Source organism: Marmota monax, unplaced genomic scaffold, assembly GCF_021218885.2.
Source record: "Marmota monax isolate L192 unplaced genomic scaffold, Marmota_monax_Labrador192_F-V1.1 WCK01_AAM20220418_F8-fsc00028, whole genome shotgun sequence".
Classification (NCBI taxonomy): Eukaryota; Metazoa; Chordata; class Mammalia; order Rodentia; family Sciuridae; genus Marmota; species Marmota monax.
Genome location: NW_026694779.1, coordinates 17,786,413 through 18,054,126, shown reverse-complemented (window position 1 = coordinate 18,054,126; position 267,714 = coordinate 17,786,413). Strand labels below are relative to the sequence as shown.

Here is a 267,714-nt window from a genome sequence, read left to right as displayed (position 1 = left end):
CTTTTAGAACTACTGAACTAAAGAAACAGCAGTGCACCAACAGCTGCAGGATGTGAGATACCAGCAGTCTCAGGCATTACTAGGAGAACATGTGGCATGGCCATTTTGGAAGATGATGTGCCAGTTCTTCCCAAAGCAAAAAAGTCCAATCTATAACCCAGTAGTGTCCCTATAAATCATCTTCTTTTAGAGAAATTCTTTGAAAAACTATGTCAAAACAAAACTAGCATGTAATTATGAATAGCAGCTCTATGATGCTGATCAGATCATAAATAAGAATGTCCTCCCAGGGCTGGGGATGTGGCTCAAGTGGTAGCGTGCTCGCTTGGCATACATGCAGCCCAGGTTCGATCCTCAGCACCACATACAAACAAAGATGTTGTGTCCGCCGAAAACTAAAAAATGAATATTAAAATTCAAAAAAAAATGTCCTCCCATACCTGAATGCATAACCAACACAGAATATAAAGGAATGAACTACCACCCTACACAGAGAAATAGATAAATTCTACCTGGTACACTAAGTGAAATAAGCCAGGCTGAAGAGGCTACATGCTGTATGGTTTACCTTTTATGACATTCTAGAAAAGACAAAATTACAGAGGAAGACTTGTGCAGGATGAGGCCCAGGTGCCTCCCAGCACAGGAGTCTCCATCTACATGGAGTTGCGGTGCACCACCCTTCCTGTGGTTTTTCTCATGACCATCCTCCATCCTGAAGCTTCCCTAGAGCCCACCAAAAGTCCTTATTAAAGCACAAGCCCCTCCTAGGCCCCCAGGAGATTCTGCAGGATTTAGGAGCTCTGTGCAAATAACCAAGGTAAAAGAATCAATATTAGGACAAAAAAATGCTCCAAACACCTCTGTCACTCAGCAAATATGAAGATTTTAGGAGTGCTGCACCAGGAACTGGGTGCAGAGGCTGAATGTGTATTTCTTATTATGTCACAGCCCATAATCTGGAGCAATAATGAATTCATTGCTCATAATGGAACAATGAATTAATTATATGGCAGAAACTGGGAGCTAGATTTCCCACTGATGGGGTGAGAAGTTATGATAAACAAGGGGTGAAGGCAGAGGGATCTATGTCATAATGGGTCAGAATCCACTGATTGCAGATCAGTATAAACTCACATTTTGCTTAATACATTCACAGATGGTTCCACATAAACATAGTTATAACTAGGGGGTATGAAAAGATTAGAATACACATAAACTTCTTTGCATTGTCAGTTGTGTGGATCAAGATGCAAGATGAAATATTTTTTATACACTGTTTAAAGACCTTTATTTTATTTGTTTATTTTTATGTGGTGCTGAGGATCGAACCCAGTGCCTCACACATGCCAGATGAGTACACTGCCACTGAGTCACAACCCCAGCCCCTGCCAGATGAAAGATTTTAATATCACTCTCCAATCAAAGGAGCCATGACTCTTTGAAGAAATGGCTGATACTAAAAGTAAGACAGTAAATATATAAGTCAGGGTAATTTAAATATCAGAAAGAAAAAACTTTGGGACAAAACCAGAAAATATGTTAAAGGACAACAGGAGAGAATGGAAAGAATTCCCAATGGTTAAAGTAGGGATAAATTGAGCAGGAAAGTATTTTTTAAAAAGGGGGGGGGGGACAAAAATCAGCTTAAGCAAATTATCCAGATGACTGATATATATAAATGACTGAATACACAAACAAATGAGGTTGAGTAGAAACCTCTTGTGCAGAAGAATTCTATAGAATTGAGAGAGACACAGTCATCAAGGAGGTAGAGCTAACTCTCTGATCCCTAAGCGTGGGCTCTGCATTACGACTTCCTCCCGAAGAACAGACAATGTGGACATGCAAAAAAAGAGTAACTTCACAGTAAGAAACCTGAAAGGCCCTTCCTCAAGCAGGTGAGCACAATCAATACTACCATTTCACCTTGAGGGCATGAGATGATAGAGCTGCTTTTCATCTCAGTGACCAGCTTCCCCCAGTCCAATAGCCCCAGGCTAAATATGAGAAACACAAGGAAACCTGAAAGACACTGCCTCAGCCAGGTGAGCACAGTCAATACTAATAGGACAATAAGGACAAGAGATGACAGAGCAGCTCTTCACCTCTGTGACCTGCCTCCCCCAGACCCACAAACCCCAGTTTAAATATGAAAAAAAGGAAGATTCAAAAAAAAATTATAAAAATACCTGACAAGTCGTCCTCAATGCTCTCAAGGTCATCAGAACAAGGAAGTTCATAGAAACTGTCACCCCAAGAGAAGTCTATGGAGACATGATGACTGGATGTCATGTTGGCTCCTAGATGGGATCCTAGAACAGGAAGACACAGAACTGAGAATCCAAAGGATATGTGACTTCAGTTAATGTTAACATACCATTATTTTTTCTTCATGACAAATGGTCTAAGATGTTAACACTTTAGAGACAGCTCACCTAAGTCATAACAAGGGAAGAAACCAGGTTGAGGCTACCTGGGAAATCTCTGCACTTTCTTTTCAATTTCTGTATAAAAATAAAACTAAGCCTGGCATGGTGGCACATGCCTGTAATCTCAGCATCTTGGGAGGCTGAGGCAGGAGGATTTCGAGTTCAAAGCCAGCCTCAGCAACTTAGTGAGGCCTTAAGTAACTCTGTGAGACCCTGCCTCTAAATAAAATATAAAAAAGGGCTGGGGATGTGGCTCAATGATTAAGCGCCCCTGGATTCAATCCCCAGTACTTCCACACCAAAAAAAAAAACATTAAACTACTCTAAAGTAAAACCTTAGGACATGGTTATATTTTCTCAAACACTTACTTGTTTAATTATTCATACAGTTAATTACTGGTAACTGACACTCTTAGCTAGTTCTGTATTTTATTATGAACATTCATAACACAAAAATCAAATAGTTCAAACTAATATAAAATTCAAAGTATGTGCTTCTTTTACATATTTCATGTTGAAGTAATAACATAAGTAAACTCCTTATATTTTTATGCTTTCACTAGGTTCTAGGTTTGCCTTCTTAAAACTTTATCACTAGAGGAGAAAAAATGACATTTTAGAGATTCTATTTCAACTCCTGGTTTAACTTTCCTGAAAGAGTGACTTTATATAAAAAAAAGTCCTAATGGAAATTGACTCACTGTGACTGAATCATTTATCCCAAAGAATCCTTGTCTCTATTTTATTTCTATGCATACCTTTTTAGCAGCAATATAATCAAATATTTGTGACTGGGACAAATAGTCAAAGAAATAGTCATCTCCTCCAAGAACTCTGCAGGAAGTGGTGAGCCAAGAGAAGCAGAGGTGTCAGCTTGGTCCAGAAATTATATTACATGCTGCTGTGTTGTGAGAAAACACTCTACCTTTTAGAAATCACAAGGAGCTATGGATGTCCACACTCTTGTATGAGTCTAAATCTAGTTGAACTTCTAAGTAATTTTATTGTCACTAGCTCATCATGAAGCTAATGACAACTAAAGAATCTATGGAGCTGGGGATGTAGAAAGATTTCCTAGCATGCAGGAGTCCCTAGGACCAACACCTGGAACCACAAAAAAAAAAAAAAAAAAGAATTTGTGTCTTATTTTTTGTAATCAAATAGAAAATGAATAATCACTCCTCTAAAGGAAACATGTTGGACCTAAAACACTTGAGACTCTCAGAATCAAAATACTCTCCTTACAATGTATTTCATAGCTAGATCACCATAAACAGTGGTGTCACGTCATAAACCATGTTCACATTAAGCATACCATCAAAAAACAACAAAAAGGCTTTATTGACTGTTGATAAGAAAAATGAACATAATCTAGCTTAGAAATTATTAACACATTGGAAACATATGATACTGACATCAAAATCCTCCAGGACAAGCCAGACACTTTGACTCATGCCTGTCATCTCAGCTATTTGGGAGGATAAAGCAGAAGGATCACAAATTTGAGGCTGACATTAGCAATTCAGCTAGACCCTGTCTCAAAATGAAATTGTAACAAAGACTGGGGACATAGGTAGTTCAGGGCTTGCATAGCACAAGCAAGGCCCTGGGTTTAATCCCCAGTGCCAAAAAAAAATTCTCCAGGTGAGACATCTGACAACTATGGCAGGTACAGAACAAGGCAGAAGCCATTATGTCAACCTCCTCAAAATGATTAAAGTAAACCTGCACTTTGTTCAGCTCACAACACTAACATGTCTGATTTCTGCTTCTAATAATTCAAATGAAACCATTTAAATATGATCAAAAGTGCATGTACTTTTCTAATGAATCCAACAAATATGAGAGAGATACTCAACTGCATTCTGAAAGCCACCTTATAAGCACACAGGGGCACCAACATTAGGATACAATGTAATCATGGCATTTCCTACATGAAATACCCCTAAATACTAATAAATACATAATTTCAAAAAAAAGACAAATTTCTGAAATCAAAAGCAAATTGATACATTTTTAAATAATATTTTGAACAGAGGCAAAACACTTAAAGAGTTCTCCCACAAGAATTTCTGACAACATAAAGTATCATGCTCATTAGAAGGCCCATCCCTTTGTATGCAAGGAATAAGAGAACTTTCTGATGAATATAGAACTTTAATAGGACATATGGAAATGCTTTCTAAATTTGAAAAGAAGAAAATATCTGTTTTTTAAAAAGCTTATTTTTAGTAAATGTATCTGAATTACAAAAAAGCAGCTACTGACTTGTCTCTTACATTTTGTAATGATTTGCATCTCAGGAGATTTCATCTATAGTGGTTTTAAATATCATGAAATATCAATAGTTAACATTAAAAATATCATCATCCCTCTTCTCTTTTAAAACTGATTTGAAATTTTCTTAGAATAATTGGAAGAGGCACTTTGGTATATGTGTATATGTGTAAATACATGATCTTTTTTAAAAATTTTTATTTATTTTTAGTTGTAGTTCAACACAATACCTTTGTTTTATTTACTTATTTTTATGTGTTGCCGAGGATCAAACCCATGGCCTCGCACGTGCTAGTCGAGTGCTCTACTGCTGAGTCACAATCCCAGCCCCAATACATGATCTTTTGAAACTATACCCCTCATGCTTGAGTCCTGTCAAAGACATCTTCTGTGTGTGTGTTGCTGGGATGGACTCCATGGCCTCTCACATGCCAGGCAAGTGCTCTGCCACTGAGCTGCACACCCAGTCTCAAACATGTCTTAATAAATGGAAATTAATTAAAATCATTTGATTATGAGCCTTTCCAAACAAGACAATTCTCTCAAACAAAACAATTCTCTCAATCAAAAACAAAGTAAGCTAAAAGAAATTATTAAAATATTCCTTATTGGTGTAATCAAATAGAAAATGAATAAAAAATAGAAGTTCACAGAATTAAAAATCCTATACAGGGCTAGAGTTGTGGCGCAAAGGCAGAGCATTTGCCTGGCATGTGTTAGGCCCTGGGTTCAATCCTCAGTACCACATATAAATAAACAAAATAAATAAATAAAATAAAAAGATCCACTGACAACTAAAAAAATACTTTAAAAATTCTGTAGAAAATTGAAAGAATATTAATTAAAAATTGAATAGCAAAAACCTATTACACAGAACCAAAGGCCATGGGGAATTACATAGCAAAATAACTCTAAAATAAGAAAAATAAATCAATTAGCATACAAAAGCTTGGACTGATATGTAGAGTTCTCCCACTGGATGGGATCCTGGGATCATCAGGGCTCAAGGCTGGCTGTCATCTGCCCTTTAACAAATTCTGATTTTATTTCAAATGTTCATGATCTATAGAGAATAAAAGAGACAGAAAGGTGACTTTTCTAAATTTATTTTATGGTATGTCAAATTTTGATACTAGTCAAGATAATTCATCCAATGCAGGATGTCAGTGTTTATACAACAGATGTTATTTGTGCACCATTACAAATATAATGCCAATTAGCACAGCAGCCAGGGAGCTGCTCATCCTAGACTAGCAGGGGCAGAGTCTAGAGGAGGGGGACGGAAGGTCAGGAGGAGGGGGGGCCTGGAAAATGAGTGGGGTCTGGAGAAGAGTCAGGGTCTTAAAGAGGAGGAGGGCTGGGCTGGGGTTATGGCTCAGTGGTAGAGCACTTGCCTAGCATGTGTGAGGCACTGGGTTCAAACCTAAGCACCACATAAAAATAAATAAACAAAATAAAGGCATTGTGTCCATGTGCAACAACAAAAAAATTTTTAAAGAGGAGGGGTTAGGTCTGCAGGAGGGGCAGGACAGGAAGAAGGGAAAGATCTGGAGAAGAGACAGGGTCTGAAGGAGGGGGAGAACGAGTCACATGGGGGCAGGGCTTCACAGAGGGGTGGGACCTGAGGAAGGGACAGGCCCTGGAACATGAGTAGGACCTAGAGGAGAGGCAGGGTAGGAAAGAGGGGGAAGGGTGGTTCAGGAGGACAAGCAGGGCCATAGAATATAGGTGGGGTATAGAGGAGAGGCAGGGTCTGGAGGGGAAGGCCTTAGCAAGAGGGTCCTGGAGGGGTGGCTTCTTGCTAATTAAACTCTCCACCAAAAGAAAAACGTGTGGCTGTGGTAGCTCAGTGGTAGAGCACTTGCCTAGCATGTGTGAGGCACTGGTTTTGATCCTCACCACCACATAAAAATAAATAAATAAAATAAATGTATTGTGCCCTTCTACAACTAAAAAAAAAAAATTGAAAAAAAAAAACTAAGCAGAGATTAAAGAAAAAGAAAAATGTGGTTCATGAGTTCGGTTCCACAAAAAACAGGAGATGTATTTTTAATAAATTCTGGCTTTGTTAGAAGTAATATGTTTAAACTCAAGAGGCTCAAAAGGCTGAGGCAGAAGGATCTCAACTTCAAAACCAGCCTCAGCAAAAGCAAGGCATGAAGCACCTCAGTAAAACCCTGTCTCTATAATACAAAATAGGGCTGGAGATATGGCTCAGTGATCACATGCAACAACAACAACAAAAAAAAAAAAGATAAGTACTGAGTTCAATCCCCAGTACCCAAAAATAAAAATTTAAAAAGTTTTTTAAAATGACATAGTGGGCTGTTAACATATGTACTTTTCAATTTTTTTCTACTATTTTAACACTGCAAGAAAAAGCAAACCATTTAAAACACTAAGGAAAACAAGGAAGTGGACTGGGGTCCCCTTCCCTTAGGCTGTACATTCCTCCCTCCCTACACATTCCTCCTTCCTCTCCAGCCAGGTTCCCTAGAAACCACCCTGGGTCACTATATTAAGATGATGAGGGTCATAGCCTAAGGAAGGGTCACTGCTGCACAGGGAGCCAGGATGAAATTGTGAAGGACAGAGAGGGGCTGACAGCCAAGGATGCCCTCAGCTCTCAGGTCCAGGACAGGGTTTGCTCCTCATGCTTCCCACCATCCCCTCACCAGCTGCCAGAGCTGCCAGAAGCTTCTGAGCCATCTCTCTGAGGCTGCTCTGAGGAAAAGGGAATCACAGGTGTCCCTAGAGACATGACCCATGAGGGTCCCCATGCTACCCATCTCCTCAGGCTGCTCTGAGCAGAAAACCCCAGACTTCTCTAAAAATATAACCCATGAGGGTCCCCAAGCCAGGCATCTTCCCCAGGCTATTCAGAGGAGAAGGGAACCCCAGGCATCCAAAGAGACATAAACCACGAGGGTCCACACACCAGGCATCTCCCTCAGGCCACTCTGAGGAGAAGAAAAGCCAGGGCCTACATAGAGTTGTTACCCACAAGGCTCCCCACATCTGGCGTCTCCCTCAGGCCAATGTTAGGAGAAGGGAACCCCAGGCATCCCTAAGACATGACTCACAAAAGTCCCTAAGCCAAGAGTCCGCGCTGAGGCTGCTCTGAGAAGTGAGCTCCCTGAGCCCCTGGAGGCATGACCCACCAGAGTCCCCAACCTGGGTCTCTCTCAATCTGCTCTGAGAAGGGAGCTCTGCCCCTCCAAGTGGAGTGACCCAACACTCCCAGGAATGGGGCTCTCCCGGGTTGGTCCTGAGGGGGAAGCAGGCTCCTCACTTTCAAAAAGGCAGCATTAAAGATGGCGGCGAGGCCCCACCCCTTATTGACCACGCCCCCTTTGGCCAAACACAGCAACCCTGGCAACCCCCCCAGGCAGCTCTGAGGAGAAGGGAACCCGGGGCTACTTAGAGACGTGACCCAGGAGGCTCCCCAGGCCTGGCATATCCCTCAGGCTGCAGTAAGGATGAGGCTGCCCTGCAGTGTCCCTAGAATGTGACCCAAGAGGGTCCCCAAACCAGGCGTCTCCCTCAGGCTGCTCTGAGGAGAATGGAACCCCAGGCATCCCTAGAGACACGACTCACAAAAGTTCCTAAGCCAAGAGTCCACTGAGACTGCTCTGAGGAGAAGAGAGTTCTGTGAGTCCCTGGAGGCATGACCCATGAGAGTCCGCAACCTGGGTGTCTCTCTCAATCTGCTCTGAGAAGGGAGCTCTGCCCCTCCCTGTGGAGTGACCCAATACTCCGAGGACTGGGGCTCTCCTGGATTAGTCCTGAGGGAGGAGCCAGCTCCTCACTCTCAAGGAGGCGGCCTTAAAGATGGCGCTGAGGCCCCGCCCCTGGTTGGCCATGCCCCCTTCGGCCACGCACAGCAACCCTGGCGCACAACAACCCTAGCGTCTGCCCCAGGCCGCTCAGAGGAGAAGGGAACCCCCAGCCTAATTACAGACATGACCCCCGAGGCTCCTCAGGCCTGGCATCTCCCTCAGGCTGCTGTAAGGCTGAGGGAGCCCCCCAGTGTCCCTAGAATGTGACCCAAAATGGTCCCCACACCAGGCATCTACCTCAGGCTACTCTGAGGAGAACAGAACCCTGGGCGTCCCTAGAGACATGACCCAAGAGGGTGCCCGCACCAGGCGTCTCCCTCAGGCCACTCTGAGTTGAAGGGAGCCCCAGGCACCCCTAGAGATGTGGCCCACAAGGGTCCCCACACCAAGTGTCTCTCTCAGGCTGCTGAGGAGAAGGGAACCCCGGGCATCCCTAGAGACAAGACTCACGAAAGTCCCTAAGCCAAGAATCCACACGCTGAGGCTGCTCTGAGAAGGGAGCTCCGTGAGCCCCTGGAGGCATGACCCATGAGAGTCCACAACCTGGGTGTCTCTCTCAATCTGCTCTGAGAAGGGGGCTCTGCCACTCCCTGTGGAGTGACCCAACACTCCCAGGACTGGGGCTCTCCCGGGTTGGTCCTGAGAGGGAAGTCAGCTCCTCATTCTCAAGGAGGCAGCATTAAAGATGGCGGCAAGGCCCTGCCCCTTATTGACCACGCCCCTTTGGCCATGCGCTGTGCAGGAGCTCCTCCCAGCTCAGAGGCAGGGCCTGTCCTGGCTCCCTGGTGAATGTCAGCACCTTCTTCCACCCTCAGCAGTTAATGAATAAAATATGTTCCCACTGCTCTAACTAGGTCTGGCTGGGGCACCTGAGGAGTGAAATCTCAGAAGAGGAGAAATGGAGTCCAGGAGACCCCCTCCCTGCACTCTACCAGGCCAAGTGCTGCAGCAGCCTGAGACAGGCAGGCAGAGGCACAGAGGGAGGCAGCTACAGGGAGTCTAGACCCTAAGCCCAAGGGCAGAGGCCAGAAACAGACCACCTCAGAGGCTTCTGGGATGTGTAGTCTTTGAGACAGAGTGACTTAGCCAGGGACTGCTCCAATTCAGAATCAGGGGTTTTAAGAAAATCTGTTAATTCCCAGCCCAGGGTGACCACTGTAGGAGGGTAGAAGAACCTGAGCTCAGACCAAATTACCAGTAGCCTATGACAGCATTCTAGATCATTCAGTCTGTCCTGCCTGTCCAGCTCTCACCATGGATGCCTCTGGGAGCTTCAGGCTACACAGATTCAGGGTTCTCAGGGTTTCTGGACAGTGTAGTCTGGTGCTCTGCTCACACAGTCTTTGCCTTCAGGACAATGGAAGCTGTGTGCCATGTGCTGGCCCAGACACCCTGGAGAACCCTGGCAGTGGACTCTGGTGTTCTACCCATGCAGCCCTCACCCCAGAAGCCTAGGGGTTGCAAGTAGCACATTCACCCTCATACCACTAGGATTCTGGGTAGTGCAGTCTTGTATTCCACATTGCAGGCCAGCTGCAGAGGTCGCTGTGAGCTGCAGGCTACTCAGGCACCCCTAGCGATTCTGAACAGTGTAGACTGGCATTGTGCCCACTCAGCCCTCACTTCAGAGGTCTATGGGGGTTTCAAGTAGCACATTCACCCTCATACCCCCACCCAGGATTCTGGGTAGTGTAATCCAGTCTTCTACAATGCAGCCCCCACTGCAGAGGCCTCTAGAAATTGCAGGCTACACACTCACTCAGGCATCCCTAGGGATTCTAGACAGTGTATTCTGGTGTTCTGTCCATGCAGCATCACTACAGTGGATTCTGGGAGCTGCAAGCCCCCAAGGATCATGGGTATTATAGCCTGGGGCTATGTTCAACTGTACAGTGACTACCTAGAGCTCGGAGCCTCCAGGAATTCTGAGTATTGTAATCAGTTCTACTCAGTCAGCTCTGACCGCAGAGGTCACTGAGAGCTGTGGGCCATGATTATTCTGGGTAGTGCAATCCATCCTACCTACGTGGACTTCACCCCCATCATGGCTCTGGGATCTTTGTAGCACAAGCCTACCTAGACACCCCTGAGGAGTCTGTGTAGTGCAATACAAAGTTTGCCCCGGCGGTACTCAAAAGGAAGGTGTCTGGGAGTTACAGGCCCCCCGGGATTCTGGGTAGTATAGTATTGCCCTCTACCTCCATAGCCCTCAGTGTGGAAGCCTCTGAGAGTTCCAGGCCACATGGACACGGGGCACCTCCAAGAATTCTAGGTAGTATAGTTCAGCTCCCTACCCTGAAGCCCTCACTATTGCAGATCCTGGGAACTGCAATTCCCCCTGAGGACTCTGGATAAGGTAGTCCAGTGTTTTGCCTACATGCCCCTACTGCAAGGGCCATGAGAACTGAAGGCCACATGCTTGTCTTGGGACTGAAGACCTCACTGTGGAAGCCTCCTGGAATTGCAGGCAGCACATTCACCAGTGTGTCCCCAGGAATTGTAGGTAGTGTAGTCTGACCTGCATAATGCAGAGCTCTCACTTGGGAGGCCTCAGGGAGTTGCAGGCTGCATACTAACAGGCAACACACCCCACCAAGGATTCTGGATACTGTAGTTAAGCTCTCAGTCCAACAGTCCTCACAATGGAGGATCCTGAGAGCTACTGGCACCGAGATTTGTGGGTAATTTAGTCCTGTGTTTTTCCTACTCACTGCAGAAAATTCTGAAACTAAAGTTCCCCCTTAGGATTGTGGGTAATGCAGTTCAGTGGTTTGCCCCTCACCACAGAGGATTCTGGAAGCTGCAGTCCCTGAGGGTTCTAATAATGCAGTCTAGTGTTTGGCCTGCACAGTCCTGCTGAGGATCACAGGGGCTGAAGACCCCATGCTTTCCCTGGGACCCTGGAGATTCTAGGATGTGAGCTCTACCAACAAAACCATCACCACCAAATCCTCTGGGACTTACAGGGTTACAGGGTATGTAGGCATCCCCAGATATTCTGAGCATTGAAGTCTGGTATTCTGCCCTTACAATTCTCACCCCCAGAGGCTCCTGGGCAGAGCAGGCACCCAAAAGTAATTGGCAGCATAGTTTGATTTTTTGTCAGTACAGCCCTCTCTGCAGAGGTCTCTGCAAGCTGCAGGTCCCCAAGAATTATGGGTAGCACAGTCTGTCATTTGACCCATGCTGCCCTCCCTGCAGAAGGCTCTGGTAACTGCAATGAGGATTCTACAGTTACCCAGGATTCTGGGTAGTGCAATCCATCATAATCTTTGCATCTCTCACCCTAGAGGCTCCTGAGAGCTTCTTCCTGCATTTTCATGAGCCCTTACCCTCAGGCCCCAGTGAGATTCCAGGCGCTGGGCCCTCCCTGCACCATCTTGAGGGGGCATTTGCGTCCTCAGACACTCAAGCCATACAAAATACATTGACATACCATGATAATGAGCAGCCAAAGCCTCAGTAAGAAATACTGTTGTAAAATAAGTTCTCCTAAAATATTACCTGAGAAAGTAAAGAACAAGGCAGAACTTACTTCTCAGCCCATCAGGCAGTGCACAGGAAGCTTCTTCCTCATGTTTTCCTCACATGGACCTCAGGCATCCTGAATCCACAGTAGAGCTTCCATGGGTAGGTGCCAAGGAGAAGGAAGCTCTGGTCCTCACCACAGACATATCCACCAGGCATCCCTAGTCCATGGTATCTTTCCAGTATCTCCCCAGGATTAAAAAAAAGAAAAGAAAAAAAACCTCTGGTCTACACCTTAGATAGAGCCTCTAGGAGTCCCTAGATGTGGCATCTCTCCGGTGGGTCCCCAGGAGAAGGAAGTTTGATTAGGGCACAGAACACAGCCCCCAAAAGCAGTTGATCACAGAAAGCTGTTCTGAGTGCCCCCTGCTGGCCACTGGGGGCAGTGCAGGATGCTGGGTGTTCACTGTTCAGAGCTGCACCCCCTTGTGCTAGGCACAATGAAGCTCTTCAATTCATAGTTCTGACTATTGCAGGTCATGATTTTGGAAATTGAAAAGAAATAGAGCCTACCTCCTATGTCTTGATCACAATGGATGGAGATAGCAAGCAGCAAAGTACATGGCCCATAGACAAAATTTCATTGATTTCCTATATTTCAGCCATCATGTAGGAGAAATAGTGAAATATATAAACTGGAATAAGAAAAAATTTAAAGCATTAATATTTAAAATAGAGACCCCAAATTTGAAGTATTTACATGTAAGTATTAAAGTACAATCATACTTCAGAAATTCTTGAAATGTTTATATAGAAATCAAATGAAATATAAATAAATACAGAGATAGTCTTTGTTCAGGTCTCAATATAATTAAGGTGAAACTACCTCAAACCTGATCTGAAGATTCAGTGCATTCCAGAAATTCCCAACACGCTCTTTTTAAACCTAGACTAGACATCACTGACTTCAAAAGGACACACACTTCAAGAAGCCACACATATGGATGCCAGAACCTATCAAACTACTCTCTAGATTTTCATTTAAAATGGAAAACTGTAAAACTCTAGAAGATGTGCATGACCACATGTTTCATGATGAGGTTCTAAATACAACCCACCCCCAAATTCCATGAAAGCTATGGATGTGGCTCAGTGGTTAAGCACCCTGGGTTCAATCCCTGCTATCAAACAAACAAACAATAACAACAAGAAATCCATGAAAGAAAAACCTGATAATGTGGACTGTATTAAATTCCTCTGTAAAAAAAAAAATCATATTAAGGAAATGAAAAGACAAGTCAAACACTGGGGGAATCTTTGGAAAGTATATGTCTAAAACAAACTTGTGTAAAAAATATAGTAAGACACTCAACAATAAGACAACATAATGGGTAAAGATACGAACAGACAACTCACAAGAAAGATACAAGATGGTAAAGAAGCATAGAAATGATTCTTAGTATCACCTGTCATGAGGAAAGCACAAACTAAGACCCCAAGTGCACTGCACACCTACCGAGCTGCTAAGGTCTTTAGTAAGTGTAGTATCAACCATGAGGATGATGAACAGCCACAGGCACTCTTGTGCATTGCTGGAAGAGCACACAACAGTTCAACACTATCAAAAAACTGGGCATTTTCCCCAAAGTTAGACATGGTTTCACCACATGGTCCTAAAAATATAGACAACTGCCTCAAAAATGTATATCGAGAATACAGCACACCATTACATATAGTAGTTCTATTCACAATGCCCCAATACCTTAAGCAATCAGGATGTGCTTCAATGGGTAATAAAATAGCATAACTGCTATGAATGCATGCCATGGAGGCCCTGGTGTCTCTGAGCTCCCCCAGGTCTCTACTCTGGACTGCCTTTACCTTTTCACACCTCACAGAGGGAAAAGTGAATTCTGAATAGAAACACCTGTAAATGCAGCTGATAAACTCAGGCTCAGTATGCAGTTACTGCCTATGGAAAGAGATTAAAAAGTTCTGGATGTGGGCGGTAAACTCAGAAAAATGCAAGCACAACAACCCAGGCCTGCATCTTTGTTCATAGGAGCTTCCTGGGGAACAACAGACAAACATGGAGGCAACTTCAGGATCCCCACAGAACCACATCTAGGGGAGAACCTGGAGGTGGTTGTCATTAGGGCCCCTATGTCTCACCTCTGATTAGCTTAGAGGACATTATGCTACAGCTTCATACCTCCGTCCCAACTTTTAATTTCATCTCTTTCCCAGGTTGCAAATGCATCCTGAGCTTGGATTCTGTTGATTGATTAGCTTGTTTAATGTTGCGAAGAGAGCTATTCCACTACCTGGTCCTGATGCACAACCTCTGAAATTCACTGTTCTGGTTATTCAACATACATTTGCATATTTTAGCTAAAATACAGCCCATCATCCCATGTTTTGATCTAAAAGGATGGTTTAGCAGTTGTTGGGGTTTGCACACTCTGCCATCTGAGCAACTTTCTCTGTGTCCAGAGGCTGCAGAGGTGTTATCTGTTGTTCCAATTAACTTTTCCCTTCATTTTCATTGAGCCATAGTGGCCCTGAGGTTAGCAACTGTAGCTCCAACCCACCGAAATCCTGCAGGTCTCCTCTGGGTGAGCAGAGTGTCCCTGCCTCCCGGGGACTGGTGGCATCTCTGTGGGAGTGGAGCAGAACAGGTGAGCGCCTCCTCAGGCTGGGGAGCCTGGAGGAGAAAGGGCAGAGCCGCGGTGCGCAGATGCCAGGCCCACAGTTTCCACTGCAGGATAAACCAAGCACCTTTCAGAAACCTACAACCTGGCTTCTGTCCGCAGGTACCTCCTATGGGTGACACAAACAGAGGACCTTTTTGGCAGCAGAGCATGGAGACCCGGAACCCCTGAAGCCACACCTGGGAAGGGCTAGTGCCCTCCAGGCTCCATAAAGTCAATTCAGGGCGCTGGAATGGGAGAAAGGGCTGCATTCCAGGTCGTGATTTCTGAGTTCTAATTCCGCTGCACCCTGGCCCAAGCCTGCATGGTTTGGCTATGTGATTTAACAACTCTGAGCTGTAGTTTCCACCCTCCGCCAGGCGGTGGCAGTGCTGTCCTGGTTCCCACCAGATGGGCAGCGAGGAGCTGGTGCTTTCAGGGTTGGAAAGCACTCTGGGGCTCTAGTACTGCCACCCTCTGTGCATGGATCCTGCTCCCCTCTCCATAGCTCTGTATTCAGCTTGTACTCACGCTTCAAGTCACTGCAGCCATAACGTAATTCCACATAGGTACTTGCCCATACTTCAATGTACCCCACATTGTTTGGAGAACCATGCAGTAAATGCCCTCATTTGCAAGGCTGGGGTTTGGCTCAGTGACTGAACGCTTGCCTCATATATGTGAGGCCCTGGGTTCAATCCTCAGCACCACATAAAAAGAAAATAAAAATTAAAAATAAAAACTAAATGCCCTCATTTGCTATTCCCCCTTTCAAGACTTAAACCTTTCTTTCAAGTTTTGGATCTGAGATTTCTCAGTGTCCGATGCAAGTAGGTTTGGTTTTTCCTTCATCTAAGACTGGGCCCTGCAATATGGTGGAGCCAGAAGCTGATAGGCATGATGTGGTGTTTACACATGATATTGAGGCTGGGACAAAGTTATGTCTAGGAATAGTGACTGAGCCTATGTAAGGAGTTTTGAGAACTGTTGAGTAAACACCCAGGCCCTGCCTCTCTGATCTTGAGTCTGAAGTACCCAATTAACAGGTGGAATGGGAGCTACTTCTACATAGCATACATGAAAGCAATTCACAGGAGAAAGGCAGAAAGGAAGACTGCAGAAGGGATCTTACACTTGGCTGGGCTCTGGGCACTGCTCTGACCTGTGGCACTTCCACATGGGGTAAGAAGCCCCGCCTCCTTACTGCCAGGAGGTTCCCTGTCCTACAGACACCAGGTTGTCCTCATCTTGGACACAAGAGTTTTCCACCAAGGCCTTCTGTATTTCAGCAGAAGTACAGTGTCTAAGCCCAATGGATGCTACTGCAAAGAGCAGGCAGCTGCAAAAGGGGGATGTGAAAGGCTGGCCAAGGGGAAGTAAATGCAGGTTTGCCCTTGCACAGAAATGGGCTTTCAGTGAAATGGGCTTTCAGTGGACACACTTTGTGCAATAAAGGGGCTAACTCTGAGATAAACAAAATTGATAAGTATTTAGCCAAACTAACCAAAATGAAAAAAGAGAAGACTTACATAAATAAAATTTGAGATGAAAAAGGGGAAATCACAGACATTACAGAAATTCAGCAGAACATTAGGGACTATATTGAAAACTTATATTCCAATAAATTGGAAAACCTAGAAGAAATAGACACATACAACCTGCTAAAACTGAATCAAGAGGACATAGAAAACCTAAACAGACCAATAACTAGGAATGAAATCATAGATCATGGTTCACCTCCCTGGCTGCAAATAGACACACTGCTTCATAGATTGAAGGATCAGGAGGTTAGTGCCAGGAAACTGGGTCAAAGACTTTTTTTTTTTTTTTTTTTTGGTACGAGAGATTGAACCCAGGGACACTTAACTACTGAGCTCCATCCCCGTACCTTTATTTATTTATTTATTCAACTATTTTTTTTTTATTTTTTTTCCAACTATTTTATTTTTAGATAAGGTCTTCCTAAGTTGCTTTAGGGTATCAATAAGTTGTTCAGGATGGCTTTGAATTTGTATTCCCCCTGCCTCACCCTCCCCAACACTGTGCCTTGTCCAGATTTCTTATTATGACTCACCAACACACATAAAGAAATAAAAGGCATATATATATATATATATATATATATATATATATATATATATATGCTTTTCAACTTGAAAAAAGAACTTAAATACACACTGCACTAGCAAATATGAAAAGATGCTTAAGGTCTCACTAATTATGGTCATGTAAGTTAAAGTCACAGTGAAATTTCCTCACTCCTGTTAATATAATCATTTTCAAAATAATTTAAAATAGCAAGCATTGGTAAGAATGAAGACAAATGTGTAACCTGTGTGTGAAATAATTGCAGTTTCATCAAAAAGTTAAAATTAGAATTATTAGAATTATCATAGTACTCAAGTCTATTCCTAGGTTTTTACACCAAAGAACTGGAAGAAGATATTCAAAGCAAAATGTGTATGTGTTCTTTCCATCTGCTTAAGTCATGAAAATGAGGGACAGGCTCATAAAGAGTTCCAGGAAGAAAAATGTGGATCTGAGTAAAAAATTATAATAGTTATGGTGTTTCATCCCCCATTAAAAAAAGAAACTGTCAGCTCTTTTCAGGGAGCACAGCAGCCCTGTGATTCTTGCTCTCATAGAACACCACTTAGGTGGGTCTCCATATACAGCACAGCAATCCTGTATGTTCCTGTCTCTCCATGTGGACATGTGCAACTCTGCAATTGTTCACATTTTAGATATCAAGTTTCTTGGATCTGCCAGTAGACATGATCAATCTTAAGAATCCTTCCATCAGAAACCTCCAGTTTTCTGGATATAGAATTCAACAGTATTGCACATCTATCCATCAATAGAACCCCAGTCATCTGTCTGTACAATTGGTGCCCAGAAGCCCTGCATTTCCTGCTATCATTATCCCAGTTGCCTGGCTTTGAATATGGACAAAAGTAGCCCTGGCATGGTGGATCTCCAAATAGATTCCAGCAGCCATGGTAATTCTGAGACCATGAGCATTATAGACCACTAGCAATGGAAATTCTGGACAGTATGATTTCCTGACCACACAGAATCCCATTCTCCTGTTCCTGATGTACAGCCCGTCAGTACTGTGTGTCCACCCATCATGGAAACCAAGTTGCCTGGCTTTTCTACAGCAGTCCATCAGTCCTTCACATCCTGCCATCATAAGAACCCATTTCCCTAGCTGTCCACAAAGAGCAGAGCAAATTTGTGAGTCCTGACATCACAGAACCCCAATTTTCTGTGACTTCCATGTAAATTCAAGAACCCCTGCAATTTCTGCCATCATAGAAACCCAATTATCTCCCCTTGAACATACACACCAGCAGCCCCAGGAATCCTGTCATTAGAGAAACCCATTTTCTCTGCTCTCCACATTAAAACCAGCAGCCTGGCAATTCCTGCCATCATACAACCAAGTTAACTTGCTCTCCAAGCAGATCCCAGCAGTACTGTGAGGCATACCATAAATTCCCCTTGCTTACACATGGAGTTCAGCAGCTCTGTCAATCCTGCCATCATACAGCCCAGTAACCCAGTGAATTCTGCCATCTTACAACACCAGTTACCTGCCTCTCCATGTGGACACCAGCAGCCCTTGGATTTCTGATATCATGGAAACACAAGTTTCTGTGTCTCCATGATGATTGCAGCAGCCCTGTGTGTACTGCTGTCATAAACAACAGTTCCATGTCTTTCTATCTAGAAGACAGTAGTCCTAATTGTCCAGTCATCAATAGAATCCCAGTTCCCTTATTACCAGAGTCCAGTAGTACTATGAGTCCTACCATCACAGAACCACACTTCCCTGATGTTTCTCATAAATCTTGGAGCACTTCAAGTCTTATCAACAGAACATCAGCTTCCTTGTTCGCCATATAAAAAAGGAGCAGCTCTGGGAGTCCAGACATCATTGACTCCCTATTCCATTGCTTACCACTCAAAACCATCAGTTCTGAACATCCTGCCATCACAGGCTGCAGATCCCTTTGCTACACAATCAGTCCCTCCAGCTAATTACAGCCCTGACCTCTACGACGCAGGCTCCAGTGCAGCGCAGACCCCTCTGCATTAAGGATGCGACCACCGCCTGCCCGGTCAGAGGGAGCTGTCGCTCTCCACCTGACCTTCACCTTAGGACCTTGGCGCCCAGTCAGAGTTCCGAAGGCGGCCATGGACGGCGCGTTCCAGGGCGCCCCTCTCCTCCGGGCCGCCATATCCGCAGCGCCGTATAGCAGCGGCAGGAGCCTCTGCGCCCCGCCGCCCCGCGGTCCCCCGCACGCTCCCATCCCGCCTGCCGCGCCCGCCCTCTCGCTCTCCGACGCCACCGCAAGACGGGAGCCTGCGCTCACCTGGGCGGAGGCAATCACCACTGACAGCAGACCCACAGTAGCGTCCAGGTGAGCTAATGGTGTGCACGGGAGGACCAGCGGAAGAGAGAAGGAAGCGCGCCCGCACTGGGCTGCCTGCCATTGCTCTTGGGCTCCGTCTAGCCCCCTGAGCCTCAAGGGCGGGGTCTCTTTCCAGGTCGCGATCTGCGCAGTCGCGCAGCTCGAGCTGGGATTCCAGGGTGAGCGGCCCCAGGCCTCTGTTGCTCACCCAAGTGGAGTCCCAGGAAAGCTAAAGCCAAGGCTGCCCGGAGTCCTTGCAGCGGGAGGTTCCATAGAAAGGAATGGACTTGAGTGAGTTGGTAGACCATGGAGTCTGCTCCTTTAGGTGGTGCTGCTTGCTGCAAACGGTGCCCTCCTGTGAGCCCAAGCAGAGACACACTAGAAACCACTCACGGAGCTTAAGCAAAGCCCAACCCATTGACTGTTGAGCATGAGTTAAGGCTCCAATGTAACACTATCGCATCTCAGTGTCATAGGAACTTAATAACCTGTGTTTGCCAAGTACAAGTCCTTCCTAGTAACTTATTACCATGTGGTATTTTATAGAAGTTGACTGTGCTACTATTCTCATTGTTAAAACAGAGAAATGAGTTTTAAAATTATTTAGAAATGAGATAGTTATGGAGGTCTGTGTTCTGTGTTAGTAATGATATGATACTTGCTTTCACATATCATCACCTAAAGGCCTCCAGAGCAGCCTCCTGTATTGTTTGGCAATTTTAGCAGGCCCCCTGTCTTGCAGAGTGATGCCAGTGTGGTGAGCTTTCTAACACTCATCCTTGAACCTCTCCATGCCAAAGAGCACTTATCTGGTCCTATAGCCCTGTGCAGCCACAGCCACACCTTCCACCTGAACATCTTTAGCAACCTCTTCAGCTTCAAGAGCTCAACCCTGAACTATTACTTTCTTAATTCCTCATTATGACAATTTTTTTACTCTCACCCTCCATGTGAAAATTATGTGGTTTTTCTTTTTTGCCACAAAATGTTACCAGGATTCTACTAAAGTAACTTGAAAATTTAAATCATATCTTTCTCCATTTAAAAACATGTGGTGAAGGGCTGGGGTTGTGGCTCAGTGGTAGAGTGCTTGCCTAGCACGCATGAGGCACTGGGTTTGATCCTCAGCACCACCTAAAAATAAAATAAAGATGTGTGTCCACCTAAAACTGAAAAAAATAATAATAAAATATTAAAAATAAATAAATAAATAAAAACATGTGGTGAGCCAGTGCTGTAGGGCATACATATAATCCCAGCTACTTGGGAAGCTGAGGCGGGAGGAGTCCTGGAAAGTTCAAGGCCAACCTGGGCAACCTAGCCATCCCTTGTGTCTCAAAATAACAATAAAATAAAGGGCAAGGAGAGACAGCACCACCTAAAAATAAAATAAAGAAATGTTAGTGAAACAGCTCCCACTGAAAATGGAGATGCTAATCCAAAAGTCCTTCCTGCCCAGATTACTTCTTTGGCCCACATGCGCCCCACCCTATATTCCATCACTGAAAGATAACAGAACAAAGGACAGGAATGGGGAAAGCTGGATGAAGACCTTAGCTATAAAAAGGGGAACACATTCACCCTTCCATGGATTCCACCTCTTGGGTCCCCTTCTTCCTCCAGGGAGGGGAGAAGTCTTTTCTGCTGTCCTTTAATAAAGCCTCTATTTTCCACTCTGAACTTGCCTCAGCATGCTTCAACACTGGGGAAGCAAGGACTCTTCACCGGTAAAACAGTGGTAACACATCTACAACTAAAAAATAAAAATAAAAAAACAAAATAGTGACATCTTTTCCAATTCATAAAGCCTCTATTGATGTCAGTATAACTTACAGACATTTGAGAACTCAGTGGCCACCATAGGTGGGAGATCAATATGACAACAATAGTTCCAAGGTCATCATCCACACATACACCTTGTATCTCAGACAAACTCAAAACAACCATCAAAAGTGTAATCCAGAAGCCCCTATGGAACAAGAAGCTCTTTCAGAGGGTCCATAAAATGAAAACTTTTCATGGTATAATACATTATTTGCCTTTTTATTATCATCATTTCATATTTGTATAGCAGAATTTGACCAGAGACTACCAGACTTACATTAACCCAAGAAACTGAAAGCAAAAGCAAATTTCAAGAATCTGGTATTTTATCATGCTAGAATTTAAAATATTTGCAAAAGAGTAAAACAATGCTGCTCTTCTCACTTTTTTGATTATTATTTATAACGATTTTATGTTAACTTGTAATGCATTTATAAGTGTGTGTGTGTGTGTGTGTGTTGTCGTACTGAGATGTGAGCCCAGGGATGTGGGCCACTGAGCTACATCCCCAGCCCTCTGTTTTATTTTGAAACCCAGGGTCTGGCTAAGTGTCCCAGGCTCTCCTCAAACTTTTGATCCACTTGCCTCAACTTCCCACGTCCCTAGGATTTATGAATGTGTGCCAATGTGCAATTAGTAAATTACTAATTGTGATAAGCAGAATAATGGTGAAAGAATTCCCCACGCAAAGACACTTCGCCGGGAGAATTCCAATTTTATTGCAAAAAGCAGTGTGCTTATATAGAACTAAGGGGGAGATGGTAGGGTTTAGATAAATGGCAGGCAACCCGTTTATTGGCAAGTTCTTTCAGATATCAGCTCCGGAGCCCAGGAATTAGTTCTCATTGGGGCTAAGGTTCCCCGCCAGCGAGGTTTGAAATTGGCGCCGGCGGGAGAGTTCACACGGGTGGGAACTTTTCGCGCCACTGCAGAAAAGAAGAAGGTAGGAAGAAGAGGTGCTTAGGTGCCATATTGAGGTTTTTTTCTCTGGGGTATGGCTGCCATTTATACTTTTCCCAACAAATGGTCTTTCAAAGATATATACATGTTTCATCTGTGGAAACTTTCAATATGTTATCTTAAGTGACAAAAGGGATTTTGTAGATATGATTAAGAATCTTTTGCTGGGCTTGGTGGTGCACATCTGTAATCCCATGGAGCTGAGGTTTATCTTGGGAGCTAGACATCAAGAGATTGCTGCCTGGCATACCTTCATTTTAGCCCTGTGAAACTCAGCTTAGACTTCTTACGATAGGAGCTAGATAATAATTTTTTGTCACTGAAGTCACTATCTGTGGCAATGTCCTTGAGCAGCCATAGGGAATTGACACAGTAACTCAAACTTTACTAAATTTTAATTCCCAAAACAATAAAAACTAATTAATATCATCTTATGATAAAGGCTCTTTGTGATGAATAATGTTTAATAATGAATAAAGATTGGATTGTGCTCTGTTGCCCAGAATTTGTCTCAAATTCAAGACCTCTCAAGTGATCCTCCTGCCTCAGCCTCTGAGACAAAAAATTTAAGAACCACTCCTCTAAATAAATCCTGTGTCATTATGACTTGCCACCTCTCTTTTCACCTTGGTTCTTGCTGCTCTGAGTGCCTAGAATGTCCTTGCCTTAATTAAAACTCTCACCATGTTTAAGGTCCATCTTACTGTGTACCTCATCATCACTCCAGCCAGAAGGCTCCCTCAGTCCTGTTTTCTGACATTCCATGAGGAGGTAACCATCTCTGCAAATCCTGCTCTCCACAAGTCAAGGTCCCTGGCTCTCTACATAGACCCTAGCTATACTGCCATGATAAAATCCCAGGTTCTGGATGCTCCAAAAAAAAACAGCCAAGATTCCCAGTGAGTACTGCTGTCATAGACTCTAATTTACTAGCTTATCATGTAAAGCCAAGCATCACTGTGAGTCCTACTATGAAGAGAACCCCAGTTCCATTTTTCTAAACATAGAGTTCAGAGGAACTGACTGCCCTGCTGATACCGCTGAAGCCAGATTTAAAGATAGGTAGTTACTGTAGTTACATAAATTGGGTCTAATATGGAGTAAGATAAAGAAAATTGAGGCCATTATCAAAAACTGGAGTCCAAGAAACCAGAGCAGCATTTGGGGAAATTGAAATGTTAATGTCCCCATGGCCCTCCGGGAACTCATTCTAAGGAACTGTTAATGAAACAGATCCCAGTAAACAGGTAAGTGCTAATCAAACCACCCCAGGCCCTTCCTGCCCAGATAACTCCTCCAGTCATCTATCTCCCACATTTTGGCCTTCCCACCTACATTCTATCACTGCAGGATAAAGGGAAACAAAGGACAAAAATGTGGGAAGACTAAAAGAAGACCTTAGCTATAAAAAAGGGAAGACCTCCCCCATCATGGATTCCCTTTTTCCTCCTGGAGGAAGTCTTTTCTGAAATCCTTTAATAAAGCCTTCCACTTTCCACTCTACACTTGCCTCGGCATACTTCTCTGGTGTTATACTTCAACGTTCTGGGAAGCAAGGACTTGTCACCAGTAAACAGCTGTAACACTGCCAGTTATCAGTGACAAGTCCTGCTTCCCCACATGTTGAAGTTTTAACATTAGAGAAGCACACCAAAGCAAGCATATGACCAGGGTTTATTTTAAAGGGGGTAACAGCGAGGGAGAAGGGGGCCATAGCTGGTATCCTGGTATCCCAAGAGATGAGGTGTTCTGCCCTTTTTATATGTTCTAGAATTCCTTTGTTCTTCTGCCTTTTCCCCCTGATCTTTCTCCTTCCGGCCTAGTGACTAGACCCAGGAATGCCCAGTGGGATGGCCAAAAGTTGGAAAACTGCTGGGCTGAAGGGGGAAGTGCAGGGCAGAGTAGCCAAGGACACCTGAACAACCTTATAGCTCCCTATAGCGAGGGGAAATTCTTGGGACAGGTTACCTTGGCAACGGGTTGGAGCAGGGGCAGGTTCTTGATAAGATCCCTCAGGGGACAATATCCAACTGCCCATACTCACTCAAATTGGCCTCCTAGATCTGATCTGACTCCATTTACCTATCTACACTGACTGCCTGTCTAATTCTGGCTTCACTGCTACCAGAGAAACCCACTTACCTGTCTCTCTTGTCGACCCCAGGAGACCAGGAATTCTTCCATAAATAGAACTTCAGCTTCAATGCTTTTCACATAAATATTAGCAGGACAGATAGTCCAACCATCCTAGAATTGCAGTCCCCTGTGGGTTTTTTGTTGTTGCTGTTGTTGTTTTGGTGATGCGGGTTGAACTCAAGGGCACTCGACCACTGAGCCACACCCCCAGCCCTTTTTTTGTATTTTAAATATCTTTAGTATGTATACATACATATAAACTAATACAATGATTCCCCTATGAACTTTAATACTAATATGATAGTCAAAAGTACTGAGAGTCCTGTCATCATATGACCCCAGTTTCTTGTGATTTCCGTGTAAATTCCACCAGACTAGATTTTTCTGTAAACATTTAAAAAATAGTTCACTTGCTATATCCATGGAGAACAGCAGTCCTGAGAGTCATGTCATCATAGAAACCAAGTTCCCTTGCTCTCCATATACAGACCTGCAGAACTGTGAGTTCTGACATGATAGAACCCCATTTCCATGTCTCCAAGTAAAGCCAAGAAAACATGGGAGGCCAATTTATCAAACCTGTGCTCCCTGGCTTTCCACATATCTCATAGCAGCTCTGGTGTTTATGCTATCATAGAAAACAGTTTCTTTTCTCTACATAAATATCAGTTGTCCTGCTGTGGTAGAACACCAGTTTTCCATCTCTCATTGTAGAGTCCAGGAGCCCTGTGCATCGTGCCATAAACAGAAAACCTGTTTTGTTGTTGTTTTGGTTTTTCATGTACAGCTCAGACACGATGGGAATTCTACTATCAATTTAATTTCATCCCTTTGTTCTCTGCATGGACCACAGTAGCACTTTTAGTACTGTCAACATAAAATCAAGATCTCTCAATTTTCACCAAGAGGCAAAAAAAAAATGTGAATCCTGTCATAATATAACCCCATTTACCTAGGATACATAAATCTCAACAACTTTGTGAGTTTCACCATTATAGTGTCAAATCTCGAGTTATGTCATGATAGAACGTCAAATCCCTAGAACTCCACAAAGAGTCCTGCAGCATGGAGATTCCTGTCACCGGTACTCCAGTTCCTTGATTCTCCAAATATGATCATGAAGGCTTGGAATCCCTGCTATTTTATTTCTCCTATTCTCTGGCTAACCATGAAAAACCTAACATTTCTATAAGTTTTGTCATTATAGAATTTGTCATTTTTTACTCTCCACAGAGATTCAAGTAGCTTTGGGTGTCCTGTCATCAAAGAAACCCAGTTCTATGACTCCACATTTTTTGAGGCAGCTTTGGGTATTAGGAAATCATAGATTGCAATTGACCAGGCCTCCATGGAGAGCCATGCAGTCCTTGGAGTCAGCCTTAATTTAAACCCTGTTGCCTGGATTTCAAAATAAAGTCCAGGGCTGGGGATGTGGCTCAAGTGGTAGCGCGCTCGCCTGGCATGCGTGCGGCCCGGGTTCGATCCTCAGCACCACATACAAACAAAGATGTTGTGTCCGCCGATAACTAAAAAATAAATATTAAAAAAAAAAAAGTCCAGCAGCCTATTCTGTGGTTATGTACATATAGCCAGTATCTCTGAGAGTGGTACCATCAATAGAGCCTTAATTCCCCAGGTTACCATGTAGAGTACAGTACTGCTGTGAGTCTTGGTATCATAGAAATCAGTTCACTGACTCTAACTCTAATCCTAACCCCTGATCCTAACCCTAACCATAACCCTAACAATCTTACCTTAAACCTAACCCTGCAGTTAGCATTAAAATTGTTGAGCTATATTACCTATAATTCTTAGGGTGGTACTTCCTTGGATTCTATGTAGCTAGGTGGCAGTTTTGAATATTGCATTGTCCCCAGTCTTAGGGTCCTTGAACCTTTCAGGTGTTCCTGAAATGAGTGGTGAAATTGCTAGACTACATTACCCACCATCCCACATGGACATGTTTCCCGGAATCTCTGCAGTGTTCAAAGTGTGAGACTACCTTACCCATAATCTTTAGGTAGGAATTTCCCCAGATCCTCTACATTGAGAAGGTAAATCCAAGACATACATTGCCCACAATTGTAAGGGTTAAGACCCTTCAAGTGTCCATCAGTGAGCAGTCAAATTGGACTAATTTGACTGCTCACTGATGGCCAGTTTTTTAATGTACAAGTTTCCTGGTAATCCATACAGTCATCTGGCAAATTACAAGACAACATTCACCACAATACTTAGTGAAGTAGTTCCCAGAATCCTCCACAGTAAGAGGTCAATTCCAAGGACTACAAAACCCACAATGCTATGACACTGTATGCTCCTAAGTTTTCCTGCTATGTGATAAATTGCAAATATTCATTACCCACAATCCTACATGGAGAAATTTCCCAGAATTCTCTGAGGTAAGTAGGCAAATTTGGGGATTATATTACTCACAGTTCTTAGGGAGGAAGTTTCCATAATCCTCTACAGCAAGAGGGAAATTCCAATGACTAACTTGCCAACAATTGTAAGGGGCAGAAACTGCCATGGTTGCCCATCAGTGACCAGTCAGATTGAATTACTGTGCCCATGATCCTTTGTGAATAAGTTTTTAAGGAATCACTGCAGTTTGCAGTCAAAACTTGGGACTACATTAGCCACAGTCCTGGGAAGTTCCCAGGATCCTCAACAGTGAGGGGCATTCCACGGACTACATTTTCCACAATCACAAGGAGTAGTAAGCACCAAGATTATCTAATGGGCAGTCACATAGGACTACAGTGCCCACAATAATTTTTAACAAGTTTCCCAGGAATCCCTGAAGCAAGCAAATAAATTTGGAAATGTATTACCTCCAATTCTAAAGAGGTAGGAAGGTCCCAGAATACCCCATGTTGAGTGGTTAAACCCAGGACTAAATTAACCATAATTTAGTTATCCATAATTATCTATAATTTTCTAAAAAGAAAGACTCCAAAATTCCTCATGGTGAGGCCACTTTACCCACAATCCTACTATGGGCAGAAATTCTTAAGATTCCCTAAGTGATCAGGTAAAACGTGGGACTACATTACCTACAATCCTAATGGGAGAAAGTTTCCAAGATCCTCTGACATAAGTAGTAAACTCAGGAATGTATCATGTACAGACTAAGGTTTAGGAACTCCTAATTCCCTACTGTGGGCCAGCTAAACCAGGGATTACACTATCCACAATCCCAAGAAAAAAAGGGAAGCTCCCAGTATTGCCAATGCTTATCAAGGAAAAATGGGGGCATGTTATTCATAAATCTTGGAACTGTATTACCTAAGGCAAAAATGTTCCAGGAAACCCTTGGCCTGTGGTAAACCTGACACTGTATTTAAATCTTTATGGGGGGAGGAATCTCCCAGAATCCCCCAGTAAGTGATAAACCCAAGACTGCATTACCCACAATCCTCACTGGGAGAGTAACAAGTCCACAGGAAAGAAAGCTTCCACAAGTCCCCTAGTGTGTAATATGTGGGACTACATGACCCACAATTCTATAGCACAGGAAGTTCCCAGAATTCTTTGAATGGAGAGGGCAAATCATGGGACTACATTATCCAAAATCCTCAGGGAGGAGGCTCCCAGAATATCCAGCAGTGGGCAGGAAATTTGGACTACATTACCCATAATCCTCACTTGAGACCCTACTGCTATCAGGGAAAAATCTGGGACATTATCAATAATACTAAAATGGAGGAAGTGGGATACTGGGAACTTCCTCCATTTTAGGATTATGGGTAATGGTGTCCCCCTCCCCCTCCAAAGTGGTTATGTCTAGAACTATAATACCCATAATTATATGGGCTCAAAGCACCCAGGATTCCCCAGTGAGCAGTAAATCTGAAATTACATTACTAATAATTCTTAGGGGAAGCGTCTCCCAGGACAGCCATCAGTGAGTAAGCAAATAATGGAACTTTAATTTCCAGAATTCTATGAAGACGCATTTTCCAGGATCTCTTACAGTGAGCAGGCAAAACTTGGGATTACATACCCCATAAAACTACGGGGTAAGATGGCTTCCAGAATACCCAGCAGTGAGCAAAAAAATGTTGGAACTACACTACCCATAATCCTCAGCAGAGGAAGTTCTCAGGATTTCTGCATGAAGAAGACAAAGTATGAGACTACATTACCCACAATTCAAATAGGGAGAAAGCTCCCACAATTCCCCACTAATAGTACAAATTATGTGACTACATTACCCACAATTCTGAGGGGGAGGAAGTTCCCAGAATTCCCCAAAGTGAGTGGTATGCTCCTGACTACTTCACCCATCATTCTCAGGGAAGGAGGCACCCAAAATACCAAGTGGTGAGTGGAGAAATACTGGGACTATGTTACCCATAATACTAAAGGGGAGGAAGTTTCCAAGATCCTTTGCACAAAGAGGACAAATCATGGGACTACATTACCCACAATTCTATTGGGTGGAATTCCCAGAGCTGCCCAAAGTAAGTGGTATGTTCTTTACTACTTCACCAACGGTCCTTATGGGAAAAGGCTCACAGAATACCCAGTGGTGAACAGCAAATGTTGATACTATGTCATTCATGATTCTAAGGAGGGGAAGTTCCCAGAATTCTTTGCTCAGAGAGGCTAAATCATGGGACTACAATACCCACAAGTCCACAGGAAAGGAAGCTTCCACAAGTCACCCACTGTGTAATACGTGGGACTACATGACCCACAATTCTATGTCTTAGGAAATTCCCAGAATTCTTTACGTGGAGAGGGCAAATCATGGGACTACATTACCCAAAATCCTCAGGGAGGAGGTTCCCAGAATACCCAGCAATGGGCAGGCAATTTGTACTATATTACCCATAATCCTAGGAGGGAGGAATTTCCCAAGATCCTCTGCACAGAGCCAATAAATCATGAAACTACATTACCCACAACTCTAACAGGGGAGGAATCTCCCACCAGTCTCCACAGTTTGAATAAAACATGGGATTATATTACCCGCAATTCCATGTGAATTGGTAGGAGGAATTACCCAGAATTCCTCAACCTGAGCCATACACCTGTTAATACTTCACCCACAATATTTGGGGAGAGCCTCCCACAATACCAAGCTAAGAGCAGGAAATATTGGGACTACATTATCCATAATCCTAAGGGGAAGAAGTTCCCAGGATCACCAGTGTCAGTGGTTAAACGTCGACCTATACTACCCATGGTCTTTAGTGGCAGAAATTCAAGAGTACCTCTTGGTTTTGTAAATCTCACTAACCTTTGCTCTGTGGCTAATTTTTGCCTAGCCCTATCCCTACCCCTAAAATTACTCAGAATCCTCAGGGTATAAGGGCAAGCATGTGCATTCAGCTTTCATGGGTCTCCTGGCAGAGGTGTGTGGGTAAGATCAAGGACTACATCACCCATAATTCTTAGGGTGAGGAAGCGCCCAGAATCTCCCAAGGAGAGTCAGAAAAACTCAAACCCTAACTATTCTTGTTGTAATGTAGTTCAGCATTTTGCTAGCTCTTCATGGGGGATCCTGGGGCTTCATCTTCCTTAGCATTGTAGGTCATTTACTCCAGACTTTTTCCCACTCACGGGAAGAGGTGGAAATAATTCTCCTAAAAGTTTCTGCCCCTGAGGACTGTGGGTAATGTAGTCCAGCATTTTGTCAGTTTGCTTCTGTGAGGTGACCCCCCCCCAATAGATTGTGGGTAATGTAGTCCAGTATTGGTTCTCTCTGCAGAACCAATACTGAACTACATTACCCACAATCGGCCCCATTAGGATTGTAATGAAGTCCCTGTATTTTCTGGCTCAGAGGGGTTGATTCTGTGCACTTCTACCTCCCCCTCCGTGGATTATAAATAATGTAGTTCAGCATTTTGCCTGCCTGGGGGTGGAGAAAGGGGGCTCTTGAGAACTTCTGCAACAGAGGGCTGAAGGCACTGTAGTGCAACATTGTGCTAGCTCCTGTGGGGGAATCTGGGAGCCTCTGCCACCTCAGGATTATGAATAATTTAGTCACATGTTTTACCAGCTCACGTGAGGCACGGGAATCCTGTGATTTCTGTCCCCCAGGATTGTGGGTAATGTAGTCCCACATTACAGCTCATGGTGAAGGAATTCCTATGAACCTCCCATTCCCACCTTCACCCCAAGCATTGTGGGTAATGTAGTCTAGTGTTTTGCTGGTTCTCTGTGGGGGGGGATCCCGAGAGCTTCTTCCCCCTTAGGACTGTGGGTAATGTAGTCCCACACTTTGCTAGCTCACAGTGGGGAGCACTCCTGTAAGCTGCTACTGCCCCCTGAGAATTGTGGGTAATGTAGTCCAGTGTTTTTCCCACATACACCTCTGTCAGGTGTCTATGGAAGCACAGTTATCACCACAGTGGCTTCTGGGAATTATCAAATCACTCAACTGTGTGCAGACTTACCCAGAATAAATATAAACAATGAAGCAGCATTAGCCTTTGCCCTCAGGCACTAGTGAGTCTCCCTGTGCTGGGAATCCCAGGCCTCCCCTGCACTACCTTGAGTTTGTGCCTCAATTTCTCCTTTTAGTGTGCTGGGTTTTCTCCCCATAAAATATACCTTCTCCCCATAAAATATACTATGACCGTGAGCATTCAAAGCCTCACAAGGAATAATTTCATAAAATTAAGTCCCACCAAAATATTACCTACAAAAGTAAAAACACAGCAGAGCTTCTTTCTCAGCACTGGGATAGTGGACAAGAGGCTTTTCCTCATTCTTCCCCCACCTGTTCCTCAGATAGACTTCAGTTATCCCAAAATCACTGTGCCGTCCACATGTAGATTCCTAGGAGAAGAAATCTCATGGTACACATGGTCCCTAGGTGTCCCCAGCCAAGGCATCTCCCTGTGAGGGTATCAAGGAAGCTCTGTCACAACAGTCCTTGCTCCAAGGTGCCTTTAGCCTGCACCCATGGTCCCTTCCTGGGTGGGTTCCCAGTTTGGGGTTAGAGTTACCTCACTGTGGACATGGGCACCAGGTGTCCTCAGCTACAGCATTTCCCTGTGTGGGTCCCAAGGAGAAGGAAGCTTTTGTCACCACACTCATAGCCCCAAGGTGTCCACAGCAATGGTCTCCCCTGGTGGACCACAAGGGTGAGGGTTACAGCAGGTCTTGAAGGTTTGGGTTACCTCACTGTGGACATAGACCCCAGGTACCCCCAGACATGGAATTTCCCCAGGTGAGTCCTGAGAAGAAAGTTTGCTGTGGGAATAGGACATCCATCCTGGGCAGTCATATGATTCAAGGGGATTAGAAAAAGTCACTCTGAAAAGCCTATTCTGGCCCTTGTGGGCAGTTGAGGATAATCAGTGCTCACTGTTCAGCATTGGCCCTGCACCCCCTTGTGGCAGTCCTGGTGAAGCTCTGAAATTCATGGTTTTGATTTTATGAGGCCATAATTTTGGAAATTAAACAGCAATAGAATCCACCATACCATGTACATAGAGGATAAAGATAGAAAAAAAGCAAAATACATAGTCAATAAGAAAAAATCAATTGATTTCTTATATATCAGCAAAACTATATAGGAAAAATTGGAATTTAAAAACTAGAATAAGAAAAAATTGAACTATTCCATTCACAATAGCACCCCCAAAATTGAAAAGTTATATGTTTTAAATTACAACTATACTTTTAGAAAATCTTGAAACAATTGAAAGAAATCAAACAAAATATAAATAGAGATATTCGTTGTTCAGGTCTCTACATAGTAAAGATGAAATTCTCTCACAGTTGATTTGCAGATTCAGCACAATCACACTCAAATTTCCAGAAAAATTTTTTTCTGAACCTAGAATAGATGTCACAGACTACAGAAGGACAAAGAACTCGCACATCTGTGTCACAACACCTGAAGTAGTGAGGAAATGTGATGCTGTGAAGGGATACACAGGTAGATATAAATAGAGATGAGTGGAGAGCCAAAAACTCACACATGCCTACAGGCAGCTGATTTTGTCAAAGGAAAAAGACCTTCACGAAGAAAACAGCATCTACTGCACAGATGGTGTTGGAGCGTTTGGAAACCCTATGGGAGAAATGGACAGGGAAAACCTTTATAAGGTTCACAAAACTCACTCTAAATAGTCCATGGCTTACATCAAAAATGTGAAATTATAATAATTATAGTAGAAACTACTATGACCATGTTTCATATTGAGTTTTTATTTAAAAAAAATACAGCTGCAAAAACAAATCCATGAAACAAAAAATTGATAATGTGGACTTAATTTAAATTTAAATTGTCGCTCTGCATGGTGGTGCATGCCTGTAGTCCCAGCTATTAGGTAGCCTGAGGTGACTTAGCAAGACCCTGTCTCAAAGTAAAACAGTTAAGAAGAGCTGGGAATATAGCTCAGTGGTAGAACATCCCTGTGTTTTATTCTCAGCACCAATTTTTTTTTAAAAAATATTTTTATTAGTTATTGATGGACCTTTATTTATTTAATTGATTATATGTGGTACTGAGACTCGAACCCAGTGCCTCATGCATGCTAGGCAAGTGCTCTACCACTGAGCCACAGCTCCAGCTCCCCCCCCCCAATTTTTTAAAATAAAAACATCTACTCTGAAAAATTCATATTAAAGGAACAAAAAAATTAAGCCAGAGACTGGTGAAAATATTTGGAAAATACATGAAGTCCATCTAAAGTGGACTTGTATCCTAAATATGGTAAGAAACAATTGAATTAAAATGGGTTAATATCTGAACTGACAACTCAACAAAGAAGATATGAAAATGGCAAAGAAGTAAGAAATGCTACTCAGCTACACCTGACATGAGGAGAAATGACCCACAATGCTGTATGGAACTTCAACTGCATTCAATGGCTCCAAACTTTTTCAATTGGAAGATGTAGAACCAGAACTCTCATTCATTGCTGGTGGAATGCATAATAGTTCATCATTTTTAAAAGTTTTGAGTTTTTTTCCAGAGCAATACATAAGCATACCATATGATCCAATAAAAACTTAAGAATTTAGACAATTGCTTAGAAAGTATGTCTTGAAAATAAGTATATACAACATGCATTTATACACCGAAATTCTATTCAGAATGGCCAAAGAGATTCAGTGTTCTCTTTATTCTACAACATAAGTTTGCACATTGAAGCTGAATTGAACCCATTATCCCATGCCTGAATCTAAAAACAGGGCACTATGGCTTGAATGTTTGCATTTCACATGTGTTTAAAATTTCATGTGTTAGAAACTCAATCTCCAAAATCCCAGAATCCAGAAAGCCCACCAATCTCTAATGCCCTCCTAGCCATCCACAGTTTGGAACAGCCGAGGTGTCCCTTTTAATCTCAGCAGGAAGGGTGTCTCAGGAAGGCACAGAAGAGGATGCTCCACCTGCTCATGGTATCTCAACGGTGTCCACTGGGCCCAGCCAGCCTTTTAAGGTAGTGAGGGTAGAATAAGCTGGGGGCTACAACCCTCTTCTCAAACCTAATGAATTACAATTTAATCAAAATCCACCCTTGTCAACCCTCCCTGGGCCTTCTTCAGTCAGGTTTACTTCTCAGTACTCAAAGGAGATGCCCCATGGACACAATCATTTCAGAATTCAGCCCACACCCCATTCAGAAGGCTAATGGGGTGCAGGAATGTGATCTTGTGCACAGGTGGTGGGAAGGAGGAACACTCCCCTCCCTAGGGAAGACTTCACTGCACAGAGGACACAGGGAGCTCAATTCTGACCTGTGGCTGCTGCTCAATTTCTGAACATTTCTCAAATGCTCCCTCTAACACAAGGAGCTGCCAAACACACTACTGAAGGGTGGCAGTTTTTGTCTCCACAGAAACCTTAAGAAATTTCTGGGGACCTCTGTTTTTTACTCAAAATGAAGCTCTATAACTGTTTTTGAAAAACTGAGAATCTTTACCTGCTCCTCATGGGGGGCTGACCTGGCTCCCCATACATATTTCTGCCCAGATGCCACTGAAAGTTCAAGTAGCCTCTTGCCTTCCGACAAGGCATCACAGGAGGCCCAGATTTAGGCCAATGTGCCCAGAAAGCCAACAAAGCATTATATGCAGAGGCACCTCTCCCAAGGTCTGTCTTCCCCATGGCACCTCCTGGCCCTGTGCAGGCCATACTCTGGACTCTGGAGGGCACAATGCCCTACAACAACCCCACTCCAGCTCTCAGTCCACTAACATCCAGCTGTGAGTTGTCTCTGATCTTTGTGAGGGATGTGCCATCCTCTGGAGACTGGATCCAGGAAGTTAGATAGGCTACAGGATGCCTTTCTTACATCTCATTTTTACATTTATGGTTAAATACTATATATTCTGAAAATGGACCAACAGAATTTCTATTTCACACACCCTGAAGCAGCCATAAAAGAACCCTTCCTCTAAGGCAGGCCATAAGACTATCATTCCTACAGTCCTCTCTGTACCTGGAGGAAGGCCCTAAGACAGAAGGCCCAGAGGAGCCTGTGCAAACAGGACTTGCAGAGTCCCCAGTTTCCTCCCATCAGTCCGACCCCCTTGCCCAGTTGTGCTTCTCCACGAGGGTTCATTTCAGCAAACTGAGCACAAGCATGTGGCTTCCCTGAGTCCCAGGCTCCCCTTCTGAAGTCCCCTGTGTCGGATTTACATTAAGAGACGGGAGATACAGCTCAAATGGAGGAACACTTGCATAGCATGAGTGAGGCTCTGGGTTCAATCCCCAGCACCCAAAAATAATAAAGCAGAACAAAAAACTAAAACATTCATATTAAATTCATTTACATGCTTTTCTCTTGAGGGTGTGATGTTGCTTTGTGCTGGGGTCTCAGCCAAAGTCCTGGTAGTAGGCATGGATAAGATTGGTTCTTCTCCCCTATGCTACAAACACGAAGGAGAAAAGCAGCCTGCCTCCTGGTGGAATGCCTTGGCTGGCAAGAGGTGACAAAATAGCCCAACACGTTTATTTAACACATAATTCCAGTGCCATGCAAGGCATGCAAAAGCCAGAGTGCAGGCCTAGGGTTGCAGGAATGCATAAGGAGGAAAAAACTTCTGAAAAGACCTTACACACCTTCCTCCCCACACGGGTTGGAGCTGGAAATAAATCAGCGTAGCAACCCACAAACACAAAGTCTAGGCACTCTGTAAGTTCATCTTAGGTTCTAGTAAGGCTGTTTCTTTATAATGACAGCCCTAACCATTTAGTTTTCATGGTTATTTGGGATTCCACTTTATTGAGTCATGATATGAGTCTCTCTCATGAACAGGGCTCTCCCCCTTACTCATTTTCGTGGTATCCCCACAGCGTCTAACACAGGGTTGGCACTCAACAATATTTTTTGAGCTATATAATGGGCAGATGAAGTGGGAGAAAGCAGGTTGTTCATTGCTGGGTAAACAAAAACAAGGGAAGTCAGCTACACCTCTTAAAACATCCCCTCCAGCGCTGCAAAGTGACGAAGCTCTGAGTATGCAAAAGCTGAGCTTCCACCACCTCTCACAGACTGTTCTTTGCAGGAAGTCCACATCACCTAATCAAACAGAGAATTCTGTTCAATAGCAGAAGAACTTAGTAATTGTTCAAGATATTTTCTTTTTTGGAGGGAGCGGGTATTGAGGATTGAACTCAAAGGCACTCACCCACTGAGCCACATCCCCAATTCTATTTTGCATTTTATTTAGAGACAGGGTCTCACTGAGTTGCTTAGTGCCTTGCCATTGCTGAGGCTGGCTTTCAACTTGCGATCTTCCTGCTTCAGTTGGGATTACGGCATGTGCCACTACACCTGGCAAGACATTTTCTTCTTTATACAGAGAGGGTCTGCATTGCCAAGCATGGGTTCATCTAGAATGGTCTGGTCTCAGGTGTGGACAAAGCCTTTAAAGTCTGCATGATATATATTTTTTTAATTTTAATTAATATTCACTTTTTTTTTTTTTTTTAGTTTTCAGCAGACACAACATCTTTGTTTGTATGTGGTGCTGAGGATCGAACCCGGGCTGCATGCATGCCAGGTGAGAGTGCTACCGCTTGAGCCACATCCCCAGCCCCTCTGCATGATATTTTAATAATGAATTGCTTCTTCTTCTGGGATATTTGCATTTGAAGTTCTCTTTAATGAAGGTCAAATGCCCTATTTAAAGCACCAGCAAGCAGTAGGGAATTTATTTGGGGTGGGGGTAGTGGTTGTCTTTTCCCAAATGACATATCACAGATCAATGCCAAGTAGGTCACATTGGGACTGGGCTCTCCCAGTGGCTGATTCTGCTTTTCCAAACAGCACCTGTGAGACAAGTACCTGCCAAACAAGAGCTCCCTACATGCCCACATGTGCCCAGGGCTTCCTTCTGCTCAAGGTTCTGTCCCTGAGAGTCACAGCCTCTGTACTCCATAGAGTACTTGCCTGGTGCCTTCTGTCACATGACCCAGGACAGGCTGTGGAGGGAACAGCCTCCTCTTGCAGTATGTCCCCTCCAGCCTGGTGTGCTCTACCATGGGAGAAGAGGCTGCATGTGCCACGATCCATTCCTTGGTGGTTCCCATCAGTAGCTAACGCAGTGAAAATCCTTACCCACCTGGAGTGGGCTCCACTCTGAGGGATCTCTCATGAGGATATGACTAGCAGGCACTGAGAGATTCTTCTGTCCTGAATTCTGAAGCATTCAGTGACCTGTTCACATTATCTAAGCAGAGTAACAAAAAATAAATAAATAAAAAAGTCAAGTCTCTGATTTAAAAAATAATAAATGTACATTCTACTGCTAGAGACAAATTATGCACACAAAAATTCGACCAGTTTTGCTGTACATCTAAAAATCAGCAGTGACAGAGCAGAACTGTGGCGTAGGAGGTAGGGGTTTGTCTCTTTTGTCATTGCTGTACTCTCACCTGCTAGAACAGCAGCCAGTCCGTAGTGAGTGCTCTGGAAGAATATTTTTTTCTGAATGAATGGGTAGTGCAGACCACAGGACATGGAGTCCAGAGGGAGAAGACTAAGTGGGTGTGATGGTCCTCAGAGGCACCACAGAGGACGCAGGATTGCAGCCGAGCATGAAATATGCAGATTTGACTCAGTGGGTTCAGGGCCATTTTTGTTCAATGTCTACCATATACCAGGTACTAGGCAGGAGAGGGCCAAGAGCCTTAACTCAGTCACCGATCTAAGAAGACTAGGGGAATTCAACACAACTTAATTGACCTCAAAGCCATCCTGGATACCCAAGATTTTCTATAATTCAAAACATGTAAGGAAAAGTAAAACTAGAGTGAAATAATTAAGAAACAATCACTGGTCTGAAAACAGATGTTACAATGGAAATAAAGGAGAACATACACATTCCCTCTGCTGGCCTGCTGAGATCCCCTTTCATTTCATTTCAAAAGTTTAAAAGTCCTGGGAAGAAGTGCAGATGTGGAAGGCAGAAATGCTGCCTCCGGTCACTGCATGCAGAAGGGTCCCTTGCCTTCTGTGCTCCAGGTTGAGGCTGAGAGCACCTCACACATGGCAGACTAGCCTCTCGTGTCTGTCTAAGGTCAGCCTTGCTGCTCCCCTGGCTGCCAAACATGATACCAGTCCACTTCCCAGTGGCAAGCAGCATCCATGCAGGCACACATGGGCCAGGCACCTGGGCCCGTGCACTATCAGCTTGTGTTTGCTCTTGATAGTATCTCTGGCCAATCTAAAAATGATGAAGTGGCTGTGGGTTTCAGTGACTTAGGAGGTAACCAGGAGACCAGTAGAACATAGACACTGCCAGCCCCCTAAGGAGGAAAACCAGGTACACAGCTCCAGATGTCGAGGGAGAAGGTCTCCTCACTATTCCAGGCAGAGAATGTGCTATCTGCCCTCCTGGCTGTGGCAATCGAGTGCAGGTTATTTGTTCATGTTGCTAGACTTGTGCTGGAAAACAAAATGTATATGTACAGGTATGTGCACACATGTCTGTTTACATAGATACATACCTGTGCTTACATGCCTCTGTCGCTTGACATCCTGGGAAACACGACTCTGAAGCGTGTACACTGCACTGTTAAGGTGCTGAGCTTCAGAGTAACAGACTTTAGAGACTTTGGTAGTCCAACTTTCTCTGTGGACCATAAGTGCTCCTACCATCAGTGTTTCCATCTTGTGTCAGAATATGCCACGTGGCTTCCTTGTGACGATTAGAAGGATCATCCCATCACTGGGCTTAGTTCCTGAGGCAGAGCGGATGTTAACAAAAGGTAGCTGTCATTATCCTCCTTTGCTTCTCAGTCTGGGTCCTGACCTCAGATGGATGACCATAATGTGGCCTTCTGCTGTTGATGCTCTGAATTGTGCAGGTGGAATGATTTACTATTTCTCCTCGATACCCTGACACCCAGGCAGGGCTCTTCCCTGCTGCGGGCAAGGTCCTGAGCCTGGTAGTGCCTTCAGCAGCACCTTGGCCTCTGCCCACTACCTGGCAGCAACAAACTGTCCCTGTCCCCAGGTGTGACAGACATCCCCGAGGGCAGCTCTGCCTTGGGGCGGTTCTCTTTCATGCTCACCTCCCCATTGGCACACCCTGTCCCTTGCCGGGAGAGGATGCCCTTCCTGCTCACTGTGCTGCTACCACTGAGCCCAGGCCAGCAACCCCTCTCCTGGGCATGGCTGTCAGTCTCTGGCAGTCCTGCTGACAGCCCTGGCCTCCAGCCCTGGGTCCCAGACTGAGTGGCCTTCTGGCTGCTCCTGAGATACAGCCCCAGGCCCCACCTAACCCTGCTGTTCCCCTGTGTGGCCGCTTACCCCTTACCTTTAGGCCTCTGCTCAACACCACCCTGGAAGTGGGTCCTCCCAGACCTCCCCGGACTCCAGCACCTCTGAGAGCTCTTATCGTGCTTTATTTTTCTTCCAATTTCACTTCCCCAGTTAATATAGTGTATTTGCTCATTTGAGTGTCAGCTCCGTGAAGGTTTGTCCTGTGTCCCTCGAAGCTGGAAGAGCAGCGGACCCTTTGTGGACACTCCAGTGTTTGTTGAACAAATTAGCAAATGTATTTTCATCTTTGAAAATATTCCTTAAGTTGTGGTAAGATATACACAACACAACATTCACCATCTTAACAACTTGGGGAAAAGAGTTCACCAGTGTTAGGTATATTCACTGTTGTGTACCAATCTCCTAAACTCTTTTGACCTTGAGGAACTGAAACTCTAGACTCATTAAATAACAACTCATTGCCCCAAGCCCCCAGTCCTGAGCACCCACCATTCTACTTGCCGTTTCTACAATGTGGACAACTGTAGGCACATCTTATAAGGAGAATCAGAGCAGTATTTCTCCTTTGTGATCGGCTGGTCTCTCTTTACATTATCTCCTGGAGTTTCAGCTATGGGGAGTATTTCTTTTTTTAAGACTGAATAACACCTTTTTGCATGTAGTTCCCACATTAGTAGCCATCGTGTCTGTGGACAGGAGTGGAACTGCGAATCATGGTAAAAGTCTTTGATATTTGCCACAAATCTTCCTCCCCAGGTGCCCCACTGGACTCCAGAGTCTCCGAACACCTGCAAAGCTAGCTGTGTTCTGTCTTCCCTGTGAGCCACTCTGAGGTATGAGGCTGCAGCTTACTGTGGGGTGGACTGGCTCCTCACAGATGGTGAGTGCTGCTGAGCCTGTCCCTGGACATTGCCATCGCCACCACTGTTAACCCGCAGGCTCCTCTTCTGAAGGCTCCGTGGCTTCTCCATGCAGGGTGTAGGAATCTCCACCTTTCAAATCCCTCTCTGCTCCACTCTCGGTACCTCTTGGGACTTTGCATCTCTGGATCATTTCTCAGTGGACTTTTGTTCTGTAGTGGGCAAGAAAACCACCCTAAAAGCACTTTGTCCTTTTCTTCTTGACACCAAGCTTTATGCTTTTGCAGGTAGGTATCTCAACCATTTGGGTATATTCACTGTTGTGCAGCAACCTCCTAAACTCTTTTGACCTTTAGGAACTGAAACTCTAGACTCATTAAATAACAGCTCATTGCCCTAAGCCCCCATGGGCTTAGATGTCAGGACAGCGAGGGCATTGGGAAGAGGCCCCGAGGCTCTCTGAGCAGGCACCCTCCTCAGTGGACAGCTTAAATAACTCACGGGAGTTCCATACACCCTCGTTAATCTTCCCCACGTAGCCTTGATGACAGGTCTCGGAGACCTGAGAGTGGCTCCTTCAGTAAACACCTGTCTCTGCTCCCTCCAGCCAACACTGGCCCCTTCCTCACTGAGGCTTTGGTGTGTGCTACAACCCTGGCACTGGTGACATCACGCTGTCACGAACTACAGAAATTCGTCAGGTCCTGCGCCCCGGGGCCACCAGGTGACGACTGCCAGAAGGAGACAACCGTCCTCTTTCCAGGCCACTGCGTGCCTTCTCTCCCTTGGGCTGCTCTTCCACCTCGAGGAGAGCTCCCTCCCTGCCTCTCACGTCCCTTCTCCTGCTTCCCATCAAGCCTGGGCCCTCCTCAGTTCTCTTTGCTCAGTCTCTTGCTCACTCCCGTTCTGCTCTTGTCAGCCGCGTTCATCTCAAACTCCTGTTCCCATCCCTCTGCATGAAAACAGCTGCACAGCAGTGACTGTGGCCTCCCTGAGCTCCGGGCAGACACCTCCTCCTGGTTTGCTGCTCATCTCGGATAGCTTTTCTCTTTTTCATGCTGGTGTTAACACGAAGCAGATGGTACTTAGAGGGAGAACACATTGAAAGATACAAACATTTAAAGGGGAAGAGTCTGGGCCTGGGGATTCAGGGACTTTCCAAGGAAGAAGCGGCATGGGGCTGGGTTCTACAGAGGTGCAGACGATTAAGGTAGGTCGAGATGAGGAGTGGAAGGGTTTTCAGGTTGAGGACAAGATTTCCTGAGGAGAACTCTCTACAGTGGCTAGAGGATGAAGAAGAGGAGTTTAAGGTAGGAACTGGGAGACTGGTGACTTTATGGTAAGGAGTCTCATTTGAAGTGAAAAGACCTGAGAATCTAGCCAGGACTTCCCAGCAGGATGTCCTGATCTGCTCTGCTCTAACAGGACACCCTAGACAGGTTGGCTTACCAACAGAAATGTCTTTCTGATACTTTGGAGCCTGCAAAGTCCAAGGTCAGGTTGTGGGCAAATGTGGTGTCTAGAGACGGCTGCTCCTGGTTCGTAGTCAGCGTCTTCTAGCACCCTCCTCACATGGGGGAGTTAGAGCAGGAGCCGCGGAGACCTCTTCTCTGCGGTACGAAAGCCACTCAGTAGGGCTTGGCTTTCCTGCCCTGATCACCTTCCGAGGCCTGGGGGACTGGGGCTCAACAGGGAATTTGAGAGGACACAAGCATGTAGTCTACAGCAAAGGGGACATAATCTGAACCCATACCTGCTCTGTTGCACCCATATCCTACCCTCCCTGGGGAATAGTGAACATCCAGTCCTGTCTTTCTCTCTCTCCCTCCAGTTCTCCTCAGTAGCCCCCAGCATGTTACAGAATTCAATAAGTAGATAAATAAGATAGTGATTGTGTCACCAGTCGTGTGTGACATAAATGAGGAATAAGGCCTCAAGAAGTCAACAGAGCAGATCAGAGTGACACATAAACAGACTCAGAAACAGCCTGCCAAGAGCGCTTCAAGAGAATCAGCCCTGAACCTGTATGAAAACACACTGAGAAGAACAGCCAGCCACTGGCAGTGACATCTGAGCCACGCAGACCATTCACCAGAAGTATTTCCTAGGTGCCAGGAGCTGGACATAGACTGTGGGTACATGCTGGGTGTCCTGACCCTACCCTGACAGCAGAACACTGTCGTCAACTGAGTCACGCCCTACCTCACGGACCCTCGGCTAGCCTTTGTGCAGACACAGAATCAGATTCAGAGACAAGCCATCAGGCCCATGGGAGCTGGGGTTTCTTCCAAAGTATTTGAGAGATACAGTTTCTCTCAAATAGAAAATAGAAGGAGCTACAAGGTGCTAGGGTACTTGGGAGAGGAATTAACTCAGGGAGAGTCAGGGAAGGCTTCATGGAAGAGATGGGTTTTAGAACAGAAAAGCACTAATGCAAAATATCTGACCTCTAAAGATGGTGTTAGGACACTTTTCACCAACCATGCTGTGTACTTGAAGGAACGGAGAAGTGCAGATACAGTGTTGTGTTTCAACTGGACGCCCGAGGTCGTGATTCAAGGGGACTTGGCGGTGATATTTGCAGAACACTTATCTGCCCCAGCCAAGCCTACTACCTGAGTACCAAACGTGGCAGGGCCCAAGGTTCACTACATTTTGTTACAGAAAACAGAGGGCACTTGGGAAGAGAGGCTCATCTTTTTTCCTTATTCAAGTGTTACTCAACCGACTTAAATCAATGTATTTGCACTTGGATTCAGATCAGACTTTTGAGACTTTCTGTACCGAGGGACGTCACCACTTCTCCAGCCTGAATAATTCATGTTGTTCATGGTGGCTTCTTAAAAGCTCTTCTGTGGAACTTGAAGATTAGTTTTCCCCTCCCAATCAAATGTTATTTTGAGTCAACTGTGGACAGGTCCTCCAGCTATAGCACTTAACTGTTTGATTTAGAATTGCCAGGATTTGAGAGAGGTGCCGATGGTTCCTAGACTTGTGATGTTATTTCAATGTCTCGGAAATGAATGAGTAGGTGAAACCTCTCTGGCTATTTTCTAATTTCTCAAGGGTCTCTTTAGACCTAATTTTCTTCTCATCAAATGTTATTTACTGAGTAACTGCAATCAACTGCCTTGATATTGTACCTTGCTGTGATTCCAGCAGATAATAAATGTCGATGTGAGGAGAGCAAAAAAACCAAACCTCAAATTTAATAATATAGTGTGTTTGAAATTGACTTCACTTTCATCATACTGAGTCTTACAGGATTGGACCTTCACCTAGCTACCTTGATAAAATCTCTGGGTTCCCTGTTGGTCTCCCTGGGATTTTTCTGTGTGTGCAAGGGATGAAAAGACTTTGAAGATCTAAGAAACAAAGTGATCTATTATCTGTCTTGAAAACCATATTATATTTTGTTTTACAGGCACAGTAAGCATGTTAAATGGCAGCCAATCAAAGACTTAGGAAGAAAGGTGTTTTATGTGCCATGTGCCGTGTACAGCTAGCAGGAGAGAAATCACTCCTCCCTGGAAGGGGGAATGTGTACAAGGCCCCTCGACCACCACAACAGCCTGACCACACCAAGCCAAGTGTGCTTCCAAGGCTAGCTCAGATATGGCACAGAGTCTTGGACACAATCCACCAGAAACCCTGCTGATCTCAAGCTGCCTGGGGAAGTAAAGTCCAGCCATGCCCCATGCCATGGGCAAGTTACATCAACTGCAGGACTGCTTGAATGCCCATCCAAGAGGACTCTGTGGAGACAGGTTCCATTAGGCACCATAGTAAAATAGCCTGATGACATGGAGGTTTCCATGCCATGTAGGCACTGGAGGTCTGTCATGGTCCCTCCTGAGGTGGGCTCCTCAGGGCAGCTCAGGGTGGGTGGGCACTGGAGGTCTGTCATGGTCCCTCCTGAGGTGGGCTCAGGGCAGCTCAGGGTGGGTGGGTCCTGAGGCAAATGTGTCATAGAATAATAAATACAGAACTTTCCCTACTATTTTGAGCTGTGAATGTGGAGCTCTTCCTATACACGTCATTAAATGAGAGTTAAATAACATCATGCTGAACTCTGTTTGTTTCTCCTCTGCCAACTTGTATCCTCTTGAGGTCTTTAGCTCTTTAAGAATTATAATATGAACTAGAAAAATCTTTCCATTTTCTTCTGGACTTGTGGTTTTCAAACTTTATGATTAGGCAATTGAGAAAAGACCACAACTTAGTTCAAAGAGAGGCTAGAAAATATTTCTGACATGTCAAATATGAACTGATGGTTTCCCTCCCATAGGAGAATGACTGTGATGCAGATGTGGCCTAACAGAGACCCCACCCCTGAGCTACCAGCCTTCTTCAGTCTTTGTGTTCCTAAGAGGCCATGTGAGGAATCTCCGTTCAGAATCCCCTGTCCTGCATGGCTCTGGATTGGGGTTGGAAGACAGGAAGCACATGTGTCAGATCTGGAAAGTGAACAGGAAGAAGAGGCCTTTATTCCCTCAAGATGACGGTAGCCAAACACATGGGCAGGGCTTTTTGCAGCAGCTCCTGGTGTGCATGTGTGAAAACACGTGCTTCGTGACTACAAGAGGAAATTGGTGGGAATGATTCAGACCCTTGAGAATTGAAGGCCCTGGATAAGCTTGCAGAACCACCTGCTTCAAAGCTTTGGGCTCTGATTCCTGTGGGCCGTCCTCATCCTCCACTCTCCCAAGCTTCTAACATTCATATAAACCCCTGATTCCTACCTTACATCTGCCCTACCTGGGTGCCTTTTGCTATCTGAACCTTGCTAATATCATAAGAAGATGAACAAAGAGTGAATGCCCATTCTGCATGTGACATCCGTGTGAAAGGCTGAGATGCAGGTTCACACTGCTGACCACACATCTATGAGTTTTGTTCTCCACTATCCTTTGAAGTTGGCTAGGGCCTTTCAAGTCACTTTGGCTATGGGCCCTATTGTAAACAGAACGTAATTCACATGGTGAAAATATAAATTCGAAACAATGGAAGCTATTATGCTATTATGATTTAGTTATGAGGTGTCCCCCAAAAGCTCATGTGTGAGACAATACAAGAAAGTTCAGAAGTGAAATGAGTAATTATGAGAGCTGCAATCTAATCAGTGGCTCCGTCCACTGACATGGATTGACAGGTAGTAACTTGAGGCCACGGGGGTGACTATAAGAAGTAGGTCAGTGGGGATGTGCTTTGGGGGTTGATATTCTGTCCCTGTAAGGGACTCCTTCTTTGCTTCCTGAACTCCTTTATGTCCTGACATTTTGCCTTACCTCAGGCCCAGAGCTAAGGAGTTGGCCAACCTTGGGCTGAATCTCTGAAACCACATGCCAAATAAGTTTTTCCTCCTCTATTTTGCTCTTGTCAGGGATTTTGGTCACAACAAAGAAAAGCTGACTGAAACAGGGAAATTTTCTCCTTTATTTGACCAATATGAAAAGTGTGATAAACTATCACTTTCAGCTTCTCAAATTATCAGCTACATCATTCATTTTTAAAGGACACTACCTCATATTGGCTGGGTTTTAGGGAAACTTGTCCCCCCCCCCCACATTTTGAGAGTGGCAGTGTAAATGCAGGTTTTAGAAAGGAAGTACGGCAAAAAAGTATAACATAAAAATGGACGTAGTATTTGCTCTAATAATTCTACTCTGAAAAATAATGGAAAAGTGGAGCAAAGCTGTACGGGAGAGCAAATTATCAACACTATAAGGGCTCACATAAAACGGGAAGAGCAGGCACTTAGATAGTGTGGTGTAACATGGCATGATGGCTCACAGCTATTAAAAAGTCAGACAAAGCAGGTCTTCAGCTGGAGCGTGCGTCTGAGTCACCATGAGGCTGTGAAGACACAGGATGCCAAGCCCAGCGGGTCCTGCTTCAGGAGGACGGGGTTGGGGGCTGAGAAGTCCGCAGCTCTGACAAGTTTCCAGGTGCTGCTGCTTGAGAACCACACCAAGGATGCTCAGCACAAGGCTCCAAACATGAGTCGATCCTTAATGCACGGTGTTAAGGGGTGGGGAGACACTGAATCACACACCAGGAGGAGCCCACCTGGAAAGGGGCATATATCCCCCAAAGATAAACTTAAAATAACCCTTTTTAAAAAATATTTTCTCTAGTGGTAGGTGGACACAATACCTTTACTTTATTTATATGTGGTGCTGAGGATAGAACCCAGTGCCTCACGTACACTGGATGAGCGCTCCACTGCTGAGCCACAACCCCAGCCCCTAGACCAACCTTTTGAGTCCTCATCATAAGCTTAAGAAATGGGTTTTATTTAATTCTCTTTGTTGGATGAAGAAAGGTAAAAATTGCAAAATTTACTTATATTGCCCAAGAGCATTTAATGGGAAGGAACACCGGTTGCTTGATGAGCTAAGCCAAACCTATCATCAAGACACACCAACCAGGGCTTCTTTGCAGAGCAGGAGTCGGTCACCAAGCTGTCTGTACTCATGTGATCACATGCAATCAGCTAATAAGAAACCTCATGGAAACTCAGAGCAGGTTTGAAGGGAAGTCAAGAACTGCTGTCGGCCATTTGTCCCGAGAGCAAATCAGAAGCAGAGATGGGACTCGCATGGGTTGCTTGAATCCTGAGCTTTCTTTCTTTCTTTTTCTTTTGAATCCTGAGCTTTATTTTTTCTTTCTTTGTCACCGTTTTCTTCCTTTTTTTTTGGAAGCAGGAACAAACTTTATTTCTGAACTCCACCAGCACATTCCACACACGCTCTCGGGAACTCTCCTGAACGCCACCCACGTGGCTCCTCCAGGAACCACCAACCGGAAATCCCTCCTCGGCACTTCCCCAACCAATGCGAACTCTTCAGGAATCCCCACGAGAGCTCAACCAGAACTCAACGGGAACTCCATGAGAACTCAAAAGTCATCTTCTTAATGGCTCGCTGGGGTCACCTCTCAACCACTACTTCTGGCAAAAATGCCATGCGTCATCCTGATTTGGCTGTGGCCTCAACACCCACCTAATACTGCTGAGACATTTGGGGGAAGTGTGGACGAGAGTGTGGGATGAGGATCTAGGGAGCCTTCCTGGAGTTCTAGCTATAGGTATTACAGGCCCATGGTACTATAGACTCTGGAAATGCTTAAGGTCTAAAAGAGGAGAAAGGACTACCAAAATGTACAGAGAAACCCAAAAGGTAGAAATCAGCAAATATGAAATGAAGTATGTGAAAATACAGCATCAGGCTTATTAGTCTATTGAAAGACAGCTCTTAATTATACATACACTTACAGAACAATGTGTGCAGTTAAACGCATTTGCTGTGATGTGGGCTGGGGCCTCTGGAAGCCAGGAACGTGGCTCACAGGAGTCCACAATGCATACACACTGACCTCAACTATGTGGAACCTTAACCAGTGGCCTTCCTCCCACAGCCATTCACTAGCAGGCCTCCTCACCCCATCTCACACTCAGTGATGTTGCTGACTCTCTGTTCCATGTACGATCCTTGCCCCACAAAAGCCACAGCAGATTAAATAAGATAGATCACCCATTAACACTCTCAAGGGCCTCCTTCAGAAATTTGAAGAAAAAAATGAAGTCTCTAAGTACAATGACCACATGCGCTGGCTTGCCTGAAGGAAATGAGGCTCAGTTTTACCTGTTGTCCTCTAGGTTAGCTGTCAGCAACCTCCTTCACTCAAAAGTGTTTCAGTTTGGGTAAGAATAAGGATGCAGTGCCAGATGAAATGCAAAATGCCAAATATGGCATGAGACTTACTAAAATCGTTGCATATCTGACATTTCACCTTAACAGCGTCTTCTGTATTTGCATTTGAGGAACCTGATGACCTCATGGAGCCTTCAGACAGCCCTGCCCAACACTCTGGTTGTCGCTCCTGCAGCATTCTCCACATGCCCTGGGCATCCAAACTGGCTCCCTCCTCTGAACCCTGGCACCTGCTCCTGGACCCCTTTGAATTCCTCCATCCACACCCACCTGACTCCTTCTACTTGACCAGATCTCAGCAGATGTAGCTTGGAAAGGCATTTGTGAAGCACCAACAAAAGAAGCCCCAGCCCTCCCCCATCACCATTGTCCAAAGTAACAGCATTGCTTTTGTGGCTGTCTCCCTCTACCCATGAGACGGTCCTCCCCCTCCCCATTGAGACGGTCCTCCCCCTCCCCATTGAGACGGTCCTCACCTCCCCATTGAGACGGTCCTCCCCTTCCCCATTGAGATGGTCCTCCCCCTCCCCATTGAGATGGCCCTCCACCTCCCCATTGAGATGGTCCTCTCCCTCCCCATTGAGACGGTCCTCCCCTTCCCCATTGAGATGGTCCTCCCTCTCCCCATTGAGATGGTCCTCCACCTCCCCATTGAGACGGTCCTCCCCCTCCCCATTGAGACGGTCTTCCCTCTCCCCATTGAGACCGTCCTCCCCTCCCCACTGAGACGGTTCTCTTCTCCCCATTGAGATGGTCCTCCCCTTCCCCATTGAGACGGTTCTCCCTCTTCCCATTTAGATGGTTCTTCTCTTCCCATTCAGATGATCCTCCCCCTCCCCATTGAGACAGTCCTCCCTCTCCCCATTGAGATGGTTCTCCCCTCCCCATTGAGACGGTTCTCCCTCTTCCCATTCAGATGGTTCTTCTCTTCCCATTCAGATGGTTCTCCCTCTCCCCAGTGAGATGGCCCCCCTCCCTGTTCACATGGTTCTCCCTCTCCCCATTCAGATGGTTCTTTTCTTCCCATTGAAGATGGTTCTTCCCCTCCCCACTCAGATGGTTCTCCTTGGATATCAGGGCCCTTGTCTCTCCTGCTCACTGCTGGGTGGTGTATTCATGCCTAAAGCATCACTGGAACACAGCAGATAACAACTAATTGCTGAATGCCAAATGGATGAAATCAAGAGTTTCTTTTTTTTTTTTAACAATTTCAATTTTTAATAATGGAAACATTTTGCCATTCGAGAAAAAATTTCAGGGGAGAAAAATCTTTCCTACAAAAATAAACTCATCAAAATTATAAATATTACAACTTTTTTACTTCTGCAATTTAAAATGCTCCCCTGCAATACCACCCCTTCATATAACACCTTTCCTGTACCATCACATTTTGAAGAGAAAACAATATTACAGCAAAGCTCAGTTTTAATTTAACATAACATTTGTAAAATGACTTTTTAAAATCTTTGGCCTTCGGAGCCTTTATTCTTATTTTACAACATTAAAAATTCTGCTGCAGTAACCAGTGTTTGGGAGAGAACATCACTCTTCTAGAACCATGAACAGACAGAATTTTAATACAGTAACTTCCAAATTGTAACTTGTAGTGCACATGACAGGGAGGTTGGGATAAACACAGAGGAGAATATGCCTATTTCAGACAATCTACTTCAAGTAAAAAAAAAAAAAAAGAATTCACAGATACCCATCAGCTACTACTTCAGGTTCTAACAGTGTCATGAATCTGAGAAACAAATGCTTCACAAACTATAAGTTTATTGGAATGAGTAATTAAAAGACCAGGTGGTTGATAACAGTATATTCAAACCCAATCCACAGTCTGAATAGGAAAACCAGTATTAAAATCATGAAGGCATGCCCTGAACAACAAAGGCCAAGTGTTGGATGACAATGTCACTAAAACCTCATTGATGTACTAAAAAGAAGTTACATGCAAAATTAAACAAGGTGTGTCATGCATAATTTATAGCTAGTTCTACTTTTTCCCCCCACAACTTTCCTTAAAAGCTTAGGAAGATCTGATTGTCTCAGTAACTTTATGTGGCACAGTGTAACCAACATGTAAATCTGCCTCCAACAAGATGGGTATTCTCTGAAAAGTCAGAAGAGCCACCAAGAGGGAACAGATAATGCAGTAAAAGGCACAGTTCACTAAGAACTGAAGCACCTTGGAATTTCAAAAAGAATCCATTAGGTGTCACCAACGTGTTAACAATTCCTTGGGAATTTATAAACAAACAAATCTAGATTATAAATAGTGACTGTAAGGTAGACGGAACTGTGACCACCCACAGAACAGGCCCAGCGGCCTGCTGAGGGGCAGAGCCGCCCCCCACCCCCCGCGCCTGCCAGGTAGGCGGAACTGTGACCACCAACAGAAAAGGCCCAGTGGCCCGCGGAGGGGCAGAGCTTCCAATCACTCCTGCAAGGTAGGCAGGCCTGCGACCCACTGGCAGAAGAGGAGCAGCAGCCTGCCGAGAGGCAGAGCCGCCCCCTCCCCCCGCACCTGCAAGGTAGACGGAACTGTGACCACCATCAGAACAGGCCAGACCTGCAACCAACAGACAGAACAGGCCCAGTGGCCTGAGGAAGGGTAGAGCCGCCCCCCCCGCGCCTGCAAGGTAGGTGGCCCTGCGACCCACTGGCAGAACAGCCCCAGAGGCCTGCAGAGGGGCAGTGCCACTGCCTGCGCCTGCAAAGTAGGCAGAACTGCGACCACCGACAGAACAAGCCTAGCGGCCCGCAGAGGGACAGAGCTGCCACCTGCGCCTGCAAGGTAAGCGGACCTGCTACCGACCGGCAGAGCAGGCCCAGCGGCCTGCCGGTGTGGTAGGCACATTGCCCCAATTGGAGGAGGGGCAGAGCCGCCGCCCGCACATGCGAGGGAGACTTTGCAACTATACAAGACCAATATAAATATATAGGGGGAAAATTCAATAGCACAACAGTTTCACCAAGTAGAAAGGAACATGAACAGTATGAAGAGACAAGGAAAGAAAGGACCACAAGCAATGCAGGTCAACTCAACGTTAGAAGAGGTAATAGCTGCAGCAGATGGAATGTCAGATAAAGAATTCAGGATATACATGCTTCAGATGATCTGGAGTCTCAAGGAAGACATCAGACAGCAAAATCAGACAATGAAAGATCACTTCAACAATGAATTACATAAACAAATCCAAGAAGCAAAAGATCAGCTATACAGGGAGATAGAGGTTATAAAAAACAAACAAACAGAAATCCTAGAAATGCAGGAAGCAATAAACCAACTTAAAAACTCAATTGAGAATACTACCAGCAGAGTAGAACACTTAGAAGATAGAACATCAGACAATGAAGATAAAGTATTTCAACTTGAAAAGAACATAGACAGCTCAGCAAGACTGTTAAGAAACCATGAGCAGAACATCCAAGAAATATGGGATAACATCAAGAGACCAAATTTAAGAGTCATTGGGATACAGGAAGGGACAGAGTTTCAAACCAAAGGAATGAGCAATCTATTCAATGAAATAATACGAGAAAACTTCCCAGACTTGAAGAATGAGACAGAATCCCAAATCCTAGAAGCCTACAGGATGCCGAATTTGCAAAATCATAAGAGACCCACACCTAGACACATTATAATGAAGATGCCTAACATACAGAATAAGGAGAGAATTTTAAAAGCTACAAGAGAAAGGAAGCAGATCACTTTTAGGGGTAAACCAATCAGGATAACAGCTGATCTTTCAACACAGACTCTGAAAGCTAGAAGATCCTGGAATAACATATTTCAAACACTGAAAGAAAATGGGTTCGAACCAAGAATTGTGTTTCCAGCGAAATTAAGCTTCAGGATGGAAGATGAAATTAAAACCTTCCACGATAAACAAAAGTTAAAAGAATTTGCAGCTAGAAAACCATCTCTTCAAAACATCCTTGGCAAAACATTACAGGAAGAGGAAATGGAAAATAACAATGAAAACCAACAGTGGGAGGTAGGACACTAAAGGGGGGAAAATAATCAAAGAGGAAAACAAACCATGTTTAGTAACATAAATAAACAAATATGGCTGGAAGAACAACCCATATCTCAATAATAACCCTAAATGTTAATGGCTTAAACTCACCAATCAAGAGACACAGGCTAGTAGAATGGATCACAAAACAAGACCCAACAATATGCTGCCTACAGGAGACGCATTTGATAGGAAAAGACATACATAGGCTGAAGGTGAAAGGTTGGGAAAAATCATATCACTCATATGGACTTCGGAAACAAGCTGGAGTGTCCATACTCATATCAAATAAAATAGATTTCAAGCCAAAGTTAATCAAAAGGGATAAAGAGGGACACTACATACTGCTTAAGGGAACCATACACCAACAAGACATAACAATCATAAATATATATGCCCCAAACAATGGTGCAGCTATGTTCATCAAACAAACTCTTCTGAAGTTCAAGAGTCTAATAGACCACCATACAATAATCATGGGAGACTTCAACACACCTCTCTCGCCACTGGACAGATCTTCCAAACAAAAGTTGAATAAGGAAACTATAGAACTCAATAACACAATTAATAACCTAGACTTAATTGACATATATAGAATATACCACCCAACATCAAGCAGTTACACTTTTTTCTCAGCAGCACATGGATCCTTCTCAAAAATAGATCATATATTATGTCATAGGGAAACTCTTAGACAATATAAAGGAGTAGAGATAATACCATGCATCCTATCTGATCATAATGGAATGGAACTGAAAATCAACGATAAAAGAAGGAAGGAAAAAGAATACATCACTTGGAGAATGAACAATAGGTTACTGAATGATCAATGGGTTATAGAAGACATCAAGGAGGAAATTAAAAAATTCTTAGAGATTAATGAAAACACAGACACAACATATCGGAATCTATGGGACACATTGAAAGCAGTTCTAAGAGGAAAATTCATTGCTTGGAGTTCATTCCTTAAAAAAAGAAAAAACCAACAAATAAATGATCTCATACTTCATCTCAAAATCCTAGAAAAAGAAGAGCAAAACAACAGCAAAAGAAGTAGAAGGCAAGAAATAATTAAAATCAGAGCTGAAATTAATGAAATCGAAACAAAAGAAACAATTGAAAAAATTGACAAAGCTAAAAGTTGGTTCTTTGAAAAAATAAACAAAATCGACAGACCCTTAGCCATGCTAGCGAAGAGAAGAAGAGAGAGAACTCAAATTACTAGCATATGGGATGAAAAAGGCAATATCACAACAGACACTTCAGATATACAGAAGATAATCAAAAATTATTTTGAATCCTTATACTCCAATAAATTAGAAGATAGGGAAGGCATCCATAAATTTCTTAAGTCATATGATCTGCCCAGATTGAGTCAGGAGGATATAGACAACCTAAACAGACCAATATCAATTGAGGAAATAGAAGAAACTATCAAAAGACTACCAACTAAGAAAAGCCCAGGACCGGATGAGTATACAGCAGAGTTTTACAAAACCTTTAAAGAGGAACTAATACCAATACTTTTCAAGCTACTTCAGGAAATAGAAAAAGAGGGAGAACTTCCAAATTCATTCTACGAGGCCAACATCACCCTGATACCTAAACCAGACAAAGACACTTCAAAGAAAGAAAACTACAGACCAATATCTCTAATGAACCTAGATGCAAAAATCCTCAATAAAATTCTGGCGAATCGGATACAAAAACATATCAAAAAAATTGTGCACCATGATCAAGTAGGATTCATCCCTGGGATGCAAGGCTGGTTCAATATACGGAAATCAATAAATGTTATTCACCACATCAATAGACTTAAAAATAAGAACCATATCATCATCTCGATAGATGCGGAAAAAGCATTCGACAAAGCACAGCATCCCTTTATGTTCAAAACTCTAGAAAAACTAGGGATAACAGGAACATACCTCAATATTGTAAAAGCAATCTATGCTAAGCCTCAGGCTAGCATCATTCTGAATGGAGAAAAATTGAAGGCATTCCCTCTAAAATCTGGAACAAGACAGGGATGCCCTCTCTCACCACTTCTGTTCAACATAGTTCTCGAAACACTGGCCAGAGCAACTAGACAGACGAAAGAAATTAAAGGCATCAAAATAGGAAAAGAAGAACTTAAATTATCACTATTTGCAGATGACATGATTCTATACCTAGCAGACCCAAAATGGTCTACAAAGAAACTATTAGAGCTAATAAATGAATTCAGCAAAGTGGCAGGATATAAAATCAACACGCATAAATCAAAGGCATTCCTGTATATCAGCGACAAATCCTCTGAAATGGAAATGAGGACAACCACTCCATTCACAATATCTTCAAAAAAAATAAAATACTTGGGAATCAACCTAACAAAAGAGGTGAAAGACTTATACAATGAAACCTACAGAACCCTAAAGAGAGAAGTAGAAGAAGATCTTAGAAGATGGAAAAATATACCCTGTTCATGGATAGGCAGAACTAACATCATCAAAATGGCGATGTTACCAAAAGTTCTCTATAGGTTTAATGCAATGCCAATCAAAATCCCAACGGCATTTCTTGTAGAAATAGAGAAAGCAATCATGAAATTCATATGGAAAAATAAATGACCCAGAATAGCAAAAACAATGCTAAGCAGGAAGTGTGAATCAGGCGGTATAGCGATACCAGACTTCAAACTATACTACAGAGCAATAGTAACAAAAACAGCATGGTACTGGTACCAAAACAGGCGGGTGGACCAATGGTACAGAATAGAGGACACAGAAACCAATCCACAAAACTACAACTACCTTATATTTGATAAAGGGGCTAAAAGCATGCAATGGAGGAAGGATAGCATCTTCAACAAATGGTGCTGGGAAAACTGGAAATCCATATGCAACAAAATGAAACTGAATCCCTTTCTCTCGCCATGCACAAAAGTTAATTCAAAATGGATCAAGGAGCTTGATATCAAATCAGAGACACGCCGTCTGATAGAAGAAAAAGTTGGCTACGATCTACATACTGTGGGGTCGGGCTCCAAATTCCTCAATAGGACACCCATAGCACAAAAGTTAATAACTAGAATCAACAAATGGGACTTACTCAAACTACAAAGTTTTTTCTCAGCAAAAGAAACAATAAGAGAGGTAAATAGGGAGCCTACATCCTGGGAACAAATCTTTACTCCTCACACTTCAGATAGAGCCCTAATATCCAGAGTATACAAAGAACTCAAAAAATTAGACAATAAGAGAACAAACAACCCAATCAACAAATGGGCCAAGGACCTGAACAGACACTTCACAGAGGAGGACATACAATCAATCAACAAGTACATGAAAAAATGCTCACCATCTCTAGCAGTCAGAGAAATGCAAATCAAAACCACCCTAAGATACCATCTCACTCCAGTAAGATTGGCAGCCATTATGAAGTCAAACAACAACAAGTGCTGGCGAGGATGTGGGGAAAAGGGGACACTTGTACATTGCTGGTGGGACTGCAAATTGGTGCAGCCAATTTGGAAAGCAGTATGGAGATTTCTTGGAAAGCTGGGAATGGAGCCACCATTTGACCCAGCTATTCCCCTTCTCGGTCTATTCCCTAAAGACCTAAAAAGAGCATGCTACAGGGACACTGCTACATCGATGTTCATAGCAGCACAATTCACCATAGCAAGACTGTGGAACCAAACTAGATGCCCTTCAATAGATGAATGGATAAAAAAATGTGGCATTTATACACAATGGAGTATTACTCTGCATTAAAAAATGACAAAATCATAGAATTTACAGGGAAATGGATGGCATTAGAGCAGATTATGCTAAGTGAAGCTAGCCAATCCCTAAAAAACAAATGCCAAATGTCTTCTTTGATATAAGGAGAGTAACTAAGAACAGAGTAGGGTCGAAGAGCATGAGAAGAAGATTAACATTAAACAGGGATGAGAGGTGGGAGGGAAAGGGAGAGAGAAGGGAAATTGCATGGAAATGGAAGGAGACCCTCAGAGTTATACAAAAGTACATACAAGAGGAAGTGAGGGGAAAGGGAAAAATAATACAAGGGGGACAAATGAATGTCAGTAGAGGGGGCAGAGAGAGAAGAGGGGAGGGGAGGGGAGGGGAGGGGAGGGGGGATAGTAGAGGATAGGAAAGGCAGCAGAATACAACAGACACTAGTATGGCAATATGTAAATCAATGGATGTGTAACTGATGTGATTCTGCAATCTGTATATGGGGTAAAAATGGGAGCTCTTAACCCACTTGAATCAAAGTGTGAAATATGATATATCAAGAACTATGTAATGTTTTGAACAGCCAACAATAAAAATTAAAAAAAAAATGTAAAAAAAAAATAGTGACTGTAAGGCCCCACTGGAACCACAGCACACCTTCCCCGCTGTTCTCAGATCTGTAAGTCACTGCAGAAGATGAGGTTATTTTGCCTGTATTAAGGAAGGCTTCTATTGCACATGCATTTCTTTGGTTGAACATGCACTTTTGTTCAATAGTTTCACTATGAACACCCGGTGTGTGGTCAGCTGAGTGTGGACTTCCCTCGATCCTGAGGGCCCTCCTCCTTGCAGTCAAGTCCTTCAGAACTGAGGATGATGTGGTAGTGCTGGGTCTTTACTCAACATCCCTGTTCTATAGCATGTGAGACCAGAAGACAGGGAGAGGGAAAAGGAGGGAGGAGAGGGGGGAGAGGGAGAGGGAAGAAGTAATGAAGAGGAAAATGAAGGAAGGGTGGAATAAAAGAGAAGGGAATGGTTGTCACAAGTTGGATATGAGCCCTGTACTTGATAAACCTCCTGGCTGATCATCGAGGAGAAAACATCTGCCCTTACCCAAACTCCTTTTCAACTTTGGAAACAACAGCGGGGTTGGGGGTAGACACAACTATATGATATAAATTTAACTGACCACCCCCCACCTACACAGACCAGGCACACCAGTGGGACCTTTCACTTGAAGAGGGGAGAATCTGGGTGTCCAGGCACGGAGGGGTCAGATCCAGCTGCATGAGACCCACCTTGGGCTCACCTCCGTCCACCTGCCTCACTCTCCAGAGTTGCTGGGTCCTTCCTTGGGGTTAGCTCCTACCTCTTTGGCTCTGCCCCACATTTTTCTCATTGGGAAATCAAGTAATCCTAAAACACATTTAACATCTCAACACTGAATGCTTCTCATCTAACTCATTTACAAGCAAATAACAAGGCCTTTCTTTTCTACCACCAACTTACCCCTGCCACCTTCCTCAGCCCTCGGAGCCCTCACCTCTACACAATCCTTTTTCCAAACTTGCTTTTACTTTCTTTGTCAAACTCCTACAAAATCCTTCCCAAATTCCCCAGAGTTCCTAGATTCCTGTGCCTTCCGTTCACATGGATAGATTCCTTTACTGTTAAAAAAACAAAAATACAGACAGGTAGTTTCAACATAGGACAAGTATTCAGAGACTCCTTGTTAAGCTTTTAAAAACTCATTTGCACATCCGAAAGCTTAACATCATCACATAATTAAAACAACTAGAAGAGAGTAAGAAAAGAAAAAAAAAACAACCCAGAGTTCATGCTTTCGAGCACTCTAGAACGCGCCTGATGCCTACAGGTTCGCAGCTTGCAAGAGGTAACACCGCCATGCCCTAACAGAAGGAGCTCGCGGAGTCCCTTAGGCAGGATGCATGAGGTGCGGCAGGCTGCGTGACCAGGCTTTGGGAACTAAGAGATAAAAGGAGAAGACCCTAGCATCATGGGGCAAGACAACAGCTCTCTGAAGAGAGGCACTGGCTGCTCTTTGAACATGGGTCCCAACTGGGGCCTTCCTGGCAGATGCCCCCGGCGTTAGCCAGGCTTCCACACCTCGCCAAGGGCTTCTTCCAGCCTGAGTCTGTAGGCCGCGTAGCGCCTCTTAGGTTCTGCAGCTGCTCATCTTCCTCCTGGTCCAAGATGCGCAAGAAATTCTGCAGTTCTGGAAGGCGGAAAGCTTCCCACTCTCCAATTTCATGTTCCCGAAGAACGAAACTGAGTGTGTGGGTTCTGGGCCCTGCTACCAAACGCAGGTGGAGTGGATGTTCCCGGTCAGAGGGCTTGCAGGCATAGACTTGGTCTTCCCTATGACAACGCTTATAAAGTGTCACAAGACACTGTGAGCAGGGCCTCGATGACTTGGCCCACAGTGTTGGTGCTGCCGAGGTGAAGTGTGTTCCCGCAGCCAACGCTGCTGGGGTGACTGTCCCGGCGCTGGGAGGAGTGTGTGCAGGGCTGCAGAGTTCCATCTGCACTTTAATGAAACCAGTGTAAATCCCATTTAAGTTCAAGGTCATCTTCAACTTGTCTGTGACAGCTACATTATATTCATGAACTTTCTCTTTGATACCTCTTTGCTGAGGTAATGGTGAATTTCCTTCTCTTTCTCCACATCTTGCTGCCCGGCACGGGGCTTGCCCTGGGGGCTCTCCTGAAGAAGGAGGTCCTGGCGGTGAAGAAGAAGTCCTCGGCGTCCTCCTCCAGGCTGCTGTAGCCGCTGCTCATGCTGCTGGTCCCGTCGAGCACGGGCGGCCTCCCCGGGGCGCAGGCGGCCAGGCAGGGGGTGGCCCCGAGCCGCCGGCGGGCCCTAGTGCTGCACGCCTGGGCCCCTCCCGCCTGCCAGGAGTTTCTTGGGTCACCTGACTCAGGAGTTATCACACACACTCTCTAGCAGGAGGGCCAGGCTTCCGTAGAAAGACTTGAACCTGAGCTACTTCCCAATGAGCAAGAGAGTAATGCATCTGGTAATGGCTTCATAAAGTATGTTAATTAAGGAACCACAGAAACCATCTAAGCTAGAAGGTTTCCTTACCAACATCAAGTGCTGATTCTATTCACATAGGAACTGACTCAGGATCATGCAGCTAGTAAGCACTGCTGAAGGAAATGCTGAAGGCACACCTGCCAGAGAGAATCTCCAACCCTGACCCACACCAGAAATAATGTCTGTCACAAAAACGTGACATTCCTGTGCCATCCATGCCCTTTCCCTCTAGCAGAAGCAAAAACAATGAAATAATGTTACCACAATTTAAAATTCTTAAATTATACAATTGTGTGATGATAGATGTGATTGTTAAAACCTAAAACGACTTTTTAAAACTCTAAAATTCTGTTGAGGTGTTAAGAATAAAGTGTTCCCAGGTTGGTTTCCAAGAATCATTCTTTCATTAGTGGGTATGTATGAAACCACACCATTACTGTATGTGTATACACAAGGAAAAGACACATATTTGTAATTTTGCATTCTGCCTCACAAACTTAAGCAAAAGGCAAAATGTGTATTTACACAAGCAAGCACCATGTTTTTTGTCTGATTTATATTATTCCATGAATTTTATTTTAAAATAAGCCCCCTCTTCACTGATGCTGCAGATAAGTACTGAGGAACAACATCTGCAAGTGACTGTGGGCTCCTTAGTGACTCCTAATGACAGAGGCACCACGGCTGCCACTCACCCTACCTGGCAGCTGGAGGGGCTCCCTGCTCCTCCCACATTCAGAACACATCCCCTGGGGTTGAAGAGCTGCCTGGCCTGGGCACGTGGGGTCAGTCTTGCTGCACTGATCTCACAGAGAGCCGATGCTCCAGTCCTCTCTTGTTCTAGAGAGCATTGTGTTGAGGAGCTGATTTCCGTGATGCAAAGTGTGAGTATCATCTAATAAGATTTTGAGACTTAGCAAGATCAGCTTAGTGATTATTTTCCATTTTCTAATTTACCTCTCAATTTCACTCAGATACATTTGAAAGTAATAGTTAAAATAAATATAGCAAGCAATGTGTTTTCGCTTTGCTCACTTGAGCTGCCAGAGTGCTTCACTGGACTGTGGCTTTTTTCTTCCTCTGTAGTTTATGATTATTTTGGGAGGTTATTTTTTGTTCTAATTAGTTACACATGACAATAGAATGCACTTTGACACACCCTACATAAATAGAGTATAACGTCTCATTCTTCTGGTTGTACGTGATGTAGAATCACAATGGTCGTATAATCATATATGCACATAGGGTAATGGTGTCTGATTCATTCTGCTGTCCACCCCTTTCCCCTCTGTCTAATCCAAAGTACCTCCATTCTTCGCTAGCCCCCCACTTATTGTGAATTAGCAGACACATACCAGAGAAAACATTCAGCCTTTGGGTCCACTGTAACTATCCAACTCCTCATCAAAATATCAAACCATTCATTCATTTACTTATATCAGTATGGGCTTGAGGTTCCTGTTTTATTCAGGAGGCTATAATCTGTCTCTCTGTGTTTGGTGCTGGATATTGTCATTATATACTTTGATATTTAATTGTCCCCGGTTTGACCAGTGGGAGCCCCTTTGAATTAATATGTCCCTATCATTCTTTGGGCACTTTCTTTCTGACACAACAAAAGAGTCTCAGCTCTTCTACTTTTCTTACCCCATTTCCAGAACCAGCTCTTCTTCTAAGAAGCCCTGATTCTTGTTAGTGGAGAATGATATGTAGAAGCCAAGATTTGGAGCTAGGTGAGCTCATTGATGTGGGTGTTGGTTTTTCACAAACCTTCTCAGCGAAAAGAGCTCAGGAACTCTATTGCACACGTACATACTCATGTATGTATGTGTATTAATATGTCTGCATATGCATATAACACCTTTCAGTGAACAGAGCTGGGGGACTCGCAGGCAACTATATACACGTGCGTGTGCTTCAATATGTCTGTATGTGCATAAAATACCTCAGCAGCAGACAGAGCTAAGGAACTCTATGTATACATATATATACATGTATGCATATGTGCTTTAATATGTCATATAATCTATCCACACAGATATCTAAACAACTACATCTAGATACAGAGGTACAGTATTTGCAATATAAATTAATTTCTATATCTCTCTGTGTACTGAAATCCATGAATCATACTATTGCATCCAGCATCTGTCCAACACTGAGGACTCACTCTTCACATTCCCTGTCTATATTTGTGCTGCCCTTTCAGACACTGAGAAGCTAGGTTCCCACAAAACTTAACACACATAATCATTGGCCTATCCCCTTGGTGTAGTTGATTTCTCGTACCCATCCTGTTGCTCCCATGTGTCAGGGGCTCCCCAGCCCACCAGCACTAGCACTATCCTTGCTGGGCCACGGGTTCCTGGACACTTCCTCACCCACCACGGCTCTCACTCCCTGGGGTCGACCCCTCTTCTGTAGGGGCTGTGAAGTGGGCTGACTCCCACCAGGTTGCCCTCCTCACACCTCCCGGGCTTCAAGCCCTCCTGCCTTTGCACACCCATGCACAGTCCTGCTCTGTCCCCCTGGGCTCCACACCAGGCCCCACCTCCATGCAGTAGCTACCTTGCTGAGCCCCACCTGATTGCTTATTCAAGTTGTTGAATGGAAGGGAAAGGAAAAGGATCAGAAGGAAAAAGGAAGAACTATCAGACTCTTTCTGAAGACTTAAAATAGTAATCAGAATACAGCAAGGAAATCTCCATTGTACTTTTGTTAACAGCCACATGATGCTTGCCCCCAGTGAGAACTCACATACCTAGAAAGCGCTCGGAACCCCAGCCCACCCCTGAGCTACCTGCCTCAGACACAGAAGCGAGACCCTGTACACATGCCCTTGTTTCCCTGTGAGCATAGCCATAGCAGGATTGCACTAACGGCTCTGCCACGTCTTTCTGTGTCCATTGAATACATGTCAGAGGTCTTCAGATGGCAGCACGGCACTTTGATTTTAGTACTTGCAGGGCATTCTTGTTGGAATTATGGATGGACATTTAAGTGACTCCCAACCTTTCCTTCCTACAAAGAATGTTGCAGTGCACATCCTTATAGGAATCTCTTTGGGTATGTCTCTTCACATTGTCAATTACAAGAAATTATTTAGTTCCTAAATCAAGTAATTAAGTAGATTGAAAAAATAAAATATAGTCTATTTTTTAAAGATTTTTTTTGGTTGTTGATAGACCTTTATTTTATTTATTTATATGTGGTGCTGAGAATCAAATCCAGTGCCTCACACAGGCAAGTGTGCTACCACTGAGCCACAACCTCAGCCCCAGTATAGTCTATTTTAAAAAGCATTATATCTTGGGCTGGGGTTGCAGCTCAGTAGTAGAGCACTTGTCTAGTATGTGTGAGGCACTGGGTTCAATCCTGAGCACCACATAAAAAATAAATAAATAAATTTAAAGAAAGGTATTGTGTTCATCTTCAACTTAAAAAAATTAAAAAGCATTATATCTTAACTGCAAGTTTGTTTTGTCATTAAAATTGTAAGGTTAGGGCTGTGGTTGTGGCCTAGTGGTAGAGCACTTGCCTAGTATGTGGAGGCACTGGTTCAATCCTCAGCAGCACGTGAAAATGAATAAATTAAAATGAAGGTATTGTGTCCAGCTACAACTAAAAACAAAAAAAATTAAGGTTAAAAGAACATAATCAGATCATAAACTCCTCTCTACAGCAGATAAGGGAACGCAGGGGAAAGACCAGTTCATCAACAAAGCTGCCACTTGCACCCACGGGTCCAGCTGGGGACAGGATGGGGTGGGGGCCACAGTGCAAGCCCAGCCTGCAGGAGGCCATCTGCCTCTTACCCGCATTCACAGCTCACCTGGGATCTACTTGCATTTGCAGAGGCTCTTAAATCCCACCCTCAGCTGTTCACTCCTAGACATCCAGGGTCTGGGTTGAAATCCAGTCAGACCTCCTGCTCTTGTTCTCCTTGTCTTCCAGTGAGAAATCAATGACTTGGTTTTCAACACTCAATTATCTTTATCATCCACAAATATATCACATTTAATGAAAGACCAGATCAATAAGGAAGAGAAAGATCAATAAAGACAAAACTAAAAATAAGACCTTAAAAATGAAGTCACCAGGGGAAGAGAAAGAAAATAAAACAAAGTAAAAGTGGTTGTAAAGGGCACATTACCTTCTAAGAATTGAGAGAAAAGGTCATAGAGTCCCAGAGCAACAGATGAATTGGGACTTCAGGCACCAAACAAATTCCCGAGATGAGGTTTAGAATTTAAAAATTGTGGATATAACAAGAGAAAAGGGAAAAATAAAATCACTGGCATCAACTTATTTCCCACTCAATCTTCTTAAATCTTAGACAAAATAGTTATTTTGGGATTGCATTGACCATGATTTTAAATTATTATTCATCATATGCTTGTCTCAACTAAAAAGAGTGAAATATAATGTAGGAATACAACACTAGGCATATCTTGGCAGGAAAAACCCATGACCACAGAAATATTTAGCAAGTAAACTAAACTAGCATGGTATTCAACTTATGAAAAAAGAGATGTTTCTGAAAATCTAGTAAACATAAGAAGAGGACCCTGCTTGTATCACACCATGTCAATCTGGAGAAATATGCCAGGAAGTCTCTCAACTGCAGTGTACCGAGTTGCTGATGCAACATAGGGTGGCAATGGTTTCCTCCACCCTCAGTCCCTGCTAAGCCATCCTTGAACTAACCCAGGTTCGGGGTACAGCTGTCCCTACAGGGCTCAGTCACAGAGAGAGTACAGCAATGTGCTTCCAGGCAGATGGCTGTGAAGGGAAACAGCAGAAGGTAGAGTAGAGGAAGGGAGAGGGTGAAGCTGTCCCTTTTTCGATCTGTTCTAACATGTGTGCATTGTATCATGCTGCTTAAAAGTGCAGAAAACAGAGCCACTTTAAAATATTATCACAGTGACGACTGCTTCTAGCTTCACTTGTTGAGTTTACTCGCTGGCGCTACTATGGTCTTGCATGAGGCAGGAGGATAGGGCCATCTGTAGCTGGGCCTCACTAAGCCGCCATCCCCAAAGCATTGTAGACCCTTTGAAAATAGACATCCTGGGTCTTAGCCAAGCCCAGGGAGCTTGGCGGAGACCCCAGGGTCTGAGAGAGCATCCAGGCTACCAACACCTCCTGAGATACATTGTGCCTCCAGCCAGTACCTCTGCAGATCACCAACCTTCCTCCTATGCCCAGGAGCTGGAGTCTGTGTCTCACCATCTCAAGTCCAGACAACCAGACTGGATTTTCACCACATTCCAGGTGGACTGAAAGACCATACAGAATTTTCTCACAGACCATCTTACAGAATGCCTCAAGAAGTCCATCACATCACCTCTTCTGCCACTTTACTTCCTTTCTGCTGACCTTTAGGTGAAACACAGGCGAAATACAAGGGAAGATAGAAGCCTGGCTCCTTGCATTACCCCTGGTGGCTTGCTGTCCTTCTCACCAGCAATCTATCTATAATTTAACTTCCCTGGGCACCCACAATGTGTGTCTTACTATGCCTGAGCCTGGAATCTGTCTCCCCCAAAGAGACTGAGGCCCCAGAATGCTAAGTGGCCTACCCAGGGTGACCCATTAACAGTGCTGGAAATGGAGACCGCTGGACCCAATCTTCCTGGCATGGCTGGACTTCTGTGGCCCAGAGCTACCCCGATGAAGATGTCTGAACATTCAGATGTTCACTCTCAGTTTCCCCAAATGCCAGAGCAAAGCCTGGGTCCTCACCTCTCTGAGGTCCTCTAGCTGCACCGAGCTGACTGGTCACTACTGGACACCTCCCATTATAGTTCTTATTACCTGCACTGTGTCTGCTTGTGGTTGCCAACTTCAGTATTCTTCGAGAACCTGGACCAAAGGGATATTTTTCAACGTCTTTGATTCTTTGATCTTGCACAGAGCCTGGTATAAAAGGCTCCACCAATAACTGATGAGTGAAGAAAGAAAAGGAGGACGTTAGAACTGGAAAGTCCCACACCATCTTCAGATATGCATGGAAGAGAAAATAATATGCTTTGCTCGCCGGAAAGTTTCCAACCATACCCTACCTAAACATGATCCTAATAGAATGTGTCACATGTACATGATCCTGGGAATGAAATTGGGCAAAATGTTGGAGAAAAGTAATGTTTAAGGGCATCACAACTTTTTAAAAGTGTGTCATGCCCTCCATGAGAAGCAAACCGATTCCCCAACTTACTAGGGAGATAGACTCCCCTTCATTAGGATCAAAAGCACTTAACAGCATTGATGAATTATTTTTATACTTATATAGGAAAAGGATCAGGTAAACATGACAAACTTGTGAAAACAAAAGCCAAACAGAAAGATCAACCGTTTGAGATCAAAGGCAACTTCTCTAAGTTTCCAAACCTCTAACAGAAATTCTTAAAAGTGGATGGTAGTGGTTACACAATTTAGCAGAAATGAACATAATTAGGCTGTAAAATGATTAATTTCAGTATTTCGAACAAGATTCAAAAAGATTACATAAATACATATATCCAGTTTTCACAGAATTCCTCAGTTTTCTCTGTATGTTTGTATGAAATAGTACAACCTTTATAAGCTAAGTCAAATGAACACACTAAAAGGTAAGCATTGCAAGGATGTGATATTTAAAATTCAGTATTCTTTGCTTTTCTACTGATTAAGCATGAAATAGAAACTAACATTCTCAGAAAAGACAGAACTGTCAATTTCAGAAGTTTTAGACAGTGGTCCAGGAGCTAAAAAACAATAAGGAATTTAAAAGTAAGCACTTATAAGCTTATTTTGCACCTAATAAACCAGTAACAGGTCCAGAAGGACTATTTTAGTCTTGCGTATAGTTAATCAGGTTATTTGGACTTTTCCCCTTAGAAGTACCAACTGCAAAATAGACATACTCTTCACTGAGACACCAATTCCCCAGCCAGTTACACAAACTGGATGAGTCTAGAACATGTGAAAGATGGGAAGTGCTTGATCAAAAGAGAGCTCCATAACCTTTGTATCAGAAGTACCCTTCAGACTATAAGGCATTGGTGACGTGCAACCACGTTACAGCACACACCGCGGGATTGTGAGTGGCCTTCTGCAGGTGCTGGTTGTGTTCACTAAGATAGACTTGGTTCTTAGGGTAATGTAAACCTAATTAGGACCCTGTCAGTTATTGCTCTATTTGGGGCAGACACTCCATTGCAAATGATTGTATTAGGAGCCCACTTAATGAGATTCCAAACATCTTCCTTGTCAACCTTTGAACTAGAGATGTTGTAATAAGCTTTGCTATTCTAACTCTTGAAGGATCTACAAGGAAGATAGTGATTTTCATTGGTAGTCGCATATTCCATTCAATGGATTCAGTAAAATCAGTCTTGAACTTAACACCACATTTCTACAACCATCCTTTTTCATGGCCTAAAAATAAATTTTTCAAAATATTATAAGTGAAGTGAGGTTTAATGATAATTTCTAGTTCATTCTTGCATGGGGTTCTTTGTTCAATGCCTGCTTCTGAGCACTCACGCGAGACTCAGGCCTTGTGTGGAACACAGTGGAGCAGGTATCAAGGCACATCCTACCTCTGCTCTTAGGGAAATGCAGACAAACAATATTTACGCACATGTGCATTTCGTGATGCAGGTGGTGAAGCGCAGGTGCCGAGTTTCGCAGCCGGTGGGCCTGAGTTGAAGCCACCTGCAGGTCAGCAGGTGCTGGCTCTGGCCTCCTCCTTCAGCAAAAGGGAACTGTGACATCCTCCACCAGGATGCTGAGGGTTAACGGGGGTCCCGTCTGGGAAAGGTGTGATGAAAAGTGTTCAGACCAGTTCCGTTTCATCCTGCACCTGCACCCCTTCTCTCTTATTTTCTGTCCCTATAACACTGAGGGACCAAAAAATTGGCAGTGAAACTCTTTTTCCCTCTGTTAAATTTAAGAAGTTATTTGTTCCAAAATTACTTGAAAGCAAAAGCTAAGATAATTTTCTTAGTTAATGAAAAAGTCATCTATATTGAAAGTAAGTGTATATTGAATTTTGTTATAAAATTTCTAGTCTAGTCTCAGTGTTCATGCAATTTCCTTATAAGAAGAAGGATTTTTAAAAATAAGAATACTGTTTTCATTGCCTTAGGGACAACCAGATTTTTAAATTCAAAATAACAACACACGAAGGAAAAAAAATAAATGAAGTATACACACTTAGAAAACCAAGGTTATGGAATTAAAATTATTTAGGTCTATGAAATCAATATAAATTTGAACAAAGCTAATGTAGTTAAGTCCATCATCTACAGTTTATAAGACTAACAAAATTTTTTACTTACTAGGATTGTGGGGTGAAACAAAATATTAATCTGCATTAGGCAGCTTCATAGGTATGAAAACTTCGGTTCAGTTTCAACTCCATTTTTAAGATGTTAAACAGGGAATCGACTTTGTAGATGATGTTTTACCAATTACAACCGCGCTCCCCACCTCTCTTCCGCTGCTGACTGCTTATACAAACCCAGTAAACCTAATTCTCAACTCATCACAGTTCATTTTAATATGATCTGCCTTAGAAGAAAGTGCAGATTTATGATCCAAAATTCTGATGAGGAAGAGTCTCCTGCTTCCTTTTCCTGCTAGGTAAAGAAGGAAGTAGGTCACACCTTCTGAGTTTATACCTGGAAGCAGCAAGGGAACTGAAAGAAATCCTTGGGACCAGTTCCCTTAGGATCATGATGGGACGCTCAGGAGGTCTGAGGACCTGTTTCAAGGCAGCAGCAAGTCGGGTCCCGCATGGGGCGGCCCTGAGGAGAGGTGTCCAGCATACGGGAGGGCGGGGGCCCTGCAGGTCTCCACAATCCTGTGCTTCCCCAGCCCCAGTTCACCTGGTCTTTAGTGCAGAGGAAACAAGAGAAGCCAGCCTTGCTGAGCAGTGGGAGAGAGAATTCTACCACTTAATCTCCTGGTGATTTAGGGTTCACATGTGTCCCAGCATTTCATGAAAACCTTTTGTTTGCTTATTCTATATCTTTAAACTATTTTAATACGATAATTTAAAGAATAAATCACACAAACAACTAAATGGTCTATATAACAAATTCTAACACAATTTAACAAATGTTTTGAAGATCGGCAAAACCTGAATCTGTTGTTCAGTTCACTTGCTTTGCTGCAGGCCTCAGAACAGAGCAGGGGTCTCAGAGTAGGACCACAGAGACCCAGAAGTATCATGGGGACTGAAGGCCATTGGATCTAGGAAGCAGGTTTTTGCCTGAGGATATGGGGCCCAACATTGCAGATCTTTGTTCTTTCAGATGGAGTTCTATGCTGTATCATTATGCAGTTATGAAAAATAACCACTAAGGATCCAACCTGTGACCAGCTTCATTACCACCTGCTCACTGAACTGTGAATACTAATCACAAAGAAAAAAGAAAATCAAATGAAAGTGGAGTTACACAGTTTTCAAAGATTGGCACTTAGTGAAGTGAATAAAAAACCAGAACTTTGCATTCAAAGGAAGAATATCAGCTTGACCACCTCTAGGAAAAAACTCTCTTTTGTTTAATTAAAAAATATTATGGCCAACATGGTGTATTCATCTGTAATCCCAGTGACTCTGGAGGCTGGTGTACAAGGATCTCAATCAAGTTCAAAGCCAGCCTGGGCACCTTAGTAACACCCTGTCTCAAAGTAAATAATAATAATAATAATAATTTAAATGGCCTAGGGTTGTAGGTTGCCGGCAAAGTGCTTGACTAGCATGTGAAACAGCCTGGGTTCAATCCCCAGTATCACAAAAAAGATTTTTTTCTGGGACTCCAAGGAGTTTGTTGAAACACACAAACAACAAATTGAGGCTGGAATCTCCTGCAGCCCCTTTTCTCTTTTTTATTTATTTAATTTTTTATTGTGGGTTGTTCAAAACATTACAAATTTCTTGACATATCATATTCCACACTTTGATTCAAGTGGGTTATGAACTCCCACCTTCACCCCATACACAGATTGCAGAATCACATCAGTTACACATCCATTGATTTACATATTGCCATACTAGTGTCTGTTGTGCTCCGCTGCCTTTCCCATCCTCCACCCTCCCCCCTCCCCACCTCTGCCCTCCCCTCCCCTCCTCTCTCTCTACCCCCTCCACTGTATAACCCTGAGGGTCTCCTTCCATTTCCAAGCAATTTCCCTTCTCTCTCCCTTTCCCTCCCACCTCTCATCCCTGTTAAATGTTAATCTTCTTCTTCTGCTCTTCATCCCTACTCTGATCTTAGTTACTCTCCTTATATCAAAGAAGACATTTGGCATTTGTTTTTTAGGGATTGGCTAGCTTCACTTAGCATAATCTGCTCTAATGCCATCCATTTCCCTGCAAATTCTATGATTTTGTCATTTTTTAATGCAGAGTAATACTCCATTGTGTATAAATGCCACATTTTTTTTTCATCCATTCGTCTATTGAAGGGCATCTAGGTTGGCTCCACAGTCTTGCTATTGTGAACTGTGCTGCTATGAACATCGATGTAGCAGTGTCCCTGTAGCATGCTCTTTTTAGGTCTTTAGGGAATAGACCGAGAAGGGGAATAGCTGGGTCAAATGGTGGCTCCATTCCCAGCTTTCCAAGAAATCTCCATACTGCTTTCCAAATTGGCTGCACGAATCTGCAGTCCCACCAGCAATGTACAAGTGTCCCCTTTTCCCCACATCCTCGCCAGCACTTGTTGTTGTTTGACTTCATAATGGCTGCCAATCTTACTGGAGTGAGATGGTATCTTAGGGTGGTTTTGATTTGCATTTCTCTGACAGCTAGAGATGGTGAGCATTTTTTCATGTACTTGTTGATTGACTGTATGTCCTCCTCTGAGAAGTGTCTGTTCAGGTCCTTGGCCCATTTGTTGATTGGGTTGTTTAGAGTTTGTGTTCCTCAGGACTGATTTTTTTTTTTTTTTGGTACCGAGGATTGAACCCAGGGGTGCTCTACCACTGAGTCACATCCCCAGTCCTTTTTACTTTTATTTAGAGACAGAATCTCATTAATTGCTTGGGACCTCACTAAATTGCTGAGGCTGGCTTTGAACTCCCAATCTTCCTGCCTCAGCCTCCCAAGCCACTGGGATTATAGGCATGCACCACCACACCTGGCAGGGACTGATTTTCTGAAGTGTGAATGCTACATGTCATTTGGATTCTGCTGTCATGCCTTTGCCTCTTTATGAGATTTACCAGCTCCGTCACTGTTATTTGTCCTCCCTGAAACTGACACACTTGAAGACGACTCTAGCCACTTGTTTTGCAGCCTCTTGTTGGATTGAGCTTTGTCTGGCTGTTTCCTCCTGATTTCTGCAGGTTAACACTGCTGGTGACACTGTCTTCTCAGACAATGCCATCAGGACCATGGTGTCCACCTGTCCCACTACTGATGAAGGGTCTTTATTATGGATTAAGCAGCATCATTACAATGGATCATTCCTCCATCATAATCTACATTTTCATTATAATCTGTCGTCAGTAGTTGACTACATCATTTGCCGATTGTTCTCCCTCATTAGTGAGTTAGTGTACATTACCAATGTGCTCATGAAACAAAACAAAGACCACTGAGGACCCAGCCAGTGACTGGCTCCGTCATCAGCTGCTTGGGTTAATGGCAAGAAGAAAAGTCACAGAAAGATGCACAGCACAGCTTCAGAGCCAGGGAGCCCTTGGTCTGAATGCACCTCCATGGCTTCGGGGCTCTGTGACCATCCGTGTGACTGCATACCAAGACTCAATCTGCATCAGGAGATGGGAGCAATAGCAGCACCAGGGATGCGGTGCACTCAGAGAAGACTGGCAGACTCGCAAAGGCTGCCACGTGGCCAGTGCATCTCCATCACCATCATCACCGGGCATTTGGGGCCGTTCTCAGGGCCACTACAGATAAAGCCAATGCACTAAAATCCCATACACAAATGAATACATTTTATGTGAAAAGAAATTCCAAATAAATTCATGTGTATTTCTGTCTTTCAAGTGTATTGAATCAGTTTTTAAAAATTTAAATCTTTAACTGTACTTAGAATCTAAGAACTATTGTTTTTATAACAATGTTCTCATGGTATGTAATAAGAATATATTTGTAGGAAGAGAAATTATAGGATAAGATTTCTCCTGACATAAAAAATTGAATATTGTTTCTGTTGTGAGTCATTCATATAGTAATTAGCAAAATCTGCTGAATTCTTGACACTGATTGGAGCTGGCCCTGTTATAATCTGCAAAGTCTATTATTCTTTTTGTTATATTTATTTTTTAGTTCTCAGCAGACACAACATCTTTTTTTAAATTTTTTTATTGGTTGTTCAAAACATGACAAAGCTCATGATATATCATCTTTCATACATTTGCCTCAATTGGGTTATGAACTCCCATTTTTACCCCAAATACAAATTGCAGAATCACATTGGTTACACACTCACATTTTTACATAATGGCATATTAGTGACTGTTGTATTCTGCTACCTTTCCTATCCCCTACTATCCCCCCTCCCCTCCCCTCCCATCTTCCATCTCTACCTCATCTGCTGTTGTTCAATTCTCTCCCTTGTTTCCCTCCCCTTTCCCCTCACAACCTCTTATATGTAATTTTGTGTAACATTGAGGGTCTCCTTCCATTTCCATATGCTTTCCCTTCTCTCTCCCTTTCTCTCCCCCCACTCGTCTTTGTTTAATGTTAATCTTTTCCTCCTGCTCTTCCTCCCTGTTCTGTTCTTAGTTGCTCTCTTTATATCAAAGAAGACATTTGGCATTTGTTTTTTAAGGATTGGCTAGCTTCGCTTAGCATAATCTGCTCTAATGCCATCCATTTCCCTGCAAATTCTATGATTTTGTCATTTTTTATTGCTGCGTAGTACTCCATTGTGTATAGATGCCACATTTTTTTTATCCATTCATCTATTGAAGGGCATCTAGGTTGGTTCCACAGTCTAGCTATTGTGAATTGTGCCGCTATGATCATTGATGTGGCAGTATCCCTATAGTACGCTCTTTTAAGATCCTCAGGGAATAGTCTGAGGAGGGCGATAGCTGGGTCAAATGGTGGATCCATTCCCAGCTTTCCCAGGTATCTCCATACTGCTTTCCAAATTGGCCTTACCAATTTGCAGTCCCACCAGCAGTGTAAAAGTGTACCCTTTTCCCCACATCCTCGCCAACACTTATTGTTGTTTGACTTCATAATGGCTGGCAATCTTACTGGAGTGAGATGGTATCTTAGGTTGGTTTTGATTTGCATTTCTCTGACTGCTAGAGATGGTGAGCATTTTTGCATGTACTTGTTGATTGATTGTATGTCCTCCTCTGTGAAGTGTCTGTTCAGGTCCTTGGCCCATTTGTTGATTGGGTTATTTGTTATCTTATTGTTTAATTTTTTGAGTTCTTTGTATATTCTGGATATTAGGGCTCTATCTGAAGTGTGAGGGGTAAAAATTTGTTCCCAGGATGTAGGCTCTCTATTTACCTCTCTTATTGTTTCTCTTGCTGAGAAAAAACTTTTTAGTTTAAGTAAGTCCCATTTGTTGATTCTTGTTATTAACTCTTGGGCTACGGGCGTCCTATTAAGGAATTTGGAGCCCGACCCCACAGTATGTAGATCGTAGCCAACTTTTTCTTCTATCAGACGCAGTGTCTCTGATTTGATATCTAGCTCCTTGATCCATTTTGAGTTAACTTTTGTGCATTGCCGCAGTCTGGCTGGGCACAATCAGGAGCCACTTGTCAAAAGAAACTAACTTTATTTTTAGAACCACACACGCCAAACAAAACAGCCTCTCAGGAAAAACCCTCAGAGCCTCAACTGCCACCACCGGCTTTCCACAAGCCTCTCTCTCCCTCACAAGCTTCTCTCCACCTCCCAAAATCCTCCTGCTCTTGAGGCCGCTTGGCTGGGTCACGTGGGCGGAGCCAAAAAAGTCCCCCAATGAGCAGCTCCGTGGTCTGAAAGGGCAGGGAAACAGTCCAATGAGCATCACCGCAGAGGAGCCAATCAGCTAGATGTTGCTGGGGCCGAGGAGCCAATCAGCTAGATGTTGCTGGGGCTGCTGTGAGCCAATCATTAGCCAGCAGCTGGAAGTTTGCTGGCAGCTGGAAGTTTGCTGGGGCCCCTTCGGCTGTGGCTCTCAACAGTGCATGGCTAGAGAAAGGGATTCAGTTTCATTTTGTTGCATATGGATTTCCAATTTTCCCAGCACCATTTGTTGAAGATGCTATCCTTCCTCCATTGCATGCTTTTAGCCCCTTTATCAAATATAAGATAGTTGTAGTTTTGTGGATTGGTTTCTGTGTCCTCTATTCTGTACCATTGGTCCACCCGCCTGTTTTGGTACCAGTACCATGCTGTTTTTGTTACTATTGCTTTGTAGTACAGTTTGAACTCTGGTATCGCTCTACCTCCAGATTCACACTTCCTGCTTAGAATTGCTTTTGCTATTCTGGGTCTTTTGTTTTTCCATATGAATTTCATGATTGCTTTATCTATTTCTACAAGAAATGCCATTGGGATTTGATTGGCATTGCATTAAACCTATAGAGAACTTTGGGTAATATCGCCATTTTGATGATGTTAGTTCTGCCTATCCATGAACAGGGTACATTTTTCCATCTTCTAAGATCTTCTTCTATCTCTCTCTTTAGGATTCTGTAGTTTTCATTGTATAAATCTTTCACCTCTTTTGTTAGGTTGATTCCCAAGTATTTTATTTTCTTTGAGGATATTGTGAATGGAGTGGTTTTCCTCATTTCCATTTCAGAAGTTTTGTTGCTGATATACAGGAATGCCTTTGATTTATGCGTGTTGATTTTATATCCTGCCACTTTGCTGAATTCATTTATTAACTCTAGCAGTTTCTTTGTAGACTCTTTTGGGTCTGTTAAATATATTATCATGTCATCCGCAAACAGCGATAATTTAAGTTCTTCTTTTCCTATTTTTATGCCTTTAATTTCTTTTGTCTGTCTAATTGCTCTGGCTAGTATTTCAAGAACTAAATTGAATAGAAGTGGTGATAGAGGGCATCCCTGTCTTGTTCCAGATTTTAGAGGGAATGCCTTCAGTTTTTCTCCATTTAGGATGATGCTAGCCTGAGGTTTAGCATATATAGCTTTTACAATGTTGAGGTAAGTTCCTGTTATCCCTAGTTTTTCTAGTGTTTTGAACATAAAGGGATGCTGTACTTTGTCAAATGCTTTTTCTGCATCTATCGAGATGATCATATGGTTCTTGTCTTTAAGTCTATTGATGTGGTGAATAGTATTTATTGATTTCCGTATATTGAACCAGCCTTGCATCCCAGGGATGAATCCTACTTGATCATGGTGCACAATTTTTTTGATATGCTTTTGTATTCAATTCGCCAGGATTTTATTGAGAATTTTTGCATCCAAGTTCATTAGAGATATTGGTCTGTAGTTTTCTTTCTTTGAAGTGTCTTTTTTTTTAATATATATATTTTTTTTAGTTTTCTTCGGACACAACATCTTTGTTTGTATGTGGTATTGAGGATCGAACCCGGGCCACACGCATGCCAGGCGAGCGCGTTACCGCTTGAGCCACATCCCCAGCCCAAAGTCTATTATTTTTTTTTCTAAGTAGACTTTTAAAAAGCATCCCATCTTTATTTATTTTTTCCCCTATACATACAACATATGTTGAACAGGACTTTCCAGGTACGTACATTGGGGTGCTTTACAAAATTAGCTTCCTTCTAATTTCTCATCCTTAAAAGGTAGGCTATTACAGCCCCAAAGCAATTTTCATGATCAATTTGTCTTTGTAAAGTTACAATTACATGTCAAGCAAAACAATCTACAATTACAAAAAAAGAATAAGAGATCTATGTTCTTGTGGGATGATCAAGAATGATTAAGGAAACATTTGGATAGGTCAAGTCACTCTGGTTGGGAGTTTTTGAAGCAGGAAAGTTTTGAACTTTAATTGTAAATTTGCCCAAATGATCCAAGGACAACCCAAAGTCCAATCTTCCCCACAGCCACAGTTTTTCCCCAAAATGATATCCCCAAATGCTTAGTATCTAGACCCAGCTCTTATACAAAAACAAATCTCTGGGCTCTGCTTAAGCTAGGCCAGAAGAATATGGTAACTTAGAAAACTCCATTTATTGACCTCCAAACCCAACAAATTTATGAGCTCCACACAGTGTTTTAGGGGACCTTGACTTTGTAACCACTGTTATATTCATTGAAGGCAACTCGCTTCTGTTTCTATAGCCTCTGTATCTGTTTTCTGTGAAGCTAAGAGAAGTTCATGTGCCCATTTTCTTCGCAGTCTCTCAGCATTTGTGATCACCATGGGATGCAGAGGGAGAAAGCCAGAAAGACCCAGAAGCTTCTCCATAGGCTTAGAGAGGTGGGCTCCACAGCCAATCCAATGCCGGATCCTTTCCAGGTTGAGGGCAACGAGTTTTTCTCCATGACAGTTGGGCAGTGGATCATAAGAGCCCACCTGCTCCACCAAACGGCCATCCCTGGGACATTTGTTGTGAGCAGCCACAACACAGTAAAAGGGCCGATTGGTGCAGCCACTCAGAGCAAGGCGGATGGTTAAATGGCCCCCATGATAGGCCTTGCAGAGGAGGGTAGTGAGGTGGGCCATGGTGCGGTCCACGTGCGGCTCCTTGGATAGTCCCGCTGCTGATACAGACCCGCAGGTGAAGTCGCAGGGCGACTGGGAGAGTCGGCGCCCAGCTGCTGGGACCCAAAGTCTATTATTTTAAGATTAACTTTTCTGAAGGCATTTACATGTAATTTAAAATTTTCTTTAACATCAAGATTTAATAATATCAGAAACTTTCTTTCCCTCTTTCAAGTAACACTTTGGCCATTTGTTTCAATAAAGTTCAATGAGAGCTAGGCGCTGTGGTGCAGGCCTGTAATCCCAGCAGCGCAGGAGGCTGAGGCAGGAAGATTGTGAGTTCAAAGCTAGCCTCAGCAACTTGGTGAGGTGCTAAGCAATTCAGTGAAACTCTATCTCTAAATAAAATACAAAATAAGGGGCTGGGGTTATGGCTCAGTGGTAGAGTGCTCGTCTAGCATGTGTAAGGCCTGGGTTTGATTCTCAGGCCACATAAAAATAAATAAATAAAATAAAGGTATTGTGTCCAACTAGAACTAAAAAATAGATATTTAAAAAAATAAAATAAAATATAAAATACGGCTGGGGATGTGGCTCAGTAGTTAAGTGCCCCTGAGTTCAATTCCCCGTACCCACCCCCAGAACAACAAGTTCACTGAGGTTTTGTTACCATCAGAAGATCAAACCCATCAGGGACTCTTGTTCCCCAGGTTGCAAAGCCACACCCAAAGCTCCACACTATAGAGAATAATAAGAAACAGCACAGCCACATCTCCCTGAGCTTAGTCAACATGGGAAAATGAGTTTAAATGTCCCAACATCACTTCTTTGAAAGCTTCCATAAATTTAAGCTTACCCAGAAAATAGATAATTATACTAGTAATACAATTGTACCATTTTAAAGGGCTTTTTGGGAAGAAAAATGAATTCAAAACAGGGATTTCTATAGTGTTTTCTTGTTTTTATTAGGTTACAACATATTTGTAACATGTTCAAGGCGTGCTTTGAAAATCAGTATGAATATGTGACACCAACCCTGATGGTAATGACATGGAGATAAACCCTTTCCTTGGAGGCTCAGAAGTCAAAGACAGACACCTCCAGAGACTCAAGGACATTGCAGCCAGACAGAAGTGGAGACACCAGGGGCTTTTCCCTGCCTGTGAACAGAGCAGCCTCCCGGGTATCTCAAACTGAAGCCGCAGTTCAAAAATGCCTTGGAACCTTCAGACTTCCTTATTTCCAACCTAATTATTACTAGATAAAAGAACCATTTTCTGAGACTCCACATGACAGGAACCACGGGCGAGACTGTCCAAAGCCAGCCCCATTGAACTGTCTGAAATGGATTCCAAGAGGCGCGTGTGCGTCTGCATTCTGAGATCCGCCTTCACTTCGTCCATTTGCCAAAAGATCAAGGCGTGGCCACATTTCAAAAGGGGCGGCCAACCTTTCCTACACCCAGGGGAGACCTGGCCCAGGAGAGCCACGGTCCGGCGCGACGGGAGGTGGCGGCACAGAGCCGCCGGGGGCCAGCTCTGGGACAGCAGGGCCCTGGGCGCATCACGGCTCCCGCCGTCAGGTTTCCACTGTGGCCTCCTCATTGCGGGACACGGCTGTGAGCTCCCTACACCTCTCCAACCCTGTCCCCGCCGCCTGTTTGACCTGAGAGACCGGCTGCAAGACAGGGGAGGGTCCCGGGCGCGCCGTAATGAAGAATCTGAGCGCGGCTCGGCCTGGCGTCCCCGCACGCGGGAGGCGGGTGCCACGCGACCAGCGGAGGTCCGCTTGCAGGCGTGGCTGGGTCTCCTGCGGAGGGGACCGCGACGCACCAGAGGTTTCTTGGGAGTCAAGCTCCGTAAGCCCTCCGCTGGAGCTTGGAGACCCAGGCCGCCCAGCGCCTGGGGGAAGGCGGCTGTGAGCCGGGAGCCTCAGCAGAAAACCGCCCTGAGCAGCGCTAGGTTATCCCCGCCTCCCCCGGACCAAGAGAGCGTGGTCACCCCCTGCGCCTCTCCTCGTGCGGGCCCCAGTGAGGAAGGCAGGTGACCTGGAGCCCCCCCACACACACTCACACTCACACAATCGCCTCCTGTCTTCAGTATCCACAGCACAGTGTGCTATAGGACCCGACAAAGGTGCCTTTGAACCGGCTTCATTCTGAGCTTGGGTTCCCCACCTGAAAGAGAAAGATAACTTCCTCATCTAAAACGTGCTTTCTTCAAGACTCGGCTTAAAAATTTCCCTTTGTCCATTCTCTCGTGCAACACGTATTCCCACGTCTCATGTATGTTCTGGTGTCTTAAAGACACAGCTCCTGTAACCAAGGACCTCCCACCCCCATCTGGAGTGGATGCAAGCCAGGTGTACTAAATTCTCCATGCCATGTGGAGTGCTAAATGGCCAAAGCACTGGGTTCAAAGATGGTATGTGTGTGACCTAGTACAGGGGGCAGTGTGCACCACACACTATTATGGTCAGAAGCGTGCCTTTCATGTTACAGAATCTGGCATCAATCCCAGCTACCAGCATGGCCACTTGTTTCCCAGAAAACTTCAGAAAACTCACATACTCTCCCCAAGCCTCAACTTCTATACCGTGGACTCTACTTAACAAGAGTGAAGATTATGCATAGAAACCCAGCTGAAGCCCACAGATGTTCCCATCACGGCTAACACAATCATCAAGCCTTGGTGGTGGTGGCACAGTACCGAATGTGCTTCTCAAAGTTTTTGTAGAAGTTGGATGCAAGGCTGGGGATGAGCTGAGCTGAGAAGAACAATAAAAAAATAAGACAGAAGGAATGTTGGCAGTGCCCAGAGGTGGCTTGGTTTGGCTTCATCAAACTAAAATGTGCACTTAGATCATCACCTGTCTCAGCCTAGAACTGAAGGATTTTCCAGGAAAGCTGCACTTTTAGTGGGAGAGCTGAGGAAGTCTTATGACCAGGATCAATTGATTACCTGTGTTTAAAGGAACCTGAGAGGCTTAGAAATACATTCTGTTCATTTGGGGAATGAAAATATAAACAATGGTGACAAGAAAAGGATACAGATCAAGATAAAATAAAGGATCCAAATTTGAAATACTGGGTATTTCTCCTCCGAAAACGTCCTCATACCTACCATTTTTTAAATATTCATCATCTTATTTAAATGCATGCAACATGAGTTCTCATAGGTAGACACTAAACTTCTCTGATTTTTAGTTTAATGAGCATAGTACAGCACTGATGAACAGGGTGGTGATGCTCCTTTTGGATGTCTCAGAAGAATGCAGATACAGAGATAATGTCATGTGCCCACTTGTAAAAGTAGATTCAAAACAAAGCCTTCCTACCTTACCCTGATCCTAGACCCCATCACTAAAAAGCATTCAAAGCTTGTTTTCAAATCAGGAACTATGTCCTGTTTTGACTTCATTTTGCTTTGTTTTTATTCCACAAGTAAAAATGCCTGAAATGTAATGGGTTCACAATAAAAATTTGTTAAATGAACAAACTGGTCAATTTCAGAACTAAAAAGGACAATTAGAGGTGAAGTGGTCCTCATGTTAGGACCCTGTTCAGAGAGACGAAGTCTTAAGCCATGAGTACACAGCTGTGAGTCACACTGAGGATGTCTCAGGGTTCCCTGCCCGGTGCCTTTCCACCCCAGCAGACCAAGGACCAGATGGATCTGCCTGTAGCACAGCTGCCAGCCACTGCTGTCCAGGCTGCTCTTGTTCTTAGATACATGTGTTTTTCCAAAGCTAGAAGTAAAACAGAACATTCAGAAACCACAAAATAATGCAAGCGTGACCTACGCACCTCCGCAATTCTTTTCTTTTTGTATCTTTTAGAACTTTTACATGTAGGTGTTAAAAAGCTTCATCCCGGGGTTTCATAAACTGACTTCCAGACCACTCACGTATCATCGAATCAAGCCTTTATTGAAGCATACTAGTGGCGACTGACCAGAACATAAAGCTGTTCCCCTGATCAGCCCCAAACAATTGCAAGGGCTCTCCTTATAAGCCTGAAAACCACAAAAGGGATGTTCAGGGGTCTAGCCAATGCAAGCCAGCCAGGTTACAGAAGCGGGACAGTGCAGTCAAGCAGCGGGAAGCCTAACCAATCACAGTTAGCCCAATCACCCCAGTTACAGAAACAGAGCTCCGTTACCCTAGTTACAGAAACAATGCCCCATTAGGTAGTTCTGTGTTCTTAAAGGTTTCTATAGCAAAAGGAAAAGAACATCTTGCCCCAGTCATGACCCTTCTACTTGGCATGGTTATTTTACAGAATGGAGTCACAAAACAAAATGGAGTCACATTTGCTTTTACTATCACATTGGTTGTAAAAGATCCTTCTTCAATCACCCCTTATGGTTTTAAGTATTGATTTCACAAATTCTGAGTAGGTCTAGATCATGCATTAGACAGAAAAAAATGGGAACAAGGGGAAGAATGAGAAATGTAGATCTTCTAAAAACTTTTTCTGGTAAAAGTATTATTCATCAATTGAAGGAGAAAAAGTTTCTTGGAAACCATCTATGTCTTCATGTCCCCAACATGATAGGAGCATGATCACAGCACTCTTCCTTGTCCCCTCAGACATGTTCCCCACAGATGCAGCCAGCATGCACTGACATCTGCGTATTTTCCACCACATCATAAGCATGGCCAAGGTTCAATGTCGCCTCTCACAGTTTCGCTCAGGGCTGCCCCACATCCCACAGATGCACACACCTGACAGTCTTTTTTCATAATCCCAATCAAGCAAGTGCGAACATTTGGGGTGACAAGTTTCTTTCCATATTTTGGATTGTTTCCTTAGAATAAATTCTCCAAGTAAAATCCCTGAGCCAAAGAGAATGGATATGTTTCTGACTCTTCCAGCTCACATTGCCAAATTCATGCCTGGGGGATAGAATTCAGTTTGATTAAATTCAGTGGGAAAGTAGCAGGGGGTGTCCTGCAAGCCCTTTAGTCCAGTGGTGTGCACAGGATGAGCTGCTGAGTCAGGCTCACCTTCTCTACCCAGCCCACAAGGGAGACCAGTAGAATCCTGATGGCTCAGACCCCTTCTTGGAAGTCTTCAGCAGCAATGCTAGCTAAACTGGGGCTGGTTTTTCTCAGTTCTGTCTTCGCTTTGTGAGAGTTATAAGGAAGCAGAAGACAGACAATCTGAGGGACAGGGATATAGCCCAGTACTTGCCCAAACACCACGAAAACAAAACACACAAATCCTTTAAAGAGACCAACTAGTTGACTTTGAGCCTGTCTCATTAAATCATATTGTGAGAAGAAAACATGATCTCTGATCCCTCCCGCTCCCTCCTCTCTCCCTTCCCCCTTCCTCTCTTCTTTTCTCTCCCCTCCTTCCTCTCCTTCCTCTCTTCCCTCCCTTCTCCTCCCTCTCCTCCCCCTCTTCTTTGCTCGCTCCCTCCTTCTCTTCTCCTTCTCTTCTCCTCCTCCCTCCTCCCTCTCTCTGAGGGGCTGGGCTTCAGCTCTGCACACAGAAGTGGGACGAGGACAGTTAGGCAAACACATCTGGGGTCACCATCAGCAGAAACAGCTGTTCTTTACCACACCTTTAATTGTTGGGCATATTCTTTCCTCAAACAAAGCCAACTCGATGAGGTGCCAGAGAGTGGCAGCAAATGGATAAAACATTAAGAGTACCTCCCCCTTTTACATATGCTTCCAGTTTCCAGGTGTTTGCATATGTGTTAACTTCAGAATCACCTTGAGAGTTAAGCACTATTTTTACCCCAGGTAAGTCAATGAAAAGCTCAAAAGCATCAATTGATTTCCCTTCCACCATGGAGCCAGGAAGAGGCAGCGTCAGGACTAAAATTCTCTTCTGTTTATTACTACCATGACCACAAAGCACAGATCTCAAGAAACACACAAGGCAACCCTTAGAGACAAAGACACATCCATGTCAAGGAATCTGTGTGAGTCTTGGAGGTACCAAGAAATGACCAGCACATGGCTCAGACCATTACTGCCTAGGGGTGCTGAGCTCCTGGTCTCGGCTCAGCAAAGAATGCAAGAACAGGACACAGAGACAGCAAGCAAGCAGCAGATTGATCCAAAAGGGACAACACCAGACTTCTCAGAAGAGGGGGGCCCAGAGCCAGAAGTCCCGTGAGGAGTTTTGGCCTGTTCTTTTTATGGTCTGGAATTTCCTTCTTTTCTATCTCCTCCCTGTCCACACCCTCCTCACGATGATTAATTGGTGCCCCTGTGTCCATGTTTTAGTTTTTCTATTGGGTCCCCCTGCTTAGGAGCATAATTGGGTCCTCACCCCCCCTCTTGCCCTGGCTGCCTCTGCCCCTCTACATCCCCCTCACCATCACGGAGCCCCAGGCAGCAGAGGACCCGGGGACAGAACACCAAGCTCCCCATCCCTGTGTAGCTGCCACCAAAGCCAGAAAGGCCATGGAAAAGCCATGTCACCCTGAAAACCCAGGCCCTTCCACTCTGCTGGCCTCAACAGCCTGCTCCTGGACCAGTGCTGATCATCCAAAAGACAACCAGCATTTCAGAAGTGCAGACCTCCCTCCCGCCCTGAAGCCATCCCTTTGCCTCTTGCATATTCCTGAGGCATTAAGAGACCTCCATCACTACAGCCAGTCTTCCGCCTTCTCACAGATCTGAGTTATCATCCAATGGGAACCAGAAGACTGATGCTCAAGGTCCACGGTCAGGAAAGGTGGAAAAGAAGGAAGAGGGGAGGCCTCCTACGGGACAGCTACTCACCCTACTGTGTGGTAGGAAGAACCAACATTTTCTTCTTTCCATTGACCTTCGCACCAATAAAACAAATTCTATCTACTGGGGAGGTTGAGGTGGCCGTGTCTGAAGCACTGCTCTCGGGAGGAGGAAAGCGTAATCCAGCTGAGCAGACCAGACTCTGCGCACAGCACCTGAGCCTCTCAGAGGAGGGCAGGATGACTGACTGGCTCTGTTCTCTCCATGTCTCCTCCTCCTGCGGGTCTTAGGTGAGGGGGTGGCATCTGGTGAGGTTGATAAGCTCTCATTTCTGTTGTTTCTGATACGATTTGAGAGTTATTATTATGAATAACAATAAATTCACAGGCTACACCACTTCCATGGTGGCCGTTCTCTGAATACTCCTGGGCATCTGATAGTCATAGGCCGGGAAAACACAAGTTCTTTTATTCCAGTCTTCATTCTAACAGCCTGTAGCTGTTCTGTACACCATGGAGTTACTCAGGGCAGGGACAGCCTGAGAGCTGCTGTTCTACACCCTGTGGAGTCACTGAGGAAGTCACAGCCTGAGAGCTGCTTCCTGCACTGTGGAGTCACTCAACAGCCACAACCTCACACTTAGGCACTTGCAAGTCAACTAAACCCTCTAATCCAGGTTTTCTCAGCCACAACAGTAATGGCATCTTGGACTGGACGCTCCTTGTTGTGGATCTGTCTTATGTGATGTTGGGTTTTAGCAGCACCTCTGGTCTCTACTCAGGAGATACCAGCAGCAGCCCCAGCCATGACAACCAAACCTATTTCTAGGCCGGGGCTAATTTCCTCTAAAGGGTCAAATGGGCCCTGGAGGAGAACTGCTGATCTAATCCAGGAGGAGAGAGTACCTGATACACAGGCCTGCCAAGCCTCTCAGGGAGGGTCCTCAAAGGAGCCACACCCTCCTAATCCCAGTAGTAAAGCTATGGACTTCTCAGGCCATAATTGTATATCTCAGAGCTCTATATGCCAGTTTCACTTATTGCAATTTACATAAATATTATATAATCCAATGAAATTTGAAAGCAAGATACGAGTTTCTATTTCTACTCTAAGTTGAATGACTCAACAAGATTCCATATGGCTGAGACCAAGGTCCTCTTCCTTTCCATCAAAGGCTAAACGAGGAGTCCCAGCTTCCTGCAGTCAGGGGAAATCCATGTTACCAAGTTCCAGGTGGGGGTATGTGGGCACAGTGATGAGCACTGTTTACAGGTGTGGCATTTAAAACTCCTTCTCTCTCTCTGGTTGCCACTGTAAAGACTTCAGAAGATGTCTCTGAAAGCCTGAAACAGGGTAGCAGACTGTCTACAAAAGATCAAGTACTGAACATTTTGAGTTTTGCAGATTATTTTTTTAAATAATCCCTTAAAAAGGCAAAAACATTTTGGTAGTCAGCTTTTTGTCACTGAAAGAAAGGGAATTTAGAGGAGGCTCACGGTTGCCAAGGTGTGGCTCTACGGCGGTGGGTGAAGCAGGACTTCATGGCAGAGAGCACACCGCAGGGCAGAGCTCTCAGCTCATGGCTTCCAGGAAGCAGACAGAGGCCGGGAAAGGGTCCAGGACAAGACAGAGTCCCCAAGAGCATGCCCCTAAGAACCACTCCGTTCAATCAGGCCCCAGCTCCTGCAGTTTCCACCAACTCCCCACAGTCCATTCCACCAAGACTTCGTTAGGGGATGGATACACCGATGAGGTCAGAGCACTCACGATCCCCAAAGCCCATCTCTGACCACTGCTGCACTCAGAGCCAGCCTTTGACACAGGGCCTTTAGGGGACATTCCAGTTCCCAGCCATACACATTCTTAGCTCATGGGCTGCACAAAACACACCCTAGACTGCTTGGCCCGTGAGCAGCAGTTTGCCCAACCTGCCAGTGTGATGCACACAATGATGCAAACGTCTTTCATCAGGATACCTAAGAAAATCCCTGTTGAACAGGCAAAATAGTATGGGAAACTATAAAAGTCTAGAGTGATCTGCATGCAGACAGCTTCAAAGGTCATTAAATTCTCATTCTACATTATGGATAGTGAAAGAGGAAACCCTAGAGTCTGCAACTCCAAAGACGTTAAAGGAAAGAAAACGAGCAGGATTCCAGAGAACAGACTCCGTCCAGATTAGGTCCCAACAGCAGTGAAAGGGACATTATCCTGGAGCTCAAATCAGTGCTCCTTATATCTCTCTTCTGAGTCTCCATTTTATCTGATTTTTATTCAAGAAAGAAGGCTTCTATTTTAACTTTTTTGTGTGTGAAAACAGACTGAAATGAGATGGCAGAAGAACCCTAAGAGAAATGGCACAATTCCATCATGCAGATTCCTATACTGGGTCTTGACGCAGACATTATCTCTCCCAGAAATGTATGACACTGTAGAGTGGAAATGCTAGAATCCTTAAATGCTTGCCAGATGAAGATGTGCGAAAAGAGCAGCTAGTACAGTTAAAAAAAAAAAAAAACACACAAAAGGACATGAGCCAGGCGTAGCAATAAACTATTGAAAGCTAAAAGCAAACATCAGACCTGGGTACTGTGGTACTCACCTATAACTATAATCCCAGCTACTCTGCGGCTGAGGTAGGGGCATTGCAAGTTGGAGGCCAGCCTGGGCAATTTTGTGAGATCCTATTTCAAAACAAAATAAAAAAATAAAGGCCTGGTAATGTACCTCAGTAGTAGAGTGCATCTATAAGGACCTGGGTTCCATTCCCAGTACTGCAAAACAAACTAAAATGCATGAAAGTCAGTCATTATTCCAAGTGAATGTGTCTCTCTGTTCTTATATGTGCTTAGCTATTCAGCATTAGAAGCCCTACACAAGTTAGCTTCAGTGTTTTTAAGTATGACCTATATAACTTACACCATGCTCTTTCCTCTTGCAATTGCTAATAGCTTTCCAAGAAAATGTTTCACAATTGTCTCAGTCAGCCTGGCTTCTGTAACAAAATATGGCTCTGCAGGCAGTGAGGGAAGGTGCCAGGGTTAGCCACACATGTCAACTGGGTCCTCTTCTTGCCAAGGTGCCAGTGGGGCCAGCATGTCGTGCGCACAGAGGAGAGGGACCAAAAGAGAAGGGAGGGAGAAGAGGGGGCACGAGAAGGAAGAGAAGGAAAGTGTGGGGCTGGGAAAGGGAAGGGGAGACTGGGGCTGTCTGTTGTTCCTTCTTGTAAGAACACTGATCCCATTGTGAAGGTCACATGTCCATGGCCTCATACAAACCCGACTCTCTCCCAAAGACCACATCTCCAAATACTATCAGGTTTGTAGGAGGTGGGCTTCAGCAGGTGCATTTGGGGGTGCAGTTCAGTCAGCCGAGGCTCCAGGTGCAAGCTGCTGTGCTGGCTGTGAGCGAGAAGTGCTGGCCGCGCCATTCTCGGCCTCCCACGGCCAGTTGCCAAGCGCTCAGCTCAGGCCTAGTGCTGGAGAGTCAGCCAGCTGGGGCTCAAGCACCACAAAAGCACACCTGTGTCTTCCCCTTCCCCCACATGCCCTTTGCATTATTTCATTTTGGTAAGAAGAGGAACTGGTTGAGGTTGACAGGTGTGGCTCACCCTGGCACCTTTCATCATCACCGTCAGAGAAAGGCTTGGGAGAGCAGCAGCTTAGATCTGCCCAGCAGATCTAACAGTGCCTCCATCCTGTCCAATGCTCCCTCCTAACACCTGTCACATCTCTGTGTGTGTGTGTGTGTCACTGGGGATTGAACCCAGGGCCTTGTGCATGCAAGGCAAGCACTTTACCAACTGAGCTATGTCCCCAGCACTTTAAAAAAAAAAAAACAAATTAGTTGTAGATGGACACAACACCTTTATTTTATATTATTTATTTACTTTAATGTGGTGCTGAGGATCGAACCCAGTACCTCACTCTGGGTGCTCTGCCACTGAGCCACCACCCCAGCCCCTGCCACATCTTCTTTAAGCAAATCCTAAGGCAATCTTTCCTTCCTCCCTCTCTCCCTCCCTGCCTCCATCCTTCCCTCCCTTCTTTTCCTTTGTCCCTCCCTCTCTCCCTCCCTCCCCTTCCCTCCCTCCCTCCCTCCCTCCCTTCCCTCTTCTCTCCCTCCCTTCCTTTCTTCCTACTGCTGGAGATTAGACCAGGACCTGGCACATGCCAGGCAAGGGACCTGTTGCTGCCTCCCCAGCACTTGAAGCCACCTCTACCGTCACCTCCCTGCAGCCATTCAAGTTCCAATAGGAGAAACTGCTTCTTTCCACTATATCATCTATCTGGAGGTTTTGTGTTTCTCTGCTCTTACTTGAAAATGCTTAACCCTATACAGCGAGTTCACACACACTCTTCAGTTTACCAAAAGGTTATCTTGGTGCCACTTTTACTTTATGCCTCTGTGCTTATGTGCTTTTGTACTTATTATTTGTGCCAAACTGCTTATCATCAAATTGCAGACACCATGGCCCTTTGCTGCTAAACACTTAAGCTGGCATTCTCATTTACTTAATAAACACAGCCAAGGAGTGAAAGGATTTGCTGGCATTCACCAAGACAGATGTGAAAGGGGCCAAGTTGTTGTTGTTGTTGTTGTTAAATAAAGAATGAGTACATTGATTAAATTTCCCGTGTTACTGCAGGAATCTCATAAATAAAAGAATTCCAAATTGGGTTCAGGTCTGCTTCTTTGACCTTTCTTAGCCTGAGTAATTAATAGTGTTAGAATTGTATTTGCCCTATAAGCTTCAACTCCCGAGAAGTCCATGGGTCAACATGGGAAAATTGGCAATTTATAGGTTCTGTACATGCCAAGCATGTCTGAAAGCTTTCTGAAGCTTTATTGGAGATTCTGAGCTGGGAGCACTCTTGAGCGTGCCCACACTGGCTCTCTTGGCTCTCAGGACTAGCTTTTGGAGCCACCAGTTGACACCTGCCTGCATACCTACATGTGCCAGGTGAGCAGCTTCCATCCTGGAGCCAGAGGTTCCACAACCCTCAGCTCGGAAGCCCAGGGCACGAAACAGGATCTGACACCTGGGAAATGACTTTAAACCTAAGTCCTAACACAAGCGAATGCCAGAAGGTCACAGTTTCAGAGTTGTTTACTTATAACTTCCTATTAAGTATGGAGAAGTCCCTCTGCCTGCCTTCCCCTCTGCAAGCAGGTGTGCTTCACGTAGCTTGCTGACAAATGCTGTTAGAGATTGGGCTCTAGCATGCCCTCACTCCTTGGCCACTTGTAGCTGACCGTATCCTGACTGCTCCATCATGGTGGACCATGCTGAGGAAGACATGCCCCTGTGCAGGCCCCACAATGGTCTTACCCAAGGCCAGGGTCTTGTTACATCATATACCTTTTTTTTTGTCCCCATCTGGACTAGCCCTTGCTTCATCAAGGTGTTAGGAATATTTGTGGTTCATTCTTTTTAAAGAGCAGTGTTTTAAATTTGAATTTCAAAGATTTTTGTGAAGAAACGTGTGGTCTAGTCTCTAGTCTGAATAGGAGCATCCAGTACCTAAGGGTGAAAGTGCCAGGGGCTCCTTACACGAGGCGCCACCTCGTCATGCCAACAGTAGCTTTCTATCTCAGTGGAGTGCGGGGTGCGGAGGTGCTCCTTTCCACACCCTAGCGCCTGTGCTCTGTGCCCCTCAGTTCCTGGTCCACTTGCTGAAGGCTGCTGTCCACTTTTTCACCCTCAGTACCACTCACATCCGGGGCCATGGTTCTGTTACAGGAGCTTGTCTGGGAATGACAGGGCACTGGGCCAGCTCTCTGGCCTCTGCCCACTCAGTGCGAGCAGCAATGCCCACACCCCCAAATATGACACTCAAACTTGTCTCTAGACATTCCAAAATGTCCCTGCACACCACTGTGCCCGGGAGGAGACCCTGTAGGAGACAGCTGGGGCCTGTTTCTTGTGTACAGTTGGAGTAGACGCTTTTCAAGGCAGCTTGGCCTTGGTGGGCATGTGCAGCTCCATTGCCACCACCTGCAGCCTGGTCCTCTTCACCTGGGCACCCTGCACACATCCCAGTCCTGGTGGGGGTACCTGCCTCTGGTGCTGCCAGCCAGACACCCCTGACTTTTCTCCTCCAGAGAATGGCAAGCATGTACTTCCCATCCTGCTTCTGCTAGGGCCATCCCTGGACAGGTTCTGAGTGGCCATGGGGCACACCCTCCAAGTGGGAGCTTAGAGCCAGCACACCATCCACCACACATCTGTGATGCTACCGCCTCAGCAGGGGTGGTGAGCAGGGCCCTGCTGACCATGGACACAGGTGAAACCAGAGGGCTGAAGGTCCCGAGGCAGGTGTTTGTCACTGTGGCATGTCTTCACCTCTCCCTACACACGCAGGCTTACCTCAGTGCCACAGATGTGTGGAATGGAGCACTTGTATGCTTGATTCTTGTTCCCTCAGCCTTGCAGGGCCAGAGGTCGGTCACTCCTGGTGGCGCACCCATGTGAGATACGTATCTGGGAAGACACTGCACCTCAGCGCATTGCTCCGGCTTAGCTGTGATGAGTCTACAAAGTGGTTAATTTGTCATGAAGAACAACACTTTAACTGTAGAGTTACCTAGAAATTTAATGGAATTCCTGCTTTACTCAGAGTCCAACTTATTAGTACCAACCAACATTCACTACCCACCCTCTCTGTGCCTGTCATTAGGCTAAAGATGCAGCATAAAGCGTCTTCTCTAGTCCTTACAACAGATCTCTCATTAGCCCAAATATAAAGTTACACTCACCGACTCTGGAGTTGAGGACCTACACATTTTTGGACAGTCATTATTCTGGCTAGCATATCCATGTGGCATTTAATATATTCACTTATACAATTAATTTCCTGCCTTCTTTCTTGGGCAGTAGTGCAGGGCCTTGACCCCAGGACCTCTTGCCTGCTGGGTAAACACTCTTCCACTGAGCCACACCTCCAGCCCCATTATGGGAACTCTACTGAGTCTTACCTATGCCAGGCAGTGAGTGGCTGGTGGGAATACAAAGAGGAAAAGCAACTGTACACAAAGCAATATGCATAAAAAAGAACCTCAAAAACACAGTACCAGGTGAGGTAAGAAACGCAAAGAGATCACGGTGCAACACCATCACAACAGCACATAAAATACCACGACACGTTTTATGAGACTAGATGGACAGGGGCCAAATCTATAATGGTATTATTTAAAGTTGGAAAAGGATGAGAGAAGAGACTGGTGATTTCAGGAAAGAGGTCTTATACCATGTGAGAGATGGGACTTAGGAACCAAAGAGACATGGTGGTATGAACAGAGGAGTGGGATTAATTGAACTCTATGAAATGCATGTTTAAAAAGGATAAGAACAAAATGGTTTTAAACAGTCACAGCACTGAACCGATGTCAACTGAGACAGAACTGCTGGTGCAGTGGGAGAACCCACAGCACGGAGGGCGCAGAGCACATGGGCCTGTCTTGTGAACGGTGGTTCCTAACAGGGCGACTTCCCCAGGGGGACGTTTTCAGTTTCATGTCTGCAGGAGGGAACTGTGGCATCTCATGGGTGGGGCCGGGATGCTATCACGCATCTGATGACACACGGCAGCCTGCTGCAGCTGAAAACATCACAGTGCGGAGACGAAGAAAGCCTGTGCAGCACAACCAGAGGTGGATGGTACATACTGCAGAGGGGCCCAGGCAAGCAGCGGATCTGTCCTGCCAATCTCATGACCCGCGTGGCGGTGTGTCTGTCCTGTGCCATCTGATGGCCTGCAGGACCAGCCACAGGTCACTTGTGCTGCACACTCTCTCCATGGTCAAGGTGCTCCTTGTCACGACCCTGGTGCCTGTGCTCTGTGTTCCTGGGTTCTTGGTCTACTTGCTGAAGACTACTGTCCACCACTGTCCTTCCAGTCAGGCTTCCCAGTGATTCCATGAGCTTAACAAAATCAGATCACGACTAGAGTCAGAGGGGACCACAGTCCTTCTCCACTCTGATATTCCGTTGGTTCACACAGAGAAGAGTGTTTATGTCTCCTGGGTCGACAATGGTTTGGTTCTCAAAATCATTCTAAGTTTAAAAACCACTGAATAAATTAGGTGTATATACATGGTATAGATATTATGTACTGGAAAAACAAAAACCTTTAATTACTATACCTCTAAAATTATCAGTTTTTTTGACAAAGTTCAAATAGTTCAGCAGGGCTATGAGGTTGTAGCCCAGGAGCAGGGCACTTGCCTAGCACGTCAAAGGCCCTGGGTTCAGTTCCCAGCACCACGCAAGCATCACACACACACACACACACACACAAACACACACACATGCACACACACACACACACGCACGCACACATATAGTTTACCAGTGTGACTTCAGCTGTTACCCTCTAGCCTTTCCATTCCTTCAATTTCTTGGAGCATTCAAATATCAAGCCTCTACCAATAGTTTTGTCCACTCATGACCAACACTCGTTTCCCTTGTGTTTGACATAAAACTAGATGTGCTTACTGTGGAGAAAATTCTACTACACATCATTTCCAGTACTGTATCATTTCCAGGGACCTGTGTATGTAACGAAAAGTGGGTTGCCTTGGAGCCAAAGACCCTCTATAACTATGGGCAAGTTATTGAAAATCCACAGACCTTACTCTCCTCATTTATAACACAGTTATTAACAAGTTAAAACAAGAATTTAAATGAGATAAAATAGGTACCACATAATTCTTTTCCCTTTTTCAATTCCTGAACTAAGTCCCATCAATATTAAAGTATGAACAGGGAATTCTTCATCTTCTAGGCCAAGTCAAGATAAAGTGAATAAGAAAGTGCCCGGCTGTTTCCGCAGTCTTCCTGTGGTGCTGACCAGTCTAAATCCCATACCAGCCAAACAGGATCTCTCCTCAACATTCATTGTGTGAAATATGTACTTTGTGCTGACTAGAGGTTTCCAAGGGCTCTAATCTGGTTGATTTTTATTTGAACATATTTTATCTCTATAGATCAACTACAAATTCCTTGAAGTTAGGAACTTACTTCCCCTACTTTCTGCCTCTTTCTTTTCTTCCTTCCATCCTGAACCTTGCTTCATATAGTGTCTATTGTGAATGCTGGTGGTGGTCGTGGGGGCAATAAATATTTTTGAGGAGTTGAATATTTGTGCTACTAGTTTCAGTCTCCATTTTTATGTATATGCTAAATTCCAAATACTTAAAATATAAATGAATGTGTTTTAATATTCCCAGTATGACCAGATTTAGTGATTCACAAACTTCAACTTTCTAATTATTACCACATTGAATTCTTTCATGACCTCAGAAGGCATTAAAAAAACACAACAAAGTTTGGAAATGCCGGGCTGGGGATGTGGCTCAAGTGGTAGCACGCTCGCCTGGCCTGCGTACGGCCTGGGTTCGATCCTCAGCACCACATACAAATAAAGATGTTGTGTCCACCAAAAAATAAAAAAATAAATATTAAAATTCTCTCTCTCTCAAAAAAAAAAAAAAAGTTTGGAAATGCCCATCAGTGAACTTCCTGTCAATACCTATCTATACAGCTTTGTATTTAAAAAAAAACAAATCACATGCAATATGTAAAGCTCTAAAAAATTGTTGAAAAAACAATTCAGTATCTGCTACTATATTAAATTTATATTGAAATAGTTGCTTTTGTTGCTTCTTTCCAAGCACTAATCCAGTCATAACAAAAGTCTTTAGCAAGGAAAAATGTCACACTGAGCAAACCAAGAAGGCTGTGGCTGAAGGCTGAGAAGTATAAATACATAAGGATGTCATTCGGTGGAAGGTAGGATTCTCCAGCATTCCCCTTACTTTCGTTTTATATAGCTCTGGTCAATTTCACAGCCTCAGCTGATATGGAACAGGGAAATTGAAAACCGCAGAATTGATTTGCAGAAGTGAGGTTCTATTTTCTTAGACACTGCCTTCATCAGAGCCACCATCGTTCTTGTGTGGTGTGATAGTATTATCAACAGTAGCCCAGGCACAGTTATAATTGCTAAAAAGTTGTTATCTTCAGGTGGAAACAGAAAAAGAAACAGGACAACTGTGCCATTTTCTCATGTTTTAAATCTGCTCTTTTCATGGTCCTTCATCTTTGCTGCGATTTAAATGTAAAGACTTCTTAAAACTAAATATATATATATATATGACTTCTTTTCTGGCAACCAACCATGATTATAGCAATTCTCTTTGCACTTAGCTCCTTGGTAAGAAACATTACAATAATAAAATTCTAAATGTCTAATTTGAAATAAATATACGTCCTTCAGATATTCTGGTTTGATTTTTCAATTTTTACCCTTAGTAGAATTTACTTTAAACTCTAACTACATGAGAAAATTCCTTCAGAGAAAAATCTAGTACTTACTACTCATTTCTGTTGCTGCTGCTGTTCCAGATTGACAGTCGGTTTATAGGTTCTTATTAAAATTGAAATTAGAGCTGCCTTATTATAAAACAAAGCTGTAGCCTCTGGCTATTTAGTATCAACCCTGAAACAGAATCTCATTTATATTCTTGAAGATCACTGAGAATGAAGAGGACTGTCGCCTCAATTTTGATATTTTCTTATTCTGTTTTTAAAGTGCATCTTAATGATAATGAAATCTTTGCTATGCAATGCCATCTGCCCAGTAAAATAAAATATAATTGTAACTTTCTAGTTATAAATTGCTATTTTTGGTTTACATTTAGAAATCTTTATGGGTCAAACAATCAGAAATCTTTCTTTTAATAAACTATTGCCAAACCTATGGGTTAATTAGTTGAGAATTCTCTCAGGATTCAGTAGAAATTCCCCTCTTCTTAAAGGTCTGAAAAGACCAATAAGTTTAACTTCAAATTAACAACAAATAATATTTCAATTAGCTATGTCTCTAATAATGAATGTCCTGCACATTTATTTGATAAATCTGAGAGGCCTGATAATTTATGCCATTTTTCTTAATACCATCAATATTGTGAGCAAAACCACTATTTTAATAAATTGAACTCATAGAAAATGGGCATTTAAAGTTACCAGAATCAAAAACCAAATGAAATTCATCCACGCAGAACTGTGCACTAAGGATTTTCATACAATCTTAAGTGCCTAGGGGAAACACCACTTCCTTCCTGTTCATTTGCATGGGAACTTGCAACTTTCCATTTCTAGTGGACAGAAATCAATTGTTTTTCGTCTTTCTCTATTTCTCAATCACAATCTAAATCCCAATATCCTTTATTAAGTAGATTTCCCTCTCTAATAAAATTCTTTCCCATTCACTGATAACTCACCCTTACATTCAAAAGTCTAGCATTACCCATGCTAGTTCATTTGTGCTTTACTTTTTTTCTTTTTAATAGTATCAATAAGGTGGCAGACACCTGTTAGATGCCAGAAACACAGGATGAGTAAATAGAAACACATAAACAATAAAATTTATCCTTTCTTGTACACACACCCATCTCTCCACCTGCTCCCGAGCTGGCCAATAAGAACCCCGGCGTTCCTTCGCACAGCCTCCGTACAGCCTCTGCGCTCCACCTCCGCGCGAGCCAGCCAATAGGAACCCGGTCCTGGCCCCGCCGAATCTCAGAGCTCCACCCTCAATCAAACTGGCCAATAGAAATCCCGGCGTGGGCTCGCTCAGCCCTTCGCTCCACCTGCGCCCCAGCCGGCCAATAGGAACCCCGGCCTGGTCCCCGCCTGACCGACCACGCGGGAGCGAGACCATGAAACTACATTTCCCGGCGCGCACGTTCACACATTGTGGCCAATCAGTGCCAGTAGTTCGTGAGGTGGGGGCGGAGCCAGGCTAATAGGCAACCCCATTGGCCCGGAGAGCTTAGAAGAGCCGGAACCCGGGAGCGAGAGAAGCGAAATGACATTTCCTCTTTAAAGAGCTGGAGCCGGGCCCAGCGCGCAATGGCCGCGTGCGCAGGTGGGCACCGCGGGGGCGCAGGATGGAGGGCGTGCGTAGGTGGTCGCGGCTGGTGACTGGGCGGGCCTGAGGCGGGGGAGGGCGTCGGGGACCCACCAGCGGGGGAGCCTCTCTTGTGGCGCTGCAGCGCGGAGCCGGCTCTGCGGTCGCAGACCTCGCCGGTGCCGCCGCGCGTCCCGTGGCGGGCGCGGGCGCGGTTTGGCGGAGGCCGCCGCCGTCTGGCCGCAGGCCGGCCTCGCGGCCCTGCGGACCGGCGTGCGTCGGGCAGGGCTAGGTGCCGAGCCGGGAGAACTTGCGTGGTTATACGGCCAGTTTTCCTCCCCTAGATTTAAGTAAGTCCCCGACGCCGAATGGGACTCCGTCTGCGGACGCAGCCAGCGACGCCGTGGACCCCTCCCACGCGTGCAGTGTCCTCAAGCAGCTCAGAGCCATGTACGAGGAGGCACAGCTGACGGACATCGTAGTGGAAGTGGACCATGGGAAGACCTTCTCCTGCCACAGGAACGTCCTCGCTGCCATCAGCCCCTACTTCAGGTATGAGGGCGCCGGACTCCTGCTGGTGGCCGCACCGACCCCTCCGTGAGATGATGATGACGATTATCACGAGAGGGGACACGCGGGTCTCGTCCCTACAGGGCCCTGCGGCTCGCTTCAGGGATTCCTCCAGCGCTCAGGTGGCTGTTTTAAAGTTGGTGGTTTGACATTAACGACCAGGAAATCTAGATTTGTGCTACTCAATATGGCAGCCACTAGCGACATGTCGCCGTTTGAACAAATCATTTAAAATTAAACCAGCTCCTCAAGTACACTAAACACAATTTAAGTGCTTAGTAGCCACTTGTAGTGCTACTTAGTAGCTGCCGTATTGGGCAGCACAGATAAACAGCATTTGCATCGTTAAAAGTTTTCAGGGTGACTGGGGCAGTAGCTCAGTGGCAGACCTCTTGCCTAGCACGTGGGAGGCACTGGGTTGGAGCCTCAGCACTACATAAACATACGTACATAAATTAATTAATAGATAAATAACGCATGCTGTCCATCTACAACTACAAAAAAATTTTTTTATTAAGCAGTGCTGCTTTAGAATCTGTTCCAAAAAATTAATCATGATGCATTTTTTTTTTTTTAGTATGTGTATCTCTTTTGGAGTTTAAAATCATAGAAACTTGTCCTTCACAAACAAATGACAAATGACCATTCAGTACATTGTCTTAAAACCATGGGGGTAAAAGCAGTAGAATAAAAATGAATATAGTTTGTGTGTGTTATAGACACCAAACTAGTGATTATTTCCAAGAGTTTAGAAGCATTTTTATCACTTTAATTTAGGTTGGTTTATCATAAAATGTTGAAAAGTAAACATTTAAAACTTGGGTTTGAAAAATTGCTTCCTACTCTTAAAAGGAGATTCATGGAAAAGGTAGTTTCCTCCCTGTGGGTAACTTCTTTTGTTTCAGGTGCCCACATGCCCTTCAGTATTCAAAAGTGGTGCATGAATGACAGTAAAATCATCATGTCAAGCACACATTTTTAGTGTTCTTTTTCTGCTTACCTTTATAGGGCACACAGTATTGTAATGTTCCAGATTACTTTCTGGTTCCTCTTTCTCAGAATGCTTGGTTAAAAATAGTTGCCTGGGTCTGATGCTTGTGATATAATCATTTAGACTTGCCTTGGGTAGGTGATTGGACTACCGAGTATTAATTATCACAAGACAGTTGGAAGGGAAAAAGATGAAACTCACATAAGTGAAGTTTGGCTTGGCAATGGAAATTCCTGGTGAGATTGACTTGTCCACACTATTGAATAGATATGTGTTTAAATACGTGGCACTATTGCTCCTTATCAAGCTCCAAACTAAGCATACTTTACATGTGTTACTTTAGATCATCTTTATAATCCTCATTTCAGTGCAGTTGTTATTCCCATTTTACATGTGAAGAAACTGAGGATCATAGAGTGATGCCTACATCATCTGACTACTAAATAGCAGAGACTAGAATTGACTCCAGAGTCAGGCTGTTTACTTATTTCATGACTCTTAAGGAAGGAAAGTGGATAAAGTCCTCTTCAAAATATTCTTTCAAAAATTTTAATTACATTTTAAATTTGAATGGTAAAGTAAATAAATGAAACTCCAAAGGGAAAATGTCTATTTTATGAAATTTTATGCTCTAGATTATATTTTTAAGTGTCAGATTTAATGAAAATTAGATTTGAGGGCCTAGAAAAATTACTTTAAAAGAAGTATGCTTGCAATAGATTTTCTTAAATTTCATAGTATGCCTAGAAAACTTTCTGAGCATAAGATATGTGCACTTAAATAAAGATGTGTGACTGGATAACTGAAGGGTTAGTTTCTTATCTCTTGCTAGAATTTTGGTACAGGAGTTTTTGGCACCCATGCAACTCTTGATGTGGAATTTGGAAAGTCATACTTTCCAGTGTAACTGAGATGCTTTTTAAAGAGGTTTGGATTTGATTTTTGTATTTCATTTATGAATAACCTTGAATGAAGCCTTAAAGGAAGTCTGGCTTCACAGTGAAAGAACTAGAATAGCTGGAAACCTGGCATGGCTGTTTGATAGTCCCCGTCGTCTGGTTGTTAGAAGTGCTTTGCTGCTCACAGTCGTGTGTGCAGGAGTGCTCCTACTTCATGTTTACATGAAGAACCTGTTAGAACAGAGAACTAGTCAGGTGTCACAGCCCCTGTGTGGGAGACCAGCCTGCTCAGGTCAGGACCCGTTCCCCTGTGGTGATCCTCACTTCCTTGGGGAGCCAGTCTCCACCTAACGACGGGCTCTAGTTTTCTTTTTAATTGGTGGCTGTATAGGTGAGTCTTTCAGCACCAGAATTGAAAACCAGCTCACGCATGGGAACATCTAGTTTTTAGTCATTGTGGAAAATCTTTTGATATTACACTTAAAATTTACATTATGGAAGTAAAAATAGAACTCAAAGATGATTAAGCAAGCTGGGCTCTGTGCTTCTTATCCTGCCTTTCAAAATTAATTCCATGTCTTCAGTGCCGGCTTCAAAGGTGACTGGAAATCTTCCCATTTAAGGATGTTTTTCATATTCTTGAAATAAAAATGAAAGGATTATCACCAATGTTAGATTAATTTCTTCAGCAAACCTTAAGCATACTAGAACTTTAAATCGATGGTAAATAGTATACAGATCTTTTTTCAAATGGCTTTTTAAAGAGGTTTGGATTTGATTTTTGTATTTCATTTATGAATAACTTTGAATGAAGCCTTAAAGGAAAGAAAGGTAATGAAGTTTGAAAATGATTTCTACTTCACAAGCCAGTTTTTTAACTACTTAATGTTTTGACCAAGAAAGTCCATGAATGCACCAATATTTTAATTTTGAGGAAAAAAAATTGTCAAAAGTTTGGGATTAAAAAACAAATTATCTCCAAAGAATTATTGTTGTGTCAAATGTTAAACTCTCTTTAGAAAAGGGCATTATATTAACCTTAATGTAATTTTTATTTATGTGTGGATATAAGTAGGTAAGACATGGTAATTCTAACTGAGATGAAGTATATCTTTTAAGGAAAGATTTTCACAATGTCAAAGGGTAAGTGAAGTCGTCTTTAAAAATCTTGTAAACATTAAGGGAACATTCATCTGCTAACATTAGTTTAAGAAAGTGTGGGGAGAGAATATGTGCTTTTGAACCTCTTTGTTTTTTGTTTTTTAAGATGAAATTTTTAGAGAGATATTTTGGGTACTAGTTGTAATGTCCAGTGGGACAGAAGCTTTATTAGACTGTCTCCCTGAGTTACTGTCTCATACTGATGCTCTTAAACCTTTTGGGGCAGGGCAATCCAAGATGTCAGGTTCATAAGGCAACTCAACTAGAAACCAAGGAGAGGCAGAACCTGAAATGGGCCAGCTCACATCTTGGTTTGCTTGACTCAAAATATTCTCCATTTTTCATCATTGACTCTGTGAGGGAGAGACAGATGCCCTCTATCACCACCACCACCACCACCATCATCATTATTATTATTATTATTATTATTATTATTATTATTGTGCTGGGGATTGAACCTAGGGCCTTGTGTACTCTACCAACTGAGCTGTATCCCCTGTCCCGCCTCCACCACCTTTAATTCTTTTGTGGGCTCTTCAGCTGGGTCTGGAGTTAACACAACAACTAATTAACGAGGGGAAAGCATGGAAGTTTTCCTAATTTTCCCTGAACATGGGAATCTTCACATAAAGGTGAAGTCAAAGAAATGGCCAAAGCATGATGCTTTTTTTCCTTAAAGGAACAATAAGTTTGTGAGAGAATACAAGGTGGATGGCTGCCTGGATCAGGTTAACGAGTCCTAGGGCGTTACTGAGCACTGTACAGGGTGGGAGGAGGCGGAAGCTCCTCGAAGACAAGGGACACTTCAGAGCTTGTTTGTTCAGCTTGCTGCAGCCACAGTTGCCCGATTCCTCGGTGATCACGGCTGTTTTCCAGCCTTGGTATGTGAAGGAAATTCCTTCCCCAAGCATCTCCATGGCTGCCACATGTAGGGGAAAGGTAGGCAGTGACCATTCCTACAGTTAACAGCTCCTCAAGTGATTTCAGCCTGAACACTCTGCAGTGTGGCATATTTTGAGATGGCACCAAGTGGACTATCCAAACAGTAGGTTTGGGGGATCAGCCAGACTAACTCCTAGTAGATGGTCAGTTTTTATCCCCATTTGGAATATAAGGGAATATATTCATTTAGTTTCAAAAGGTTATCTTTGTGATAATTCTATACTTTAAAAAATTTGTCACTGTAATTTTTATTTGCATAAAATACTAACCATTCTCTCCTTCTTAGATCCATGTTCACTAGCGGCCTTACAGAAAGTACCCAGAAAGAAATTCGAATAGTTGGTGTTGAAGCTGAATCAATGGATTTAGTACTGAACTATGCCTACACCTCCAGAGTTGTTCTGACAGAGGCCAATGTTCAAGCCTTGTTCACTGCCGCTAGCATCTTCCAGATCCCATCTATCCAGGACCAGTGTGCTCAGTACATGGTCAGTCATCTGGACCCACAGAATTCCATTGGGGTCTTTATCTTTGCTGATCATTATGGTCATCAGGAACTTGGAGACAGATCGAAAGAATATATTCGTAAAAAGTTTCTGTGTGTCACCAAAGAACAGGAGTTTCTGCAGCTGACAAAAGACCAGCTGATAAGCATTCTAGACAGTGACGACCTAAATGTGGACCGAGAAGAACATGTGTATGAAAGCATTGTGCGGTGGTTTGAACACGAACAGAATGAACGAGAATTGCACCTTCCAGAAATTTTTGCCAAATGCATACGTTTTCCTCTGATGGAAGATGCCTTTATAGAGAAAATTCCACCTCCGTTTGCACAGGCCATAGCCACAGGCTGTGTGGAAAGGGCACCGTCCAACACCAATGGCTGCACTCAAAGGCTGGGGATGACTGCTTCTGAAATGATCATATGTTTCGATGCTGCCCACAAACACTCAATAAAGAAGCAAACAGTGCCTTGTCTGGATATCGCCACAGGAAGGGTGTTTAAGCTATGCAAGCCACCGAATGACCTGAGAGAAGTTGGGATTCTGGTATCGCCGGATAATGACATTTACATCGCAGGAGGGTACAGGCCAAGCAGCAGCGAGGTCTGCATTGACCACAAGGCAGAAAGCGATGTCTGGATGTATGACCATTCCACTAATAGATGGCTGTCCAAACCGTCCTTGCTTCGAGCCAGAATAGGCTGCAGACTGGTGTACTGCTGTGGTAAAGTGTATGCAATTGGAGGTCGCGTTTACGAGGGCGACGGGCGCAACTCCCTGAAGTCCGTGGAATGCTATGACAGCAGAGAGAACTGTTGGAGGACTGTGTGTGCAATGCCTGTCGCCATGGAGTTCCACAGTGCCGTGGAGTATAGAGAGAAGATCTATGTCTTACAGGGTAGGTGACCACGGGCCTTCATGCCCCATGGCAGGGTAGCACGTGCGTGCCCTCCTTGTGCCTGACGGTTCCTGGTGGTCGAGGCTTCTCTGCCTTCCTCATCATAAACCGTTAGAACAGGCTGTTCTGTGGAGCACCTTTAAGGAAAGTAAACTTTTGAACCAAAAAGTTTAAAATGCTTAAAAGTATTTTTCCATTACTACATTGATCCTCCAAGTTTTTTGCCCATGTTATCATATAGAATAAGTACTCTCGAAGTCTTCGGTAATAAACAGTGCAGAGTTTTGGAAGGACTATTTCAGAGTAGTTTTGAGATTTTGAACAATAATGTCAATATGTGGCAATTTTTATTCTTTAATGATATGAATGACCAAGAGATGTAACAACTGCTGTTTTATGGAACTTACTGGATTGGTTTACAAGAAAAAAGGACAAAGCTTTAACTATAGTTATGTTCTCAGTTACCAGAGGGTTTTGCATACGCCTTATCATTGCCAGAGTTATGAAAATTGATTACAAAGAGGTTGAAATTATAGCTTTCAGGTTTTAATTTCACTGTGTTGCCTTTCATGACAGGTTGTTTTCAGTTTCCTTGCTCTGAAAAACTTTCAGATGTCACCTTTTTCTTACTGTTGCTACGATTGGAGTGACTTGTGTTTAGTTTTGAGGACCCGTGCTAAGTAGAGCAACAGGAAGAGGGAACGGGGTTCTGACTGTGAGAACAAGACTCTCAATTCTTTTTTTTCTTTTAAAGAGAAAGGATTTTTAAATATTTATTTTTTAGTTTTTGTGGACACAACATCTTTATTTTTATGTGGTGCTGAGGATCGAACCCAGCGCCCAGCGCATGCGAGCGCGCTACCGCTTGAGCCACATCCCCAGCCCAAGACTCTCAATTTTTTTTTTCTTACACCTTTCAGTTGCTTGAATGCTGAGTGCAACATAGATACGACCAAAACCTTTCTTCTTCTTCTGTGTTTCTTAATGGGTTATATGTAAATGTTTTCCTCCACTACTGCTTTAATAAAACAGAAAGAGAGGCCACTATCATGAAGATAGACCTGATTTTTAAGCCCTTATCTACCTATTTTTTAAAATCATGGTCTTTGCTCCAACCCTTTACCTAAAACCTCCTGAAAATGCCTGAATACCTCAGCTTCAGGTTAATTTTCCAGAAGGAATAGTGCCTTCTTTTAGTTACACAGAAGCACAGCATGATTTGGGTTGGTTGGTCTTGCCAAAAAAATGGAACCTAAGAATGTAGAATGTATGTGGCCTGGTATGAAGTGTGCCTGTGGCTCACTGGTTCATGGACAGAGGTAGGGTTTACCATAGGACAGCCAGAGGAATGTAAAGGTCATCTGTAAATGCAACTACTGCAGCAAAACAGCAGTGAATTAATGAGACTTCAGAGTGAGCGTCATTTAATCCAAGGCTGTATTTTATATAAGAAGAATCTGAGGCCATGGGGTTTTTCTTAATTGCTTATTGATTTCACTTTATTAAAGAGGACTTTAGATTTTAAAAAATCAACTTTTTATGTGTGTCATCTTTTCCTTCCTGTAAAAAAAAACTGTAGAGAATTTGCACACATTAAAGTTTTGATTCCTCTGATTGATAGTCGTGAATTAGGCAAGCAATTAAAGCTGGGACCTACGGAAAACGAAGTTCAGATATCATTGCTGAACATCAGATGAGAGTGACTCCAGTTTAAAATAGATTTCAAGGGGAAGCTTAATTTCAAAGCAGGTATTTATAATTTAAACAAAGCTTATTTACATTAAAAAAATGAAATGAATTGTACAGTCATAAGGTACAAACAAGTTGAGCATCCAGATATCAACTTGTGTATATGCAGACACCCCCAGATCTGAAACATCTACAAGATTTTGTACAAATGTTAGTAAAATTCTTGTAAGTCTTCACTAATTCTAATAGACGTTTTCGTATTTTCAGTCTCATTTGGCATACTGTTTATTGCCAAATTCACTCAGTCAACTCCATAAACGGTGCATGTGTATCTGTCTTATGAAAGCAAGGTTTTCTCTTGTTGAAATTTATCTCTGCATTATAGGAGCACTCAGGTAAGTACATCAGTGACCCATAAGCACCAGTCTGAACTGGTCTTTTAATTAATTAGAAATAGGTAGCAGTGTGTATGAGTAAGCTGTATGTATATGTTTGGCCTTACTGACTGAGCATTCCTAATAATGCTGTTTCAGAGCTGGCCTAAAATAAACTTTCACACATTGGTTGGAACAAATGGAACCAAGCTCTTCACTGTTGTTTGGCCATCAAGCCAGAGAAACGCATTACACCTCCCCAGAAGAAACACCCCAACATAACAGGATCTGTTACATTGTTTATTTTAGAAAATGAAATATCTGGAAAATCATGCTCCTTTATCTCCAGTGGTTGGAACAACAGCCTATGACCAAAAATAAACATAAAAATGTACACATTCTTGTTTTCTCTTTCTAGGAGAATTTTTCCTCTTCTATGAGCCTCAGAAAGACTACTGGGGGTTTCTAACCCCCATGACGGTGCCTCGAATCCAGGGCTTGGCTGCGGTGTACGAGGACTCCATCTACTATGTGGCGGGAACCAGTGGGAATCACCAGCGCATGTTCACCGTGGAGGCCTACAACATTGAGCTGAACAAGTGGACCCGCAAGAAGGACTTCCCGTGCGATCAGTCCATCAACCCGTACCTCAAGCTGGTCCTCTTCCAGAATAAACTTCACCTGTTTGTCCGAGCTACTCAAGTGACTGTGGAGGAGCACGTCTTCAGAACCAGCAGGAAGAACTCCCTGTACCAGTATGATGAGGCGGCCGACCAGTGGGTGAAGGTGTACGAGACTCCGGATCGGCTCTGGGACCTGGGCCGGCACTTTGAGTGTGCTGTTGCCAAACTCTACCCTCAGTGTCTTCAGAAAGTGCTCTAGAGCAGCGGGCCTCACAGCGTCTCTGGCCTCTGTCCCAAGAAGCGCTGTCTGTCTTTAAGAAAGCCGAGTTCTGTGCACAGAAATAGGTGCTCCTAAGCTCACAACATAGAGGGACTCGCTTTCGCTTTTCTGACGCGTTCACTTCAGTAAGGTAAAGGTGACAAAGTGCAATTATCAGCGTTTTTCCCCCCTGGCATTTAAGTAACCTGTCATCCTAGAGTTTTGAGATAGCCACTAAGGTACTAGAGGAGTCGAGGCAACTATGCACTCCATAAGCGCAGTTAGGGTGTCCCTGGGTGGAGATGCACAGACCAGGTGGACCTGACTCTTTATTTTAAATACGGGTAACAATCTGAGGCAATATCACTAGGAGTTGTTTAGCTGTGACCTCTAACACAGAAGCACTAACTTAGATCCTCATTCTTAATATTTATATGTATTTACATGTGTATTTTTGTGTACTGTTTTCAAGTGGACTGAGATTTAAATGCGTTGTCACTAGAGCTGACTGAAGGAGAAACTTAGTCTCAGAGAGAACTTATTGGTTCCACAGTTTCATATTTCCCACATACCTTTAAGTTAAGCTAAAGTTTTAAGTGGCAGTTTTCTGTCAGAAACTTCTTCAAGTGCTAACACTGTCTCATTTTTTTAAATCCTGGAAAGGGCTCAAATTGGCAGGTGGCTGGTGCTAGCATAAATTAATCTGGGTGTGTAGCTAGCTACACAGTGTTTAAATGGTCTGAGCCTGCGCTCTCCTTTGACATGAATACGTGAGTTTCTTGGCCGTAGTACTCTGTCGACCTCTTGTGATTTCACAGGGTTTGCTAACTGTGATAAGGTATGGCCAGGTACTGTCTAACTGGATTCAGTGGGAGAACAGTCAGACTGTTGTACCAAGTTTGCACTAACAGGGGCCATTTTATTGCCCTACCTCCTTTTCCAGCCTCTGCCTGTCCAGATTGTCAGTCCAATGAAAGTTAACTCATAATGTGAAGATTTACATCTACTTCTAAAATTTTGTTTTTTCAGAAACATAAAATTCCTCCAGTGGTATAATAGTTTAATGACTTTTAAAATTTCATATTACAATTACAACCTCATCTTTTTCCTTTTGCACTTAACAGTAATGAATACTTTACATTGAAATACTCGTTCTAGCTGAAGGTGATCAAGGAAGAGTGAGAGAACAGAACCATGGCTATTGGTACGAGGTCATTTTTCACATTAACTGATGAATTTCTAACAGTGAGTTAGGAAATACTGACATGAAGGACAGACTTGTTTGTGTATCTAAGACAAGTATATTTGGATTGGAACATATTCTTGACTCTGCCTAGAATGTCTGATAAAGGATTTAAGTATAGCCCAGTCTGTCCTCAGTCAGAACAGTTTGATTTTCTTGAAGAAAGCAAACTTGCGTGGTTTGTATTAAACACTCTTGCACAAATTGTAATATGATACTGTGAAAACAATTTAAAACATTGCCTCTTTGCATCACATACCTCGTTTTTCAGAAACTTTCCAAACTGCTTTACAAAGACCTCTATAAGTAGGGACAGTTTTCTGAAATGGAAATTCAAGTGGATGGCCTTTGTAGACTTAACATCTTAAAATCTAGTCCTAGAAAGCTAGATATGTGGCTTTTATTTATTGGCTTCGACAGTGCATCTGTGATCTCTTTACAAGCGTTGTCGGCCAATATCTTACCCCACCCCCAGGTTTCTTTGTCTTTTATTTTATCTTTTGGTTATTTCCAGTTTTGTTTTTTACAGTTTTACATTGCTGAGGACAGGGGGAAATACAACCAGTTCTGCAAGAGATAACCATGTAATTATTTTGCAAGCTTTGTTGAGTATCTAAGATTTTCTTCCGCTTTTTGACAATCTTCTGTATTTAGAAAAATATGTTACTTGAAAACGAGACAGAACGTTGAGTGTTTGTGTGCCGTAGGATCCAGAAGAGAACAAAGCTGTGGTTCATTCTACAGCAGATTTATTTTGTTGATCTCTACAATGGTTGATCCTTTTGCTATAACAGTTTATATCAAGGGTATGATCTAAGTGTAGTGTGTCAGGGCCAAGGCTTGGAATTTGCTGGAGCAGCAGAATACCTATTGGATTTTATATGAAGAACTGTTTATGTTATGTAGCTCAGATGTTTTGCCACTGTTTAAAATGGCTTCAGAAGAGGTCCTAGAAAACCTAGTGCTCTGTGTGGGTCAATGTGTAGACACTTGATGGCACATTTTCATAGTATGATGAGAATATAAGTGAAAGACACAGTGGCTGCCACAGATTAGGGGTAAGTCTGACGTGTCCCACTTAGCTGTGTTTCTGCATTTGAAGAATGTATGTAGCACTTTCCTATGTATTTTTTACACATAGAAAACTGGACTTGGTGTAACTGTGTCATAGGAAAGTAGAAATTGTATTCTTTATTTTCCATCTTTGTTTTCTGTTATCTTACAAGTTGATGCTTAAGCGTCAGGCAGATTTCACTGGTGCATGAGAAAAGGTGGATGTGATCTGTAAGGAATCAGATTCCCTGTGTGAAGCAGTGTAATATGGCATTTGATGTTCAGTGCTCAGGTATGTAGTAAGTACTGTAGTCCTATGGGGGCAAATGTGTAGATATTTTTAAACATTTTGCCGTAATTGCACAATTTTTTGCATTTTTACCTGATGTCATTGTTTCTTATAATAAAACCTTTTCTGATTAAAACTTCCAGTGTTGTAATCTGACCTCCAATGAGTGAGTTTTGCAGAGTTAAAATTGTTGGAAGTCACGAAATACCTCATGTCATGATAGATTTTAATCTGTTAAAAACCTGGCCTTTGGTAGAGAATGAAATAATCACTATCATTGTGTGTAATGTTCTTTAAGTTCTAAAGAAGCTTGTTTATCTCAGTAACTCCTGTGTTCTGACCTGAACTGTTCCTGTGTTTGACTCATTCTCTTACACACGTCACATGCAATGTGTCAGAAGGTCCTGTGCTGTCCCCTCTGTCCATGTCCCCTACCTGCCACTCTCATCCAGTCTAAGCCAGCCTGTCTTGTCTACATAATGCAGTTGCCCCTGAACCTGTCTTCCTCCTGCCATCCCTGACCTCTTATGGAATTTCTCCACACATAGTCTCGTGACCCTGTTAAAACAGGTCAGATCATGTCCTTCTTCTGCTCAGACTTCTCTAGTGGCTTCCCATCCCCTTATCTATGAGAGCCAACTCCTTATCTATATGGTCTGCGCCTCAACCCTGTCACCATCCCCAGCTTAACTTGATTCCAGCCACACTGAGGTGCGGCCTTCTTCTTGCTGCATCTCCCTGACAACTCACCTTACTGACTTGTGTGCTGAAATGTCACCTCAGCAGAAGGCCTTCCCTAAACACCTTACTTTCCACCTCCTCCTACCCATCCCACCTTCCTTCCCTGCTCTGTTTTTCATGTCTTCCCCCATTAAAATGTCAGCTCCACAAAGGGGAAGAGCATGTTTCATTCTCCATTGCACTTGAGATCATTGCCTGGTGCAGAGTTAGGTGCTCAGTACGTGTTTAAGGGAAAAATGGATTTTCCAAAAGATCTCAGAGCACCCTGAGAGGTGGTAGGACCTGAACTGTCTGTGCTTCTTACCCAGGGAGTGGATGAGGTGGAACCTAGCTTTTCTCTGTTTCCCCCTCTGCACCTCCTTCCTGTCACTGTGTTACTACACTATGCACAGAGGCTAAAGGTCACCTGATGAGGGGTTGCCTGGGCCTGGAGCCAAGTTTTCCATTTCTCCTCTGTTATGCACATTCTGTTCCAAAAGAAATGCACAGAAGAGACAGTTGTTCCACCCTTTGTTGAATGGTTGCCTCTTTAGAGTTCCATTCTCTCTCAACATTGTTATTTAAAATACCTACTGTGATTCTTATCCTGGGAGTGGATGAGGTGGGAAGTAGCTTCTCTCTGTTACCCCTCTGCACCTCCTTCCTGTCACTGTGTTACTATACTAATAAGCCACTGTTTCTCATTCTGGAAGAGACTATGGAAAAGTGGTGTAATTTTAACCTGAAGTATATGGCAGGATATATGTATAGTGAAGCCATTTGGACTTGATGCTTCATTTTGGAGGGTATTAATTCAATCCTCAGATAATATAGGGATATCTGGGTTGTATGTGTCTCCTGTGAGTTTCACTTCTGCCTTTCAAGAGAACATGAACAGATGTGTGGGCCTAGAGTTGTTCATTACATCCTTATGTCCATGGAATTGGCAGTGATTACCCCTCTTTCATTTCTGATATGGGTAATTTGTTTATTTTTTTTGTTCGTGTTTCACTTGCTAGAGGCTTGTCAATTGCACTGGTCTTCTTGAAGCACCAAACTCTAGTTTTAATGATTTCTCACTATTGTTTTGTGTTTGAATCGCATTGATTTCTGCTCTTTTAGACCTTTCTTCTTTTTCTAGTAGTATATTTAATGCTGTAAACTTTTCTCTAAGTACTGTTTTTATAGCATCCCACAAATTTTGATATGTTGCATTTTCATTTTTAGTACACAATATTTTTATCATACCCACTTGGAGAATATGCCCTTACATAATTACATAATACCTCTTTTTGATCCTTCATAATCTTTCTGGTTCTGAGGTCTTGCTGTATAAAATTAGTGCAGCTTCTTGGCTTTCTTTTACTTTACACTAGCTTGACTTTTCTTTTGACTGCATCTTTATGTGCAAACTGGGTCTCCTGTAGACAGCTCCTGGCTGGGACTTACCCTGTGGACATGGACAGTCTGTTTCTGTGCAGCTTGTTTATAGAGCAGTGGCATTTAAGTTGCTTACTGACATCTTCCATATTCGTGGCTGTTTTCTGTTGGCTGTTCTTAATCTGTTTTTGCCTATTTTCTTGCTTTTTCTTGTGTTGACCTTTTTTTATTACTCTATTGTATCTGCTCTTAACACAGGGATCATACTTTGAGTTCTTTCCTGAGGTTCTTGTTCACCTGACCCAAGGCAGCTGAGTGGGCACTCTGTGGCCTGTGCCTTGCAGGCTGTTCAGTTCACTCTGCAGGACATGCTGTAGCTGTTCAGCACATCTGTATTAGCTTTACTTGCAGCCGTTCTCCTTTCAGATCGATTCATATCAGAGATGTTTTACCTTTGTGTATTCCTTCCCTGACAGTGTTCATTCCTTTGTGTAGGTCTGTTTCTGGTGTAAATCAATTTCTTTCTGCCCAAACAACTTTCATTTGACACTGTTTGCAAGGCAGGTCTGCAAAGAAGATCTAATTCAGAGTTTGATTGCTTTATTTCTCTTCACTTCTGAAAGATGATTTTGCGGGCTGCAATGAGTAGTGTCCCTGTCTCAGTCCTCAGTAGCCTGTGCCTGAGGCTGCAGCCTTCACAGAAGCTTCTCTGCTGACTCCCCTGCAGGGTCCTCCCTTCCTGGGTGCAGCACCCCTGCTGTAACCCTTGACCCCTGTTGACTGTTTAATGCTCCTCCCTGCAGGAGGGAAGAGAAGGCTGCAGGGAGAGGGTTGGGAATGTCCAGCTCTGGCCATGCTCTTTCCCTGGAGAGTGAGTGGGCCTTTATTTCTGGGTACTTCGTCATCCTGATCCCTCCTCTGCCAGACGCTGGGGGGTCTTCCTCAGATTTTCCACAAGAAGCGCCTATACCCGAGTGCAGCCTCCCTTCTCTGAGGGTCTTTCAGCTGGAGCAGAGCTTTCTTCCCATAAGGTTCTGGGGTGACCCCCAGTGTCTTCACACCCTCTTGCTGAGGTGAGACTCTTGCTGAGTCCTCACAGCAAGCTCCTGCTGTGCACGTGTGGGTTGGACAGGTGAAGTATTTGGTTTGTACATAAATGTTTATCACTTCTTTATACATTTAATATGTTTCACACAGAAAATGTTGAAAAGACTGACTTTGTAAGAAGTTCATATGCTACGCATTTGGGCGTACCTTTTACTCGTCGTTACATGTTCATGGACTTACTTGGCATATAGTTCAGAGAATGTTGACTCTCGAGTACCTTATAACCCAGCACTCCAGGACCAAATTAAAGTGATTTGATATAATTTAAGTCATCAATCATTTTTAGATATTTTTACCAAACTGTTAAAATTAAATTGAAAACTTCAGTGTAATCATTTTAAATTATGCTTATCATGTTCATATGAAACATTTTCTATTGCCTAGTTTGTTAAAGAAAAAAAGATTTGATCCTTTCTGCCTTTCCTCCTCCATAAACATGTGTATAACTGATTTGGTGAACAAAACACTGTAATAAATAATAACAAACAAATTGTGTAATATGTTTTTCAGTGTTTTATATAGGACTTATGAGCAAGAAGTTTTGGTGAGTATGGGGAGATTATCGACCTTTGTGAGCTTTAGTTTTCTCATGCATGAAATGGGTAATCCATCTTAGAATTTTTATGAGGATCCAATAGGCATTTAAACACTTATCACAGTGTCTGATAATGAACTCCGTACGTGTTTGCAGTTGTTAGTGTAACTGTACTGTAGCTGTCTTTTAGGCAGACTTAATGCATGACCTTGTCGAATAGCACTCGGTCACAGCTGACACCAGGCACGTACTGGAGGAAGGAACAGCATGGACTCTGGGCTATAAGCCACACGTGAAAGCGATTTCACAGTCTCGTACTCACAGGGTTCACACAGTTCTCACTTTCATTTCTGTCCTGTGCATTTAAAGCATTGAAATTAAATGGTATTTGAAATACCTTATACAAGGTTTGTGACCTAGTTGTAAACTAAGATCTGTCTGTCCGTAAACAGTGACAATGGCCTGTCCTCAGAGTTGGCTGTCCTTTGTTCTTGTCTAGAGATAAGGATTGTCCATCTTTGGGTCACTAACAGATTGCCTTAGACGGGGTGGTGTACACCACAAACATGAATTCCTCATGGTCCTAGAGGCTGTGGCAGGTCTTGTGGTGAGAGGGCCCTCTTCCTGGTTGGGTCCTTTAGGGAGCAGAGACAGAGGGCAAGACTCTACCTGTGGGGTTTTTGTTTTATTGTTTTCATTTGTTCATTTTGTGGTGCTGGTGATCAAACTCAGGGCCTCACACAGCTAGGCAAGTGTTTTACCCCTGGTCCTGGGGATTGAACCCAGGGGTGCATTACCACTGAGCAACATCTCTAGTCTTTTTTTTTAAGACGGTGTCACTAAATGGCCCAGGCAATCCTGCCTCAGCCTCTATTGTCGCGGGGATTATAGGTGTGCACCAGTGTTTTTGGCTATAGTGTTTGTGTGTGTGGTAGTGGAGGTGTTGAATCTAGGGCCTTGAGTATACTAAGCAAGAGCTCTGCCTCTGCCTCTGAGCTACATCCCTAGCCCATCTGGTAACTTTTTATGAGGGTGTTAATTCCATTCTTGAGGCTCTGTCCTCCTGAAGACCCGCCTTCTAAAACCATCATGGGGGTAGGATTCCAACATGTGCATTTGGATGGGTGAGGGGGAAACATTTAGTCCACAGCAGTATCTAATAGGGTTCAGGTCTCATCGTTTATAGTTCCTTTGCAAAGGTCCTTTAAGGATAAAACAAGTCAGAATGCTCTGCGTATGGTAGGTAGCTAGAGCGAAGTCTACAGGCACACGTGCCAAGAGCGGCTGCAACCTGAGACCCTATGGCGGTTGGAACCCTCGTGCCAGAAGGTCTAAATCTAACAGGTAGGTCATGGTCAGTCATGGATTCTGGGAGTCTAGCACCCAGAAAGCAGTTTTAGCTACTTTGAGTAAATGAATTAGCTCACAGGTCAAGTGTACCTAAGAGCAAGATCTAAGAAATTCAGGTGAAGGGTCAGTAAAGAGGCAACGGGGAAGTTACCAGAGAAGAAAGGGACCGCAAGCGGTCATATCAAGGCAGCGAGTTTCAAAATGAGACCCAAGAAGAATCACTGCAGAACGTAAGTCTTCTGGAACTGGCTGTTTAAAGACCAGAAACGAGGAAGTGGTTTGACAAAGTGCAGGTGCAAGGAACAGAAAACAAGAGCTGGGGCTGTGGGGAGGCCAGAGGGCAGGGGCTCTGCACAAGCCTCAGGGGAGACTGGGCTAGAAAACCAGAGCAGGATGGAGAATGAGTCACCTGTCTCCTCTGAACTGCTCCCTGGTTAGGGTTCTCCATGCCCCTGCTCCACGGAGTGCAACCACAGAGGGGCTCACACCGAAGCCTTCAAGCCAGGCAGGACTGATGAGGGCAGCTCTGGCCTGGGGAGGAGGCGCCTCTGGGGCCTCACGTTTCTGTAAGACAATGCTAACGGTGACGGTTTTGCAGTTTTTGTGCTAACTTGCCCCAGAGCCAAATCTGTTTCCCTCTCCTGATCCCAAACATCTGCTTGTGATAAGTCCTGCCACACATGTGTTTAATACGGCATGCAGTGGGTGTGGTGATGACACGGCACTGGCCCAAGAAGGGGTGAGCTAATCAGAGCATGTGGTCACGGAGGTGAGAGGACAGGAGGTTCTCATGTTGTGTTTGTGCAGCCCGAGAGGCCAGGGAGATGGGTACCTGTCACCCAGGGGCCGAGCCCCAGGAGTGGGAGTCTCGTGAATCTCAACCCCACGTTGCACAGCATGTGTGCCAGAATAACGGTGGCCAACAGTTTATGAAATGACTTTATAGAAGCTTATTTTTGTTTCACAGGGAACAAAAATGGGCTTTTTATATTTGTGGGTAAATATGGCACATAGCAAAATCTGTGCTTGGGTTTGAGGATGGCATCCCTGAAGGCTTCTAAGAGACGGTCACAACTCTTTCTTAAAATTCATTTCACAATTTCAGAAACTAGCAATGGCCCACACTTCACTGGGGGCCACGCTGCACATTTGACCTGCTATTTGGCGTGACAGCCTGGATTTGCCCCTTGCGCCCGACAACAACCTCACAAGTGGAGAGCACAGTGCTTTACGAGCCACTGGCTAATCCCCCTCACTCTGACGTGTCCCTTCTGGGTTTGAAATGCCTTTGTGTGTATTACCTACCTAGCTCTAGGCCTGCGCCTCCCTGAAACTACCAAGAAACCCGGACTCTGGAGGGGAATGGTGGAACTCAGGGGAACAGACAGAGTCCAAGAGCAGACAGGTTAGCCCCCCACCCCCACCCCTCTCTCTCTTTCTCTCTCCTCTCTCTCACACACACACACACACACACACACACACACTACCCCCAGTAGGGGGCCAGAAGGCGGAGGTGCAGCCAGTGTGGAGTGTGGAGTGAGTGAGCTCACTTCTGCAAGAGCCAGGCTCCAAGGGACAGGATAACTGTGCAGATTGCTGTGCTGCAGCCAACACGGGAAGCTGAGCGAAGGCACAGGTCAGGAGACGATGCGAACCTGGCCATCACCCAGTCCAGTCCTGGTTCCAGGCACTTGCCCGGGGAGCAAGGGGAGACGGGCCTGTGCAGGCCAAGCCCTGGAGGCCCATGTGGCAGCTTTCAGAGGAGCCAAGAACAGAGGGCTGCAGGCACCAGGAGCATAACACAGAAGGAGAAGCCGCCACCTATCCAGAGAAAACCAGGCATTCAGGTGACAGCAACTTGGGAAAACTCGGCTGAACCTTCTGTCCATGAAGTCCCCATTGTCACGTGAGGGCATAAAATCCCAACTGAAATATGCTTGCTCCTGCAAAGCTCATGAGCTGGGACGCACACACCGACTAACCGGGACTCAGAGGTCTTCCTGTGCTGTAACTCCTTGTCCTCACATACTGCACAGGACAGGGTCCTCCTCTGCTGGTCTGGGTTCTGCCCGAGGGCAGGGACCCTCAACCCCACATGTCCACTGGGTATCGACCATGGTGCCTGGCCCACAGGAGTCCCTGGGGTTTTGAGGAACATGGCATGCCGTCCTGCTCTAGTTACCACAGGTTTATTTTTCCCTTGGGGGCCTCTAACTTCTGTTCCCTGTTGTTAGGAGAGATGCATTTTCAGGCTTAGTGGTGATTGGCAAGCATTTTTATGTGGGGCTTGGCATTTAACATCTGGCCAAGTTGTGAAATCAATTTGCTACAGATAAGGAAGGACAGATGGAAATATTTTGAGTTCCCTGCACTTGGTTCAGAGAGAGCGCTGGGCTTGGACTGCTGGACAGATGGGGACCGCTCCTCAGTGCTCAGGCTCCACACACTTCCAGGAGGCTCCATGAACCCTTGCAGAATTCAGACTTCAGCTCCATTCCACCCTCTACCCTGATTGCGCCTCTTCCATCGTGGTCTGCCTATGTGAGAGGCTGTGGTGTGGCTTAGAGGTGGGGTGCTCTCAGAGGTAGGGTGCTCATCTAGCCTGTGTGAGGCCCTGGGTTCAACCTCCAGCGCTGCAAAGAAAGAAGTCGCAAAAAGAATCCTAGACGTGGGGCTGGGGTTGTGGCTCAGTGGCAGGGTGCTCGCTCGCCTAGCACATGCAAGGCCCTGGGTTTGATCCTCAGCCTTACATAAAAATAAATAAATACATAAAGGCATTGTGTCCAACTTCAACTAAATAAATATTTTTAAAAAAGAATCCTATGTGTGGTAGAAGAAGGTAAAGAAAAATAAAATTGACAGAGATGGGGGCCAGGGAAGGGAGCTGGGCTTCTGGGAAGGAATTGCTAAACTCACTGGGCCAAACGTAGGTTTTAATGGAAGAGAATTTGTTATCATACCTCTCCCTTCCCAGTGGGTGGACCCAGAGTGGCCTGGTGGGTTATATTCAAAATTACGACACAATTGCTCTGTACATTCGAAAGCCCGTGTCATGCTGCACTGTGTCACTGAGACTCCCAGTGGGCTCCCACATGGGGCCATCCGCACCCGGTTGCTGTTATAGCCCTTGGCCTATTACGGCCTTGCAGCCTCCAGGGCTGGCCGTCACAGCTGAAGGTCATGCTGGTGGCTGACCTGGGCAGAGGACAGCTCTTCTTCTGGAAGCCTGAAGAATCTTTTATATTCTTTCTTATTTTGAAAGTTCACAGCACACACCCACGTGTATGTGCAGCGCCCTGGCTCCCGGGCCACGGACTTGGTAGTTTGTTCCACGGTGGTGGTGGTTTCCCTGCTGAGACTCCTACTAGTCAGACCTTGGACGACGACTTCTTCTTCTTCTTTTTTTTTACTTATTTAGTTGTAGACGGGCAAAATATCTTTATTTATTCATTTTTATGTGGTGCTGAGGACCAAACCCCGGGCCCCACATGTGCAAGGCAGGCGCCCCACCACTGAGCTACAGCCCTAGCCCTTCCTTCCTTCCTTCCTTCCTTCCATCATTGTTTCCTTCTGCGGATGTGGATTGAATCCAGGGCATTGCATGTGCTAGACAGATGTTTACAAAAGAGTCACAACCCAAGCCCCAGAATTATCTTATGTAAAAATGTTTATTCTATTTCTCCAAGAATCTCATTTTCTTAATACTTCATCATGAAAATTTTTGAACATACAAAATATTAATGAATCATAAAATAGGTCCCTATCTATAGACCCATGAATATGCAATTGTTATAATTTTATTATATACCTATTCAAGCAATAACTTTAAAATGACATTTCTTCCCTGTGCTTTGAGAAAGGTCAGTTTTCTGAGTTTTTTCCCCCCAAGATCCAGGTTGCCCTTATTAGTCATGACTTCCTGAGGGCCAGTCACGTGAGTGGTAAGCCCCAGGACCCACGTCCACCCAGCTTTCACACAGGGGGTGGACAGGTGGCTGCTCCCGAGGGAAGGGGTGGCTAACAGCTGTGTGTGGACTTGGAGTCCTGGTCCTGCTCTGTCCCCTCTCCCCGCGAGTGCTCACTTGCAGACGGCCAGGTCTCCCCATGCAAGCTGCCACCTCTCCATGCCTGCAACTGTGGCCAGCAGTGTCCCCCACAGCTCCCAGATTTGTTAGAGTTCATCTGCTCTCTTCTGGTCCACCTTGCCCTCGTGCTGCCCACTGGTGGCCACCTCCATCCTGCTGTCTCCACTCTTCAGCGTGTTTTCTGTCTTGGAAAATCTGTGTGACATCTTCTTTTCAACATGTCCCTTGCCACAGTCCCTCTGTCCCTGCATATTCCGGCAGGCCTATGTATGCACACAAATGCACGTATGGTTCACTGTTCATTCCCTTCACATACACACTTCTAAGATACCGGAACGTTTTACAGGCAAAGTTAATTATGTCTGTATCATAGATGTGAGTTTGTAACATCACTGAGTGGAGTCTCAGGATCACAGGGAAGTGCGATGGGCTTATATTTCTATCAGAAAACTCTCCAATGTGGCCCTGCGTTCTTTCCCCAGTACTAGGGGGAAAAGCCCTCTCTCCTTTTCTACTTCTTTGTTTCATGACCACATTTTCAGGTAGTTTTCTATCAAGTCTTCATGGCTAGTTCACCCTCTGAATCCTTATGAAAGCAGTTTTGCTTGGTTTTGGTTTTTGTTGCTAGATAGGAGCCCAGGCCTCATGTCTGGGTGTGTGGTCTTTATCTGAGCTGCACCCAGCCCTGCTTTTGTGTTTCCAATTGTCAGAATTCATAACCCTTTACTCTTGGAAATTCGTAGTATTTTTACATTACCATCTTGCTTTTAATGTCGTGAGAGGCAGCTGGATGCCAATCTAGTTTTCATTTCTTTTAAAATAAGACATTATTTTTTTTTCTAAATTATGTGGGGCTTTGACTTTATTTTGGAAATTAAAAAACAGTGAGGCTGGTGGCTGTGGGGGAGGTAGCAGGCTCCACTGGCCACAGCATGAACCAGCATCGCGCTGGATATGGGAAGATGTGCTATTGTCATTGTCCTGTGTCTTCTAGAAGTGTCTGTGTCTCACCTTCTCAGAAGCAGTGAGACCTGAGGTCACTGGGGCCTGTCAGTGTTCTCTTTGCAGGTCACAGCTGAGCAGAGAATCATGAAGAGAGGAGTCGCTGATCCAACTCACACAGACCTGCCAACTGCCATCCTGATCCAACTTCTTTCCACAGTGGTCTGCTGACCTTCCAGGTCAACGGGGGTATAATGGTCATAAACAGCTCCATGCCGGAGGCACTGACCCCCAGCACAGGGACTGGCACTTGCAGAGCTGGGGTACAGAACAGGGAGGGTGCCTGGCTGTGCTTAGCCCAGGGCACTTCTCATCTGCCCAGAGGCAGGATGGCTGTTGTGGCTTGGAAAGGCAGTGTCCCCCAAAGGTGAGGGTCACAGTTAGGGATGGCTGCTGTGGCTTGGAAAGGCAGTGTCCCCCAAAGGTTAGGGTCACAGTTAGGGATGGTTGCTGTGGCTTGGAAAGGCAGTGTCCCCCAAAGGTTAGGGTCACAGTTAGGGATGGCTGCTGTGGCTTGGAAAGGCAGTGTCCCCCTAAGGTTAGGGTCACAGTTAGGGATGGCTGCTGTGGCTTGGAAAGGCAGTGTCCCCCAAAGGTTAGGGTCACAGTTAGGGATGGCTGCTGTGGCTTGGAAAGGCAGTGTCCCCCTAAGGTTAGGGTCACAGTTAGGGATGGCTACTGTGGCTTGGAAAGGCAGTGTCCCCCTAAGGTGAGGGTCAGGGTTAGGGATGGCTGCTGTGGCTTGGACATGGTATCATGCACAAACGTCCATTTGCTAGGGGCTTGTTCCTCGGGGTGGCACTACTGGGAGGTGGTAGAGCCTTGGGACTTGGGGCTTGGTGGGAGGTCACTGGGGCACTTCCCTGAAGGGGGCACGAGAGCCCAGCCAGGCCTCTTCCCTGTGCTCCCCAGCTCTTGACACAGCCTCACCACGGGCCTTAGTGATGGACAGATGGACCTGGCACTGGCACCTCCAAGACTGTGAGCTGACATAAGCCTTTCTCTTTGTAAGTGGATTATTCCTGGTGTTTCACTGCAGCGAGCAAGACTGGCTGACAATGGCTGGACAGACCATGGACCACCGAAACCCAGCCTTCACTCTGCTTTGAAGGCAAAGCATCAAATGGCTCCCAGGGAAACATGGAATCACAGAATTCACCCTAGGACTACATGGATATATCTGTATTTTCTTCAGAAGTAAGTGCATGTACCTTGACGGTAGCCAGAAAGGTCTTTCAAAGGAACAATATGGTGTGGGAAACGGGGCAGACCACAGGAGGAAACACCCCAGGACCCTGCTGGGGGGGGGGAGTGGGGTCAGGGATGGCCGGGAGCCACTGCACTGCCTACCCAGTTCCCAGCCTTTCCGGGGGAAGAATGCTTGAGGGCATCATGGAGTGGGTGGGGAAGGACAGGCGCAATGACAGCTTGGTGTGTTCAGAGCAAGTCAGTGGAAGGTTTGTGACCAGGGTGCTGTTCTGGCCCCCAGCTCACCCCACAGTGAGGAAGGCTCAGAGCCAAGGACCTGGGTTTTGCCCAGGACGGGAGACACAGGTGATGTGATGAGAAACAATTTGAAACAAGTCATCCGCACCTTATGGCAGATCACAGCTCTCCCAGCCCCTCCGCCCCTTTTCTCAGTCACACAGGAAACTCAATCCACCTTCAAGAGACAGACAGGGAGAGGGGAGAGAAGCCACCACAGCCAGGGATGAGGAAATGTGGCAGGACCCCTGGGAAACAAAAGAAATGCAGACACATAATCTCAATTCCTATGCTAGTTAAAGCACCATGAGAAAAAAAAAAAGAGGCCCAGGAAAGGAAAGGAGGCCAAGAACACAAAAGATGAGCCTAGAGAACTTTCTAAAGAAATGGGAACCAATCAAGTCTCCACAGCCGGCAGCATTAGGCAATACATACAGCAGAGATAAGGCCAGGAACAGAGCAGGCAAGTGGGAAAAGAAAGATCACACCAGGAGAAAAGCTGTGTTTGCATTCTAAGAGGCATGAACTTCAACAACCAAAGTGAATAAGAATACCCAGGAAACTAGGAAGAGAAACACGTTTTCTTTGGTTCCTAAGAGAATAAAGTAAAGTCAGAGAAACAGATGCTTTTACTCATCTTTGCTCTGTTAGCGCTCATCATTGCAACATTAGACAAGAAAGCAAAATAAGAATTGATTTTGTGGGGCAAAAAAAATCAGGGGCTGGGGATATAGCTCAGTTGGTAGAGTGCTTGTCTCACATGCACCAGGCCCTGGGTTCAATCCCCAGCACCACACACACACACACAAAAATCAAAAACATTACTTGTGAATGCTTAGTTTACCTACATAGGAATCTAAAAGAACCTAGTTAAGAAGGGTAGAACTTAATTATATTGCTCAGTGAATTGGGCAGATTATAGGAGATGGTTATTAACACAGAATCAAAACACTGAAGCGTGGAAACAGAAGAATTTTCCAAAACAGTGATTTTTAAACTTCATCTTAAAGTTGTAATAAATAAATAAGTTCATCCTTTTGAGGGACAATTTATCATTTTTCCTACAGAAATCAGCACATGTGGAAGTTCTATGTTCCGGAGTTACGATGGGGCTGTGTGTCGCTGTGGCACAGGAAGGGTGTGTGAGCTTCCTGTGACTGCCTGGAGGCTGTGAGCCACCTCGGCCCCAGCCCCGTTGAATGTTGTGAGCCTGGGAAAAGCTCGAAACTCCAAGCACAGGTCCTATTGAGAGTGTTCCACTCTCCCACCACCATGGAGCCCCCAAATCACGGGTCAATCCATCCTCAAGCTGGGACCATCTGTGTAAGATTAGTAATTGTGCTATGTACACTCGTACATGGAAAGATGTGTTCAAAGACAAGAGAAACATATTTTGGAGATGAACACTACACATTGTATAATGTCCAGAAGCTGTGTTCACACTGTGTGTCTTCATGTGTGTATCCATGTGCTAAATTCCACCATCATATGACAGAATAGAGATGTGTTGTTCTTTCAATCAATGCACTTCGGCGTAGTTTTTGCTTCTTTGTGAGTTTTTGTGTGTGTGTGGTGCTGAGGATTGAACCCGTGGCCTTGTGCATGCCAGGCAAGCACTCTATCAGCTGAGCTGTATCCCCAGCCCCGTGTATCTCTTTTAAAGGAGCAGAACTCATACCAAGTGAGCCAGGCTGACTCTAAGATACCCAAGCCTGGGCCCAGCTCTGCTCCTCACAGCTGGTGTGAACTCTGGCAGGATGCTGGAGTTCCCGTGTCTTGTTTCGTTTCTAGCGGGGACAATGACAGTGTCGGCCTCTCAGTCAGAGGGTAGGAGAGCAAGCTGCGTGGCATGGTCAAGGTCCTGGCCCCATGAGCACTTGGCAGACATCAGCTCCATTGAGAAGCATGTGTTCACTGGAGAATTTGCCCTAATTTACTTTTTTATGAGTGGTTAACTTGGTCGATGACATAGTACATAAAACTTTGGTATGTTTTACAAGTGTTCACCGACTTCCATGTTTCATAAAGTTATACTTCTCTTCTTTGATACAAGGAGGCTGATTTGTAGTGGGAGCAGGAGCGTGGGAGGAGTAGACGAACTCTAGATAGGGCCGAGGGTTTGGAGGGGAAGGGAGGGGGCAGGGGGTTGGTAATGATGGTGGAATGCGATGATCATTGTGGGGGGTGTGGGAGACTCCCCACTGAAGTTAAATTTTCCTCTTGGGAGAACATAACGGAGTCCCCCTGCTCTCTGATGGGCGCCAAGCCGAGCAGCACCAAATTCAAAGGTTTTCTTGACCAATCTCCGCAGGACACAGTGTCCGCTCGCTGTTCCTGAGTCACTCTGCCAATCAGCACCCGCCACGTCACCACGTCACCACGTCACCACCACGTCACCACGTCACCACGTCACGTCATCACGTCACCCATGCAACCCTTCTTAAGCCAAAGCTGCAAGCTCACTCTCTCTGCCCTCCTCCTCTTCTTTCTCTCCTCTCTCTCCTCTCTTCCTCTTTCTCTCTGCCCTCCTCCTCTCCTCTCTCTCCTCTCTTTCTCTTTCTCTCTGCCCTCCTCCTCTCCTCTCTCTCCTCTCTTCCTCTCCTTTTCTTCCCCTTTGGGCAGCCCCCCAATAAAATCTCTTGGTTGAATCTCCATCTCAGGTGAGTTACTGCCTTTCAATCACTATTATCCAAAGTACAGGTGTGAAGACACGAATCGGTGTGAATAAACTAGGTAGACAACCAGAGGTATGAAAAATCGTGATCTATATGCATAATAAGAATTGTAATGAATTCTGCTGTCATATATAAATTTTAAAAATTATACTTCTCTATGACTTAAGCTAATAAATTGACTTTTACATAAATTTTCTCATTTTTTCTTCAACTTTAATGAAGACAATAACATACTACTTAAGATGTAAGACTCTCTTGAAATACAAGTTTGTTTTTAAAAAATGAATATATACAATTTACCTTATTTTTAGCCATTTGTGCATCTCATTCTCCTCCCACCCCACATTTCCTTGCTTTTTAATGTCATGAAAGTTCTCTTGCCACAGAGGCTGCAAATCTCCAATGCATCCTCTGGGCAGCCCACTTTCAGAGAAGAATACTGTAATCTTGTTAATCTTGGACCATCTCACACACATTTATGGCACATTTACACACACATGCTGTGGTTTGGGTGTGGCTCGTCCTCCAAGGGTTCCTCGGTTGGAAGCTTGAGACTTTAGGAGGTGGGCAATGGAGGTCAAGCCTCAGGGGCTCTTGGAAGAAACAAGGGTTGCTCTGAGAGACTGAGTCAGCTGAGCTGGCTTAAGAGTGAGTCTGACTCCCAGCTGGGCCCGGTGGTGCAGGCCTATAATCCCAGTCGCTCAGGAGGCTGAGGCAGGAGGATGGAGATTTCAAAGCCAGCCTCAGTAATTTAGTGAGACCCTAAGCAAGTTAGCAAGACTCTGTCTCTAAACAAAATATTTAAAAAGAACTGGGGATATGACTTAGTGGTTAAGCAATCCTGGGTTCAATCCCTGGTACCAAAAAAAAAAAAAAAAAAAAAAGTGAGCCTGACTCTGAATCCCTCTCCTCTAGCCCCCGACCGCCCCTGCCAATCTCCTCTTGCTCCCTGCCTTCCCACCCTGATGGCACTATGAGCCTGCACCAGTGGCTGCCCAAGGGACAGTGGCTGTCCACCAGGGGACACTCAGCCCCCGACCCTGTGAGCTACATAAGCTTCTTTTTTAAAATTGTTAACTAGCTTCAGGTATTTTGCTCTGGTAATGGAAAATGTAGCATCTATCTAACCAAAAAAAGGTAATGAACATTTTTGTGTCATGTTTTATCACCAATCTGTAGCTTTAAAAGCCATCTCCTCTCAGGGATGCTGTTAGCCTAATATTGTGCAGTTAAACTCAGTTTCTTCCACTGTGCTGCACACCATCCAGCTGACACAGAAAGTGCTGTGTGGAGCCGAGTCCTGAGAAGGGGGCAGAGAAGGGGGGAGCCAGCCAGCGACAGGGCCACCTTCCTTCCTCTCTTTGCAGGACCACAGAGTGGGTCTTAGGAGGGTTTGCTTCATTAAGAAAGAGCGTTGAGGTGCTCTGTGGTACTGATGCTCTCTTGGTCACCTCATAGCACCTGAGATCTCTTGCCACTCTCAGGGCTCATGAATTGAAGCCAGAATTTAAAATAGGCAGTCAGCATAGATAAATGAGCCCAGATTGAAGAAGACAGACCAAATCGGTTTGGGTCGATGGAGCTGTGGGAGATTGAAATGTCATTGTCCCCCGAGCCAGGGTTGACTGCCCTTCCTAAAGAATCTTTAATGAAACATCTCCTGAGCAGACAGGGAACTGCTAATGAATCTGCCCTGGCCCCTCCACCCCACCTGTGTCCCACATTGTGGCCTTCCCACTGGCATCTCCGGATCACACACACAGTATGAGGGAAAATGAACAAGATAAAGGGAAGAATGTGAAAGAACGAAGAAAACTTTAGATGTATAAAAGAAATGGGACTTCCTCATCCAAGGGATTCTGCCTTTTGGGTCTCCTTCTTCCTCTGGGCAGAAGTCTGTTCTGCTATCCTTTAAATAAAGCTTCTAACATTTTACTCTACACTTCCTCAGCGTGTTTCTCTTGTGTCATACTTCAACACTCAGGGACCAGGACTCCTCAAGATGACCCGTAACTGGCGGTATCAACATCGACTCTCAGGGACGGTTGGGTGCTGAGAGAAATTCAGAACCAGCTCGACAGCAGGCAGGATGGAAAGTGGATGTCTTGGGTTTCCCAGCTGTCTTGCATGTGGACTTAATGGTTTTTTAAAGAAATCTTTTATTCTTTCACAACTTTAGAGAAAACATATAATCTAGTTTCTTTCAGTGTCAGGAGGTCAGGCTGAACTTCAAGCTGGAAGAATGTCACAGTAGATATTCTACTAAATGTTTCCGTTTTACCTGTTTCCTCCAGAACCCAGCCTCCTTTAGCTGGAGTTAAAGTTTACATTTAGAAGATGGGAAAATGGATAGAAGTGTGTAATAGCATCTCACTCTTCCCCAAGAACTCTGTTTCCGGGATGCATTTCACATCTTTCTGTTGTAGTTACAAGTGGTAAAACTGGGTGGCCACGTTTCCACCCCTCCTTTTGTTCTCTATCAGTTCCACGTTGAAGCTTGCCACCTGGGCTCCCAGTCACCTCCTCAGCCGGGGCCTTCTTTCTTCATGACTTCTCAGCATGACATGGGGAACTGCCCAGCTGGCCACTGTGACCCTCAGGTGGGTCCCACCCCCACAGTCAGATGGACTGCAGTTGGTGTTCAACCAGTACACACAGAGGGTTACTGAGTGGAGAAGCCAGTTTTCTTGTCCCTAGGAAGACTGTTAGGGACATAAAGCCACAGCAGTAGAAACCACCTTGTGGGCCGGCTGAGAGCTTTCCTTCAGAGGCCCTTGGGCCGATGTCACCAAGATATTCTAAACACAGTTCCAACACTCAATCGTGTGAAGTAAGCAAGGCATTCGATCTGTAGTTCTGGGTGATTCTTCGCTTTTGTGAACTTTCCTGAATTAATTTCAGGCATAATCTTCAATTTTGGAGAAAAACATTTAAAATCAACCCCAAGGTATAAGTTGTAGAACAGCCCAATGAAGTCACTTTTTTAAAAAAAATATTTTTTCAGTTACAGGTAGACACAATATTTTTTTATTTTATGTGGTTCTGAGGATCAAACCCAGTGCCTCACACATGCTAGGCAAGTGGTCTACCTCTGAGCCACAACCCCAGCCCCAGGAAGTCACTCTTCATGCTTCGCATGGGCAGAGGACCATGTTTCCTCTGCAACCAGGCTCCGTCTAATGATGTGACCTTTACCACATTAACAGAGAGCAAATAAAAACTTGCCAACTGTGATACAATGGGGGCTCGAAATATCAGATGAATGGAGCTGAGAAGATTCTAAAGGTCAAAAGCTCGGCAAGAAAGAAGTCAACACAGTGATTTGTGTTTGACATGGGTTGTACCAGGCTCTTTACAAGATTATTTTTTGAATTCTTAATGCTTAAAAACTATAGTAGTAAATGTAATTTAAAAGTCTATCACTACAATGATGTCAACTAAGGTTTACTTAGACTCGCATGTTACAGCCTAGAGCTCTGTATTGTACACCGACATGTGCCAGAATGTGGGGATACTCAGTAAACACTCTGGGCCCACCTGACTTGGAGTTTCATAGGGGACACAGATAAACTCCCAATCACCCCATCCAGCAGGGCCAGCAGCAAAAGGAGAGATGAGGAAGTGGTGTCCTCCAGCCCAGGGTGGTAAAAAGGCGCGTGGATCTGGCCAGGCGTAAAGGAGCCCACACTGCACTCTGAGGCTGAGATACAGCTGGCCAGGGGTGGAAGAGTGGGAAGCGCATTGCATACACAAGGTGCTCTGCAGCTATGCTGGCACAGGGGAGAAAGACGGGTACATCCTGATATGTTCACTATGGTGGGAGGATCAAGTTTGAGTAAAGAGCTATAGACTGGTGATTCTCAATGAAGACTGGAGATTGTCACCCCTGGGGACATTTATCAGTGCTTGAGGATATATCTCCATGGCAGAGAGGGTGCTACTGATCTCTGGTGGGTAGACTGCTGAGATTCCCCTGTACCTCCTGCAATGCACAGGACTTCCACACAACTAAGAGTCATCCAGGCCTCATCAGCCCTGCCTGGGCTAAGAAGCCCTGCTGTAGGAAGCCTGCAGCTTCAAAGGTGAGGTGAGACCACAGAGCTACCTGAAGGACCAGGGAGTTCTAAGAGGCCCTGCTGTAGGAAGCCTGCAGATCCAAGGTGGGTGAGACCACAGAGCTACCTCAATGACCAGAAAGCTCTGGGTAAGCACACATTGCTTGTCACTGTGAGCACCACACTTACGGTGGAAGCTAGTACTTTTAAATCTGTTGTGAGTTTTCCTGGTATGATCTGACAATTGTACCATTACATCTCCCTGTCTTACAAGGTGGGAAGACCATCATTGTAGAAAAATAGGTGATAGTTTAAAAATAAAAAGAAATAGTGACTTATTCTTTGGACCCTTCCAGTCATAGTATATTTTTAAAAAAAAACACATATGCAATACTTATTTTTGAATGTCTTTGCCACCCAGGTCAGCATGCAGGTCTGGTCTCATGAATCTACAGCACTCCAGCAGAGGAAGGAAAGCACACTAGGCCAAACCGTACTCCATCTGGAAGTAAAATACGGTTTATATAGGGCAAAGGGCTTCTTCTTTTTTTTTTTTAAAGGGCTTCTTAATACTGAAAAATTTTTAGAATCAGACACTTTTGAACACCTGGTGACAATTAAGGCCTCTCTTCAGAATATGCACCTTTATCCCAAATGTTTGCTATCAGGAGTTCACAGGCCCTTCCAAGACAGTGATTTCTCATGTGATGCAGATGTTCCAAACATATCTAATGACCAGATTCATAGCAACAAACATTTGCCAAAGGAAATTTGGCATAATTTAGAATCATCCAGAATAAATTAGCATTTTTTAATCACAGAGGAACTCCTTCAAAAATGTTCTCCATGATGCCCTGTGTGGTTGCAAGTATGCATGGATGTCCATAGACACGAGCGTTCTCGGGATCCGTGGTGAAGATGGCATTGCTCCGTTTACAACGACCATTCGTGAGCGGTTCTGTAACCCATGCTTTTCTCCTGATCTCTTTCCATTTCTCCACTGCTTTCTCTAAAAATAGTGATTACTGTGAGGCAGGCTCACTGCCTCATGGATGGGAAGGAAGGAAGGTGGGTTGGTCAGTGCTATATTCATCAGTTTTCCTTCCTACTTTCAAGTGCCGAACTTCCAACTCCCTTGACTCTTTATCAGCAGACGTCCTGTCTTGTCATGACAGATGGCTGCCACCACCTTCCACACATGCCCTGGAGTTCCCAGAGGAGACCAGGCACGCTAACTCCAGCACGGCCACCACCCATTCTTTGGAGCATTCCTACTTCCTGATTTGCCAGCGTGCCTTCATTTTTCTCGCTGGCTTCCTCTGTGCAGTCTGAGTGTCAACCTTCTTTTCAGGTCCAGCCGTGATTTCTAGTCATTTGAACCTCTTAAGCCACGTTCCTTCACGTCGGTGTGACCTATTGATGCTGGGCAGAGGTTTCCACCTAGTGGAACTGCAGGTGTCAGCTGGGCCACTGTTGTCACCTGGGACTCACGTGTCTCAGCTCATGGCTGTTCCCAGAGCCCATGTCCCATGCCTCCTTTCCTGTGGCTGCTCCCATCTCCAAGGCAGCTGTGCTGGCAGGATCCCCTCCTGCTTCCCGTCTCTCTGTTCACATCTGCCACGTCTCTGACTCCCATGGGAGACCATGCTTTGCTTTGAAAGGACTATGTGATTATATTGGGCTCAGCTGGCAAACACGGATCCTCTATTATAGGGTCTGTGACTTTTCTAGCCCATGCAAAGTCCCCAGGCCATGTAACCAGGTACTCACCCATTCCAGGGATTAGGGTATGCACACCTGGAGGGTGGGCATTCTGTGTACCATAGTGACCTCCAGGTAGAGTGTCACAAGGGACCAGGTTTGATTAGAACCACATGGAAGAACATTCAATTAGAACTGTTAGAGGAAGGACCATGGATGTAAAGAAAAATAATAATAAGGAGACAGAGACAAGGTGCAGAGGCAAGGAAGGTGGCAGAGTGGCCTTTGTCCAAGGGGCCACGTTTATTTATAACAATAGGTCCCATTAGGTCATCAGTACCATAACCACATTATTGTTTAGAGTATCAGTAAGGTTGCTTATTTTGCAGTTACATTTCATAGTTACAATATGCAATGTTAGGAGCTTTGTTTAGTTCTCAAGAAGGCCCATTGTCTGAAGTTACTGTTAGGCGGGCAGCTCCAGGAGCACCGGAGCTTGGTGAAACATTGTAGTTATCTAGCAAGCAAGTTCCTGTGTTCCCAGGACTTATGTGCCTAAGATCAAGGTCGAAGCTGATGAGACTATCATGGAGGGCATTGCCATAGCAACTGGGCATCCTAGGCCTTTGCACAGAAACTTTCTTAGGCACTGAGCATGCCACAGCCCTGAAGTCATCAGGGACCCCAATCCCAAACGAAGAAACCCTACACCTGTTAGCTGGCCTGGAAGTATGGGTGAAAGTCTGTTTGCTGAAAATGAAGGCAGGAGTTAGTAGTCAGGTTTTCCTCACTGGGAACACAATACCCAACCAGAGCAGCGCAGAGGAGGAAGAGTTCTAGGGCTCATGGTTTCAGAGCATCAGGCCATGGGCAGCCACCTGCAGCCCACTGGGCCCGAGGAGAGGCAGCACATCCTGGCAGAGGATGTGGCGGGGGCAGCTGCTCAGTGCATGGCCTCCATGAGCCCGGCCCACAGGGACAGTGGAATCCCCAGGTGCTCCCCCAGCACCCCTCCCCAGCCATGCCCCCACCCACATCAGCACAGTCAGCACTTCCAGTCCATCAGTGCACCAAGAGGGTACAGGCACTGACTGGTCCAGCCTTGTCACCTCTGGACATAGTCGCCGCTGGGCACGCCTCACACTTGATCCCAACAGCAGCTCTTTCAGAAGAAGGCAAAGGTGGGAAATGTGGGAGTCTGGAGGAAGAAGCCCCCGCCAACCTGGGGGCCAGGGAAGGAGCAGTGAGGGTGCAGGGGGAGGGGACATTCTGTGACAGGGCAACAGCAATGCTTCCTCCACATAGAACACGCACATTAAATAAAGACACCAAAATTAAAAGCTAAGTACAAACACTGCTACGGGCAGCTATGGGCAGATCCTGAGAGTTCAGTGTGGCGATGGCTGGATGGTATGTCAGCAGGACATGCAAAAATGCCACTTGAGAGCTGTGGATTTTGAGAAAGGTCTGAGAACTGACAGAGGCAAACACAGAAACAGCGCCTCTTCATCACCCCTGAAGAGGGCATCACACCCAGGCTATGACACCTCCACCATGCTGGTCACTGTGCATGCTTCCATGACTCACAAACGCAAGGGACTTGAAGGTGATCCCTCTCCCCTCCACTCAAGAAAAGGGTCAAGCATACTGTGTCTTGAACTCTAAGAGATGAAACACTACAAAAGACGTAATAGAAAAACACCCCGTTCCCAGTTCAACTTGTTAACTTACCAAGAAATTAGAGCTACCCGAAAAGACTATAAGTCACCATCAAAGGACAGAAAAACTACTCAAAGAATGGGAAGAAGACTCAGCATCACAGCAATCAATCCATGTTAACTGGAAACTCAATGTTTTGATACCAATAAATAATAGCTTCTTTTTTTTTTTCTACTGGGCAAACTCAATATAAATTTCAAATGGAAAAATGAATAAGAATATCTAGGGGCTGGGGATGTAGCTCAATTGGAAGAGTGCTTGCCTCACATGCACAAGGCCCTGGGTTCGATCCCCAGCACCACCACTTTAAAAAAAAAAAAAAAATTCCAAAATGTAAAAACTCTAAAGTAGAAAAGGAAGGAAGACGAACTCTGCTGGGTAGTAAGTTACACCCCAATATTTAGTAGTTTCAACATTGAGGTGGGAATCCAAGACTCCATATAACAGCACAGGAGTAGGCCAGAGGGTAGAACTGGGCCTCCACCCACGCCTCTGTGGCTGGGAAGCCCATCAGTCAGCGAGCGGTGCAGAGTGAGGGGGAGCCCAGGAGAGCCGCTGACCTACAGCCCAAGCACCCAATGTGGGGAAACAGAAGGGTAAAGGCAAAAACACTTCAAGAACCACTGAGAGGGGCTGGGGATGTGGCTCAACCGGCAGCGCGCTCGCCTGGCATGCGTGCGGCCCGGGTTCGATCCTCAGCACCACATACAAACCAAGATGTTGTGTCCGCCGAAAACTTAAAAATAAATATTAAAATTCATTCTCTCTCTCTCTCTCTCTCTAAAAAAAAAAAAAAAGAACCACTGAGGAAATCCCTTTAGGATCTTGGAAAAGCGGAAGGTCTAAGAGAAAAGCAACATTTGATAACAGTAGAATTTTCTTCTGAGGAAAAAGCCAGTCAAAATATGTCATAATGCCATAAATACATTCATGGCAAAGTGTGAAACAGCAAAAATGGGAGTGATTTGTCATTCTTAGAGACCAATTAGTGTATCATTTGGCTGTATAGGAATAGTATTTTGCTGTAGAAAAAAATAAGGAAGTTATTTATGTACTGGTTCATAAAAAAATTCAAGATATACTGTGAAGCGAAAAGAACAAAGTGAAAAACACTGTTTTAATATGCTGATCTGTATATAAAAAGAAGGAAATTGAGAGTATTTGGACAACAAGCCCTGCCCTGCCCTAGTGACAATGAAGCCAGATTTAAAGTTAGGTAGTCAGTGTAGTTAGGTAAATCGGGTCTAATACCGAGTGAAATCTAAAATGGAGGCCATGCTGGCAATGATTCCGGGAAACGCAGGACAACTCAAGGAATGTTAATGAAGTCCGAAAAGGCCCTAGGCCAAAGTCCACCTCAAAGAAATGTTAATGAACAGCCCCCAGCAAAAAGGTGCTGACTCAGAAGTCCTTCCTGACCAGATTACTTCTTTGGCCCACCTGTGTCCCACCCCTCGGGCCTTCCCACCTACATTCCATCACTGAAAGAACTATAAAAAGGGGAGACAACATCCCTTCCACGGATTCCACCTCTTGGGTCCCCTTCTTCCTCCGGGAGAAGTCTTTTCTGCTGTCCTTTAATAAACTTCTAATTTCTACTCTGACCTTGCCTCGGCGTGCTTCTTTGGTGTTATTCTTCAACATTGGGGAAGCAAGAACTCGTCACCAGTCAACAGCGGTAACAACTCCATGGTGTGTAGAGCAGCAGTCCTCAGGCTGTGCCTGCCCTAGTGACTCCATGGTGTGTAGAGCAGCAGTCCTCGGGCTGTTAGAATGAAGAGTGGAATATAAAAGAACTTGTGTTTGCCTGGCCTATGACTATCAGATGCCCAGGAATATTCAGAGAACGGCCACCATGGAAGTGGTGTAGCCTGTGGATTTATTGTTTTTAAATAAATCCTGGCCTTGTGGGAAGACACAACACCTTGGCTGCATGGTGACAACAAAGCTGTGTGCAGTGTGTTTGCACCTTGCCTGGATCAGGAGATTGTGGAGGTACTTAAGAAAGAAGAGCACAGCCCATCCAGAGGTCGGGACAGTGAGCAGAAGTATCACAGGTGGGATTTTCTCTGAATCCTTTTTATATTGTTTCATTTTGCATTAGTGACTCAAAAGCATAAATTCAATCAGGTCTAGTAATATCTCACCTCTTCTCGGAAACCCGACTTGTCCTGTTAGTTGTTGTTTTGTTATTTGCCATAGGTAATGTGCACATGAGATTTTTACAACAGCTATTATTTAAAAGGAATTCACCCAAACTGTGCCCCACATGGTGCCAACATAAGAAATACTTAAGCTATACTGTGGCAAGGCATTTGGTTATATTTCTGCTTTATTGTTTGACAGAGAATTTGGTTTTAAGAAAATCTCACTACATACAGGGCTGATTTAGTCTTGTCTGCAAGAAAGCTGTCATCCAGAGCTCAGAGCTGTGACTTTCACATAGAGGCCCCCAGGGTTCTGGAGGGAGCAGGGCACCTGTGGAGCTGGCCTGGTGAGTGGCACACCTTCCCCTCACCCTGGTGTGGATGACAGGCACTGGAATAGGCTCCTTGGGCAGGTGCAGATTTCAAAATGAGATTAGATCTCAGGTCTTCAGAGACTAAAAAACAAGAAAAGCAAACAAACTTGGAGATGGTTCTGGAAGTGCATTTAATGCTGATTCAAGCAACTTAAAAGCCGGTCATTTTTATCTTTGTCAGGGGCTACAAGGAAATTCTCCTTCAAAGAATAGCCTGACATTTACAAGAAACAGCCCCCTGGGAGACATCCTGCCTGGGAGACATCCTGCAGCTACCTATCTCCCTGGAATATCCTGCGGTAATCAGGATCATCAGACATCTTGTAGCTGGCAGTTTTACCACCCACATCCAGCAATTGCTGATTAGAGAGCTTCCCCATCCCCAGCATATAAATACCCCTGTGTGAACAATAAAAGTTTGCAGCTTGATCAGAACTCCTGTCTTGCTGTCATCCCTCGTGTCTGTGTCTCTTGTCCCTTCATTCCTCCCCACCTAGGTTCGCGGCCCTCATTGGGTCAGGACATTTGGCGTCCAAGTGTACTCGAGCCTTTGACTGAGAAGGACAATCTTCACTATTAACATTATAATTTTCGAAAATCCCATTAGTGAAACTCATTTTTCAAACCTTGAACTCTACAGAATCTAGATACGGATGGCAAAGTTACAATTTTATTTGTGTTAACCTGTTTTATAAGTTCATACCTATGACAGTTTGTACGTATTCTTAAAATCAGAGGGAATGGACTGTCTTGACACTTTGGTGGACTGTGAACCAGAGTAGTTATCCTCTCAGAGGTCATGAAGTCGTGGTCTTTGTCAGCCGCACACTCTGGTAATCTGTATTCTGTGCTGTTGCACAACAGGGATAAGATCTTCATTCACTAAATAGAGTAAAGAGCAGCTTTCTAAGCCTCCCATGTTCATCCTCTGAGTGCTGGACAGTTAGACTTCCCCTGAACACCAAGGAGAAGTACATTGCTTTCCCATAATTTTCATTGATTTTTCTAACTATTGGTCACACTATTTCAAAGAAGTCAATAAAGATATCAATTGGAGTATGGGTAAAATACTTAAAATTTTTATCTTATGACATAACGTGATGCTTAATTTCATTAAAAAATTGTACATGTTAGCCAGTCATGATGGTGCATGCCTATAATCCCAGCACTTGGGAGGCTGAGGAAGGAGAATTGCAAGTTCAAAGTCAGCCTCAGCAACTTAGTGAGAAACTGGTCTCAAAATAAAAATACAAAAATAAAAGGACTAAGGATATGGCTCAATGGTTAAGTGCCCCTAGGTTCAATCTCTGCTACAAAAAAAAAAAAAAAAAAAACTTCAATGCTTCTCTCTATCAAATAGAGGGTTATTTACAGTTTCAAAACAGCAAAATGAATTTTGTTTGGTCTGTTAAGTCCAAAAATTGGTTTCATTATGAAAGATAGTTCTATTGCAAAATAAATAGCCTGGTAAACCTTATTTATTAGTAAGAATTATTGTAACATACCACAATTGATCTAAAATGTACAGTGTATGACAGCCACAGTCCTGAGTAACTGATAAAAATCATGTATGCAAAGCTACATTCACTGTTAGAGAATAACTTCACATGTATAAGAGGCTCCACCATATACAAAGAGACGCCAAAGAAAACATTATTTTGAAATTTGTACCTAAGTGATACCATCTGACAGCATAAGAAGAGGTGTCAGTGCTCACATGTATAATGTGACATTCACCACTTTTGAACAGTGGGTTTGTATGTGTTGCAGTGTAGTCGCATCTGAAAACATGTGAAGTAGTAATTGCATTGAATGATTGCAGGGATGCCAAGGCAGTGTTGTGAAGCACCTCCTAAATGTCTCAACAGTGGAGTCAGAGTTCAGGGACTGAGGGCTGGAACGCGTCGGCAGGAGCCCAACACTCCAAGCTTTCGCGTTGCTGTGTGAACCCCTAAGCCTGTGGATCACCCCTAGTCCAAGACTTCATCTGATTTTATCAAAGCAGTCCTTGGAGCTGATAAAGGCAGGTTTCATACACTCTTGGCCCATCAGTATGCGCCCCAGGCTTGCCTATGTCCTCCTGGAGTTCACACCTTCAGAAAGCTCTGCTGGGACTGTCCACACTGCACTGTCACCAAGGCCGATGGCTCTCCTCCAGTGGGCAGTTGACCTTGCGCACGGGAGCCATAGGGAAGACTTGACAGGACCATCAGTAAGTGTCTCTGGCTTGGCTTTCAGTCGATTCTAGTTTCTGTCTGTATTAAAGGCATTTTATTTCAAGTGTCATGAACTGTGATCAACTCTTACCAGTGTGCCTGTAGGCAACAGTCACCCATACATCCTTTTCCTCACTAATGTGACTCAAAGAGGCAAGACCCAGGTCCGTCATGGCTGATTGTGAACTCCACCGTGTCGATTTCATGAAATAAAGCTCATTTAAAGACAGGTCATCCTCAGATCTGCTCGTTCTCCTCTCAGTTACTTGGCTTTAGAAAGAAATAAACTCTAGTTAGCAGCTCTTTGTAGAGGCGCTTGTGCTTACTGGTGGCTGAGGCCAATCTCCGTCGGGACCTTGGCTCACGTTGTCTCACCGTGTCACTCTGCAGCCATCTGTGAAAGTTGGTGCCACAGATCCAGCCTCCCCACGCCCTGAGAGCCCCATCTGCCGTCCCTTTCTCCTGCTCTGTTGCCATCTTGCTCTAGGAAGCATCAGGGACATAAACTTTCTAAATTTTCACTTTATTGTGGTAACAACATTTAGCGGGACTTGGATCCACGATGACCCAGGATCAAGGCTGCCTACTCTTTGCTTCTGAGTTCTGATGGGGGGTGAGCTCCACAGGGATGGGCACCACCGGTTACTTTGGGAAGAAAACAGAAGCTCAGCAGGGAGGTCCCTAGGCCAGCAGGTGTGAACGACGGACAGCCCAGGCCACGGCACAGTGCCACCCGTTGGGCCTCTGGCTCAGATGTACTGCAGCTGGCAGAGCACTTACTATACTAGTGAGCCAATCCTCACACCCAGATTCCCAGGACTGTAGAAACCCTGTTTTTCATGAAACAAACTAGAAAGGCTGTACTATCCAGCTACCTTCACTAGTGCTGCTCTCCTAAGGGATCACAAGAGCATCCAGTACCCATGCGGAACAGAGATAAGCCAGGGTTTCGTCCTAGATTTGGGGTGTGCTCACACAAAGACACTTGAAGGTGACCTTCGTTCTGGGAATTTGTATGGCTTACAGAACAATAAACTTGCCTCACATCTGACCCTAGAGACCACAGTGTGTCTGTTTCCTGTGTTCACTGGCCTGGCCTTCAACTTCCAAGACAGATTCCCTCGGGTGAAAAGCAGCAGCCCTGAAGGAACTCGGTTGCTCCTTCCATTTCCCCTCTTATCTACCATATGGGAGCAACAAAGTGCTTTGACCATGTCTTTGGCTGTTTTCCAACTGGACTGTTGGCTTGCTTCCACTGAAGAGTGATGTGAGCTCCTTAGGTCCTCGAGATGTTAGGACCCTGGCCTGGAATTTGCTTTCTCATGTTCTTGGCAGGGTATTTCACAGAACAACAATTTTACCTTTAATTGTGATCGATTGTATTAAATTAAACTGTGTTGGGCCAAGGACGCCTCTGCGGAGTCCCTATGGAGGAACCACAGCCTAACTTTTTCTGTCAACAGCAGGAGGCCTGGTTGCATGGACACTCACGCAGCAGAGAGCAGAAGGTCAGCAATCACAGTGCTGTCGGGCGAGACTCGGGCAGGGCGGGACCCCTAACACCAGTTAGGAGCCTTCCCTCGTTGCCTCCCTGGCCCACCCATGAGAGGTCTGGAGGGCTAGGGGCCTCTCACCGGTCCTTCTTTCCATTTAACTTGAACTGTCTGAGGTCTTCCTTCTATCAGGACCTTCCAAACAGCAAACGGTTTCCATTTTGAAGAAGTGCAGCTCACACCTTTCCCCTTTGAACTGCACTCCGTGTCGGCCCAATGGGGCTTTGCCTCACTCTGGAGCCCCAAGATCCCCTTGCACCCCTTGGTCTTGGTAGTTGTGCATTGGGGCTGTGGCCGTGGCCCTCTTGACAGGCCCTGGTTTGGGCCTCAGCTCTCACCTTGGTCCACAGCTCAGAGGACGTACTTGTGAGGTGTTCTCTTGCTTCCTGTGTTTCAGGAGTATTTCTCTTTGCTTAGAAGCAGTTCTCTGCAGCCTTCTCCAAAATCCTCATCTGGCAAGTGGGCTGTCCTGGTGCTGGCCGGCGACTTCCTCTCTTGTTGGAGTGGGGAGCCGCTGGGCACTTTGTGTGACTGGCAACTATCCACTGAAGCCCTTGTGTGGCTCAGGTCTAGGTCTTTCTCTGACTTCCAGAGTACATGTCTGCTCCTCACCAGTGTCCAAGGCTACAGATGTGCTGGACAGGAGTGATGGGGAAGGCCACCCCACGTTCCCACAGCTGGTCTCCACAAACTGCTGCTAGTCCATCACTGAGCACAATCGCACACAATGCTTTTGTTTAAAATCCCTCCTTTTTTATTTGTTCACGTCTCCATGGGTATACTTTGCTGTGTGCCAGTAGTTACTGCAGGTGACATTAATGAGCTAGAACTCACAATTTTGATATTTAACTTCAAAACCATAGAATGTATATCTGGATTGAAAGAGTTTTACATATTAACTAGATTTTAATTATAAAATTTCTAGTTTCTTCCCTAGATAGTCTTAAAGAGTTTAAAAAGTCAATTGACCCAGTCGAAGTAACTATTTCTACCCTTTGCATGAATCTTACCCATATCCTTTTGCATCCCTTAACAGATCATCATATCTGGGGTACAGCTTGCACACTGCCCACCTCCAGTGCAGGAGGGACCAGTCACACGTTTTTCTGTTTTAGATGGGACACAGGAAAGGGTGCCCTGTCCCAGCTGAGGCACAGTGATGGAGGGGTCTGGGCCTGCCCTCAGGTGCCCCAACGTAGCTAAGAACAGTGATGGAGGGGTCTGGGCCTGCCCTCGGGTGCCCTAACTCAGCTGAAGCACTGTTGTACAGGGAAGTCCTCCATCCTCTCTGAACTCCTGGACTTGCTTCCTGGCTTTCCTTAAATGACCGCCTTCCCCATGGCTCTCACTGTGATCTGGTTTTTTGTAACTCCGGGACACAGGGCCAATGCCAAGCAGCAGCAGGCCTTCTGACCCTGCCCTGGACTTATGGATTCCTTTCCCCGTATCTTTGCATTGTTGTCCTTCTGTGTGTGTGTGTGTGTGTGTGTGTGTGTGTGTACCTGCCATCCTGGATTAGCACACACCCAGTTACTGTGATGCCTTTTATCACCTCTAAAGATCATGTCTCCTAAACAGAGCTGAGGGCCTGGGGTTGGGGCTTCAACCTGCACACATTTAGGACTCGATCCTTAATCCTTACGTCTACTCCTGAGTGGTTGGTTTGCCATCAGGACGGGCAATCTCCAGCAGCGTCTTACCGTGCTGGGGTCTTGGTGGGCAGCCTACGGTTGGCACTGGAACATCACGTTACACCAGCACCAGGTTTTCCTGCTCTGTTTGCAGTGTGTTGTTCTGCACAGCCCTATGCACACCTGAGAGAATCTATCAGAGCCTGTGCTGATTCAGGAGCCTGTGGTGTTTTTGTTACAATACTTCACTGAGATACCATTCCTCTATGTTAAAATCCACCATTTCTAGTGTACTTCAGTTCTTCCTGAAATCATCGTGGGGTTGCGCAACTCTTGATCTGAGCCCAAGGCCCTTGGACAACATCAGGTCACCTTCCTCCCAAAAGCTGTCCTGTGGACTGGCCTGCTCTGGATGTTCCATGTGCATGGTCCACTGCAAGACTGTGTCTCTTTGTGAGTGCTCCCCTCCCTCAGAAGGATGTTTCAAGGTTCCTGTGCCGCAGTGAGTTCCAGGGCCTTGTTCCTCTCTTTTGTCAAGTAAGGTCCTGCCCTATGGTCACATGACATGCTGTTTGGATGGATCCTGTTTTGTTTATCCATTCATCAGATGAATAATGTTTACATTGTCTCTACTTTGGGGCTTTTACAAATCTTGCTGCTATGAATATTTATGTGCAGATTTTTGTGTAGACATATGTTTTCAATTATAATGGGCATAAACCAGGGAGTGAAATTACAGGTTTTAATGTGACTCTGCTTAACATTTGGAGGCTGTGTAACTGTTTCTCAGAGAGACAGCAGCAATTTGCCATCCCTTTACAGTTCCTGAGGGCTGCCATTTCCCTGACTTCTTGACAGCCCTTGCTGATTTTAGACAGCCCATGTGTCTGAGATAGACATCGTGTGGTTACTACTCTTCTCAAGTGGGGTTAGGGCATGTTTTAAGGCAGAGAAGGTGTCTGTCTTGTTGAACGTTCTACAGAATGTGTTTTCTGCTGTTGTTGAATGACATCATCTCTAAATATCAATCACATCCATTGGCTGATGATTTTGAGTTCAGCTATGTCCTTACTGATTTTCTTCTGCTGGATCTGACCCAGGGGTGTTCAAGTCTCCAACTTTGCAGTGGACTCATCTACGTATCTGTGTGGTTCTCTTTTTATCTCACATCTTTTGATGCTTTGTCTTTAGGCACATGCATGTTCAGGATTGTTGTATCACTGGGTGACGGAGATCAGGTCTCCAAGCAGATACAACTGCAATAGGAAGGAGGAAGTCAAGTCTCCCTATTTTCAGATATCATACTACATGTGGAAAACCTTAACACTCCACCCAAAGACTGTTAGAAGAGCTAAGTGAATTCAGTATGTTAAAGGATACAAAATCAACATACAAAAATCAGTAGGTAGCATTGTTATGTACCAATAATGTGTATCACTGAGTCACTGAAAAAAAAAAACATAAAACCAATCCCATTCACAACTACCAATAAATAAAACACCTAGGAGGAAACTTAACCAAGGAAGGGAAAGACCTCCACCATAAAAATCATAAAACACTTCTGAAAAAAATTGAAGACATCAAAACAAGTGAAGAATTAATATTGTTAATTAATATCCATGGTTCTCAAAGTGATTTACAGATTAAATGAAATCCCCATGAAAGTACTAATGACATTCTCCATGGACTGGAAAAAATATCCTAAAATTCATCCAGAAGCACAAAAACCTCAAATACCCAAAGCAACTCTGAGCACATGGAGCAATGCTGGAGATATCACACTGCAGACCAAAGTGACCATCATGTGACATAAAAACGATCCACAGGCCTACGGGACAGCACAGAGATCCAGAGGCTAGCCCCCACAGCCACCGCCAGCTGACTCTTGACGGAGGTACCAGAACTCACCCTGGCGAAGGCACAGCCTCTTTACCTCTCCTCTTCACCTGCACGATTTCTGCAGAGTTGACACAATTAGGTCAGGTGGTTTTCCCTCTGGCTTACTCAATATGGTTTGTTTTTTCCCTCCTCTGGCTTAAATGTACCCAGGGGTAGGTTGTTTTTACACATGTTACTTGGTGCTCTCTGAGCTTCCTAAATCTGTGTTTTCACCTTAATCAGAGGGAATTCTCAGTCTACTGCTTCAAGTGTTTTTTCTGGTTTTCTTTCTTACTTCTGTTCCCTTCCTGCACAGGTTACTCCTGTGCAGGTGCCCCACAGTTCTCGGGTGTTCTGTTCTATCTCTTCCTCTGCTTTTCAGGTTTGGAAGCTGCGACTGACATGTCCTCAAGACCAGAGGCTGCTTTAGCCCTGTGTCTCTGTCACCGAGCACCTCACCCCAGCATGTGTTTTTATTCTTCTTTTCCATCTCTCCACTTTTGGCACCCATCTGTTCTTGTATGTCGCCTGCCTTTTCTGTTGGAGCCCTTAGCTGCTAACTGTAGTTGTTGAGTTCAGAGTCTGGCAATTCCAACACTCCTGCTGTATCTGAGTCCAGTTTGGATGCTTCCTCTGTAATTGCAAACTGTCTTTTGCTTCTTTTTCTGAGCAGCAGGAGTGTTTGGGTCAGAGCAACTGCAGTAAGCAGGACTTTGGTGAGGCAGCAAGCATGAAGAGAGGGACTTCCACGGTCCCTGAGGAAGTCTCAGGGGAGCCCCCCCCCCGTGGGATAACCTGGCTGGAGCGGTTGGGGCTGGTGTTTCCCCCCACCCGGGTACTCTGGTGCAGGGGAACCTCAGGAGGTCAGGCTCTGGTCACAGTCCCTCTTGGTGGCCAGTCCTAACAAAATCAGAATGCTTGGAGCATCTAACACTGGTTCCTTCTACTCCCACACCGACCTTCACTGTAAGGACTAGGTGGAGCTTCAGGAAGGTCGAGCCTGCTGTCCAGTACATGGCCTCTGGCTTTCAGGAGAGAAGCCATGTGAAATGGCACCATGCGACCCCCTGGGAAACCAGACTTTCTCCCCTCCTAGGGTTTGTTGTTTGCTCCCCTTTGTTGTTACTGTTTGCTCCTTTTGTGACTTTCCAGGTCCAATTTGGTAAAGTCCCCCCCCCCCTTTTGTCACTGCAAAGTCACTAAAGTGACATTTCAGAGATTAGTCAAGAGAGTTTCTTCACTGCATTGAAGCAAACAGTGCCCCAGCTTTTGGTGTCTGGGCTCAGCACAGCTGAGGCTGACCGCTGACCCCGCCTGAGCCTCCACTTCTTGTGCTCAGGGCCTCCTGGCCAGCCGCCCTGGGTTCCTGCTCAGCCCACCACCCTGCACATGACACGTCCTTTTAGATGCCCAGGAGCATGCCTGAGGCTCCCAAATCCAGTTCCCTGGTTTCCCCTGAAGTGTTTTTGTGAGGCTCCTTCAGCCTCAACTAATAGAACACATCAGTCAAATACGATCTAAACAATTGATGTTGGGTTTTTGTGACGACTGCTGTAGTGGGGGGCTGCTCCCCTGGGGTGAGCTCCGAGTTGGGCTAAATAAAGGCAAGCTCTGAAAAACGGAGCTTGTCCAAGTGACGATCCCACAGGGGTGAGGCTCTGTGGGGCTCCACACCTGTTCTGTCTCCACAGGTACTTCTCACAGCTTCTGTGCTTGTGAAGATCACGTTTGGCAAGGCTATAGGAGAGCTGGGGAGGTACGGATGGGCATGGGAAAGAGAAGCCATAAAGCAGCTCGGACTGAGATTCAGCTGTTAGTTTTGTTGTGCTTTTTGTTTTTCATAAATCACCTAAGATCTGTTGCAAACCTTTGGTTAACATATGGAGCCCTAAAAAGTCATTTTTTGTGAACTCTTGCCAGTGTCTTTGCTGGTTTTATGGAGAAGCAGTGCAGAGGGAGTTTCCCTGTGCTGCATTCGGTAAAAGACCCCTGTTCTGGTGCCGCGAACCCACTCTGTTTATTTGCTCCCAGTAGTAGCGAGGACTCCCCGATGTATAAGCACCAGTGGAAACTGCTCTCCATACTTGATGCCCACGGGCCCTCCTTCATCTCTTTCCTTAAGGGTAACTATGAAAAGAAGGTAAATGCACTTCCTGTCCTGATACCAGAGCTCACGTGCTTGGCCACTGACCAGAGCCAGGGTGAAGCTGGTCAGCAGGAGTCCGAGCACTTCCAATGATTCCACCATCGCGCTTGGGCAGGCACCTTCAGAAAACTCTGAGGTGAGACTGTTCTGCATTTTCTCAAAAGAAGCACCAGGTCACACCTCAAGGGCAAAGTGAAGCACCAGGTCACACACCTCAGAGGGTAAAGTGAAGGACCAGGTCACACAACTCAGAGGGCAAAGTGAAGGACCAGGTCACACACCTCAGAGGGTAAAGTGAAGGACCAGGTCACACCTCAGAGGGTAAAGTGAAGGACCAGGTCACACACCTCAGAGGGTAAAGTGAAGGACCAGGTCACACCTCAGAGGGTAAAGTGAAGGACCAGGTCACACACCTCAGAGGGTAAAGTGAAGGACCAGGTCACACACCTCAGAGGGTAAAGTGAAGGACCAGGTCACACACCTCAGAGGGTAAAGTGAAGGACCAGGTCACACACCTCAGAGGGTAAAGTGAAGGACCAGGTCACACCTCAGAGGGTAAAGTGAAGGACCAGGTCACACACCTCAGAGGGTAAAGTGAAGGACCAGGTCACACACCTCAGAGGGCAAAGTGAAGGACCAGGTCACACACCTCAGAGGGTAAAGTGAAGGACCAGGTCACACCTCAGAGGGTAAAGTGAAGGACCAGGTCACACACCTCAGAGGGTAAAGTGAAGGACCAGGTCACACCTCAGAGGGTAAAGTGAAGGACCAGGTCACACACCTCAGAGGGTAAAGTGAAGCACCAGGTCACACACCTCAGAGGGTAAAGTGAAGGACCAGGTCACACACCTCAGAGGGTAAAGTGAAGCACCAGGTCACACACCTCAGAGGGTAAAGTGAAGGACCAGGTCACACACCTCAGAGGGTAAAGTGAAGCACCAGGTCACACACCTCAGAGGGTAAAGTGAAGGACCAGGTCACACACCTCAGAGGGTAAAGTGAAGCACCAGGTCACACACCTCAGAGGGTAAAGTGAAGCACCAGGTCACACACCTCAGAGGGTAAAGTGAAGGACCAGGTCACACACCTCAGAGGGTAAAGTGAAGGACCAGGTCACACACCTCCGAGGGTAAAGTGAAGGACCAGGTCACACCTCAGAGGGTAAAGTGAAGCACCAGGTCACACACCTCAGAGGGTAAAGTGAAGGACCAGATAACACACCTCAGAGGGTAAAGTGAAGCACCAGGTCACACACCTCAAGGGCAAAGTGAAGGACCAGGTCACACACCTCAGAGGGTAAAGTGAAGCACCAGGTCACACACCTCAGAGGGTAAAGTGAAGGACCACGTCACACACCTCAGAGGGTAAAGTGAAGCACCAGGTCACACACCTCAGAGGGCAAAGTGAAGGACCAGGTCACACACCTCAGAGGGTAAAGTGAAGCACCAGGTCACACACCTCAGAGGGTAAAGTGAAGGACCAGGTCACACACCTCAGTGGGCAAAGTGAAGGACCAGGTCACACACCTCAGAGGGTAAAGTGAAGCACCAGGTCACACACCTCAGAGGGTAAGTTGAAGGACCAGGTCACACACCTCAGAGGGCAAAGTGAAGGACCAGGTCACACACATAAGAGGGTAAAGTGAAGGACGAGGTCACACACCTCAGAGGGTAAAGTGAAGGACCAGGTCACACACCTTAGAGGGTAAAGTGAAGGACCAGGTCACACACCTCAGAGGGTAAAGTGAAGGACCAGGTCACACACCTCAGAGGGCAAAGTGAAGGACCAGGTCACACACCTCAGAAGGTAAAGTGAAGAACCAGGTCACACACCTCAGAGGGCAAAGTGAAGGACCAGGTCACACACCTCAGAGGGTAAAGTGAGGCACCAGGTCACACACCTCAGAGGGCAAAGTGAAGGAGCAGGTCACACCTCAGAGGGTAAGTTGAAGGACCAGGTCACACACCTCAGAGGGTAAAGTGAAGGACCAGGTCACACACCTCAGAGGGTAAAGTGAAGGACCAGGTCACACCTCAGAGGGTAAGTTGAAGGACCAGGTCACACACCTCAGAGGGTAAGTTGAAGGACCAGGTCACACACCTCAGAGGGTAAAGTGAAGGACCAGGTCACACACCTCAGAGGGCAAAGTGAAGCACCAGGTCACACACCTCAGAGGGCAAAGTGAAGCACCAGGTCACACACCTCAAGGGCAAAGTGAAGGACCAGGTCACACACCTCAGAGGGTAAAGTGAAGGACCAGGTCACACACCTCAGAGGGCAAAGTGAAGGACCAGGTCACACACCTCAGAGGGCAAAGTGAAGGACCAGGTCACACACCTCAGAGGGTAAAGTGAAGGACCAGGTCACACACCTCAGAGGGTAAAGTGAAGGACCAGGTCACACACCTCAGAGGGTAAAGTGAAGGACCAGGTCACACCTCAGAGGGCAAAGTGAAGGACCAGGTCACACACCTCAGAGGGCAAAGTGAAGGACCAGGTCACACCTCAGAGGGCAAAGTGAAGGACCAGGTCACACACCTCAGAGGGTAAAGTGAAGGACCAGGTCACACCTCAGAGGGTAAAGTGAAGGACCAGGTCACACACCTCAGAGGGCAAAGTGAAGGACCAGGTCACACAACTCAGAGGGTAAAGTGAAGGACCAGGTCACACCTCAGAGGGTAAAGTGAAGGACCAGGTCACACCTCAGAGGGTAAAGTGAAGCACCAGGTCACACACCTCAGAGGGTAAAGTGAAGGACCACGTCACACACCTCAGAGGGTAAAGTGAAGCACCAGGTCACACACCTCAGAGGGCAAAGTGAAGGACCAGGTCACACACCTCAGAGGGTAAAGTGAAGCACCAGGTCACACACCTCAGAGGGTAAGTTGAAGGACCAGGTCACACACCTCAGAGGGTAAAGTGAAGGACCAGGTCACACACCTCAGAGGGTAAAGTGAAGGACCAGGTCACACACCTCAGAGGGTAAAGTGAAGCACCAGGTCACAATTCAGAGGGTAAAGTGAAGGACCAGGTCACACACCTCAGAGGGTAAAGTGAAGGACCAGGTCACACCTCAGAGGGTAAAGTGAAGGACCAGGTCACACACCTCAGAGGGTAAAGTGAAGGACCAGGTCACACACCTCAGAGGGTAAAGTGAAGCACCAGGTCACACACCTCAGAGGGTAAAGTGAAGGACCAGGTCACACACCTCAGAGGGCAAAGTGAAGGAGCAGGTCACACCTCAGAGGGTAAGTTGAAGCACCAGGTCACACACCTCAGAGGGTAAAGTGAAGGACCAGGTCACACCTCAGAGGGTCAAGTGAAGGACCAGGTCACACACCTCAGAGGGCAAAGTGAAGCACCAGGTCACACACCTCAGAGGGTAAAGTGAAGGACCAGGTCACACCTCAGAGGGTAAAGTGAAGGACCAGGTCACACACCTCAGAGGGCAAAGTGAAGGAGCAGGTCACACCTCAGAGGGTAAGTTGAAGCACCAGGTCACACACCTCAGAGGGTAAAGTGAAGGACCAGGTCACACCTCAGAGGGTAAAGTGAAGGACCAGGTCACACACCTCAGAGGGTAAAGTGAAGGACCAGGTCACACCTCAGAGGGTAAAGTGAAGGACCAGGTCACACACCTCAGAGGGTAAAGTGAAGGAGCAGGTCACACCTCAGAGGGCAAAGTGAAGCACCAGGTCACACACCTCAGAGGGTAAAGTGAAGGACCAGGTCACACCTCAGAGGGCAAAGTGAAGGACCAGGTCACACACCTCAAGGGTAAAGTGAAGGACCAGGTCACACCTCAGAGGGTAAAGTGAAGGACCAGGTCACACACCTCAGAGGGCAAAGTGAAGGACCAGGTCACACACCTCAGAGGGTAAAGTGAAGCACCAGGTCACACACCTCAGAGGGCAAAGTGAAGGACCAGGTCACACACCTCAGAGGGTAAAGTGAAGGACCAGGTCACACACCTCAGAGGGTAAAGTGAAGGACCAGGTCACACCTCAGAGGGTAAGTTGAAGGACCAGGTCACATCACATAGGTTAAAGAGAAGCACTGGCTCACAGGCGTCAGAGGGAAAAGTGGTGCTTTTGCTTCTTCCTGTTTCAGGACATTCAGTGATTCAGCATTTTTCTTAAAATAGCAATGCATGGCCTAACATTTTGACTTCAGAGTAGTGCTGACAATAATATACCTAAGTATTTTTAAAGGCCATGTTGGACTCACAGAAATTAATTATATGAAAAGTTGTTGTAATGATTTAACAATGTTTTAACCCAAAGACATTTACAGGGTAGTATTTCCTGTGACTTAAGATAGTCGATCTTGTCATGAATTTGGAACAATGGGGATTTAGACACTATGGTTCTTATTGCATAAGATGTTCCCTATTTATAACCTAGGAACACAGGGAGCTGGTATGAGTTTCTAAATTAACCGTACGGAACAACTAGTTCAGACCATAGCAATTTACAATGTGATTATTCCCTCAAGGATGAGCTAATTTTTATCATTGCTCTCTGTTTTTTTTTAAGCATTTACAGAGAAAATTAATTAAATAAGTAAATTATCAGGGATAAAGTAGAAGCACATCTAAATCTTTAATACATTAATTTAAATTGTTATTTATCCATTGAATCAGGTCAGAAAGATTCCTCATTTAGAAACAATTTAATAACATGTATGCATTGAGATATCTGTGTTGTCACCCATTCATCAAATGATATTTAGTGTTAAACCATGTGCTAGAGGCTGGCAATATGTCAGCTCCCTTCCCACTCCATCCTCGCCATTCAGAAACAAACTGGACTCAAGCTGAGGGTGGGCTGGCAGGCCAGGGTGGGACACAGCCGGGACCTCCCTCCACAGGCAATGCCTATTCTTACTCAGAAACAGCTAGGGTGTGGGGGTTGAAAATCCTGAATAGTTTGTCCCTTCAAAAATAAAACAAAACCTTGAAAAGTATCTCTGACCGTGAGGTCGTCAAGTTTGCAATGTCTCTTTTGGTTCTGTGGTAACTTAGGAAACTGCCCGAGATCTAATCACGCTGAAGGATGGCAGACCAGACCTCCATGGCCCCACAAGTCTTGGATATTTTAATAACAGGTAAGGGAGGCTGAGGCTGAAATCTAAGGCCAACGACAGCAGCATGGACTGTGTCCGACCACGTGCCCAGCACTGCTATCAGAGCCAGGTATGAATGACCTTCGCTGCCCTTGTAGTAAGTACCATGATCCTCATAGACGTGTGGACACCAGGGCAGAGAGGACTCCGGCAACCTGTCCCTGGTCAGATAGCAGGGAAGTGTCAGAACCGGGGTTTGAGCCTGTCTGAGGGTGACTCAGTGTTTAGCTCCAGCTTCACCGCCCAGGAGCTGAGACTGCCGTGTGTCACCATGATCACGACAACTGGAACACAGTCTGGGTGAGGAAGCCCTGCTGACACTCGGGGACCACAGAATACTTCCGCAGGCTCCGGTCACGAGACCTGGAAGGCTCTCTCCTGACCTCACCCTGGAGCATCGTGGGCAGCTTGCGGGGAGGTGGCGGAGACCTGCCCCCGCTGGAGGGAGGAGGTGCAATGGCCTTGACGTGGGCACTTTTCTTATCTATTTGTAAAAGTTTCATTTTCTTAACAGTGCTGATTGCAAACACATTATATTTGCAGTCTAAAACTACTTTGGAAATATTTTAATTGTTAGGAATGTTTTCTTACAGAATCATACACAAAATGCATATTTCTAGTACATTACAACTTTGCACAGTGTCTTACAAATTCCTTGTACGTTCCTTGTAGAGCAGTGTATTCTAACAATAAAATTTACAATTTAATGTACATAGTAAAATATTATCCACTAAATGAAAATATTAATTTCTATTTTTCATGTGATATGCTGATCTTGCATGAACATGAAATCATAATTTCTGAAGAACTAAAAGATTTTTTTTTTTTTTTTGGTACTGGGGATTGTACAAACTGGGCCTTGTGCATTCGAGGCAAACACTCAACCAACTAAGCTATATCCCTGGTCCCCAGAAGAAGATTTAAAAAAAAAAAAAAGATATGTAGATGGTGGAATGAGATGGACTTCATTACCCTAGATACATGTATGAAGACATGAATGGTGTGACTCTACTTTGTGTTCCAGCAGAGAAATGAAAAATTGTACTACATTTGTGTACTATGAACTGAAATGCATTCTGCTGTCATGTATGACAAATTAGATCAAATAAATTAATTAAAGAAAAAAATATATGTAGAAATCTCATGTTTTCCCTTGAAATTATGTTTACTACCTTCCAAACTTCATTCCATAACTTATAGTAGTGAATATAGATTGTCTATTTGTCTTGGTATGGTTGAATTAGATTCTGGAATTTTCTTTTGCTTGTGCCTGCCTACAATTCTCTCCTACAATAGAGGGAAAGAGAAAGAAATAGAAATGAATGCTGAAGAGCTTTGTAATGTTTTGAACAACCAATAAAAAAAAATGGGGAAAAAAAAGAAATGAATGCTGACAACACACAAGGGGGCAAACACATAAATGTGAACAGATCAGAAAGATGACAAGTTTATTTTCTAAAAGTTATGTATATTTTAATCACTTCATTTTATACATATAAGGATGGCAATCTTCCAATATAAGGTTGGAATTAATTTGCTTTTGAAAAGTCAAAGTGCAGAAAAAGCCTCAGAATACTCCAAGACGTTCCCTTTCTGTACCCACAGGTATTTCATAGTGAAATATAACTACACCATTAGCGATTTCTAAAAACACATTCGTGTATTCAAAGCATTGCCATTCATATGGAAATGACATGTCATACAAACTTGAGATACAAAAGACACAGGGAACCCACTGTGGATCAGCGTTTCATTAGTAATTTCATAGTTTGCACTTATAAAAATATTTTTTTAGTTGTTGATGGACCTTTATTTTATTTATTTATTTATATGTGGTGCTAAGAATCAAGTCAAACCCAGTGCTTCACAAGTGCGAGGCAAGCACTTTACAACTCCAACCCCTAGTCTGCATTTTTATATAGCAAAATATCACATTCCAAATGATGTTATTGGAACTACATTGAATTGAAAGACATGCTACAGCACTCTCAAACCTGGGCTGGGATGCTGCTGAAGTTACATGGAGCAAATAATCCACCAGCCCTGCAGGAGCCGGGCAGGAAGCCCCCAGCCCCGCACTCCTGGCACACTAGAGTTGCCGGGGAGCTAGAAGGCTATCAGTAGAGCTAGACAGTGACCAGAAGATAAGCCCTGTTCTATAACCTTGCACAGAGAACGATTCTCGATCCCAGATGTTTCCAGTTCATAGGAAACCCTGGAATCCTCACCAATTTCAACTTTCAGTTTTCCATTCTTCCACGTGGCCAAGGATTCTAAATAGACTGCTTTCCATTCCAAGTGGTAACACAGTCTGATGCCTTTTCCAATGTGTATCTTGATTAGTTGGTCAGGAATATTTATCATATGAAATATATGAATATTTTCTTAGTATCCATGCTTTTTAAAATCTGCTCAATATCAAGAAGACAATGCTTTAAAAAAAACATGTGCATTATGTCATAAATAGTATCTGATTTATTTTATGAAATGTTGATGTAGGGCAGATGAGGCTGGACACCCCAGGAATTTTCAGGAAGAGGGTTTATTTATGCTCCATAGGGGTTCATGCCCCAAATCTCTGGACCCCAGGTCTGGAAATTCTTTGAGATTTATACTCAGTGGACGCTCCCATAACAGTGGGTGGGTACATAATAGTTACTCTTTGTCCCATAGTGTTAGGTTAGACAGAGGTTTCACACATTTTTACCAAGGAAGACAGAGATAGTAACTTGTGCACGGCAAGCTCTCTTGAGACAGAATCTTTCACACATTTGTCTGCAAACCTGGCATTGACAAGAAAGAGAAAGCTTCAAACCACAATGAGCTCTCTACAGAAATCCTGCTGACATTCTTTGTAAAAATCTTTTTGACTAGGAGAGAAGCTTATATGTTACAACTATAGTGGTGGTCTCTTTGGTGGGGGTACCTGGTGGCTGCATCAGTGTGACCACAACTTTTTAATCTAAAACCAATTTAAACTTGTTTTCTAGAACATAAATTGTCCAGCACAATTTAGATAATTTTAGACCTTCAACTGAGAACCATACTTGTGGCTGTAAATTCAAGAGTTTCTAGTTAGTTTTATTCCTTATAATGATTATCCTTAATGCTTTTCAAACTTCACATCATACACTCAATTTCCAGAAGAAGCTTAATCTATTAGCAGTACTTTGCATTGTGTTTTTACATCTGTTCTTTCAAAGAAGATTAAGAATTTCTTCTAATGTTTTTAGGTCTTAAAACACTGACACTGATTTCAGTAAATACTGTGAGGTTTGTCAGGAGCCTGATTTGTAAGTAAACATGGTGACTTTTTTGTATCTATAAAGCATAAACTTAAATTTACACATTTAAATGAGTTTGAAAAATAAAATTTCTGTTAAAACACTTTTGGAGGGTATAGAAGAAATTAAGTGGTTGCCTTGGAAGAGATGAACCAAGGAGGGTGGAAAGGAGAGTGTTTTACTTTTATATCTTTTCATACGATTTTAAGTTTTTACCAAGTGCATATATTTTATAAATGCCAACTAGAGTGATCTTCATGGTGTGATTACAATCTCTTCACTTTTTATTGTGCTTTTTTATATTTATATAAAGATGACTTTTGAAAAAACAAATTTTCATTGTGCTTCAGTTTTTCAAGTTTAAGTCCTTTGCTGCCACAAGTGGCCCATTCATTTCCCACAGAAACGCTGCCATTGCAAAAAGTAGAAATGTCAATCAGTGGAAGAGGAGATGGCAAAAAGAAAGCTTGAAGAGCAAAAGCAATACCAATAAGGATGTGAAGCACACCGGATTCTCCACTCGAGAGCACAAAGCCACAAATGCATGAAGACAACTTGTAGAAAAGTCAGCAGGATTTGAAAGAAGATCACAACAATGGCAGGTAGACTCTCTGGGCCAAACGATGGCAAAATGCCCCTCACTGCAGGCGCCCTGGACTCCGGCAATGCTCACCCCACCGGCCCCACCCCGACCCCGTGCACCAGCAGGGGCTGTGAGGTGCAGCTTTGGTCAGGATGGTGAGGGATCTATGCAGTTAGCCATCCACCTCCCCTCAGAATCCAGTTCCTGAGGCCCCACTTAGATAGACTCTGAAAGTCCCAGTCATGTGACATGAGCGTTGGCTCTGCATCAGCACAGCGCTTTATCTCTGAAGATTTCCTTGGAACACAGGTGTGTCATCTACGGTATTAGTGAAACATCACATTCTGAGTTGACAAAGGAAAAATGCTAATCTCAGCTCTTAAAGTCTAATTACATTCTCCAGGAACAAAGATCAAAGGAACCTAACCGTGTGTCCAGAATTAGACCCCAGCAGATATGTTCAATTAATTTTGACAACATTATGAAGGCATTTTAGTGGATCTCACCAAAATAAAACTGTCTGCTCTGGGAGAGACATTAAAATGACAAGCCACAGGCTGAGATGAAATATTTGCAAATCACACATATAATGAAAGTCCTAACAGAGGACTTGTATATATAAAGGACTTCAGAATATATATAAAGAACTTTCAAAACTCAACAAGAAGAAAACAAATCCAGTTTAAAATATAACATGGAGATTTAAATGGGCACTTCACCTTTGAAGATAGAGGGACAACAAACACAAGAGAAGGTGCTCAATATCCTCAGTAATCAGGGAAATGCAATCCAAAACACCATAAGATGCCACTATGTGCCCACTGAAATGGCTGGAAGAAGGAGCAAGACCACATGGGTTCCACCACATGCTCTCTGAGGGGCACTCACACTCCTCAGACGCTGTGAGGAAAGTGAAATTCTATAACAGCTCCACAAAATAAGTCGGGAGTTTCAAATAAAGCTAAAATGTTCCCTTAAGCCACACAGTCAGTAATTCCACTCCTAGCAGTTTACCTCCCCCAAATAAAACATGTTCACACAAAACCTGTTCATGAGAGTTTCTAGCAGCTCTATCAATGCACAGTCATCAAAAGCTGGAAGAATCATGTTATACTGTGTGCATATACTAGCATGTAACAATAATCCCACCACTGTGTACAACCATGGTGCACCCATAAAAGATGTGGAGGAAAAAGAAGTAATGCTGTTCTATGGTTATTCTAAACAAACAAAAAATTGGAAAGAGCTGAAAAGCCTTTCATGGGCAAACAGATAATTGAGGTGCTTCCACATAGGGGAACTCCACCACAGAGCAATAAGAAACAAGAAATATCCACACCCACCACAGCTGGGTGCATCTCAAGTGCATTGTGCTCTGTGAAAAAACATTCCCCAAGCCACATGACTCCATTCCAATGATATCCTGAAGGAGCAAAACTAAAAGGTTGACCCTTGCCAGGGGGCAAGTGTCAGTGATGGACAATACCTAGGAGCAAGGGGCAGGTTCCTGACTGGAGGTGTATGAATTGGTTGTATGAATTGGTTGTATGAATTGCTGCGTTTTTATAATTCAGAGCTTTCAAAAAGAGTAAAGTTTGCTGTATATGAATGTAACAATAAAATTTAAAGACAAATCAATGACAAAACAATGCAGTAGAAGGAAGTTATTTAACCACTGTATAGGAAATGATTTGGCACAAAGAGAAAAGATAAAATCTTATTGCTTTCCTATAAAGCACCAATTTAAAAAAACATTAAATAAATAGAAGGCAGAGCACAGAGAAAGGAGAACAGAGGGAAAGAGAAGGGGAGAGAAAGAGAAGTACTAGAGATTGGAATAGAGCAAGTTATTCTCCAAGCATGTACAGAAAATGACTCTGCTACTGACAAAAAATTTAAAATTTTTAATTAAAAAAAAAAAGACCAAATTTTAGCTGCAGTTATGTCACAAGAAGCATGACGAAGCAATTCATCACCCACACTGGTCACTTGAGGAAAAAATATTCCAAATATTTGGAATATTTGGGGTCTGTCCCAGGCACAGTGGGCTGTGTAGTCACCTCAACCTTAAGGGAAATTAGGAAAACACACGGGTTTCTTTATAACCACTGAGCTCTGTGGATATCAGTGTCATTTATGTGGAAACATTCAAGAGTGGTTGCAAGAATGAAGACTGCATTTGGAAAACTTCATGCAGGAGACATTTTGGAGTCTGAAGTCCTGCCAAGCGATCTGAACTACGGAATCGTATCCAATGTTTTAATGTAACAAATGTGTTGAAATGCCTCCTGGATCAATTAATGGAATGCTGGCAAGCGGACTGGACATCCTGAGGAAGAGAAGAGAAGCCCGGGGAAGCCCACAGCCAAAACCGGTCTTGACTGGGAAAAAAAAGTCCCCCAGAAGGGTGCAGACAAAAGCACAGCAGCTGAGCAGGAAAAGTGACGGTCAACAGCTGGATCCGTATGAAGTCCACAGAGCATCGTGTGTGCCAGGCACTAGAAAGTGGGCTCTCACCCACAGGGCACGCCTTGCTTTCCTGAAGCTGTAAAGGAGGCGGCTGTGATAGAGAATCAGCCCACTGGACCTCAGTGCAGAAGAGGAGCCGGCTAGGGCGAGCAACTTCTGTTGGGTCGGTCCTTCCACACCTGGAGCAGGCCCGTACCACCGCTGCCCGCAGCGCCCATGGGTGGAGAAAGAGCCCAGGAGCGGGCCCAGAGCTCACGGGCATGCGCCCTGTGCCAGGCAAGCCCGACTGGGTGACAGCTGTGCGTCAGGCCAGCAAGTGGGGGGCGGAAGTCAAGGTTAGCATAGAAAAGCCTGGAAAACCTTCCTGAAGAGATGACTGGGACAAAGAGAAGCCAGGGAGCTGGCCACAGGCAGTCTGTGAAGCACCCGCCAGGCCGGGGACCGCCTGTGCCCTCAAGTGGGAGCACCGTGCTGAAGTTCCCGGACTGGACCAGCACCAGCCTGGGCGGGGGAGCGGTTGGTCAAGGGCAGAGCAGAAGGCAGTTTGGCCAGAAAGACAGCAGGCCGCAGATCAGGAAGGGACTCTGGGACAGGTGCAAGGGACAAGGACAGCGGGCGGGCAGCACTGACTGCCTTTTGGAAAGGTCGCTGTGGCGGCCTAGTGGACCAGTGTGCCTGGGCGCGAGAGAAGCAGGGAGTGGAACCCTGCACAATGAGGGGGCCCCACAGCGCGGCGTGCAGAGGTGTGGGCACAGCCGACGGATTGCTACCATCAGAAGGGGCGCAGGAGACAGCGCAGCTGGGTATGACACCCTTGCTCTGGGCAGGGGAACAGAAGTTCTAGAACTGAAGAGAGGTAGGCCACAGGGGTGGGCGACGGGGAGGAAGCATGTAGTTTTGGACTGCCGGAATTCGCAAGGCTAAAGGCTAAAAGTACTGAACATTGGAGACTGCTATGTCAGTCCTCAGAATAGAGATGGCCTTTAAAGGCAGGAAATGCAAAAGGAAGGTGCAGATAAAGCAGAGAAGAGACCAAGGTCTGGGTCCTGGAGGACCCCCTGCAGAGCCGGGAAGGACCTGCGACCAGCAAGCGGCCCTCGGATGGAGAGCCAGGCTGGTTGCTGCCGAGTTCACAGTTCTGCTCTGCCAGGGGCTGGGTTCCCACATCCTCACACCAGCAGGCCCTCCTGTTCTGGGAAGACCAAGGAAGGGCGGCCACTGAGGAGGAGTGTGGCGGTGGCAGCTCACCTCAGCTGGGCGCCTGTGTATGCCAGGGGCTGAGCTCACAGGAGGCTGGAACTGTATCCCTTCATAAATGAGAAATATGTGGCTCAAAGGGATGTGTCATTTGCTTGGGGTCACACCAGGAGAACAAGGTGGAACTTTCAGAACTTCAATCATCTTGTTATGCTCGAATTCGGGACCCCCAAAGACCACCAGAGACCCAAGATCGATGCAAGCAGCAAAGAGGTGTTTATTGCGAGCTAGCTCGGTCCTCCGCATGCACACAGCAACTGGTGACGCTGAGAGGCCCCGAGCCCAGGGTTTGCAGCAGTTTTATACATTCTGTGGAGAGGGCAGGGACTTCACATACATCATAGCAAATCATCACACACCGCGGGAAAATCAAATAACAACTCTAAAACATGATTAGCACACTCACTGGCGGGAACAAGTTAGGCAGGGGTGATTGGTCAGTACAAAAGGGGGATTCATTTGAACTGATTGGTTTAAGCCAAGAGGGGTGTACGTGCTGAACTACATGGTTTCCCAACACGTTATCAACCACCATAAACCACTGGGAGGGTCATCCGGCATCCCAGGTATTTCCCCGTCTCATGCTGATTGGTGGTTGCTAGGGGGCTGCTATGGATCTCCACCTAGCCTGACTGAGTCAGGGACACCTGGCGCAGCAGATCTCTCCTGTTATTTGTAGATAAACAACTTAGCAGGGTGGGAATGTGCCTAGGAGTGCTCTGTGGGTTTTTTCCAGGACTAAGGTCGTGTCCCTTCCTTGGACAGGCTTTGCTCTGAGGTAGAGGCTGGTTTTCAATCTCAGCTATATAAGATACCAACTGTGTCCTACAAGGGTGTTCATTCTCTAACAGGTGAGGCTTCCTACAAATCCTGTGTGCTAGCCTTGAGCTCTCCCTCCCTCCCTCCCTCCCTCCAAACAAGACTTTTGGTTGCTTCAACTCTCGGCCCATGACTTGAATATGAATCTGTCTACTCCCAACCAGTTCAGCCACCATCATCTCTCACTGATCTCTCTGTCTTCTCCTCTCTTCCCTCCTCCCTCACCCTGTCCAGTCTGTCCACAGGCAATCAGAATGCTCTTTCTTAAACACAGATCCAACCATGTCACCCACCTGGACTGGAGCCTGCAGTGCCCCTGGGAATGAGCAGTGTGAACTCGTTTCCCCATCCAGGCTGAGATTGGCTCCTGTTGCACAGCTCTCTCTGCTTTCCTAGGACTGCCCTTTGGGGTAGACTGGTGCTGTTTACAAGCTGGCCCCTTCCCTCTCTCCACATCCCCTTGGACTAGCATAAATCCCTTTGAAGGTGCAACCATACTCCAAAGAATCCCCAGCACCCAGTGCAGGGTATGACACATGGATATCTGTGTAAGAAGAACAAGGCGCAGCTGCTGGTCAGACCCACAGTGCTGCTGGATGAGTGACAGTGGGTTTTGCTGAAGCACAAATAAATGAATGAGGAGTTGCTAGAACAAGCACCATTCACTAAAGCAGAGTCTTGGAGGTTAGCATAGAAAAGTTGGAATGCTTCCAATCAATGTCAAGGAGTGACAATCACCAGTGCCACCAGAAGATGAGGCTCAGGGCCTATGGCCACTGCAACTAATTAGCCACGTGACCTTGGGGAAGTAATATGGCTAATTGACTGGATCTAGGTTCCTTATCAGCAAAGAGGAAAGAGTATAATTCCCTTGGAATGAACTTTTCTAGGTTTAATTGATTAATGGAGGTGGAGCTAAATTATTGAGGGTATCAACAGTTTAATTCAGAAATATAAACCATAGCACAAATAATAAAAACAATAAGCAAAGCTGTGCTCACATGCAGTAAGTGCTGTTGAAATGCAAGACTGGGATGACAAGTGGCCTTTCCTCTGTACCCATGCTGACCCTGGCATCTCGGCCTAGGCAGGGTCGACAGGGTGCAGAGCATTTCACTGATGTGTTCCCATTGCTTACTTGTTGCCGATCACATTTGCTAACCTCCCACACTTGTTCATTGAAACTGCCCCGTGTCATAGCCAGAGTTTGTGACTTTTCTGTGAGTCTTCAGTGGCTCACTGATGCATAAACATGGCAACGGCCACATAGTGCTGTTTCAGAACGACCCTGGGGCGGGATCAGTAGCACCCGGGGGCGACCGCAGGATCTGGACCTGGCTATGTGGGGACAAGTGAATCTTCCACAGGAGGGTTTTGCCCAGGCAGTTGAAGGAGTGGGATTCAAAGCACAGAGATGACGTAAGCATTTCCTCTGATTTTACCATGCTGCATGGTGCTTACAGACTTGGAGGATGAACCCTCATGCCTGTTACTTTGTCGCTGCCCAAACAGGAAACACCTCCACCACGTTCCACATTTTCCCTCCGTCTTCTCTCTCATCCGTGGTCCCTTTTTCTGTTTCTTTCTTGCTCTTTTTTGGGGGTATAGTGATTGAACCCAGGGGCGCTTAATCACCGAGCCACATCCCCAGTCTTTTTTTATTTTTTATTTTGAGACAGGTCTTGCTAAGTTGCTTGGGGCTTGTTAAGTTGCTGAGGCTGACCCTGAACTTGTGATCCTCCTGCCTCAGCCTTCTGGGTTGCTGAGATAACACCACAATGCCAGGCCCACTGGTCTTTTGCTAACCCTAATTTTGTTTTGTTTTTCCAGAATGTTATACAGTATGCACTCTGGTTTTCTGGTTTTTCTCTCAACTATTTATGAATTTGGGGGTAAATAATGAGGTAAAATATTTGAAAAAGACACTAGGGTTTCATTTTTCTTTCATTTCATGTGGTATAACCTCAGCAATGTATTTATATCTCCCATATTTAAATGAGTCACTTACCAGCTAAAATTTATCAATTAACTATACAACAGATATCTTGATTGACAAGAGTCTGTTTCCCCAACATTAAGTTATGTTTTTCACTTTTCTGAGAAAAAACAGCAATGACTTTATGGGCACGGAACACACTCATGCTGTGACACAGGCCCAACACCCAAACAGCGGGTTTGGAGCCCACGGGCAGCTGCCTTCCGGTTGCCTCTCAGCCTGGTGGTTCTGACGGTGATGGGCACTCCTTGTGCCATGGACCCCTTCAGCACCTGAGTGCACACTTCCTGCTCAGCCTGCTCCTGGAGAACACCTGAAACCCTCACAGCCAAGAATCCTCGCCACCCTCACCATCAGCTTCCTGGTCACACCTCACTGGGGTGTATGAGGCTCATTTGTCCAGCTTGCCCTGTATTCTACTCCCGGCACTGTGATCATGCTTACTGTCCCGATGGCCAAACGTCCTCATGGGGTGATGGCTCACAGCGTCTTTCAGAGGCGCCCAGGATTGCTTTACGGTTTAAAGCTGCTCCCCTGTTCTGTGTTTCTATGGACCTAAGGAAATACGCTCTGAGTTGAGGTTTTCAGGAATGCACCTGAATACTGATTCAGTGAGCTGTGTGAGAGATTAAATATGCAAGTCACTTACACGCTCCTTTATGCAGGAGAGACACCTTCACATCTGGATCCCAGCAGTCCCCATTGATTAATATGCATGTAACCCAGAACTGCCCATTTCTAGGTAATAAGAATTTTAAATGGACTTGGCTTATTTTCAAGTAAATCTCTTGGTCTTGAGCACTGCAGTTAACTGTGGCAGGTTAGATGCTCAGTTCATGTTAAATTGATTCCCTAACCCCATGAAAGCAGCTTATTTTTATATTCTGCATTGTTCCTTTACTTTGGGGGAAACGACTATAGTTAACAGCAAACAATGGGCTTTATAATATAAAGAAACAATATGGCTGATTAGAATGTTTTACAGAGCGATTAAAAAAAAATAAAAGGCAGACAAATAACTCTGCCAAGCAGCAGCAGACAGCTCAGTGTAACTGGACGTCAGCAGCTGGCTGTCTTGCCCCGGGGATGGTTCCTCCTTTTCTGCAGAGTACTCACAGAATTTGAGTTGTCCGCATGGTCTTCACTAAGGCATTTGCAAAGGGCTGGAGGTAGGTACTGAGCAGGTGATGGGCCAAGGTGAAGAAACTGAGGGTCGGCATCCCAGTGTCCCATTCGAGACCTTCCCAGCAGATGGAATGAGTTGGAAGTAGGGTCTAATACACAGCTGCCCTTGGAATTCTGTGTCTGCAGATTCAACCAACCACAGGCTGAAAATACTTGGGGGGGCAAAACCCCTGTATCCATGCAGAACCTACACAGACTTTCTTCTCATTCATTCACTACACAGCACAGTGTAACAACTACTTACACTTTCTCTACCTTGTATTAGGCATCCTGAGTAGTCTAGAGACAATTTAAGGTAGACTGGAGGATGTGTGTAGGTCACATCCAACAGTGCACCATGTCCTGGGAGGGACTTGAGCATCCTTGGATTGGGGTACCCCGTGGGTCCTGGAACCGATCCCTGCAGTACTGAAGAGCAGTGTAGCTCACCTTCCTTGGCCGCCCTCTGCCACTAGGTTGCCACCATTCTTTCTGCTTTGGGGTGCTCGTTCTTGGGTCTGTAGATCATTTATTCCATCCATGTTTTAGTTGCTGTTTAACAGGTTTCCAGGGAGAGAACCTCCATAAATTAACTACCACACAACTCTGAAGAGATGAAATCGAAACTGGCTGACTCTACTTGCCATGTCTACAAAACAAAACAACGCAAGAATTGCCTAACAGCGAAGGCGGCCTGTCTAGGATGGTCCTCCAGAAGCATGATTGTCACGGGCATTTTATTTTATTTTTTAAAATATTCTTTTTGTACCTCAGAAACAGAAAAAAGCAGAACTTGATTTAAACACATGTGCACCTGTGGGTTTGTAAAATGCTATGTTTGGGTCCTCAATGTCCCCGAAAGGCCCACCTGCCACAGGCCTTCTCCTCAGCCTGGTGCTGCTGGGAGGTGTGGGATTGCTAGAAGGTGGAGCCTAGCGGAGAGAGGGAGGTCATGGGCGTGCCCTGGAGGGGGATATGGAAACCGGGGCCCTCCTCTTCACCTCTTTATGCTCCTGGCTGCCGTGAGGTGAGCCTCTACTGCCATGTGCTCCTTCCAGCATGTGCTGCCTCACACAGCCCCAAAAGCAAGAGAGCCCACCAGCCACAGTCTGAAGCCTTCAAAGCTGTGAGCCAAAATAGACCTTTCTTCTTTTTAAGATGATTATCTCAGGTGTTTCTTACAGTAATGGAAAGGTGACTCTCATACGAGTTCTTTTCATATGTCAAGCATTAGATACTTAATTTCACTTGCATAATTTAATCTTGAAAACCACCTTGAGATATGAAGTACAGTTTATATTTTACATGTGAAGAAAGCCAAACTTCTGAAAGGTTTGACAGAGTGGGTGGCTGATCAAACTTCACTTCTTCCTGTTCCCCTCAATCTTGCCACAAAGGTGTCTTTCATCTCTCCCTCCACATCTCACCTTCTGTGCACTTAAGTGTGCTTTCATGCTTCTGAACTCAGGCTACTGTTCATGGGGAAGGCACATTAATGAAGAAAGTCACTCAAAGTTAGTCCCCAAATAAGGAGCCTTGTTAAAGAATATGATGAATTCAATGAAACACTGTGAACAGTTGGTTCAATTTTCTAGTTTTCTGTTGCTATGTCATTTTGCATGATTCTGCCAAGATCTCTTGGTCATTGTTGTCACAGCACCTCAGCCACCCACTTACAAACACTCTGACTGCCAGCAAACCGTTTCCATTCTTACTGTAAATTCAGACCTGCTCTTCTCAGGTCACCACCTCCTTTTCTTTCAATTCTCTCCATCCTTCCAATAACTCAGTGCTTTGTCTATACTGAGAGCTACGATCCTTTCTGGTTCCCTTCCTGGCCACCTTCCATCTGAATTTCTTCCATGTTTCATGGTCCATCTTAGAATTTATTTCTCTTCAATCACTACCTTGCTAATCTTTTTTTTTTTTTTTTTTGGTGGTGCTGGGGATTGAACCCAGGGCCTTGTGCATGCAAGGCAAGCACTCTACCAACTGAGCTATATCCCCAGCCCCCCACTACCTTGCTAATCTTAACCTTCTTGCTTGTTGACTTGAACTTGTCTTACACTAAACTGAGCCAAATTCTACCCATGTAGATGGGTCCCAGGGCTCACCCTTTCTGCCCTGAGACCTCTGAGCAGGGCTGGATATATCCCTGCAGACTAGAGCCGATGTGTATTTTGGGGCACTGAAACGCTTGTGCATTTTCTCTAACAATTCTATTTTCAGTCTTCATTTTAGTCCATTCATGCCCATTTTACACAGGAATTAGGTAAATATTCTTCATTTTTGTCAAACCTTCAATTCCCCATCTCATCATCCTCTTCATAGAACAAAATAGAAGCAATCAGAAAAATTGCTTCAACTTCCTTGCTCCAAACCAAACACTTTCTCTTCCTTCTTGCAAGGTCTTAGATGGGTTTCCTTAAGCCAAATCCTGAGGTACTGTACCTCAGGTACTGTACCTGGCTGCTCATCATTCACCAAGATGTGCATGCCCCATGGTGGACTGAGGGAACAGGGAGCTGTGCAGGCAGGGTGGAAGGCAGATGCAGATGACCCTCCACTCTGTGGTCCACCACTTCCTGGAGGCGCGGACTCACCCCCAGCAGCCCGAACAGGAAGCAGGTGCAGGTGCTTCCCAAGTGCAGGGGCTGCTCCTGCGATCCTCCCACTTCCCTATGGTGTGGACGCCGCCTGCAAACAGCACCTGAGATGCGGGGCTGTGACCTCCTCCCACTTCCCTATGGTGTGGACGCCGTGCGCAAACAGCACCTGAGATGCGGGGCTGTGACCTCGGACTGGCGCTTGCTGGGTGGCACTGGTGATGCTAGGTGGTGACACTGACCGCAGCTCCGCAGTCAACAGCTGGTCCACAGCGCTGTGCTGCCTCGCTGGGACTCTGGTGGATTCAGGTTCTGCAGCCACTTCAGCTTCCTGTGGTCCTACCCCAAGTCAAGGAGCACCAGTGTTCTGAGGTCCAGGGGAGTGAGGCCCAGAAAGGGAGTCGGCGGTGCCTGGGCCTCATCTCTTGCTCCATTGGCCAGGGAGTGCTCTCCTTCAGACCTCTCCCTCGTGGCACTGGGTACCTTTTAATGCTTTTCAAAATCTTTTCTGTCTTTTCCTTTGGATTCTCTCCTTTGGAATTCTATCTACACACATATCTGGTTGCTTGAAGACCCCTACAGTTCAGTGGTCCCTGTGATCTCCTGTGGTTGTTTCCTGTTCCCTGTGGTTTGCGTTTACTAATCTTTCCTTCTACAGTGTGTATTCAGTACTTACATCCCCATACACTGTATCTTTCATCTCAGACTTGAATTTTCATGCCCATAAGTTTCATTTGGATCTTCTATGTCTTTCATGTCACTACTTAACATATTTGGTTTTTCTTCTTGCTTCTTGAATATATGGTATAGTTAAAAACTGTTTTAAGTTACTTGCCTAGTTATTATATCATTCTGATAATTGCTAGATGAGTTTTGATTTTTTTCCTCATTAGGTGTCACATTTACCTGCTGTTCAGAGATTTTATTTTACTTACTTTTTTTAGTACCTGGGATTGAACCCAGGGGCACTTAATCACTGAATCACATCCCTAGCCCTTTTTACTTTTTATTTTGAGACAAGATTTCAGCCTTACTAAGTTGCTGATGCTGGCCTTAAATTTGCAATCCTCCTGCATCTCAGAGTTGTTGGGATTACAAGGATGTGTCACTCAGCCTGGCAGAAAGCTTGGTAATTTTTTGATTGGATGCCCAATATGGTATTTTAGCCCATGGAGTGCTGGATTTATTTTTATATAATTATTTTCCTACCTTGATTTAAGACACATTAAGTTGCTTTGAAAAAGTGTGATTCTTTCAGGTCTTGCTTTCAAGTTTGCTAGGGAAGACCAAAGCAGTGTCTGATTTCCTAGCAACAAGGCTCCTCTCCAGACAGTCACACAGGATGCTCTCGATCTCCTAGCAACAGAGGGTCCTCTCCAGGCAGTCACAATGCTCAATCTCCTAGCAACAGAAGACCCACTTCCCTCAGTCATATGTGCTCAATCTCCTAGTCATCAACATGCTCAGTCTCCTAGCAACAGGCTGTGACAACACATATGAGATGCAGCCCACCAAGATGCTCAGCTGGAAGGACATCCAGTATTTCATTCGGGGCTGGTCAAGTAGGCAGCCTGTTTCGGGCTATCAAGATTCAAGTTTCCAGATTCCCAGAAGTAAAGCAAGCATTCAGTAACAAACCTCATTGTTTGTCCAAGTAGTTCAGGCACAGGGACACAATGAGCCTTTCTTGTCAGAGTGGTTGACACCCTCTTGACATCCAAGGGCCACGCAGTTCTTTTCAAGGACAAGTAAATGTTCTTAGACCTGCTGTAACAACTCTTTGCACAAGGCCTTTTGTGGCCTTCTGTGTATGTGTCCAGAGCAGACTGCACCTCTGTCAACCTACGATTCAACTGCATTCCCACAGACCCGTGAGAAAAGAAGAAGATGATTTTGTTCATATTGTGTCTCCTGCATCTAACATAAAACTTGGCATTAAGGTCATCGACAATACTTGCTAAATAAAGAAAAGTGTTAATATTATGAGAAAACACAGTACTCAGGGATCTATAAAGAAAAATCTGTCTAAACCTAAAAATCATGAGTCTTTTTTTCTTGTACAAAAGTGACAAAAGTAAAAATGTTACCACACAAAGTTATGCACATGGTTAAGTGATAACTATTGTGCATGGCTGACAAAAAAATGTCAATTACATGTCTGAGCGATCTAGTAATGTGTGTCAAGTTTTAAAAAATTCATAAAAATATTTAAAAAATTCCACTCACTGTAATTATCATAAAAATGAATTGAGATAAAAAGTAAAAGAAAAGTATCAACTGCAGCACTATTTATAATAGCCAATATTTGTAAATATAATCAATATTCAATGATAGGGGAAGTTTAAATCAATGAGATATAAATACAGTGAGATATTCAGTCAATGGTAGATTGCTTTCAATAAATACTTCATAACATGGAAAACACAGTGTTAGACCCAGAGTATCTGAAAGTTAATTCACTTTGATCTTAATTCTTTATATATATATATATATATATATTTATGTGTGCATGTATCTATATATCATATATCCTATGTCACATATGTAAATCATATATCAACTTTTGCATACAGGTTTATTTTTGTTTTGTTTTTTAAATGAGAAATTGTCATTTTTTATAGTTTTATTTTGTTTATTTTTATATGGTGCTGAGGATTGAACCCAGGGCCTCAAACGTGCTAGGCAAGTGCTCTACCACTGAGCCTCAACCTCAGCCTCATAGGTTTGTTTTTAAATGTATATTTTTAAGTATATGACAAATTTGGGGAATATATATATATATATATATATATATATATATATACATACACACACAAACACACACTATAATACTAGTCATATTTGAAGCATTTGGTCATGGAGATGATAATGCTTTCTTTTTATTTTTGGATGTTTTGTGAAATGGGCGTGTGATTAAGTTGTGTGAAATGAGGTCATGTTGCCATCATGTGTGCACATATTAGCCACGTGTACGGGGGACCTGTGTTTTCTTGCTTGTATCATCATTTCATCACTGGACAGTAGCTGTTGTTGGGAGAGGATCTTATGAAGCACCTTAGTGAAGATGAAGTACACTTGTCCTCAGGAGGGGACCAGTTCTTACCAGAGACGTTTGGGGAACTCATCAGTCTGAGTTTTTACTTACAGTTATACTTTAGAAAGTGCAATTGTTTCATTTCAGCAGTTAAGTACTTTGCTATCTATGCTTTTTACTTTCTAATATTTTAAGATTTATGTCTATTTCTAAAGCTTAGCTATTGAAGTATTCACTAGACATTTTATATTATGTGTGAAATTTTGATTTCTCTATACTTCATATCTTAAATTTGAAAGTATTTACTTTCAAAATATGAGTGAAATGTGAACTTACCAAAGGTTAATTAAATTTCCTCTATCTGGAAATATCAATATTGTGATGATTTACATAGGATTAAAGGTATTCTGGGCACAGAGGGATTTGAAGCTAGTTCCAAATCCCTGGTAAGGAAGTCTATATCATTTGATGACAAAGGATGTATTAAAAAGAACCATTCCCAGCAAGCTGGACTCTTTTCACTGTCTCCTCTGTCCGTTTTCTCTGATGACCTTTGTGTCCACTCAAACTGCCTGGACAGTGGGCGCTCTGAACAGTCCCATTGGGAAGCTGAATCTTCACTCCAGGAAGGTTTGTCTCAGTCTTGGTTGGGTTCCTCCTAAGGGAATCCCAGGCTGAGGGTTTGGGTGCAAGTAGGGTACTCAAGAGACCTGGGCAGGGCACCTGAGCTGGGGAGACGTGAATGCTGCAGTGGGGTTCCTGATCCAGCCAGCCTAGGGCATGCAGAGACGCCCTAAGGGACATGCCTCTGGAAGGTGCCACTCAGGACAGGGAAGCAAGTTGGCAGGCCATGCATTGGGTCGCACCTGCCATTGCTTGAGGCTCATCCCAGTGGTACTGATTTTCAGCCATCCCCAGGAACTGTGGCACATGCCCAACCACAAACAGAGGTGGGTGTTCCAGGCAGAGTTGTTGTAGGAGACCCCAGGAAGGAGGAAGGCGGTGCCCATGTGCTTGTGTGGAGCAAGACGTGCTGTGGGCAAAAGAGAGCTGTGGCTTCTTTTCTTTTTACAGTTTTCATACCCCACCTACATACACACCTGCAACCCCAGTACTGAGGACTGAACCCAGGGCTGTGTGCACGCCAGGCACCCCACTGAGGTGCACCCCAACCCTCTTTTGACTCTAGTCTCAGCATCAAGGTACCCTGTGACATTGAGCCTGCTATGGAAGCCCCCAACCTCCACTCTGTCATCCAGATGAGGGCCCTCAGAGGGTCTGAGAAGCAGCAGAAGGGTCACAGGTGTCCCCTCAGTGCAGTGCTGGGCTCTATTTTCTATTCACTGGGCAGTTTTACCGTTCTGTAGGAGTAGAGGTCAACTAAGGTACTTTTGTTCTACACGGACACACATAATTCCTTTCAGGTAGACAAAGCACTGGGAGTGTACCGCTTTCCTGGACATTATCTCATCTTGTATCTGACCCAGAAATCTCACCCTCACTGCCTGTGGGCTCCTGCAACTGGTGTTCTTTAACCTGCTGGAGGCGTCCAAACAGTCCTCTCATCAGGGAATGGAGCATTTGCCATTCACTTGTATTCATCTGAGGTTTTCTGCCTTTCTACTTTCAGACATCTAGCTTTTCCTTCTAAACCTCCAGAGCCACCATGTATGACCGCTGGTGCTCCCTGGGTGGGGCACACTCCCACATCCCTACGGCTGCCCAGGAACCTCCTGGCTCTTAGGAGTGAAGTGGTCCGACTGCTCTTGCAAATGATCCACAGCACCTCCAACCCCCTTTGTTTCTGGAACAGAAAATTGTGTGAACAAAGATACCCAAGGACAAACTGGTTATTTAGTTCGAGCTGTGCCAGACACCAATGCTGTTTGGGTAGAACAGCAAGAGGAGTGAAGCTTGATCAGAAAGAATAGGTACACTGGAGAGAGGAGGCGTGGCCAGGACAGGGAAGGCAGGGCCAGGAGAGAGGGGGCATGTCCAAGAGAGGGGAGGCATGGCCAGGAGAGGGGAGGTGGAGCTGAGAGACGGGAGGTGTGGCTGGGAGAGAGGAGGAAGGGCCAGGAGATGGAAGGCGGGGCCATGAGAGGGAAGGCGGGGCCAGGAGAGGGAAGGCGGGGCCAGGAGAGGGAAGGCGGGGCCAGGAGAGGGAAGGAGGGACCAGGAGAGGGAAGGAGGGACCAGGAGAGGAGAGACAGGGCCAGGAGAGGGAAGGAGGGACCAGGAGACGGAAGGAGGGACCAGGAGACGGAAGGAGGGACCAGGAGAGGGAAGACAGAGCCAGGAGAGAGAGGGCCTGGAGTGGGGAGGCGGGGCCAGGAGAGATAGGGCCTGGAGTGGGGAGGCGGGGCCAGGAGTGGGGAGGCGGGGCCAGGAGAGGGAAGGAGGGGCCAGGAGAGGGAAGGCGGGGCCAGGAGAGGGAAGACAGAGCCAGGAGAGATAGGGCCTGGAGTGGGGAGGCGGGGCCAGGAGAGGGAAGGCGGGGCCAGGAGAGGGAAGGCAGGGCCAGGAGAGAGGGGGCATGTCCAAGAGAGGGGAGGCATGGCCAGGAGAGGGGAGGTGGAGCTGAGAGACGGGAGGTGTGGCTGGGAGAGAGGAGGAAGGGCCAGGAGATGGAAGGCGGGGCCATGAGAGGGAAGGCGGGGCCAGGAGAGGGAAGGCGGGGCCAGGAGAGGGAAGGAGGGACCAGGAGAGGGAAGGAGGGACCAGGAGAGGAGAGACAGGGCCAGGAGAGGGAAGGAGGGACCAGGAGACGGAAGGAGGGACCAGGAGACGGAAGGAGGGACCAGGAGACGGAAGGAGGGACCAGGAGAGGGAAGACAGAGCCAGGAGAGAGAGGGCCTGGAGTGGGGAGGCGGGGCCAGGAGAGATAGGGCCTGGAGTGGGGAGGCGGGGCCAGGAGTGGGGAGGCGGGGCCAGGAGAGGGAAGGAGGGGCCAGGAGAGGGAAGGCGGGGCCAGGAGAGGGAAGACAGGGCCAGGAGAGGGAAGACAGAGCCAGGAGAGATAGGGCCTGGAGTGGGGAGGCGGGGCCAGGAGAGGGAAGGCGGGGCCTGGAGAGGGAAGGCGGGGCCCAAGAGGGAAGACAGGGCCAGGAGAGATGGGGCCTGGAGTGGGGAGGTGGGGCCAGGAGGGGGAAGGTGGGGCCTGGAGAGAAGAGGCGGGGCCAGAAGAGGGGAGGCAGGATGGGGGGCGGTGTGGCCAGGAGGGGAGGCCTGGAAGTGCCCTGAAAGCCTGTGGGCACCGGGAAGCTGAAGGCCGACTGACTAGCGGCCACTCTGCGTGGTTGTTTGGGGAACACATCGGGCTTTCTCTGTAGGGTCCCAGGTTGGAAGTAGGGTGGGGGGAGCAAAACGTGAGGAGAGGAATGCTATGTCCTGGAGGTTTGTCCCATCTGAACCTCATGCTCAAATGTAATCCCCCAAGTCACTTGATGACACTTGGAAACGATAAGGATCAGATGAGGTCACAAGGGCCCAGGATGGCTTTGGTGACTTCACAAGAAGAGGAAAAGCGGCCGAGCTGGCGTGCCTGCTGTGTCTGGCCACGGGAAGCCTCTGCATGCTACCATGCAGCAGCACAGCCAGAAGCCTGGCACCATGCCCTCACACTGCCAGCCTCCAGAACTGAGTCGGTGGTGTCTTTCCTTCATAAATCACCTGTGGCATTCAATCACGGCCACAGAAAGTGGACTGATGCACTGTCAGTTCTTAAGTACTGCCAACAGCAAGCACTACCAACAGAAAATAGCCCTCCATTGCCAGGGGCTGCTTTCTACAGAAATGGTGGTGTGGCTTCCTGCATGGGTTACTGCAGACGGCAGATCAGAGCTCTGTTTTTACATATGTCTGGCCATTGTCCACTTGTGCATTCCCTCTCTCATTGGAGGCCTGAGTGTATTGAGGTGCTCCTAGGAGGCCTCACATTCAAGGGCTATGATGTCTTCTAGCTCCTGTGAATTCCAGCCTCAGCGTAATTGTGAAAGGCTGACATTTTTTTTAGTTAGGAAGCAAAACAAATCCTGGAGGCCCAGGGGGAGGAGCAGCAACTAGCAGCAGCTAGGAGGGCACAGGAGAAGAAATGGGAGGGTGGCTGTGACCTCTTGTGAGAGACCCCAGGGCTCTCCACAGGTTCACTGCAGCCTCCACAGGACAGCAAAGACCGAAGGCCAGAGGCTGCTTGAAGTTGGCAGAGAGGTTGGTTTTGAGACACATCTGAAACCCAGGCTTGTGAAGCCAAGGGGATGGGGCTAAATCCAGCCCCCCTTCCTGTGACAAGATCTGACATAAGCAACTTATGCAGAGGGTTTATTTTGGTTCTCAGTTTTGAAGCTTCCAGTCTATGGTCAGGCAGAAGCTTTGCTTGTAGGCCTGCGGGGAAGGAGCAGCACACCGTGGTAAGTGCCTGAGGTAGCAAACTTTCACCTCATGTCAGTGGTGCACATGAAAGGAAGAGGAAGAAGAGACTGGAGTCCCACAGCCTCCTTGACGGCAGGCCCTCAATGACACAAAACCCCCATTAGGAGCACCTCTTTTAAAAAAAAAAACAAACAACTTTATTTTATGTGGTGTTGAGGATCGAACCCAGTGCCTCAGGCATGCCAGGTGAACACTCTGCCTCCAAGTCACTGTAGGGCCACCTCTTAAAGGCCCCACCACCTCCTACCAGGCCTCTGAAACATGGGCCTCTGAGGGACATTAAGATTGAAGCTACAGCAAAAGGTACCCAAGTGTAGCATGGCCGCCTGCCTTCCTCAGAACCCACAAAGGGCCCTATGCTTTAGGGCTTGGTTTCTCTCCTTCTCTGAGAGCAGCAAGCACTACCATCAGAACGAAAATAGCCCTCCATTGCCATGGCAACGGATCGAAGGGCTCTTTGATCAGCCATCCCTCTCATGGGAACCTGCCCCTCAACCAAGGATGGTAATGAAAGTAATTTAATATACATCTATAACTAATTTGTCATGCTTTCCCCACTGCTGGCACATGGTACTATTGTAGGAAAGTTCACAGAATTACCCTCCCAGAAGAGAGATGAGCTAGAAAGCCTTCAGAATAAGTGGTTCTGTTTACTCTCAAACACGGGAGTTTTCATAGCCAATTTGGGAGATAGGTCAGGGTCAATTTACTGTTTCAAATCTGCGTTTTAGAAGTTTTATAAAGTTAAAAATTTTCTTCTTCCCACCAAATACACAGGAGATCTGTAGCATAAAACCAGTTTCGTCCAGAAATGGCTCCTGTGGTCTGATAAGGACAACAGGGAATTTTTTTTTTTTTCCGCATAGGAAGATCATATAAAGGTAAGAGATGTCAGGAAAAAAGATTTTATTTATTCAGTGGGATCTTGAGAATAAAGACAATATTTTGCATTCCTGGTATAGGTCTAATGTAATGATTTGTAAATTGTTTGGGTAGAAAAGCACATGCTCATTAAGTTTAGAGGTAAGCACAATTTGGGCAGACTGCCAAGTGATACGACTCACTGACCCTGTTTTTCCAGGAATTTCCTGGCGTTGGAGCTGAATGTCCTGTGTTCTGAGAGGCCCCGTGGTCCTGGACCAACCAGGGGCATTGCTCAGCTTGCCCAAGATTTCAGAAGATTTGAGTTTAAATGGATGCAGTTTGAAAACTCATCACTGGACTTTGAGTAAGGATGAGCCCTATGCTATGCACTTAAGGATGTAAAATAGAGTTCTAAAATATGACCCAGGAAAAATGGACAGGAGAAATTCAGGAATCAGTGAACTCACAAAGTACACATGCCTGGGAAACCCGAGGAAGAGACTCCCTCTCACTGCTAACAGCCAGCCCAAGCCAGGAGGGAGGAGAGGAGAGGTGGACCCCACCGGTCCTCCTCTGACTCCACCCATTGCTTTTCTCTTCTGCAGCCACGGTTCTGTGTTGCCTGGGCCTGCAGCAATAGTGTCACTTTGACACTTGGAGAAATGCAAGTTTTCAGACGCCAGAGTTACTGCAGCTGAAACTGAGAGAGGGGGGCACCCATCTGCTTCCCCACAGTGCCAAGAGATTCTGGTACATGATGAACGCTTCCTAATCTTTCTCACCTCTTGGGTTACATCAAAATCATAATTTTAAACATAGCACCCGGGACAAATGGAAGAGGCAACTGGGGCTACAGCAAGAGTGAAGTGTCACTTGCTCAGCATGCCTGTGGTCCATTCAGAACATGCTTCTACATGCCAGATGAGAAGCGAAGAGATGGCTGCGCCCACCTTCCCCCGGGCCCATTACACTCCCACCCTTGGTATCAGCCAAGGCAGTACAGGTTGAATATCCCTCATCCAAAATGTTTGAGGCCAGAAGTGTTTTGATTATAGATTCTTTCAGATTTTGGAATATTTGCATATCCATAAAGAGAAGTCTTGGGATGAGACCCAACTCTAAACACAAAGTTCATTTATGTTTCACATGCACCATATATACACAGCCTGAGAAAAATTTATGCAATATTTTAAGTAATTTTGTGCATAAGACAGTTTCATAGTGTGAAACTTTCCACTTCTGGCATTATGTCAGTACTCAAAATGTTCGAGAAAGAAGGATTTTTGGATGTGGAATTTGGGGATTAGTGATCCTCAGCCTTTACTTGTAACCTTCATGGATCTGATGAAGGTTTGTAGCAAGCAGACATTTTCAAAATCCTTTGTGGGATTTTGAAACCATACATCTGAAGGCATATGGGTGTTGGAGTCCCGTGTGTTCATTAATTCCTATAACAGGCAATGGGTGTTTGTCTCAAGTATACTTCCAGAAACAACCTGAGTTTAGGGTGTCTGCATGGGTTAATTTAGTTAAGAGAGCAAACGGATGGATTTGGACCAGATGGGTCATCTAGAGAAGAGAGGGAAGGGATGGAATCTGGAATGGATGGGTCATCTAGAGAAGAGAGAGAAGGGATGGGGTCTGGACTAGATGGTTCATCGAGAAGAGAAGGAAGGGATGGACCTGGACCAGATGGGTGTCTAGAGAAGAGAGGGAAGGGCTGGACCTGGACCAGATGGGTCATCTAGAGAAGAGAGGGAAGGGCTGGACCTGGACCAGATGGGTCATCTAGAGAAGAGAAGGAAGGGATGGACCTGGACCAGATGGGTGTCTAGAGAAGAGTGGGAAGGGCTGGACCTAGACGGATGGGTCATGCCTGGGGTTTTGCCCTATCACATCACACCCTTTTCTGTTTCATCACTTAGATTCCCTTTTGTGTTTTCGGGAAGAGTATGGGTTTGTCATCCCTTTGTTACCTAACTCACAGGGTCTGAGAGGGGTCTTTCTCAGACTTGGCCTCACTGACAACCAGTGGACAAAAGGAGGGGTCTGGTCAAGGCCCTCTGTGCCCAGAGGCAACAGATGGGGACAACAACCCAACAAAACTCTGCATTTCTCCTAATGACCCGAATGAAGTAACTTGCGATTCAAGATAGATAATGTCAATCTATCATCCCATGTGTGGGGAGTCCTTCAGAGGAGCCCTAGCTTTGACCTGAGGGTTTAGACATGCTCAGTTGGAAAGTATCCAGAAACACACTTTAACTTTCAGAACCAGAACAGAAGAGAGAGGCTCAGGTCCCCTCAGCACATGGCATCATCAAGATGTGTGTGTCTCAGACCCACAACAGGAGCCTTTTCCCACTTGAAGAAGCATTAGGACCCCTTAAACTCATTCAGCCGTGAACTACACTGGACAGAGAATGATGTCCAACTAGGAACAACTTCCAAAGCATTCTTTTCTTTTCAAGTCATCAAAACAGTATTTTCGCCATTCCAATGGAACGCCTAGATCATTGGGGGTGCCAACTGCAGCGTCACTTGAATCAGCTCGACTGTGACAAGACCTGGTGTCCACACTTCTGCGTTTTCAGATCGGCTGAAATGGCAGCCCCCTTTGAGCAGGTCTAACCCTGAAGACCACGGAAGTCAAAGAGGTGCACAGGTCAGACATAGTACAATTTCCATGAAAGTGCCAAACCCAAAGCTGTGCTCATGTTTAATAGACAGTCTTTTTCTAAATTGGAGGTATTTTTATGGGCATAGCACTGATAATGAACACTTGCAGTAAGAACGTTTATTTAAATCTACTTCAAGGCTACAGGAATCAATGAACATATGAGACACCAGCAGTATTTCCACTTTGCACCTGTGTCCTAGGAATAAGTGATTTCCCAACAGCCAGTAGAGGCCATGCAGGGTTGCCCCTCGGGTGGTTCCTGGGGGGACCTGGGGGACTCAGGGGACAGACAAATCCCTCCTCTCTGACAATTGTATAGCTGAAGTGGTGTGTGTCTGTGAGTAGTGAGGGCAAGGGAGAGTTCTCTTAAAATCAACCTTTGCTTTCCAAAGACAAATGTGTCTGGGAGGAGTTTCAGTGGAAGCAATTTCCAGTAAGACATAAAAATGTACCCGAGCTGCTCTCTTTTCTGAAAGGAATGCTGTCTGGTGAGGAGAGGCAGGAGGGTGGTCAAACACCAACTCCTGTTTCGTTTGGGGTCTGAACTAAGCCGGCATATCCAGCCCAGTACGGCCGTGGGATCCTCCCACAGGGCACGCCATCCGGGCAAGGTGGACCGTGTTGCTGCCGTGGGAGCTGGCGCACCGACAGCATTCCACAGGGACTGCTGTCTAAGTGTGTCCTGGGAAATACGCGGATTCATGGTCACACCACAGAGAGACCGCCATCTCCCCATTTAACAGAGGAAGAAACCGAGGTTTAGAAGCAATAAATAACTTACTCTGCTGTGTGTAAGAAGTGTCCAGCAAAACTCTGCAGTGACTTGGTGTTCCCAGTGCACAACTAGAGGCTCTGCCTGGGGGCCCAGACCTGGCCCATGTATCCAGAGCAGAACTGACAGGCTGAGGTGCTAGCAGAGAATCTCAAGGCTCCCAGTCAGCAGGGGTTGATCTGCCTTTGAAGCAGAGCTGACCCCAGTTGGGGTGGACAGCTTTCCCTGTAAGCAGTTCTCCCCTACTCACAAAGCCCCAATTCAGCCCCGAGTGCGCAGGTCTGCTCTGCCTCTGGCCCTCGTCCAAGCAGCTGCTGCTCCCTGTTCTGCAGCTCAGGCCCCATGTGGAAACAGGCAGCAGAGTTCTCTGCAGTGGCCATTGCTGGGCTCAGCCTTTATGTGAAGCACAAGGTCACTGCACTCACAGACACCCCTGCAGCAGAAGCCCCCACCCAGTTTCTAGATCTGGATGGTGTTTTACCAGAAGTGAATGAAGTGGTGGAGCAATTTGCTAAAGCCATTCCAGCAAACGCTGTAGGTGAATGGTCTTGGTACACTGCAAGCCGTCAGCCCAGCGCCTGGCTGTGCTTCACCTTGGAGACGGTGTTTTAATTGCATCTACTGAGAGTTTGTTCCACTGGGCCTGAGTGTAAACAGCCCCGCAGGGGATGTGGCTTAAAAGAAACCTCAGCTTTCCAGACCCAGAAGCCCAGGCCTGAGCACAACATCCTTGGCTTCGCATTTTCTTTATTGCTTTGGGGGGAATTCCTGTTTCCACCTGCAGGTCGTGAGCAGGAAATTCCTACCTTTCTTTTAACCTGAGCTCTCCCAGCATCTGAGAGCAGTGCCCAGCAGGGATCCTAGCTGGGCCAGGGCAGGGAGTTTAATTCAAGGACAGCACTCATCCCTTCAAACAACCCCATCCCCTTTCTCACAGGTACACTCTGAGGAACTAGTGGACAGTCAGGGACCACGGGGCCACCCAGAGGGAGGAGAGGAGAGGAGAGAAGAGGGGAGACAGAGAGAGAGAGAGAGAACTTTTTAATATTTATTTTTCAGTTTTCGGTGAACACAACATCTTTACATGTGGTGCTGAGGATGGAACCCAGCGCCCGGCGCTTGCCAGACGAGTGCGTTACCGCTTGAGCCACATCCCCAGCCCGGATCTGCTCTTTTCTGTGGGCCTTCCTGCCACTCCGCACAGAGCAGAGTCTGTGCTGGTCTTGGGATCCCTGTGCTCCCTGGGGCCGTGTTGGGATTCTGCCTCCTGTGGTCATGACCTTGTGATTTGCCCCATGTGAAGGACAAGCTGAACGACGCAGGCTTGCCCTGTATTCTGCTCTTCAGAAACAGCCTCCAAAGAGACACCAGGGAAGCTCTGCGTTTGCAGCCAGTCACCGCAGAGTCTGACCAAGGCTCCCCCAGAATCACAGGGGAGGAGGAGAGCGCTGTCCAGGACCAACTGCCCCATTCGTTACACCACAGCCTTGAGGAGTCAGTGTGAGTCACTGGTCCTTCATTCAGGGAAACAGACAAAAGTGAGTCACAGCCTGCATTGCAGGGGACCCAGGGAAACCTCCCTCTGCACTTGGTTCCCTGGACACAGCATCACCAGCGGAGCTCCAGGAATGGGTGAAATAGCTCTTTGTTTAGCAGCCTGTGTATTTGTTGTAAATTGTGTACAGGCCACAGACAAGAGGACTCTGGGGTGTCTCCGCAAGGCTGTGTGACTCACTCCAGTTCTGCAGAATCAGCCAGATGGCCACTGCTACTATGTCAGCGTCCACACATGCAGAGCTTGGGCTCAACGTTCTCACTCTTACAAGTAAAGCACAGAGTTACAACTGAAACTGAGCCAACACCTCTTCTGGGACCTATCCAGCACCAAGGTTGCAAGGCAGACCGTCACTCTGAAGTCTAGAGGTGCAGCGAGCTTTCTTACCTGCAGCAGAAGCCCCAGAGCCAGGCACTGGTAGGGACAGACCTGAACACTGGAGCGGACAGGTTCACAAACCACTGGAGGCCAACACGTGTGAGCTGCGACCCAGGACCACTAGGTCCTCACAGTGGTGCTCCAGGAACCAGGTCCTTGTGCCTCTGGAGGAGCCGGTTGGAGGAGTGGTCACTGTGAAATGTGCCCAGAGGGATCCACATAACCAAGTCTCCCTGCCAGGGGAGGGAAGGAGAAATACCGTGAAAGTCACAGGTCCATGAAAACCCGGAGACCTCCTGAAGGTCAGAGGCCATGACCTTACCCTGATCAGAGGGCACACTAACAGGCTCTGGGATCAGAACAACGGGCTAGGGCTGGGCCCCACCCAGACTCTCTAGAAGGAGTCCAGAGTCCAGTGGGGAGACCTGAACAGGACAAAAGAAACGAGCCCTGGGTAGATACCTAGTGTCCATCCACACTGCAGGACTCCTCACCCAGCCTCTACTCCTAATGCAACATGTCCATCTTTCAACAGAAAAGTTGGGGCATTCCAAAACATGAAAAAAAAAAAAACAAAATTTAAAGAGCCACACATTCTGAATAGGTAAAGGAGACATCAGGAACAGACCCAACCTGGGAATTTAGGATCATGGAGAGTGGCACATTCAGAGCGCTGATGTAAAAGAAGAGGACGTGAAAGAGCCTTTGGGTTGGACGAGAGGAAAGAGGGAGTCAGAGAAGCACAGGGGAGTGCGGGAAGTCAGCCGAGGGAGGCAGAAATAAGGAGCAGTGTCCATGCAGCAGAGGAGGAAGGGTGGCAGGGGCGGCACCCAGCAGAAACCTCCCAGAGTAGAATACGAAGGGAGAAAGCAGACCAAGCACCCCGGAGTGGTGGGCAACGTGCCAAGGGTGCAGGCAAACCCACGCACAGCAGAAACACAGAAGGAAGATAAAAGACAACAGAGCACGTGATGTTGGCTGGAAACGTCTCAGGATTAATGCCAGGTATGAAACCACAGATCCAGAACATTCCAAAGACACCAAGCAGTGTAAGTGTTGAGAACAAACAACTGCAGAGAGCTGACGGCAGAATCCTGACCACAGGGGTGGTGTCCATGGGGGACAGGGTAAGCAGGGCACTAAATGCCCCTCAAAACCAGCAGGGAAAAGCCAGGCTCCCCCAAGCATGTGCCATGGAGGCTCCCAAGGTGTGCCACCCCAGATCAGTGCTGCAGAGCTGAGCCCAGTACAGAGGCCCTTGAGGAGGGGCCTCCAGGATCTGGAAGTCAGGAGGCAGGGCTTATCTGCTGGTGTCCTCCTAAGAGCAGACTGTCCCTGCACCTGCAGAGGAGAGGACCCAGTGGAAAGCAGCCCTACCAGCAGGAGGGTCCTGGCCAGAAACCGGACCACATGACCTTCAGCCTGCAGCCCTGAAACATGAGAGTACCTTCCTGCTGCCTGGGTGGCTGGGCCTAGGCACTTTGGAATGGCTGCCTGAGAGACCAGCAAGGTGTGGAGGAAAGACCCCCAACGGAGAAGCCCTTCAGGAGCCAAGAGAAGTACTGACTCCGAACCAGACGGCTCAGAGGGCGCGTCGCGCGTGTGTGAACACAGCACAATGAACCCCACGATTCAGCGTAATGATGGTGCTCCCATAAAAGAGTGTGTTCCCCAAACAGCTCCACCTACACGCCGTATACAGAAATTCATTTCAGGTGTACAGTCCCCGTTGAAAGAAAGGAAATGGAGGAAGCCAATGCTAGCCCAAAGCGCTGGAGCTACTAGTTTATCTGACAAGGCAGGCTTAGCCCAGGAGTGACCACAGGGGTCAAGACGTGTCACAGCTGTGAAGGGACAATTCCCCAAGAAGACACGACAATCTGAAACATGTGTGCAGCTACAAAAGCTCCCTGAACCCAGGAGGCAGAAGCTGAAAGAGCAGTAATGAGAGGAATCCACCCCGTGGGGGTACTATGAGCAGGTCGTCCCCGGAAAGCCCTGCAGGTGCCGCACCAGCCACGTGGTGGCGCCGGCGTGCACGCCCGTCTCAGGCTCGCTGGAGCACACACTGCGATAAAGCGCAAAGTGGAGCACGAAACGCATCCTAACGAATGTAAGAGAACAGAATTCATGCGAAGTGTGTCCTCAGACCACAAGAGAATGAAACTAGAAATCAATACAAGATTTTTATATACAAATCCTCAAACACGGAAGGTGAACAATACATTTTAAAATAAAATGTGGGTCAAAAATGAGGTTACAGGAGAGATTTTTTAAATATTTGAATTAAATTAAAGTGAAAATACAAACATGAAAACCTGTGAGATAGGAAGAAAGCAGCTCTGAGAGGGAAGTTTATAACTGTGTCTGTTAGAAAATAAGACACTGAAATCTACACTCTGTCATTGAAGACCAAAAAGACAGAGAAAGAAGAAAGGAGGAGGGGTTCACGAGCAATTCAGACCCGCAGCAAGCAGAAGAAATCAAATAACAACCAGGAACTGTGGCTCGGCCGGTAATCCTAGCACCCTGGGAGGCCGAGGCAGGAGGGTCACAAGTTCAAGGCCTGGGCAACCTGGCAAGACCCTGTCTCAAAATTTAAAAAACTCAAAATGGCGAAGGCTGTAACTCAGTGGTAGAGTGCCCCTGGGTTCAATCCCCAGCACATAGATACATAAGTAAATACATATTAGAGTGAAAATTCATACAAGTGAAAACACAAAATACTAGAGAAAAATCAATGAAATAAAGAGTTGTTTCCTTGAAAAGATCAATAAAATTGATAAAGCTGTAGCCAGGCTAACTATGGGGGGAAAGTCCTACCATAAATCACAGAGACAAAAGAAGGTGCACCCTGTTGACCCCCTAGACACCTACAGAACAATCAAGTATACATGAACAGAGAGCCCTATTCCCACAATTTGGAAACGGATTAAATGGACCAATTTCTCAAAAGACACAAACTTACAAGATGTACGTGGATAAATGGCTAACCACAATAGCTTCATGTCTATTACATAACTTGAATCAATAATTAACAGACTTCTAAAGAAAGCAAACTAGACCCAGATGGGTCAGCTGGTGAATTCTACCAAACATCAAAGACATTAGCCAGTTAGAAGAAGGAACATTATCAAATGTTCAGACTAGTTGTACCCTCACACCAAAAATATTGCAAGAAAACCACAAATATCTATCATGAACACAAATACAAAAATTCTCACTGAAATATTCCTAAAAAAATACAATGTATAACAGGTTAGAATATATGAAAAAATGTTCAACATCTCTAGCAATTAGAGAAATGCAAATTGAAAGTACACTGAGATTCCATCTCATGCCAATCAGAGTAGCAATAAGAATACAACCAATAATAAATGTTGGCAAGGATGTGAGGAAAAGCCCACTCATACGTTGCTAATGGGACTGCAAATTGGGACAACCACTCTGGAAAGCAGTATGGCTACTCCTCAAAAAACTAGGAATGGAACCACCATTTGACCCAGCTATCCCACTCCTTGGTTTATATCCAAAGGATTTAAAATCAGCATACAACGGTGACACAGCCACATCAATGTTTATAGCAACTCCATCCACAATAGCTAAGTTATGAAGCCAACCTAACACCCTTCAACAGATGAATGGGTAAGGAAATTGTGGTATATATACACAATGGAATATTACTCCGCCATAAAGAAGAATGAAATCATGGCATTTGCCAGTAAATGGATCTGGAGACTATCATGCTAAATGAAATAAACCAATCTCCCCAAATCAAAGGTTGAATGCTTTTGCTGAAATGTGGATGCGAACCCACAATAAGGTAGAGGTGTGTGAGGGGAAGAATAGATGTTCAGTAGATGAGACAAAGGGAAATGAAGGGAAGGGAGGTGGGATAGAAATAGGAAAGATATTGGAATAAATCTGATCTACTTTTCCTATGTACATATACGGATCTCACCATCGCGTATCTCCCTGAGCATGGAGTCCTATTCAGAATAAGATATATTCCGTACTTGTATAATTATATCAAAATGAAATCTACTGTCCTGTATAACTAAAAAGAACCAATTTTAAAAACCCTAATTTCACATATTCAAGAGGACATCAACAAGCATGAAAAGGAGCTAAGTATTCTCATTGATGGTGACCCATTCTTTCCTTTAGGCCTTCTCTGTTTACACTAACCTGTATGCATATATCTGTGTCACTTTATGCAACCATCTGTACCTGTGCTAAACTAAAAATGAATTCACACAGCTTCCCCAGGCTAGGGGCTGCGGGACCAGACGGCCAGCTCTGAAGCACTAGAGCCACTCCTGACCCCCTGCTCTCCTGCATCTGTCCTGCTTAGGAGACGTCCCCTGCAGGCGTCAGGGACAAAGCGTCCTGCGGACCCAAATTTTGGCATGGGCCACCTGCCGTGTGCACTCACACAGTCCTACAGCAAGTGCACTGCCTAGCGTTTGTTGAATTGTCCTAAGTGTGTGTTAGAACAGAACCCTTCTCCAAAGCACCTGGCCCCGGGGACTTGGGTGGGCAGATGCCCTCTTCTGAAGGACATGGGCAGGCCCACGCTGAGCCAATCACAGTGTCCTCCAGGGGCAGAGGGCAGGCAAGTGGACACACGGGGCCAATTAGATGACAGAGCAGGCAGTCAAGGCGGGAAAGGGAGGCTGCCTTCTCTCAGGGCTGCGAGGGAAACTGCTGACCTGCTTCGGACCCCTCGCTGATGGAGAGCATCTGTTTACAGCAGAGGAGAAGCTGGCACTCGGGCAGAGGCTCTTAGCCAAGGAGGAGAAAGGGGCGAAAGCCCTCCAGGTGCCCCACGTCCGCTGGCTCCACCGAGCCACCTTTACCTGTCCTGCCCTCTGCCTGCCTCCAGGAGAGGCACCCACTATCCCACCCAAAGTCAACCACCGGTGGGCCTCCAGTGGAGCAAAGGGGGCCCTGGCCTCTGAATGCCTCTCCGCTGTGTGGCCTTGGCCTCCGCGAGGAGGGAGGCGTCCCCAGTGGGTGGAGGCTGGCGGACGCCCAGGCTCTGCAGGATGGGGTGCTGTTCTGGCTTTCAGAGATCTCCATTGGCCAAGCCTGCTCTCCAGGCCTCTGTGTGGGGGAACACTCCCTGATACCTGTGCGCCCCATGCCTGGCACCCAGAAAAGGGCTCAGTGCGCGCGTGTGCCATGGACGAATCAGGCTGCTCCTGCTTCTCAGCATGGTCACACTCAAGTCTGACTCAAGGAATTTTTAATGAGATGTATTTCCAGCACATTACTTCATGAATGCTTTCCTTGTAAATTCGTATATATTCAGTCATTGCTTTTGAGAAATCTAAAAATACTGCCCCTTGGCATTTGCCCTAGAATAGCGTGCTTGCTCAGCGCAGCCACAGTTACACCATGTGGGAGGAAGCCAGGGTTCTTTCAAACAGGTCCCTCTTTTAGGTTCGGTCTGCTGCTGTCGCCCAGGTTTCAGTCTCCTGAGGGCTGGCTGTATTTAGGGACAGCTTTCCTGGGCTGTTCCGCAATTGCAGGGATTTTAGATTACCTGTAGTTTGGGCATGCCATCAGGAGAGGGCAATCTCGCCCTTGTCTAGATGACTTCACAGAAGAAAAACAAAGTATACAATAAGATAGCATCCCCCAAACAAAATAGATTTCCAGAGGACTTTCTTTAACTCGAGTACCAAGAGGTGACTCTACTAATGGGCCTCTTTGACACATTTAAGCTTTCCTGGTTGGTACTGCTATCAGGTAAAAAGTTCTCAAGTGCCCATGTTTAGCCATAAATAATTTGCCGATACTTGATAAATAATCTCTTGGATTCAGGTTATTTATTTCTAAGTTCAATATTCAGCTATAACTACCTGGCTGATTTACAAGACAGGGTGCTCTCTGTCCCTGGAGTGTGGGGGCTTGGGACAGGACAGAGCTAACAGAGATACACTGCTGCTCTGAGTCTCAGAGTTGATCATTTTAAAAGAAGTTTGTTAGAAATAGTATAGATTTCTCCATAAGTTTATGACTTCCAAATTTAGAAACTACCTCCTCACCCCGTCCCTTTGTACCCATTGTCTTCAGATGTATTTCTGATGAGACCAAAATCCAGGAAGGGAGCATAAATCCCAAAGCTTGTGTGGTGCGCATGCCCCGGGGTGGGCTTCTCAGGTCCAGGACCTGGGTCAGGTGAGTTAGAGTGCAGCTCCAGGCACGGGCAGGCAGGCACTGCCGGCTGCTTCGGTCCTCATGCTGAAGTGTCTCTCATGTCACCCACAGCGCCCGTAGGACTCGTGGGAATGAACTTGTCCTTGCTGGACACAGGTAGGACAGAGGAGAACCACACCGATTTACCTGCTGTTTGCTGTCAGGCAAGAGGCTGAGACGCAACCTGAAGACCCAACAACTCAGACTTTTTTCTCTTTACAACAACCAGCTTCATTTTACAGACTAAGGCACGGATATGTGCGAGGCGAGTTTTCTCATTTTCTTCTTTAGGGAAGAGGTGAGGGATGAAGAAATGGTTTCAGTGAAAAGGAGAAGAACACTGCCAAGAGGCACCAAAAACACAGCTTTGTCACAGTTTTGCTGATGGTAAGCTAAAACTTCCGGGACCTCTAACAGGGATGCTCTTGTCAAACGAGGGTGAGACAACAGCACCAGTACTCCTAGGTGCTTCCTAGGTGCCTGTGCCCTGCTGGTCCTCTCAGGGCATCCACAAAGCTCCTGAGTGCCACCACACAGAGAAGGGGACCTGCCACCTGACCATGGCTGCCCCTTGCCCACCCACACGATGTGACCAGCAGGGATTCCACATTCACAGAGTCTGAACTCTTTGAAGGTGCAGGAAAACAGGACACATAGAACTCTAGCAGAACAGCAGAGACCTGCAGGAAGATCCGCAGCAACTGGTGACAAAATGAGATGTGCTGAGTGACACAGCATGGATGTCTGCAAGAGACACGGCCACCTGCCACATGTCTGTCCCATGCAGCCCCCTCTAACAACGGCATGACATCAGCTCTGGCTGTGGCGATGACATCTCTCAGTCACAAGGCCTAAAGGAGAATCTGCAGATGAGTCTTTAAGACTATGTGACATTTGAGTTGGAATGAGTGATCATGCTCAGGTTTGCTCTGGGTGCATTATCTAGGCCCGGGGAATATCGTGCCATCTTTTTGTTATTCTTTTTTTAATTATTTCTTGCATTGTAGGGAATGAAACCCAGGCCCTGGGCTTGCTGGGGAAGTGCTTGGCCACTGGGCTGCATCCCAGCCCGTCGTCACTAGGACCCTCTGCATACTCTGCACCCCACCCAGCCACGGCTTTCTCCCCCCACTCTTCCTTCATCACTCACTCTCCACATGTTTGCTAGCATGTGCTGCAGGCCAGCATCCACCAGGTGCTGCAGACGTGGAGGGAAGCAAACACTTCCCTCTGCACTCCAGAAAGGAAGACAGAAGAGGTACAGCAACACAGTGGGGGGCTCGGCCCCATGGGGGCAGGAACTGAGGGGAGACAGTGGTGCCAGCGTCTGCTGCCTGTGCTGCTGCTTACACCCAGGGCAGGGGCCCGGCAGGCCTGGCAGCAGCACCACACTGCTCCCCGCTGTGTCCAGGGCACAGCAGCCACGGCGCGCACCAAGACCCCCACGGCTTGTGTTTCGCTCAATACCCACCATTCTACTTCACAGAGAAACAGAGAAACCAAAACGGCCACGGGACTTGGCCAAAGCACCCAGCCAATGGGGCAGACACGGACAGTGCTGGGGTCAGAGTCCACTCCACTACCACACGTGTCCTGTGACCTCCTGCAGCTGCCTACCTGAGGGGCAAAGCTGAGGGAGCCCTGCTAGCCTGATCTTCTAGTCCTGGTTTATTTCAGCCACACAGTATAAAAATTAGGCCGCTTATCTTCCAGTGATGACTCCTTGAATATAGCTTGTCATAGGGATAGATTAATTGTCGTTCCAGATAGATGTAGATAAATACATATGAATATGTGTCCCCTGTACATTAAATTATCTATGGTCCATGACAAAATTTAGTGCAAAATACACTGATTATCTGTAAGAATTATAAACGAATGATTTTTTGGCAGAGGATTGTTTGAGTGAGTTTTTTCATTGATGTGATCAAAAACACTGAGAAGAACATTTTTAGAGGAGGAAAAGTTCCCTTGGGGCCTCTGGTTTCAGAGGTCGCAGTCCACAGACAGCCACCTCCATTGCTGTGAGCCCCAGGTGAGCACACATCATGGTGGAAGGGTGTGGAGGAGGAGAACTGCTCAGCTCATGCAATCAAGGAAGGAGAGAAAGCTCCACCACCAGGGACTAAATATCAACTCCAAAGGCAGCCCCAGTGCCCTACCTCTTCCCACCACAGCCCACCTGCATACATTTGCCACACAGGTAATCCAGGTCAGTGGGTCAAGCCACTGTTAGGTGACGGCTCTCACTACCCAATCGTTTTGCTTCTGAATGTTCTTGCCTCACACAGGAGCTTTGGGGAGACACCTCATTCCTAAACCACAGCAGCTACACGTGGGAAGACAAATTGGTTAGTGATGAACGTGGAACTCAGATCTTCTGGGGGAGGTTGCTGTGACACTAGGCACTGGAAGTGAACTCATTCCTGCTCTCAGGAACTGGGTTTGTCACACGTTTCAGTAGAGTGCAAAGCCACATGAGGTGCTTTTGGGGGTACAGGTACAAAGACAGGAGAGAATCCTGGACAGATGTTGCTTTGCCCCTGAGCCCTTTCCAGTGCCCGTGGGCTGATGGTGCAGAGCATCTTTTACGAGCCTTGCTTAACTGCAGCAAGGACTGCAAAGGGCACGGTTAAAAATGCCAAGGGTTCTGATGGATAAAAGTAACATTTTACTAGTCATAGCAAGCAAAACTTTGACACTGCCATATGAAAATCAGCTTCACAACTGGTAAAAAGTGCAAGACTCATGACAACAGAGCAGCTGCAGCAGGATGACGATAAGGCTGATGACCTTGCACCCTTGCAGGGGGCCGAGGTCTGTGCTGAGCACCTCATAAGCAGTGCTTCCTTGCAGGCTCCCCTGGACCTGAGGTGGCACTGTGGCATTTCCATCATGGTGATGAGAAAGCTGAGGCTCCAGGAACTTAGGTCAGGTTCCTGATCACCCAGCAAATAGAGAGGAGCTCAAATTCAACATGGCCAGCCTGGTTCCAAAGTCTGCATGTCTGGCTACTAGATAGTGGACATGCCCTGCCACAGTATATTAATTCCTCATTTTCCTTGGACATTTGCAATAACCCACAGCCACAAGGTCTGAGTGGATATGAACATTAGGATCAGAAGGAAGAGAGCAAATGCACACTTTCAGCTTTCAAGAATAACCATGGTAAGAAACAGTGCACAGAATCAGCTCTGCTGGTAAAGGAGGGATGAGGGAAGACAGAGGAGCATGAAGAGCAGTGCACAGTCAGCTCTGCTGGTAAAGGAGGGATGAGGGAAGACACAGGAGCATGAGGAGCAGTGCACAGTCAGCTCTGCTGGTAAAGGAGGGATGAGGGAAGACAGAGGAGCATGAGGAGCAGTGCACAGAGTCAGCTCTGCTGGTAAAGGAGGGATGAGGGAAGACAGAGGAGCATGAGGAGCAGTGCACAGTCAGCTCTGCTGGTAAAGGAGGGATGAGGGAAGACAGAGGAGCATGAGGAGCAGTGCACAGTCAGCTCTGCTGGTAAAGGAGGGATGAGGGAAGACACAGGAGCATGAGGAGCAGTGCACAGTCAGCTCTGCTGGTAAAGGAGGGATGAGGGAAGACAGAGGAGCATGAGGAGCAGTGCACAGAGTCAGCTCTGCTGGTAAAGGAGGGATGAGGGAAGACAGAGGAGCATGAGGAGCAGTGCACAGTCAGCTCTGCTGGTAAAGGAGGGATGGGGGAAGACAGAGGAGCATGAGGAGCACTACACCGTCAGCTCTGCTGGTAAAGGAGGGATGGGGGAAGACAGAGGAGCATGAGGAGCAGTGCACAGTCAGCTCTGCTGGTAAAGGAGGGATGAGGGAAGACAGAGGAGCATGAGGAGCAGTGTACAGAGTCAGCTCTGCTGGTAAAGGAGGGATGAGGGAAGACAGAGGAGCATGAGGAGCAGTGCACAGTCAGCTCTGCTGGTAAAGGAGGGATGGGGGAAGACAGAGGAGCATGAGGAGCACTGCACAGTCAGTTCTGCTGGTAAAGGAGGGATGAGGGAAGACACAGGAGCATGAGGAGCAGTGCACAGTCAGCTCTGCTGGTAAAGGAGGGATGAGGGATGACAGAGGAGCATGAGGAGCAGTGCACAGAGTCAGCTCTGCTGGTAAAGGAGGGATGAGGGAAGACACAGGAGCATGAGGAGCAGTGCACAGTCAGCTCTGCTGGTAAAGGAGGGATGAGGGAAGACAGAGGAGCATGAGGAGCAGTGCACAGTCAGCTCTGCTGGTAAAGGAGGGATGAGGGAATACAGAGGAGCATGAGGAGCAGTGCACAGAGTCAGCTCTGCTGGTAAAGGAGGGATGAGGGAAGACAGAGGAGCATGAGGAGCAGTGCACAGTCAGCTCTGCTGGTAAAGGAGGGATGAGGGAAGACACAGGAGCATGAGGAGCAGTGCACAGTCAGCTCTGCTGGTAAAGGAGGGATGAGGGAAGACAGAGGAGCATGAGGAGCAGTGCACAGTCAGCTCTGCTGGTAAAGGAGGGATGGGGGAAGACAGAGGAGCATGAGGAGCACTGCACAGTCAGCTCTGCTGGGAAAAGAAGGATATAGAAAAGGCACAGGCACAACTGGGCGCTGGCACAGGGTAGCCTCCCAGGTGAGAACCCCCACAACTCAGGAGCTGTTTCAGGACCAAGGACAGCACCCACCTCCCCAGCAGAGGGCAGTGTGGTCACTGCAGGTGACTCTGGCCAGCCAAGTTCAACAGTGTCTGCAGCCTGGGAGCAGAGAGCCAGAGCCAACAGAGCTCTCTAAAGACTGCGGGGCCTCTCAGCCCCCGCACGTGGTAACCAGTGTTAGGAACTAGGACAGAGGGCAGCTGTCAGAGGAGCTTTGGACAGTGCCATCCTGAGACTGCTCCTCCTAGCCCATGCCGAGGCTATGCATAAGGCCTGTCTGCATGCACTCGAAACCATCTTTACTAGGTTATTAAAAGCCAGAGGGAAGTTCTGTGTGGATAGCCTAAAAACTAGTTTCAAATGTGGCTTCAGGGCCAGACAGACTCTGATTCAGATTTGATGTTAGCGCTTTTCTATGACATGGCTGTGTGTGAAGGACCACCCAACCTGCACCTCAATCTGACTTTAAAATAGGATTCATAACAGTAATAGCCTGTGTTGCAGGATGGTGACCACTGGGGGAGCACCTGGCTGCAAGCCCAGCACACTGAGTTCTCAGGGAGGGACAGCTCCCATCCCCCAGGGTGGTCTCTTTCCTCTGTCCGCTGACAGCACAGCTTCAACGCAGCTCAAAGCATGGAGGAGATGAGGAGGGAGAACTGGTGCCTGGGCAGGGCCCTCAGCTCGGTGCATGAGCACAGCCTGCCAATCGTGCCAGTCACCCACTGGTCTCCGCCCACTGCTGCTCCTGTGGGCCCCTGCTAGCCATCTCCTCCTGCTTTCCAGGAGGTGCCTGCCACCATCACAAGTATCACTGCAGGACACCAAAACAAACCCCTAAATAACACATCCAGCTAAGGAGGAGCAGACGACTCATGGGCAGCCAAGACATTTTCCTCTGCAGGGTGAGGTCCTGAGGAAGTCACTCCTGGGTAAGGTGGCTCCAGCAATTCTGCTGAGTTACTTAAGAGCACAGTCCAATTCTGGTCGTTATGGCAACATACAAGAAAAAAGTGGAAGGAGTTCACTATTAAATTCTTCTTGAAAGGATCCAAAATATTAACTCTAAGAATGAGAATTCTGTAGGAAACGTCATTTGAACTCTTTCAGGACTGCTGCTGGGTTGCAAGGGTTGCGGGCCTGCAGATAATAAGGCATTTTAATTCCCTGGAGACCAGAGCACACAGTCCATGAAGATTTGAAGACAGACCATCTCCCTGGGCCCTCGGGGAACCTCTGATTCCCCTCAACTGACACACAGGGCGAGAAACCTTAATGTCACACCCACATCACAGTCCAACACCTCCCAGGGTTCAATCAAGTCCAGAATCTTTCTGCCAACACACATGGGGCTTGGAAAATCTCTTTAACTAAAATAAAAGGTCAAAACTATAATTTGAATTCTCCTACCAAAATAGAGGCAAATGGGGGGGGGTGAATGCTGTCTTAAGCCATCAGTTTCTCAGTTTTCACATACAACATAGTATCCCGAATTAAAAGGTCACAAAAATCATCAAACAGCTTGTTATCATAGGTGACTGAGAGCCTGAAGCTGGAGGTCGACGTAGCCCTTCTATGTCCACTTTCACAACCCTCGAGATTCAGCACTTCCTCCCAGCCTTGCCCTAAGACGTACTAAGGCTGAGAGGGACCCCTCGCTGTTGTTTCCACCCACATGAGAGTGAGCGAGCTCTGTGCTCTGTCCGTGATGCACTGTCCTGCCAAATCCCGGAGCTCTCTTGCCTGTCTAGTCCTTGCATGGATGGGAATTTAGTTGAGTGACATGTCTGTGTGAGATTTTGAGCACGCCTCCTTTCCCCAGTGCTGGGTTTTCCACGCACAGGCTGAGGTCGGATTGAGGCTACTCTTCTTTCTGCTCCTCAGCAGCTGTGAGTTACCAAGGCCCCCCAGATGCATGCCTGCTACACACGACGACCATGCAGGCCCTGGCTAGGACCCCAGGCGATGGCCGCCGTGGGCTGTGCTGTGGACAAGTGAACCCAGTTCTCCACTAGCTGCAGATGACAGGCTTTTGGATTAGTTTCTCTCCAGTCTGTGACTCTGCCACTCACCTGGATCACCATCTCTTCCCCACTGATGAGGAGGTAATTCACCACTGGAATTCCACGTGTGCTCTCCATCTGTGTGTATGTGCAGCTCCTTGTGAAGCACAGACATCTGAGCAGCATCCTGAGGGCAGCAATAGGGCCACCTCTGCTGATTATGGCAGGACAGTACTTGGGGCTTCAGTAATATTCCCAGTGCTGCTTCTTGGTCATCCTCACAGCCTGTTTCTTTTTAAGATTTATTTTTAACTAACACATAAAATCCTCAGCAATGCACATGTTTATGGGGTGCCACGTGGTGTCTCAATGCACCTGTGCCTTGGGCAGCCTGTCTTTTTAAAGCCATTTATTGCCTGACTGACCGACTAATTGAGTGCTAGGATTGCAGTAGGACCAGAGTGTGGTCACTGTCCTTGTGGGAATTCCATCAAGGATGGGGGCAGCAGGCACCAGGCAGATGATGGAACATTCCTGAGCTATACCGTGACCCCCTGATGAGGAGGCAGAGAGAACAAGTGGCAAAAATCAAATAGCATCACAAACAGACGTTTCCCTCTTTCTATCCTTTCTCCACCAAAAAGCTTGGGGGAGTGATGGGAATGTCCTGCTCACATCACCAACCAGCGACGGCTACATGACTGATGCAACAGACATCGCCCCCAGGACGAGCTGAGCAGCAACTGGTCCACCACAGCAGTCACAGCTGCAGGGCAGCCCAGCCTCAGCCGCGCCCTGAACACCCCAAGGACCCCGGGAAGTTGCAGGGCAGCGCCAGCAACTGATTCTCCACCAGCCCAACCCCCTGGAATCTCCTGTGGCTTCAAGATCCACAGATACTGCTTTCTCCTCAGCCTTTGTCAAAGCAGACACTCGCCAAAGCCCGCGCTGTGCCTTGTGACCCCGGCACCATGCTTCCGGTTTTCCTGCTAACAGAAAAAATGGAAAAAGATATTGGAAGCCCGTGCTGCTACAAGGAGATCAGTAAACTTCAGGAAAAAGGAAAAGAACCATGGAGATCCAGGGAAATAAAACCCTGGAGAGAAAAACTGGGAGACCCATGTCCAGTCCGGGCTCCCTGACTGGGCACTGGACCTGAGCTGGCAGCAGCCTACGGGGCCTCCCTGGCCTCGTGTGCAGGTGAATGAGCTGGATCGCCTCTGAGGAGGGCAGGTGGACAGGCCACACTGACCGATGTGCGGAGAGGTGGACCTGAGCCTGCTTTCTCTTGTCCTGCCTCGCCCTCGATTTTGATTCTCCATCCCTGACCCACGGGCTGTCCTACGAATGGAACTGAATAACGTCAAAGAAGTCATGTGCCTGGCTTAGCACTGAGTGTCAGCTACTGTTTATGTCTGGGTTTTTAGGAAATTATATTTTTGCTTCGTATATAAATGAGGTAACGAGGGTCCACACAGCTTTCCATGGAATGACACTGAACTACCCCACCTGCCATTTTTCTTCTGATAGGATCTTTTCTCTTCAGCTCATACCCTGCAGCTATGTGTGCCAACGTATGCAAGGGTGGGTAAGGACAATGACTTACTTGGTAAGTATCCACAGAGTACGCACTTGATATGAAAGCGATAGCTGCCAATGCTGTTACCATGGAGACCCAAGCATGATGGAGTTTTCACTGCTTAGAACATGATGGTGAGTGGGTAAGAGAAACAGCACAACGGAGACTCTAAAATAAGCAAGTGCCACAGGGGAAGGAGGACGGCCAGTTTGCTGGGATACACGCACTGGCTCTGGGCGAGGGAGCAGACCAGGTGGACTCTGTCTAGAAAGGGCCAACCATGCCCAGACTGAACGGTCCTCAGTGAGTCCAGTCGGTGCTCTCTTCCTGCACCTTCTTCACCTCCACCTGGCTTCATCTGGTGACTGTGACAGGAGTGGCCACGTACAATGCCCATCACTAGGGCTTTTGTCCAATAAGATCCGTCTGTTTGTGTACTGTTGATGGTCAATCAGAAGGAGGTTCCCATGGTGGGTGTCGGGGTGCAAGCAGGAGAGATGTCTCCTACTGTTTGGAAATATTAGGTGGCATTATTTTGTAGTTAATCAAGGGGTTTGGCTGTAAAATCCAATGTGTCTCATGGCCTTTTCCACTCCTCTTGCAATTTAAATGATAGAAAGCAGCATCTGGATTTGATCCTACCATAGACTCCATGTGCGGTGGTGACCCCAGGTTCCCCTGCGCACCCCTCACAACACAGCTCAACACTGCTAATCAACCAGCCTGTGGGCACTGGCAAGCCAGGGCCACGCTACTCATCACCCTCTCCAGACCCAGCGCCCACCTCACTCCCACACACCTCCCCACAGCTCCAGGGGGCAAGTCCTGAATGCTGCCTCCGGACCTTTGTCCCAGCAACCTGGTTTTTCCAGGAAGCTTGGGGACTTCATCGGCTTCAGACCTTTCTGATGCAAGATTCCACGTGCCATCCTGTGGCTTGTGACACATCACTTCAAAACTGTTCACAGAGTCCACTGTATGCTGTACCAAAACACCCTGGAGACCACAGCTGCTGATACGGTTCAGAACAGAGTTTCTCTTCTGATCTGCACACATGGTGTTTGAACTTAGCCTTCTGCAGACTAACCACACAGCCAGGTGCCAGGAAGGTCAGAAACGACCCAGGAAAGCCTAGCTGGCTCTACCGCAGCCCCAGTCATGACTCTGGGCACCTGGCGTGCCCAGGTGGGGTTCTGCACCTTGTATGTGGACAGGTGCATTTACCCCCAGATCCCGGGAATGGGCACTGCTGTACCTCTTTGCTTGGATGGGCAAGGGGCACAGAGGAGAAGCACTGGCCACGGGCATCCACTGGGGACGGAAGGAGCTAGGTGAAACTGTTCGGCAGCATGCTCATTCGCAGGTAAACCCCAGCCACACTTGGGAGATCACCCCACATTAGACCGTTTTCCTGACCACGGTGAAGTTCTGGTGGAGGGGACCCAGAGGCAGAGAGCAAGCTCAGGTGAGATGGCCCAGTCTGTGACTCCTACTGTACCGCTGAGTGTTCACCTGTCCTGGAGCACGAGATGTGACCTCTCTGAACTCAGCTACCTCTGGTTCCAAAATGGGAACAAGAGAATCTTCTTTGGGTATCAAACAAAGGACAGAAATCGGCCACATACTCAGCGCAGTGCCGCGGGCTGGGTGCTTGATGCCCCACTTTTACAGAATGCGGGTGCTACAATTCAGTAAAACCAGGGCACCTCACTGTCATCCAAAAGTTCAGGACTTGTTGGAGGAGACTGTGGAGAGAAGCCAGCAGAGAGAGCAGTTGGCTGCACAGAGGAAAAGCACTTCTGGAAACAGGTGTGGAGGCGGCGGTTCCAGCCCAGCGTTCAGCTTTGTAGAATTATGGTGTTTTCTCTCTCCTGCAAAGGATTCACATCTGCACGTCAGCGCCAACACAGACTTTTCTAGGAAGAGGGGGCACAAGAGCTGCTCCCACCGAGCTCTTGGCTGCTGTTCAGGACACTCAGGTTGCATCTTTCTTGTTTTCTCCTGAATTATTTATCCCACACATCTGTGCTGCATTATCTTTGCATAATGTCACAACGGAAATGGGAGAGCGGACGCTTCTTTCCCATCTGCCCACCCACAGAGAGCGCGCCCTGCAGCTTCCAGGTGTCTTCTCTCTTTTCTCCATCGCTTACCAGCTAACTCCCGTCAAGCAGGGCACATGCCTCCTCGGGGGCTGAGCAGAGCCAGCCTCCAGGCGGCTCAGGGATGACAGATAGTCCCAGCTCCCCTTCAAGTTCAGGCCCACTGATCTTTTCTCAGCAACCCATACTGCAGACTGGAGCTTCTTTCTCAGTTACCAAAATACAAATGTCCTCTGCACAGGGGGCTGGAAGCCAATGGCCAAGACCAAATTGGAAACTTCCTGGGTGCCATGACGAGGGAAAGCTATTCCAGAGGGTCCCATCTAGAGCTTCTATAACAAACCTAGGAACCAACAATTCCTCATTGTTACTTATTAGACAATTAACATATGCTAGGAACTAAGTCATACATTCTACATGAACTCACTTAAATTTTGTCACAACCTTATCAGATAGGCATCTTATCCCCATTTTAAACAGATGGTAGGAAATTAGGTCTCGACAAGCTAAGCAGCCTTTCCAAGTTCACCACTGAGCAGTAACCAGAGTTCAGATTCAACCCCAAATCTCTGCCAGTGCCTTTTCCTACTGCTTTTAAGTTAGTGTTTTGAAAGTAGCATACAGTTGAGTTACAAATTTTATCCCCTTCGACAATCTCTGGATTTTAACTAGACTATTTAGACCATTTATACTTAATGTGATGATCAGTATGGGTTTTAATATATCATCTTGCTATTTATTTTCTTTTAGTCTGACCCATTCTTTTTTTCTATTTTACCATTTTTTACTTCTTTTGGATTGACTCTTGACTATATCATTCAATCTGCATTTTGGATCATTTTCTTCATTTTCTGGTGGAGTTGCTGGTGTTGCTGATGTATTCTGATTACCTCATGTGCTACATCAGAACACTCCCAGCCCTCTCTCCTTTGGGTACTGCTCACTTCTTGGTGCAGCTCCACATTTCCAGTTAGTATCATTTTCTTTCTGCCTGATTCGATGACTTAAGGATTGTAGTCTACGTCATGGGCTCCATGGTCTGCTTGTGGCTGTTGCGATGAAGAAGTTGAGAGTTAATGCCTGCCTCAGGGGTCACTGTTGTGCTATCCTCCACAGTGAGAGGAATCAAGTTGAAGCAAACAGCTGAACCACCGCTGTAGAGATGCTCAGGCACACCTCTAGGCTGAGAACTTTGGCCAAGGCTGGGATGAGGTCCTGAGGAGGAGCCGTCCCTCAGGAGCCCCGCCGAGCACCTGCTAACCCTCCCTGTCCTTGGACAGTACTGACTGGGAATGAACTCCAATTGCACTAATATTTTAGGAGTTCCTTCCTACCTTCTTTCCCACCCATGTGTTTACACCTTCAGAAGTGGATTACAAGAAAGTGGAGGACTCTGCCAGACAGCAGGGTCTTTACATCAGCTGGAGGCCCAAAGAACAGGGCGAGCCTTTTACCCAGGACCTGCTCAAGGATGGGGAGCCAGTTCAGTCATAAGAAATCTGTGCAGTGGAGAAAATTCTGCAAGAGGAGGGGGTTCTGGGGCCAGGACCTCCTGTGACTGCTGCAAGAGCCAGGATGGTTAGGATGGCTCCTAGGAATGGCGATGGTGAATAACAGTAAGCAAGAAAGTGGTGAAGTCCAAACACTGTTCTAGGGTTTCAGCAGGCATGGATCATTTAATCCTCATCACCCTACAAAGAGGCCTCTATTGTGCTGTTACCCCCATTTGGGGGACAGGAAGCATTTAAATACCTTGAACGGGTCACAACACTAGTTATCCAGCATCCAGCAGCACAGTGGGAGCTCATCATGGGAGCTGGGCTTAGAGTCCTCACTCTTAAACCTGGGCTAGAACACTCCTAAGCAAGCCTTTGTCCTCATGACAAACTCTAGGGCTTACTTTCCCTTCCTGGCTGTCTCTAAGGAAACAGTGATGCATGTACTTCCTCATGTCTCAATGGATCTCACGCAAGAGGAACAGGCAGCCACTAATTCTCAATGCTTCAAGGTCTCAGTTTTGGGTTCTCCATGTTGGCCAAGACTCTTTCCTTTGCTGAAGGTGTGTAGGGCACATGTAGGGCTCATGTTCCTTGTGTTTCCCTGGTAGGCAGGTCATGAGTCTGCAGACTGTGGGAATTCTGGTCTAGACAGGTCTTTGGAACTCTAGAAACTGAGTCTTTTGAGGGCAGCCTTCAAAAGAAGTGAATTTGCATAGTGTGTCTCTTCAGAGCAGGCACAATGGACAGACATGAGTTTGTTGAAAGTAATAAGTAACAAAAGACATGGTTTTATGAACTTGGGGGCCTAGGTTATACAAAGATTTTCACTGCATAACATTCTTTGCCTCTGGTTACTGAAAACCATTTCTCTTCTTAGGGATTGCCTGAGGCTAAACCCAGTGATGTCCCCATTCAGATACCACCAGTCATGGCACTCTGCCTGAGGCTAAACCCAGTGACGTCTCCATTCTGACACCCCAGTCATAACACTCTGTATGAAGGTCCACTCAGCAATGTCCCCATTCAGACACCACGAGTCACGACGCTCTGCCTGAGGCTCCATCCAGCAATGTCCTCATTCAGATAACACAATCCTGACGCTCTGCCTGAAGCTAGACCCAGTGATGTCCCCGTTCAGATACCACGAGTCACAATATCTGCCTGTAATTTCAGATAGCATGTGGTGGTTAAGGAAGGTGGCTACCTGGCCAGCAGGATTCATGGGAATGGAGAGAATCCCTGCCTTTGGAGAACTGTTGATGTGGGCAATCGGGCTGTTTGAGAGCCGGTGCCTTCATTCCAGAGTCTCTCCCCCAGGACGTGGAATAATCCTGGTGAAACCCAACCTCCCGGTGGTACAGTGCCCTGAATTAGGAGTCTGTCAAATGCCCAGCAGAGTAACGGATATATACAAATGACCTTGGGCTATGTGACTTGTCATTATCAAACTACCTCGCTGTCTTTGATTCTTGCACACATCTGGGATGGTGGGCAAGGAGGAAGAGAAGTTTATCCTTCCATTCTTCACAAGATGTACTGCAGTCCCCAGGTTAATTTTGTGTTTGGAGATGCTGTGACTCTGGTATCATCCCTCCTGTTGCGACAGTCAGATTCGTGTTTTAAAAACTGATGATACATGATGCAGGGTTCGAGTGATCACGATTGGCCAACAAACTCCGTCAAGTACCTGTGGGGAAGGGCCCCAATCCTGGGACTCTCTCTTGAAAATACTCTAACATATCAAAAATACTGAAAAAGTAAATTTAAGGAGCACGTGGGCCTTCTGTTTGTAGGGACCCACCCCACCACAGCTTCGGAGTGTGACCCTTAACTGTGACCATCCACGATGTCCCTTCCCATCTCCCATACTGGGTCCGCAGGTGAGTCCTTCTGGAAGCCACAGAGTGTGGCTTGTGCCGCTGTCCAGGACCCAGGTGCTAGTGTGGGACGCAGGGAGGTTCTGAGAGGCCCAAGGGCACAGGAAGAGCCAAGAGAGTCCAGCTGGTGTGACTCGTCTCTCAGAATGGAAGACGAACCAGAGCCTTTCCAAAGAAAACCACTCTCCACTCTGTTGAAGGTGTGCTTCCTGGTTACTCTCAGTTTTCCAACCTATGGTTCTGGAAATACCTGTGAATTGGCCATGGTATTCCCAGCAAGTGTAGGTGGGGCGGAGGAATGTTTTCAATATTAAAATATACTCATTACTCCCCAATGTGTAAGATACGATGCATGAATCATGTCACTGATACTTAATATTGGCAAAGAGGTGGCCTCAGAAGCCTGGCACTCAAGTAGTATTATTCTATAAATGCAGACGAGATAATTTAGCTAAAAGAAACAGACTGATTTTGAGTTATAATTTATAATTACAATTGGTATTTTTGACCTTTAATTTTAACAAATACCTCGGAATAATTAAGAAAAATAACTTCTTGGGAAATACTTAATGATTATAAGTTCAAATTTTACCATTTAATTTGCATTTCTGATGAAATACATTAAATGTAGGTACACTAAATATTATTGCATGCCATTTAAAAAATTATTTAGATTATTATTGTAAACAGAATAAAAAAGAAGTAAAAAGTATAATTCTAGCAGTGGAATTAATAATTTTGCCAGAATGAATGCCAGAAAAAAACCTTTTGCAATAAATTTATAATTATATAAATACTGTCATCCAAATATCACTACCCTAAGAGTGGAACCCACACATTAGGGCTTAATAATAATTAAATCCAGGTGCCTTTCATATTTGGCAGCCATGGTCCTAAAATAGCTTTACATATATTTCTAATTTTGCATAATAAAGATGCCTGTCCAGGGTAGGAGGATAGAGTTAGTTCTATCTGACAGTTTGCATGTGAATGATTCCCATGACTTCTAAACCTTCAGAACTACTGTGTGTGGTTTCCACTTATTCTGCTGCCCGAGGCCCCACAGAAGTCAGGGTCTTGATGGGGGAAGCCAGAATACTTCCCAAAGCCTCATTTTGGGGTGAGTGCCCATGAGAAGTGACCACGGCCCCCTCCAAAGCACTCAACTGCAGTACTGGAGCCCAGTCCTTCCTCAGCAAAACTCTAACATAAACAGGTCCATTTTTACAGCTAAAACCTGTGAATATTCATTCTTCAATTAATTTTGTGAAGCTGAAAGGACTCTCAGATTTGAGGAAATAAAATCTATTTCTGCACACATCACTGACGAATCCAGTGCAGGCGCCGGATACTGACCCTACAAAGCAGCCTGCCCTCTTGCCATCCGTCCCCTCACAATGCCCTGCTCCTCTGTGTTCTACACTGGACCTCCTTGGTCTGCTCGGCAGAGTCCTGTCTAGGCTTGCTCCCTGCCTGGTGTGAGGCGTCTGGACTCCCTGAGTGACCTCATTAAATCTCCTTCCTTGGAAAGGGGCAAGGTAGGAACAGAAGGGAGGGTTAGAGCTCTTCTCAGAGCAGGGTGCTAGACGTCCAGACTCATTCGGACAGTAACTACCCCAGGACAAAAGTGGATGGTCTCAGAATCTGCGTCTCTTGCTGGGACGTGAGAGGTGAGGGCAGGGGGTGGAGGACGCCAACCTTGCACACCTCCTAGGGTGAGCCCCAGCCTACTCTAACACAGCAGTTTGTGGTGACACAAGTGGCTTGATCACGTATGTGTTCGTCTGGGTTCCCTTTCTCTGCAGTTTATCCTCCACCATTCCAAGTGAGAAGCCTGCGGGGGAAATGTGCAGGGCCCGAGAAGAAAGGGTGGGAAGGTGACTCTTCCCTCCCTGTGAAAGCCTGAGCTCATGGGGAATATGAGGCGGAGACAAGAGGGATTTGCACTCCTAGGCTGAGATGTGGATGGAGCCCAGGAGCCCAGGAGCCCTGGGACCAGGTTCTGCTCTGGGATGCCTTCTTACAGGCAAACCCAGACCCTGAAAGACACGAGTCTCACGTGCACATACAAAGACTCAGCCCCAGCCGGGAGCCCATGCTCCCCTGTGCCTCCCCCGCAGGACGACACACTTGTTGGTTCAACACCCTGTGGTGTAGACAGGAACACAGCAGTAAACACTGGTGTGGACACAACACTGTCAGGAGATGGGGGACCCCAGGGGGACCGGCTGATTCCTATCCTCTCCAGGAGAGTGGGGTACAGGTTGGGTGTAAGTTGTTTTCCTAAACCTTCCAGCTTTGAGACAATTTGGATTTACTGAGAAGCTGCAGGTAGGAGAAAGAGAGAGATCCCTATGTTCACTGTCCAGGGTCCCCACTGCTGCCATCTAATGTCACCCTAAAGCACTTTTCAACACCAAGAGTTGACATTGGCACATGGACACCCTTGGTTCAGGGCTTCATTTGGGTGTCCTCCATTTTCCATTTATGTCCTCCTGTTGCAGGGTCTAAGCTGGGTGCAATTCTGCCCTCGGTCGCCACCCGTCTGTGCCATTCCCAGCTGGCCCTGTTTCCCAGCACCTCATGGTCTGGATGAGCACTGACCAGGTGGTGGTAGAAAATCCCCACTGCAGGTTTGCTGATGCTCTCCTGTGACGAGACAGGTGTGTGCCATGGAGGGAGTGTCCTTCTTATCACACTGCTACTCCTCGATGCCCACACTGACTGCAATGCACTAGAACTTGCAGAATAAAACTCATGGCAGCTGCTTGTGCATCCAGACAGAAACTGGGCCTGGCCTGCTGCTGTCTCAGAGAACCTTAGCCCTAGACACGCAGGAAGAAGACTGAGGTGGCTCTTGCTCTTCTCAGTTGGTAAACACTTTCCTAAGAGGCCTCTCAGGTCCTCTTGGGGCTCCACTATGGCTCTTGGCTGTTTAGACAAGGCTTTCCTAAGCACTTGAAGCTTGTTGAAATCTGGTCAAAATCAACTTCCGTGCTCTCTATTCAATATTTGGGGCTCTTTTGGCCAAACAGTCAGTTTTATTTGAATCTTCAGGGGAAAAAAATGTTTTACAGGACATAAGGCCCAAATATACTATGTATCAGGGGCTCAGACAGCAATCTTTCCTTGATAGTGGTAACATACCCAGACCGGGCTCAATATGGGGGGAGTTCAGAGCTCAAGATAAGCACTGTGGGATGGGGGTGATGGCCAAGGTCGTTCACAACAATCAGTCCTTCCCTTGTTTCAGCATGGCTCGCCCTGGGCACTATCCGGGCCACCATGCAGGCATTAGTCACAAGTCTCCTCTGTCCGGCAGGAGATCCTGACCTGCAGATGATGATTGACGGGCCATTCCTGAGCAATGGACACCTGTGCCTGAGAAGCATCTGACCAGCACACACAGTATCCTCCAGGTGCATCCCCAGCTCAGGTGCCGGGAGGCACCATAGATGGCAGGCCACTCCTCTTTGTCCTGGCCAGTTCCTCTTGGGAGAGGGCTCCTGGATGCTGGCGTGCTTCTCCTCCTCGAGTCGTGGGGAAGTCGTGGGACTTAACAGCACAGGTGCTGGCTCTGTGATTAGTATCTTAATAGAAAGGTTCTGCTGGCCAACGGATGCTGGCTGATGGTCCTTACATGGGGGTGTTTTCTGTGCAATGGAACCATTGGGGACAAGGGTCAAGGGCCGCGGGAGCATGCAGTTCAGGGCTGCTCCTGGAGCAATGACACATGGTTGGCTTGGCAGTGAGGGGACACCATTTGTTCTTCACCAGCGAGAACTCACACACCACTCACCCTTTCCTCATTTACCCACAGAGCCATCTCGCCTTTGCTCTCTCCCCCACTGGTTACCTTCTGTTCACAAAGAAGAGATGGATCGTATTTTAAAGGAGCCAAAGACGTGTGCAATGGTTAAAATGCCCAGGGATGTCCACATGGCAACCCAGTGGGTTGGGAGGGTGTCAGATGCTCGCCAGCCAGGCCCCGCATGGGCACTTCAGAGAGCACAGACCTTAAGAGAGGGGAGGAGATAACCTCCAGAAGGCCAACCCTTAGCTGCCTACTGACTTCAGATAAGGAATCAGGGAGCCCCTCATTTCCACACATGCTGACCCTGTGTACACGAGGCTGGCTTATGCGAATGGGCCTGATGGGGACGGTTAGCTCCGGCCACTAACACAAAGACAAAGTGGAAGTGCAGCTGAACTTGGTTCTTCAGAGGAGCACAGAGACTGTGCCTCATGCAAACCCGAGTTGCAGGTGTTCCCAGCAGCACTGGCCTTGACGGAGAGCGACAAGGACCCAGGAAGGCTCTGCCAGATCAGCAGGGGTCGTGGGAGTGCCTGGAAGACAGGACCCAGGCTGCTGGGATCCTCGTAACAGCTCAGTGACGGTGATGCTCTGGGGTTCCCAGGCCTGCTCCCTGCAGGCTTAAGAGTCAGGAACAAGGTCAAGGCCAAAGTCAGATCTTCAAGTTCTCCTTTTTGTTAAACACTTCAATATAATGTCCAAGAAGAGCAAAATGGAAGCTGATCAGAGATAGGGTAAACTCATTGCTTATTTTTCATTGAAATCATGTACTACTTATAGGCCATTTTTGCAAAACATTTTCAAGAGACAATTTCTATGTCAATACTCTTTAATCCTTTTCACATTCAATATGGGACAGACTAATTAACACATTCCACAGACAGGAAACCAAGGCACGGGAAGATCACTTGCCCAACGTCACAGTGGGAACCCTCACCCTCCTTCTTCTGTCCCAGTGAAGGCTGACGGACTCCCACTGAGGCCTCAGGTAGAAAGAAGAGTAACCATGAAATTACCAGGAGTTACGGAGCAGGGTGGTGAGCTCTCTTGCCTGCACTGGGCGGAAACAGGATTCATTAAAAGTGAAACTCTGCATTTAAAGAGGAGAAATCAAAACCCAGGAGAGAAATGGAATTGCCCAGGACTCAGAGATTCATGCCCTGTCCAGGGTGCTCTCAGGTTGACATCTGGCAGGTGCTGGATGAACATGGTAACAACGAGGTCTTATGGCCAAACGGGATCGTCCAGCACCCAAATGCACCCTAGAACGCATTTAGTTATCCTAACAGTTAGCACTCGTGAAGAGAAGCGTTTGACCTCAAGTCACGTCTTACTGACACCTTCGGAACTGTTTTGTGGGAAGGCTGGCTATCTTGATGGAGGGGCCAGAGCTGACACGGACATGACAACGTTGTGGGTCTCACTATTGTTGTTCTCCCTGGTAAGTCTGCACTGCTCAACAACATACTGCTGAGACAGAAAGCACACGGGAAAGAGGAGCTGAGGAGTTCTTTTCTAAGGAGGAGAATCCTCTGATGCATGCTCAAGGCTGAGTCTACAAAACTGTTTTTGTGGTCTCCAAGGACAGATGGCCAAAGAGGGAGAAAACGAATCTGCCAATGTTTCACGCCTGTGGAGAGACCACTCGGGTCTCCATCTGAAATGGAACCAAGGCCTGCCCTTTGGCCCCATTTCCAGTTCTTGGTGCACCAAGGAACGGCCGTTGGTTACTGCAGCTACGGCAGCACCCTCTGAGCTGAAGCCCACAACCTGCTCATTGCCATGAAGCAGCAGCAGACCCAGAAGCACCCCTGCCCACTCAGCGGCTCTGGACTCAGGCTGCTGCCGACAGTTCCCTGCCTACAAACTGTTGAGAGACAGGTTTTGTGTCCCTTGGATCAATCAGAGCCAGCCAAGGAACTGTCTGCCAGCAGACATTTAATTTCCTCCTCGGCAGGACATTTATCCAATGACGGTGGCTCAGCCCATCCTTATCCGCTGCCTCCCGTAGGGCAGCGGTGTGAACTGCAAAGGTGTGAACTGCAAAGGGACTGCACCAGGTGGCCGGAGCCCTGAGCTCTGCAGTCCTGGCTCCTTCTTTCCCTCCTCCCTTCTTCAGATAGAGCTATCTCCTCAGCAGAGTGATTCTTGAGTCTGCTCTTTGCCTTTCAGGACATAATCTACTTTGCACAGAATATTCCAACCCAAGACTATTGGAACAAAACTATAGTCCAACATGTTGCTCTGAGGATAACTTGAAATTGTTCAGTGTGTCTAATTCTCTTGACAATGTGTGGCCCTGGTTCACGTAAGTCCACTGACACCCATGAGGACAAAGCCAAGGGCACAGCAGAGCTTGTGAACAGCCTGCCGTAAACTCTACTGTCAACACACCTTTCCTGGAGCACGACAATTGTACAGTTGTGGGACTCGTTATGCCATGTTTGTGCACACACCTAACATAATTTGCTCAGTCCCATGCCCCAGTCCTTCCCCTCCCTCTCCTCCTGCCCCTCCATTGCCCTACTCGACTGATTGCCCTTCTGTCATTACTATTCAGTTATTGGACTATAACGATAAGTGTTCAGGATTCCTTGTGGGACATTCTGATGGACATACGGTAATTTGCCAAACTTCGTTCCCAGTGCTCCCGTGCTCCCCCTCCTCCTCACTCTTGACCCCCTCCTCTACTCTATCACTCTCCCTTTTATTTTCGTGAGACCCCTTTTTCAATTGCTTTTCCCCTCTCCTTGACGCTCACATCATGTAATTATGCAGTGCAAACACTGGACCAAAGACCTAGATTCTAGTTTGGGCTCCAACTCTAAGTGACCATGACTTTGAACAACGCAGTGGTTTTTTTTTTTTTAATGAAAATAAATTATATTTCCAGAGAATGGTGTGACTATCAAGGCAGATTACCAAATAGCACCATAGTAGATTGTTACCCTTCCTCCTCTGTCTCCCTCCCTCCTTCCCTCCCTCCCAATTCCTTTCTCTTTATACAAAGGCTATATACATATTTATTGCTTGTGCCTCAATAGGTTTATACAATCAAACCACAATCAACGGCATAAACCTATGCCTGGCCTTCAAAAGTTTCCTCCTGCCTCTTTGAAAGTTGTGTGTGCAGTAAGAACTCAACATCAGCACTGCTTCGCAGCAGGCATACGTGTGCAGAGCGGGGTCCTGGGCTGTGGGTGCCACGCTGTCCACCTGCAGGATCTGCTCAGCTCACATCACTGACACCAGCACCTTAGACCAGGGCCTCCCTTGAGCGCTGCCTCCTGTCCCCCACTCCCAGCACCCTCTCTTCAAGGCCAGTAGCAGTGGTCAAGTCTCTGAGGCTTCTGTCCTTCATCATCTTCTGCCACTACCCCCCCTGACTCTGACCAGAGAAGGCCTCCTGCTCCACAGAAGGCGCAAGCTGGCACTCAGACAGCTCAGGACAAACCCTGCCCTCCAGGGCAGACCGTGACCGTGTCTGCACAGTCCCTCTCACCACGCCTAGCCATCTGCTTACAGAATCTGGGGGTTTGGGTGGACCTGGCTGGGGACCACTAGTGCACCTGTCACGTGGGGCCTTCTCTGGGTCTGACCGGAGCCGGAGTCCCACACTGAGCCCATGGCTCCTGAGTCAGCCTCCAGACTGAGGAGGAAACAGTTTGGCGGGGCCCGTCTTTGAGACTTCCCTGGCACCCTTCTTCTCCTTTCCCGGGGGTGGGATCGGGAGGAGAAAGAGCGGGAAGAGAGAATGGGGCTCAGCGCCACGCTTGGGCGCCAGCCTACCTCCCCGAGTCTGATTGTGGATTCGTGCTGGTTTTCTGGGGGATATTTATTTAAATGACTACCTTCAGTTTACGGGAAATTGATATTGGTTTTCCCTTTGTAGCATTCATATACATTTTAATTTTAAAATCAATAGATATATTGATTTTATATGTTTAACAAACCACAGTCCATTTGAAGAAAGATATCCAAGAGCAACACCCCGGGCAGTCACAGGTAAAACTGATGCTGTTGAGACGGCAGAGAGTGACAGAGAGCCCCTACGGCCTCTGTGCTCCCAAAGTCAGTACCACCAACAGGGAAACTGGCCACGTCTTGGAAGAGTACCCCAAGAGGATATTCTAGTGGTGAAGGACCACATGCAAATCAGAGCCACAGCGAGACATCATTACACACCCACCAGAGGGACGGATTTCAGTCTGACGGTACTGTGGGTCGCAGGGTGCATAGCGGTGGTCCAGCTCCTGCTGTGGGAGAGAAGGCACCACTCCCAGGTACCACTGCCCTGTCTTTCAGCTATTTTAGAGTCCGGGGACTGTCAGAGAGCCCATAGAAACACAGGTGATCCCTGCCCATAGAATCGCACCTCCTGGTCAGTGGGTGGACCTGATGCTGACCAACCAATGAGGAGGGGTCTGCCCCTGCATCTGGAGGCCCCTAAACTGCCTGCCCTAGATGCCCCCAACTCCATGTCACACCCTGTCCTTCACAAAATCCATCATGATTTTCTAGTTTAGGAGAATTGAGATTTTATATTTTTATAAATATCCTTTAACAGCACAAAGTAGAGAACACTTGAAAATTAACAAGTAAGGATACCTGTGTTCATAACAAAATAGCAATTTGCTGGATAGCGTCTAAACCACAGAAGGTTACATCTCACAGATGCAGGGTCCAGGAGCCAAGGTCCTGGCTGGCTTGCCACCTTGAGAGAGCTCAACTGGGTCACACAGGGCACCTCTGTCAGGAGGGCTCACCTCCTGGGTCACACAGGGCACCTCTGTCAGGAGGACTCACCTCCTGGGTCACACAGGACACCTCTGTCAGGAGGGCTCACCTCCTGGGTCACACAGGGCACCTCTGTCAGGAGGGCTCACCTCCTGGGTCACACAGGACACCTCTGTCAGGAGGGCTCACCTCCTGGGTCACACAGGACACCTCTGTCAGAGAGGGCTCACCTCCTGGGTCACACAGGGCACCTCTGTCAGGAGGACTCACCTCCTGGGTCACACAGGACACCTCTGTCAGGAGGGCTCACCTCCTGGGTCACACAGGGCACCTCTGTCAGGAGGCCTCACATCCTGGGTCACACAGGACACCTCTGTCAGAGAGGGCTCACCTCCTGGGTCACACAGGACACCTCTGTCAGAGAGGGCTCACCTCCTGGGTCACACAGGACACCTCTGTCAGGAGGACTCACCTCCTGGGTCACACAGGGCACCTCTGTCAGGAGGACTCACCTCCTGGGTCACACAGGGCACCTCTGTCAGGAGGGCTCACCTCCTGGGTCACACAGGACACCTCTGTCAGAGAGGGCTCACCTCCTGGGTCACACAGGACACCTCTGTCAGGAGGACTCACCTCCTGGGTCACACAGGGCACCTCTGTCAGAGAGGGCTCACCTCCTGGGTCACACAGGACACCTCTGTCAGAGAGGGCTCACCTCCTGGGTCACACAGGACACCTCTGTCAGAGAGGGCTCACCTCCTGGGTCACACAGGGCACCTCTGTCAGGAGGGCTCACCTCCTGGGTCACACAGGGCACCTCTGTCAGGAGGGCTCACCTCCTGGGTCACACAGGGCACCTCTGTCAGAGAGGGCTCACCTCCTGGGTCACACAGGGCACCTCTGTCAGGAGGGCTCACCTCCTGGGTCACACAGGGCACCTCTGTCAGAGAGGGCTCACCTCCTGGGTCACACAGGGCAACTCTGTCAGAGAGGACTCACCTCCTGGGTCACACAGGGCACCTCTGTCAGGAGGGCTCACCTCCTGGGTCACACAGGGCACCTCTGTCAGAGAGGGCTCACCTCCTGGGTCACACAGGGCACCTCTGTCAGGAGGGCTCACCTCCTGGGTCACACAGGGCACCTCTGTCAGAGAGGGCTCACCTCCTGGGTCACACAGGGCACCTCTGTCAGAGAGGGCTCACCTCCTGGGTCACACAGGACACTTCTGTCAGGAGGGCTCACCTCCTGGGTCACACAGGGCACCTCTGTCAGAGAGGGCTCACCTCCTGGGTCACACAGGGCACCTCTGTCAGGAGGGCTCACCTCCTGGGTCACACAGGACACCTCTGTCAGAGAGGACTCACCTCCTGGGTCACACAGGGCACCTCTGTCAGGAGGCCTCACCTCCTGGGTCACACAGGACACTTCTGTCAGAGAGGGCTCACCTCCTGGGTCACACAGGGCACCTCTGTCAGGAGGCCTCACCTCCTGGGTCACACAGGGCATCTCTGTCAGGAGGACTCACCTCCTGGGTCACACAGGGCACCTCTGTCAGGAGGGCTCACCTCCTGGGTCACACAGGGCACCTCTGTCAGAGAGGGCTCACCTCCTGGGTCACACAGGGCACCTCTGTCAGGAGGACTCACCTCCTGGGTCACACAGGACACCTCTGTCAGAGAGGGCTCACCTCCTGGGTCACACAGGGCACCTCTGTCAGGAGGGCTCACCTCCTGGGTCACACAGGGCACCTCTGTCAGGAGGGCTCACCTCCTGGGTCACACAGGGCACCTCTGTCAGGAGGGCTCACCTCCTGGCTCACACAGGACACCTCTGTCAGAGAGGGCTCACCTCCTGGGTCACACAGGGCACCTCTGTCAGAGAGGGCTCACCTCCTGGGTCACACAGGGCACCTCTCTCAGGAGGACTCACCTCCTGCGTCACACAGGGCACCTCTGTCACAGAGGGCTCACCTCCTGGGTCACACAGGGCACCTGTGGCTGAGTGCTCACCCGGGCCACAATCCCCTTGGAAGTGACATGGGACACATGGCTGTCCTCTCTGCCACTCTCAAGTACACGTGTGTGCCTCACGCTGTCCTACGCACTGTTCCGATTCCTTCCGAAAAGCAGACTTCCATCGTGTCACAGGAAGTGGCCTAGGAGACTGCCCTTGGAACTGAGTACTGACCCCGATAAGTGCCCCCTCGTCTTGGTGGCTGCATCCCAACGTCGATGCCTCAGAACCAGAGGCCTCATCAACATCACGGTCCCTACCTTGGCTTCCAGGTCATGTGTAGGTTGGTGGGCAGATCTCGGGAAGTCCTGGCACAAGAAGCTTCAGCCTGTCAGTTCTGAAGGGCAAATTCTCCTTTGCAGTTTCTTCCACTGAAAAAGGAAGAGAAAACAGTGTGGTAAAGAAAAAGGGAGGAGAAGCTTGGGGCTGCGACTTGTCTGGTGGCAGGTTTGAATTCTGCAGTTTCAGAGGATCCCCCAGCCTATGGCAGTAAGGACAGGCTGAGTGGCATGTCCCCGACAGTCCATTCCCCTGACCACCTTCCACTCTCCCTGGACTGGTCTCAGATACTGTGCAGTAGACTGTCAGCACAGTAAGCTGTTGGGAACGAACACTCTGTGACATGTGAAGTTAATTCAAATGGCCCGGCATGACACCTGTTCATGCTACCCATCCTCATTTGCAATATTTCATGAAGGAAAAGATTTAGCTAATAAAATTCAGGAAAACTAGAATTTAAAAGAAACAATAAATTTACATATAAATCTATATATTCAAAAGTATCTTTCAAAACATCCACAGGTAGAATAAAGGACATTTTTATGTGTAACACCTAAAATCTAAATTCCTCCGCATGCTAACATTGACCCTTTAGGTCACATAGAGTGGATTTCCAGCTGTGTTTCAGCCCAGCACTTAAAAACTACAAATTTCCCATACCTAAGATTCCCAGTTTATCTTACTTAAACCACACTACTCAGATTAACATCTAAACAACCTCCAGGATCAATGAGGGGCTTCCCTTGAAAAACCTCATGAGGTACGTGTCAGTATAATGAGCCCACTGCCAGAAGGAAGCTTGCTCTGCACAACCTCACTGCCCCAGGGACGCAGCCTGCCAGGGAAGGAGCACCCGACCCCAGAGTGCTTCATCATTCACGAGAACCGCTCAATGAGGCCCCTCAAGAACGTTAGGCAACCAAGACAACGAGCTCTGCTTTGCCTCAGAAAACACCCTATATTTCTTCAGAGATGTGTGTTCGTGTGTCATTTATGGCTCTGGACTGATCCTCTGAATGCTGTGGCTGCCTCCAAAATGTCACAGCTGAAGTGTGCTGAGACCAGGTCAAGGGGCCACCTACGGAACAACCGCTGCTTACACATGCTCTGAACTTCCCGTGTGCAGCCTGGGCCAGGCAGATGAGCTACCTGCCACAGCCCCACCTCTTAGACATGCTCTGAGCTTCTCCTGTGCTGCCTGGACCAGGTAGAGGAGCCGCCCACAGCAGCTCCACCTCTTAGACATGCTCTGTGTATAGCCTGGACCAAGTAGAGGAGCCACCCACAGCATCCCCACCTCTTAGACATGCTCTGAGCTTCCTGTGGGCAGCCTGGACCATGCAGAGGAGTCATCCACAGCAGCTCCACCTCTTAGATATGCTCTGTGATTCCTCTATACAGCCTTGGCCAACCACACGAACTATGTATAACAGAATCACTTATTAGGCAGAGTGAGTTGCTGATAGTTGCAGCTAATTTTAAAATTGAATGTTTTCAAAATTATGCTTGCGATTCCTTTAACCATTCATTCCACACAGACCATGTTCTTTTCTATGGAGTCCTGTCTCAAGGAGTCAGCAGAGGTTTATCTTACACGTTTCCTCTGACTGCTGTTTGGTTGCGTGGATTAGTAGGATAGTTTGGGGCACCATAAGTGTGAGTCAAAAGTGAATTTAATGTGACCTCTATATTTTTGAAACCTGTAGTACTATTTAATAAGCAGTGCAATTAGTTCTCACATTAGATTCTCTGTGTCATTCTTATTTGGACTCCATTCAGGTCCAGGCTGACGTGCATATTTAACGTAGAGCATTGGAATCCCTCTCACGCCAGGCTGGAAAGGTGACTTGACAGCCCACTTCCGCCTCGAGCCAAGATCTGGACACTAATTTGGATGGCTGGAGACAATGGTATTTAACCCAGTGACGAATGAGTCTGTAAATGACTGGCTGTCTGTGTCTCCTCCACACTCGGTGCTCTCTCTTTATCTATTCTCAAACCCACCTGAACAGGACAGTTAATCTCACAGAGGCCACACCCAGGGAACCATCCGAACAGTGATGCCATTCCCATCTCTCAGGAGATGACCCTTTCTAGTTCCAGACTCACATTTCCAGTGGCTACTTGACAACTGTACTTGGTGAATGAACATGTCACTTTTTGCCCTTGTTCTTGCTTTTCAAATGATGGGGTTATTGGCGTGTGACTGACTTGCTGCTCTGTCTACGGTGTGAAGCTCAGTTTGTGTGTGCACCCGGGAAAACACCACCACCATCACCTTAATGAAGACGTCCTTGGCTCCCAGGAGTGGGCCACGCCCCGGATCACACCTATGCACCCAGGGCAGTTCCAACTGGAGACTCGAAGTGTGTCTCCATCTCAGCTGCCCTGCGGCAGCAGGTAGGGCTGCCCTCCCCCGTTGCTGAGCCCCACCCGTGCCATCTGTCAGCGAGCCCCATACCTGAGTCACCCAGTCCTCCTTCTTGCCGTCCACGCCAAGGTGGCTCGCAACTGCTCTCCAGGTCCACCCACTCCTTGCCATGCCCACGAGGCCAGCTGGGCTGTGGTCAGTGCTACCGACTTCTGCAGCACCTCGGTCCTCTCTGCCCCACCTCCTCACCCAACACGTGCTGGCAGGCGGCCTCGGGCACTGACTCGCCCACTGCCCACCTCCCCCGGCCACCCCTCCCGCTATCCCACTCCAACGCCACTGACTTTCAGTCTCAGAACAACAAAAGCACGTTCCCACCATCCTGCTGCTGCACCGGCTCTCGCCCAGGCCTGGACTGCCCTCCAGGTTAATGTGGTGTCTCCCACTCGTCACTCACACCCCGGCTCAAGTGTCCCTTGAAAGAATCTGCCCCACTTCACTCCTTCTGCTTCCAGTCGCAGTCAAGCCCCTGGTCATTCTCCAGATATCCTCAGCATATGGACCATGTGCTTATGTTCTCACAGGGTCATCGAGAACCTTCTGGAACCCCTTCCCTCCTCCAGGTCATGCCCTGCTCTGCTTCTCTCCGCGCCCCCCGTCCAACTCCATCCTCCTGCATGGAGAGAATGTTTCCCAGGGTGACAGAGGGCTGGAGATCTCACTTAGGTCGATAGCCAGGGCTGGTGGTGCTACTGAACAGCATTTGTTGTGGCCTAAACAAAGACATGTGAGCTAACTAATTACAATATGCCCAGCTCTCGAATAGTAAATTGCTTTATTGTGATGTTACAATTTCAAATCATCATCCCTTACTGGGAACAAAATTAAACACACCGAGGGCTGTTCGTCTCTCCTCCGTTCTGCCTCTACCCTGTACCTTCCACCATTCTCCACTGTGATTAATGGGTTTAATTTGCTTTCACTAGGATGTGCAGGGTTGGTAGACGGGAAAGTGAGACTGTTAAAAGCCTCTTAATTAGACTAATAATGCCAGATCTGCACACACTAACAGGGTGCACTATTAATTACCTTTTTTTAGGTGGTCTCTGAGTATTTCAAAGCTGAAATAATCTTGATGCTACCGGGAGATCTGCTAGGTTGACAAACAGTGTGTCATGGCACAGCACTTCAGAGAAAGGCCTCCGGGCTCTCAGTGTGCGGAGTCATGCCCTGAGGTTGCCCTGCAGGCGCATGGGGCCTGCTGCCCCATCTCTGCCTTCCTGCCCATCTGCATGGACAGTGCATCCTGCCAGTTGGCTGATCTTGGCTGGTGGGAGCCCAGCAGATCAGGCTACAGGAGCTGAACCCCATCTACAGAGAACAGGTGCCAAGACCCCGGAGGCTTCCTGAAGCCACAGACAGTGCTCAGCCCTCTAATTTGCAGCCTTGACATCTTTACTAAGCACTTGTCATGCGCTTGGCTCCAAGTTGGCAGTTTGAGATGTGACAGCAAAACTTGTGTGAATGTTTCCTTCTTCACAATTTCCAAGCCCAACGTTCTTCCTACTGTGGGTCTTGGCAGTCTCAGCATAACTACTATAAGACTTGGCAGCTTCTCTTTGGCACATCGGAATAGGCCATCATCACTAGTCTTGTGCTTTGGGGCCATTATTAGGTAACAGAAGGACGTGTGAACATAGGCACCACCGTGATAACATGACTGTCAGATGACTAAGACAGTTGCACGATTACTAACGGGTGAGCAGGGTATACGGGATGGATATGCTGACAAAGGATGATTCCCTTCCCAACAGGATGGAGAAGGTGGCACAAGATTTCTCTCTGGCACTCAGAATAGCACCCAATTTAAAACAAGAATGGTTTACCTCTGGAATTCTACATTTAATATGCTTGACCACAGGTAAATGAAACTGGAAAGTGAACCTGCAGATTAGTGCTCCGTGGGGTTTATCCCCTGGCCTCCTTGAGACTATCAGGTTGTGTGTGAAGCGGGCTGTGTCCTTGCACTGGGTCACTGTTCCTCAGGACAACACCCTCCCTCTGGGATCTGCCCGTATTTCTCTACCCCTGTCTCTGCGGACCTTGGGGTGGCTCCCCACACCTCTGCCCAGGCCACACTGCCTTCCACCTCACCTGAACACAGGTTCATCTGGAGAGGAACCCACAGCACACAGCCTACCTTGAGCTGGTTCCTACTGGGCCCCTGATGCATGCTCCCCTATCGAGGCCAATGCTCGATGTATCTTATTACGTTTAAATCTTCACACATCTCACTACAGCTGACTATGCCATTTGAACAGGTGTCCATGCCTTGTGAGGTGAGTGGAAATTCTGTGTAAAGAGTTAGGCATGTTCAGGGCTGGGGCTCAGTGGTAGAGCGCTTGCCTAGCCTGTCAGAGCACTGGGTTTGATCCTCAGCACCACATGGAAATAAATAAATACCATAAAGGTATTGTGTCCATATACAACTAAAAAAAGGAATATTTTTAAAAAGAGCTGGGCATGTCCACTGTGAGCTTCTCCACTGCCAACACCTGTTCTCGTAAGGATACAGGACTATTTTTGGTGGGGGAAGCATGGGCTCCCAAATACAGACGTTTTCAAACAAAAATTCCCAAAGTGTATGAAGTATCTCAGTGGAATCTACAAGCCTTGTTGGGCGCCCCCCCATCAGTGCCCTGTAGTTACCCTGATAGAGGGTCCACTCAGACATTTTCATAAATGCATATAACATAGTTTGCTCCATTTCAAACCCAGCATCCTCCCCTGTCCTCCCCCCATGACTTCCTCTATTCCATGGTCTTCCCACTTATTTTTAATAAATAAGTCATCATTATACATGAAATCGGAATGCACTGCCGCAGACTCGTACTCGCACAGAACATGTTGTGGTCAGCGTCATGCCCCCATTGTCCCCTTTCTGCCCACCCCAACCCTGTGGTCCCCTGATTGCACTCCAACACTCTCCCCTCTATTCTCACGAGTTCCTGTTTGTAAGCCCTTTTTTCTCTCTGGCTTCCACATGTCAGATAAAACACTCCACCCTTGACTCTCTGGGTCTGGCCTGATGTTCCCCAGTCCATCTATTTTCCTGCAAATGACCTAATTTCATTCTTCTTTATGGCTGAATGAGCTCCATTGTGCAGGCCCGTCACATTTTCTTTATCTGTTCATCACTCGACGGCACCTGGGTGGTTCTGTGGCTTGGCTGTGGTGGACTGTGGGCATGTACCACTGCAGTAGGCTGATTTCTAAACCACATTGGTACTCTGTGAGAGGAGGGCACAGGTGTGCATGGTCTATGAAGAGCACACTAGAAATCTGTCGAGGTCACAGACTGATGATGGATTCAGAGAGAGTGTGGGAGGAATGTCTGCTGGAGCTTGCAGCTTGAAAGAAGTGACAAAAGAAAACCAGGCCCCACATGATCCCCCAGGGGCCCCAGTGGTCTCCTCTGCCCGGCACAGTCTCTGTGCCTGTGCTTCCTGTTAGAGCACACACTGGTGAGCTACGTGTAAGGCCCGGCACGGGACACACTCAGAGCCCCTCTCAAACACCAAAAGCAGCCTACAATCTTGAGCTTGGGGAGGCAACAACTCCAGGCAGAGCAGGGGAAACAGACAATCTTCAGAGCAAGAAGCAACCATCCACCTTAGGTAAGCAGGGAAGGCCCGATACCTGAGCTACCAGCACCTCCTCCCTCAGCCCAGAGCCATGACTTCAAGGCACGCTCGCGGAGCCGGAGTCAGCGCAAGACTGGTGATCAAGCGTCGCACCCTCAGATAGATGAAGCCCGGCCCCATGGCACAGCACCCTTTTCACACTGAACGCTGGAAACACGGCAGGTCAGATCTGCAGCCGTGAAACAGAGCACAGCAGCGCCGAGTCTCGCCAGAGACCACTGCATCTTGCGTACCTTTGGCGGTCTCGGGCTGCTGACTCTTCTACCTGCAATTCCTTTCTGCTGTCAGGTATGCTCTGCATGCTGTCTCTATCCCACCACCGAGCTCTAAGCAACCTCAAGTTAGGGATGGAACTGAGCCCCTTGGGACATGTAATGCACAGCATGTAGACACACAGAGCTGCCTGTGCCCTGCTGCAGGCCCTGCTACCCCAGCATGTACCTCCTGGCCATGTTGGAGGACGGAGTAAATGTCCTCACTTTAGAAAGTGGCTATTTTTCCAAGAAGCAGCAGCAGAAGCTGACGGGGTGGGCGAGCTGCACTTCACAGAAGGCGTGAATGGGCTTTCCCATGTCCCCGTTCCAGGCGGGGTTGGCGACTCAGGTGGGACGCAAGTCGCCATGTGTCTCTCTGAGCAGCACCACTCGGGTCCTGAAGCATTTCTAAATGAGGTGATTTTATTTTACGCAGCTTTTCTTGTAAAAATTATTGTCTTTCTGTACATCTAATTAAAATAAAGACGTAATAAAGAATTTAGTGTTTTAATTAGGACATAGATCTTAAAGCAATTATCGCATCGTTAATAATTCTTTAACAGACTTTCTTGCACAAGATGAATGAAAACATTTCAGGCTGTGAAAAATCAATACACATTACTCATTACAAAGCTACATAAAGTACCTGGGCTTCGTTACCTGCTTCCTCCTGTAAACCAGGGGAGTTTGGAGGGTCATCAGTATTTGTAACCTAGTGGAACTTCACTTGAAAACCAGAAATCTTATGTGTTAGAGTCACTTAGATGAAGAGCCAAATAGCAGTGCTACGTTAGAGAGTGACAACATACTGGAGCCGGCCACCACCACGTGTCCTGATGTGAGCGAGCGGCCCAACAGCACCGAGGAGCAGACGTGAGAGTTCCTTTCTAAGTGTGCTTAAGTCCCATTTCTGCCTGACGCCCCTGGGCTCAGGCAGATGAGCCTGCGGGGGACACAGGACCCGAGACCCGAGGGCTTCTTCGGCAGTGCTTCGAGTCTGGCCTCCTCTGTCTTTTCACGTACTTCTACCACAGGAAGGTCTGGGGAGCACAAAACCACATCACACCACACCAAAAAATAAAGCCCTGGTGATTGTTTAATCCAGACAGGAAAGGCTGAGTCGCAATAAAAAGGCACTAGGAGGAAGAAATAAGGGTTGGTGACCTAGATTTTAGTCACTGGTCCCTAGTTAACAGTTTGGAGGCTTATCTAGACCTCTACATGAGAGCAAAGGCCCCAGGCCAGGCGGCGCCCACTGTTCAGAAAGAGCTGCCCGAGGCTGGAGTGGACAGTGCCGGATGGCCATTGGTGGCCTGGGTTCTTGTTCCTGTCTGGGTGGTTTCCTGGGCTGTCAAGGGGGCAGGTGGCAGAGGAGGGTGGACACCGGATCATGGTGGGGGCTGTAAAGCCCTCATCAGCGCTTGCTGGGCCTGGGGGCCATCAGTGACGAGGAGCTGCAGGCCTTCAAGGAGGACGGCAGGGCCGCAAGGGCTGTGACTGGGAAGGACTCTGCTCAAGGAGCCTGGGAGACCTGCAGCGGACTTTTCACCAGCTTCTCAGGAGCGAGTGCTGAGGAGGCGATTTGCACTCCTCATCTCCGCCCTCCAGCGTGGCCAAGAGGGCGTGCTGGGGGAGTGGGCCTGCAGCAGGGCTCCGGGCAGCTCTGTGTGTCTGAGCACATGCAGCAGCCCACCAACATGGGAGCAGAGTCCCTGGGGCCACCCAGGGCTGTGGCAGGGCACAGACAAGAAGAGCAGCAAGCAGCAAAGGTCACGAGGATCCAGCTTTCTCCCTTGAGCTCTCAAGGGAGGCGCGACCGACGTATCGTTTGTACTTCTGCCTGCCTGGCCCAGGAGACCCTTGCAGGGTTAGATACATTTATACATTTTCCTAATTACTTCCCCCATAAAATTTTAATAGATATTTTATACATTGTATGCATATTGGTACCTTGTGCATAAAAAGGGTACGATTCTCCTGTCCCCACACCTCAATCAAGTTCTGTCCCTTGGACACACAGAATGTGGGATCTGCACCATGCGTGCCACTTCCCGGGGATGGTAAATGGGGAGAATTAGGAAAAACATCTGAAATGGCCCTTGAAGACGGAGAAGAACACCTGGGGGGCCTGGGGGGGTGCAATGACGACCGACAGGCCAGGGCAACTCAGGTGCAGCCTCGGGTTCCACCGGGGGCAAGGAAGCCCGCCTCAAACACAGCACTTCTCAGGTTGCTCATGGAGGACTCCAGAGGACAGACTGCAGCACCTGGGGCTGGGGGATGGGGCTCTGCAGGAGCTGTGGTCATGGAGCTGTGGCGTAGGGAGGAAAAGTCCAGTCTGAACCCCAATGATGATAAGTTCTGCAACGGCTGGAGCCTGAACCCCGGTGGTAAGTTCTGCAAAGCCAGATCGAGTCTGCCATTTGGCCTAGTATCCCACAGAATAAGTCTCAAAAGCCATTGCTCCATAAATAACAGCCACGTTGGAGATTCCAGGAGTGTGCTAGTGTGACTGTCCTTGTCACTAGTGGTGGTATCTCCTTTTACTACCTGGGTAAGTCACAGGCAAAGCTTTATTTAATAAGGTAAACTCGTGGGGAAATTGGGTGTAAGCTGTTGGCTTCAATCAGATCAACTCCAGGCCCAGGAGCCGCCAGCAGCCAGACCCGGCTCACTGGGGTCTGGGCCATCCCTGCCTGGTGCGCCCTGAGGCTGGTTTCCACGGCCTCCAGCCCCCAGAGCTTAGAGGGACCCTCGGCTGCTGACTGCAAACTACCCTACTTCACCTCTCCTCTTTCCATCAGGAGACAATCAGCCTTGATTTGTTTTCATCACTTTATTTGTCATCTCCTACAACACTGCAGCATCGATTTTCTTGGAATGTTAACAGATGAATAACTATGAAGGGTGATGGCACTGCTCAGAGTGACACTTCTCCTTCCCCGCAGGCAGCCCACTGCCAGGAGGTGGCCTCTGTGGAATCGCCCGGGGGCAGGGGGGGCGGCAGGGAAGGGGCTGGGAGGCTCCTCTGCTTGTAAGTTAGAAATAAACTCAGATGGTATCCACCCCAGTGAAGGCAGGCGCAGACCCTGAGGACTCCAAGTCATGGCTACAGGCCTCACGGGGACCAAGGTACAGGAGGCGGCCCTGGACCAGGGTCCTGTGGGGAATCGGCCCCTGTGTTGGAAGCCTGTTTGAGTGATGGGTGAAAGGAACAAGCGTTTCCCAGTGGTCTCATCTTTCATCTACTTTGGAAGCTTCCAGTTCTAGCAGTCCCACATGGGCAGCCAAAGGGAGCCCAGAGCCACCGCCCAGGGGCAAAGTTCCATGGGCTCTGCAGACAGCGTCCCGCCCAGCACGGAAGTCTCCAGATGCCACCTGGGCAGACAGGGAGAAAACCTACTACCACCACCGGGGTCTCTCCACACCCCTATCCAGCACAGGGCCAGCCTGCGGCCCTCGGGAAGGGCCTGTGCAGGGGCTCCTGGGCTGGCGGCCTCAACCACCGACTCGTACCCGTGGTTCAGCCCCAGAGGCTCAGCACGGACTCCCCTGTCCCAGCACAGACCTACTGGGGAAGACATGTGAAGCAGGAAGCGGGTGGTAGTTGGAGTACAAATCCACATTGTTTAAATGCTCCAGAGAGACTTCTGTAGGACTTTCCAGCTGCCATAGGTTTAAGAACCATTTCTCCAAACCCTAATGGTTCTCAATTGTGGTTGCCCAGGTTCTGGTCACCTGTGAAGCCTGTGAACTGCCAGATGACCAGTCCAGTTTCTGAGGTCCAGGGTTTCTGTGCCGGCCCCTTCCCTCTGACACGGCCGGATGCCCCAGGAGGCGGCGTGGCCTGCTCTCTTCCTGCTCGGGGCGGAGCGGGCACTCAGGGGCTCAACTCACTGCAGGCGCTAGGTCAGCCCTGGTCATCTCTACTGTGTCATGCTGCGCCCTGGTATCTCAAGTCCTTGAGGTCCATTCCCGGGGCACCTCTGCTTCAGGAAAGGACAGACGACACCCGGAGCAGAGCCCGGAGGTGTCCACGTGCTAGGACATGCCCAGGACCCAGACCTGTGCTAGTCTTCAGCAGACAGTTCCCAGCAGAGAGCGGACAGCAGATCCCAAATAGCTAACGTGGGCAGAGGTTTTCAACAAAGCAAACTGGAAGAACCAAGCGCATCCTCCCCGACCCACTGGGCAGAAGAGTTTCTCTCCTGAAACGCCCTCCTGAGGCCACAGTGATCCAGGAGCAAACAGGATGTGGTCCTCCTGCTGCTCCTCCATGAGCAGTGGGGGCAGGAAGCCAGCTCGGAACTCCAGGAACAGTGGACACAAATCAGGGGCCCTGGGGACCGGCACACCCTCCAGGGACAGGCCTAGTGACCTTCACACCCTCAGCCTCTCCAGGGACAGTCCTGGGGACCTTCACACCCTCAGCCTCTCCAGGGACAGTCCTAGTGACCTTCACACCCTCAGCCTCTCCAGGGACAGTCCCAGGGACCTTCACACCCTCAGCCTCTCCAGGGACAGTCCCAGGGACCTTCACACCCTCAGCCTCTCCAGGGACAGTCCCAGGGACCTTCACACCCTCAGCCTCTCCAGGGACAGGCCCAGGGACCTTCACACCCTCAGCCTCTCCAGGGACAGGCCCAGGGACCTTCACACCCTCAGCCTCTCCAGGGACAGTCCCAGGGACCTTCACACCCTCCAGGGACAGGCCCAGTGACCTTCACACCCTCAGCCTCTCCAGGGACAGTCCTAGGGACCTTCACACCCTCAGCCTCTCCAGGGACAGTCCTAGGGACCTTCACACCCTCAGCCTCTCCGGGGACAGTCCTAGGGACCTTCACACCCTCAGCCTCTCCAGGGACAGTCCTAGGGACCTTCACACCCTCAGCCTCTAGGGACAGTCCTAGGGACCTTCACACCCTCAGCCTCTCCAGGGACAGTCCTAGGGACCTTCACACCCTCAGCCTCTCCAGGGACAGGCCTAGTGACCTTCACACCCTCAGCCTCTCCAGGGACAGTCCCAGGGACCTTCACACCCTCAGCCTCTCCAGGGACAGTCCTAGTGACCTTCACACCCTCAGCCTCTCCAGGGTCAGTCCCAAGGACCTTCACACCCTCAGCCTCTCTGGGGACAGTCCTAGGGACCTTCACACCCTCAGCCTCTCCAGGGACAGGCCTAGGGACCTTCACACCCTCAGCCTCTCCAGGGACAGTCCCAAGGACCTTCACACCCTCAGCCTCTCCAGGGACAGTCCTAGGGACCTTCACACCCTCAGCCTCTCCAGGGACAGTCCTAGTGACCTTCACACCCTCAGCCTCTCCAGGGACAGTCCTAGGGACCTTCACACCCTCAGCCTCTCCAGGGACAGTCCTAGTGACCTTCACACCCTCAGCCTCTCCAGGGTCAGTCCCAAGGACCTTCACACCCTCAGCCTCTCTGGGGACAGTCCTAGGGACCTTCACACCCTCAGCCTCTCCAGGGACAGGCCTAGGGACCTTCACACCCTCAGCCTCTCCAGGGACAGTCCCAAGGACCTTCACACCCTCAGCCTCTCCAGGGACAGTCCTAGGGACCTTCACACCCTCAGCCTCTCCAGGGACAGTCCTAGTGACCTTCACACCCTCAGCCTCTCCAGGGACAGTCCTAGGGACCTTCACACCCTCAGCCTCTCCAGGGACAGTCCTAGTGACCTTCACACCCTCAGCCTCTCCAGGGTCAGTCCCAAGGACCTTCACACCCTCAGCCTCTCTGGGGACAGTCCTAGGGACCTTCACACCCTCAGCCTCTCCAGGGACAGGCCTAGGGACCTTCACACCCTCAGCCTCTCCAGGGACAGGCCTAGTGACCTTCACACCCTCAGCCTCTCCAGGGACAGTCCTAGGGACCTTCACACCCTCAGCCTCTCCAGGGACAGGCCTAGGGACCTTCACACCCCAGCAGGCCGATCCCACTGTAGCCATGAGAACCGACCCCACCAAGCTCATCCCTAAAGGTCCCACCCCTGATCCCATCACCAGGGAACCTAGCTTATAGCACAGAGACTCTGAGGGACAATCTAACTACATCCAAATCATGGCACAAACTTGTGGACACAGTATCTGTGGGATTTTACACAAGCAGAAAAACAGATGAAAAAATAAGCTTCTTCTCAGCAAAAGAAACAATCAACAAGGTGAACAGAGAGCTACATTTTGGGAGCAAATGTTTGTGGCCATATACACATCAGATAGCACATTAATCACTAATCTCCAGGATATATAAAGAACTCAAAAAAATTAACACCCCCCCCCCAAAAAAAAACCCAATCAACAAATGGGCTAAGGAACTGAACAGACACTACAGACACTTCTCAGAAGAAGATATATAACCAATCAACAAATATATGAAAAAATGTTCAACATATCTAGTAATTAGAGAAATGCAAATCAAAACTACTCTTAGATTTCATCTCACTTCAGTCAGAATGGCAGCTGTTAAGAACACAAACAACAATAAGTGTTGGCGAGGATGTGGGGGAAAGGCACGTGCATACATTGCTGGTGGGACTGCAAATTGGTACAACCAATCTGGAAAGCAGGATGGAGATTCCTTAGAAAACTTGGAATGGAACCACCATTGACCCAGCTATCCCATTCCTTGGTCTATACCCAAAGGACTTAAAATCAGCACACTATAGTAATGTAACCACATCAATGTTTATAGCAGCTCAATTCACAATAGCTAAACTGTGGAAGCAAACTAGATGTCCTTCAATAGATGAATGGATACAGAAACGGTGGTATATATACACAAGGCAATAGTACTCAGCATTAAAAGAGAATAAAATTATGGTATTATCCACATGGATGGAATTGGAGAATATCATGCTAAGCAAAGTAAAACAACCCCCCCAAAACAAAGGCTGAATGTTCTTTCTGATAAGTGGATGCTGATCCCTAATGGAGGGGGGGGGGCATAGGAAAAGTGGAGGAACTTTGATTCGACTGAGGGGAGGGAGCATGGGCACAAGAAAGATGGTGGAATGAGACGGATATCATTACCCTAGGTACAAGTGTGACTGCACATATGGTGTGACGCTACATCATGTACAACCAGAAATAAAAAGTTGTGCTACATTGTGTACAATGAGTCAAAATGCATTCTGCTGTCATATATACCTAATTAAAATAAACAGATAAATAAATTTTAAAAATAAGGCCGTTAGAAGGAGGAATTTATATCTTTACAACAGCAGTCATTTGGTGAAGATTCTCTGTGACACTTCTGCGTAATCAGGGGTCATTTTCATTCCCAGAAAGCGCTGAAATATGCTTCAACAACTACCCAGATTGTGAGGACCATGGAAATCTTCCTGCTGAGTCTTGGCAGTATTAAATTTTCTTTCCCATGTCTACGTAAACGCCACAGATGCATGGCGTCTTCAAAGGAGCAATTTGTCAAGTAATCTGCGGTCAGGTCCACACACTGAAAACTGGCTCTGGACCACGTTCCAACTTCTGGCCACGAAGCATCACAGTACCCGCGAACTGAGTAGCTCACACCGTGGTATCCTTCATCCCAAGAAGGACTTTCAATTCTGGATCCTGGAAATCCCCAGTTTGCAGCTAAGAGTTTTTTCAGATATGCAGAACTTCAGCTGCCCTCCCCTATGGGACCACAGATCAAGATTTAGAGAGATCTCCAGACGCTTGCCATGTGGGAGGAAGTGGGAAAAAGCTGCCCTAGAGCCTGGGCTCAGGGCTGGAGGACTCGTCCCCCTCCACCCAGGCTCGCTCTGCAGACCGGAGGAGGTCAGGGTTTTCTACAGCTAGAGCCAGAGCTGTTGTTGTGTTATTTGTGGTCCATGCTCGGCTTTCAGGCAAATGGGGGAAAACGGCAGCCAGGCAGGACCATTTTGCATTTAGAAGCATCTCTAGCTTAGTTCTGGCTGTAACTCAGAGACAGTGTCCTAGATAGGAGAATGGATGGTTTAAAGAAATCCAGCGTCCGATAAATAAATCACAGCCGATAAAGATGGAGGTGAAGGCAAAAATAGAGAGCTCTTCTGAGGCCTCTGAGATGACTTAGCACCAACCTAAATATGACAACCCAATTTCAAAGCAATAGCCAAGTTCTGAGCTTCAGGGCCCTAGCAAGGACACGGAGAGAAGCTGTCTTTCTTCAGTTTGGGATGAAAAGCCTTTAACAAAGCGTTCTGTACTGTATTAATTATAAGTAAATATGCGAATGGATATGAACACACAGTCTATAAAGACGGAACCCCAACTCTCCCAAACCTACTCCGCACACTGAGGTCAGAGACTTCAACTGCATGTCCTGCTCATGAGCAAAGGTGATGCAAAAAAGCTCTGTGGATATAAAAATATCTCTTCCCAGGGATCAAACTGATTTTTAGACATGATTTCACTAATTGCTTTCTTAAATCTTTCTCCCTTAATCTCGCTGATTTTTATATTTTTTGAACCAGCAAGTTCCCTATTTCTTGCATATGAAGAGTTCACTTCAATTAGAATTTAAGCATCTTCTAAAACAGGGGAGCTGTATCCCCACTGACAAGGTTACCAGAGGGGACCGGGGACAAGAGAAGGGACTCCACAGTGAGAATGTTTATTTACAAACAAGCCAGGAGTCCAGTGGCTGTCCCAGAAAGACTGTGCCATAGCGGACCCCCTTGTCTTAAGTACCCAGGTTGCATCAATCAAGAACGATGCAGAATGTCTCAGTGTTGAAGGGGAGCAAATGCAGGATACATCATTAAATAAGCTGCCCAACAAAATCATGCAGCAATCACCAGCCACCAGGGGCTGTTTGCCAGGAGCCAGGTCAGTTTCAGACCAGACACACTCCTGATGTCCACAGTGATCAGTCTGGCCGCAGAAGGGAACCGTGGGGGCGTGATGCAGTACCAGCAAGCGCTCTCTCTGGACCATGTCCCACGGGCGGGGACTGGAAAGTGCTTCACGCATCACATTGAAGGATCCAGAGAAACCAGAGAAGGTGTCCCTGCTTTCACCTATTAGGAGAAGTAGGCAATCCAGGCCCACGCACTGCACCTGAGCAGCTAGGACTGCATGTGCCAGGTGTGGTCAGGTGGCCTCAGGACATTGGGTACGGTTTCTGTCACTGTGACTCAGCATTACAATTCCCCCTTGCTGTCTGGCTCCTCTCCACAAGGGGAACCTTTCTTCTGCTTGGTGTCCTCTGTCCAAGGCTTGTCCCCAGCAGGCCTCAACCACTGCTGTCAGGGGAGCCCTGGGCAAGGTGGCCAGGAGACAAGGCCTCGGGCAGGAGCAGGATGAGAAGTGTACTCACAGAGCCGGGCTCTTGCCTCCGCTGGAGAAAGTGTGCGTGGGCACTGGAGGAGAGCTGGCTCCAGGACCACAGGGACACTTGTGTGCAGCCTGCGCCCGTCCTCCAGCGTACCTCAGTCATCTTGAGACGGCCCCAGCACCTGACACGAAGCCAGTGCCACGGGAAGTGTGGCTGTGCTGCACGGTAGGGAATACTGGCGAGACACGGTCTGCAGTGCTCAGGCCTTTCCCCAAATAGTTCTGTCTGCGGGTGGAAGGGTCGTGCAGGTGGGCTGTAGACACGGAGGGCCTGTCCTTTCACCTGGCTGTGGGGCGCCCTGGGGCACTCACTCCACACAACTAGCTCTGTGTTTTATCTTTCTCAGTTTTCTCAAATTTCTCTTATGGGAACAATCTGAGTGTTACCTGTTAGTAACGCCTCCTCTTGGGTCCTACTTCAGACTCGATTACATTTCAGACGGCACGAGAAGAGCCGGGGAAGTTGCTTGTGATAAGGGGGACAGCAGAGGGACTTTTCTCTGGGTGCTTCTGAGCCATGAGAGGAGGCGGTGGCTGGAGAACTGAGCTGGCGGGCTCATGCCACTGTGTTCTGACATCCCCGAGGCATCGGCTACAGATGACACTCTTGCTCTTGGTCAAGTGGCTGTGCTGGGCCCTTCCCATCATCTGCAGCCTACTCCACAGGGTGGTTCGGAGCCTCCAGGGAAGTCCTGAGCCTCAGGGAAGTCAGGTCCCGTGCAGGGCTTGGCACACTCCTGACTGTGTCACATGCTGTGGGTTGGCCTGACTAGGGTCTTGAGGAGCAGCCCCAAGAAGTCGTCCAGGGTCAGGTGACAAGAAGCAACTGAAGAGTAATGGTCACTTTTGTGAGTTCAACACTCTATTGATTAAGTAGGTGGGAAAGAGGTGACCTGCAGAGCCAGGAGAGATGTGTGAAGGAAGCTTCTTCTCATTCCTTGCGCTTATTTCTACACTACCTCAGTCTACACAGTCATCATCTGCTCATGTCTTTATTTTGCATTTTGAAGATGAAAACAGTCTTTTCTAGTGCTGAGGGGGAAACAGGGAGATAGCTCTATGATATGGACCTCTCCCCTAACTTAGAAAACCAGGGGATCAGGTGTGCAGGGACCCCAAAATGTCATCTGTCAGATGACACTGCCCCAGTGAGAACCGAGCCCTGGCCCTGGCCTGTGCTGCAGCCGGGGCAGACCTGGCTCCTCAGGCCATGCTTAGCCCAAGCGTCCTTCTCCACGAGCCTGGCACAGCACCCAGAATTGTACCTGGGATTGCACAATTGACAGCTGGACCTCGGGATGACAGTTGTTCTGCGAGAGCCTGTGGTTGGCGGTGACCATGGTAACTACCGCTCTCGTCAATCAGCAGGAGGAAGTCAGCCTTGCCAGGAGAGGCCTGCTTATACCTGGCTCCTCTGCAGGGCGCCCTCACTGCCCCACAGCCAAACTCCCTATGTGTGCGGCTGTGCCTGAGTTCCAGGCCTCCCAGAGCTTCAACGGTATTTGCTCAAAACTCTGCATCTGATGAGCATCAGGATCTGATGTTGGGGCCTGTCCTTTGTCCACTTCGTAGTGGAGAACTCCACAGAGGGCTCTGCCTCCCTTGGGCAGCTCCAAGTTCCATGGTGACTGTGCTCTGGAGTCGATCCAAGAACCTGGGTTAGATTGGAGGCCTGAGGGCTCCTCCTTTCCTTCCAGGCAGGACTCCGTCCTGCACTGACTCATTTACACAGAGCAGACTGGGCCACGCTCCCAGAGACCAGCCTGGAACACTCTCCCCACGGAACTGATTCTGGAAACATCTCCCTCCTGAATACTGCTGTATTTAAAAACTAGTTACAGAGCAAGAGGTAGAATTAGAAAAACACTATTTTAAATCCCCAAATGAAATACCAGATTTAGATGGAAATCATCAATGGACAAACTCCCACATGAAAGCTACTAGTTAAAACCGCTAGATGAGCTCCGTGGTAGAGCAGCCAGGTCCAACCCGCAGGGTCCCAAAGATAAATCTAAGGAAAAACTGCTAGATGACTGAGGGTGACATTGCCCAGGTCTGTGACGGAAGGGAGCCTCCGGCCTGCAGAGCAGCAGGTGTGCAGGAGCAGAGACCTGCGCAGGCCGCGGGGAGGCCTGGGAAGCGGGGCAGAGGCCGTCTGAGTCTTACAGAGCGTGGGAATTCATTCCTGCTACTTAAGAGCAGGTCCATACCCACCTCGGGGATCCACCTCACCATGACCTGTGCTCAGCACAATGGAGCACACCCCACCCTGGAGAGGCTTTAAGTGACGTCTGCCCTTTGCTCGGGGAGCAGTGCTCAGCCAGTGGCATTCACAGTGACAGTCCTCACTTCACGTGAGCTTCCTCCCTGGGGACATTCTGAACCCAGCTGGGAGGCAGCGGGTGTGGCCAGGGAGTGCCATCCTGGGTCTCTGTGCCCCTCTCCTTGTTCACGTTCCCCATCTTGTAAAACAAAAGCCTCAAGCACTTTAGGGAAGGGACGCACTCACCCGTGCTGCAGGTCTACACATCTCAAGAGAAGTGGTACCCTGGAAGGCTCTTTTGCCAGAGCTGGGCTGTGTTTGCACAGCTGCTCCGTGAGGGGGATTCGGCCCCAAGTCATCCACCACCACAGCAGGAGCCCAGAGCTTGCTTCTGAAGTTAGAGCCTGTGACCTGCACACTGCCCATGCTCCGTGGAAGGAGATGGGCTTTAATTGCACTTGCTTCATTCACTGCCGCGTACAAGCACCTCTGTTCTGCCCTCCCCTCCAGAAGCAGAAACCCGGGAGGGATCCCCGGATGATGACGAGGAACAAGTTCACTAATGGAGACTGAATGGAGCAGTTGAGAGCTGCTGTTCTGATTAAAATGAGGAACAGCTAAGAATCCATGCCGGCAATTTGGAGGAAGCTCTAAGTGTTTATTTTTAACACATTACTTATCATCTGTGAAGGAAAGAGGCAGAAAACTTGTTGCCTCAATTAATTGAAAGAAATAAGCTCCGAGAGAGAGGCAGGGTTTAGCAAAGCTCTTGCATTGACGTCTACCAGTGTTTCTAACCGTTGGGTTGAATCAACTGGATACTGACCATTTAGCCAGATTCATCCACCTGATGTAACCACCCAGACGTTTTAGTTTCCACATCTGAAGATCTTAACTTTACAAAAAGGGAGTGTCGACTGATAGCTTTATGACTCTCTGAGTTCTGATTCTTCCTGTCTGCACCGTGATTTCTCCAGAGACCAGTCTTGACCTTTGTGTTTATGTGGAGAACCCAGATTGTTGTAGGCTGTGCCTGGACAAGGCTTGTGCCAGCCCCCACGCTGGGGCCTGATGGTGCTCTGCCGCTGTGCTGGGTGGTGGGTCTGGTGGGAGGACTCTGGGCCCTGGAGGTGGAGACCATGATGCCTCCACTTTTCCAGAAGTGAGTCTTCTGTCAGAACAGGAGAGGGTCCTGCAAAGCCTTGCTGCCCACCATGTTCTGGCTCTCCTGCACAGGCCTGCCTGCCCTCCACTCTTCCATCACTCCTGTGGTGCCAAGATCTTGACTTCTCGGCTACAGAACCCTGGGCCCAGATGAACCTCCTTCTTTTATAAATGGCTTGGCCTCAGGTCTTCTGTTGCAGCAACGGAAAATGGACCAAGACGGAAGAAATGGTTGAACTCCAGGTTCTGGTAGACATGAATGAAACAACCGACTCATGTTCACCCACGTGTCAGTTTAAAACATCTGACAGAAAAAAGAGAGCTGCCGGGCTCATGCTGTTTCTTTAATGTGAACAAAATCACTCACGTGGTTTAAGGCACTCACATTCTTCTGGCGGCACCAGCCTGGCTGCTGTCCTGTGGTCCAGCCCTGCCTCCAGGCAGAGTTCCTCCCACTGACCCCTCCCGCTCACTCCAGCTCTGGGTCAGCCAGCCACCAGCCTCCAGAGACGCCTTTGGTCTGGGCCCCGGGCTTCCCAAATGCCAAGCACCCTCAGGACCCAGCCCAACGTGGTCTTCCTGAGGCCACTCTCTTCACAAGCTTCCTGCCCCTTAAGAGACGTCACCCAGTGAGTGACAGGGCCTCAGCTCCTCTCCTGGAAGGCGGCACCATCCCCCAGTCGGGCCCCAGGGTCTAGCCTGCCGTCTGCACTCTGGTCACTGTCGCTGGTTACACAGAAGGAGAAGCAGCCACCTCCACTGCTGGGGGAGGCTGGGGGAGGCTGGCGGGAGCCAAGGCCAAAAACAAGAGCACAGCTCCTCACGGAGCTTCACCTACTAAAGGACAGCGCTCTCTCGCAGTTCCACAATCTGAAAGCAAATTCAAGGCATAGACAGGGAATAGTGACGAAGAGAGAATTGCAAATGCAATTCACGATTCAGAGAATCCATAGGATGAAAATAGAGATACTATGGAGCTTTTAAAATGATAATTAAATCTTATATTAGACAAAGGTGCCAAGAACATGCATTGGAGAAAAGATAACCTCTTCAACACATGGTGCTGGGAAAACTGGAAATCCATGTGCAACAAAATGAGATTAAACCCCTCTCTCTCACCATGCACAAAACTCAACTCAAAATGGATCAAGGACCTAGGAATACAACCAGAGACCCTGCGTCTAACAGAAGAAAAAGTAGGCCCTCATCTTCATCATGTGGAATTAGGCCCCAACTTCCTTAATAAGACTCCTTCGGCACAGGAATCAATAAATGGGATGGACTCAAACTAAAATGTTTCCTCTCAGCAAAAGAAACAATCTGTGAGGTGAACAGAGAGCCTACATCTTGGGACCAAATATTTGCCCCCCACACATCAGATAGAGCACTAATCACTAGGGTTTATAAAGAACCCAAAAAGCTAAACACCAAAAACGCAAATAACCCGATCGATAAATGGGCCAAGGACCTGAACAGACACTTCGCAGAAGATAATGTACAATCAGTCAACAAATACATGAAAAAATGTTCATCATCACCAGCAATTAGAGAAATGCAAATCAAAACCACTCTAAGATTTCACCTCACTCCAGTCAGAATGGCAGCTATTATGAAGACAAACAACAATAGTGTTGGTGAGGATGTGGGGAAAAGGCACACTCATACACTGCTGGTGGGACTGCAAAGTGGTGCGGCCAATATGGAAAGCAGGATGGAGATTCCTTGGAAAATTGGGAATGGAACCACCACTTGACCCAGCTAACCCTCTCCTTGGTCTATACCCAAAGGACTTAAAAACAGCAGGCTACAGGGACACAGCCACGTCAATGTTTATAGCAGCACAATTCACAGTAGCTAAACTATGGAACCAACTTAGATGCCCTTCAATAGATGAATGGATAAAAAAATGTGGCATATATACACAATGGAATATTACCCAGGAATAAAATAGAACAAAATCATGGCATTTGCAGGTAAATGAATGGAGTTAGAGAAGATAATGCTAACTGAAGTTAGCCAATCCCCCAAAACCAAATGCCAAATGGCTTCTTTGATATAAGGAGGCTGATTCATAGTGGGGAAGGGAGAGGGAGCATGGGAGGATTAGACAAACTCTAGATAGGGCAGTGGGGTGGGAGGGGAAGTGAGGGGACATGGGGTTAGAAATGATGGTGAAATGTGATGAACATCATTATCCATTATGAAGACACGAATTGGTGTGAACATACTTATATACAACCAGAGATATGAAAAATTGTGCTCTATATGTGTAATAAGTATTGTAGTGCATTCTGCTGTCATATACAAATAAAAATTAAAAAATAAAATAAAATTATGATTAACCCAACACTCTAAGTTTATTTGGCACTAGAACACTTCCCATTGAAAATCATTAAAGAAATGATACGACTCAAGGTGTTGCAACTACAAGTATAAATAATTTTTAAAAAAGGAATCAGTTCAGATCTACAAATGAAAGCCACAGCTGTTTGGGAGGAGTTTGTGGGTGGGTTGGACAGAGGTTCACTGGACGGTCCTGGGCCTGCTGCTCTGTCCCCCTCCGTGGTCCACACCTATGCCACCTGCAGGAACCCGGGGGGGGGGGGGCACAGCTTGTAAACATGGCACCACGACAACGCAGGTCTCCTTTCCAAAGGGAATCTGGTCTTAACGGGAGAAATGAATTCCATCTCCAGGCTTCACTTGGTTGGATAGACAATGGGAAAATTTCAGCCTATTTCTACTTTTTCCTTACTAAATGAAGAATTAGAAAATAAGAAAATTCATCCCAAAGTAAATGATCTCCCAGTTATTGACTTGCTTGTTGCTAAGCCTTTCAGGACAGACACGATCATATTATGGCTGATGAGCCCCAGGTGCTCCACGTGACGATAACCACACACCTCCCCTGCTGCACCTATACACACAAATGTAACACATCCTACTATGTGTCCCAGATGCTCCACATGACTATAAACCCCACAGGTGTCCATCAGGTGAGAGCACACCTCCTCTGTACCTGTACACACCCACATGTCCTACTGTGTGTCCCAGATGCTCCACATGACTATAAACCTCACAGGTGTCCATCAGGTGAGAGCACACCTCCTCTGTACCTATACACACACACACATGGCCTACTGTGTGTCCCAGATGCTCCACATGACTATAAACCTCACAGGTGTCCATCAGGTGAGAGCACACCTCCTCTGTACCTATACACACACACATGTCCTACTGTGTGTCCCAGATGCTCCACATGACTATAAACCTCACAGGTGTCCATCAGGTGAGAGCACACCTCCTCTGTACCTATACACACACACACACGGCCTACTGTGTGTCCCAGATGCTCCACATGACTATAAACCCCACAGGTGTCCATCAGGTGAGAGCACACCTCCTCTGTACCTCTGCACACACACATGTCCTACTGTGTGTCTCAGATGTTCCACATGACTATAAACCTCACAGGTGTCCATCAGATTAGAGCACACCTCCCCTGCTGTACCTGTACATACACACATGTCCTACTGTGTGCCCCTATTGCACCACGTGACTATAAACCCCACAGGTGTCCATCAGGTGAGAGCACACCTCCTCTGTACCTTTGCACACACACACATGTCCTACTGTGTGTCCCAGATGCTCCACATGACTATAAACCCCACAGGCGTCCATCAGGTGAGAGCACACCTCCCCTGCTGCACCTGTACATACACAAACATGTCCTACTGTGTACCCCTATTGCACCACGTGACTATAAACCCCACAGGTGTCCATCAGGTAAGAACCCACCTCCTCTGCACCTGTGTACACACACATGTCCTACTGTGTGCCCCAGATGCTCCACATGACTATAAACTCACACGTGTTCATTAAGTGTGCGCACACCTCCCCTGATGCACCTTTACATGCACACACATGGCCTACTGTGTGTCCCAGATGCTCTAGAGGACTATAACCCCCCTACCTCCATCTTGTGAGATGTGCTGTACCAGTGCATATGAGAAGCTCCGTCAGATGCTGATCCCCACCACACAGTAGGCCTGCAAGCTCATTTACGGGTGTCTGCACAGCCTTACACCAGAAACATCCACTGTTCAGGTCATAGGATCTGTGACAAACCCACAAAGCTCATGACCTTGTTTCTGGAAGTCTTGAGAATCACAACACCCGCAGACTGGTGCAGGCGGGTATCAGACTTGCTTGGTCCGCTGCACCCAGTCGAGACAGCTTCCCTGCAGTCCTATCCGTCTCACACTAACTGAAATGTCCAGCAGCACCTGGACGTGGTTAATCTGTAAGCAGGTGGAGAGCTCCACACTGGTACATATTTCTCCATCTTCACGTCCTTTCCCCCAGAGAACCAAGGGGGAGAAGTTACAGCCTGGAGAAGCATATTGCAGCTTGTATGGACGGCCGGCTGGCACAGTGGCCGTTAATAATTTAATAATTTGAATGACCTCTCTAAAGCTGAGCACTGGCACGCAGCTGGGCTGTCGGCAGGGGTGCGGGGGGAGCCAAGCAGGACATTCTGGGTAGCTGACGGGGCTCCTCTGGGAAAGTTCTGATCAAAGGAATGATTAAAGGGACATCCAAGGGTCAAACTTTTTAAAACACCCAATTTGGACATTTTTGTTCGAGGAGATGTCAGTAATTAAACATGCATTGGCCTTGCTGAGTAGGAAGGATGTTCTCTCTCAGCCTCTAATCTGCTCCAGGTAGGTTCCAAAGGCCGAACGCACTGAGGGTAAGTCCTCGTGAGACACGGATGACTGTCCCCACCTCCTGTGACTGCAGAGCTCGAGCAGGTTAGCGCAGAGTGTGTCCACATGGAGTAGACAAGGTCCTGCTCATGCCCACATTCATACACAAGCCAAGCTGGCAGTGTTGGAGGCAGCCATTTGGTCCATGTCCCCAGGGTATTGGATGAAGGAAAGGGAAGACCAGAAGCTAGGTCTCTGACACCCAGATCAACAGCCTCTAGGCTTCATAAGTGGAGGCAATGTGAGAATGACCCTCCACAAACCAAACGCCCACGTCCCCAGGTGAGCTTGTGTAACGGGAAAGGAGGGTCAGGACATTGAGATCTGGAAGCAACGCTCTATTAGTGGCACTGCAGCCCAGAGGGATAATTCCCAAAGCCTGAGCCCAAGAGCAGCAGCGCTTTTAAGTTAGACATCAGCAAGTTTCAGGTCCATCAAGGCCAGGGAGTTGGTGCAATTCTACTGGAGGGTGCATGCTGTCGCCCTTATGTGGACAAGCCGGTCAGCAGCCTGAGGACTCTGAGCTCATACGGCTTAGGGACTTCCACTGCACTCAGCCTCAAGGGGGATGTGCTGTCCCTGCTACTTCGTTTCCTGCTTCTGCTACTGTGGCCACCTTGCTGCAAGTACCTGCCGCCAAGCCTCTATGGTGAAGTGTCAGTAATCAAAGCTGCTGTGCGTCCACCTGCAAACCACGACCTGTCAGCCCTTCAGCTGCCCAGTTTCCATTCTGCTGTGCCACACTGGGACTTCACCTCTCTCAGTACCTGGCTGTCATTCACACCCAGCTCCCCAGGCCCAGGTCAGATGCTGAGGCCCAAACAAAGCACAGTCTCAGAGCTCTGAGGAGGCCTGAATCCCATGACCCAACCTGCCACTCCAACTGCCGGAGCTCATCGGCATCACCAGGACTGCTGGGAAAGCCATCAGATCCCAGGATTGGTGGTTCTGGACTGTGGTTCTGCGTGTGCGTCACTCGTCCATGCAGCCCCTGGGTGTGTCTGCCCAGGGTGCAGCAAGAAGGCATCATCAATTGGAGGAGACGTCACAGTCCAGCCAGGGGTCAGGGAGGTAGCATCCCTAAGGGCCAGGTCTGCAGCATGAGCATTCACAGGAAGGTTCCAGCACAGAGGTGGACAGTGAGTCAGGCCGCCTGGGTGCATGAAGGGCACGGAGCCCCAAAAAGGTGACAGACACATCCTGCTTGCTAGGATGGCCCAAGAGGTTTCAGGAGAGGGTGGAGCAAGGATCAAGGCAGAAAGAGCTGCAGGAACAGAGAGAGCCAAAGCAGCCTCCTCTCTGCCAGCAGTGGATGTGAGCTACTCAAGGACTCCCCGAGGCAGAGCCGTCAATTTCCCCCACAGGGAAAAAAGGGGCAGGGTTTCTGACAAGCTCACTCACAACAAGGTGATGAGGTGCGGGCACCCAGCACTCATCTCAGGCTTTCTGTCTGAGGATGAGAAGTTGGAGCAATAGCAACATGGCCGGCACTCAAAAGGCCAGGTCTGAGGCGCTAGGAGCCCTCATCACCCACGGAGGAGTCAGGGTCACTGCCCGGCCTCGGACACCGTGTGAACCAGCCGCAGTGCCTGGCACAGAGTGTCCAGCCCCGGGACTGCCGCTCCAAGTCCACCGGCAGGAATGAGAGCAGGACAGGCCCTCTACCAGGGGACCCGGGGACACTCTCGGAATGGGAAGGAGGAACCTAGGCCTGTGCCTGGAAGCGCAGCCTGGTCTGGGACAGGTTCCACAGGCGGCTGAGGCAGGGAGAGGAGAAGGGACTGTCCTTGCAGAGACACTGCATGGGGTGGGCACAGTGAGCTTTGTGGCCTGCTGTGGCTCAGGTGCAGAGGAGCGAGGAGCTTGTATGGGCCTGGCTGGGGAGACCTGCAGGGTGGAGAGGGCCTGTGGAGTGGAGTGCAGCTGTGAGGGCAGGCGCCAGGAAGCCCTCAGGAGGGCATGGGAGGAAACCCTGGTGCTCACGCCAGGCTGGCGTCTGCGAAGCAGCTCTGCCAAGCGCATGGCAACTGGCTTCAGCTAAGCCCCCACGTTGCCATCCTCAGAGTGGAAATGACACCTACGGCAGAGGTCCTGGAGCACTGCGCTCACACTGCACTTGTCCGCTCTCCGGTACCCACCCTGGTCCCTGGTGAGTCATGCTCTTCCTGCAGCCCCAGGTTAGAGGCAGGTACAGCAGGGGACAGGGCCAAGCACTTCACGCACTAACTCACCTGATCCTGGGAAGTAGGTGCTCATGCACCCTTCACAGACAGGACACGGGGTCACGACCACAGGGACAGACAGCAGCAGGCCAGCATGGGACCTGCAGCTGGGGCCCTCGCCACCCCCTGATCCCCGGGGGAAGGAGTGTGCATGTGGGAGAGCCCGGACACCCAAGGCTCTCCCTGCAGCTGCCCGGCTCCAGACGGCCAGGCAGGTGGCCCCTGCTGCTCAGCTTGCCCTGTGTACAGGTCCTGGGGGAAGACCTGCTCTGGATCATTTTCAATCCACCCTAATAGTTTCCTCAACCTTGTAGCCAACCTGAGTGGAGAGGGAAATGAAACTGGCTCTTTGCTACAGAGGCATCAATTTTTCACCACACTGTCACCGAGCATTAGTGTCACAGCCCTGGGAAATGCTGACGGGCCACGAGCTCTGTGGGCACGCAGGGCTGTGAGGCCTGTGTGGAACGGCACGGGTTTCCTCTGGCTCTCTTCTCTTTCTTTGGAAGGAGCCACCCGTGTGCACTGCCGGCTGGACTCAGGCGACTCGGAACGGCCTTCATGATCCTGGGCTTCTGCTTCCCGCCTGGAGCTTCTGTAGCAGCGAGAGTCCCACTAAGTGTTCCCACTCCTATCCTGGGTTCCCACTTCAGGTTGGAGGCCTGAGACAGAGGCCAAGGTGATCCTGGACACAGCCCAAGCCTCTGGAGCTGCAAGCTGGGCCCCAGGCGGCTGTGGACACAGCACCAGCAGGACCGCCTAGGCCCTGCCTAGGGCACACCCCCGCCCTGCCTAGGGCACACAGCTGGCTCTCAGCTCCCCCAAAGCAGATGCTGACAGGGCTATGGAGGGGGAGAGAGCAGGGAGCTGTCCCTCCAGGGGCAAGGAGCTGGCACACCTCCCAGAGCCCCCGCCTGCTACAGGTGAAGACTGCTTCCGGAGCCACGGGCTCTCCAGCCCTTTAAATTCAGCAAGTGACCCCTGGGATGGGGAGGGGCTGGGATGTGGGACAGAGACTTGCAGCCTTCCCTGGGAAGCACACCAAAGACACGTACTGAGAAGGCCCAGGGATGCCTCGGGGTGTCCCCTAGGAGGCCAGGTACACAGCCGCCTCACCCTGGGGGTCAGGGACAGTCTTCCTGGTGGCTTGAAGCACTGAATATTCAGGACCAGAAAGTTCTAATGAATCACAGAAAAGCAACTTTGCTTCTAGGGACCACATCAGGTGCTGGTAGCACTAAACACCGAGTTCCAGGGATGTGACTGTGCAGCCACCTGGCCACCCACTCTGAGGGCCACACCGATGGACTCTGAAAAGTATCTGGTGACCACAGACACAGACTTGCTGAGGCAAACGTGGCAGCCTGTGGGCACAGCGAAGGCATATCTGGGGTGTGCTTGTGAACATGGAGCACGTGGGTAGGTACCTGGGGGACGGGTAGAGCCCAGGACCCCGGCTGCCGTAGGCAGCTGCTCAGTGGAGCTGAAGAGCAAAGCCAGCCAAGCGTCTACTCACTTGGACATGGTGGTCTTCCTAGCTGAGGTCTTTGGTGGCAAATCAAACATTCTATGACACTGTTTTCCAATTTTAGGCATTTCCCCAGGTGGACTCTCAGGGCTGTCATTTCCAAAGTTCAGTGACACTGTCCACTCACCATCTGCCCTGCCGTCCTGATGTCTGGGCACTGATGGTGGGATCGACACACACGTGGCCCAAGGACACCATCCTACTGACCATGCAGGTGCTGGAGGGAAGGAACCTGGAGGTGCCCAGGTGCACAGTCACTCCCAAATCGCTGCCCCGACTCAGCCCCTGCTGGGTGACGGCAGGTGAGCCTCACCCAGGCAATCTCCCTGTGGCCTCTCCAGGAGCGACATGACGGCCTGACCTCTTCCAACATGGCCATGTGGCAGCTGCAGGATGCTGAGCCCTACATGCAGCCTTCTAGAGCCAATGGATCTGATTGGTTTGTCATCAATGACGGGCCGTGGGTCCCTAGCAGGTGTCTGCTCTCACTCTCCCTGCCCCCCAGCTCTCCTGAGACTCATCCTCCAAGTTCTACGGAAGCTAAGTTAAGAACCATGAGTGCTCTTTGAAAGGGGCAACGTGGAAGGGGCACAGCTGGGGCCAGAACACAGCTCTCTTGGGGGCGCCTGGGACAACCGGGAAGGGTCCAAGTCCAACATCCGCGCCTGGGCCTGCGTGGGAAAGTGGCTCACATTCGGCATGGCCAGAGCACCCTGGCCCGGTTCCCTGAGCAGGCATGTGGGCAGTGCACCTCCTGACACTGTCGCTCACTGGGGACAGACAAACCCGCTCCCCCATGTCAGTCAGCTGTTGAGACATGAATGAGGGAGAGAGAACCCCAATCAACTACGTTAAACGTCAAACTTCAGGAAAATACTGAGCGGAGAAGCAGCACCCATCCCCATGTGACCACCGGTCCTCAGGCCACGTTCCAGCCCTGGCCGAGCAGAGGCGAGTGCATCTGGAAGCCGCTCAGCAGCCCGAGGCTCCACTGTCCCACCCCTCTTTCCCAAAGCTTGCACTTTTGGTCCCATTTGTTTAAAACAAAATCAAGTTATTACTCAGACCTGCCATGCTTCAGTCTCCACCCGGGGGTCTTCTCTTTCTGGACTCAACAGCTCCCGTTTCTCTGGCCCTTCCCTTTTCACGTACAGTTTGTGAATATCCTTCTCCAAAATGATGCAATGACAGTGTCCACTGTATGGAGCCCATCCCCAGTGTGTTCCGAGGCGTGGATTCTGTCAAGTAACTGGCTGAACATATGTGAATGCCACTGTTTCGCCTACTGACCACCCTTTGGTGCTAGTCTGGGTGCCAGGGGGACACACCTTCATTTCTTGGAACCCTGAGCTGGGCTGGATATCTCCATACCCAGCAATCACGCTTTGCCTTCACCTCCTTCCTAATTAAGGGAGCAGCACGCACTCGGCAGGCTCATTTGCTTCCATGGACGCATTTCCAAAGGCCACGGAGTCCATCAAGAGCCACTTGATATGCACATTCCAGGCACATTAAGGAGATGACATTAATTGCCAGAGACTCTAATTGGCTTTATGACAGTGCTCGGGCCAGTGGCTGGGAAAAGACATCCCAGAACAGCTGTCCGAGCCTCGGCCTGCAGTGGGGCATGAAAACCAGGAGCCGCCACCCCAGGCCCTCGGGCCCACCCTCCAGGAAGGCCTCACGCAGGCTGGAGGGGTCTCTGGGGGGGCACCGCATGCCTTCAGCTCTGCCTGACAGGGGCTGCTCTTAGAGCCGCACCGCCCAGCCTGCCAGTCATCAGGTGAGGGTCAGGAAGGCTCCTGACCACGAGGCCACAATCACACCTCCTCTACCAGGCGTGGATTCCATGATCAGAGATGACGCTGGGGACCAAGGAGAAACCAACCTCCATCTGCCAGGAGCAACAGGCTTTAACAATGACACAAGGGCCTCAAATGGTCACACTGCTTCCTGACCTGGGTCAGCAACGGGCATCACCTCTGCTTTTCTCTCGACGACGTGAGCTGAGAAAGAGCAGGCCCGTGACTGCTGCCAACACCGCAGCCAGGTGCCACTGCCAGGGCTCGCGTGGCAGAGAGCCCAGCCAAGGACAGGAGCTCGGGCCTGTCCCTGAGTTCTGTGCCTAGTGCTGACCACGCGACAGGACCATCAGTCACAGTGGCCTGCAGGCAGACCCCGTGCCGACACTGGGTGGGCTGCGAGGAGCTGTGCAGAAGCAACCAGACCCGTGGGTGTTGTTTCCGCAGCCCCCAGACCTGACTTAGAGACGACCTGTCTCCGTATCCCCTGGGACTTCTCCTCAGAACTGCAGGATCAGGATCAGGGACACAAAGCCTCCTCTGGGCCAGTCTCTATCCCTTCCTGTCCCCACATGGGGCCACGCACAGAGGGGAAAGGTGAGTTCACAGAGGCTTCAGCTGACCTGGGGCCCTCAGCTCTGGTCTGTAGGCCACCTGGCCAGGGGCTTCAGCTGACCTGGGGCCCTCAGCTCTGGTCTGTAGGCCACCTGGCCAGGGGCTTCAGCTGACCTGGGGCCCTCAGCTCTGGTCTGTAGGCCACCTGGCCAGGGACTTCAGCTGACATGGGGCCCTCAGCTCTGGTCTGTAGGCCGCCTGGCCAGAGGCTTCAGCTGACCTGGGGCCCTCAGCTCTGGTCTGTAGGCTGCCTGACCAGAGGCTTCAGCTGACCTGGGGCCCTCAGCTCTGGTCTGTAGGCCGCCTGACCAGAGCCTTCAGCTGACCTGGGGCCCTCAGCTCTGGTCTGTAGGCCGCCTGACCAGAGCCTTCAGCTGACCTGGGGCCCTCAGCTCTAGTCTGTAGGCTGCCTGACCAGAGGCTTCAGCTGACCTGTAGCCCTCAGCTCTGGTCTGTAGGCTGCCTGGCCAGAGGCTTCAGCTGACCTGTAGCCCTCAGCTCTGGTCTGTAGGCTGCCTGGCCAGAGGCTTCAGCTGACCTGGGGCCCTCAGCTCTGGTCTGTAGGCCGCCTGACCAGAGCCTTCAGCTGACCTGGGGCCCTCAGCTCTGGTCTGTAGGCTGCCTGGCCAGAGGCTTCAGCTGACCTGGGGCCCTCAGCTCTGGTCTGTAGGCTGCCTGGCCAGAGGCTTCAGCTGACCTGGGGCCCTCAGCTCTGGTCTGTAGGCCGCCTGACCAGAAGCTTCAGCTGACCTGGGGCCCTCAGCTCTGGTCTGTAGGCTGCCTGGCCAGAGGCTTCAGCTGACCTGGGGCCCTCAGCTCTGGTCTGTAGGCTGCCTGACCAGAGCCTTCAGCTGACCTGGGGCCCTCAGTTCTGGTCTGTAGGCTGCCTGGCCAGAGCCTTCAGCTGACCTGGGGCCCTCAGCTCTGGTCTGTAGGCTGCCTGACCAGAGGCTTCAGCTGACCTGGGGCCCTCAGCTCTGGTCTGTAGGCCACCTGGCCAGAGGCTTCAGCTGACCTGGGGCCCTCAGCTCTGGTCTGTAGGCCGCCTGACCAGAGGCTTCAGCTGACCTGGGGCCCTCAGCTCTGGTCTGTAGGCCGCCTGACCAGAGCCTTCAGCTGACCTGGGGCCCTCAGCTCTGGTCTGTGGGCCGCCTGGCCAGAGGCTTCAGCTGACCTGGGGCCCTCAGCTCTGGTCTGTAGGCCGCCTGGCCAGAGGCTTCAGCTGACCTGGGGCCCTCAGCTCTGGTCTGTAGGCCGCCTGGCCAGAGGCTTCAGCTGACCTGGGGCCCTCAGCTCTGGTCTGTAGGCTGCCTGACCAGAGGCTTCAGGTGACCTGCAACTCTCAGGTCTTTTCTGTAGGCTGCTTGCCCTGACAGTACTTCAAAGAGCCGCACCTGGTGTGATCACATTAGTCTGCAGATCCTCTTTTCTGGCAGTGGGCAGGGGCTCCCACGCTGCAGGTTGGGCCATCCTCTGCTGCTCCAGTGGCCCCTGACTCCACTCCACAGGGCTCTGCGCGGCAAGGCCTGGGAACCTCCCTCCCTCCAGAAGGATTGCAGGCAGTCTACCACGGGCACAGGTCAAGTCCAGCAAGGAGCAGCAGGAGCCCGAGGGCCAGGGCTGCACGGAGCAGACAGAGGACGCCCCCAGCTCAGCCAGAGCTCGGAGGAAGGCGGCCAGAGCAGAAGGTCCCAGAGCAGATCCTCTTGGGCCCAGCCCTGCCTCACCCCGGAGTGTCCACTGCTTTCTGGGCCTCTGCTTTCCCTTCTGGAAGGTGGGAATAACAAGGTGGTTTTCAGAATCGATGGAAACACATTTTCAGACTGTTCAGCACTGGCGATACAGTGATCTACATACAATGATCTAAACGATCCAAACCAAGTCTGGGGTGAGCACCTGGGGTGAAGGGCTCCCCGGTGGGGTGCTCAGAACAACAAACACCAACACGAGCTTTGGCTATTTTCATTCCCTGGCCTGTGGCCAGCCCAAAGTGACCATGTAGGGGGAGGGAAAGTGCTTCAACCTGCCCTCTCTTTCCTAAGAGGAGCAACCAGGAGCCCAGTGTTCAGGAGGACTCCGAGGCTCAGCTGAGCTCCGTAGACGGGGCGGGGAGCATGTGGAAACATGCCTGGGAGCCTTGCCTCCTGGACGGAAGGGTCCCACTTGTGCTGTTTCTGACCCTCCTGTCAGACTTCTCTCTCCTCGTTCTGGGACAGAGACAAAACGGTGACCTCCAAGTCTTTCCCACCAGCAGCAGATCACAGAGGCCAGTCCTGCCCTGTGCTACAGCCAGGCCTCACCCAGGGAGGCCCGCGGCGATCTGCTCCGGGAGCTGGCTGCCCACAGCGCCCTCTCAGGGCGACGGGCCCAGCCCAAGGCCACCCGAAGCCCTCCTCAGCCAAGACAGGAGGACATGTTCTCCTCAACAGGAGAATGTCTACAAGAAAACCCAGAAGAGTCCCCACAGCTCACACCAGGCAACCCCGAGTCAGCCCGAGCAGAGGAGGCTGCCGTCCTCCTCGTGGGCTCTGTGACCCTGTGGTTCCCTCTGACCCTGAATGCCATGCCCTGTCACACTGCCCAACCAGGCAGGCGGGAGAAGGCGCCACAAACCACTTCCTCAGACGAGCCCGAAGCTTCCTCCTGCACAGGGCTCAGGGCACATGTGGAATAAGGGAAGCCCTCCCTGGGGTGTCCGCCGGATCCTACCTGTGCTCCTCCAAGCTGCCCCCACTGCCCGAGCCTGGCTTCTTCCTGTGGCGAGTTCTCAGGCCACCGAAGAGAGGGCTCAGCTGACCAGGCCCTGTGTGCCGACGGGGAGTCACCTCGAGAGGCTCGGGCTGGTCTTCAAGGGCCTCGCTGGGACAGGGTCACCTCTGCGCTCAGGTTAGCACCAGTTTCCTGGTCAGGCCACAGCGTCTCAAGGACACAGAGGAGCCCACTGTCCCCTCAGCAGTGCCTGAGTGCAGGGGAGTGCAGACCACAGGACTTCCCTGCCGGCCACTGCAACGTGTATGAGCACGGGCAGCAGGCAGACAGGTGGGCGCGGCTGGATTCCAGTCGGACTTTACTTAAAACAGGTGTGGGCTGGGCCTGGCCTGCGCGTCGGCCCTGACCCAGCACAGATAACGTTAATAGATCTCCACGGTATGCAGTGGGAGTTGCCCTGTGGCTGAGTCCCAGCAAGGACTCGACCACTGTGTGGCGAGCAGCCACGGGGTGGCGGGGCACAAGGGGAGCTACCTGCTGGTTTGTCATAGGCACTCTCAAATCTGAACTCTCTGCCACAGATTATGCTCTGAAAAGAACAAACATGTCAATAAAATAGGGCTGAAGAGAGAAAATGGGCATCTGCCTGCTAGAGGTCAGCTCCCCTAACGACAGCTCCCGGCTGCAGCAAGCACCTCCCCAGTGTAGGTGACCCGGGGTGTCACCTACAGGGTGACCTCAGTGGAAATACGGCCAAGGGAGCTCTCAGGCCCACAGACCAAGTTAGTGTCTGGTTATGAAGCGAACTTTACAACCAAACAACCTGAATTCTTTAATCTCCCGAGCCCACATTTTCTCACCCTTGAATAATGGATCTACTCTGCAGCTCTGTGGCCGGGGTGTAAATTAGATAATGTGCGTAAAGTGCCCAGAACAGGTCCTGGCGTTATCAGCCACGAAGACCCCAGGACTGTCCTGGTGCGAGTATCCACAGTGTGACGGCTTCCACAGACCCCTCTCCTCCATCCCCGAGGATGGTGGGGGAAGAAGGGGAAGGGGAAGGAGAAGGGGCAGACAGACAGAGAGATGGAGAGAGCGCGAGGCCAGGATGATCACCTGCTCCTCCCTTAACAAAATGGGTGTGAGCCAGCCCTTCCCTCAGGGTCTCTGAACTCAGGCCCCAGGCGGCCACTGCCTGGGCTCTGGCCTACTGACTCTGCCACGCTGCCCGCCTCGCCACCCACCCCCAGCCTGGGCTTCGTCCCCTCGGCCATCAGCTCTGCATGTGCAGCCAAGCAGGTGGCAGGGAGCTGACGTGTTAGAAAGGGAGCTCGGCTAAGGGACCCCCAGCAGATTTCTGGAAATGGGAGACTTTGCTTTGGCTCCCATTGTTACAGGGACGTCCAGGGAGCCGGGCAGCACGAAGACCCCCCTTCAAGCCCTGAATCTGCGCTCAACCCAGAAAGACTTCAGACGCGTTGCTTAGAGTAGCCGGAAGGAGTTTATTGAAGGGATAGAAGGCGAGGGAGACACTCAAGGGGAGGGTGGGTCCTCTCAGGAGGGGGACCAGGGGTTTCTCCTGCACGCCTTTTATTGGGGATCCCAGAGAAGTTTCCAGAGAGTCCACACAGGTCCACCTCTTGACTTTTGTCTGACAGCAGGACGACATCAGACTTTCAAGTCCCCTCTGCCATGGCCACTCTAGGTCACCGACCTTGGCCCATGCTGACCGGTTCTAACTGGATCCTTACCCATACATGCTTACAGATTTTATGGTTAGGAGGAATCATCATGATTTCCCAGGGTTTCAGGATCTGGTCACAAATGTCCCCCTTCAGGGTAACTTGGGTCCTTCTCAACATTATTCGGGGCCTGCATGTCTCCTGCAGTGAACAGGTAGTTTGCTGAGGAAGGTGACAGATGCCGTCCACTGAGGCCAGGCAGGGTACAGGTGAATTGCTTCTTGGAAAAGCAAGCCTGTGGGGGTCAGCACAGCGGGCCCCGTTTATAGACTTATTCCCTTAACCTCGTGTTCCACCGTTCGTATCTGTCTGTCCCCTAATAACATGAGACTGGAAAACAGGGGTACTTCCTCTAGACCAGCACACAAAGACATACGGCTTTGTTTGCAACACCTGGCCTTGGTGGTTGGAGGAGTTCCTTAAGCCAAGTTGGTTTCACAGGTGAAAACCGCGTCTAGAGTCACGGGCTTTTCTTGGGGGTGGGGCTCTGGGGTGGGCTGTGCAGGAGCCCTGGGTCTGCAGAGTCCAGGTGGTGAGGTCTGAGAGCTGGAGCGCCCACCCGCACCAAGACTTCCAGGGAGAGGCGTGAGGGTCCGAGGCGAGGCATCAGGCCCCAGGGTTACAGAGGGGTAGAGAGACCCCAGACCTGCTGCAGGGGCCTGTGTTGTCCTCCGAGGCACCGGAGGGCCTGGACAGTGAGTCCCACAGCAGGGACACCATGGCTGCTGATACCTGGCCTCGTGAACCCCGGGGTTTCTGTCCAACCCCGAGGAAAGCAGAGGTGCCCCGAGCCATGGCCGGTCCCACCAAGCCCCACGCCAGAGATGCTGAGTCCACGTAGCTCAGGTTGGGACCCTAAGGGGCGTTTTCAGCACACCCCAGACGCGGACAGACGTTAGACAGAGACACTTTCCGCTCTGAACTGTCCCCACGTGTCCCAGGGATTTCCCCTCTGAAGTTACAGGGGACGCTGCCCTCCACGTGAGGCCCGCTCTTCAGCCCGCCCTGTCTGGCCATCCAAGGGTGGTGGGAGGAGCAGGCTTCCTCCCCTCCGCCCAGGCTCACCCTAACAAGGTCAGGGTGGCCGGAACCTTCCGTGACAGTCACAGGGATGGGTGGCTTCGTCCTCCCAGGCTCCCGTCCTGCACTTCTGCCCTCTCACAACGCCTGAGCACAGTCACTGGTGTCAGGGTCTCACAGATGGTCAGTGGGGTTTCCAGAGCTCCCGGCTGAAAACCTTCCCCTAAGACGCCGTCTTCTCTCACTCTCATTTCCACTTCTACAGACAAGAGGGGGCATGTGAGTGTGCACCCCAACACCCGCAGGCACACAGAAGGAAACCGCGTGAGCCCCAGGGGAGGCGCTATCAGGCTTCCACGTGGGCAGTCACGACCGATTTGGCTCCAGGTTCAGCTCCGAGCTCCCCGGCAGGCAAAGAAAATGGCAAACGTTTTTCTAATCAAAGTGGGTACAGGAGATGATGAGGAAAGATGAGCCTGTGGGTGGGGACACTGGAACCGGCTGCTCGTCAGGCTGCTGCAGTCAGGTGACTCCAGTCGGGACAACTGTGACGGGAGCAGAAGAGACTCCTCCCTCACTGCCACCCATGTCTTGTTGATTTCATCAGCTTTTTGGCCAGAAACCTAACTCTTGGTTTTAGGATGGTCAATGGGAGTGAGTGGAACTGTGGCCCGGCTCCTTGTCCTGTCCCCCACAAGGCTACCGGGCCAAGTTGGTCCATGGTGAGTCCTCGGCCTCGAGAGGGCAGCTTTAAAAATGCTTTGACACCAACACTATTCAGCACTACCTAGACCTCAGCACTAGCTGACACCACCTAGAGATCAGCACTATTCAGCACCACCTAGACACCAGCACTGGCCTGTACCACCCAGACACCAGCACTATTCAGCACCACCTAGATACCAGCACCATCCTGTATCACTTAGACGCCAACACTGGCTGACACCACCTAGATGCCCGCACGGGCCAGCACCACTGCTGAGCTCTGTCTCATAGGGGTGCTCCCCATGAGTACTCACGGCCTATCCACAGCCATCTGAGCATCACTACTGGAGTGAGCCCAGGATTACAAGTGTGGAAGTTTGCGAAAGGGGTGGAGCCAGTGTCCTCTGTGCACCTTGCTGCAGGGTGCTGTTCCCCTGAGTGGTGCAAGTCCCTTCAGGACAGGACCTGCTGCTCTCTCCCATTTCTCTTGTACGTCACCTCACAGTCCGGTGTCTCTGGCTTGGGGTCACCCCGCTGCCGTGCTCTCCCTACCCAGCCCAGCTCACCTCCTCCCGTGTTCTCAGCAGCATAGAGCGAAGGTGTGGGTGGAGCCAGGCTGTCCACCCCGTCCATGGGCAGCCCAAGCTGACCTGACGGGAGCCTGCTTCTCCCTGCCGGGAGCCTCCTTGGTGGCCATGGACAGGGCCTGGCTGGGAGGGCAGACGGCTTCCTTGCAAGGCCTCGTGGGGTGAGAGATGGGTGGCACAGGACCCGGCTCCTGGGCCTCCAGCTATCAGGGTCTCGCAGGCAGGACTCCGTGAGGCCCAGGGAGGTCCTAGCAGTGCCAGGGGCCAGTGGTTCCCGACCGAGTTGATGGATCTGGTGGACCATTCCTGACAGGTGGAGATGAAAACCAATTCCTCTGCTGAAAGGAAGTCTTTATTCTTCACACAAGGGTGGTGAGCAGCATGGGGTACAGGGAGAACTGGGTCACAGCTGCCATTTCCTGTTATGTTCGGTGTCCCCAGGCCCTCTGGGGAGTGCTAGGCCTGAGCTAGGAGTGTAGCAGCTCAGCCAGGAAGCACTACTTGTGACATGGGCAGGGGAGAAGCCACGGTGGGCAGGCAGAGCCCTCCCAGGCACACAGGTCTGGTGGCCCCCAGGACCCAGACCCCTGAATCCCTGTGCTGCTCCGCAGGTGCCCCCCGGGGACTGTGACTTGGCTCAGGGGCAGGGTCAGCGGGGAGAGTGACAGCTAGAGGCCACCAGGCCACCACACGATTGCAGCCTGTCAAGGGTCTGAGCCTGCAACCTGCCAGGACCTGCAGCGCGCCTCTGCCCTCTTGGTGGAGTGTGATTTAACACTCCACAGGAGGGGCCATGCACACTGGGACCCTCATTGGCACAACTGCTGTGAACACGAGCAGACACACGCCAGACCAGGGCACAGTCAGCGTGGCTCGGAGGGACCAGCCTTCTCTTGGACTCACAAGCAGACTGACACCTGAACCCCTGTGTGAGCAGAGGGGGCTTGTAGCGACGGTCCGTGGATTTGGACAGCACATTATTTCATGATAAATCAATACTAGGTACTTTACATTCAAAGGCGACTGTCACCTCGGACAGCTGAGCTCAGGAGATGGGATGTGGACGGGTGCCTTGCCCTGATGAAGACAGAGGGCCGGGCAGAAACTGACAAGGAGACTCTCTTATCACGTCTCCTCGGTCGCTGGCCTGTGCGATTAGATACCAGCCACGCAGAAACTGCCCTTCAACCCATGACCACCGCTGGCACTGCACGGTGGTGGCTCACCGTGTCCTGGCCCGGGGTGTGCAATCACCCTGCCCTGTCTGCAGGCCTGCCGCACTGCCCCTGTGCCCACCTGTGCACCTTGATGTGCTGTCTCTGGGCACTGGACTGTGCTGTCACACTGCCATGTGCCTGGGCAAAGGCAGAGCAGCAGATCCACAGAGCTGCTTGCGGCTCATGAGCTGAACACTTGATGACCTAGACTCAGGGGTGTCCCAGAGGTCTGGGGCATGCAGCTTGGGTGGTCTTTTGACAGCCAGGTCATGGCCCAGGACTGTCACTGGGCTCATGAGGACTTCCAGGCGACTTGGCCTCTGCAGGTCCACTGGCCAGGATTTCACAGTCAGGGATGGGACTCTCCTTGGAACCTGGGCACTACTTAGACCTCCACACACAGACTACACACCATAGACCACCGACCTGGTCTACACCATCCAGCACACATAGAATACACACCACAGATCACAGACCTGGTCTTCACCATCCACCACACACAGACTACACACCATAGACCACCGACCTGGTCTACACCATCCAGCACACATAGAATACACACCACAGATCACAGACCTGGTCTTCACCATCCACCACACACAGACTACACACCATAGACCACAGACCTGATCTACACCATCCACCACACACAGACTACACACCATAGACCACCGACCTGGTCTACACTACCCTCCACACACAGAGTCCACACCATAGACCACAGACCTGGTCTTCACCATCCACCACACACAGACTACACACCATAGACCACCGACCTGGTCTACACCATCCAGCACACATAGAATCTACACCATAGACCACCGACCTGGTCTACACCATCCAGCACACATAGAATCTACACCATAGACCACAGACCTGGTCTACACCATCCACCACACACAGAGTCCACACCATAGACCACAGACCTGGTCTTCACCATCCACGACACACAGAATCTACACCATAGACCACCGACCTGGTCTACACCATCCACCACACACAGAATCTACACCATAGACCACAGACCTGGTCTACACCATCCACCACACACAGACTACACACCATAGACCACAGACTTGTTCACCTGAGCTCAGGTGAACAGAACCAGTGTGGGAGGGCACGGACCTCAGGCCGGAGGCTCTGCTAGGAAGACTGACATGCACCCCTTACACACGGTCTCTCCAAGAATCTGCAGACACTCAGCCCCAAAGGGCAGCACTGTCCCACTTCCTGAACTGCCAACTAGGTTGAGGTGACCTCTTGCCCAGTGCTTCAGTGTCCAGGGAGCACCAAGACCACCCCCTGCAGGTGGGGTATAAACTAACACAGCCCTTATGGAAAAGAGCAGAAGATCCTCACAAATCAGAAACAGTCTTCCATCCAGGTAGGACCCAAAGGCAGCGGGTCATTGGACTTCCACACACAGGGCAGCACTGTTCAGAACCGCCCAGACAGGGACAGCCGGGGTCTGTGGGCAGATGGAGGGTGAGGAAACGGGATGTGTGGGCGTAGGTGGAAGATGGGAGATTAGCAGAGGATGGACACATAGGTAGACACAAATGGATGAGACATGATAAACACGTGGGTGGCACACAGACAGGTATGACTATCCCTCATCTCACCACGAGCTGCTGTTGGGACACACACGAGCCTAAAGGAGAAGACAGTGGCCCCACGAACCTGGCCAGACCCGGGGTTGAGCAGGTATCTGCTTCTGCAAGAGCTTCTCAAGGGTCAGACCTGGTATCACACTCACCTCACCTTCCAGCCTGAGCCCCACCCCACCTGCCCTGGACAGAGTGGGAGAAGAGAGTGAGGCTCCCCGTGTCCCTGTGTCCCAGCACTGTACAGGGCTGCTCTGAGGGTGGGAGAGTGAGGTTCCCCATGTCCCTGTGTCCCAGCACTGTACAGGGCTGCTCTGAGGGTGGGAGAAGAGAGTGAGGCTCCCCGTGTCCCTGTGTCCCAGCACTGTGCAGGGCTGCTCTGAGGGTGGGAGAGTGAGGTTCCCCATGTCCCTGTGTCCCAGCACTGTGCAGAGCTGCTCTGAGGGTGGGAGAAGAGAGTGAGGCTCCCCGTGTCCCTGTGTCCCAGCACTGTGCAGGGCTGCTCTGAGGGTGGGAGAAGAGAGTGAGGCTCCCCGTGTCCCTGTGTCCCAGCACTGTACAGGGCTGCTCTGAGGGTGGGAGAGTGAGGTTCCCCATGTCCCTGTGTCCCAGCACTGTGCAGGGCTGCTCTGAGGGTGGGAGAGTGAGGTTCCCCATGTCCCTGTGTCCCAGCACTGTGCAGGGCTGCTCTGAGGGTGGGAGAAGAGAGTGAGGTTCCCCGTGTCCCTGTGTCCCAGCACTGTGCAGGGCTGCTCTGAGGGTGGGAGAGTGAGGCTCCCCGTGTCCCTGTGTCCCAGCACTGTACAGGGCTGCTCTGAGGGTGGGAGAGTGGGGCTCCCCGTGTCCCTGTGTCCCTGTACTGTACAGGGCTGCTCTGAGGGTGGGAGAGTGAGGCTCCCCGTGTCCCTGTGTCCCAGTACTGTACAGGGCTGCTCTGAGGGTGGGAGAGTGAGGCTCCCCGTGTCCCTGTGTCCCAGCACTGTGCAGGGCTGCTCTGAGGGTGGGAGAAGAGAGTGAGGCTCCCCGTGTCCCTGTGTCCCAGCACTGTGCAGGGCTGCTCTGGAGGGTGGTGGTGGCCTCTCCCCGTGGAGCCACCCTGTGCAGAGGGCTAACCAGCCTCATTTCACAGGGACAGCTGGTGGATCCTGCCAGAAACCAGATGCACAAGGCTGCTGTGGGTTAAAACCCCAGGCCCCTGTGGGCCACTCTGTCACCCCATCTCCGTGTCATAGCAACCTGGCTCCTAAAGCCCAGTGTCTGTCACCTTTCCCTCTGGGACACCCTTGGGCACTGGGGGCTGCCATATGGGTGCAGAATTTTGAGTCTTGCAGGGCCTAGTGCAATGTGCGGAAGTCTACACTGGCCGTTCCTGGAGCGGGATGGGCGACATCCGCAAGATCCACCCCTCATGGAACCTGCCAGTGCCCACAGGGAATGCAGGGAACCCACACATCAGACCTGGAACAGCAGCACAGCGCGTCTCACCTGGCTGGAGAGGGTGGGCAGCAGCCTGATGACCGCCTCTCCTCCCGGTGTCCAAATGTCCCATATGTGCACCAGACGGAGCTCGGACCTGACACCATGGGCACCGGGTGGCAGAGCAGTGGCTGTCGGTGGTGCAGGGATCGGGTGGCATGCCTGGGTCCACCTGTGTGATAAACGGCCACCGAGCTCAGGAGTTTGGCAGGGCCTTGTTGTTTATTTACATCAGCTGGCAATACTTGGCGTCCTTGTAGATTGTTTTAATGATCTGAAAATACGTTGTTAAACAGGAAGACGACTTAGAATGAAAAGACAAGCCACAGCCAGGAGAAAATATTTGCAGGACAAGCATCTGATAAAGGACTTGGACCTACTGTGCACAAAGAGCTCACCAAACTCAATAAGGAAGAAACCACTCAGCTTAAAAATGGGCTAGAGACCCAAAGACAAGGTACAGAGGGTCAATCTACCGGCACGGCCATCACTAGGGAATCTCCGTCCCAGCGTCAATGAGAGGCCAGCACACGCTCGTCAGAGGGCTGATGGGACACGTGACAATCCCAAGGGCTGTGACGGCAGGAACAGCAGAGCCCTGTCCAATGCTGGTGGAGGTGCATAAGCCACAGTGCTGTGGTGTGGACACAGAGTGTCCCCCAGAGACTCCCAGGGCTGGGTCCCAGGGCGGCGGGCAGAGGGGGGCCTTTGGGAGCTGACTGGACCCTGAGGGCTCCGACCTCAGCCGTGGATTGATCCACTGGTGGATCAGCAGTTGGATGGCGTCAGTGGGAAGCGGTGGAGACGCAGGAGGAGCCACCTGACTGAGGGTGTGGTGGGGCGTCCTGGGGGACCCTACTTTGTCTCTGACCCCTTCCTTCACACCATGGTGGTCGGCCTCGCTTCAGGCCTCGAGCCATGGAGTAGGCCAACCCTGGCCGAACCTCCTCCCTCCCGAGTCGCCTTTCCAGGCCCCTGCCACAGCAGCAGAGCAGACTGGCACACAGCCACTCTGCCAGCTGGCTGGGCAACCCCTGCAAAGCAAGAGTCTCACACACAGTCTAGGAATCATACCCCCAGGCATTCACCCCAGTGAGTCTAACTGATGTCAAAGGGAAACAGAAATCTGTACCTGAATGCTTGGGGCAGCCCATTCACAGTGCCAAAAAGTGGAGGGAATCAGATCCCTCCAGTATGGGAAGGGGTGAACCCGCCGTGGCCTAGCCAGACAGTGGAAGAGTACCCGTTGGCAAGGGGAACAAGCTGTCGAGCCTCAAAGAGACATGGAGTGCTCTCAGATTCAGGTTGCTGGGGGTGCAGGTTAGTTCTCCACCTGAGCTTGGCCAGGCCACAGGACCTGTACTAGCAAGCATTATTCCAGATGCCGATGTGACGCACTTTTAAAAGATGAGATTAACGTTTATGGGTATACTGTAAGAGGAATACCCTCCAGGATATGGATGGGCTCATCGATCAGGTGAGGGCCTAAAGTAGGGTGAGCATGTCCCCTGGAGAAGAAGGGATTCCACCAGCCCAACGCCGACGGCTTGAACCACAGAACCACCTCTCCCCCGGTCTCCAACCGTCCAACTCTGCAGATTACACAGATTCTAACCACAGCACATTTTTGAAAAAGTCTAACTGCCGGAGGTTGCCAGGGACTGGGTGTTGTGGATGGAGACAGTGTACTCTTAGTGCAGTGAGCCCTTTCTCCAGGGTACCGTGAGGGGAGGTGCCAGCATCTATAGTTTGTCAAAATCCACCGAAGTACACAACGCGGGACCTTGATGTGTTGATGGCTGATTGTTGCGTGGATATTGGTTCATGGATTTTAACACAGATGTCAGTGAGAGGAGAAGCTAAGAGTGGGGGGCAGGCTACAGGAACTCTGTCCTTTCAGCCCAGGTTTCTGTAAAACAAAAACTCTAAAGAGTAAAGTCTATCGCTTACTTGTTTTTAGAGATAAGGCAGTTACTGTCCACTGGTGGTCATTTGCACATGATAATTCTTAAGTATTACTTAGCGTGTTCTGGGGCAAATAGCCACAGGACTAGTGATGGAGACAGGTCGTTCGTATGTCGTGGGCAATGGTCTTGGAATCAGGATCCTACTGCTGCCATCGTAGTGGGTTGGGGATCTTGGACAGATTCACCACGCTGAGCTTGTGTTGCACATCTGGAGATAGTAACGTGAGACAGGGCTCTCAGGACAATTAGATGAGAGAATACAAGTTCCAGGCAATGTGACTGGTTCAAGAACAGCAGAGACAAGATCATGCAGATGGGGCTTAGAGAGGAGGAGGAGGACAAAGAGGAGGGGGAGGAAGAGGAGGGGAAAGAGGAGGAGGAGGAAGAGGGGGAAGAAGAGGAGAAGGAGGAGGAAGTGGTGGAGGAGGAGGAAGGAAGAGGTGGAGGAGGAGGAAGAGGAGGAAGAGGAGGAGGAAGAGGAGGAGGAAGAGGTGGAGGAGGAGGAAGGAAGAGGTGGAGGAGGAGGAGGAAGAGGTAGAGGAGGAGGAGGAAGAGGTGGAGGAGGAGGAGGAAGAGGAGGAAGAGGTGGAGGAGGAGGAAGAGGAGGAGGGGGAGGAGGGGCAGGGGGGAAGAGGAGGAAGAGGAAGAGGAAGAGGAGGAGGGGGAGGAGGGGCAGGGGAGGAAGAGGAGGAAGATGAAGAGAGGAGGAGGAAGAAGAGGAAGAGGAGGAGGGGGAGGAGGGACAGGGGAGGAGGAGGAGGGGGAGGAGGAAGAGGAAGGGGAGGAGGAAGAGGAAGAGGAGGAGGAGGGGAGGGGAGGAGGAAGGGGAGGAGGAGGGGGAGGAGGAGGGGGAGGAGGAGGGGGAGGAGAAAGAAGAGGAGGGTCCAGGTGAGGACCTGCTGGTCTCACAGGTGGCCTCTCTTCCACCCTCGGGGGATCTGTGCCTGGTGGCAGCTGGCTTGGCTATGTGTGACAGTTCATTAGTGAGTTTGTCCTGCTCGCCCAGGAGGCAGCTGTGAGTCTAGAGGGAAGACCAGGGCAGAGGCAGAGGGAGCCAGGGAGGGGGAGCCAGGTGGGGCTGCTGGCCCAGAGGCCTGAGGTCCCCACCAGCTTTGGGGCTTTGGCGGGTAACTGACTCCCCACCACTTCACACTCGCTGGCAAATCTGAGTGACAGCAGGCTCTGCAGCAGTGACCTGGAGCCACTCGCTGTGCCAGAGACCTCCTCCCACTCCCAGGGTACACTTCAGGGGTCCTGGAGAAAAACTGTCTTCAATGTTAATACAAGAGAGGAAAGCGTCCTGTGCACATTTTCCAATTACTGCATGGTTAGTGAGCAATGCTGGCTTCACCAGCTATCGCATTGGGGGTCAGATTCATGCACCTGAAGCAGCCTGAGGAATGTAAACACTGAAACAAAGGGCAGTGCCCATGGCTGAAGCAAGCAGGCTTCCCAGGGTGCGGAGCCTCTTCAAAGGAGCCACAGAGGCAGCCCAGTGCAGGAAGGGGGACGAGGGAGAGCAGAGGGGACGTCTCCTCCAGGCAGGTCCGCAGTGCACAGCCTCCTTGTCCGGCTCAGGGGGAGAGCAGTCAGTGGTGATGATTAAGAAGCCTGCACTTGTTTTCAAATAAATATTTCACGATGTGTCATCTGCTTCCAAGAGGAGCAGCAGCAGGCCACAGCCACTGCGTGCTTAGCAGTTATGCGATGACAAAGACCGGGCTAATTATGGCAGATCACACGGACGTGCACGCAGAGGCCCTGGAAGCTGACGGCCTTGGGGACCACAGAGCTGGGCTGTCCACAGAACCCCGGGGACTGCAGTGTCAGCTTATTTTGCAGGCTCAGCTGCTGGGCTCCCTCACAGAGTTGTACAAACACGTTTTGACAGGAACAGCACTTCTGGGACTTTCAGAGACCCGTGGCTCAGCGCCAGAGGGCAGACCCCACCTTTCCCCATCCTTCCTGTCTTGGAGACCTCAAACCAGACAGCAGCTGATACAGCCGGCTTCCACCTGGAGCCGGGCCACTTCCTGACCCCTCTGTGGTTGCCCTCCCTTCCATGGACTCCAAAATGTGTGCTGCATACCTACCAAGTCGGATGCCTGAGAGAAAGCTGAGAGCCACCTGGCCTCCTGCAGGTGTGGCAGAGGAGGAGCCGTGAGGTGTGACGTTTTAGGCCAGGACGTGTGCAAGGAGAAAGGTGAGCCAGGTGAGGGGCAGCGGAGCTGTTGCCCTGGGTGTCAGAGCCTGGGAAGCACGGCCAGCCAGGCCTCCTGAGCTTGTTGGAGAGGACAGCAGGGAGGGGGCAGGAGCCAGGGGGCGTGCGGGCAGAGGCAGCGGCAGGCACAGCTTGGTGTGGAGAAACCTGGCGGGAAGGTGGGGAGAGCCATGGAGGTGAGGTCACAGGGACAAGGCCCAAGGGTCTGTGACCTGCGTGGGTCCTGATAAGGGCAGAGAGGAGCCTGTGCCCACAGTCAACAGCATCCTCTGGCTGCCGTGCAGAGACAGACGCTCTGCCCACGGGAGTCAGAGCAGGGAGACCTCGCAGCAGCCCACGGAGAGGCAGAGCTGGTTTGGACGGGCAGCAGGCAATACTGGGACAGAAGGGATCAGAGAAGGGACTTTTCGGGTGGATGTGGATGGTCAGCCCAAGAGAGGATTCGAGGAGGCCTCCGAGACCTTTGCCCTGAGCCAATAGAGAACAAGTTCAAAGTAAGTTCATGGAAAGGAGCACATTGGAGGGATCAGGAGCCCGACTTGGAGATCTGATCCTGCTCAGCCACTGAGCGGGTGGTGAAGTGCAGGACAGGGTCCAGGCTGGTCCAGGCCACACCACCCCATCCAGGAGCAGGTCTACAGGCAAGAGGGTGGGGAACGGCCAGGTACCCACGGGTACCGGAACCCTGGGGCTCTCCAGTATGTGTGTGTGTCAAATGGCAGAGGGTTGTTAGAACGGAGATAACGCTGCAGCTAGTCGCGAGGCCTCAGGTGAGTGTGTACAGAGTTCACACGTCCTACCACGAAAATGCTGAGTGCTCTTCAACTAAACCAAAAGCAGGCTTGGCAACGCTCTCGCCCAGAAGGAAATGGAGGCTCCTGTGACCAGGGACTCCTGCGACGACCGCTGGAGGGGGTTGGCCCCTGCTCTCCAGCCCCAAGTGAAGCTCCTCTCCATGTGTGCAGCACACCCGTCGGCACTTGAGCAGCCACAGGCCCGTCACCTTTGATCTCACACTCCCGTGGGAGGAGAGGCAAGAGAGCACAAAAACCCCAGGGGCACGCCGAGGTGGGGGCTCCCAGACCCGCGTCCTGCGAGCCCTGCTGGGGGCACCGAGGGCTCCTCCTGCCAGGGCTGTGGGATGGGGGCCAGCTGCCTCCTGGTGAGAACCGCATGGCTGATCTGGGGGAGAGAGCTGCAGGAAGATCTCCCCTCCTGGCTGATGGGCATCGTTTGCTGTGCCAGCTGGGACCTGAGATCCACCTGATGTGACAGATGCTGCTTAGACCCATGGCCAGCCGAGCAAAAAATCTTAGGCCTTCTGAGAAGTGCTGGCCCCTGGCAGGATGCCTACAGACAAAATCTCTTCCTCTTCCACTTCACAGAGGAGAAACCTGAAACTAAGGCAGGTTCCCTGGCTTGCTGGTGGCCGATGGCGAGGAAATGGTGGAGCAAGGATTTGAGCCCCGACCTAAGAATCCCGCACCAGCAGCTCCTCCCACAGACATCCTTGCCTGCAGTAGGTGCGTGCTGTCCTTGCAGAGTGAGGGGGAAGCCCTCTGAGTGCGTCCAGCGATGAGCACCCCTGTGGTGGACACTGGCCCAGGAAGGGCTCTTAGATCTCTCTCCACCCCCTGTGAGCTGGAATTTCAATGCAATCTGTGACCCTGAGATTTTCTCTATAGGAGAGAGCCACAGCCGGCTCCACTAGTTCAGAAAGGCTGGTGTCTGGGGCACATGGACACTCCCTAGGACCCAGAGGAAGTGACCTGCCTGATCCTCCAGTACCTTTCTCAAAGGGCCGATCCACTCATGTACCTGTTCCTCACCAGGCTGAGTAAGGGGCGATGTGGGATCATTTAGGCCTGCTCAGTTAATTCCTGTAAGCCACCTGGATGGCAGTTCTCGAATGCCAGCTGTCGCCCACAGCGAGCCCACTCTGCCTCCTTCTCTCCTCTCCTGGGTCCTTGCACAAACTGAGCAGTTAGACGTCATCCAACAGGACTTCCCGCTTTGTGCTTTAGGGTTATTTATGGAACGGGAAAAAGTTTATAATAGACCATTAGTAAAACCAGGCTTCCAAATAGCAGGTAACGTGTGATTCCAGAGTCGCAGCAGAAAAGCAAGAATATCTAAAGAGTAAGAAAACATCAGCAGCGGTCTTTTAGACACCTTGGAGTCACGAGGGACATTAACGGGCTTCCTTTTTGCTTAAGCAAATCCATTTTAACTTTACAGAAGAAATGCTCATTGCTTAAGTAAATCCATTTCCATTTTATAAAAGAAATGTAAGTTTAAAATCACACACCCTCAGGCCTTCGCAGTGAATTTAATAAACACAGGAAGTCTATGTAAAACAAAAGCCTCTGAAGACCTCACAGCCCTGCTAGATGGCCAGAAGATGGCAACAGGGAGGTGACCAAAAGTGTTGGAGCTGACCTCTATTTCTGAAATGCACTTTGTCATGGAGAATGCTTTTAGATTTGCAAGGTGGGCTGAGAGGACAGACTTCGTACATGCTCCACACCATCTGCCCTGGCCGATGTCCATGCAGCATTCATCACAGTCATGCAGCTGCGGAAACCCTGGGTGGCACACTGCTCATGGCTGACGGGTCAATGTTGACAGACCACTGCTCACTAGATCCCGGACCTTACTCAGATTACCTTGGTGTCCCTCTGGAGCCCGTGCCCCGTCCAGGATCCCACATTCTACAGCTGTCCACCTCCAAGGCTCCTCCAGGTGGCAACAGCTCTCGGATGTCCCTTTGGATGACCTTGATATGGAAGCTGGGGAGGGCTTGGGCAGGACGTCCCTGTATCGAGCTTCGTGTTCCTGATGATCATGGAGTTACAGCTTCCTGAAGGGGCCATTCCATCACCCTGTCAATGGCACAGGCCGTCAGAGTGGCTTATCTCCATGGATGTTGGCCTGGACCACCTGGCTGGCCGAGTTGCTATCTGTCAGGCTTCTCCAACACGACCGTGATGTTCCCGTCCCCACTGTAAACACCATCTGGGAGGAAGTCACAGCCTACACCTAGGGGCTCAGTGGCCACGCTCACCCTGAAGGAAAGAACGCTTTTCAGCATTCTGCACAGGGGGTCCTCCCCCATTTATCTGTCCATCAGCTGTTTCATCTGCCAGCGTGGACACAGGGGTGTTCCTGCTACACTTTGGGTTACGATGCAGTGCTGTTTTGTGCCCAGACTTCGGCTCCCGTGGATCTTCAGCTTCCTCGGACACCACACCATCACCGTGGGAGTTGGTTTTGCTTGGGTTTTGAGCACTCCTTACCTCCTGGCCCCACGACATGCTCCAGGTTGGTCTTCTATGTTTCCTTTCCCACTGTAAATCAGTCCTTTCCTGGGATCGCTGGCCCTTTCAGGATCCAGGCACCGTGAGCTCATTGCTACTGGGGTGTCTGCTTCTGGGCCCCCTCCCCGATGGAGGAAGGAGACGTGTGGGAAGGTACGTACACGTTCACTGCCATGAGCAGAGCTGTGAGCACCACCTGTGTGCATACTAAGGCCGCTGAGTTCACACAGACAGTTCCCACGCGGAGCCAGCCAGCTAGACCCCTCTGGGTTTCAGGTGAGACCGCAGTAAAATGGGTGTTAGAACAGAGAGACCAGGCCAGACACAAACTCCGCAGGCATTTCAGCCTTTATCCAGCACTGTACCTCTAGGAGAAGGTCATCCTATTTCTTTCTCCTCGCTGACTTGGAGTTTTTCATTTTCCATACCCAATATTCCAGACTCTGAAAGGAAGAAGGAAAGTTGGACGCGAGGTCTCTGGCTACTTCAAGCTGGGAGGGGGTGACTTGTGAACGGGGCTTCCTTTGCGAGTCCTGGAAATGGGCATGGGGGTCAACATGGGGGATGGGGGGGGGTTCTGAAGCCATCGGGAGCCATGTCAGTTCTCTTCACGTTGCTTCAAGGTCAGGCAGTGAGCGGTGGGAGGAGGGACGCTCTGGGGTGTTTCTGACCACTTTATTAAAACACTGTGACACGAAAACCAGGAAAAGAAGAAGCATTCTAACAATCTGTGAAGACTGATTGATCGGTCAGTCTAGGAAGTAATCGCAGCGTGTATCACGAGGACTAATCAGTTTACTAGCGTTAGGAGGATGATTCCAGTGTGAAAGGTGGAGACTGACTGAATTGTCAGTGCCAGGAAATGACTTTGGCATGCGATACAGCTCAGGGCTTTGTTGTTCTTAATCAACGAAGGCCCAGTCAGATTGGGGTGTTCTTCCCGTGAGTTCAGGGCTGAGTTCCTTTGGAGCATGGCAAGAATGATTAATTTGGAACCATATTTTCCTGGGGGTTTAGTCATTTCCATCCGCTCGATGAATTGTGCAAAATAAGAGCAGGGATACAGTTAACAGTACGGTTAAGGCTGGTAATGCAGCTCCCTGCAGAAAAGTACTTTAAAAGGGTTAAGGGAGGAGATCATTTCAGATAAACTGTCCCAAATTTCATCATCATCAAAAGTAGGTGTCTGGGCACTGACCATGGTCGGGACCTGAGACTGTAATTTCAACACCTCCAAAGAAGCATTATGGAAAGGATTAAGTCCCATTAGGTGATTGCGTATTCTCCGCCATTGAACCTCAGTGCCTGGGGTTTTTAACCCTATTTTCCCTGGTTGGTAACTAGGCCAGGTTTGGATGTAGAGAATTATGAAACATATCTCCTATTAATTTTGAGGAACGAGGTTGTTCCTTCCCACAGTTTACCTGAAGGGACACCTGGAAGTCCTACTTACTAGAGGCCTCTGCCCCTCCTGCCCCTCCTCCATCGGATTGCTTCTTTCCAACCCCACGACCACGGCCCGACACCCGTTTCTCAGGGCAGCCTCCCTCTACACCACCAAAGCCAGTGACCTCCCTCGGTCACGTGGTCTCTGCATTAGCAGACCTGAAGCCCTTCGACCTGACAGTGAGCGCATCTCTTCAATTAGTTATGGCTGCATAAGAAATGTCCCCAATCTAATGGCTTCAAACTACAAAGTATCCTGCATCCTGGTGGACAGACACAAAGACAGCCAACACTGCACATCCCCTGTGGTTCCTGCACTCAGTGCAACAGACTCACCCTGACAGTATCAGCATCCAACAGTACTGAGTGTGGGTGGCCCAGCACTGACCAACTGCCCGAGCTCACTGCACCCAGCCAGGAACCCTCTCCAACCCTGCCCTGGCCACTTCTCTCCACCCAGCCCAGGCTCCCTCTGCATATGTCCCTGTCCGGGTTCCCTCTCCCCCCTGTGCCTGCCCTGCTGCCCCCCTCCCCCCTGTGCCTGCCCTGCTGCCCCCTCCCCCCTGTGCCTCCCCTGCTGCCCCCCTGCCCCCTGTGCCTGCCAGGGCTCCCTCTCCCCACCCTGTGCTGGGTCCATCTCTCCACTCTCCCCAGGCTCCCTCTCCACTGATGAGTTGAAGACGCCAGTTTCTACAAACCCATCCCCACAAGGACACGGACCTGTATATGAACCTTTCCCAGCTGCACCTCCAGATGGCCCAAAGATAAACCCGACACAGAGCCTACCCTCAAAAGCGCAGAGGACACACACTGCTGAACAAGCTAACAGAGACCCAGAGGGCACACTGGGTCCCAGAAGAGGTCCCCACAGAACAGACTGACACTCAGCAGGACCGGGGCGTTCAGTCCAATTCTGTACAAATGGTGAAGTCCCAAACGGGTAGACGTAAGGGGAAGGGTTGTTCCAGAAGGGACCGGCACCTTAGGCCAGGGCGGAGATGGAAGACCCAGGGCCTTTGCAGAGCAGTGAGAAGCAAGAGCAGAGACGCTCGGGCACTGATTCACAGCGTGGGGACACGGGGTGCTCGGGCCTCTAGAGAATCAAGGAGCTCACCTGATGCTCTGGGAAACGCGGTGGCTCCGGCCCTCCAGACCTGGCCTGAGACTGCGTCTTAGTGTCCGGGAACTCGGTTCTATGCGCACATCCATGAGGTAGGCCTGTGGGAAAGGAGGTACCGGCAGCACTTGGCGTCAGCCCATCACGTCTGGCACCGAACCCACCACAGATGGAAAGTATTTGTAAAACCAACTGCATCTGCACTGAAGCTGGCAGACACTTTTTTCTTGTAATTGTTTCCTAAAAAAAATACAGTTTAATGACTATTTCTGCCTCACGTACATTGTGTCGGGCATCATGAGTGACCTAGACATGTTTGGAGCACGCGGAGGGTGCAGGTGATGCGGGAGGGTGCATGTCGTGCTATGCAATCTCCAGGCCCTGGTGTCTGTGGATGGGGCACCTGCAGGGACCCAGCACCAGTCCCGCAGCCCTGAGGCAGGACCCCAGGAGACCCGCGGTGTGTGCCAGGAATCCCGCGGTGGGGCGGCCTGTGTTGCTCTGCCCCGTGTGCTTCACTGCGGAGTTTTCTATGCACAAACACCCGCGGGAGGATTTCCGGCCCTGGGTTTGGCTGACAGGGATGAGCTGCGGTGAGCCTACCTAGCAGTCTGTCATCCAGAAAGTCCTTCCCCGACTATGTTTTTTCTGCTTCAAAGTACAGAAATCTTGGGTCTTTCACGGTTGCCTGTTGTTGGAAGGACCCGAGTGGACAGGGCATTCCATGTTAGTTACAGGCATCCATCAGGAGGCCCAGAGGAGGGGCTCTGCTGGCTAATGAATGGGCCAGACAGATGTGCCACAGGCAGGGCCTGACATAAATCAGATCACACCTGCCGGAGTCTTCTCCAGGACCAGGGGCAGGCAGCAGCCGCAGAGTGATTGGTAGCTGCTTCTTCCACACCAGCATTCGGGCAGCGCGGGGGCTTTTCCCTATTCCAGGAAACAGAGCCCCAGACCCAGCGCAGACAGGGAGCAGGATCTGGCTACAGAAACGAGGCAGGGAGTGACTGAGGTCACTGGAGCCCCGTTCCCCCCCTGCGTCCTCTCGCTCATCCTGCAGCCAGGGGACACTTTCCTGAACCTGGGTGTTACGTTCCACGCAGCGCCTCTGCAATCCTTTTGCTACTCTTCTGCCAGAGCCACGAGAATAAAGCTGTCAGAGGAACTGCGAGGCCATTTTTCTTGTGTGGCCAATTGTCTGGCAGCAACACGAGCCCTGGCCTGCTCTTCTGCCTGACAGAAGAAGCCTGTCTTAACAAAACACAGCCTAAATATTCTTTCCTCCTGTGCTGCTGTGAGCATCTGGGATGAAGCAAGTGGGGAGATATGTCTGTGACGCTGGTGACCTTGTTCCAAGGGGACCCGCGGCAGTGTGCTTGGAGGGCTGTGTCGCTCTCCTGCAGGATGGCATCTGATGAAGGTGCAGCTCCTGGTGGAGGAAGGGTAGGGCAGAAAGGGCCCCAGAAGGGCCTGAGAGCTGCCGGAAGGCGGGGGCGGGCTCTGAATGTGCTGAGGATGTGCGGCTTCAATCAGAGCTCGGAGCAGCGGGCGTTCTCAGAGATGGCTCCTCCGGGCCTCGCTCAGGAAGAGCTGGGTCTGTCAGTTGTTTGCAAACACACGCGGTGTCTTGTGTTCAAGGTGCACCAGTGACTTGCCATAGCACAAATCTAGGGCTCTTTAGCACAGCGAAGGCTGCCGGGCTGGTTTCCTACTGCTCCTGTGTGAGTAAAGCAAAACTCAATTTTCCAACGTAGTCTTCATTTAAAAAAAAACACAAAATATAACTTTCCCCACCTGTTCTCATCTCTGATCCTCTATTTCACATGAATGGCCTCTCCATTCAGCAAGCTCCCTAGTGTTTGAAATTCTGAAACGCCTCCAACACGCCACATTCTGCTGCTTAGAAAACAAATTGATTTTTTAAACCTTCCCCTGGATTGTTTTACATTGAAACCCATAAATCTTAACGTCAGATCATGCATATTTTTTCTCGTTTAACACCTTTGGGGCATTATTCTTAAGGAACAAGAATTCTCAAATAGATCAGATTCCTGGCTCAGGCAGACACAAAAGCCCCCGTCCCTGGGCATCGGAAGCCCAGCCTGCTTTCTGTCACACCGAGGCCACAGCGGCTGTCACTTGACCTCAGCCAGCAGCCCTTCCCTTGGCATCGGCCCCTCTGCATAGGCAGCAGGGGGACTTCTTGTCTGCAAGGCCCAGGGTCCCTTCAGCAGGACCCTGTGCTCCCACAGAACAGATTCATGGCAAGGTGCCTGGTCCTCAAAAGTGCAGCCCTTAAGAAACTCCTCATTTTCTCTAGTTATTTCCAGGCTAAGCATACGTGTTAAATAAAAATGCTTCCCTAAAATAGGCTAATGTGTCCGGACCTTCAGTTCTCCAACGGAAAGATGCCTCCGTGACCTGGAATCTGGGTAAGAAAACAGGGCCAGCACCTGACACTGACGTCCCACTCCCTGAGGACCCCAGCCAGAGCCCCCTCTGCTCCTGTGGAGACAGGGACGGCTGTGCACCACTCCCACCATGTTCCCCGCCCCTGGCACATGAGTAAATTTGACAACTTCAGGTATTTGCACAGGTAAGAGGAGCAGAGATCTCAAGACGATTTTGCTTCCAATCTCACAAAAATCCTAAAGCAAAGAGAGATCCTTCTCCTGCAGGTGTAAGGAGTTGAGTGCCATCCTTCCTCGCCTTCTGGCTGCTGCCCATGGAAGGAACAGACTCAAACTTTGGTTGTGTGTTTGTTTTGGGTGCTGAGATCTGCCCGTGGCTTGAGCTGCTAAGCACACATTCTAACACTGAGCAGCACTCCAGCCCCTCCGCCCAACCGCGATTACCCTGGGCCTCGGCTGGGGGCAGGACGGTCCTCGGCTGGGGGCAGGACGGTCCTCGAGCACTTGAGGCTTGCTCTGAGCCCCAGGGGATGGGCACGGTGTCTGTGGGTGTGGGCAGCGCGCGGGGGTCAACTCCAGCTGTGAGCATGTGCAGCCTGGCCTTGGAGCAGTCAGATGACCCATGAAAAGATGTTGCTGCTCTTACACACCCTGCAGAACATTAGCTCTTGAGTTTTATAAATATTGGAATTTATTGAACAAACTGAAATAGTGTTCTACCAAAAAAAAAATCCCCCAAAATCAGAAAGTTAAAAACAATATAACATGGATGGTAAATGTCTGTGTGAATATCATGTTCCTGCACACACATGAATACAGATTTATTCACACAAACAGAAGTAAATACGCATACGCATAAGCACACACAGACACCTGCGGAGGTTAACAGCGAACAGCTTGATGTGCTAAATCCAATCTGTGCTTCAGAGATCTGCCCACCCAGGGGAGGGAGGCCCGTAGGCCCAGTCACTGTCAGAAAGCCAGTGGGTTGGGTGTCACCTGCAGCCTTGTCCATCAGGGTGCCAGCTGAGCCGGCTGCCAGGCCCAGAGAAGGCCATACACCAGGGGACCTGTGGCTGCTCAGAAAGCCCTTGGGTCCTCCAGGATGGACACTGAGTGCTCAGGTGCCATGGGCAGCCAGCACTGTTCGTGACGGCTCTGAGCCCCCATCCGGACCACCAGCCTGGATTAAAGTCAGTGAATGAAAGGCCAGTTCCCCTTCTCATACCCCGCTCACCTGTTCAAACGCTTTGCAGCGAAGATGGTACAGCCCTGGGCAGGCTCACGGGCCGAGCCCGGCCTCACAACTCCAGACAGGACAGGAAGACGCAGGGACAGCAGGAGGTGGCTGCTCCTGGCAGCTCAGGTCCTGCCCATCAGTAGGGAGGCAGAGGCAGAAGAGGACCCGAGGCCGCGCACAGACACTGCCCTATCGTCACCCCAGCCCCACGCGTGAGCCACCCTCTGAGCCCTCTGCTGCCCGGGCCTCCAGGGGAAGGAAGGGGCAGAGACCCGCCGCAGAGCCGGACGCAGCCTCGTGCTCGCCCACACCTCAGAAGGGCTTTTCCTGGGAAATGGTTGAGTTAGGCAGCTGTGGCTGGTGGGTGTGGACGTCTACTCTGCATTTTGAAGTATAAAGTGCAAAACAACCACAGACTGCAAGGAGAGAGACCCAGAACCTGCGGCTGGGGGTGTGGAGAGACTCCCCAGTGGCATGGCGTGCTGTCGGCTTGTTACAGAATGGCCCAAGTTCTCTGTAAGGATTCTGTGTGTGTGAATCTTTAAAGTGCCAGTCGCATTCGTGCACACGGAAGGAAAATCATATTCTCATCACAGCAGGAGAGAATCTCGCTTCCCAACAGCGTGGCAGCGGGACTGGTCCTGGGAGCGCTGCTTCAGGACAGCCGAGCAGTGGGGCTTTGACCCCAGGACCCGAGGAGCGCCTCGCAGGGCAGAGACCTGGGCCAGGGGCTTGCTGGGAAGTGTGCCTCCCAGGGCTGCCTGGCGCAGAGTGACGGGGCGTGCTCAGATGTCTGCTGGGCCATGGTTCTGGACACAGAAGCCCCAGCCGTGAGCACCTGTGTTTCTGGGTGGCTGCCGGGACTCTCCAGGGGAGCCCTCTGCGGTCTGGGGACCTGGAGCAGGTGGGGGCTGCAGAGGCAGAGCAGAGCTGAGACCCACCCGCGGCTCTGGCTTCTGATCCACGGGGACAGCAGGCCGTCCACAAGCCCAGCAGTTCATCTTCAGGCAGATAATCTGTTGCTTCAATAATTACTCCAACTCTTTATAAAAGATGGTTAGAAGCCAGTGACTGAGTGGTTTAAAATAGCTGTCTTACTCAACTTTAAATCAGCGTTCAGTGTTTGGACGGGACAAGTGAGGACATGAATGTGTTAATGATGGCGGGTGCTGGTGAGGAAGACGGTGCCTGTGTCCCCAGCGGGCCCAGTGTGGTGTCTTCTCTGGAGGGCAGAGGGTCAGGAGATGAGGGCCCTGCCAGGCCAGGGCAGCGTTGCCACAGGCCACCCTCCTGAGCCCTGGGTGGTCCGGGTGGGGGCTGCTGTTTGCATTATCCTTCCTCATCCTTCCTGAGCCTCGACAGCCCTGGACTTTAATTGCCTTGCAACCCTCTTTTTATTATTACCCTTCCAGTTTCATTAGGTGCCTGTCCCTGGACTTCTCCGTGGCCAGAATGCCGACATCCCAGGTAATCTGTGGCCAGCATCTCCCCACCATGGACTGGCCTGCCCAGCTCTCCTCCTGTCCTGTCACCCAGATGCTGGGAGACTGGGTGCAGCCACAGAGTCAGACCCAGACGTTCCTGGACTCCTTAGGCTGGCAGGGTCTGCTGAGCACAGGGACAGGGCCTGGCAGGAGTGAAGACCAGGAGGATCGGAGTTCACGAGACTCTGGAGACCAGGTGGGGCCAAGGGCATGAGCTTGGTGTCACAGCTACGCAGTGTCCGCTGCAGTGAGAAAGGGCAACAGGTCTGCCTCTCCTCGTTGTCCTTGTCACGGGGGCCCGTGACTGCACAGAGAACATGGCAGGGGTGTGATGCGGAGTCCTCCCTGGCCAGGGCAAGGACAAGGGCAAGGACACGTCCAGTATCCCCAGGCAGCGAGGAGCATGCACAGGTCTCCATGGTTAGTGCCCAGCTGCAACTGAGACCGGGGCCCCTGTGAGCGGCTCCTGCCCCAGTACAAGGCTGTGTCCAGGCCCAGCTGGGAGCAGTCAGCTGCAGGCTGGAGCTTAGGCTTGGTGGGGACGGGGTTCTGTGGGACAGGAATATGGAATCCTGAACACGCCATCAGGTCACGGCCACCTTGCCCCAGGGACACACGCGAGCCTGGCCCATGCAGTACTGAGCCCCACCTGCTGTGCCTCCTGCTCGTGCAGACGAGTCCAGGCCTTGCTCCTCACCACGCTGTGTCCCCGTGGCTGTCACTTTTGCAGCCTGAGGTGTGACAGGAAAGCTGCACATGCTCCTTGTACCTTCCCCGCCTGTGGAGGACAGTTCCCGCTGAAGCCGTTTGCCCCCGTGGAGAACGTCACCTTCCCCCTAAGGAAGGGCTGGCCTGCTCCCACTGCCAGCATGGGTATCCTTGCCTTTGGGCCATTATTCATGAAGAGCTACATGAAAACGAGCATGCGGCCCTGGTGGTGGAGGCCCAGGAGGTGTAGTGGTGACAGTGTGACTGATGTGAGGGTGGTGTGCACTGCGTGGGTGCGCTGGACGGAGGGGTGACGCACCGTCACCTTAGAACAGAGCTTACTGTAGAACTTCTGAGCTGCCTACAGATGGACGTTCCTTCCAGTGTTTCAGACGTGTTGGCCACGGCCGATGAAACCTCGGGAGGGGAGACGCAGGTCACGGGTGCTGTGTGGCACCGGGAGGACTTGGAGCAGGAGGGCCCTGAGGGGCAGGATCCCAGGCGTGACCCTGCCGATGCCCTGGATCCCTGCCCTAGGTCTCTGGAGCAGTGAAGGACCCTGCACAGGAACAGCAGCGGCTCCCGCTCCCCGGGGCCTGGGATGCGCCAAGCACCTTATAGGATCTCGCTCAACCCCACACCCACCCTGGGAGGGAGACACCAAGACCCACAGAGCTGGGTGGGGTCAGGTTGCTACACTGAAGACCAAGCTTACCAGCACCCAGGCAGGAAGCACTCAGGAGCTGCAGGAAGCACCACAGGACACAGGTCGTGTGCTCCCTGAAGTCCTGGAGTGTGAGCACAGGTGGCTTGGGTCAGCCCCTCCACCTCTGAGAGGAGGGCTCAGTGCCACCCTACAGGGACGAGGGCTGGGGAGGCCCCTCCTGCTGAACAGCCGCAAAACTCTGCAAGGGGAAGGGGCCGAGGGGGCGGCTGTGGGGGACTGTGGGAGTGTCCGCCTGCAGCTGACTCCAGATCAAAGTCCTGGGGCAACCTGAAGTCCTGACAGCGTGGCGGACACGCCCCTCTACGTGTCCAATACCAGGCTCCATGGGCCTTCCCGACAGGGCTGTGCAGGCCAGACATCCCCAGGCTGCTCCGCAGTTCCAGGTGCCGGTCACAAGGGTGCTGAGGGTACAAGACATCATTGTGGGGTTCCCAGGAAACTCTCCAACCTGCATGACCTTCTGGACGCTGGGAACTTCCGCCAGCTCCCTGCTGGACACAAGATGATGTGGCCACACACGGAACAGCCATCTTGTCACCCTGAGACACGGACTGGGAAGACAGAGGCCTCCACAGCAAGGAAGAGGAGAGCAAGTTCGCAAAGAAGCCTAGAACGGGAGCCCTGGGTGGCGGCCCTGGGTACCTCCTGCATGCGGCCAGATTGTTTTGTGCAGCTAAGCAAGTGAGGGACCAGAAACAGCAACTTGAGCAGCCCCGAGGAGAAGCATCTGACCATGGCCAGGGAAGCAGGGGAACCTGGCGATGCTTCCCTTGTCACCCAAGGGCTCCCCTGACACCCAAGAAGAAATCGTCAAAACCTTGTCTTGCCTGAAAATTTCTACACCAGTTGCGTTCAGGTGTTTGAACTGTCAGACAGGGTTTTTTAATCACTGCAAAGAAAACTCTATTATTGATCTAAAATTCAATGGGAAAGAAACAGCACAAAGATTTCAAACAGTTTCTTTAAACCCTCATCCAGTGTTTTCCTGAGAGAGCAATAAAAATCAAGAAGAGCCGAGATCCCCAAACCAACAACTCTGGTTCCAGAGGCACCAGTGGGTGGGTGAACCATCCCTCCATCCACTCCAGGGGCCGCCAGCTCCAGAAGCACAGAGTCACACCCCCACGCAGACCTGCAGGCAGCCAGCTGTGGTCTCCCCTCCCAGTCCTTCAGATCATCCAGTGGGTGTCCCCAAGGCTCCTTGGTCACAAACTCATGTGCCTCCCAGCCCCCAGCAAGTTTCAACCTGCAGAAGAAATCCCCAGGTGGCCTGCCCAGGCCTCTGGTTTCATTTCCATGACAAAGATTGACCTGTACCCACAGAAGGCCTAGAACTGCCGTGGAAATCCCTATTAAACACTCCCACAGCACCCCAGAAGAACAGGGTGTCTGCAGAGTTCCACTGCAGAACCGAGGCTTGTACGAAAACCCGCACAGGAGGTTCCCAAGACAAAACCCGCACGGGAGGTTCCCAAGGCATGAATCCACATAGTAGGTCCGTAAGACATAAAGTCCATGCAGCAGATTCGAATTGCTTGCCTCTGTTCCCAGGGACAGACACCTCGTGTTTCCTGATGTTCACATACCTGAGCTGATCAGCTGGATCTGATCTTTAATTCAGAAGTTGGAGCTGTCCATTCAGCACTGCCTGGAGGGAAGGTGTTCAGCCACGCAGGACATGCAGGGTGCCCTTGGATCTGTGGATTCAATGAATCAGCCCCACTTGGTAAGAAACGGCACCCAGCATGTATGTGTGGGCACACTGAGGGTGAAAAGACGTACAGATAATTTCCTGGTACCGATACTCACTCAAATACTGTCAGAACAAAGGAATATTAATTACGATTCTCAACAGGTAGCCTAGAAAACCCATAGATTGGAGGGGCTGTCGTGGACAGAATATAATCAAAATTTCGGGAGTGTGAGCATAAAGGGTGTGAAAGTACGAGTTAATAGGACGGAAACATACTAACAAGGCTAGGATTCTCAAGGACAATGTGTATTTTCACCATCTATCATTTCCTCTTACTTTGGTGAGATATTTATGATATTTAAACAAAATGTAATTGTGATGTGTTTCACAAAATATTCAGTTTTTAAGAGAATTTCTATCAGTTTTCTTCCAGCTACAAATTTACCCCACCCCAATCCCTTTCCAGTGTATCCATGGGATATACTGTAGTTCCTCTAATACAACGCAGGTGACCACTGGGTTTTCTTGCTTTTGTTTTCTTGAACTCGGGACCTTGAACATGCCAGGCAAGCACCCTACCAATGAGCTGTATCCCTGATCATTTTATTTCTCATTTTGAGACAGGGTCTGGCTAAGTTGCCCAGGCTGGTCTTACACTTGGGGTCCTCCTACCTCAGGCTTCCAAGTCACTGGGGTCAGAGGTCCACACCACCATGCCTGGCTTGATTATTGGTTCTATAATATAAAACTTATTGCTGCACTTGGCCTGATTCTAAGGCAAGTAAGATATTTTGAATTCAAATTCTTGCTAAAACTCAAGGCACAAAAAGGTCTTAAATGATGTTCCATGTATCAATAAACCTGAATCAAATTAAAACAAACTAAAAGAAAAGCCTGTCCTAACCAGGAATCCAGATGTGAGGCAGGCTGCAGGCCTGGTGGGATCAAGACTCTGCGTCTTTCTCTGTGGGTTCTCTTGTCCTTGCTCTCGTTGGTGGCGATTTGTCCACAGGTGGCCTCCTTCTCTGCAGGAGGGACACTGCATCGACTGGGGCCATGCAGGAGGTTTTTCCACAAATGAAAATCTCGACAGCAAATTCGATGAGTCAAAGAATTATGCCGTTTAAAATTTGAAAACTATTATCAAAATACTCATTGAAGTATCAACATGCTTGATCTGCAAAGCTATTCAGAACCAGAGTCTCACGTTTCTACCAGGACTGGACCAGATCCCGTCTGAAACCCTTGCTAATCTGTTTGGAGTTCGCTTTCTCTAATGATGGTCATGGTTGAATATCTTTTTATATTTTTATTAGTTCTTCAATTTGGTCCTCTCATTATGGCTAGGTTGATGACTTACCATAGGCTGAGCTGCCCTTGGCAGTGGGATCAGGAGTTCTATAATGTCCTCTTGGTGGAGACCACTTTCAGGGTGACGACAGGGGCAGTACTGGGGTGGAGACCCTCAGGTTAACAGCACTACAGGGGCTCTTCCATTCCCACCCCATTTCTCCCCTTTCTGATCCTCCCCACTTCAAGACAGTGTTCTCACCCTACCTTCCTCACCCACTATGCCCCAGGCTTGCAGCCCTGGGAACACATGGCAGCCACGCTCTCCCAGGGCCTTTGCACATGCTGCCTGCTCTTGTAGCCCTTTCCCAGGCCCTCAGCAAGCCGCTTCTCACCTGTCTTCCAACTCTTTGGAAGCTGGTCCTCAGAGGAGGTCATGGTTATCTCTCATCACAAGACTTTGCTTAATTCTCCTGGTACTGATCACAATTATTCAACCCAGTGATTTTAGAAACTGTGTTGTGAAAACAGTCATTTTGCATGTTTACTATATTGCAATACATCACCCTAGAAGATGAGCTCCATGAGCCAAGGGTCTTGGCCACTGAGTTTGTAAAACATCTGCTTTGTGCTTGGAGACACTTCTAAGCCTCCACGGGAATCGAGGAATGGAAAGGGGCTTCCCTGCACCCCAGTGGGAGAGATCACAAAGTCAGGGCTTCTTCCTACCACATTCCTGAACAGAAGAAGAAAGGCGGTGATAATTCACAGTCCCCATCTACCCCAAGAAGAAAAGTGTGACCCCTGGGCTGTAGCCCTGGACAGCAGCAGCCTGCACAGGAGGACCTCTAGCTGGAGCACTGTCCCCTCGCGCTGTGAGGACTCACCTGGCTCAGGCAGCACTGCCTGCGTGTTCATCCCCACCAGGTGTCTCCACGGTGACCAGAGGCTGCAGACCCACCCCCTCCCCTGCGTAAAGACATCTGAGGAGAGAGGCAACACGCTGGGTGTTGTCAGGGGGTTGGAAGTCGCCACGGAGGGCAGGCTATCAGAACCAGAAGCAGGGAACCTGAGGCCACCCAGAGGAGAAGCCCACAGCGCAGCCAGATCTGAAGGCCAACGCTGGGGGCCACCACCAAGTCACTGTCACTCACACCAGGCTTGCCATCGTGCCACTACCACCTCCCTCTGCTCTCAGGCTTGGGGAGCCACCTACAGTGCAAAGAAAGCTTGCAGGACCACATGCTCCACGGCGAGGGAGGGCAGCACCTGGCTCACTGCACCCAGGGCCGGCGGGGAAGGGCCCTGCCCACCAGACCTCAGGAGCCAGAGCTGCTCCGCCATATGCACAGCAGGCGCTGCCCCAGAAGCTGAAGGCCACCTTCAGAACCCTCGTTCCTTTAAGCCTACTGCGTGCATCTTCTGGGAAGAGGACACACCCTCCTGGAGGTCCATCTGGATCATAGGGGCCCTTCCTGGAGGTCCATCTGGATCATAGGGGCCCTTCCTGGAGGTCCATCTGGATCATAGGGGCCCTTCCTGGAGGTCCATCTGGATCATAGAGGCCCTTCCTGGAGGTCCATCTGGATCATAGGGGCCCTTCCTGGAGGTCCATCTGGATCAGCAGGGGCCCTTCCTGGAGGTCTATCTGGATCATAGAGGTCCTTCCTGGAGGTCCATCTGGATCATAGGGGCCCTTCCTGGAGGTCCATCTGGATCATAGAGGCCCTTCCTGGAGGTCCATCTGGATCACAGGGGCCCTTCCTGGAGGTCCATCTGGATCACAGGGGCCCTTCCTGGAGGTCCATCTGGATCACAGGGGCCCTTCCTGGAGGTCCATCTGGATCACAGGGGCCCTCCCTGGAGGTCCATCTGGATCACAGGGGCCCTTCCTGGAGGTCCATCTGGATCACAGGGGCCCTTCCTGGAGGTCCATCTGGATCATAGGGGCCCTCCCTGGAGGTCCATCTGGATAGCAGGGGCCCTCCCTGGAGGTCCATCTGGATCACAGGGGCCCTCCCTGGAGGTCCATCTGGATCATAGGGGCCCTCCCTGGAGGTCCATCTGGATCATAGGGGCCCTTCCTGGAGGTCCATCTGGATCATAGGGGCCCTCCCTGGAGGTCCATCTGGATCATAGGGGCCCTTCCTGGAGGTCCATCTGGATCATAGAGGTCCTTCCTGGAGGTCCATCTGGATCATAGGGGCACTTCCTGGAGGTCCATCTGGATCATAGAGGCCCTTCCTGGAGGTCCATATGGATCACAGGGGCCCTCCCTGGAGGTCCATCTGGATCACAGGGGCCCTCCCTGGAGGTCCATCTGGATCACAGGGGCCCTCCGTGGAGGTCCATCTGGATCATAGGGGCCCTCTGTGGAGGTCCATCTGGATCACAGGGGCCCTTCCTGGAGGTCCATCTGGATCATAGGGGCCCTTCCTGGAGGTCCATCTGGATCACAGGGGCCCTTCCTGGAGGTCCATCTGGATCATAGAGGCCCTTCCTGGAGGTCCATCTGGATCATAGAGGTCCTTCCTGGAGGTCCATCTGGATCATAGGGGCCCTCCCTGGAGGTCCATCTGGATCATAGGGGCCCTCCCTGGAGGTCCATCTGGATCATAGGGGCCCTCCCTGGAGGTCCATCTGGATCATAGGGGCCCTCCGTGGAGGTCCATCTGGATCATAGGGGCCCTTCCTGGAGGTCCATCTGGATCATAGGGGCCCTCCCTGGAGGTCCATCTGGATCATAGGGGCCCTCCCTGGAGGTCCATCTGGATCATAGGGGCCCTTCCTGGAGGTCCATCTGGATCATAGGGGCCCTTCCTGGAGGTCCATCTGGATCATAGAGGTCCTTCCTGGAGGTCCATCTGGATCACAGGGGCCCTCCCTGGAGGTCCATCTGGATCACAGGGGCCCTCCCTGGAGGTCCATCTGGATCACAGGGGCCCTCCCTGGAGGTCCATCTGGATCACAGGGGCCCTCCGTGGAGGTCCATCTGGATCACAGGGGCCCTTCCTGGAGGTCCATCTGGATCATAGGGCCCTTCCTGGAGGTCCATCTGGATCATAGAGGCCCTCCCTGGAGGTCCATCTGGATCACAGGGGCCCTTCCTGGAGGTCCATCTGGATCATAGGGGCCCTTCCTGGAGGTCCATCTGGATCATAGGGGCCCTTCCTGGAGGTCCATCTGGATCATAGGGCCCTTCCTGGAGGTCCATCTGGATCATAGAGGCCCTCCCTGGAGGTCCATCTGGATAGCAGGGGCCCTCCCTGGAACATCAGTGAACCTGTGAAGTGCCCTATTACCTGGAAGTGGTCGCGAGGAACTTGGGAACGTACCTCCTCTTCACCCCACAGGCTGCCTTGGCCTCCCGGTGTTTTCTGACAGGACCTGCTGAGTTTCCTGCTCATTCCTTTGGCCTATTTGGAATGAAGGCCCAGGTGAAATACCCAGGGAAGCTGAGCCAGAGGAGGGAGCCCCACGGAGTCCGTGTCACCCCTGGTCTGTGCAGTCCGGAGAGTGCTCTGTCTGTCTGCTGAGACTCAGATCTTCCAAAGGGCCCGGCTCTACCTCGCATGGCCTCCTGATGGGAAGCTGCACATGACTTAGACGCCACCCGCTCTGAGGTCCCCTGTTTCTTATTTGCCACGTGCCTCCTCACAGAGGAAGCGCTCTGTACTTTCATTTCAATGAATAGCTTTTGAGCGAAGGCCGCTTTTCTGCTTATTTTCTCTTTCTCTTTCCTGACACCTCAGGAGGGCCAGCACAGGAATTTGAAGTGTCGTTTAATTTTAAAGGTAGCCCTAAGGATTCAACAGTCAGTGGTCCAAGTGGCCAGGGGGACGGGGTCCTGAGGGCTGAGTGACAGCTCTGCTCTGCAGGGCGTCTGCAGGGCAGGCATCCTCACGGCGGCTCCTGTTCAGCCACTTAGCAGTGAGTAAACACTGTATTTCAGAAAATCAGCTTTCTGGGGCTTTCATATCAACAAAGCATTTCCCAGTAATGGTAGATAATCACCTCATATGTTTGGGCAAATGGAGTCTGTCTTTTTGAGGGAGACGGTCCTTAGATACGGATTGAGTCCAATTGGATTCACTGTCCAAGCCTTGAAGAAATGGATATCATGCAACATCTAATCTTGTGTGAAACAGAAAGACCAAACTGTCAACATTAACACTGAAGAGCCGTGACGAGCCCTCTGATGCAGCTGAGCTGTGGTCCGCTTCTGATGATAGGTACACACCCACGGGATCCTTCCCAATGATGCAGGTAATTAAAGGACCGAGCAAAACGTTCTGCTCACATTCACGACGTGCCCAGCCAACGCAGGAATGAGGGCCAGGCCCTTGCTGCTGGTGTGCATGAAAAGGCTTCAATCTAGGAGACATTTTAGAGACATCTGTTTTCCATCTAGGTGACTGGATGAGATCTTGACCCTGAATTGTTTTTTTGGGTTGACCTGTGGGAATTTATTCATAAATAAGACTGTGATGAGTACAAGCCCGAAAGGTGTTGCTTTCTCATTAATTTCTGAATGTTTCATATACTCAAGCAGAAAATCGGTCCTTTCAAAAGCCCATCTTATGAGAATTCGCTTTTATGAAAACTAATCAGCAGGTGCTGATAGGGATT

The 267,714-nt window shown here is 48.1% G+C and overlaps 2 protein-coding genes, 2 long non-coding RNA genes, 2 other non-coding genes and 1 pseudogene across 6 annotated transcripts; 2 read left to right on the top strand and 5 right to left on the bottom strand.

Moving 5' to 3' along the window:
* Window positions 1-105: 105 nt before the first annotated feature.
* LOC124079858 (uncharacterized) lies at window positions 106-9,534 on the bottom strand. Its single transcript, XR_006847480.2, has 3 exons — window positions 8,999-9,534; window positions 5,653-5,772; window positions 106-2,315 (listed from the first exon to the last, which is right to left on the bottom strand). It is a non-coding gene; the product is annotated as an uncharacterized LOC124079858 (long non-coding RNA).
* A 47,649-nt stretch (window positions 9,535-57,183) lies between these two features.
* On the bottom strand, window positions 57,184-57,873 carry LOC124079732 (ras association domain-containing protein 3-like; annotated as a pseudogene).
* A 15,900-nt stretch (window positions 57,874-73,773) lies between these two features.
* LOC124079853 (small ribosomal subunit protein bS16m-like) lies at window positions 73,774-74,868 on the bottom strand. The gene has a single exon (XM_046425686.2). The coding sequence runs from the start codon at window positions 74,772-74,774 to the stop codon at window positions 74,358-74,360; it is 417 nt and encodes a 138-aa protein (XP_046281642.1). The 5' UTR covers window positions 74,775-74,868; the 3' UTR covers window positions 73,774-74,357.
* Window positions 74,869-93,291: 18,423 nt separating this feature from the next.
* On the top strand, window positions 93,292-108,563 carry Kbtbd8 (kelch repeat and BTB domain containing 8). The gene is made up of 4 exons (XM_046425556.2): window positions 93,292-93,382; window positions 93,709-93,916; window positions 98,214-99,328; window positions 101,810-108,563. Exons 1-4 carry the CDS (start codon window positions 93,367-93,369, stop codon window positions 102,271-102,273), a joined length of 1,803 nt encoding a protein of 600 aa, XP_046281512.1. The 5' UTR covers window positions 93,292-93,366; the 3' UTR covers window positions 102,274-108,563.
* Window positions 108,564-126,903: 18,340 nt separating this feature from the next.
* Window positions 126,904-126,976, top strand: Trnav-cac (transfer RNA valine (anticodon CAC)). Its single transcript has one exon. It is a non-coding gene; the product is annotated as a tRNA-Val (tRNA).
* Window positions 126,977-128,875: 1,899 nt separating this feature from the next.
* LOC131423452 (uncharacterized) lies at window positions 128,876-243,730 on the bottom strand. The gene is made up of 3 exons (XR_009225055.1): window positions 243,471-243,730; window positions 202,358-202,468; window positions 128,876-129,274 (listed from the first exon to the last, which is right to left on the bottom strand). It is a non-coding gene; the product is annotated as an uncharacterized LOC131423452 (long non-coding RNA).
* On the bottom strand, window positions 157,247-157,319 carry Trnaa-ugc (transfer RNA alanine (anticodon UGC)). Its single transcript has one exon. It is a non-coding gene; the product is annotated as a tRNA-Ala (tRNA).
* Window positions 243,731-267,714: the final 23,984 nt, after the last annotated feature.

Coding starts and splice junctions, on each gene's coding strand:
- LOC124079853 (XM_046425686.2), bottom strand. CDS start 74,774: ATGGCCCACCTCACTACCCTCCTCTGCAAGGCCTATCATGGGGGCCAT.
- Kbtbd8 (XM_046425556.2), top strand. Junction 93,917..98,213: donor GCCATCAGCCCCTACTTCAG/GTATGAGGGCGC, acceptor TCTCCTTCTTAG/ATCCATGTTCACTAGCGGCC. Junction 99,329..101,809: donor GAAGATCTATGTCTTACAGG/GTAGGTGACCAC, acceptor TTCTCTTTCTAG/GAGAATTTTTCCTCTTCTAT.